At 47.8% G+C, this 207,500-nt stretch overlaps 3 protein-coding genes across 4 annotated transcripts in view; 1 reads left to right on the forward strand and 2 right to left on the reverse strand.

Moving 5' to 3' along the window:
- Positions 1-5,542, forward strand: part of IPO4 (importin 4) — a 298,714-nt gene extending 293,172 nt beyond the window's left edge. Inside the window, exon 30 of the mRNA XM_075340711.1 lies at positions 4,873-5,542. Within this exon, the coding sequence (XP_075196826.1) occupies positions 4,873-4,997 (125 nt within the window). The 3' untranslated portion in view covers positions 4,998-5,542. The remainder of the gene's footprint in view (positions 1-4,872) is intronic.
- Positions 5,543-31,188: 25,646 nt separating this feature from the next.
- Positions 31,189-176,159, reverse strand: REC8 (REC8 meiotic recombination protein). The gene is made up of 19 exons (XM_075340722.1): positions 175,895-176,159; positions 160,710-160,778; positions 156,156-156,298; positions 150,331-150,406; positions 147,511-147,628; positions 136,016-136,106; positions 133,672-133,745; positions 118,412-119,186; positions 113,253-113,310; positions 76,303-76,385; positions 53,953-54,023; positions 51,938-52,093; positions 50,684-50,750; positions 43,677-43,780; positions 43,367-43,415; positions 43,089-43,155; positions 34,240-34,347; positions 33,970-34,076; positions 31,189-31,320 (listed from the first exon to the last, which is right to left on the reverse strand). Exons 1-19 carry the CDS (start codon positions 175,948-175,950, stop codon positions 31,223-31,225), a joined length of 2,370 nt encoding a protein of 789 aa, XP_075196837.1. The 5' UTR covers positions 175,951-176,159; the 3' UTR covers positions 31,189-31,222.
- Positions 176,160-205,534: 29,375 nt separating this feature from the next.
- The window catches only part of IRF9 (interferon regulatory factor 9), a 66,693-nt gene continuing 64,727 nt past the window's right edge, over positions 205,535-207,500 (reverse strand). For both annotated transcript variants that reach the window (XM_075319030.1, XM_075319033.1), the window contains one exon: positions 205,535-207,500. This exon is cut by the window's right edge and continues 1,765 nt beyond it. The gene's annotated coding sequence lies outside the window, so the exon portion shown is untranslated.

Here is a 207,500-nt window from a genome sequence, read left to right on the forward strand (position 1 = left end):
TTTGAACAATGCATTTTTGGCAGAGATCAAATTGGTGCTTTCCGAGTTTACGCTCTGTTGGACATTTAACACTGTGCTCCTTGTAGACAGTGGTGTTCTGAACATGCACCTTTGTTTCATCATATGGATTACTATTTCAAGGGAAACTGTGAGCTGATATATGCCGCCTAAACCATAGGCCGCAAGTATCTGCCACTGGCTGTACAATCACAGCCACGTATGTTTAACTCTGAAACACTGTGGTGTTTCAGAGAAAATATACTATTAATAGCTGCTAGGGACAGAACCGCGCTATTGACTAGTCGGAGAGGCGAGTCCCCAGCAGCTTTTCCCCGCCCGCTGACCGTTTGGGCAGCATGTATCAGCTGACAGGCTCCCTTTAAATTTCCACTAAATTAACTCTAAAGGTCCAGTCACACTAAACAACTTACCAGCGATCCCAACAACGATAGGGATCGCTGGTAAGTTGCTAGGAGGTTGCTGGTGAGATGTCACACTGCGACGCTTCAGCGATCCCACCAGCAACCTGACCTGGCAGGGATCGCTGGAGCGTCGCTACACGAGTTGCTGGTGAGCTCACCAGCAACCAGTGACCAGCCCCCAGCGCCGCGTGGAAGATGCTGCGCTTGGTAACTAAGGTAAATATCGGGTAACCAACCCGATATTTACCTTGGTTACCAGCGCACGCAGCTACATGTGCAGGGAGCAGCGCACACCGCTTAGCGCTGGCTCCCTGCTCTCCTAGTTACAGCACACATTGGGTTAATTACCCAATGTGTCCTGCAGCTACATGTGCACAGAGCAGGAGCCGGCACTGACAGTGAGAGCGGCGGAGGCTGATAACAAAGGTAAATATCGGGTAACCAAGGACAGGGCTTCTTGGTTACCGGATGTTTACTGTGGTTACCAGCCTCCGCAGAAGCCGGCTCCTGCTGCCTGCACATTTAGTTGTTGCTGTCTCGCTGTCACACACAGCGATCTGTGCTTCACAGCGGGAGAGCAACAACTAAAAAATGGCCCAGGACATTCAGCAACAACCAACGACCTCACAGCAGGGGCCAGGTTGTTGCTGGATGTCACACACAGCAACATCACTAGAAACATCGCTGCTACGTCACAAAAGTTGTTCGTTAGCAGCGATGTTGCTAGCGATGTTGCTTAGTGTGACGGGGCCTTTAGAACAGCTGTCTGTATTGGCCATTGTGATGTATGTACATATGTGTATGCACTTTGGGTTTTCTCAGCACAGACAACTCTTTTAATATGAAAGTTGTCAATTTGGTGATTGACAGTTAAGTTCTTGAAACTTGCTGTACAGAAAACCTCTGTCCCTTGGTTGAAGTATTTATTTATATATTTTATATATTTATATATTTTTTATATATATATATATATATATATATATATATATATATATATATTATTTATTTTAAACAAACGGTATATTTACCCTCTTTGGGTCCAGCCTAGTTTCTGCCCTTGCTCCTGTTGTCGTCTTCAGCGCTGAAATCACATCTACAGCGCTGCAGTCGATCCATGAGCTCAGCAGATCATGCCGTCAACTTGGGCAGAACTGGTGAGCTTAAATTGGTTGTCCACTAATTTCTATCTTTCTGCACATCAGTTTACTTCAATATCAAGTTTATTTTCAAATACCTTAGTTTTTCAATTGATCACGTTACCCCCAAATTCTGCTGATATCCGGTGATGTCACGTCAACTTCAGGACTCTGGAAACTGACATTACGTCACCACTTTGTACGGCCACGCTCCCTGATTGACTGGGCTGTGGGCAGGGCTTAACCACACGGCACAGCCTAGTATGGAGCTGAATAGACTTTCAGAAAGAGAAGTCCAGGTGACAAAGGAGTCCCTGCTCTCCCAGCAGGGGAATACTTGGCTTCAGTGCAGCGCTTGGGTAATAAGATTCAAAGGGTCTCATCTCTCTCCTACATCTGAGCTACACAGCTCGACTGCATCATGACATCTCAGCTCTGCTACATCTGAGTGTCTCGCTCAAATGTAGTCGATTTTTGACGCATAGATGTAGTAAAGAGCTAAGCTCCTTTTGAATCTTCTTACTTGCGTACGACACTGAAGCTAGGTATTCCCCTGGTGGGAGCACAGGGACTTCTCTGTCAGATGGACTTGTTCCGAGCTGAAGAACTTCAGGGACCTCTCTCTCCTCTCACTGCTACATCTGAGCGCCTCAGCTCTGCTACATCTGAGCGCTTCAGCTCTACTACATCTGAGCGCCTCAGCTCTGCTACATGAGCGAGACAGTCAGATGTAGCAGAGGTGACATAGATATAGCAGAACTGTGATGCTCAGATGTAGCAGTGCTGAAACACTGATGTGAAATCACTCTCCTCATCACAAGTCTGTGCTTACGCTGTCACAATAAGGCCCCCTTTACACGTCCATTGAAAAAAGCGCAAGTTGCACTATCCGATTTGTCCATCCATGTACACATGTGTGTCATCCATGTGTACGCGCGTGTCACCCATGTGTACGCGCGTGTCATCCGTCTGCTTATTCGTGTGATAACCGTGAAAAAAGGCATGACATTGAAATTTATTGTTTTTATGTGTTAAAGATGTGTAAAGATAGATGGATATAGATTATAGATTCATAGCTTGTACAGCTATTTACACAAATAATTAAATGAAAAAAAATTACATTGGCTACACCTACTTTTGATAACCAGCACAGGTAAAGCAGACAGTTGGGGCCTGCAACACTCTGCTGTCAGCTTTACCTGCACTGGTTATCAAAAATAGAGGGGACCCCATGCTGGTTTTTATAACTCTTTAAATAATTTTTCAAATCCACAGTGTGGGTCCCCCCAGTTTTGATAATCAGCCTTTGCAAATGTAAAGCTGGAGGCTGGTATTATCAGGGTGGGAAGGACCACCATAGTTCTCGGACCCTTCCCAGTCTAAAAATAGCAGCCCACAGCCATCCCAGAAGTGGTGCATCTATTAGACGGGCCAATTCATGGGGTGGTAATCTGGGTAATACTTTTAGGGTTGATGTCAGCTGTGAATTGACACCTGGTATCAAGCCCTGGGGTTAAAAATGGAGAGATGTCAATCAGACAACCCCCATTACTAAACTGATAAGTGTAAGCGCTGTAGCAGCAACCACTGCCGGGTCTCATGCTGCGCCCTGCGAGAGCTGGCATCTGGGATGATTAGTGATGTCATAAGGTTACTGCAGTTCACAGAGCGGCCGACCGACAGAAGGAAGCACGAGATCCAGCAGCACTGAACTACCACCTATCACGCTACCTTCTATGTGACCCGGCAGCAGTGACGAGCGGTGATATCATAAGGTTACCACAGTTCACAGCGTCCGGGGTCACACAGAGGGTAGGATGAGAGCCAGCGGCAGTGCCGAGTGGTGACGTCATAAGGTTACCCCATTTCACAGCAACTGGTTGCTGCGCTACATTCTATGCTGCTGTGAACTGCGGTAACCTTATGACATCACTGCATGTCCCTGCTCTTGCTCTACGCTGTGTGACCCTGGTGCTGTGAACTGCAGTAATCTTAGGACATCACCACTCGTCCAAGCTCTCGCAGAATTCAGCGTGAGACTCGTCATATGGGGCATATGGGGGTTCATTCTCTGAATGAGGCTCCATGCGATGGGCAACTGAGTCAGGAAACATCGTGGGACCTCCATGTGGACTACGTCGGAGCTGCATGGGAGTTCTTTTCGGAATAAATTTGTGAGCGAGGCACTTGGATCGTTGGATTATGTCGGATCTTCGTGTTTTTTTTTAATAGATGAACGAGAGATAGAGTTGGGGAGTGTTTTTTAGAAATAAAATATATGGGTTTTTTTTCTCTTTACACCTACTGGGTTAGTAATTGGTGTGTCTGTTAGACACCTCTATTACTAACACCTGTGTTTGATAAAAGCTGACAATTCACAGCTGATTTCAACTCCAAAAGTATTACCCCAATTGGTCAGGAGAGAGGAAGTTGTCAATTAACCCCATTACAGCTGTATCCAGCAATGAGGATGTGCTACTAGAGCATGATAAAAGGTAATATTGATAAAATAAGTTAATGTATGTTTTGAGTGGCACATAATAAGATTTCGGGGGAAAAAAAAACAGTCATGGTACTGGAAAACATCTTTAAAGGGAATCTGTCAGCAGGTTTTTGCTACCTCATCTGACAGCAACATATTATAGGCAAGGAGATTCTAAATCCAATAGTGTTTCATATTGATTGTTTCAAAATGGCTTCAGCCAGTAATCTAAGAATTTAGATTCAAGAACACAGCAGAGTTGAGAGCTGCCCCCTGCCCACACCAGGCTTTCAATAGAGATTGTGCATTGAATGTGGAGTGTCAGTCAAATTAGGGGCGTGCCGGACTGGGGTGCCTTTGAGTTTCTAGTCCTGTAATGCTAATCACAGGGTAATAAACCCTTTAGTTTACGTAAACACATACTGATAAAAGAATCCTAGTTGCTTTTTGTTTTTTTAATTCTTACTGCATGGTGTCCTCAGCTTACATAAACCTGCTGACAGATTCCCCTTAATGATTTGCTGTTGTACTGTTGACATGACATAAGTGCTGCAGAAAATAAGACAATGGGAGTAGTGGCAGAGACTCAGCATTGGGGTGAGTACAGCACAGTATGTTTGGTTAGAACACACTGCAACCAGAGACACAGCTTTTCTAACACCTGAAAGCCCCATAAAAAGCTAGTAATATAGAGCTACAGCTACCTAACCTGGCAAACAAGGTGTAATGCATTTTCGTTGGATATTATAAACTTTGTATTGCTTCCATGTATAAATTGCTGTGATAAAATCTAAATGTTCACTATTATTTCTCACTTATATGTTTCCTGCAGATACGGAGCAGACCATACTGTTACTATTGAGAAATGTTGCCCAACGTTTCCCCCAGGAACTGCAGAATGCTGTGATGTCTCTTCCTGATGAAATGTCTTCCAAGCTTCGCACAGCTCTTTGCTAAGGCTGATGAGCATATTTCAGTTAGTCTGCCCATTGACAGACACAAACAAACCATTTGCTTTTTTCAGATAAACTTTTAATGCTGATTGTGTAATCCTGCCATACCACCAGTGTCTCTTGACCTCAGGAGGAATGATTAGCACGGTTTGTATTTATGGTTAAGTTGCAGTTGGTAGTTCCTGTTTACCATTTGGACCCAGAACCCTCTTTGTCACCCACTCATCAGAACAGTTTTGTTGACAGACATACCTGTCTACATTTTGTACATCACTATGGAGGTCTGAGAGGAATGAAGTTTAGTCACACATGCCTGTTTTTGCTGTTCAAACTAAAGCAATAAACTTAGAGGTTATGTTAGGGCCGTTCAAGATGTCTTAATTATTCTTGCATGAGTCCACAGTATATTGCTCAACTCTCAAGAACAATATTCCCAAAAAATGCTGAATATAAAAGTAAAAACATTTTCAGTTTTATTAAGCAGCTTCATTGCATAATGGAATGCTATATACACCTTTCTAATAAAGCTTATTCACCACTTTCACACCACATTGATGAAGCCCTGCAACGTTTCTCCTGTCACATGTGGATGCAACAGTGGATCTGTCACTCTATAGCTCACCCCGTCAAAAACAAAAAAATTATCTGACCCAGTTTTAACAACCACAAAATAAAGGTTTGAGTCTCAAAAAACTGCAACACAAAGCAAATCTTTCTTTACTCTTTAAAAAAGGAAGTATTTAAGAAAAAATATATACACCGTTGTAATGAATTGCAAAGCATGTGCATTACAATGCTACTAGTCTTCAGAGTAATAAAAGCTAAAGTTCAGAGGTCAGAGCTGTCGAAAGTACACAACAATGTCCAGAACATTGATGCATGGGTTCAATCTCAGGAGAGTGAGGTACAAGATTTGGTCAGAGAATTGCACTCTCATCAATCCATATTAAAGGCTCAGTAACAGCAGCTCCGCTATTTGACTGAAGCCCTTGATGACGCCGAGAATAGGGGGCGTCGTAACAATCTTAGAGTGAGGGGCTTGCCGGAGACAGCAAAGTCCTAGGGCTTCCTCCCTCCTGTGATTTGTTGTCTTCACCATTATCTACAGAAAGAATCCATCTTACTGAAGCTCCAGGATGGGGTACAGGTTATTTTCCAGAAGATCACGTTACAGACCTTTTTCATCTCACTCTACAAAGACGAAGGGCCATACTACCTTTTCTTGATCTCTTGCGGTCACATGACATTTTAAACAGTTGGGACTTTCCATTTCGCCTTCAAGTCCGCTATGGCAACCAAATGCATATACTGCACTCACTAACTGACATTGGATCCCTTTCTGAGGCCTTAAACCTTCCCAGAACTGAAATTCCAGATTGGCTGTCTATCCCTAACGAATTTTCCCAGGGCCTACCTCTCGGGGCCATCTTCTGAGAAATAACCGAAGGGAGAAGAGAAATCGAGAGAGGATCCCATTGCCTGCTGGAGATAAATGAGTACTGGAGTGGGGCCTACATGCTTCTAAAGAGGGCTTTACACGCAGCGATATCACAAGCGATATCGCTAGCGAGCGTACCCGACCCCGTCGGTTGTGCGTCACGGGCAAATCGCTGCCCGTGGCGCACAACATCACTAACACCCGTCACACTATACTTACCTGTCTAGCGATGTCGCTGTGGTCGGTGAACCGCCTCCTTTCTAAGGGCAGCGGCGATGTTGTTCCTCGTTCCTGCAGTGTCACACATAGCGATGTGTGCTGCCGCAGGAACGACTAACAATCTGCGTCCAGCAACAGCAACGATAATCGGGATAGGAATGACTGGACAACGATATGGTGAGTATTTTTGATTGTTAACGGTCGTTCCTGCGGTGTCGCACGCAACGACATTGCTAACAAGGCCGGATGTGCGTCACGAATTCCGTGACCCCACGACATCTCGTTAGCGATGTCGTTGCGTGTAAACCCCACTTTACACTCTACGACAGTCATTTTATCCTACAGTCCTGGAGGAGAAGAATCAAACAATGGGCAGAGTCTATAATGCTCTGATGGTCCCTGCCAACAAGTTTCTAGGACCCCAGCTGGCTTCTCTATTATTGATCTTACCTCCCTCTCACACCCCTTCCCACCTTCAATACCTACCTCCCTGGATCATGTTGCTTATTGTTGCTCATTTTTCTTCCCCCCCCCCCCACCTTCTGTCCTTCCCCCACCTTCTGTTCTCCTCTCCTCTTCCCCTCCTCCTACCCCCAGCTTAGTCCTCCTCTCCCACCCCTTCTCCCCTTTCTTTTCCCCTCTTCTCCCTGCACACCTTTTTCCCCTCTTCCTCCCCTTTTTTTTCTTTGCCCTCTCTCCTCAGTATCATGGCCTTGGGAGGGTCGGAGGGCGGGGAATTGGTGCTTGGAGTCATTTCAGTGGTTTCAGTTTGTGATTCATTTGATCTGGGGGCTGCTTGTATTTTGGGACATACAATTTGATCCCGGGAGTGAAGGGAGCTCCCAACATGGAAAGTACACATCCCATTTGTGGTCATATGGCACATTAGGGGTGACGTTTAAAAGTTAAAGCCTTCATTGTGGGAGGACCTCTGGTCCATCCCTAGTTTTTCTAATTTCCTCTCTGCTGCTCTTTTGTACTGCTCTACTCTCTTATATCTGACTCCTCTTTTTTTTTATTTCTAATCTTTGTATCCCCCTCCTCTATCCCTCCTTCTCCTGCACGGTCTCCCCGTGTTTATAATGTCACAACTCAATTTCGGACAAAAAAGGTCACAGATTTTATATGACATGCATAAAAGGCGGATCAATGTGTTGTTAATATAGGTGACCCACTTCAAAACTGGCCATCTCCCTATCCTGAAAGATAGGTTTTATACCACATAGTACCATAGTCCTAACCTTAATTCTAAATCTGGGGAGGTCTCCATTGCGCTCCATAAATCATTGTTGTTTTCCGTTATAGACTCCATGGTGGACCCGGAGGGTAGATTTATCTTTCTGAAGCTACAAATTAGTGCCGGCACGTATACTGTAGCTAATTGGTACTTTTATAATAAGAAACCCACTGCGGCATGTTCCTCTTTCCTGACTCTACTGACTGACTTCTCAGAAGGGACCTTGGTGGCTGGGGGGGGGGGGGGGGGGGGACTTTAATTTTACTCTTGACCCATTGGTTGACACTTCCTCTGGCTGGCATTTTATCTCTCAGACGACTGGGGGCTCTAGGCAGAAGTTCCAGACATTTTAGCTAGTTCACATTGCATTCACATTGCATGCCACTAGTAAGGACTATTCTTTTTACTCCCCAATTCATTCCTCCTACATACGTATTGACATGCTATGGATTAGCCAATATGCCATGTCCTGGCAAGTCCAGGCCTCCATAGGATTTATATGCCTCTCCGATCACGCCCTGATATTTGTCCAGTTCACTCCTGATAGTTCACTGCGCTCATGGACGTGGCGTCTTTATGAAAATTTGCTTAAAGACCATATATGCCAAACAGAGATACAGAATGCGATAAACGAGTTTCTGGAGAGTCATGCTCAAGATCAGGCTCCTCTCGCGACACAATGGGAGGCTTTCAAATGTGTGGTGAAAAGCCTCCTAATTAAACATGGAAATAGGCTTAAATGCGAGAGGGCCTCGTTAATCACCTCCATACTTCAGCGAATTCAAACCCTCAATGTCCCATAAAAAATCCTTATCAGCTTCTGTATACTTGATCTTGGTGAGATCCCGTGAGGAACTTAAGGGTCTATTAAAGCAAAAATATCTAAATCAAAAAGTGCGGGTACAAAGATATCTTCACGAACATGCTGACAAATGTGGGAGAGCCCTAGTTAGGTTCATATACCCTAGAAAGTCCACAAATCATGTTCCGAAAATTAAAGATGGTGGGGTTCATCTCACTCAGGACCTGGTTAAAATAGCAGAGGCGTTTTGTTCCTTCTATGGGGATCTCTACAACATAATAGGTCAGTTTGCAGACATGCCCCTGGCAACGCTTACCCGCAAGATTGAGGATTATGTATGTCCAACAGACTGCCATTCCTAGGCTTGCTAGAGTAGAGGTTTAGGCTTTGGGGTCAGATTTTTTCTTAAGGGGACATGCCGGTGGACAAGAGACGAGGACCTGACGGATTCTATTCTAAATGTTTTAAAAAATTTTGGGAGAAAATTGTTCTCTTTTTGATGAAGGTCTTTAACTCTAACTCTACCAGGTCATCTTTTGTCTCTCAGTCACTAGAGGCACATATTTGTGTCCTCCCGAAACCGGGGAAAGATCCTACCTGTCTGTCTAACTATCATCCCATATCTCTAATAAATAGACGTAAATTTTTTTTCGAAAGCCCTGGCTAATAGATTGGCTGCCTTGCTCCCGAATGTGATACAGTGCGTTGAAAGTATTTGGTCCCCTTGAATTTTTCAACCTTTTCCCACATTTCAGGCTTCAAACATAAAGATAATTTTAATGTTATGGTGAAGAATCAACAACAAGTGGGACACAATTGTGAAGTTGAATGATATTTATTGCTTATTTTAAATTTTTGTAAAAAATAAAAAACTGAAAATTGGGCGTGCAATATCATTCGTCCCCTTTACTTACAGTGCAGCAAACTCACTCCAGAAGTTCTTTGAGGATCTCTGAATGACCCAATGTTGTCCTAAATGACTGATGATGATCAATATAAGCCACCTTTGTGTAATAAAGTCTCTGTATAAATGCACCTGCTCTTCAATCGTCTCAGTGTTCTGTTTAAAGCACAGAAAGCATCATGAAGACTAAGGAACACAACAGGCAGGTCCGTGATACTGTTGTGGACAAGTTTAAAGCCGGATTTGGTTGCCAAAAAATTTCCAAAACTGTAAACATCCCAAGAAGCACTGTGGAAGCGATCATATTGAAATGGAAGGAGTATCATACCACTGCAAATCTACCAAGACCCAGCCGTCCCTCAAAAATGTCATGTCAAACAAGGAGAAGACTGATCAGAGATGCAGCCAAGAGGCCCATGATCACTCTGGATGAATTGCAGAGATCTACAGCTAAGTTGGGAGAGTCTGTCCATAGGACAATAATCAGTCGTACACTGCACAAATCTGGCCTTTATGGAAGAGTGGCAAGAAAAAAAGCCATATCTCAAAGATATCCATAAAAAGTGTCGTTTAAAGTTTGTCACAAGCCACCTGGGAAACACACCAAATATGTGGAAGAAGGTGCTCTGGTCAGATGAAACTAAAATTGAACTTTTTAGGCACAATGCCAGACGATATGTTTGGCGTAAAAGCAACACAGCTCATCACCCTGAACACAGCATCACTGTCAAACGTGGTGGCAGCTTCGCTTCAGCAGGGACAGGGAAGATGGTTAAAATTGATGGGAAGATGGATGGAGCCAAATACAGGACCATTCTTGAAGAAAACCTGTTGGAGACTGCAAAAGACCTGAGACTGGAACAGAGATTTGTCTTTCAACAAGACAATGATTCAAAACATAAAGCAAAATTTACAATAGAATGGTTCACAAACATATCTAGGTGTTAGAATGGCTAAGTCAAAGTCCAGATCTAAATCCAATTGAGAATCTGTAGAAAGAGCTGAAAACTGCTGTTCACAAACGCTTTACATCCAACCACACTCAGTTTGAGCTGTTTGCAAAGGAAGAATGGACAAGAATTTCAGTCTCTCGATGTGCAAAACTGATAGACACATACCCCAAGCGACTTGCAGCTGTAATTGCAGCAAAAGGTGGCTCTACAAAGTATTAACTTAAAGGGGACAAATAATATTGCATGCCCCAAGTTTGTTTTATATTTATTACAAAAATTTAAAATAAGCAATAAATATCGTTCAACTTCACAATTGTGTCCCACTTGTTGTTTCTTCACCATAACATTTCAAATTTTTATCTTTGTTTGAAGCCTGAAATGTGGGAAAAGGTTGAAAAATTCAAGGGGCCGAATACTTTTGCAAGGCACTGTACACAATGATCAAGTGGGTTTCGTAGTGGGTCGAGAGGTGAGGGATCATACGAACAAGACGTTTCTTCTGCTGGCTCGGGGAAGTGCGAAAGCGATTCTAATGTGCCTACTTTCTATAGATGCAGAGAAGGCCTTTGACCGAGTCAGCTGGAGTTTCATGTTGGCATTGTTGAGACAGGTGGGTTTGGGAGATAGGTTTAATATACGGGTTTTGTCCCTATATAGTACCCCATCAGCTAGAATTAGGGTCAGTGGGTCCCTTTCTTTTCCAATCGGTATAAAAAATGGCACACTCCAGGGATACCCTTAATCCCCTGTCCTACATATGTTATAATGGAGCATGGGGCCTCGGCCATTAGAGGGAACCCTGACAACCATGGGCTAAAAGTGTGCTAGCATCGGTGTAAAGCGACCTTATATGCGGATGACCTCCTCCTCTTTGTCACCCAACCACCTATATCCTTTCTCTCCTTAGTCAAAGAATTTGAAAAATGTGGACATCTTAGCAACTTTAAGATTAATTACACCAAATCAGAAGCTCTGAATATCACCTTGCATAGTGATGTGGTGGCACACATTAGTAGAAATTTCCCATTTAAATGGCAGACCTCGGCCCTGACTGACTTAGGAGTAGCCGTCCCACAAGACTGTACTAAAATATTTTAACTCAACTACCTCCCTTTATTGGAATGCACCTTAAAGGATCTCAAGCATTATGATAGACGAAAACTTTCCTGTTTCGGACGTATTAACGTCATAAAAATGGATGTTCTGCCTTGGGTTTTGTATATATTCCAAATGACCCCTATAGCCCCACCAACGTCTTTCTTCTCCAGATTACAATCGGCCATTATCAGATTTGTGTGGGGTGGAGGGTGGCCTCGGATAGGGGTTAGTGTATTATGTAGACCCTAAAGGGAGGGGGGAGCAGGATTGCCTGACTTCAGGAGATATCATAAGGCGTCCTTACTGAGGCGCTTATTAGACTGGCAGTTTCATAAGGCAACTAAACAGTGGGTAAATCTGAGACACCGCTGTGGTTCCTCCTTTGTATCTCGTCGTGTAGAGGCTTGGCAGGCCAATTTCCTTAAAAATGTGATGAGGTGCTGTGATTTTGAGTGCTGGAAGGGCTTTCTCTCAAGGTCACCTGGGTCTCTCTCGCCGATTTTCTCCAACTCTGAGTTTCCCCCCAGGGCTTGGGGGTAGACCAATACTTGTGTTGGAGGAGGAGTGAGGACACACAGTTTGCTCAGATTCTACAGGGATTAGAATTGCCCCCTCTTTCTTCTCTCATATCCCTTGAGGTTAGGAGTCCTTCAGCATGGTTGAAGTACAGTGGGGAAAAAAAAGTATTTGGTAAGCCACCAATTATGCAAGTTCTCCCACTTAAAAAGATGAGGCCTCTAATTGACATCATAGGTAGACCACAACTTGCATGTTTTTAGATGACTACTTATTTCCCACCATAATTTGCAAAAAAAATCTTGTCAAATCAGACAAGGTAATTTTCTGGATTTGTTCTCATTTTGTCTCTCATGGTTGTGGTCTACCTATGATGTCAATTACAGGCCTCTCTCATCTTTTTAAGTGGGAGAACTTGCACAATTTGTGGCTGACTAAATATTTTTTTTTCCCCCACTGTACCTCCAAATTAGGTCCTTTCTGATGGAAGGGCATAAACTAGCGATTTTCACTGCCGCGCCCATGCATTTTCAACAACTCTTTACTAAAAGATCCCCCAAGACGACATATCTCTTAACTACTCTTTTCTGACAAAAGGGAATGACATTCGGGGACTTAAGTTTATAGAGAAAAGAACACTGCTGAACAGATGCCAGAGTCAGAGTAACTCTGCTGCTTTTGTTGAAACTTTGTTTCAAGCATGTGATGCTCATTCAAACTCATCTGTGGCAAGTAACAGGTGTGGGCAATATGGAAATCACACCTAAAACCAGATAAAAAGGGGGAGAAGTTGACTTAATCTTTAGATTTTGTTTCTGTGTCTCACACTAAGCATGGAGAACAGAAAGAGGAGAAGAGATCTGAGGACTTGAGAACCAAAATTGTTGAAAATATATCAACCATTTAATCTCCAGAGATCTTCATGTTCCTTTGTCCATGTGTACCGCCCCGGTGTTCGTCGGGCTGCTCGGGTCCTGGATCGTGGTGGCTCGAGGGGGCCCGAACCTAGGTTGGCGGACAATTGGATCCGTGAAAGGGGGGTACTTACAGGGGATAAGTTCGTGATGCCACCTGTGGGTTGCGGTAATGGGAGTACCACCGCTGCTGTAAGGAGTACCAGGGCAGATGGAGTTAAGCAGCCTGATGTTAATCTCTCCACAGGTAGGGATGGCCCCGGGCTCAAGGGTGTTGGTGTTTATTCGGGAGCTCAGGGCGCAGGGGGAAGAGGGTACTCACTGTGGGTAATCGTGGTGCTGGATGAGGATTATAAAGTAGACACACCCTGCAAGTAAACAAAGTCCTCTTTGCGCCACAGTCACTGCAGGGGAGCCCGTCCAGGTGTCCGCTCCCACCGGTGTCACTTAATAGTCCGGAGCCTACCTCCATGCACAATTTAGTTATTTGTCTGTGGTCCCTTGGCTTGAAGCTGTTAGGGCCCCGCTATCTTTGTGAAGTGTAGCTGTGCTCTTGGGAGCTGGCACTTGGGACTTTAGTTGGCTGCTTTTGGCTGGAAAACCCTGTCCACCGCGTTGTGCTGATGCCCCCAATCTCTGAACTCAGTGGAAAGGTCCCTGAAGGTCTCCTTTCTCTGCAGGTTAATTGCCAGGACGTTGAATCGGCTCCTGAACTAGGGTCCTGTACCCCGTCGTGCTCTGTACCGGTCAGTTTCTTTTGGGTTTGCTGGTGCCGACAGTCGTCCTAGGCTGTGTCCGTTGCACCCTTTCCGATGTCACTGCCACCGGTCCCCGACTCCTCTGGTTCCGGACCACAATCTGCGACCCAACCACGGTCTAGCTCCCCGGGAGCTCACTCTCCCCAGCTCCTCTCTTACTTAACTCTACTACTCAACTGAACTGACTCGCTTCCCTCCCACCAGTCTGCCTGACCCCTAAGTGGGTGGCCCGTTTCCAGCTAGACCAACCCACTGGTGTGTCTGACAGGTCAATATGTGAGGTGTTGATTGGGATTTGTAGTGCTGTTGGTAGTGACACCGGTTTCTTAGGAACCTGGAACCATGAGGGGTAGGCCCTGCACCCTGGGTAAGGATGCAGTACCCTGTGGCACCCTGATGTACTCAGGGGCGCCACACATGGTGTGCAACATAATCAAGAAGTTTACAACCCATGTCATCAATGTCAGCACAAACTATCCATCGACAGTTGAATTAGATGAAACGCTATGGCAGGAGACCCAGGAGGACTCCACTACTGACATAGAGACATAAAAATGCTAGACTGGAGGGTCTCAAAATGTATGTGAGTAAGCAAAAATCCTTCTGGGAAAGTGTCTTGTGGACAGATGAGACCAAGATAGAGCTTTTTGATAAAACACATCATTCTAGTGTTTACTGAAAATGTAATGAGGCCTACAAAGAAAAGAACATAGTACCTACAGTCAAAGATGATTTGGGGTTGTTTTGCTGTATCTGGCACTTTATGCCTTGATTGTGTATAAGGGATGATGAAGTCTGAAGATTACAAAAGGGTTTGTGCGGCAATGTAGTGCCCAGTCTCAGAAAGCTGGGTTAGAGTCCTAGGTTATGGGTCTTCCAGCAGGATAATGACCCCAAACGTACTGCAAAAACCTCCTAGAAATGAATGGAAACAAAGAGCCAGAGAGCTCTGAAGTGGCCAGCAATGAGTCCAGATATAAATCCCATTGAACACCTTTGGAGAGATTTTGAAATGGCTATTGGGAGAAAGCTTCGTTCAAATATGAGAGACCTGGAGCAGTTTCCAGAAGAGTAATTGTGCAGTTCAGAGTTGTAAGAAACTTGATGATGATTATAGGAAGCGACTGATTATAGTATTTGTGAGTGTGTACCCAAGCATTAAGTTGAGGTTGCTAATAATTTTGTACAGCTCAGTTTTGAGATTTTGTGTGAAATTATGTCCAATCCAATTTGAATTATTTTTTTTTTGTATTGTATCAATACACACAATTGAAATAAACATAATTGCAATAATTTCCTGGGAGAAAAACTTCATTTTCTTGAACAATTTCGAGGATGCCAACAGTTATAGTAAAAGCTCAGTGTAGCACACAGAATAAATTTGATCCAAAATTTTATGGAAAATGTTTCCAATAAAAGCTTCAATTCAACCTACAAAAAAACTCAGGTCAGTTATCTATCAAAGTATACAGGTGCTTCCACGTTACTGATCGCACAAAGGCTCTGGAAAAGCACAGTGGCTCCACCCTGGCCACCCCACCCCAAAAAAGGAAACCAATAAAATGTCCTAACCCAAATCCAAATGAACTCCTTTCTTCTGAGCCCCACATTGTGCCTAAACCACATTTAGTGTTCACATGTTTGACTTTTCTGTAGCAATGAGAGCCTGCCTAACATATGCAGAGGCAGATTATAATGAGGGCAATCCGGGCTACCGCCTGGGGCCCGGGGCTCCAGGGGGCCCATGCTCCGAACAGTAAATTGCCCCATTATAATCCGCATGAAATATTTTTAAGCTGCTGGGTCATCCGCCCACCCTGCAACACATCGGCAGGACGGGGGCCACCGTCAGTGCAGTACACAGTGACTCCTGTTAGGGGCTCCCTGAGCAGAAGCCAGGAGAGGGCGGGGCCGCTGACAGCCCGGGACCATTCCCTTTCCTTCCTCGGCTCACCGGGTCCCAGGGGTCGGGGCCGCCATCAGGGCAATGAGGGGGCGTGGGGCGCTTAGAGAGAGCTGCCCTCTCTATTCCTGCTCTGCACTGATCTATGTGATTGGCAGAGCAGGACAGGAAATGCACTGACCAGAATGGAGGCTGAGAAGGTGAAGGACCTTGCCTGATCACATGACTGGAGAACTGGCAGGTCCTGTTGTTCAGCTGCTGCAGCCTCCGTGCAGCTCCAAGTGTCTGCTCTCCTGCTATACACTGATCAGGAACTGCAAGATGAGGTAATGTATATTGTGTGTAAGGAAATGTGCCTGTTGTAGAGCGGTGTGTGTATATGTGCGTGTTGCCTTTCTCCCTAGCTGGCTGCCTCTCTTTGTCTGTCTCTTTCCCTGACTGGCAAGACTGTCTGTCTGTCTTTGCCAGTCAGGGAGACAGCCAGACAGGGAGTCTCTGTTTTTCTCTCTGTCTGTCTGTCTTTCCCTGGCTGGCTGTCTCTGTCTCTTTCCCTGGCTGGCTGTCTCTCCACCGATATCATGTTACCTCACACAAGCTTCTTATACTAACAGTGTCCTTCGTTGTCTATAGCAACCACTCACAGCTCTAATAAATGACCTGTGGCTCCTAGCTCCAATGACTTTAATGTAAGGTTTTTTGTTGAATAACTGTAAAGCGCAGGGTGAAATTTTCCTCTATGACGTTCAATGAGTCACCTGAGGTGTCTGAAAAATATCGTGATTGTAAATGTGACGGTGCGGATTCCTTTAGCGGACATACACACATACATACACACACACTAAGCTTTATATATTAGATATACGCATATAACTGACGATTCTGGAGCTCGTCATTTTGATGACCTGAAAAACGGTGCATGCAGCTTTTTTCGGGATGTCAGAAATGGAGATTTTCCAAGAGTGATGGTGGGACTGTGGAAGGTTCGAGGGAGGATCGCAGCTCACCTGGTAAATGCATCACCGGGGTCCTTTCTCTGGAGGACGGTGCAAGGAGGTCAGCTCCGTGTTCAAAGAGACAAAGTCCGGCAATAGAAAAAAGTTGTTTCCAGCATCACGTCCAATAAATAAGGTTAAAAACCAATTTTATTCCATAAGGTTAAAACCAACAGTAGGTTGGATGGACGTCCACGAAGTCTAAAACAATGTCTTACACGTTCCAAACCTAAAAGAGGTTCTTAGTCTTAGACATATCCTGCTAGATTTGCACATGTTTTGGAATAAAATTCGTTTTTAGGCTATGTGCACACGCTGCGTTTTTTTGACGCTGCGTTTTTGTGCGTTTTTGGCCGCTAAAAACGCACAAAAACGCACCTGCGTCGAAAAAACGCGGCAAAAAACGCACGCGTTTCAATGTGTTCTTCATTCTCCACTAGTGTATGCAGAAGAGCAGACAGCTGCAGAACTACAAGGCTCAGCATCCTCGATCCAATAGTGTATGCAGGACAGCAGACAGCAGCTGTCGAACTACAAGGCTCAGCATCCTCCATCCAATAGTGTATGCAGGAGAGCAGACAGCAGCTGTCGAACTACAAGGCTCAGCATCCTCCTTCCAGGACTGTATGCAGGATTTCTCTGCCCCCCCCAAAAAAAAAAATGACATGGGCTTCGCCATATTTTTGTATGCTAGCCGGGTACAGCAGGCAGGTACGGGCTGCCCCCAACCCCCAGCTGCCTATTTGTACCCGGCTGGGAACCAAAAATATAGGGAAGCCCTTTTTTTTTAAATTATTTCATGAATTTCATGAAATAATTTAAAAAAAAAAATGACGTGAGCTTCGCCCCATTTTTGAGTCCAGCCGGGTACAACTAGGCAGCTGGGGATTGGAATCCACAGTGCAGGGTGCCCATGCTTTCTGGGCACCCCCGCTGTGAATTGCAGTCCCGCAGCCACCCCAGAAAATGGCGCTTTCATAGAAGCGCCATCTTCTGGCGCTGTATCCAACTCTTCCGGCTGCCCTGATGCCGGGTGGCTAGCCAGGTAATAATGGAGTTAGGGCTAGCTGTATATTATCAGCTAGCCCTAAGCCCGAAATTCATGGTGTCACGCCAATATTAGACATGGCCACCATGAATTTCTAGTAAAGATAAAAAAAAAACACAACACAGAAAAATATTTTTATTAGAAATAAAACACAACACAATTAGTGACTCCATCTTTATTGAAATAAACCCCCCTCCGCAGTAATCCTGGGTCAGGGTCCCGCGCCGTCCAATCAGGATCCAATATCATCTGATCGGTTTGCTGGAAGGCAAAGCGATCAGATGATGTGTCAGGATCAAGTGCCTGAATCCCATCACACATCAGCTGATTGTATAAAAGCCGATTATACAATCAGCTGATGCATCAGTAGAAAAAAAAAAAAAAAAAAATAATACTCACTTATGTGCTGAATTACCGGCAGCTCCCGGAGCGATGGGGCGGGAGACTGATCCCGTCCGATCGCTGCAGCAGCTGCCGGTAATCAGGGATGAAGTCTCCTGACGCATCCGCTGATACCGGCCGGGCGCCCGCGTCAGCCCGAGACTCGATCAGCTGATGCGTCAGGTGACTGCATCAGGTGATCCATCTCCAGGTCCTGCAAGCAAGGTCCTGCCCCGGGGAGACTGCACACAGCCGGAGCGGGAGCGGCGATACCGTGACAGGAGCTGGGAGCGGGCATGGCACCGGGAGTCTGCAGACAGGTGAGTATAACTTTTTTTTTTTTTTATTCTACTGTTAACTTTTGTTTTCGCAGCTTACCTTATTTCTTATCTCCTTTGTTGAGCACCACCCTTATGTGACCTTACGGTGAGCGGTTGGAATATTTTCTATATGGTCGGACTATTTCTATATATTGTGGAGTGTTATATGTGATTTGGTGGTGCCGGACGTCTCTTTTACTGTGCTGAACCTTATTTCTTGGACGTGATGCTGGAAACAACTTTTTCTATTGCTGAAGGTTCGAGGAGTTGAGGCGGAGCTGTGGTGGAGGCGGAGTCTGAATGGGGCCCTGAAATTCCTGATGGCAGCCCTGGGCAGGAGGTACTAGTAACATACAGGGTGCGGCGCAGCTGAGCGAGTCCCGACCACCTGTCTTGCGAAGAGGTGCGTCCTCTGTAGTGGTGACTGCGTTGTTGCAGGTTACGCTGGAGTCCAGCAGCCTGAAGAATGGAGATGGACCGGTGACCTGTTCCTTGGAGGTGCCTGCCGACCTGATCACTAGCAGCAGGCAATGGAGGCACACTATGTGAAAGGGGGGGGGGGGGGGGCGGCGGCACACTATGTGAAAGAGGGGGTGGGGCGGCGGCACACTATGTGAAAGGGGGGGGGGGGATTGTAATTTTCTATACAGTGGGGACGAGGGTGTCTTTTGAAAGTGTTCTGTGGCATCTGATCTATGTAGTTTCAATCGTCCATTCCCAATCCATATAATGTATAGATTGGGATTGGAGGATTGAAATTCCATGGGTGAAACGCCCCAGCACACTGTACCCCATTGGCCCTTTCTCCATCTTGGATATTTGCAATGTCTGCCTCCACATACTATGTGTGCCCCTCCATCAGGATATTCTGCATGTATCATGATGTATGTAGTGGATATAATGGAGGGGTACACACTGTGTGTAGGCGGGGGACATCTGCCCCATGTAGTTTCACTTCACACCAATCCCATACCCCATATATATTTTCACTACTACAATAAGGCCGTGTACACACATTGAGTATTTGGTGAATTTTGTACAAATACGGAGGTAAAAAAAAGTCACCAAATGTTGACAGTGCACACATGGCCTTACAAATAACTGGGTAATAAACTCACCAAATACTCAGTGTGCACATGGCCCAAGGCCTCGTGCACACGTTCAGTATTAGAGTTTTTGTTACGTTAGTATTTGTTAAGCTATGTTCACATAGGGCAGTTTTGCATTTTTTTTCATTGTTTTTTTCATTGGTTTAATGTAATTACGTGCTAATAATAAGCTGCAGATTTTGCTGCAGAACCCCACCCCCCCCCGTGTGAATATAGACTAAGGCCATGTGCACATATTCAGTTTTTACCTCAGTATTTGTAAGGCCTCGTGCACACGCTGAGAATTTGAGTATTTTACTTTGGTAGTTGTTAAACTATGTTCACACAGGGAGTTTTTGCTCAGTTTTTTCTTTTTTTTTTTTTTTTGGGCAATAGTCTTGTTTACAGATTAAAGTTGGACTGTTCAATACTAGGCCTTAGTGTTTTTGTTTTTTAAACTGAAGGGAATATTTATTAATTAGTGGATGTTTTTTACATTATAGTTTCGGCAACTATTTTTCAGAAATTATCTGTTTCAGGTGTTTGACACATGACCTCTCACATGACCCGGGTTTAGGGATGGGGGGGGGAGCCCACAGGTCTTTAACAGCCCGGGCCCTGGTTACCCTTAATCCGCCCCTGAATGTATGGGGTATAATATATGGGCACTAAAATGGCAGATTTGCAATTTTCACTCAGCAACATCCACTGCTGCTTGTTTCTGGAACACATCCATGACGTGAAAATGTCACTACACCTGTAATTCAATTCCCAGAGGGGTGTAATTTCCAAAATGGGTTCATTTGGGAGTATTCTGCTCTTCTGACACTTAGGGGCTCCATATATAAAGTCCACAAACTGTTCTCCCAAAATTTGTTTTCCAAGAATATAATAGGGCTCCTTCCCTTCCAAATATGGGGTACTGCCATTTTCCAAGAGGTCCCTCCGGAAAGCACCATAGGAGTTAATCCCCTTGACCTATACAGAGACAGGATCACACAGAGGTTAAAAGGCCCTCCCCACCTCCACCCTCCAGTGGTTTTCCTGTTCTTACAGGAGACAGTCGCATGAGAGTTGCTCCTAAATTGGAGATATTTTATCCTTTAGAATTTCATCATACGGATTTAGTGTGTATGGGATCAAGGGGTCTCGGCCTTTCCTTCTCCCTGTGAAGTGGCCCAGAGCTGAAACCTCTCAAAGGAGTGTCCCTCAGCCATCACTCGCTGTATCAGAACGGGCTCAGGGGAATCGGGGACGTTTCTCTGCTTTTCCTTCTCCCTGACAAACACTCCGGGGCCGATACCTCTCTGGGTAGAGGTCCCTCAGCCATCAGCGCACCATCTGAAATAATGTATTCCTGGCCATGACTCCACTACTCTCCGTGGAAGTCGACACGGTGGAGTCTGTACAGGTAAGTGCACAGTGGTTTTCTGGGCCTCTGAGCTGATTCAAGCTACACGCCCTTATGCAAAACCTGGGCCTCATGCATTAAAGTTTGCTTCAGGCCCAGAGGCCAGGCCTTGGAGCTTTTTGAGCAAAGTTTATGCAGCATGGCTGAGGTTGCTGCCTCATATTCTGTTTGGGCCAGCAATCTCATATTTGAGCATCCGAATTTGACTGTTGATGGGACACTCATATGTTTCCACTATTATATCACCTGGCTAGATTCTGGCTGTCTACGCCTTCCATAATCGGGCATATCATGTGAATATGGCACACTCTCATAGATGTGGGACCTTCACTTCAGCTGAATCTCAGGGTGAAATAATTGGTTCAGGTGGGACTAATCTGACTCTTGGCTACCTTTCTATGGGTAGGTTTCTCCTGAGTGCACAGTTTATTTCTTGAGGGCAAGTCTGATGTGCTTTCCTGTTTAAGGCTCTGCCTACACCTCTGGCTTTGCACATTGGGTCTATCAGGGCTCACTGCTTAGGCCTTTGAATTTCACAGAGCACCCTGGTTCTCTGCCTCACTGGTGTACCCTCCCGGCTTGTGCCGCTGGCCTCTGTGCCTCTGGGTCTCGTGCCTCCGGATCTCGTGCCTCTGTACCTCTGGGTCTCGTGCCTCCGGATCTCGTGCCTCTGTGCCTCGGGCCTCTGTGCCTTGGACCTCTCTGCCTCGTGCCTCCGGGTCTCAGGCCTGCGGGCCTCCGGGCTTGTGCCTCTGGCCTAGCGCCTCTGGCCTTGTGCTTCGTGCTTCTGGCCTCGTGCCTTGTGCTTCGTGCTTCTGGCCTCGCGCCTTGAGCCTCGTGCTTCTGGCCACGTGCCTCTGGCCTGGCGTCTCTGACCTCTGTGCCTCTAAGCCTTGCTCCTCTGCGCCTCTAAATCGTTGCGCCTCTGCACCTCTAAAGCGTTGTGCCTCTAAAGCCTTGCGTCTCTAAGCATTTCACCCTGGCCTGGCGCCTCGAGCTGCATGCTTCACATCATGGGTCTCTAGTCTCGATTCCAGAAAGGGGATCTGTTACTTAGGACCTGGGCTTAACTTAGCTTGCTAAGCACCATACTCGGATTGGCTAAGTAAGGGTACTTTCATACTTGCGTTGAACGGTATCCGTTGCATTGCGTTGTGTAACGGATGCAACGGATGTGTTGCATATAGTGGCGCAACGGATGCAACGGATGCTGCAAAACAACGCAATTCGTTTTGATTTTTTTTTTTTTTTTAGTTTTACCAGCGGCAGACTTTTGTAAACGATCAGCTGATCGCTCCCTGCAGCCGGCCGCCGGGTGATCAGCTGATCGCTCCCTGCAGCCGGCCGCCGGGTGATCAGCTGATCGCTCCCTGCAGCCGGCCGCCGGGTGATCAGCTGATCGCTCCCTGCAGCCGGCCGCCGGGTGATCAGCTGATCGCTCCCTGCAGCCGGCCGCCGGGTGATCAGCTGATCGCTGCCGGCCGCCGGCCGATCAGCTGATCGCTCCCTGCCGCCGGCCGATCAGCTGATCGCTCCCTGCCGCCGGCCGATCAGCTGATCGCTCCCTGCCGCCGGCCGATCAGCTGATCGCTCCCTGCCGCCGGCCGATCAGCTGATCGCTCCCTGCCGCCGGCCGATCAGCTGATCGCTCCCTGCCGCCGGCCGATCAGCTGATCGCTCCCTGCCGCCGGCCGATCAGCTGATCGCTCCCTGCCGCCGGGCGATCAGCTGATCGCTCCCTGCCGCCGGCCGATCAGCTGATCGCTCCCTGCCGCCGGCCGCCGGGCGATCAGCTGATCGCTCCCGGCTGCCGGGCGATCAGCTGATCGCTCCCTGCCGCCGGGCGATCAGCTGATCGCTCCCTGCCGCCGGCCGCCGGGCGATCAGCTGATCGCTCCCTGCCGCCGGCCGCCGGGCGATCAGCTGATCGCTCCCTGCCGCCGGCCGCCGGGCGATCAGCTGATCGCTCCCTGCAGCCGGCCGCCGGGCGATCAGCTGATCGCTCCCTGCAGCCGGCCGCCGGGCGATCAGCTGATCGCTCCCTGCAGCCGGCCGCCGGGTGATCAGCTGAGCGCTGTCGCTTGCCGGCGCCCGGGCATTCCGGCGGGCGGGCGCTCAGCTGAGCGCTGTCGCTTGCCGGCGGCCGGGCATGCCGGCGGCCGGTCGCTCAGCTGAGCGCTGTCGCTTGCCGACGGCCGGGCGCTCAGCTGAACGTTCGGCCACCGCGAGCCAAAATAAAGTTTGATTTAAAAAAAAAAAAAAAAGAGCATGCGCAGTGGAATCTAGAGGATTCCGCTGCTCAAAATAACGTTACATGCTGCGTTCCTCCCGCTGGGCGGAAGCAACGGAGCGTCGCCCAGCGGAAGCAACGCAGGTCCTTTTGGTACAATCCGTCACCCATACAAGTCTATGGGAAACAGCGGAATCCGTTAACGGATTCCGCTGTTTTCCAAAAGGGCGGATTGTAACGGAAGGAAATAAACGCAAGTGTGAAAGTACCCTAATTCTCATTCACTACTGTTTCAGAACGAGAGTCAGGGTTCGGCTATGGTCTATACTCTGTTTAGTTGGGAGCATTCAGCGGTGCTTAATTGCTTAAGTCTGGGCTCTTGTTTATAATGTGTGGTTAAAGTGAGATGTTTATAGAGTTTATTCTATAATGTGACTTACTATCATTCCCGGAAGGGAATACCTGTATGAAGCCGAATGTAGTAATAGCCCATATTAATTGGAAGGGTCCCTTTCTGACTCATATGGCAATCGCTCAGATTCTAGTCAAATAGCCAATGAGGTTTCTCATGAATCAAATAATGCAACATCTGGTGTCAGAGCTGCATAGTTTTCCTCATAGGCGCTCTAATCTCACTAGATAAAATCCAGAGTCTCACCACTCTCTAAGAATCTCTGTGATTGGAAGTGACCCTTTGTGCTCTAGAGCAGGGGTCTCAAACACGCGGCCCCCGGGCCGCATGCGGCCCGCCAGTCTGATTTATGTGGCCCGCAGACACAGTGCAGAGCACTTGATATTTGCCCTCCACTGCCTCCAGTCATTGTCGCCAGCCGCACTTTCACATTGCAGCCGCGGCCGGCCGCACTTCCGCATTGGAGAAGCAGGGAGAAGCAATAAAATGCGGAGTTCAATCAGATGTCAGGGTAAAGCAATCGACCGCGGCGTTCAACTCGAGCTCAGCAGAGCGACCCGAGCAGCGCTGACGTCAGCTGCTTTGCCGGCGGGTGCAGCGGAAGGAACAAGAGCATAGGGCACGTTAGAACGTTTGTGGTGTCTGTGTCTGTGTGTGTGTGTGTGGATGATGATGATGATGGCTGTGTGTGTGTGTGTGTGTGTGTGGATGATGATGATGATGGCTGTGTGCGACTGATGATGATGATGATGGCGGTGGTGGCTGTGTGTGACTGATGATGATGGTGGCTGTGTGTGACTGATGATGATGATGTCGGTGGTGGCTGTGTGTGACTGATGATGATGATGATGGCGGTGGTGGCTGTGTGCGGCTGATGATGATAATGGAGGTGGTGGCTGTGTGTGACTGATGATGATGATGATGGCGGTGGTGGCTGTGTGTGACTGATGATGATGATGGCGGTGGTGGCTGTGTGTGACTGATGATGATGACGGAGGTGGTGGCTGTGTGCGACTGATGATGATGATGGTGGTGGTGGCTGTGTGTGACTGATGATGATGATGGCGGTGGTGGCTGTGTGTGACTGATGATGATGATGGCGGTGGTGGCTGTGTGTGACTGATGATGATGATGGCGGTAGTGGCTGTTTGTGACTAATGATGATGGTGATGGTGGCTGTGTGCGACTGATGATGATGATGATGATGGCAGTGGTGGCTGTGTGTGACTGATGATGGCGCTGGTGGCTGTTTGTGACTGATGATGATGATGGCGGTAGTGGCTGTGTGTGACTGATGGTGGTGGTGACTGTGTGCAACTGATGATAATGGCGGTGGTGGCTGTGTGTGACTGATGATGATCGTGGTGGTGGCTGTTTGTGAGTGACGATGATGATGATGACGATGGCTGTGTATGATGATGATGTTGGCTGTGTGTGTGTGTGTGTGTGTATAATGATGATGATGATTGCCATGTGTGTTTGTATGATGATGATGGTGGCTGTGTGTGCATGATGATAATAAAAATGATTTTGATGATGATGGTGACTGGAAGACCGGAAAATGTTACTTTCAGTCTCAGCCTTCTTGTCGGTCTGGACAGACGCTCATCTGTTCAGAGCGATGAAGCTGAGCTGACATTGACTTTGGACTACGTCAGAGGGAAGCTTTTTTTTTCTAAAAAAGATGGGAGTCCCTAAATGTGTTTTTTTGTATAATTTCTAATAAAAATATTTTTCTCTGTGTTGTGTTTTTTTACTATTTACTAAAAATTCATGGTGGTCACATCTAATTTGACATGACACCATGAATTTCGGGTTTACTAGCAGCTGAGAATACAAAGCTGGTATTAACCCCATTATTACCCAGCGTGCCACTGCCACCAGGGATGCTGGAAGAGCCAGGTAAAGCACCTGGAAATGGCGCTGTGATGAATGCGCCATTTCCAGGGGCGGTTGTGGGCTGCGGGGGAGCCCAAAATGCTTGGGCCTTACCACGCTGAGAATCCCAGCCCTCAGCTGTCTGGTTTTACCTGGCTGGTGATCAAAATATGGCGGGAGCCCACGCATTTTTTTTTTCATTATTTAATAAAAAAAAATTGGGTTTCCCTATATTTTGATTGCCAGCTAAGTAAAAGCCAGGCAGCTGGGGGTGGCAGCCCGTAGCTGTCCGCTTTATCTGCTCTGAGAATCAAAAATACTGCGCAGCTCTATGTAATTTTTTGAATGCTGTGACAGAGAATGAGTGTCTGTGCTTGGCTGTTGGAATAACCTGGAATCTGCTTATACATTTTGATGCTGATGCCAATCACAGATGCCCACTCTCTTTGACAAATAAATAATATAAAAAAATGACGTTTTGCTTCACGGTATTTTTGATTCTCAGCGCATACTAATGTAGCATTGTTATAACAGTTGAAATAATTAATTAACAATTATATTGTATTGTATTAAATTTGAAAGGAATGCGGCCCTCTGCCTTAAATTTTTTTTATGTGCGGCCCACTTACTCTGACGAGTTTGAGACCCCTGCTCTAGAGGATGTCCCCTGGTCACTATTTCAGATTGGTGGTTTGTCCGCACTAGTGACTTGTATAGAGGCAATTTCGCACTAGTGGAGTATAGTTCATTCTTAGTTATGCATCTGCCCCAGGTGGTAGAGGTCTCTTTACACCAGCTCTGGATACGAATAAGATCCTGTGTCAGAAGCCTCAGATATCACAGGTGGTCTGATGATGAAGCTGGCTTGGTAATGCCAGCGGACATGCCTTCCTGACTACAATTCTACATGTCTTTAGTCTTCACGAGGTCCGTCTATTTACCCAAGGCTTCTTGGGCCAAAATGGGGCCTCTGGTGGAACAATAAGCTGGTCTGTTTCCAGGGGTTGTCAATTTGAGCCTAGGAGAGCTGATGAAAGTACTGCCCTGGGTTACTAAGCACAACAAGTTATTATGTTCAACAGTTGTCATTACCGTCTGGTTGTACATTTCCTCATTCCCTTTGACGGGCTGTTAGACTTAATATCTATTCTATGGTTTCAGTGTCATAAGACTGTTTCATTTAACACTATGCTTTTCCTTAATACAACTCTGGTGTATCACACTATATATGCTTTCTGCTGTATAAGTTGTCTACCACATTTATACTGAGTATTTCCCAGTATACTCACTTTGGTGATGTTCCTTGTAGTTTTCTAGTACATTTAAAGGAGTTGTCCGACATTAGCTTAACAAAAATTTTTGAGTTTATCTGTGCTGTATTGTCATATAAATCACACCTACATTGTTATTTTTTGTTTTCTAACTTTTGTTCCTCTTGAATTATCCCTTTATTCTCTGCAGCTCCTTGTTTACATTCAGATCCAGCAAACATGACCACTTCCTGTGCTGAACCTCAGTCAGAGCTAGCACCACCCAGCCTCAATGTCCAGCACCACCACCCTGCCAGCCCCCTGCACACACATTCCCTGTCAGTATTCTTCCCCAGCACCTGACCTGGTATCACTACAGCATTGCAAATAACAGCCCCACATCGGGCTCTCCACCGCACACGCACACATATGGCTCTGCACCGCACACGCACACATATGGCTCTGCACCGCACATGCACACACATGGCTCTGCACACGCACACATATGGCTCTGCACCGCACACGCACACATATGGCTCTGCACACGCACACATATGGCTCTGCACCGCACACGCACACATATGGCTCTGCACACGCACACATATGGCTCTGCACCGCACACGCACACATATGGCTCTGTACCGCACACATATGGCTCTGCACCGCACACGCACACATATGGCTCTGCACCGCACACGCACACATATGGCTCTGCACTGCACACGCACACATATGGCTCTGCACCGCACACGCGCACATATGGCTCTGCACCGCACACATATGGCTCTGCACCGCACACATATGGCTCTGCACCGCACACATATGGCTCTGCACCGCACACGCACACATATGGCTCTGCACCGCACACATATGGCTCTGCACCGCACACGCACACATATGGCTCTGCACCGCACACATATGGCTCTGCACCGCACACATATGGCTCTGCACCGCACACATATGGCTCTGCACCGCACACATATGGCTCTGCACCGCACACGCACACATATGGCTCTGCACCGCACACGCACACATATGGCTCTGCACCGCACACGCACACATATGGCTCTGCACCGCACACGCACACATATGGCTCTGCACCGCACACGCACACATATGGCTGTACCGCACACATATGGCTCTGCACACGCACACATATGGCTCTGCACCGCGCACACATATGGCTCTGCACACGCACACATATGGCTCTGCACACGCACACATATGACTCTGCAACCCCCCCATCCCCATCGGGAACACGTGGAATACATACTCACCCTTCCTCAGTCCCCGCCGCTCCTGCACGTTCGCGCGCTGTCTGTGCTCTGGACATAGCACAGTAGTAACGTCACCGCTGGGCTGAAGAGAGCACAGACAGTGGGAGGGACAGTGATGAGAAGCAGCGCTGCGCTGCTTCTCATCAGCACTTTCAAATGTACCGGGGTGATCTGTGATGCCGGCACATTTGAATGTGTGATCCTGAGCAGGGGGCCCGGTGCTGGAGCTGACACCCACCACGGCAGCCGCCGCCAGGCCCCGCCCCCAGGTCACGGACCCCACAGCAGTGTAGGGGGAGGTTACTGGAGAGTAAGGGGTGCGGGGGAATGTGTGGGAGGGTGCAGGGAAGGGGGTGTGGCTCATCACACTGTAGACACCCAGCAGGGAGGCGACATGCTGCTTACACATTTGCATGTCAACATGGCCCTGCCCATGTTGACATGAAATGACCGGAAGCAGCAAAATCGCGGCAGGAGCGGTCACATGACCGCTCTGAGCCGGGGGAGAGGGGCTGACAGCAGGGCAGGTAAGTGGTCTCTATCTACTTACCTGCCCCAATGTAGCCCAATAGGGAAATTAAAAAAAAAAATGTCAAAGAAGCCGGATAACCCCTTTAAGCTATTTCTTGCATTTAGTTCCTGCTGATGTTTCATCAGGGCTTTTCTATCTAGATGTTATGGATCTAAACCAAGCATGTTGTTACTCGATAACATGCACTGCATGTACTTCAGATACTTGCAATTTTATCCTTCTGTCCATATTTCTGGGTTTACAGATTGATTGAATGTTTACTATGTCTGATCTAGTTCTTGCCCAGGACTTGAGTCCTTAAGGCTTCTGTACCTGCCCTGAGCTATTACTTTGGTACTGCTCCTGTGGTGCTGTCCGGAGGGACCTCCTGGAGAATAGAAATTACACCTACCGGTTATTGGCAATTCAGTTTCTAGTAGTCCCCCTGGACAGCACCCTTTTTTCCCTCCCCTTAGGGTTTATCTTGCAGATGAGTTATTTGTTTGTATAAACCATTGTATCCATCCTTCTGTAAGTACTTTAAAAGAACACTGGAGGGTGGAGGTGGGAGGGGCCTTTTAATCTCTCTGTGATCCTGTCCCTGTATAGGTCAAGGGGATTAACTCCTGTGGTGCTGTCCAGAGGGACTATTGGAAACTGAATTACCGATAACCGGTAGGTGTAATTCGTATTTTCAGCAGAAATTGTGTGACAAATTTTGATGCCATTTTACCCTTTTCCTCGTGTGCACAAGTAAAATCTGGGGCTTAAACAAAATTTTTGGTAAAAATGTAATTTATTTTTTTTCTTCACCAATTACTGATGAAATTGAGAAGCGTTTGTAAAAATGTGGTCACTGGGGGTGTTCTACTGTTATGGTTCCTCAGAGGATCTGCCAATGTGACATGGCACCCACATGCCATAACTGCAAAATCTACACTATAATATGCCGCTCCTTCCCTTCTGAGCTCTCCGCTGGGCCTGAAAAATAGTTCCCAACTACATACTAGGGTATTGGAGCACTCAGTAGAAATTGCACAATAAACTGTAAGTTCCATTTTTTCCTTTTAGCACTTATAAAAATTAAAAACTTGTGACTAAACCAACATTTTAGTCATAAAAATGTAATTATTCTTTCTTTGCGACCCAATAGTTTAAAATTCTTTTGAGGTACATGTGATGTCTATATGCTCACTGGAGCCCTACATGAATTCAGGGATGTAATTTGTAAAGTGGGGTCACTTATCCGATTTCTGCTTTTCTGGAATGTCAGGTGCTCTGCCAATGTCACATGGCATTGTCAAACCATTGCAGCAAAATGTACACTCCAAAATGGCGCTTCTTCCCTTCTGAACTTTGCTCTGTGTCTCAAAAGTAGTTTTTGATCACATATGGAGGTATTTGCATACTCAGGAGAAATTGCATAACAAACGGTACTGTTCATTTTCTCCCATACCCCTTTTGAAAATTAAAAACTTGAGCCCAAGACTACATTTTAGTGAAAAAATGGTCATTATTAATTTATTTAACTCAATGTTATACAATTCTTTGAGTTGTCTGAGGTTTAAAAATGTGCACCAACCTTTTGATGAATTCCTCAAGTGGTGTACCTTTCAGAATGGGGTCACTTGTGAGGGTTTCTGCTGTTTTGGCAACTCAGAGGCTCTTGAAATTTGACATACCATCCTCAGTCCATTCCAGCCAAAATGTGTCTCCAAAATTCAAATAACGCTTCTTCTCTACGAGCCCTACCATGTGCCCAAACAGTAATTTGCGACCACTTAAGCGGTCCCATCGAACTCAAGAGAAATTGAACATCAAATTGTACTACAATTACCCCTGCTTCTCTTGTAAAAATGAAAAATTTGGGGCTAAAGCAAGATTTTTGTAGAAAATAATATAATTTTCCATTTTTACGTTGCACTGTAGTTTACAAAATGGCATTTGTCTGCAGTTTATGCCGTTTTGGCATATCAGGGTCTCTTTAAATGCAATATTGAGTCCACAATTTATTCCAGTCAAAATTGAGCTCCAGAAATCAAATGGCACTCCTTTCCTTCTGAGCCATACCGAGTTCCCAAACAGTAGTTTTCCACAACATATGGGGTATCTGTGTACTCAAAAGAAATTGGCAACAAATTTTGAGGTTCGTTTTTCCCAGTTATCCTTGTGAAAATGAAAAATTTGAGGCTAAAACTACATTTTTGTGAGAAAAAAATTTTTTTTCCCCTTCCACATTGCTTGAGTTCATCAACTTCTTGAATGTGGTTTTCTAGTTTGGCTTCTTATCCCAAGTTGTGGCATTTTAGGATTGCTATATCCAACTGGTGGCTATAGAGTTCAAGTCCCCTTTCTCCCTGAAGAGGATATTTGCATGTGTTTGTATGGTATTATTCTTGATAGAAGACTGATTTTTGAGTATGAAGGCTTAAGAGTTTAAAGTTCAAGGCTGAAGTACACTGGATTATATGTAGTAAGAATAAATGCAAGACAATTTTTTTTATTCTGTATAAACCTTATAACTATTTTATAAAAGAATACATAATATGAACAAATTATTAACTAATAATTACAATTATTATTGCTAATTATTAAATAAATATATTAACTAATTAATATTAACAATAACATTATTACAAACAATTTCATGTCCGATTAAAAACAGTTGAAACACAATCACTCCGTAAACTTATATCCTCATTTCTGAATAGCGTCTTCCTGGTGTGATGGTTATACATCCATTTGGTTTGGTCTGCTTCAGGTGAATAATTTCTTGTGTACAAAGCACTAGAAAAAGTAGATGGCATATTATTTACGAGTTCCTGTTATGTTACAAATCATTGTTTTAATAGGCCTCTAAAGGCATTGGTGAGCATATTCACAAGGTAGAACAATTTTCATGAAGGGCATCTGTGTTAAGCATAGCATAATATATGCTAATATATTTATGTAAATAGATTTGTGATACCTTTGCCAGTTTAAAACACTTATAAGAGGGAATCTTCTTGATAGCAGCCTTTAAATAGCAATATCAGAAACTTTTTTGACTTGATGAAAAAGTGTTGGATCCACCTGGTGAGCTATAACAGGTCCTTTGAGAGTAGACAACTCCATTTAGTGCCAAAAGCAGTAGGAAACCAATCCAACAAAGTTAAAATTTTGAAGAAAAAAAAAACAACCAGTGAGCAATATGACCTGAATCCAGGGAATGAAAACAAGCAACCATCACTGACCTGGGGACAGAAGAAACAGGAATAGGAGTGGGTGGGAGCTGTGTCCCCCCAATGTATTCAATGAGAAAAGGATTTTACCACAAGTACAAAAATCTGATTTTCTCATTAATAGTGCTGAGGGACACAGGACCGTTAAGAGATTTCAGGGCAGTCCCAATGGGTAGGAAAATAAACGGCTAACCATGTAGGTTGCCTAGCAGCCAACAGCCTGCATCACCTCATGTCCCAAGCTGACATTGTCAAAAGCTATAGTGGTTCTTTAGAATTTAATGTAGGGGTGGACAGAGGCCCAGGTGGCAGCTTTGCAGACCTGAGAAACAGAAGCCCGATTCCTGATCACTCAGGGAGTAGCAAAAGCAAATGTGGTATGAGTAGTTACCCAAAAAAGTGTAGATTTGTCCTTGGTTGTCTAAATGCCTGACAGACCATAGTGTGGCCCATTAGGGATCACAAAGGAGTCCTCAGCTTCCATAACCAAAAGGTAGAACGTCTTCTATTAAGGAAATCTTATGGAGATGCTGCACAAAGATTCTAAGGGAGCATACACTGAGGAAGTAAGAAAAGGGAAGAATCCTGACCCTTCAGGAGGGTGAGACAGACCTACATTTAGACCTGACTGAGAAAAATAAAGAATCCTAGAAATGGAGAAAACAATCGACTGGAAGCCCATTTGTTTACACCCTTGAAAGTAGAACCTGTAGGTACCTTGGCAAACTATGGCAGATTGAAGCTAACGAGCCCTCAGCATGGTCTGCACATGCAAGACAGACAGACCCTTGGAACACAAAACTTTAGCGTCAATAACCACCCTGTTAAATGCAGCTGAGTTAAAGTGGGCTGGAACACCGGACCTTGAGGGAAAAAAAGGACATGAATAGGCCATGGTGTAACTCCAACCAGCTGGATAAGGTAAGATTACCATTCCCGGCAAGGCCAGCCTGAAGCTATGAAGATCAATGGAATACGCTCTGCTTTGACCAGCTTGAAGAACGCCTATGCTTCTGGGAAAGCAGAGCACTCTTGCCCCCAGTAGCATGTTTGATGATGTCATCTAGACACTTTCCAAAGAACATGTTTCTTGTAAAGTGAAGCCCGAGAAGAGTCTTTTTGGATAGCCGGTCAATGGACCAGGATCTTAGCCAAGGAATTGGCTGCAGCAAGAGCCACAAGTTGTGTTGACAGAAGGTTAGATTTACAAAGGAAAGTTGAGGCATACAGTAAACAAGCAGTGAGGTCAAGAAGATCATCCTGATATGCCCCAGAAAACAAACTTGGATGAAGATGCTTAGCTTAGCTGAGAAAAAGGGTCACTCCCACAATAAACAGCACGAAAATCAACAAATGACCTAGCAGATTCATATTGAAAATTGGGGCTCAATAGCAAGATCCAGAGTAACCTCAACAAAATGAAACACCCCCTTAAAAGTATGTAAAATACACCATATGTTGGTTAATAGTCTCACAAAAAGGTGTGATTAGTAAAATATTCCATGCAGCATCTTTATCTGATAGGTGACTGGCTGACAATTGGCATCTGTAATGAGGGTACACTAATGTAAAGTTCCCAATGTAAACTGTTTGAAGTGAAGAATAAAGATGAGTTCTACCACTGATCTAGATAAAATAAATTAGAGAAGACCAGGGGCATGTCAGCCTCATACAGACACTATGGTAAAACTGAGTAACTTAATGTCTGAAGAGAGGGTGGAACCTACCAACTGGAGGCAACACTTTTGATTTCACCTAATATTGAGCTTTCTAGTCGCATGGCATATTTACTCAATGTCCTGTATTCCCAATGCAATTAATAAGAATTATTATAATTTACTCACTTTTTATAGCAGCATTGAGATTACAGCACTTTACAGATGTGATCATCACTGTCCCCATTGGGGCTCAAAATGTAAAGTCCTTATTAATATGTCTTTGGAGTGTGGGAGGAAACCCACACAAACACGGGGAGAACATGCAGACTCCTTGCAGATGTTGTATTTAGTGGGTCCTAGGTGCTGTAAAGCAAAAGTGCTAACCACTGAGCCACCGTGCTGCCCACCATTTATTAAAATATGCAGTTTAATGGTGCATTTTAATAAATTTGCATAACAATATTTGAGTCATCTGTTTTACTAAAGATTGTAACAGATGATAGCTTTCCAGTATTAATACTTTTTCTAAAGCCTTCTATGCATTTTTAAAGTCTTACCAAGACAGCTGTAAAAGAATCGGGAAACTAACAAGCGAGAAAGAGAACGGGGAGTCAAGCCAAGGAAGTCTGAATGCCCTGTCCTGTCAATCTCCGAGAATAACTTCCTAATGAGAGATGACAATAAAAGCAAATTAGATACACTTAAGGCCAGGTTAACATGAATGACATTCACAATGCAAATACAAACATGCAATGCCTGGACAAGAACACCGCAGCCGATCTGCACTCGGGGTTTGAAGCTCAGAGAGGGACAATTGTGTTAAATACCTTTGTAGATCACTCAGTAATACTTCTTCTGTTTCAGGTAACTCCACAATAATTTCTGGCATCTCCGAGACCATTGGTAGGAATGTGCCTTTCTGACCAGAGAGTGATCTGCAAAGGAGCAACACAGAAGACAATAGTTTGAATTTCTGTTAAAAGCCATTTAATGATAAACTGGAAGGGATTTGTCAGCATGGAATATCAACCAATAGTATAATACTACTATTGTCAACAAAGTATACACCAGGAAGCCATATAAATATATACATTAGTCAGCTATAACATTAAAGCCATAGGATATAGGTCATCCTGCTGAATAAGCGCTTTCACCCATTGAGGCATTGACTCCGTAAGACCCCGTAAATTGTTCTGTTATCTGGTACCAAAAAGTCCAAACTATGAACTTTTTGGTGTACCCCCCTCAAACCATTCCTGAAAGGTTATAATTGGTCTTCAAAAATGTCATGGGTCAGCATAGGTGCTCTCAAAAGAGAAAACTGACTGCACTTAACAGATAAATGTGAACAAGTGCAAACTGAACATGAAATATCATCTAACAAATATACGGCTGCACTGAGGTGCTAAGGTATGCAAATATTAAATATAGGCATCACAGCCATCGTTTGCTGAAAAAAGGGGTTAATCAAAGGGGTTGAACATAAATATCTTTACTATAATTAAAGTGTTACTTTTTAATACTTTGTAGATAATCATTTGCAGGCAATGTTCACCTGAAGTCTGGAAGCCATGGATGTCACCAAACACTGAGTTTCATCCTTTTTTTACGCTTTTGCTAGGCTTTAACTACAGCTGACTTCAGTTGTTGCTGCTTTGTGGGCCTTTCTGCCTTATGTTTTGTCATAAGTATATAAAATGCATGTACGATGGGGTTGAGATCTGGTGAATGACTCGATCATTACAGAATATTCCAATTCTTTGCCTTAAAAACTCCTGGGTTGCTTTCACAGTATGTTTTGGGTCTCTGTCCATCTGTACTGTTCAGCACCGTCCAATCAACCTTGCTACATTTGGTTGAATCTGAGTAGATCGTATAGCCCTGTAAACTTCAGAATTCACATGGCTGGTTCTGTCTTCAGTCACATCATCAATAAACACTAGTGATCCAGAGCCATTGGAAGCCATGCATGCTCATGTCATCACACTGCCTCCAGCATATTTTACAGAGAAAAATATCAGGGACCTGTACCCTGCTGTAAGAAAAAGCAATAGTGCACATGAAAAAATATAGGGTAGTTAGTTATCAGTATTTTTGATCAAAAAAGCATAAAGCCATCCCACTGCGACAAGGTGTACCCAAATCAGGAGGTTATCTACCACTCTCTAATGTTAAAACCTTACCATGTGTCAAAACAGACCTCAATGTAATGGGTGAATGAAAAAGTAGTCTGTCCTTGCAGTCAATCGCTACTACTGATAGCACCTCTTCTTACTAAGAAGTGGATACAATCATAAAAAATAATTCTAAAGGGAAACAACTAGCCAACAAGAAACAATATATATTTAAAATTATATATACACACACATATCTATATATGTGAGGTTGTTGGTTGAATTAATCACCTAGGCAGGTTAATGATGTAACACAGTCTTACAGCAACCATAATCCTTATGCTTCTCCAGACATCGGACACCACGACCGTAGCACCTATATCCAGCTCCAGCCAGCAACAATAGTCCTTAGGATAGTTCCTCAGATCCAGACAACTGATACCACAATCGTAGCACATCTATCTATCTCCAATCTCTACAGTCCATCTATGAGCACTAGGACCTGGCTGCAACAACAGATTCTTGCCCCTCAATGTCACAGCACTGACTCAATGACCAAACGTGGCATATTGTTCTGCTGCTCCTCAGATCAGCCCCCTACATGGGCAGACATCCCCATTAACATTTTCTACAATTAGACGAAAGTATGCAGAAGGTTCCAGAAGCCCAGTCTAAAAAGTTGTGTATTGGGGAAGCCCCCTGCAGAGATGAACAAAGACACACAACCCCCCAACCAGATGCAGGACAATGAATCCTACTGTAGACCTGATTATAGTCCATGGAGACAGGCTGAAGTTGACACTCTGTTACAGGGAGAAAAATGACTTAATGGAGGTCCCAGAGATTTTCATTCAACTCATGCTAGAGCATCTTAAACTGAGAGGGAGCAAATCTCTAATCAAACACAACAAGCAGATTGATGTAATTAGCGCTGGAAAAAGTCCACCCTACATCCATTGGTCTAATAGTGGCCAGCTCCTCACATATATAATGTGTGTGTAATACATACAGTACAGACCAAAAGTTTGGACACACCTTCTCATCTCTATAACAACTGTTAAGAGCAGACTTTGTGCAGCGGGCCTTCATCGTAAAATAGCTGCTAGGAAACCACTGTTAAGGACAGGCAACAAGCAGAAGAGACTTGTTTGGGCTAAAGAACACAAGGAATGTACATAAAGGCCATGTCTCACTAAGCAACATCGCTGATGAGTCACGCTTTTTGTGACGCAACAGCGATCTTTCTAGCGACGTTGCTGTGTGTGACATCCAGCAACAACCTGGCCCCTGCTGTGCAGTTGCTAATTGTTGCTGAATGGCCTGGACCATTTTTTGGTTGTTGGTGTCCCGCTGGGCAACATGTCTGACACCATATCAACAACGAGCAACTTAGTTGGTAACTCAGAATTCAGTGACGCAGGCGTGGTTTAGCCTTTTCTTTACAACGCCCTCTTCAACTCCGATTGGTGGTCACAACTACAGCTTTAGGCAACAAGGTCTCACTTCCGTCCTTTGTTCACGAGCACATACTGCTTACAAGCACACAAATACCTTGCAAGCAGAGAAGCATGACTGCACTGTCAAATAGGGATTTAATAGCAGACATTGAGAGGTGTCCTATAAATAGAGTAAAAATGGAAACGCAATTGAGACCCCTAAATGATGCCCAGTCGAGAAACGTGGAAGAACAATAGATGAATCGATATGGAGTCACAGCCCGGAGGACTCTACTGCGATCTGCAATCCAGAACCTTTGGATGGAAGCAAGGCAAGGCCGCCTAGTCACAACGCACTTATGTCCACCAATAGGAGTAGGGGGGGTGCGGAAAAGGCAACGTAGATGCACGCCTATATGTTGCTAATCGTTCAATGTGACAAGGTCTCAGTGACCAACGATGTTGTTGTACAAGTTGTCATGGATCGCCGAATCGTTGGTGCGTCGTTGTTATGGTCCGACTGTGTGACATCTCACCAGCGATCTAGCGACTTACCAGTGATCCCTATCAGGTTGTATCATTGTCAGGATCGCTGGTACGTTATTTAGTGTGACGGTACCTTTAGACCTGTGGAAATCTGTGCTTTGGTCTGATGAGTCTAAATTTGAGATCTTTGGATCCAGCCACCGTGTCTTTGTAGAAAAGGTGAACGGATGGACTCTACATGGCTGGTTCCCACCGCGAAGCATGGAGAAGGAGGTGTGATGGTGTGGGGGTGCTTTGCTGGTGACACTGTTGGGGATTTATTCAAAATTGAAGGCATACAGAACCAGCATGCCTACCACAGCATCTTGCAGCGGCATGCTATTCCATCCGGTTTGCATTTAGTTGGACCATCATTTATTTTTCAACAGGACAATGACCCCAAACACACCTCCAGGCTATGTAATGGCTATTTGACTAGGAAGGAGAGTGATGGGGTGCAAAGCCAGATGACCTGGTCTCCACAGTCACCAGAGCTGAACCCAATCGAGATGGTTTGGGGTTAGCTGGACCGCAGAGTGAAGGCAAAAGGGCCAACAAGTGCTAAGCATCTCTGGGAACTCCTTCAAACCATTTCCGGTGACTACCTCTTAAAGCTCATCAAGAGAATGCCAAGAGTGTGCAAAGCCGTAATCAAAGCAAAAGGTGGCTACTTTGAAGAACCTAGAATAGAAGACGTATTTTCGGTTGTTTCACACTTTAAGTATTTCATTCCATATGGTTTAATTCATAGTTTTGATGCTTTCAATGTGAATCTACAATTTTCAGAGTCCTGAAAATAAAGAAAACGCTTTGAATGAGAAGGTGTGTCCAAACTTTCTGTGTCTGTACTGTATGTGGCCTTTTTATTTCAGGGGTACCTCAATCAAGGCTGGAAGATGTTGTCATGGAGGTGGAAACCACTCGGATCCGGTGGTTGCTGTGGCTCGAGGGTCTCTGGACCCGGGGGCTTGCGGCCACTCAAGTGGAAAGGGGATTATTTACAGGGGATAAAAGTTTGACGCCGCCCGTGGTTTGCGGTAAAGGGGAATACCGCCGCTGCAGATGAGAGTACCCCGGGGAGATGGAGTGGGGCAGCCAGATGACGTTCCCTACACGTGTAGGGGAGGCCCCGGGACTCTGGATGGTGGTATGCTGGTTGGAAGCAGGGGAGGACCATGTACTCACTCAGGCAGTGTTGGTGATGATGTGACCGCAAAGCAGACTCTGACAACAAGCTAAACCAAGTCTCTGGGTGCCGCTGCCCTCTTGGGGGAGCCTGTCCGGGTATCTGTCCCCTATAGTACTGCCGAGTGGTCCAGAGCCTGCCTCCATGCACAAATTAGAAGTGTTCTGGTGGCCCGTTGGCGTAAAGCTGTCCGGGCCCTGCTCCCTACTTGTTGGTAGTGGAGATGTGCTCTTAAGGGCTCACGCTTGCGATGTCTGTGGGTTGGAAATCCCTATCCCCCTCGTTGCGCTAGTGCCCCTGATCTCTGAGCTTCTTGGGGACAGTCCATGAAGTCACTATCCTCCGCAGGTTAATTGCCGGGTTGCCTGAAGCTATTCCCCGACCTAGGGTCCAGTACCCAGCTGTGTTTTTGGTCCCAGACCGGTGATTAGACTCGAGCTGCTGACTGTCCTCCAAGACCAGGTCTAGGCACCCAGCCTCAATCCCCTGCGACGGGGTCTCAGACTCCTTTGGGCCCAGACCACCGTCTGCGACCCAACCTCTAACTCCCAGGGAGCCACACACTCCTCCTAGCTCCTCACTACTCGAGAGCTACCACTGTTTTGTCATACTTCCCTCCCACCAGTCTGCCTGACCCATAGGTGGGCGGCCCTATTCCAGCTCAGCAGCCCACTCGTGTGTCTGACAGGGTGTGGTGTGAGGTGTGGTTGGGATTTGGATGCTGATGGAGGCAGTACTATACGCTGGGAACCCAGAACCATGGGGGGTCGAGTCCTGCACAGAGAGATAAAGAGGGTGCAGTGTCTAGGGGCATCACAGAGGTCTGACAAGATGGAGAAGAAACTCCAATTAATTGAGACATTAGCGATAAGTTACTGGGTGAAAATATTTATTCTGTATAACTTGCAGAGAGATGGTGGTTGTAATACTCTTGTTTGTAAAAGAAACTCCCTTAATATGTACAGCATCCTCACTTCGTATGTAGCATGCCATCCTTTAATGCATAGCATCCTTTCTTCTTGTGTATAGCCCTATCCACCTAGTATATGGTGTAGTGTACTTTTTTGTGCTGTTACTTCTTACATGGCATCCTCTCTTGTTATATATAGCGCAGTCCCTTGGTATACTGCAGGCATCCTCAACCTGTGGTACGCGGGCCCATGATGTGTCGCTCACGGCTGTCTGCCAATTTGTTGCATTAGCACTTTATTTAGCAAACCGCTATGAAGAACAGTTCCCAGATGGTGAATTATATGAGTAGCCCCATACGGAAGACCAGATCTAAAAGCCATATACTAGCCTTGTGGGTTTGAAGATAATTTAAGTATGGTAAGGTGTACATAGGATGATACTACAGAGGAGACGCTTGAAGCTGCATGCGACAGAGTGGTGATAGCGTTTGATGCCAGAATACTGAATGGGGTTATTGCGGGAAACATTTAGATCTTGGCATCCTGCCTTAGTGTGATATCTGTGGACAGCTTTGGCTGTCATTATACTGGTAATGGGGGCTGTGGGTGTCACTACTGTGAGGGGTACAGAAGAAGGATGTGCCTCAAGACCCTTTTTCAGAAATGAATGATTCTTTCAAGGTCAGAAAGGTTGGTGACCGATGGTATACAGTACAGTGTCCTACAGTGTTTAGCATCAATAAGTATACCCCCTTTGAAAAGAAAGATTTCAAGCAATACCTCACTGAATATAAGAGGGAATTTCAACATTTTGACAAGACTGAGTTTCATAGAACATGTTTTAACCCATAATATTAAAGGTTAATTATATCATTTTAATTAAATAATCTTCAGTTTTACTCATTATAGATTTTGTAGAAATAAATACAGCCCAGATCAAAAAATAATACATCTAGCATTTTGTATGACCTCCATAATTTTTAAGGACAACACAAAGTCTTCTAGGCATAGAATGAACAAGTTGGTGACATATTACAACATCTGTCTTTTTCCATTCTTCTAGAACAGGGGTGGGGAACCTTTTTTCTGTCGGGGGCCATTTGGAAATTTCTACCAACCTTCGGGGGCCGCACAAAATTATCAATGTTTAAATGACCCTGCTATATTGGGTGAAGCAATTCATTAACTGGGGGCACAGACACCACACGCGGGGCTGGGGGCACAGACACCACTGGAGGGGCTGGAGGCACAGACATCACTGGGGGGAGGCCACAGACATCACTGGGGGGAGGCCACAGACATCACTGGGGGGAGGCCACAGACATCACTGTGGGGGAGGCCACAGACATCACTGTGGGGGAGGCCACAGACATCACTGTGGGGGAGGCCACAGACATCACTGTGGGGGAGGCCACAGACATCACTGTGGGGGAGGCCACAGACATCACTGTGGGGGAGCCACAGACATCACTGTGGGGGAGCCACAGACATCACTGGGGGGAGCCACAGACATCACTGGGGGGAGCCACAGACATCACTGGGGGGGAGCCACAGACATCACTGGGGGGGGAGCCACAGACATCACTGGGGGGGGAGCCACAGACATCACTGGGGGGGGAGCCACAGACATCACTGGGGGGGGAGCCACAGACATCACTGGGGGGGGAGCCACAGACATCACTGGGGGGGAGCCACAGACATCACTGGGGGGGGCTGCACACACGACTGGGGGGGGCTGCACACAGGACTGGGGGGGGTGCACACAGGACTGGGGGGGGTGCACACAGGACTGGGGGGGGTGCACACAGGACTGGGGGGGGTGCACACAGGACTGGGGGGGGGTGCACACAGGACTGGGGGGGGTGCACACAGGACTGGGGGGGGTGCACACAGGACTGGGGGGGGGTGCACACAGGACTGGGGGGGGTGCACACAGGACTGGGGGGGGGTGCACACAGGACTGGGGGGGGTGTGCACACAGGACTGGGGGGGGGTGTGCACACAGGACTGGGGGGGGTGTGCACACAGGACTGGGGGGGGTGTGCACACAGGACTGGGGGGGTGCACACAGGACTGGGGGGGTGCACACAGGACATTGGGGGGCTGCACACCGGACTGGGGAGGGGGCTGCACACAGGACTGGGGGGGGCTGCACACAGGACTGGGGGGGGGGCTGCACACAGGACTGGGGGGGGGGCTGCACACAGGACTGGGGGGGGGGCTGCACACAGGACTGGGGGGGGGGCTGCACACAGGACTGGGGGCGGGGGGCTGCACACAGGACTGGGGGGGGCCTGCACACAGGACTGGGGGGGGCTGCACACAGGACTGGGGGGGCTGCACACAGGACTGGGGGGGGCTGCACACAGGACTGGGGGGGCTGCACACAGGACTGGGGGGGCTGCACACAGCACTGGGGGGGGCTGCACACAGGACTGGGGGGGTGCACACAGGACTGGGGGGGGGTGCACACAGGACTGAGGGGGTGCACACAGGACTGGGTGATGGGCTGCACATAGGATTGTGTGGGGGTGCACACAGGACATTGGGGGGCTGCACACAGGACTGGGGGGGTGCACACAGGACTGGGGGGGTGCACACAGGACTGGTGATGGGGTGCACACAGGACTGGGTGATGGGGTGCACACAGGACTGGGTGATGGGCTGCACATAGGATTGTGTGGGGATGCACAAAGGACATTGGGGGGCTGCACACAGGACTGGGGGAGGGGTGCACACAGGATTGGGGGGGTGCACACAGGACTACTGGGTGATGGGCTGCACACAGGACATTGGGGGGCTGCACACAGGACTGGGGGAGGGGTGCACACAGGACATTGGGGGCCACACTGCGCTGAGAGTTTCATGCAACTCTGGGGGAGAGGGTTTACAGAACTGGTGTGGGGAGGCACAAAGCATTGGGCAGGGCACATAGCAGCAGAAGGTCGGCGCTGGACTCACAGCAGCATTGCACTCACATCACCGGAGTGCAGGAGCCGGACACACTGCATCAGAAGGAGAAGGCAGGCACTGATCTCCGGAGGGCAGGGGGCGGACACACAAGGCAGGAAGCTGTGAGGCTGCTGTGGACCCGCCCACAATTGGCACTGGCCACGGGAGAACACATTGCAGCACAAACAGCAATGTGTGGATTTAAAGGGCCGGCGGCAGCAAACTGCGGTGACAGCACGAGCACTGCCTCCCCGGGGAATCTGCCCGGGGGCCACATAAAAGGTCATGGCGGGCCGCATGCGGCCCGCGGGCCGGAGGTTCCCCACCCCTGTTCTAGAACGACCTCTTTTAGAGCCTGGATGCTGGATGGATGATGATGCTCATCTTGTCTCTACAGAATTCCCTATAGGTGTTTCGGTTTGGTTTAGAGCAAGAGATCTACTTGGCCACTGAATTACACTTTCATGCTGTTGTTGTTCAGAAATGCAACAAATCTGTGTTTTGGATTATTGTGATGTACTGTACTGTACATATATAGACAATCTACAGTACCTTCTCTCTTCCGGTATTACTAAAACGGGTCGAGATCGTTCCTCCTCAGACACTTCCAAAGAAATTTCTAAAGAGCAAAAAAAATATTTTAATCATATTTCCAAAATTGGCGGATTAGACAAACATGCAAAAAAATGGAAACAGTGGGCAAAAAATAGGAATACAAACTAGCTCCTATTGATCTGGTGACAGGTTTTCTCTAAAGCTAAACCATACAAATCTATCATGTAGTCCCAAATATTCACAATGGGTCATAGGCAGGTAATGGAATAGCCAACCTGAGGACAACATGATGCTCCCGACAGATTCTGTGGCTCCACGTACTTCCTGTGAGGCGAAATACATAAAAGCAATATTCTTTAGTGTTTTACATTTTTCTTTTAATATTTTTTTTTTCGCATTTTCACTATAGATTAAAAAAAATTGGCACAATCAATGCACATGCTGCAGAACTGCCCTTTTCATATACGTGATCTTCTGTCCATAGTCATTTCTGCAATAAAACTGCTACATGTGAACATTCCCAATTTCTCCATTTCGTAATGGCGTTTGACAATATGTTTTCATCTATGCAGGTTTCTCTCTCACCTCTAGTTCACTGATGAGTTCTTCTCTTTCCGGGATATACTGTAAGGGCTCTAAAAATGCACATCTAGACCATAGTTCTCTAAGCTCTGGGGCCATGAAATGCTCTAACAGGGGGAAAATATAATGAAAAACACTTAAGAGTAGTAAAACAGATGACTGTATTATATTAAGGTCAAATAGGGCAATTGCCCAAGGGGCTTCAAGCATCTTAGGACCTTCACTTGTCAACTCTCTCTCTAGATAATCCTAGTAGAGAGCTGTTAGTGAAAAGTTTCAAAAGGTATGTTCACACTTAGAAAAGGCATGTTCACACATAGGAAAGACATGTTCACACATAGGAAAGGCATGTTCACACTTAGGATTTGTGTCAATATATCTCCCAAACTTTTTCCAAAAAGAAAATCTGAAAAAACAAAGGCTTGAAAATATCACATCCGACCATGATATTAGTGTACCATCAGCAATGCCTAAACATTTTGATTTACATACATTTTTAGAGGGGATGATGTTCCTACCTGGCTAACTAGAAGTGCATTGGCTAAAAAGCATATTTATTGCTATAGGAATACTATACACCTCTCACATCATACCATTGTTGAACAAAGAATCAAACATGTCAATATCTAGGACCTATGGACGTTATGGAAAATTGACTTTGTGTCATGTATATTAGACTGCTGTTAGGGGGGTTTACACGTTGCGACATCGCTACTGATATATCGTCGGGGTCACATCGTTAGTGACGCACATCTGGCGCTGGTAGCGACATCGCAAAAGCCTAGGTGCGACGATGAACAGTCGCAAAAGTAGCAAATTGCTGATTTGTGTCACGTCGTTCATTTCCATAATGTCGTTACTGCTGCAGATACGATGTTGTTTGTCGGTCCTGCAGCACCACACATCGCTGTGTATGAAGCCGCAGGAACGACAAACATCTGCTTACCTGCGTCTACCAGCAATGCGGAAGGGAGAAGGTGGGAGGGATGTTATGTCCCGCTCATCCCCGCCCCTCCGCTGCTATTGGCCGGCCGTTTGGTGACGTCGCTGTGATGCCAAATGCACCGCCTCCTTGAAGGAGGGATTGTTCGGCAGTCACAGCAACGTCACCGAGCAGGTATGTGCGTGTGAAGCTGCCGTAGAGATAATGTTCGCTACGGCAGCAATCGCCACATATCGCATGTACGATGGGGGCGGGTGCTATCGCGCTGGACATTGCTAGCGATGTCGCAGCGTCTAAAGCCCGCCTTAGATCCTATTAATTCAAGGGTTCTTCTCAGAATCACATTATTTTCGACAAAGCACCTTAAATTCATACTTTTTGGTAATATATACGCTAAGTCCAACATAAAGTTTCTTTCTTGTACCTTTGTGTATTTTTTCATCTCTATCAGTGTATCCAGTTTCACAGAACTGATTGGGCAAGTCCCATTCTTATCTGCTAAAACTACACTTTCCAGCAGCACATGCATCAGTGCTATGGACTCCTCACCCCTCTGTGCTCCACACTAGCCCCACATCTCTAGAGTTGCCCTCAAGCTAATTTAAGTGTAGAATTCACTTTATGCCTCTCTGCACTGACTGCTCTTATAAAGTACCCTCCATTTATCGTCTGTCAATAGTATCAGTATAGCTGTGGGTGTGCTTACATGCTAAAGGAGTCGACTAGCCAGGGGAACTAACGCCCAGGGGACTAGCCCCCTCGCTCATTGGCATATGAGAAAAAATCTTTAGAAATACTCTTTCTAAAGATGTCTTTTATCTATGCTATACAGGGACGGTTAGGCAGGGATTAGCAATATACATACAGAACTACTCGTGGTTCTGGGTGCATATTGGACCTGACAGGTTCCCTTTAATCTTGTAGACTGGGACCATGTCATGGTAACTGGGGATACCGAACATAAATGGGGCAAATTTAAGGATAGATTTTTAGAATCCTGTTGAAAACGTGAACCCTCTGGTAATAAAATGTCCAGGAATAAAACGAAACCACTATGGATAAATAAGACAGCACAAAGTATAATAGGACAAAAACAACGGTATTCAAAATCTTGAAGGCCGAGAAAACAGAAATAGCATTTCAGGAGTATAAAGATATCAATAGGAAATGTAAAAAAGAAATTAAGTGAGGAATATTAGCTACTGAAACACAAATCACCATTAACATTAACGACAATTGATACTCATATAAACAGCGTCGTTAGTGGACATTATTCCCTCAAATGGCGAATGGTAATAAGTGAAAAGTGCCGCCCTCCAGCTGAAAATCCCCATTGTGACAGCTGTATATGGCAGCTGACACCCGGAGGCATTAGTCCCAATCGGTTTTGGAACAAATCGGGTGCCGATTAACACCTTGAATACTGCTGTCAATCGTGACAGCTGATTCTAAGTGGTTGAAAGGAGGTTAAAAAAATCCCCTTTGGCAGAATCAGCCCAAGAATTGGGTACCGATCATTGCCATGGTACCCTGGGTTCATCCGATAACTGCTATGCTATAGCTTGCTATGAGAAGTCTTACAGGCACAGTCAGTGAATCATTGACAGGTCTCGTGCTGCTGTACACAGGTACTGGAGTACATGAGATGAGTGATCATAGTAAAAAATATTCATGTCCCACAGTGGGAGTAAATGAATAAATGTAAAAATTAAATATGTAAAAAACGCAAAAAAGCTCACAGAAATCAATTTTTGCCACTAAAAACGCTGAAATTGCGTTAAAACAAACAAAAAAAGTACACACAATTAGTATCACCGTGTCCAGAACAACCCAATCTTTAAGATTGTCACACTATTACTTCTGTACGATGATCAACGAGAAAAAAATAATTAAGAACGTGGAAAAAATGTCGCTTTTTCATCATACTGACACAAAAGATTGAATAAAAAGCAATGAAAAAGTCATACATAAAAAAATGGTAGAAATGAAAATACCAAACCATCCTGCAAAAAACAAGCCCCAAGAACATGAAAAACGCAGCAGCAAAAATGCGTATTTTCGGTGTATTTTTGGTACATATTTTTCCCACTGATGTATGCATACTGAATATTTGGTTGCAGAAATTTCGGTACCAAATCTGAATCTCTTTTCAGAAAAAAGTGTGTTTTGGACGCATTTTATGCATGCGTTTTTTTCCTTGTGTTTCCTATACATTCTGGGGTGGAAAAACACTGAAACAATTGACATGCTGCAGATTTATTCCTGCACTAAATATGCATGGGCAAAAAAGCAACATGTACGGAAAAGTTCAGGATTCTCATTGACTGCTGGCATAAGAATTTGCATGCAGTTTTGTGACATCAAAAAAAATGCAATAAAAATGCATGGTGTGTACATACCCTATTAGTATGAGTGAAATCTGCAGTAAAAACGCTGAAAGAATTGACATGCTGCAGATATAAATCTGCACCAAATTTCCAAGGAGAAAATAAGCAGATCTGCAATGTGTGCATAGGCCCTAATATGGCTTTTATTTGGAAAAAAAGTTAGTTTTTAGAATACGGCAATGCAAAAACAAAAAAATGTTTGTAAAATGTAACAAAGCATAGAAGAAGCGATATAAATATGGTATTGCGGTAACCATACTGACCCGAAGAATAAATAGGTCTTATCATTTTTACTGCATGGTGAACCACGCAAAAAGAATATAGGAATACCATAAGTGAATTGCTGGTTTTTGTTCATTCTGTGTCTGAAAACCTGAATAACAAGCGACCAAAAAATATTGTATATCTCAAAATGATGCCAAAAAAATCTCCAACTTGTCCTGCAAAAAAGTAAGTTCTCACAAAGCCCTATTCGACAAAAAAAAAAAAAAAGTTACAGCTTTCTGAATATGGCAATGGAAAAACTATTTATGAAAAAAAAAACAAAAAACAAACATTTTTAACTATGTGATAGAATCAGAACATAAAAAAAACATCGATCTGGTATCACTGTAACCAACCACACAATAAATCTGTCTTATCACTAATATCGCACGATAACCCTCACAAAAATAAAAATAAGAACTATTCCTGTGCTGCTGTCTATTTGTTCTTTCTACCTCCCAAAAATTGGAATAAGGCTCTACTGACATTTTATCCTGCGCTGTCCACTGAGCACTTACATTGAGATTTCCATGTAAATATCCAAAACTGTGATTTAGACAAAAACTCCGACAGAATCACTCACTATAATAATGCAGATGGAGACACTTTGGACTCCATCTGGTCTGTATTCTGTTGATGTCCCATAATTTTAGGCATCTTTATGGTGCTAAAACAGTATTTTAGTGGGAAAATTTTTTTTTTTTTTGTTTTCACATCTAAATGAGTTTTGTAAATCACCTGTAGGTGAAACATTTTCAGTACACTACTAGATGAACTCATTGAGCAGTCTAGTTTCCAAAATGGGGTCACTTTTGGGAAGATTCTACTGTTTGGGCACGAAAGGGGCTCTGCAAAAGCGACATGGCTTCTGCAGTCTATTCCAGACAAATTTACATTTAAAAAAAAAAAAAAATTTGGGAGGAGTTTCAAATATATAGGCCACTCAAATTCCATTTGAATCTGAATAAGTCCCTAAAGAAACAGGTTTTGTAAATTTCTTGAACAAAATAGAAATTGCTGTTAAACTTTTTAACTTTTCTAACAAAATAAAATTATGTATTAAAGATTATGCAGATGTAAAGTACAGCTATAGGAAATTTTATTTATTAATTATGTTGTGTGATATAACGCTTTGGTTTAAGGGCATAAAAATTAAACGTTTGAAAATTGCTAAGTTTTCACCAAAATTCGATATCACAAATAAATGCAAAAAATATCAACATAAATTTACCACTAACATAAGGTACAAAGTGTCACAAAGAAAATAATCTCAGAAATAATGGGATTCATTGAAGTGTTCCAGAGTTATTACCACATAAAGTAACACTTGTCAGATTTCCAAAATTTGGCGTGGTCATTAAGGTCAAAATTGGCTCAGTCACTTATGCCAACATGACAAAAAGAAAACAAAGGTTGGTATCCGCCCCCTAAAAGATAATCACAGGATAATTATAGAGGACAAAGATAAGGCTGAGATATTAAACAGGAACTTTTCATCTGTGTTCACCAGTGAACACTGTTCCACAGATCATTCAACAAGGCAAAAATCAAAGTTCGCTACTTGATATAGCTATTTAAACACAAGAAGAATTACACCACCTTATATAACTAATTTAACACAAGTATGGCTGCTTCTGAGCAAATTAAACATTTACAAATCCCCCGGGCCAGATAGCATTCATCCATGAATATTGAGGGAATGGAGCTCAGTAATTGACAGACCGCTGTATCTCATCTTCGTAGACTTTCTTGTAACAGGGTTGGTACTTCAGGATTGGAGAAAGGCTGACGTGGTGCCAATATTTAAGAAAGGGAAGAGGGTGGATCTAGGTAGCTACTGTCCGGTAAGTCTGACATCAGTGGTGTGCAAGGTTTTTGAGGGCATTTTAAGAGATTACATTCAACGATATATTACAAAGAATAATATAACTGATAACCAGCATGGATTCATGAACGATAAGTAATGTCTAACCAACATGTTGTATTTCTGTGGGGAGGCGAGTGCAAATTTGGAGATTGGTAATGCAGCTGATTTGATATATCTGGATTTGCAAAGGCATTTGATACTGTGCCTTATAACAGTCTTGTAATGAAGCTCCAGAAGCAGGGACTAGGGTAAACTATAAGCAGATGGGTAAGGAATTGGCTAAAAGATAGGAAACAAAGAATAGTCATAAATGGTACATTCTCCAACTAGGCTAAAGTCAGCAGTGGGGTGCCGCAGGGATCTGTGTTGGGACCAATCCTTTTTAATCTCTTTATTAATGACCTTGTGGATGGGATTGATAGTAAAGTGTCAGTCTTTGCCGATGACACCAAACTATGTAGGGTATTAAAAACGGACCTTGATAGTACAATATCACAAAACGATCTGGATAAGATGTTGGAATGGGCAGACACTTGGCAAATGAGATTTAATGTTGATAAATGTAAAGTAATGCACCTAGGACGGAGTAATCCTATAGCTGCGTATACATTAAATGGAAGTAAACTCGGGACTACAGAACAGGAGAAGGACTTGGGTATTCTCATTACAAATAAGCTGAGCAGCAGCACTCAATGCCAAGCAGCAGCTGCTAAAGCAAACAAGATTTTAGGGTGTATAAAAAGAGAGATTAGATCCTGTGATTCCAATGTACTGTTACCTCTGTAAATCACTTGTAAGGCCACATCTGGAAAATGGGATTCAGTTTTGGGCTCCACATTTTAAAAAAGACATTCAGAAGTTAGTCAGTGCAAAGGCGGGCAACTAGACTATTACAAGGAATGGAAGGCCTCACATATGATGAGAGGTTGAAAAAAGTTAGATTTGTTTAGCTCAGAAAAAAGACGTCTCAGAGGAGATCTCATATGTATAAATACATGTGTGGTGCATATAAAGGACTGGCACATGACTTATTTCTTCCAAAGACAATACTAAGGACCAGGGAGCATACACAGCAAATGGAAGAAAAGTGATTCCGGCAGCTAAATAGGAAAGGGTTCTTTACAGTCAGAGTAATCAGACTGTGGAATACCCTACCACAAGAGGTAGTAATGGCAGATACTATAACAGCTTTTATAAAAAGGTCTGAATGTTTTCATCAGTACATACAACATTGTCGGTTATAAATGATTTAGTGGCAAAATGTATAGGTGATGGAAAAAGGTTGAACTTTATGAACCTAGGTCTTTTTTTCAACCTATCTAACTATGGATTACATTGGCACAAATGAGTATAAATGTGTATAATTAGTATAAGAGCACATTTGATTTTGAGATTGCATATTCTAGCATTTATCTAACGTGTATGGCCTGCTAAAAGTAACCAAGTTTAAAATGGCACAATAACAGTAACCTCAACTGCTTTCAATCCTTGCAACACAGGACATTGCAAAAAAAAATTATAACTATGAAGAAAAAATGATCTCACTCACGGTAGGTTGGAGAATCAAGCAAAGAGGCTGCGGTTCGAGATTTCAGGTCAGGAATTTTTATAGGGACCTGAATAAATGAAGTTCAGTTAATAACATTTGAATACAAGTAAATACTGAAAAACTGAATCCAGCACTACGATAATGCAAACATCACAAAATACATGTAGACATCTCCAAATAAGACCGGGTTCACATCATGTTTTGCCACACGTAAGGGGCTTTTGTCTGAAGCCCTGAAAAACGGGATTCAGGCATATCCGCCGACGGCCCATTGGATTTTATGAAGCAGATGGATACCCTTTGTGCTTTGTCTGACCTCAGTGCCTACCTTTTTGAGGCGGCACAAGAACACAGTCAACCACGTTTTTGTGCCCACATCAAAAAAGGTGCACACTGCTGAAAACGAGGTTAAACAAAACATAAAGTGACTCCATCTGCTTCATTATAGTCAATAGCCATCAGTGGATAAGCCCAAATCTCATTAAGGCTTAAAAGAGAAGCACTGATGGAGCCACTGACACAAAACATGGTGTGAACATGGCCTAATGGCCCATCTGTGTGCAATGTTAGGACAGGCAGATAGTGTTATCTGCCCAGTAAAGAGCAAGAACATTAGGCAATTGTGATCAAGAGCCTGGTGATTCCTATTTACTTTTAACCCCTATTTTTGTGGTGTGTGTATAAGAATTTTCCATTCATAAATGTCCCTTTAGTGATGAAGTTTCGAGTAACTCACTTTAGTCACCATTTCTAAATCATTGTGCTAAGTAAATTAAAATGAGTAGCTTTGTAATGAAACCTGAAATGAATCTCATGCATGTGTACCTCCCCAGCAGCGGTCGAACTGCTCGGATCCGGGTGTCACTGCTCTGACTTGTCACCTCCCACCTCCCTGCCTGACCCTTAGGTGGGGTGGGAGGCCCCATTCCAGCTTAGCAGGCCACTGGTGTGCCTGACAGGGTGTGATGCGAAGTGTGATTGGGATTTTGGATGCTGATGGAGGCAGTACTGCAAGATGGGGACCCAGAACCAAGAGGGGTTGAATCCTGCACTAGAGATAAAGAGCGTGCAGCACCCTGTGATGACCCGACTAGGCCAGGGGCGTCACACATGCAATGATTTAATTCCCATAAATTATACAGTTTACAATTTATTAATTATTTTGATCTCTTGTATAGTCCCTGACGATTGATAATTGTAAAACATTTTACACTTTATGAAGTTTCTGAACTCTTGTCAAGGAAACATACATACCACTGGCTGTGTATTTATAAAAGGATCGCTGGTTTGCTCCTGCATGACCTTACGGTCAATCTGTGTATTCTTGTCAATTATAAGGCTGGTTTTCCGCACAAGACGTCTGACTGGTGGTAGATGTTCAGCTTCTAGGGGCACCTCTGGCAGCATCAACTGTTAAGAGCAAGTTGTGATGAGAACCTTTTATTTGTAGATATGCAGTAAAGCATAAAGTGGTACTCTGGAGAGATAAAATTTCTTCAACTGTCCCTGCCCTTGTAACTTATAAAGATGAGATGCACAGTTCTGTTCCTGTACCTGTAATTCAGTGATGCTGGAGCTGCTCTTTCCTGTTCCCCCTCCCTTCTGGGACATTACATCACACATCAGGGGGTGTGGCATGCACCATGCTGTTAGTATAAGCCAGTCTCCTGATAATGTCTGCTTCTCTGCAGTCTGAGAACAGGTGGCGTGACCTGTGGCATGCTGTTAGTAACAGCCAGCCCCCTGATAATAGCAGCTTCTCCGCAGTCTTAGAACAGGGAGTGTGGCCTTATCATGCTACTATTAATAGCCAGCCCCCTAATAGATGCTTCTCTGCGATTCGAGAACAGGAGTTGTGGCCTGCACCTTGCTGTTACTGGAAGTAACAGCCAGCCCTCTGATAGCTGCTTCCTTGATGTTCGAGAACAGGGAGCGTGGCCAGACCCTCTGCTCTCAGAGAGAATAGAAGCAACTATTATCAGGGGGCTGGTTGTTAGTAACAGTTTAATGAGGTCACCTCAGGTGACAATACCTGCGATCCCAGTTGGAGGATCGTGGGAACCTCCAGCTGTGACCACAAATAACCTAAATGACGTCCCCACTCATCACGTGGCTCATTCAGTCTCTGCCTTAAACTCATGTTCTATGGCTTGCTGTGACTTCAGATGTAGCAGAGCTGGAATCGTCGTGGGATCTTGTGTGGATTACGTCGGACCTGGGTGTTAATAAAGGGGTAAAAGAGGGTGTTATTTTTACTCCAATCTACAGTGACCTGCAGACAGGGTCTGTGATTTGTTGCAGTACAATACACTGTCACACAGGCTGGGGGCGCTGTCTAACTGCAACCAATCACAGACACTGCCGATGGGCAGGGAAAGCAGTGAATGTGTATGAGGCTGAGTGGCCTCGAAAGAAAAGTGAGCAGCTCGGAAGCAGTTACAGCCACACTAGAGACTCAGTAAGTATGAAGCGCTAGCTTTATTTTTCCTTTATTTATTTATTTCCTGAGTTGCCGGCGTCCGGATACTTTTGAAACTGTGCGGATTTTACAGTCCAGGTCCGCCCATTACTATCAGGGACCCAACATATGACATAACTGTATTTCATATGACGGAAAAGTGTTAAAGCCATTAAAGGAGGCTGTCAGTCAGTGCAGGGAACGCAGCACCACCATATTACTAAAACCCAAATGCTGCTCATCTTTTGTGGGGGGGAAATTCTAAGTCACTTATTTTTTGGTTTTGAAGTATTCACTGATGTTTATTGCACCAAATTTATCAAAATGGCGCACGCAGTTCATGAATTTGGCACAAACTCAAAAAGGGGCTTGATTCCTGTCATTAACAATTTTTGCGACTTTTTGAGCATCTTTTTCAAATTGCCACAAAAAGATGCCACTTTTGAAAAAGCATTCGTGTTGTCACATCGGGGGGCGATTGGAGTAAAATTATGCAACTTTTTAATAAGTCACAATTGATAAACTAACTGAAAGCATCTGGAATCATTAAACTGACAAAAGAGGAAAAAAAAGAAAACGCTAAGCACATATAAAATAGACTTCAAAAAAGTGCAACTAGAATAATGAATTGCATGCAAACAAACAAAAAGAAAGCAATACAGACAAGGGTAGACAAAACACAGGGGTAAAGGCAATGATGAATTGGGTCTTGTCTGCAGGGTACAGCTAAATTTGTTGTCATTGCTCTCATAGTCTAAACAATACCGTTGTTGTGCAACAATTAAAACTAGGCAACGGTGTATTGCTTTACCTGTGGACTCAGTGACTGACGAAAAACTGGAGGAGGTGCAGATACAGGAGACTGCATCACTGAAACACTCTCTAGAAGGATACAATGGCATTACAGTCAAAAGAACAAACCTATTTTGAAAACCTGATTTTATATACAGATATGTATGTATTTGTTATTCAAAACGTGATAACTGAATACTGCCATACAATGCAAGATTATATTGGCATATAACAGCATCATATAGCACTTACATAATACTACTATTCAGGATCCTTACAAAATCATTCATCTTGGAAAGGACTACAGCTGATCGAACGCCCAAAAAACCGGGACTGGTGGATCACTGCCATATTTCAAAAAGAGTTTGATCCGCTCCGGAATCCGGTGCCCATATAAGTCAATGGGGACCGGAATCCTGAGATTAAAAACGTTTGTGGAGGGGATAGGGGGGTAGGAGCGAGCGCGGTGTACTCACCGGGGCTCTGTCATGGCGGCACACTCCTTCCGGGTCACGCTTTTTCCTTCCGGAGCCAACAATTCAATATCCATTGTTTTGCCCGCCCACCGGCGCGTGTAATTGGTTGCAGCTAAACGTGCCCCCACCCTGAGTGGCAGCGTGGCAGCTGACTGCAACCAATCACAGGCGCCAGGATGGCCAGTGGGCGGGGAAAGCAGTGCAAGTGTCTGCCGGTCAGTATCGTGGTAAAAAATAAACAATCGGCAGCACACATATAGCCCACGGCTGCAGCCCCAGCTGTCGGGCTGTATCCGTGCTGTGTATCCAGTCACACGTGCGAGGCTTTGCCGGGTGATGCCATGGCAGACTCGCGCTAATCCCTCACAAGTGTGAGTGACTCCAGAGAAACCGCATGCGGCTTTTTTTTTCTCATTTAAATAAATAATTTTAAAAAAAACAACAACGTGCGATTCCCCGTAATTTTCATCCCCAGCCAAGATAACGCCGACTGGGGGCTGGTATTCTCAGCCCGCAGCCGTCCGGTATTGCCGCATCTATTAGATGTGACAATCCCGGTACAATACCGGCCCTTCCCGGTGGCCTGGTGTAGTGCCAATCGGGGTAATAGCAGGGGTTACGAACAGTGCACAGCTGCTACTAAACTCTAGGTTTGTGATGGCACAGACGTCTATGAGATACCTGCATCACAACCTGTAAATGAATGTAAATAAACACAGACACACAGAAAAATCCTTTATTTGGAATAAAGTACAAATCACCCCCTCCTTCACCACTTTATTAACCCCAACACAGCTCTCCAGGTCCGGCGTAATTCACACAAGGTCCCACGATGACATATCCAGCTCTAATACATCTCAGAGCTAGCAGCCATAGAGAAGACTGCCAACTCTGAGTGTAGCCTGAGTCGCAATAAGCGATGACTGCAGCAGAGACTGTCACAGGCTGGAGGCGCGTCAGCCTATAACCAATCACAGATGAGAGGATGGCCAGTGGGCGTGGTAAGCAAAGTAAGCTGTGTGATTGCATTCACAGTAGAGGAAGTGAATGCGCGACCCGGAAGCAGTGTGCCGCCATGACACAGAGTTTCGGTAAGTATGAAACTGACGCTTATTTGTTGTTTTGTTTATTTTTACCTTATTTGCCGAATCCGGATCGTGCACCCAGAATCCCAGACACAGGTCCAGCACCTAGATATCATTGAAACCACGCGGATCCGGACTTTTACAGTCCAGATCCGCTCAGCCCTAGAAATAACCTTTTTTATCAGATCAAATTAAATTTCTGAAATACAATTAAGTTTAAAACGAGGGACATACATCCAGAGTCATATACAATGCAGTGGTATTTATAGTTAGGATCATTCACAGTATCTAGTTTGCACTTAGCTATACAGCAGAACCAAAACAACCCTCCCCAGGCATAGGCAGATTAAGCTTTATTGGCAGTAAAAAAATATAATGTGTGCAATTATAATAAGAAAACAGCTTCCCCAGCTAATACTGACCCATCCACATTGTTGGAGGACTTCACATAAAGAGACTGAAAGTTGGTACAGTGCTGGCCAAAAGTATTGGCACCCCTGCAATTCTGTCAGATAATACTCAGTTTCTTCTTGAAAATGATTGCAATCACAAATTCTTTGGTATTATCTTCATTTATTTTGCTTGCAATGAAAAAACACAAAAGAGAATGAAACAAAAATAAAATCATTGATCATTTCACACAAAACTCCTAAAATGGGCCAGACAAAAGTATTGGCACTCTAAAGCGGGCTTTACACGCTGCGACATCGCTAATGCGGAGTCGTTGGGGTCACGGAATTTGTGACGCACATCCGGCCGCATTAGCGATGTTGCTGCGTGTGACACCGATAAGCGATTTTGCATCGTTGCAAAAACGTGCAAAATCGCTAATCGGCGACATGGGGGTCCATTCTTAAAAATCGTTACTGCAGCAGTAACGAAGTTGTTCCTCGTTCCTGCGGCAGCACACATCGCTGCGTGTGACGCCGCAGGAACGAGGAAGCTCCCCTTACCTGCCTCCCGGCCGCTATGCGGTAGGAAGGAGGTGGGCGGGATGTTACGTCCCGCTCATCTCCGCCCCTCCGCTGCTATTGGGCGGCGGTTCAGTGACGCTTCAGTGACGTCGCTGTGACGCCGCACGGACCGCCCCCTTAGAAAGGAGGCGGTTCGCCCGTCACAGCGACGTCGCCGGACAGGTAAGTATGTGTGACGGCTGTTGTGCGACACGGGCAGCGATTTGCCCGTGTCGCGCAACAGATGGGGGCGGGTACCCACACTAGCAATATCGGGACCGATATCGCAGTGTGTAAAGTAGCCTTTAGCCTAATACTTGGTTGCACAACCTTTAGCCAAAATAACTGCGAACAACCGCTTCCGGTAACCATCAATGAGTTTCTTACAATGCTCTGCTGGAATTTTAGACCATTCTTCTTTGGCAAACTGCTCCAGGTCCCAGAGATTTGAAGGGTGCCTTCCCCAAATCTCTCCACAGGTGTTCTATGGGATTCAGGTCTGGACTCATTGCTGGCCACTTTAGTAGTCTCCAGTGCTTTCTCGCAAACCATTTTCTAGTGCTTTTTGAAGTGTGTTTTGGGTCATTGTCCTGCTGGAAGACCCATGACCTCTGAGGAAGACCCAGCTTTCTCACACTGGGCCCTACATTATGCTGCAAAATTTGTTGGTAGTCTTCAGACTTCATAAAGCCATGCACACGATCAAGCAGTCCAGTGCCAGAGGCAGCAAAGCAACCCCAAAACATCAGGGAACCTCTGCCATGTTTGACTGTAGGGACCGTGTTTTTTTCTTTGAATGCCTCTTTTTTTTTTCCTGTAAACTCTATGTTGATGGCTTTCCCCAAAAAGCTCTACTTTTGTCTCATCTGACCAGTGAACATTCTTCCAAAACGTTTTAGGCTTTCTCAGTTAGGTTTTGGCAAACTCCAGCCTGGCTTTTTTATATCTCGGGGTAAGAAGTGGGGTCTTCCTGGGTATCATACCATACAGTTCCTTTTCATTCAGACACCGACGGCTAGTACGGGTTGACACTGTTGTACCCTCGGACTGCAGGGCAGCTTGAACTTGTTTGGATGTTAGTCGAGGTTCTTTATCCACCATCCGCACAATCTTGCGTTGAAATCTCTCGTCAATTTTTCTTTTCCTTCCACATCTAGGGAGGTTAGCCACAGTGCCATGGGCTTTAAACTTCTTGATGACACTGCGCACCGTAGACACAGGAACTTTCAGGTCTTTGGAGATGGACTTGTAGGCGGGCTTTGCACGCTGCGACATCGGTAACAATGTGTTACCGATGCTGCAGCGATAGTCCCGCCCCCTTCGCACGTGCAATATCTAGTGAAAGCTGCCGTAGCGATTATTATCGCTACGGCAGTTTCACACTCACATACCTGCCGTGCGACGTCCCTCTGGCCGGCGACCCGCCTCCTTCCTAAGGGGGCGGGTCGTGCGGCGTCACAGCAACGTCACACGGCAGGCGGCCAATTGAAGTGGAGGGGCGGAGATGAGCAGGATGTAAACATCCCGCCCACCTCCGTCCTTCTCATTGCAGCCGGCGGCAGGTAAGGTGAAGTTCCTCGCTCCTGCGGCTTCATACACAGCGATGTGTGCTGCCGCAGGAGCGAGGAACAACATCGCACCTGTCGCTGCACCGGCATTATGGAAATGTCGGAGGCTGCAGCGATGATACGATAACGACGCTTTTGCGCTCGTTCATCGTATAAAAAAGGTTTTACACGTTGCGATATCAACTGCGACGCCGGATGTGCGTCACTTTCAATTTGACCCCATCGACATCGCACGTGCAATGTCGCAACGTGCAAAGCCGCCCGTAGCCTTGAGATTGCTCATGCTTCGTCACAATTTTGATTCTCAAGTCCTCAGACAGTTCTTTGGTCTTCTTTCTTTTCTCCATGCTCAACGTGGTACACACAAGGACACAGGACAGAGGTTGAGTCAACTTTAATGCATGTCAACTGGCTGCAAGTGTGATTTAGTTATTGCCAACACCTGTTAGGTGCCAAAGGTAAGTTACAGATGCTGTTAATTACACAAATTAGAGAAGCATCACATGATTTTTCAAACCGTGCCAATACTTTTGTCCACCCCCTTTTTTATGTTTGGTGTGGAATTATATCCAATTTGGCTTTGACATTTTTTTTATTTTTTTTCATTGAAGACAAATTAAATTAAAGAATTTGTGATTGCAATCATTTTCAAGAATAAACTGAGTATTATCTGACAGAATTGCATGGGTGCTAATACTTTTGGCCAGCACTGTACATCCCTCTATCCCACAGCAGGGCAGAAGATGGTAAAGCAGGTGTATCTAGCCATGCCCCCTAGAGGTCCCCCATGCCCTTCCTATCATAGTTGTGCAGTGCATTCTTTTTAGACAAATACCCCTTTCCAGATGTATTATACAGTATAATTCATCTAAGTTCCCTAATGACAGAAAATACAAAATCCAACCAAAGATAGGTCAATAGCTTTCAAGCATGATGTACGATGCCCAGAGCCACTGGGGAGGCTGAGCCACCTAAGTTTTCCAAGAAACCCAATATGTAAATCTTAGGGTCCGACAGCAGTTGGATGTTTTATACCTCTTTAATCAGATCTAAAATTATATCCAAGAACTTTCCAATGTTAACACATTCCCACATCATGTGGATGAGGCGTCTATTGTCCTTCCCCACAACGAAGACAGAATGCATCCGATCTGACTCTCATTTAACGGCACAAGCCAAGAGATTTAAAGACATTATCAAGGAGGAACAATCTCTGGCTTGAAGATAGTTATAGTTTAGGATTTAGTTCCAATATATCTTACTCCACTGGCCATCAGTCATGGGTTGTGTATAGGAAATTTACTCCAATGTGAGAGCAACGATTGTCTATATAATTCAAATACAAGGCCACCGGATGCTTCTGCTGTGACTAGTACAGTAGGTTGAGCATAGAGTTGTTTTCACTGCTGATATTAAGTTTGACTGTTTAGTGTACACATGTCTATGATGTAAATGTTGGTAAAAAGCTCTATATGGAATGGCAAAATGGCAAACTCTGACTGAAATTGCTGAAAGCTCTTAAAGATGCTATCATGTAATAGTTGTGAAGTCAAGTATACACATCTTGCCTCATAAGCTCCAAAGTGTGAGAGACTCTGGCACAACTTGTGCCTATTTGAAATCCAAAGAACATATTTTGTATACTTGAATATTCCCAAGAAAGATTTACCCCTCTCCCACATCTTAAAAATCATGGCAAACATTGGGTATCTTCTCCCCTACCCCCAATGAGTCTTAAGATGGCATACTTCCAAAGTGTTTATTGGGAATAGTCATTTTGGGCCCTCTATAACTAAACAACCCCTGCAACACACAGCTCTCTGCTGCCCTAGCCCTTCAAATTTACCATCTGAGGCGCTGTATAATACATCCAGGCATTGAGGATGACCAGACCCCCCCCCCCCCCCACATCCTTGCCTCTCTGAAGTATCTTTAGTCTAACTCTTGCATGTTGTTTTTTTAGAGGAGTTCTCTAAAAGAGTGTTTATTTTACTAAAGAAAGACAGGCACTCATATGGGACACTGTGATGGAAATAGGAGCTGCTCAATCAGGATCATCTTGACTAGATTGCTGCTACCAATTACTGACAGCAGATGATAGCATCAGGTATTCACCTTTGCCCTGAACAGCCAATTCCAATTACTTCCATTTAGGTCCAGAAATATTTGGACAGTGACACAAATTTTGGCATTTTATCGGTTTACAAAAAAAATTTCAATATACAGTTATGTAATCAATATGTGTTTTAAGTGCAGACTCTGCTTTAATTTGAGGTTATTCCCATCCTAATTGGAGTAAAGATTTAGGAATTACAGCTACTGCCTCTTTTTAAAGGGATCAAAAGTAATTGGACAATTATCTCAAAAGCTCTGTAATGAGCTGAATGGGCTATTCCCTCATTAAACCATCATCAATTAAGCAGTTAAAAGGTCTGGAGCTGATTCCAGGTGTGACATTTGCATTTAGCGGTTGTTGTAAACCCACAAAATGCAGTTAAAGAGTTCTCAATGGAGGAGAAGCAGAAAATCAATAGGTTGAAAAAAAAGAAGAAATACATCAGAGAATAGCAGAAATTTTGGGGTGGCCAAATCACCAGTTTGGTATATTCTGAAAAAGAAAAAAAAAAAAAGAGAGCACTGGTGAGCTTAGTAACTCAAAGAGGCCTGGATGTCCAAGAAAGACAATAGTGGTGGATGATCACAGGATCCTTTCTTTAGTAAAGGAAAATCCCTTCATAACATACACCCAAGTGAAAAACACTTCAAAGAAAGTAGGTATTTCAGTATCTAAGTCTACCATAAAGAGAAGACTTCCTGAATGCAAATACAGAGGCTTCACCACAAGGTGCAAACCATTAGTCAGCCTTAAAAATTGAAAGGCCAACTTAGACTTTGTCAAAAAGCATCTAAAGAAGCCAGCCCAGTTCTGGAAAACCATTGTATGGACAGATGAAACTAAGATTAAGCTGTACCAGAATGATGGGAAGCAGAAAGTATGGTGAAGGATTGCAGCGGCTCATGATCCAAAGTACACCACATCCTCTGTAAAACATGGTGGAGGCAGTGTGATGGCATGGGCATGCATGGCTTCCAGTGGCACTGGATCACTAATGTACTGAAGACAGAAACAGGTGGATGAATTCTGAAGTATACAGGGCTATATACTTTATGCTCAGATTCAGCCAAATACAGCAAGGTTGATTGCACGGCACTGCAAAGTACAGATGGACAGTGATCCAAAACATACTGTGAGAGCAACCCAGGTGTTTTTTAAGGCAAAGAAGTGGAATATTCGGCAATTACCAAGTCAATCGTCAGATCTCAACCTCATTGGGCATACAATTCACATGCTTAAAGACAAAACGTAAGGCAGAAAGACCCACAAACAAGCAACCACTGACGTCAGCTGCAGTAAAGGCCAGAAAAGCATCACAAAGGAAGAAACCCAGCGTTCGATTATGCCCATGGCTTCCAGACTTCAGGCAGTCATTGCCTGTAAAGGATTCTCTCTGAAAAAATAAAAATGAACATTTTATTTATGGTTAAGTAAATTTGTTCAATTAGTTTTGAGTCTCTGAAATAAGGAGACTATGCAGAAAAATAATAGCAAGTGTGAGATAACAACCACGAATGTTGTAAATGGTCGCTATGTGTCGCAGTGGAGAAGGTTCCCTGCGATTATAAAACCTGAAAATGTCACTATGGAACCTGTAGTTCCACAACTCTTGGTAGTGTATTTAAGAGTCAGGTTCCCTTTAAGAATATCCAACGTGCTGGATGGGTCTGGCTGCCTACAAACCCCTCCCATGGGTGTGTCACATGAGATGTAAAATGGAGATTGTCTGTTTGGCACATGGTTGTGTGTGTGTGTGTGTGTGTGTGTGTGTGTGTGTGTGTGTGTGTGAAGCCTTTGGGAAGAATTCCTCTGGAACTAGAGAGGATTGGAGAGTCCTGACCATGTGTAGAGGCTTGAAGTAAGGTGATTCCCTGCAGGGTATATAATAAAAAATAAACACGCGGGGCCAATCTCAGCGCGTTATCAAAGTGGCTCTCGGGTGCCCTTTTTTTTTTTTTTTTACCGAAGTTTTATGCTTTTATGCACTCACCTTTTGCCACAAAACTTCAGGCATAAATGACTTTTCCAAAGTCTCCTTATCCGGGTCTACTGCTTGCCTTGAATTGATCCTGTGTATGGTCCTGCTTCGGATTCCCACAGGTGAAAAAGTTAAAAATGAAGTGAACCAATTCTGTAGTGGTCGCGCTCCCCGTAGTAATGATTTTAAAAACTCTTGTCCTCAAATGGATTTTATTACTCAAACATATGGAAATAAAAAACGGATCCAACGCGTTTCGGCGGGAACAACCGCCTTCCTCAGGTATCTAAATAAAAATGCATCTCACTCTACTTTATAGATAAAAAAATAAATACAATTTACCTGGTATTCAAATAAGGGTGTGGATATAACCGCAGCTGTATAATCAGTTTCTTAGTTCACTTCAACTCTAGTGGTTCATTAAAAACAAATCCACAAACAACAAATCACTTAGAAAATCATAAAACTAAAAACACTGTAAGCATTTATCAATAAAATTACTATCAATAAGATTTATCAAATAAAGGTGATTTAATGAAGGATATAAGAAATAGTAATTGTAAGAAAATAAATAAAAATACACGTGTTTTTAATAAAGGAAGAAATTTGAACAATATTTCTAAGCAAGAGAAAGAGGCTCTGGAGGTTTTAAAAAATAACACAAATATTGTGATACGCCAAGCAGATAAAGGGGGTGGGGTGGTGGTCCAAAATAGAAAAGACTATATAGAAGAAGCGCATAGCATCCTCTCAGATGCTAAATATTACTTAAGACTAGATAATGATCCAACACAAATATATATAAAAGAATATAAATCACTTATCAATGAAGCTTTTATGGAAAATATTATAAATAAAAAAGAAAAACATTTTTTGATGATTCCTACACCAACAATGGCATTGTTTTACCATCTGCCAAAAGTACATAAAGATCCTGTTAACCCTCCAGGAAGACCAATAATATCTGGAATTGGCTCCTTAACTACAAATGTATCTCACTATATAGACCTTTTTCTACAGGACATTGTTAAATCCGTACCATCATATCTAAAAGATTCCACACAATCAATGATCTCAGAACTATCGAATGGCAAGAACATTTTTATTTTATTACCATGGATGTTAATGCATTATATTCTAATATAGATCATGATCGAGGGATTAATGCGGTAGATTATTATCTCACAAAGATGGGGCTTGCAATTAAACAAAATAATTTTTTGTTGAATGGTTTAGGATTTATTTTAAGACATAATGTATTTGGTTTTGAAGGGTCACTATACCTACAACTGCACGGGACCGCGATGGGGACTCGGGTCGCACCAAGTTTCGCAAATCTTTTTATTGGGCGATTTGAGTCCTCATCAATTTTAAGTAAGCTGGAAAATATAAAGAAAATATTTTTTTATAGGCGTTTTATAGATGATCTGATAATTATCTGGAATGGTACAAAAGCAGAAGCAATGGAAATGATAAATACGTTGAATAAAAACGATTGGGGTATTTCATTTACTTCAGAAATAAATAATGAAAAAATAGTGTTTTTAGATTTGGAAATTAGCCATAAGGGGACTGGTATCATCACAAAAACGCATTTTAAGAAAGTTGATTCCAACGGATTTTTGGATTTCAGAAGTGCCCATTATAAAAAATGGAAAGAAAACATTCCATACAGTCAGTTCTTTCGCATCAGGAAAAACTGTACTGAAGATAAAGACTATGAAACCCAGGCTGACATTTTAAAGAAAAGATTTAAGGAAAAGAAATATCCCAAAAAATTGGTTCATGCCGCATATGAAAAAAACAGAGGAAAAAAACAGGAGAATTTTTTGAGTAAGAAAGAAGGGGAAACAAATGAGGTGATGTGTAAAAAAACAAATGACAGAGAAGGAGGCAGGTGGAAATTTAATTTTATTACGACCTATAATAGAGGGAATAAGATGATACGTATGATTCTGAAAAAATATTGGTATATTCTAAAACGGGATCTGATTTTGGGAAAATATTTGCCCGAGGAACCAAATATAACATTTAGGAGGGGGAAAATGATAAAACGCTTAATAGCCCCAAGTAGATTAAGAGAAAATAAAAAAAAAAATCAGCAAGGATAGAAAAAAATGAAGATCAGGTGATTGGAGTTTTTAGATGTAGTTCTAGGAAATGTCATACGTGTGGAATTATAAACCATGGAGCAAAACAGATTACAAGTAAAAGTACAGGTGAATTAATTAAAATAAAACAAAATCTGAGTTGCGATAGCGATTATATTATTTATGTTATCGACTGTAGCTGTGGGCTACAGTATGTGGGACGCACGACACAGACGTTACGTGCTCGTATGAACGGGCACAGAAATAGAGCAAAAAATGGGTTTTTAAAACATAGTTTAACAAGACATACTACTCAAGCATGAAAAGAATTTTAATATAAGGGTGACACCTCTAGAACAGATACCTATGGAAACGATCAATAGAAATTCTTTGCTCAATCGCAAAGAAACATATTGGATTTACTGCCTTCAAACATTGCATCCTAATGGCCTTAATGATATTGTGGAAAGAATATAGTATACATCCCTGTCTGAATATAATGAAAAAGAAAAAAAAAAAAGAAAAATTTAAATTTGTTTTTTAAAGAATTTTTATCTAATTTTTTTTTTGTACTACCTTTTATTTGATAAATCTTATTGATAGTAATTTTATTGATAAATGCTTACAATGTTTTTAGTTTTATGATTTACTAAGTGATTTGTTGTTTGTGGATTTGTTTTTAATGAACCACTAGAGTTGAAGTGAACTAAGAAACTGATTATACAGCTGTGGTTATATCCACTCCCTTATTTGAATACCAGGAAAATTGTATTTATTTTTTTTATCTATAAAGTAGAGTGAGATGCATTTTTATTTAGATACTTGAAGAAGGCGGTTGTTCCCGCCGAAACGCGTTGTATCCGATTTTTATTTCCATATGTTTGAGTAATAAATTCCATTTGAGGACAAGAGTTTTTAAAATCATTACTACGGGGAGCGCGGCCACTACAGAATTGGTTCACTTCATTTTTAATGTGTAGAGTCTTGAAATCTCTGGAGGGGACCTTCCGAGGAGAGTGAAGGTCCACTTCATCTGAATGGAGTGAGCAAGTGGAGGGAGGCAGCTCCACTGGGATACGTCTGAGATGTATCTGATCCTGAGCAGGCGTACCGTGAAGCACGACAGTCTGTAACTGATTTTGTTTATCTGCCGTTAAAGCTGAAAAAAGGCTAATGTTATGTGACTTGGTGTGCAGTTTATAAGGAGGTTTTTTTTAATAAACTGCTGAACTTTTAATTGTTGCTACCTGTGAAATGCAGCCAACAAGTTAAAACCCCATGTTGCAGTATGTGAACTGTGTGCATCGTCACACAAGACCTATACATTTCACAAGATATTTTTGTTCAACCTCTTTAATTAATCCTGAAAGTCTACATTTTAATTGCATCTCATTTTAAACCAAGAATAGCGGCATGTGGTCGCCAAATCACGAAGATTCGGTCACTGTCCAAATATTTCTGGACCTAACTTTAAATCTATCAACAATAGCGATATGCACTTGCAAAATAGAGAACTCCAGAGGAAGAGTAACCACTGGTATTAGGGACAATTTAGACCACTTGATGAGCAAACTACTTACCAAAATTCCAAATTTTGGTCATCGCTGGAGTAATAGCAGGCCTCACATCACCCAAATATTAAAGTGCATCATCAATGTAGAGAGATACCTGCCATTCAATAGAGACACACCTAAAGACCATTATTTTAGTAGATGAGCGTAGCAAATATATCATGGGTTGGGAGGGACTACACTGCCAGACCCTAAACTATACAACTGGTTGGCTCAGCTCACTCATTTGTGTCATTGGGGGGGGGTGGATTCATTGAGAGTCCTTGTCCATACAATCCAGAGATTTTCCATCCACTACATGTGCTAATTTGCTCTATTACAAGGACCCCATGAGTCTCCGCTCAATACTCGATCCTCAGGCACTCCCTTAGCATCTGATGTTCAGCACGGAGGTTGCTTCGATCTCCTCCCTATGACATCCACACCCCACTTTGGCATAATAAAATCTCCAGTGAACTCTCAAATTTGGAATGGGTTCCTAAGTGGGAAAGGGAGAAACTGATCTACTTTGGTCGGATCTTTGTGGCGGAGACCTTTAAGCCCTCCCAGATGCTAAAAGTAGATCCAACCATTCCAATTTCCTTTTCCGCTAACTACAATTGCAATATGCCCTTCAGACCTTGTTCCTGGGTCCACCTCCTGTCCTGAGAGACCTCTCATTTCCAAGGTGCTACTGGATCCACCCGAATCTATGCTTATAATTCCATTTACATCCCCTTTTGCTCGCAGGGAGCATGGAACCCTTATATGACCGGATGAGAAGAAAGAGACAGACAGATGTACAATCGATAAGTGATGGTAGATCACTGATGGTAGAGTGATGGCGCTCGCCAACGCTCGGGTCCGGCGCTGCTGCTGCTGCTGCTGCTCGGTGGCTCGAGCGGTGGGCCGGATCCGGGGACTCGAGCGGCGCTCCTCGCCCGTGAGTGAAAAGGGGATGGTTTGGTTTGGGGATTTTGTCCGTGACGCCACCCACGGTTGTGGTGAGGTTGGGACACCACCGCTGCTCTGGACGGGGATCCCGGGAGCGATGACAGGGAGCAGCCGAGATGTTTCTCTCCCCTCCGTGGGTAGGGGGTTTTCGTGGTCCCGGGGCCCGGTGATGGTGACTGAAGGTGGATAGCGGGGTTTAGCGAGGTGCAGGGTCGCAGGGGCGGCAGCGCAGTGCCAGGCGGCACGATGGTACTCACTCAGCCAATGACGCAGACGGAGTCTCTGGTAAAACAAACGGCTGAATGGACGGGTCCCGCAGCCGGCTGCGATGGTCACTCCCGGTAGGTTGGCGGTGACTGTCTCTCCCTGCACCTGTAATGTGTTGTCGGCTCCGATGGCTTCCCACCGATAACCCGCTCCCCAGTGGTGTATTTGCCAGAGGAGCCCCTTTTTGCCCGCAGGCTCTGGCCCTGGGAACTCTAGCTGTGGCGGTAGCTGTATTTCCCTTCACGGTTGAGCGGTTGCCTTCAGTTGGGTCTTTGCTGCTGGGAAACCCCGGAGGTTCCCGTCGCTGACAGATCTGACCGGTTTAACGGCGACTCCAAGCCTGGTCGGGGTCCGTAGGCCCTGCCGAATGGTGCTGGCTTCTCTTTGCTCCCCGGTCCGGTACCGGCGGGCCACCGCCCGTCCCCGGTCTTACGGTTGTGCGTCAATTGGCCTCGCCTGCAGACGGTCACCACCGTCTGCCAACCTTGCTGTTTGTGCCCGGGCCACGTACCCGGACACGGTCAGTCTGCTCCACTACCACTTCCCTCAACTCTCTAACTGTTCTCTCCTCTTTTCCCGCCTCCAGGACTGTGTACTCCTCGGTGGGTGGGGCCAACCGCCTGGCTCCACCCCACCTGGTGTGGACATCAGCCCCTGGAGGGAGGCAACAATAATTTGTGTATGTGACTAATGTGCCTAACCGGGGTGTGGGGTGTGTTGTTGCAGTATCTGTGACGTCGTGGCTTGTCCAGGGCGCCACATTCCCCCGTGGTTAAACGCAGACCATCTGCGGGCTGCCCGTCCATCACCGGTTTTATTTTCACAACTGTTGAAAAAGGGGAAAACATATAAAACATTCAACCTAGCATGTTATAACTCTTTCCTTAACGGGAGGCAGTTCCTTTAACGTTACTAAAATACATTTTTATTAACGGCAACCGCTTCCGCTCTCTCCCGCCCAAACAACCTGGCCCTGATGCTGTCCCTAAGAAGTGGGCAGCAGCCCTTGCCCCAGTCCATTACTAAGCTGCCCGAGCGGGTATGGTCCCATTCAGGGGACCCACGTCCATGGGGAACCCCTGACCCCCGGAGGATGGCCACCAGTCCAGGTGGTGGCCGGGCCCCAGCCTACTCCACTGCGGGCCCTTCCTCCAATCTGCCTCTCCGGAGGCGGTCACGGATGTATGCCAACAATTATTTACATGCCACAAGTTTGTGGTTGCCCTGCAAGTTCTCGGGTGTGTCCGTAAGCAGTTTCTTATGCAAACGGTGCAGAAAGTCCCAACGGGGACTAGTTGCCGGCAACGGCCGGTTCAATCGCGGTTGCAAATCAGATAACAGTTCGGCTGATTATTTTTCTTATCATTCGGTTACTTAATGGTACTGGTGGTCCAAACGGGGACAACTTGTGGTGGAGGGACCGCTGACATCACTGCTCATTTTCATCCCCTTCACCCGGCCTCGGGTAGAAGAACACGGGTACCAGCCCCTCCAGCGCCTGGCAGGCGCGACGGGGAAGGGCCGCCCGGTATCCATTATTTCTGCTCCGTGGGATGTAAGTGGCCTCCATGTCATACAAGGCGACGACTCCTTCATCTTCCGAGACAGGTTCGGTGTCAGGCCCGGAGTCACTATCGTCTGTTCCTGCGCCAGGCGGGTTGCCGCCAGCTGCCGCAGTCTCCGGGCTCGCCACTCTTTCTGTTGCCGCTACAGGGGGCCGCAAGCCAGATGGACCATCAGCGGCGGGGTGCCCAGGCAGGGAAGATGGGAATAGTATGGGGGCCAGGGGTAGACCGGGTCCCTCAGCCGCAGCGGCCGGTCCCGCAGGGACACAGGGGCGTGGGTCACTCACCAGCTCCTCCATCATAGCCTCCATCCCGTACACCCGGGCGACCGCAGCCACCTCCTCCACCTCCGCGGTCCACTGCTCCATCAGAAGGCAGATCTGATTCTGGTTTCGCCGGCAGATCCTTGCAGTTCGGGCCCTAAGCCAGGCCGCCGTTCCGGGCACCGACTCAGTCTCTGCGTAGCTGGACGGGGCGGACATGTTGGCAGCGGTACCTTCCAGGAACAAAAGATGGCCGCAGAGTCCTGGCGTCCCTACTTTTATAGCCGCGGCTTACATGCGGCCAGACGCCATCCGTCCCCCCCTTGGTTTCTTTCCGGCACCTCCTCTTCAGGGGCGGAGCTTCGGCTTTCGCGCCTCCACTGCTCGGGAAGACGCTCGAGCGGGGAACTTTTCGCGCCCAAGATGGCGGCTTCTGAAAATTTTCGGTCGGACACCTCCGGCGGGAAGCAAGGCGCACTTCTACTGGTAAGTAGAAGGCTCCGATCCTGTTCGTGACGCCAAGTTGACGCGGGCGGCGGGGCGCTGCGCTCGCCAACGCTCGGGTCCGGCGCTGCTGCTGCTGCTGCTGCTCGGTGGCTCGAGCGGTGGGCCGGATCCGGGGACTCGAGCGGCGCTTCTCGCCCGTGAGTGAAAAGGGGGTGGTTTGGTTTGGGGATTTTGTCCGTGACGCCACCCACGGTTGTGGTGAGGTTGGGACACCACCGCTGCTCTGGACGGGGATCCCGGGAGCGATGACAGGGAGCAGCCGAGATGTTTCTCTCCCCCCGTGGGTAGGGGGTTTTGGTGGTCCCGGGGCCCGGTGATGGTGACTGAAGGTGGATAGTGGGGTTTGGCGAGGTGCAGGGTCGCAGGGGCGGCAGCGCAGTGCCAGGCGGCACGATGGTACTCACTCAGCCAATGACGCAGATGGAGTCTCTGGTAAAACAAACGGCTGGATGGACGGGTCCCACAGCCGGCTGCGATGGTCACTCCCGGTAGGTTGGCGGTGACTGTCTCTCCCTGCACCTGTAATGTGTTGTCGGCTCCGATGGCTTCCCACCGGTAACCCGCTTTCCAGCGGTGTATTTGCCGAGGAGCCCCTTTTTGCCCGCAGGCTCTGGCCCTGGGAACTCTAGCTGTGGCGGTAGCTGTATTTCCCTTCACGGTTGAGCGGTTGCCTTCAATCGGGTCTTTGCTGCTGGGAAACCCCGGAGGTTCCCGTCGCTGACGGATTTGACCGGTTTAACGGTGACTCCAAGCCTGGTCGGGGTCCGTAGGCCCTGCCGAATGGTGCTGGCTTCTCTTTGCTCCTCGGTCCGGTACCGGCGGGCCACCACCCGTCCCCGGTCCTTACGGTTGTGCGTCAATCGGCCTCACCTGCAGACGGTCACCACCGTCTGCCAACCTTGCTGTTTGTGCCCGGGCCACGTACCCGGACACGGTCAGTCTGCTCCACTACCACTTCCCTCAACTCTCTAACTGTTCTCTTCTCTTTTCCCGCCTCCAGGACTGTGTACTCCTCGGTGGATGGGGCCAACCGCCTGGCTCCACCCCACCTGGTGTGGACATCAGCCCCTGGAGGGAAGCAACAAGGATTTGTGTGTGTGACTGATGTGCCTAACCGGGGTGTGGGGTGTGTTGTTGCAGTACCTGTGACATCCTGGCTTGTCCAGGGCGCCACAACAGCGCCTTGTGGCTGGCAGATCCACAGCTGTTACTTGATAAACATTTTTCTAGTAGTGCTGTAATGGTTAAGGACCCTTTACTGCCTAACTGCTGTCTGTAGCTTTTACTATCAGGTGCTGCTTTGATCAGCTGATGCCTATTAAAGAAACTGAATCCTCATTTCTATGTGGTCCACTTTGGAAGGAGCCAGCTCTGGAAGACGTTTGTCTTCTTGTGTGCAGCAGTGCTGTCTGCTGCATTGAAGTTGCTTGGAGTGTTTTTCTTTTTTATGTCTGTTTTCCTCCCTTTGTGTTTCTGTATTGTATTGGTGAGACTAGTGATCAAGGCTCATAGCCAGGGTGAGTTTTAGGTCTAGCAAGGGCTTAGGAACGTGGTCGGCGGTTGAGAGGACCTGTATAGGGACGCTAGGGAGCTCAGGTAACAGCTTGAGGTGAGTTCAGTAGGTGTCCCCTCACCCCACCCCCTAGCGGTAGGGCCCTTCGTTGTATTGTCACTTCTGTGTAACCAGTGTGTTGTGACATCTGCTGGGGTTTTTCCTGGCTTCAGGTTATACCCTGTTTGTCACCACGTGACAGCCTGAAAATGTATGGCCAAACACTGGATATCATCAAGAGTGCCACCATCTCTCAGTGGAGATAGGCGGCAAACCTCTTCCTCGGTTTAAAAAAATTATCTATATACGCTGGAGCTGCTATGAAAAAATTCCAAAAATTTGAACGAGATCAATTGGATTAAATACCGCATAACTGCTTAGCTAGTGGGAAAGTGTGTTGGGGTGTGGTGCTGGCTGAGAAGAATGTGTTCTTCAAACCCGCACCTTTATCAACCTATCTTACTAGATAGAAATAGACAAGCAGCAATGACTATTGTGTAACTTACTGTGTTTGGTTTAATTTTCCGTTTATGGACAAAACTACTATGTACTAAGTATGTTAGGTTCATTCCTGGTAATAATATATTAGACATCAAAACTTGTAAATTTGCTGTATCCCTAATGTATGTGATTCTTTATATCTCTGATGTCACGGCCAGTTCTATTGCCACTGCAAAAAGTAATGTTGACTGTGCCTTTTCTAAGCAAAAAGATTCAGAAACACAACCTTTCACACAAAATTTTTGCTCATAGAAAATTCCATTTAGCACTGTCAAACTCTTTGGCAGCAACAAGTGAAAAGACCACTTACCTCCCTAATCCTCCCAAACTGAGCTGTAGTCCCAAGTAAAGGCATCTTAACTTTCTGGAGGTAGATTTGAGCGGGATGACTGTAGTTTGATCCTCGTGGATTACTGAGGTTAGTCAATTGGCCAGTACCTTTTGTAAAAAGGATTATTGGGACAAGGTAGATTGAACCATAGCAGTCGGGTATTTAAACTGAAGGCTACTATCCATGGGTGGAACAATCGCGGTCTCAGGGGTCGCCACTGCGATCGGGCCCAGGGTTCAGGGGGCCTGAGTAACTCAGCATTTGCATCAGCTGGATGTGTATCCAAGTGTGTAGATCCAGCTGAAATATATTGCAGCACTGACCGTCTGGTCCCTGCACATTGCTGCGTCACAGAAGGCAGCAGCCAGCAGCTGGCTCTTGAGTAAAGGGTGCTTTTACATCAGCGTTTTTTTGCCTGTAGGCAAAAAAACGCAAACCGCATATGACCGGATGCTGTGCATTGAATGTGCAACGCATGCAACCGCAATTGTTATTTTACCGGATCCTTCTACTTTTTATGGCTTCTGTGATTCAGAATTTATCGTCCAGCACTGGAGTCAGCTGAACTCCTGATCTCACAGCCTGCATACGCTGCGATGGATGCAGGTTAACAGCAGTCACTGCCTGCTGCCGATCACGTGTAACCATGTGATCAGGAGTTCAGCTGAATTCAGATCAGCCGACTCCAGTGCCGGCCGATAAATTCAGTGTCCCGCTGCATCCATCGCAGCAGCCATAAAAAGTAGAAGGATCCGGTAAAATAACAATTGCAGTTGCATGTGTTGCACATTCAATCCACAGGATCCGGTCATATGCGGTTTGCAGTTTTTTTGCCTACAGGCAAAAAAAACCCTGATGTGAAAGCAGCCTTTTTTTTAAAGCTCTTTTTTTTAGTTACCGTATTTCATGAATTTCATGAAATAATTAAAAAAAACAATGTGGCCTTTGCCCAATTTTTATGTCCAGCCAGGTACAATTAGGCAGCGGGGGATTGGAATCCGCAGCGCAGGGTGGCCCAAGCTCTCTGGGGCCCCATCGTTGCAAATTGCAGTCCTCAGCCACCTCAGAAAATGGCGCATTCATAGAAGCGCCATCTTCTGGTGCTGTATCGAACTCTGTCCAGCGGCCCTGGGTAATAAGGGGTTAATACCAGCTTTGTTTTACCAGCTGGTATAAAGCACGAGATTCTTAATGTCAGGCCAAGTTTGACTCGGCCATTCAGAATCTCGAATAAAGGGTTAAAAAAAAGACACCACACAGAGAAAGAAAAAATACTTAGATAATTAGAAATAAATACACAGACACTTTATTAGAAATAAATACACAGACACACATCTTTATTACTCCCTCTCACCCCTCCATGATCCTGGTCTTCTGTCTGAGAGGGAGAGAGATTTCTGTACTGACCATGCCAGACTGCTTAATGGGCATGCTCAGTACAGAAAACAGGATCCTGTCCTTGTTACTTGTTACTGTTACTTGCAGTCACCAAAAAAACGCAGGTAACAAAAACTGCAATGTGCGGACAACAAAAATGAAATCTCATAGACTTTGCTGGGGAAGGAGATTCATGGGGTTTTTAGAACAAAAACACACCCAAAAAACACGCACATAGCCTTACACATGTCCCGGCTACTTAAGCAATTGTATATTCACTGCTCTCCACGCCCATACTCCCGCCCACCTCTTTCCACTGAAGCCACTGCTGAAAGGTGAGCGGGCTTATGGGCACAGTGATCACCCAGCCGCTGGCTTTGTGCATCTGCTGGGTGATGGTGTAGCCCACCTGGAAATCGGTGGATTCCCTACTGGGCCCTTAATTCTGACAGTCTCTGCTCCAGCATACAGCACATATGCTGCATGTTCCATCCATCAGAAAAGGGGAGAAATGCTGAGCACAGCCATTCCCTACTACACTCACTGCTCCAATGCCTCACATGAGTAAGCCCCGCCTACCTGGAATAAGCCCCACCCACGGGCACGGAGCTGCTGGGGAGTCTCAGGCCTGTGCAGTGAGTGCTGCAGAAATTAGAGACTTTTGAGGAGATTGTATCCCTATTCCCTGCATTGCCATTGGTCTGTAGTTGGCTGTAGTAAGAGGGGGAGGCTCCAGAGGAACACAATGTGACCTGAAGTGAGTAGTGGAGCTCCCTGAATGATGACTCTAGCCCCACTGCCCTCTTATATCTACCTATTCGCGCTCACAGCTGCATTCTCTTGCCCCCCTCCCCACTTCCTGCTTTTGTCCTCCTATTTTGCCCTCACAGCTGCACTCTCCTGCCCCCCTTCCCCACAGCTACACTCTCCTGCCCCCTCCCCCACAGCTGCTCTCTCCTGCCCCCTCCCCCACTGCCCTGTAGCTGATGATATGCCTCATCACAGTCCTGTGATGGTGGCCAGGTCTCCTCATCTTCATGGTTTGCTGTCAGACATCCAACTTTCTTTTTTCTTTGTATATACAGTGTGTACAAAATGCTCACATATACAGTATATAAAAATCTAGTGTATATGTCTGCATTTGTGTGAATGTGTACATGTGTTTTATATTATATATAGTGTAGGGACCTACAAGCATGAGGTTCCCGTGACGAGGGTTGTAGGCAGTGGCGTAACTAGAGTGCGATGGGCCCCGGTGCGAAAGTTGGACCTGGGCCCCCCTTCGGACGTTGGTCAGATGAACGGGTACCTGTAGCGTTCTAAATCCTATAAAGACATATTAATTGCCCCTTCCCCCCCTTCATTATGCAGTATTGTTCCCAATCCTGGTACATATGTCCCCCATACTGGTATATATGTCCCCATCCTGGTATACATGTCACCACAAAAACGCAGCTGAAAAAAAACGCTGTGTGGGGACAGCAAAAATGAAAACTCATAGACTTTGCTGGGGAAGCAAAGTCATGCAGTTTTGAGGCCAAAAACGCACCCGAAAAACGCGCAAAAACGCCGCGAAAAACGCACCGTGTGCACATAGCCTTAAAAATACCAAAACTTGTGTACCATTAAAAAAACAACTACCATTTTTACATGCAACAGGAATACATTTATAATGTTAATAGCTGTAGTACCCGGGCGTTGCCCAGGATAGTAACCGTCTCTGTCTCTCTCCCAATCTGTGTGTCTGTCTGTCTATCTCTTTCTGTCTGTGTGTCTGTCGGTCTGTGTGTGTGGCTCTGTCTGTGTGTCTGTCTCTTTCCCTGCCTATCTGTGTGTCAGTCTCTATCCATGTCTGTCTGTCTGTATATATCTCTGTCTGTCTGTCTCTGTATCAGTCACTCTGTCTGTCTCTCTATCTCTGTGTCTGTCTGTCTCTTTTCCCTCTGTGTCTCTTTTCTCACTCTCTCTTTCCCTTTCTGTCTCTTTCCCCCTCTGTCTCTTTCCCCCTTTGTCTCTTTCTCTTTCCCAGTCTGTCTCCTTCCCCCTCTGTTTCTTTTCCTCCTCTGTCTCTTTCCCCCTCTCTCTTCCCCCCCTATATCTTTCCCCCCGTCTCTTTTCCCCCCTCTGTCTCTTTTCCCCCCTCTGTCTCTTTTCCCCCCTCTGTCTATCTCTTTCCCTGTCTCTCTCTGTCTCTTTCCCTGTCTGTCAGTCTCTGTCTGTGCTTATGTATCTCTGTCTCTTTCTGTCTCTCTCTATCCATCTCCCCACCGACAAATTACTACCTCACACATAAGCTTCTTATGCTAACAATTTATTTTGTTCTGATAGCAACCAATCACAGCTACTATTAATAACCTGTAGCTCCTATCTCCATTGACTTTAATTGAGACAGGATTTTTGGAGAGTAACTGTAAAGCGCGGGGTTAAATTTTCCAGTCAAAACATAGTCTATGATGTTCCCCGAGTCATATGGGGTGTCTGTGCAAAATTTTGTGATTGTAAATGTGATGCGGAGACACACACACACACACACACACACAAGCATGGGATGAGAAAGCTGGGTGCTCTTTCCCTCAGCACCCAGCTTTCCCATGCTCTGATATCCCTCAGAACCCAGATTTCATATATACTGATATCCATCTTGTCCTCAGCTCTCAGCTGATGCTGGGTGCTGGGTCACCACCCATGCTCTGCTATACATCTTTCTCTTAGCACTCAACTTTCCCATGTTTGCTATACATTTTTCCTTCAGCACCCAGCTTTCCCATGCTCTGATATCAAGGGCAAGCTGGGTGCTGAGGTAAAGTTGTATAGCAGAGCATGGGAAACCTGGACGCTGAGGACAAGATGGATATCAGAACATGGAAATCTGGGTACTGAGGGAAAAAGAGATATCGAAGCATAGGAAAGTGGGGTGCTGAGGGAAAGAGCCAAGTGTCAGTGTAATCATCCTGTACCCTGAGGGGTCCAAATTTTGCACTGGGGCTCATCGAACTCTAGTTACACCACTGCTACTATCGCCTCCTTCATGCAGTCGGGCAATGAGTCCCGTTACACAGCCTCCTCAATAAACATCAGCAAGAGAAGTAGCACTAAGCACAGACCTTGAAAAATCCCCCCGAAAGCCCATCTGAGCCAGGGAGCTTCTTGTGTTAGGTCTGTCTTAATACTTCCTCCATCTCCTCAATCATTATATGGAAAGCATACATATTTGGCATATTGTATATCTTGCTTACCAGGAAAAAGATCTATTGGTTGCACTGGTACTTCATCCACAAGAGCTGCAGCATCAACTTCTGAAAGCATCTCTGAAGGAAGACTGTAGAAAAGACAAACACGTCGACTTATCTGATTTATCTCTGAGTGGTTAGTAAAGTCGTACGAAATTAAGCTGTCAAAGCATTTTCCAAATATTTCTGATAATTAATTCTGTCTAATCATCATATTTAGGCCTAGGATACATAACAAGTAAAATCGGACGAGTGGAATGCAGCAAAGAAAATCGCATTCCACTCGAACTAATGTCACTCTGTCAGGCAGTTCTCTGGGATTTTCCTTTCAGGAAGAATCTCACAGAGAAAGCAATCACAGCATGCGAGGTGTGATGGTGTGGGGGTGCTTTGCTGGTGACACTGTTGGGGATTTATTCAAAATTGAAGGCATACAGAACCAGCATGCCTACCACAGCATCTTCCAGCGGCATGCTATTCCATCCGGTTTGCGTTTAGTTGGACCATCATTTATTTTTCAACAGGACAATGACCCCAAACACACCTCCAGGCTGTGTAAGGGCTATTTGACTAAGAAGAAGAGTGATGGGGTGTTACGCCAGATGACCTGGTCTCCACAGTCACCAGACCTGAACCCAATCAAGATGGTTTGGGGTGAGCTGGACCGCAGAGTGAAGGCAAAAGGGCCAACAAGTGCTAAGCATCTCTGGGAACTCCTTCAAGACTGTTGGAAAACCATTTCCGGTGACTACCTCTTGAAGCTCATCAAGAGAATGCCAAGAGTGTGCAAAGTAGGAATGAAAGCAAAAGGTGGCTACTTTGAAGAACCTAGAATATAAGACATATTTTCAGTTGTTTCACACTTTAAGTATTTCATTCCACATGTTTTAATTCATAGTTTTGATGCCTTCAATGTGAATCTACAATTTTCAGAGTCCTGAAAATAAAGAAAACTCTTTGAATGAGAAGGTGTGTCCAAACTTTTGGTCTGTACTGTATATACAGTATACATATATATATAACATGTAAACATGTATACAGTTGAAACCAGAAGTTTACATACATTATATAAAAAGACACATCTGCATGTTTTTCTCACTATCTGAAATGAAATCAGAATAAACCTTTTCTGTTTTAGATCAATTAGGAACCAAAATTATTTATATTTGCCAAATACCAGAATAATGAGAGAGAATGTTTTAAAACATTTTTGTTACTTTCTGCAAAATCAAATGTTTACATACACTAAAGCCTGCTTTACACGTTGCAATTTCGCATACAATATCGTATGTGATTTGCAACGCCCCCATCGTATGTGCGGCACGTTCAATTTGTTGAACGTGTCGCACAATCGAGTAACCCCCCGTCACACGTACTTACCTTCCATACGACCTCGATGTGGGCGGCAAACGTCCACTTCCTGGAGGGAGAGGAACGTTCGGCGTCACATAGACGTCACACGGCAGCCGGCCAATAGAAGCGGAGGGGCGGAGCTGAGCAGGACGTAAACATCCCGCCCACCTCCTTCCTTCCACATTGTGGGCCGGGAGCAGCAGGACGCAGGTAAGATCTGTTCATCGTTCCCGGGGTGTCACACGCTGCGATGTGTGCTACCCCGGGTACGATGAACAATCTGACGTGCAATTCTAGAGACAGGTACAATGTGTATGTGATGAACATTTTAACGTTCAATCTCAATCGCACGTACCTGTCACACACTGCAATGTAACTTATGATGCCGGATGTGCGTCACTTACGACGTGACCCCGCCGACACATTGTAAGATACATTGCAGCATGTAAAGCGGGCTTTAGAGTCCTGTGCCTTTAAACAATATGGGTAAACTCATATGATGATGTCATGTCTTTGGATTCTTTTTTTCCCATTTGAAGATCCCCTGACATGCCAAAGCAGCAGAACCCCCCACAAGTGAACCTATTCTGACAACAACTCTCAGGAATTCATCTTGGGGTGTAGTGAGCAATATTAACCCTCAGGTGATTCACAGAATTACAGTGGTGCAGCACAGAAAAGTCGCGCGGTCGCCAAAATGCATATTTTCTGGTTTCATGGTTAGAAACCATTTTCTCCTACCAAAGCTCCCCTTATGAATATGGGATATAGGAAACACGTCGGGAGGAGGAGAATATTGAACAGGCAGTGAGCTCAGTCTATGGGATCCCGGATCCAGACCAAAAGGAATCGTGGTGATGCCTATCGAGCATCTGCCAAAAGGGAAATGAGCACACCAGAACGGGTGAGATCATTCCTATTTATTTAAATTGTGCTTAAACAGAGATATTAACCTAGGATCCAAGCAGGATATCCCTGAGCACTATTTAATTTATATCTGAGTCAGTCCTAAGAGAATTGTGTCATACTGATTCAGCTATGATACATTATATTACGGGGGGGGCGGAGCTAGACATGGCCGAGTGAGGACGCTTTTTGCTGGAGCTCCTCAAAATAATCCTCCATACCACCGGTATTCTATCTATAATGGGCAAATCTGCCCCAAAGAAGAAAAAGCCCAGCACCGCAGGGCAACCCCCTGCATCCCAGGGCAAAATAGGGGCCTATCTCACCCGTGCTACGGAGCCTGGGACCCTGCCACAGCCGGGAAGGGAACTGCGTCCTGCAGGACTGGAAGGCAGCGCCACCCCGGTGCTCGGAGGGGCGACGAGCCAGGAGTCCCAGGTGAGACAGGAGACTGCAGAGGCCACCCACGACACGGGAAGACCCCCCAAGGGAATCATGAAGGCGGCGGGAGCTGGTGGATCCTCCACAACGGCCGATGCGGTGCCGCCGCCGGCGCCATGCCAAGATGGCGGCCGCGACCAGGAGACGCTAGCAGGGCTGGAGGCCGGGCCGACCGCGAGCGCAGCTCCACTCACCTCGCCCGCCGAGACGCCACTGATGGAGCCAAGGAGCCCTGCCATCCTGCCTGCGGCTGACACCGATGGAGCTGGAGGAAGAGTGGCGTGCGAGGCGCACGTGTGCTCGGGCTCAGAAGATGAGTCACCGCTGCGAGCCCAAGCACAGAAGACACAGGCGCGGCAGGGAGAAGCTGTACCGCAGGCACCAGCAGCCCCGTCCTCACACACAGACATGGTGATCAGAGGTGAGAGGAGAATGGGAGCAGGTGCTGGTGACCTGTTGTTCTGCAAGGCCCAGGTGCGGGGGCTTCAGGGAGAGCTGGGGAGTGGGGCCAGAGCCAGAGGGGGGAGCAGCGACAACAGCCTCTTCTTGGGAGCTACACGACCTCCAGGAGGACCTGGATATAGAGGAGGAACCCATGACCTGTGTGTGGCTGCCAATGAGTCCTGGGGGATACCCCAGAGGGAAATACCCCCTCCATCCCCGGATCGGTGGTCCACCGGATCCTCCTGGGCAGAGAGCCCACCTGCCGCAGGCAGGGACCTGGATGGGGGCCCGTTGCTCCCCGTGACTGGGGGTCCCAGGGTGCTGGGGTCGCCACCAATTTGTCATACATCTCTGCCACAAGTATGGGACACTATAAAGAACCCCCAAAACCCACAAACGCTAACTTATGGTCCAGCCTTGCAAGACTCTATCTATACATACCCCACTATTCCTCACGCTACTACCTCAAGAGACGAGGACCGCCCGGCAACCCTGGCAGATCTGAGGGCATTGTTGCAAGCAATCCCCACCAAGAAAGACATCGCAGCACTGGCCAATCAAGTAGTGGCGGAGTGTAAGCAGGAATTTATCCAGCTGCGGCAGGATCTCTCATCACTCACTAACAGAGTTGACACCCTAGAGGAGCAACAATCAAATTCCCAGATGTCCATTCAATCTATTCAGGAGACTGTAGAAAACCAATCCAAGCAATTATTTGCCCTTCAACAACATGTGGACGACCTAGAAAACAGAAATAGACGTAACAATTTACGAGTTAGAGGGCTCCCGGAATCTATTGCTGCCCCTGATATTCCTGCTGCTCTCCGTGTCATTTTTAACGACCTGCTAAAGAGACCACCGGGAGCTACCCTTGAACTTGATAGAGCCCACAGGGCTTTACGCCCGCCAGATCCAAATGACTCCCGCCCGAGAGACATTGTTTGCAGAGTTCATTTTTTCGCTATCAAAGAGGCCATTCTACAAGCAGCCAGGAGGAAGAAGAATCTGTCATACAATGGCTATACCATCCGCATAATGCCAGACCTTTCACGACACACTCTAGCCCAACGTGCGACTCTTAAGCCCCTTCTTGATGTCCTAAAAGAGAGGGGTCTACCGTTCCGGTGGGGATTCCCATTTTCCCTCTCGGTGCAGAAGGACTCCCGATGGATGGTCCTACGTTCCCCAGAAGACCTCCCGGCTTTTACTGACAGTCTGAATTTGCCTACAATCTCTATTGCAGCATGGCCAACCACCCTACTCCAGCCTTGGGTGCCCAGGGAACGATTGGTCTCTTCCAGACCCTCTCCCCCTTCCGAGTCCAACAGGGGGCTACCTCCAAGAGGAGAACGGGGCCGCAGGGCTGGCCGTCTGCGGTAACCAAGATGGAGAAAACTAATAGCTGGAAACCAATAGCTGGATGCGTCCATATGACCTACTTTTTACAGTATTTTGGTTGCTGGACTTCCACATGTTATATTCCAGTCTATTCATAGCCCGTATTACATAAGCATTTGTCACTTCTACCGGTGTCTATGGTTATCTTTAATGTATTTGAGTTTACATGGAGCTTGGCTCAGTTATGTCTGACATCCTTTATCCCCAAATTGGTTGGTATCCCCTGTCCTGCCTAGATGAGGCGGATATGTTCCCTAGGAACGGTTGTTCAGATTTAGTCTGTTGTGCTAGGCTTTTTTTGCCTGTTGTTCTTCTTGTTCTCTTTCTTCCTTACCCGTTACATTGTGTATCCCCTGAATCTTTCTTTCTCTCTATCTTCTGCGGCTGGGATGATCGTGTGCGACTCACTTTCTTATATATTTCTAATATCTTATGTTTTTTATATAGATGGCTGACCTAACCATCGCTTCTTTCAACACCAGAGGCCTCAATGTCCCGGAGAAAAGGTCACAGATACTGTATCATCTTCATAAAAGGAAGGTGAGGATAGCGTGTCTCCAGGAGACACACTTCAAACAAGGGCATGCCCCTGCCCTTAAAAACAAATATTACCAGACGTGGGTGTCCTCGGACAACCCTGACTCCCGCTCTAAAGGGGTGGCAATAGCCATCCATAAATCCCTCCCACATCAGATCCTAAAGTGCACGACAGATAGTCTGGGAAGATACATAATCCTTTCGCTGAGGGTGGGGACCCATATCTTCACAATAATTAATGCATGCGCCCCAAATCAAAGACAGGACACTTTTATTTCCCGTTTAATCGACGTCGCAATTCCCCTGATACAGGGCACGGTGATTTTGTGCGGTGACCTTAACGTCACCCTAGATCCTACCTTGGATAACTCAAAGGGGAAATCTAGCATTGCATACACTACCATTAAACGTATTAAAAAAGCGTTATTGCGCATTCAATTGTTCGACACCTGGAGAATACAGCACCCATCGGATAGAGACTATAGTTTCTATTCCCACATCCAGGATTCCTATAGTCGTCTTGATTACATACTAATACAGCACAACGCGCTCCCTTGGGTCCGACACACAATAATGGATAACATATTGTGGTCAGACCATGCACCGGTTTATTGCACGATCGAGATCCCCTCTCTTTCGACCCCTAGGGGGTCATGGCGGCTGAATGAGTCGTTGCTACTGGATGAGCTTTGTGTTTCTGATGTCCAGACCTCTATTGTGGGGTTCATGGAAGACCACTCGGCGGATGACACAGCCCCCACTTATAACTGGGAAGCATTGAAATGTGTCCTACGAGGTATTTTTATTAAGCATGGGTCCCGAATCAAGAAAGGGAAGGCCCAGGATATGGTAAAAGTCCTACATAGGGTCTCTGAACTAGAGCTCATCCACAAGCGAGCCTTATCGGCCACAAATTTACAAGCCCTCTTACAAGCCAGGTTCGAGGTTAAGAAATTGCTTGATTCCTCATATCAACGTCTAATGCAGGTGGGAAAGGGGAGGTTTTATGAGTTTGGGGATAAACCCGGTAAACTGTTGGCGAACGCGCTGAGGGAGGAGAGAGCACATACCCTCATTCCCTGCATTAAGAATTCACGCGACGAATTACTTTACGCCACCCCAGACATCTCAAACACATTCCACAAATATTATTCCAAGTTATATAATATACCTGCTGAACCCTCTGAGTCAGGGGATGGGTGTCCTTCAATGCCCTCACCTTTTAGATGTCTCGATAGATCTGTAATCAATAACTTGGAGAGCCCGTTTCTACTGGAGGATTTATTGGCGGTGATCCGTGACACTCCCGGCAACAAAAGCCCAGGCCCTGATGGGCTCCCTGCTAAATTTTATAAATCATTTGCAGAACAATTAGCGCCCTTAATGCTCCTTTCCTTTAACTCAATTTCGGAATCTGTCCCCTTCCCGCCCCAGTCCACCACGGCTCATATTTCGCTGCTCCGTAAAGCCGGTAAAGACCCCATGGCGTGTAGTAGCTTTAGACCGATATCGCTTCTTAATGTAGATTTAAAAATCTATGCCAAGCTTTTGGCAAATAGACTCGGCCCCCTGCTCCCCGATTTGATCCACCTGGATCAGGTCGGGTTTGTCCCTGGAAGAGAGGCAAGGGACAACACCATAAAAACTCTGGATTTAATTCAACACGCACACACTAAAAAACTCCCCTTGATGTTGCTGTCTTTGGATGCTGAGAAGGCTTTCGACAGAGTTTCCTGGCAGTCACTTTCTCAGACCCTAGAACATTTAGGCCTGGGACCGGTTTTTTCGTCTAAAATTATGACTTTATATAATTCTCCGACTGCCCACCTCAAGATTAATGGCACTCTGTCGAGACCCTTCTCCATTCGAAACGGGACCCGGCAGGGATGTCCCCTGTCTCCGCTACTATATGTTCTAGTTATGGAGCATTTGTTGTCGGCCATCCGAGCGGACCCGGACATACAGGGCATCAAGATCGCCGGCCGGGAGCATAAGTGCGCTGCCTTCGCTGACGATCTTCTCTTATACCTGTGTAACCCCACCTCCTCCCTCCCGTCCTTAATGAAGGTGTTAGACCGTTTTAGCAAGTGGTCCAATTTTAAAATCAATTTTGATAAATCAGAGGCCCTAAATATATCCTTACCCCAATCAACTGTGAATGTTATAAAGCCAAACTTTCCTTTCAGATGGCCACCTCACGGTAGTATTGGATATTTAGGCATCAAAATCCCTTCTGACTTGTCTAGGCTCTTTCAACTAAACTACCAAAGTTTCCTGGCACGGCTCGAGGGGGATTTCGCTCTGTGGCATAGGGGCACCCTCTCATGGTTTGGCAGGATTAGTGCACTTAGAATGACGACTCTGCCAAGACTGTTATATTTGATACAGACGGTCCCGGTCTATGTTCCAGCAACCTACTGGGCCAAGATGCAACGCTTACTCGGTCGCTTTGTTTGGTCAGGAAAGCGTGCCCGTATAGGGGGTGACATCTTGACTAGGACTAAGGGTGCGGGGGGAACGGGATTACCCGACTGCAGAAGGTATTACCTGGCAGCCGCCCACGCCAGGGTCCTTGACTTTTTACATAACTCTGGTTCTAAGCTTTGGGTTAGCCTGGCACAGAGTATGTGCCCCTTATCATTACTGACGTTGCCCTGGACCTGGCCGTCCCTCACCAAGCATAAGATTGAGATGTCATATAGTACAAAACAAACATTGAAAACGGTCCACTCTGTGTCATCACACAATCTCCTGATCCGGCCTAGAGGGCCTCTTATGCCACTGACCGATAACCCGGAGTTTTTGCCGGGAGCATCATCAAACAATTTTCTGGGAAGCACGAAACTGAATCCTTTGAGACTAAATCGGGTGGCCCCAAGGGGGTCCCTCCTCCCACTACGGGAGTTCACAGAGAGCCTTAATTTCAAACTGCGATTCCATTTCGAATATGCCCAACTCAAACACTTCTTGACCTCACAAGACACTGTCGTAGCCCATCCATCACCCCAAACGCCCTTTGAAGACCTGTGCATTGGCCCCTCTGATATGCGCCATGCAATTTCAAGAGTGTATAGGATTATGACGAATGCAGCAGAGGCGTCACCTCCTCGCTTTTGTAAAGCATGGGAGTCAGAGCTTAATCAAATGATTTCCGAGAGTCAATGGAAGCGTTGTTTCCGCCTGACCCACAGGTCCGTGGTTGCCACTAGGATGCAAGAAACCAGCTATAAAATGCTTTCCAGGTGGTACAGGGTGCCGGCGACCCTCCATGCATGGTGCCCCGAAATACCTGACACTTGCTGGCGATGTGGAGCCCAAGGTGGCACCATGTCCCACATCTGGTGGCATTGCTCGGGCCTGTCGGCCTTTTGGAACAAAGTACTGGCAGCTATACGAGAGGCCACGGGGATCGTAGTCCCCAGTCGCCCGGAGGCAGTTTTATTGTATATCTGTAACCTAGTGGAAAAGGTTTTTAAGAAATCTATCTTGGGTCACCTTCTTCAGGCCGCTAAGACAGTGATTCCTCGGCGTTGGAAAGACTCTAACCCTCCGACGTTCGACGAATGGGTAACTGAGGTAAATGTGATTCACCGCATGGAAAGGGTGATGGCCCAGTCACGTGGGCAAACAGTGGAGACAGCCACCAAGTGGTTCCAGTGGGAATCTTTCCTATCTAGTACAAAATTTCTGGACCTAATCTAACCTCCGAATCGGGGACACTCTGGTTTCTTCTTTGTCGATCAGCTTATGTCACACTTTCAACAAATCTTAGCTCAATAAGCATGGTGTCAGTCCCGGTCGCCTCACCCTACTCTCATTCTCCTTTTTATCTCTTCTTCTCCTTTTCTGACCTAATCTTTCTTCTCTGGATCTTATGCCTTTACCTCCTTTTGTTGTTTTACCATTATTTAAGGTCTTAAATAATTATCTATGTACCATCTTTACCATCCATGGATTATTCCCAAACTCATGAAGGCTTGGTGTTGTATTGATTTTTGATTTGCATCATTGATATAACATGGATGAGTGTTTTAATATTGTATTCCTTTGAAAATCAATAAAATTTTAAATTGGAAAAAAAAGATACATTATATTACATCATTGCCATCCACTTTTTATTAAGGTGCCAACAAACAGGATACACTGGTCCCTTTGAAGTTACAGGCGACTAGAGAGCTGTGTTTGGCACTCATTTAACGTATTTTAATAGAGGCAAGATGATTCTTGCTTCCTTTTAAGGAATTATTAATAAAAAGTAGATTTTGGGTACTCACCGTAAAATCTCTTTCTTGGAGCCTTCATTGGGGGACACAGAGACCATGGGTTGTATGCTGCTGCCACTAGGAGGCGACACTAAGCAAAACAAGGAAAACTCCTCCTATGCAGTATACACCCACCAACTGGCAATCATTCCTCAGTTAGTGAGAAAGCAATAGGAGACAACAAGAAAGAACGAACAATCTTACAGAAGTGAACATTAAACTCAACATTCAACAGTAACATATGTCCAACACAAGGGCGGGTGCTGTGTTCCCCAATGAAGGCTCCAAGAAAGAGATTTTACTGTGAGTACCCAAAATCTACTTTTCTTTATTGCTTCATTGGGGGACATAGAGACCATGGGACGTCCTAAAGCAGTCCCACGGGTGGGTCTGTTACTCTCAGGGCTGACCTCGGTCCACTGCAGCCTGCAGAACTCGTCTACCGAGGTTCGCATCAGAGGATGCGAAAGTGTGGACCCTGTAGAACTTCGTGACGGTGTGGAGCGAAGATCAGGTGGCCGCTTTGCAAAGCTGCAACGCTGGAGCGTGGTGACGGACCGCCCAAGAGGCTCCCACCGCCCTGGTGGAATGGGCCATAATCCTGAGTGGGCGCGTCCTCCCTCTTACCCGGTAGGCTTCTAGTACGGCAGAGCGGATCCATCGCGCAATGGAGGACTTGGAGGCAGGTAGGCCTCTGCGCGGGCCGGATGGAAGCACAAATAGAGAATCCGACCATCTGAAATGAGACGTCCTGGAAATGTACAGGCGGAGGGCTCTGACCAAGTCCAGCTTGTGGAGAAGAATCTCACGAGGGTGAGAGGGGTTTGGGCAAAAGGAGGGAAGAACAATGTCCTCGTTGAGATGGAAAGAGGAGACCACCTTGGGGAGAAAGGACGGTACCGGACGGAGGACTACCTTATCCTGGTGGAAGACGAGATAGGGAGAGCGGCAGGAAAGCGCCGCTAGTTCAGATACCCGCCTGATTGACATGATGGCAACTAAGAAGGCGACCTTCCAAGAACGGAACGTTAGAGACACCTCCTAAATAGGTTCGAAGGAGGTATGCTGAAGAACGGACAGAACTAGGTTGAGGTCCCAGGGCTCCACAGGAGGCTGAACGGGGGGCACCGAATGAGCGGCCCCTTGGATGAATGTGCGAACCTGTGAGCGAGAAGCAATCCTCTTCTGGAAGAGAATGGACAGAGCAGACACTTGCCCCTTGAGAGAGCTGAGTGCCAACCCCGCATCCAGACCAGACTGCAGGAAGGACAACAGAACTGGTAAGGAGAATGTCATGGCTACGACCTGGTTAACTTCACACCAGCGGAAGTAGGCCTTCCACGTACGGTGGTAGATGCGGGAAGAGGAAGGTTTCCGTGCTTTAATCATTGTCTGGACGACCCTTTCTGAGAATCCCGAAGAAGCTAGTACTGCGGCTTCAACAGCCATGCCGTTAAATTGAGCGACTGTGAATTCTGGTGAAGAAAAGGTCCCTGAGTGAGAAGGTCCGGGACGTCTGGTAGTCTCCACGGGACGTCGGCGAGAAGGTGCACGAGTTCTGCATACCATGGGCGACGGGGCCAATCTGGGGCCACGAGAATCACTGGGACTCCTTCCGATTTGATCTTCTTGACTAATTTGGGGATGAGCGGAAGCGGAGGAAAGAGGTACGGCAGAGAGAACTGCGACCAGGGAATCGCTAGGGCATCCGTTGCGAGCGCCAGTGGATCTATTGCTCTGGAGACGAACTGGGGCACTTTGTGATTCCACCTGGAGGCCAGGAGATCCACGTCGGGGGTCCCCCACCTGGAACAGATTTGCTGGAAGATTCTGGGATTGAGGGACCACTCTCCCGCGTCGAGTCCTTCTCGGCTGAGGAAGTCGGCGGCCCAATTGTCCACTCCCGGAATGTGGATCGCTGAGATCGCTGGGATGTTCTGTTCGGCCCAATCGAGGATTTGAGATACCTCCTTCATCGCCGCTCGGCTGCGTGTTCCGCCCTGATGGTTTATGTAGGCCACAGTTGTCGCATTGTTGGACTGTACCCGAATTGGGTGTCCTAGAAGCAGGGACTCCCAGTGTAGGAGAGCCAAGCGAACTGATCTGAGTTCCAAAATGTTTATGGGAAGCTTGGTTTCCGGCTCGGTCCAGCGACCCTGAACTGTAAGGTCTTGGAATGTGGCTCCCCAGCCTAGTAGGCTGGCGTCTGTCGTGATGACCTTCCATCGAAGGGGAAGAAATGATCTCCCTTGGAGGGTGAGGGGAGAGCGTTTCCACCATTCCAGTGACTCTCTGACTCGTGGAGGGAGCGCGACTGGTCGATCCAGGGAGTGAAGAGACTTGTCCCATGTTGATAGAAGGAGACCCTGAAGAGGGCGAGTATGGAATTGACTGTAGGGCACCGCTTCCATTGACGCCACCATTTTCCCGAGAATGCTCATGCAGTACCGAAGAGAGCAACGGGGTGCGCGTTGGAGCTTCCAAATCCCCCTGAGGATAGCCGAGAGCTTGTCCTCGGGCAGGAGAACCTTCGCCTGTGCGGTGTCGAAGATCATGCCGAGGAATGAGATGCGTTGAGCCGGGATCAGAGATGACTTCGGTCTGTTGATCAACCAGCCGAGATGGTCTAGCGTATCCAGAGTGATCTTGAGGCTTTCGCGGCACTCCGACGCCGAGGGAGCCTTGATTACAATGTCGTCCAGGTACGGGATAGCTAGAATTCCCCGGGTCCGAAGAATAGCCATGACAGTTGCCATCACCTTGGTGAAGACTCTGGGAGCTGTCGACAGCCCGAATGGGAGAGCTGTGAATTGAAAGGGTTGCTCCTGAACCACGAAACGTAAGAATCTCTGATGAGCTGGGAAGATCGGGATGTGAAGATAGGCGTCCTGGATGTCCACCGAACAAAGGAACTCCCTGGGTTCCATGGATGCTATTACTGAGCGCAGAGACTCCATGCGGAATCGACGGAGACGGACCCGCTTGTTGAGCCGCTTCAGGTCCAGAATGGGACGGACTGTGCCATTCTTCTTCGGAAGAACGAAAAGGTTTGAATAAAAACCCCGAAATCGGTCTTGAGGGGGGACGGGGGTGATGACCCCAGAGTCTCGCATGGACTGGATGGCTGCGAAGAATCCCTTGGTGAGAGAGGGATCCTTGGGGGGTTTGGACCTGACAAAGCGCGAGTGTGGGAGAGAAGAAAACTCTATCTTGTAGCCGTGAGAGACGACGTCTCGGACCCAGGCATCGTCTATCACGGAAAGCCACGCGCTTCTGAACATGCGGAGGCGACCTCCAACCTTGGATGAGGATCCGGAAATGGAAGCTCAGTCATGCGGAGGAGAATCTGTTGGATCTGGAGCTGGAGGTCTTGGACTGCTGGCCACGGGAACGCCAGGAACGCCAGTGGGGTGTTGCCTTAAAGGAGGGCTTCCGTCTCTCCTGACGTGCTGGCGACCGCTCCTGACGGGTGTTGGTGTTGGTAGAAAATTGACGAAAGGGAAAAACCCGTCGTTTGGGAGGGGCACGGGAGATCCTTCGTTGGGGGAGGAAGGTACTTTTGCCCCCTGTTGCCTCAGAGATGATCTTGTCCAGCTTTTCTCCGAAGAGTCTGGCACCAAAAAAGGGAAGACTGGTGAGAGACTTTTTGGATGCTGAATCCGCGTTCAACGCCTTAAGCCACAAGGCTCTGCGGATTGCAGTAATGTTGCCGGCTGCCAGGACTGCAGAAGCAGCGGAGTCGAGGGACGCAGCAACTAGATACTTTTCGGCATGTGCGATCTGATCTGCCAGATCTGCCAGCTCGGGGCTGGGAGCTTCAGCCAGGATACCACGCCGAAGGAGCTTTGCCCAGGCGGAAACAGCCTTGGAGACCCAGGGGGATGCAAAGGCTGGAGTGATGGCGGAGCCGGAGGCTTCAAAGGCCGACTTGGCTAGGGATTCTATGGTCCTGTCCGAGGTATCTTTAAGGGAGGCACCATCAGAGAGCGGCAAGGTGGTACTGGATGAAAGTCGGGAGATCGGAGGATCCACTGAAGGAGACACTGACCACTTCTGAAGAAGCTCCGGTGCAAAGGGATAAAGGACCTGTGCCCGCTTGCGTCTCTGGAAACGCTTGTCGGGATGTTCCCACTGTCTAGAGAAAATATCCTCAAATTCCCTATGGTTGCCAAAGCTTCTTGGCAGTTTCTTGGCCCTTTTGAAAGGGACCGACTGACTGGTAGGAGCCGGATCTACATCCTTCACCTCTAGGGTCTGGTTGACGGCAATAACCAGACTGTCTATCATACTGGTCAGCTTGGAGATATGTTCAGAGTCCAGATCGGAGTCAGAATCAGGGTCCTGATCCGAATCTGGGGCTGCTGCAGATGAGGTAGGAGACAGAGAGCGTATTGCTCTGGAGGCCATAGAGGGGTTAGGAGACTGGAGGATGACCCCGAGAATGACCGCTTCCTAGACCTCCTGTGTGTCCTGCCCTGCCGGGCTAGTGGCGCTGCGGGCTCAGACTCGCTCTGGGTCACCGGGGGGACTCCAGAGGTGGAGGCGGGCAGACGCTCTATTGCTGAAACTAAGGTTTGAGATACCTTAGTTAGGTTGTCCACGAACTGAGAGAGAGCTGTAGCCCACTCAGGTGTGGGGGCCGAGTCCTCGTTACGGGCGGTGGGGGCCTCCGTAGTAGTCATGCTAGGGGTGCTGCAGGCTTGGCAGATGGGGGAGGACTGCCCTGAGGGAAAATTTTTTAGACAAGAGGTGCAGGCGAAGTGTAGTACTAAGACCTGTGGCTGAGAGCGGGTTGCTCTTGTGCTGGACATGGGACAGTAGGGAGAGAGAGAGAGGGGAGGAAGAGAGAAACAGACCGGAGGATGCCAGGTGGATGGGGTACTGGGGAAGGAGCTGCCTCCCAGTGGCAGAGCTTACCCAGATTCTGGCGTCCTGTGTGTGCTGGCGCTGTGTCCTGGTTGAGACTGCAGGCTGAGGGAGCAGAGGTGGGGGCTCCGGGGGGCTGCAGGGGTACGAGGTCGGTGGCTGCACCTGGAACGCTGACGCCGCACAGAGGGACCGCAGGGCTGTGATGGTGCTGCTGAGGGTGTCCGGGCTGGGGGAGGAGCAGGAAAGGAGCGCGAAACCCGGCGCGCTGCAGAGATTGGCTGGGAGAGAGAGGGCCCGTGAGTGGTTGGAAAAGGGCGCGCAGAGGCCTGCTGTGAATGGCTGATGGAGTGGGCGGGCCTGCTGGGAAGTGAGGACTCGCGCGATAGGCCGGCCGGCAGGGGGCGTGGCCGGACGGGAGCTAGGCCGGAGAGAAGCCGGGGGCTAAATTAGGGATGAGGCCGCAGGGGGAGCCGGTGGACAGCGCCGAGGACGGGAGGGAGAGCGAGTGCAAAAAAGCAAAAAATTAAAAATACATTCCTCAGTTAGTGAGAAAGCAATAGGAGACAACAAGAAAGAACGAACAATCTTACAGAAGTGAACATTAAACTCAACATTCAACAGTAACATATGTCCAACACAAGGGCGGGTGCTGTGTTCCCCAATGAAGGCTCCAAGAAAGAGATTTTACTGTGAGTACCCAAAATCTACTTTTCTTTATTGCTTCATTGGGGGACATAGAGACCATGGGACGTCCTAAAGCAGTCCCACGGGTGGGTCTGTTACTCTCAGGGCTGACCTCGGTCCACTGCAGCCTGCAGAACTCGTCTACCGAGGTTCGCATCAGAGGATGCGAAAGTGTGGACCCTGTAGAACTTCGTGGCGGTGTGGAGCGAAGACCAGGTGGCCGCTTTGCAAAGCTGCAACGCTGGAGCGTGGTGACGGACCGCCCAAGAGGCTCCCACCGCCCTGGTGGAATGGGCCATAATCCTGAGTGGGCGCGTCCTCCCTCTTACCCGGTAGGCTTCTAGTACGGCAGAGCGGATCCATCGGGCAATGGAGGACTTGGAGGCAGGTAGGCCTCTGCGCGGGCCGGATGGAAGCACAAATAGAGAATCCGACCATCTGAAATGAGACGTCCTGGAAATGTACAGGCGGAGGGCTCTGACCAAGTCCAGCTTGTGGAGAAGAATCTCACGAGGGTGAGAGGGGTTTGGGCAAAAGGAGGGAAGAACAATGTCCTCGTTGAGATGGAAAGAGGAGACCACCTTGGGGAGAAAGGACGGTACCGGACGGAGGACTACCTTATCCTGGTGGAAGACGAGATAGGGAGAGCGGCAGGAAAGCGCCGCTAGTTCAGATACCCGCCTGATTGACGTGATGGCAACTAAGAAGGCGACCTTCCAAGAAAGGAACGTTAGAGACACCTCCTAAATAGGTTCGAAGGAGGTATGCTGAAGAACGGACAGAACTAGGTTGAGGTCCCAGGGCTCCACAGGAGGCTGAACGGGGGGCACCGAATGAGCGGCCCCTTGGATGAATGTGCGAACCTGTGAGCGAGAAGCAATCCTCTTCTGGAAGAGAATGGACAGAGCAGACACTTGCCCCTTGAGAGAGCTGAGTGCCAACCCCGCATCCAGACCAGACTGCAGGAAGGACAACAGAACTGGTAAGGAGAATGTCATGGCTGCGACCTGGTTAACTTCACACCAGCGGAAGTAGGCCTTCCACGTACGGTGGTAGATGCGGGAAGAGGAAGGTTTCCGTGCTTTAATCATTGTCTGGACGACCCTTTCTGAGAATCCCGAAGAAGCTAGTACTGCGGCTTCAACAGCCATGCCGTTAAATTGAGCGACTGTGAATTCTGGTGAAGAAAAGGTCCCTGAGTGAGAAGGTCCGGGACGTCTGGTAGTCTCCACGGGACGTCGGCGAGAAGGTGCACGAGTTCTGCGTACCATGGGCGACGGGGCCAATCTGGGGCCACGAGAATCACTGGGACTCCTTCCGATTTGATCTTCTTGACTAATTTGGGGATGAGCGGAAGCGGAGGAAAGAGGTACGGCAGAGAGAACTGCGACCAGGGAATCGCTAGGGCATCCGTTGCGAGCGCCAGTGGATCTATTGCTCTGGAGACGAACTGGGGCACTTTGTGATTCCACCTGGAGGCCAGGAGATCCACGTCGGGGGTCCCCCACCTGGAACAGATCTGCTGGAAGATTCTGGGATTGAGGGACCACTCTCCCGCGTCGAGTCCTTCTCGGCTGAGGAAGTCGGCGGCCCAATTGTCCACTCCCGGAATGTGGATCCCTGAGATCGCTGGGATGTTCTGTTCGGCCCAATCGAGGATTTGAGATACCTCCTTCATCGCCGCTCGGCTGCGTGTTCCGCCCTGATGGTTTATGTAGGCCAGTTGTCGCATTGTTGGACTGTACCCGAATTGGGTGTCCTAGAAGCAGGGACTCCCAGTGTAGGAGAGCCAAGCGAACTGATCTGAGTTCCAAAATGTTTATGGGAAGCTTGGTTTCCGGCTCGGTCCAGCGACCCTGAACTGTAAGGTCTTGGAATGTGGCTCCCCAGCCTAGTAGGCTGGCGTCTGTCGTGATGACCTTCCATCGAAGGGGAAGAAATGATCTTCCTTGGAGGGTGAGGGGAGAGCGTTTCCACCATTCCAGTGACTCTCTGACTCGTGGAGGGAGCGCGACTGGTCGATCCAGGGAGTGAAGAGACTTGTCCCATGTTGATAGAAGGAGACCCTGAAGAGGGCGAGTATGGAATTGACTGTAGGGCACCGCTTCCATTGACGCCACCATTTTCCCGAGAATGCTCATGCAGTACCGAAGAGAGCAACGGGGTGCGCGTTGGAGCTTCCAAATCCCCCTGACGATAGCCGAGAGCTTGTCCTCGGGCAGGAGAACCTTCGCCTGTGCGGTGTCGAAGATCATGCCGAGGAATGAGATGCGTTGAGCCGGGATCAGAGATGACTTCGGTCTGTTGATCAACCAGCCGAGATGGTCTAGCGTATCCAGAGTGATCTTGAGGCTTTCGCGGCACTCCGACGCCGAGGGAGCCTTGATTACAATGTCGTCCAGGTACGGGATAGCTAGAATTCCCCGGGTCCGAAGAATAGCCATGACAGTTGCCATCACCTTGGTGAAGACTCTGGGAGCTGTCGACAGCCCGAATGGGAGAGCTGTGAATTGAAAGGGTTGCTCCTGAACCACGAAACGTAAGAATCTCTGATGAGCTGGGAAGATCGGGATGTGAAGATAGGCGTCCTGGATGTCCACCGAACAAAGGAACTCCCTGGGTTCCATGGATGCTATTACTGAGCGCAGAGACTCCATGCGGAATCGACGGAGACGGACCCGCTTGTTGAGCCGCTTCAGGTCCAGAATGGGACGGACTGTGCCATTCTTCTTCGGAAGAACGAAAAGGTTTGAATAAAAACCCCGAAATCGGTCTTGAGGGGGGACGGGGGTGATGACCCCAGAGTCTCGCATGGACTGGATGGCTGCGAAGAATCCCTTGGTGAGAGAGGGATCCTTGGGGGGTTTGGACCTGACAAAGCGCGAGTGTGGGAGAGAAGAAAACTCTATCTTGTAGCCGTGAGAGACGACGTCTCGGACCCAGGCATCGTCTATCACGGAAAGCCACGCGCTTCTGAACATGCGGAGGCGACCTCCGACCTTGGATGAGGATCCGGAAATGGAAGCCCAGTCATGCGGAGGAGAATCTGTTGGATCTGGAGCTGGAGGTCTTGGACTGCTGGCCACGGGAACGCCAGGAACGCCAGTGGGGTGTTGCCTTAAAGGAGGGCTTCCGTCTCTCCTGACGTGCTGGCGACCGCTCCTGACGGGTGTTGGTGTTGGTAGAAAATTGACGAAAGGGAAAAACCCGTCGTTTGGGAGGGGCACGGGAGATCCTTCGTTGGGGGAGGAAGGTACTTTTGCCCCCTGTTGCCTCAGAGATGATCTTGTCCAGCTTTTCTCCGAAGAGTCTGGCACCAAAAAAGGGAAGACTGGTGAGAGACTTTTTGGATGCTGAATCCGCGTTCAACGCCTTAAGCCACAAGGCTCTGCGGATTGCAGTAATGTTGCCGGCTGCCAGGACTGCAGAAGCAGCGGAGTCGAGGGACGCAGCAACTAGATACTTTCCGGCATGTGCGATCTGATCTGCCAGATCTGCCAGCTCGGGGCTGGGAGCTTCAGCCAGGATACCACGCCGAAGGAGCTTTGCCCAGGCGGAAACAGCCTTGGAGACCCAGGGGGATGCAAAGGCTGGAGTGATGGCGGAGCCGGAGGCTTCAAAGGCCGACTTGGCTAGGGATTCTATGGTCCTGTCCGAGGGATCTTTAAGGGAGGCACCATCAGAGAGCGGCAAGGTGGTACTGGATGAAAGTCGGGAGATCGGAGGATCCACTGGGAGACACTGACCACTTCTGAAGAAGCTCCGGTGCAAAGGGATAAAGGACCTGTGCCCGCTTGCGTCTCTGGAAACGCTTGTCGGGATGTTCCCACTGTCTAGAGAAAATATCCTCAAATTCCCTATGGTTGCCAAAGCTTCTTGGCAGTTTCTTGGCCCTTTTGAAAGGGACCGACTGACTGGTAGGAGCCGGATCTACATCCTTCACCTCTAGGGTCTGGTTGACGGCAATAACCAGACTGTCTATCATACTGGTCAGCTTGGAGATATGTTCAGAGTCCAGATCGGAGTCAGAATCAGGGTCCTGATCCGAATCTGGGGCTGCTGCAGATGAGGTAGGAGACAGAGAGCGTATTGCTCTGGAGGCCATAGAGGGGTTAGGAGACTGGAGGATGACCCCGAGAATGACCGCTTCCTAGACCTCCTGTGTGTCCTGCCCTGCCGGGCTAGTGGCGCTGCGGGCTCAGACTCGCTCTGGGTCACCGGGGGGACTCCAGAGGTGGAGGCGGGCAGACGCTCTATTGCTGAAACTAAGGTTTGAGATACCTTAGTTAGGTTGTCCACGAACTGAGAGAGAGCTGTAGCCCACTCAGGTGTGGGGGCCGAGTCCTCGTTACGGGCGGTGGGGGCCTCCGTAGTAGTCATGCTAGGGGTGCTGCAGGCTTGGCAGATGGGGGAGGACTGCCCTGAGGGAAACTTTTTTAGACAAGAGGTGCAGGCGAAGTGTAGTACTAAGACCTGTGGCTGAGAGCGGGTTGCTCTTGTGCTGGACATGGGACAGTAGGGAGAGAGAGAGAGGGGAGGAAGAGAGAAACAGACCGGAGGATGCCAGGTGGATGGGGTACTGGGGAAGGAGCTGCCTCCCAGTGGCAGAGCTTACCCAGATTCTGGCGTCCTGTGTGTGCTGGCGCTGTGTCCTGGTTGAGACTGCAGGCTGAGGGAGCAGAGGTGGGGGCTCCGGGGGGCTGCAGGGGTACGAGGTCGGTGGCTGCACCTGGAACGCTGACGCCGCACAGAGGGACCGCAGGGATGTGATGGTGCTGCTGAGGGTGTCCGGGCTGGGGGAGGAGCAGGAAAGGAGCGCGAAACCCGGCGCGCTGCAGAGATTGGCTGGGAGAGAGAGGGCCCGTGAGTGGTTGGAAAAGGGCGCGCAGAGGCCTGCTGTGAATGGCTGATGGAGTGGGCGGGCCTGCTGGGAAGTGAGGACTCGCGCGATAGGCCGGCCGGCAGGGGGCGTGGCCGGACGGGAGCTAGGCCGGAGAGAAGCCGGGGGCTAAATTAGGGATGAGGCCGCAGGGGGAGCCGGTGGACAGCGCCGAGGACGGGAGGGAGAGCGAGTGCACTGCCTGCCTAAAGGGGACCTGACCCGGGGTAAGCTAATACTATGGATCCTTTCCCTCTCTTTTTTTTTTTTTTTGGAAACGGAGCCCCCCATGACCCGGGACAAGGGATGGGTACCTATCCCGATGGCTGATAGTCCTCCTTGATCCTGGCCTCCCGGGAAAGGTATAGGGAGATGGGTATCTTCCTGTGTGATTTTTCGTCTCCCCTCCCTGATCAGGCCGTCTGTGGAGGTCGAGCGTGCAGGGGGAGGGGGGCAAGGACCATCCGCCTGTCCCTCTGTGCGGATGCCCCCCAAACAGTCTTGAGAGTGTTAGGGGGGTAGGGTCCTGCCAGACAGACATGGAGGACAACGGAAGTGGCGGACGGACCCCACTTCTGTGCCCCCGGTCTCTAGGGGGGAGAGCAGAGTGAGCTATTACACCCTGTCGCCCGACGATCTGTGTCTGAAACGAAAAAGCAAAAAATTAAAAATACAAACCTGGGGGGGCTGAGAGCAGCCCCAAGTGTGTCCACCTCCTATGGACACTAAGCTTAAACTGAGGAATGATTGCCAGTTGGTGGGTGTATACTGCATAGGAGGAGTTTTCCTTGTTTTGCTTAGTGTCGCCTCCTAGTGGCAGCAGCATACAACCCATGGTCTCTGTGTCCCCCAATGAAGCGATAAAGAAAGTTATATTTTAGGTATTTTTTTGCTGTATTATTGGTTCTATATATCCAAATACCATATCAGTGTCTGATTTAGATTCACAGAATTGTACAACATTGGGCTGTGAAAATAAAACATTACAATTTTTTCCACTAGAATGTTGCTTTGGCCCCGAAGTTTTATTTTTTAATAAAGGGTAACAGCAGAAAATTAACCATAACATTTGTTACACAATATCTCCTGAGTGTGCCACTACACCATTATGTGGTCGCAAACTACTTTTCAGGTACAGTGCAAAGCTCAGAAGGGAAGCGGCACCACATTGGGCTTCAGAATTTGTTAGAATGGTTTGCGGCTGCCATGTCACATTGGTAAAGCCCCTGAGGTGCTAGAACAGCAAAAATACCTCACAAGTGAACCCAACTAACACAGTGCACACCGGACATGGTGATACTAAATATTCATACTGTTGTTTATTTTTTACATAAATATACGTATTGGTATGATATTTTTTGTTCTTTATTTTGTGATTTTTAAAATTTTTATTAATATTTAAATTTTTTAACTTTTCTACTTTGTTTTTATATGATACATTAACATTTATTAGTCTGGCATAATGTATTGCACTGCACCAGTAGCAGTGTTGGGACCGTTCTAAAGCTTATGCGGCGCAGGAGAGTGAAGTCATCAGCATACTCAAATGAGCTGATCAAACTGCTAACGTTGCCCTGACTTGGAAATGTCAGTGGAAAGGGCTTCAATTCTACTCACACCTAAAATGTGGTGCCCTAGAAATGTCTGTGAACTCTGATGGTGTAAGAAGCCAGCTCTTCAGCTATTTTTACACTCACAGATGTAACTAGTGTAAGAACTACTGTGAAATCTGGTGGGAAGCAGCCCTACAGAAGAACTACTGTGTCCACAAGAAGCAACCCTGCTCCCCTGGGATTGCGTGGTTTCTGGAGATCAAGGAGGCCAGCCAGTGCTTTCACTGTGGTCACTGACGGCACTCCAGCAAAATCTGTGCAGCCACATGGAACATTGTGTCCTGCGTGGTCCAAGAAGGGCCAAACTGCCACCAGTTAAGGATCAGAAGAGAGATGTCTTAATACGATCCTGGGTTGGCAGCGTTGGGAAGAGAGCTGAGGTACTTTTCCTGGTAAGTCTGAGGTGCTGTGGATTCCAAGATCTAGGCTCCTCGTAGAAGTTTTAGAGCATGGATAGTGCTATAACCAGCGGGAATGAGGAGAGCTGCTAGAGTCAGACACTGCATAAAAGAACTAGGTTCATCACACCATGAGGGGCTATCGACGCCATGTACTGCATAACTGTGGAGAGCTGTAATCATCATTATCGTCAATTGCTCCAGTAAAAGTGAGTTTTTTTCTGTTGCACCTGAGGTCTGGACATTGCTTCTTGAGACGTGTCGATCCTGCACCCCGTCCACAACTTCTGCCTTTTTTTTGCTGAGGACGGCCCCCCAGCCAGCGAGACCATCGTGATTTCTGACCACCAGTACGTTTTAGGCTGCTTTCACACATCCGGTTTTTGCTGTGTGGCACAATCCGGCTCTTTGCAGAAAAAACGCAACCGTTTTTTTTTGCCGCCGGTTGCGTTTTTCCGCATAGACTTTCATTAGTGCCGGATTGTGCCGCATGGCCTTGCGTTCGGTCCGGTTTTTGCCGGATGCGGCATATTTAGCCGATGCGGCGGCCAGATGAAACGTTGCCTGGCACGGTTTTTTTTGTCCGGCAAAAAAAAACGCATTGCGCCGCATCCGGCCGATGCGGCGCTTTTTCCAATGCATGCCTATGGACGCCGGATGCGGCGCGATGCGGCAAAAACTGCATTCGGCCGCCGCATGTGGTTTTTTGCACTTCGCATGCTCAGTAGTGTGCCGCAACCGGCAAAAACCGGACGGGTCGCATGTAAAAACTTATGCAAAGGATGCGTTTTTTCGCCGCATCCGTTGCATAGGTTTTAGAGCCGGATTTAGCCGCTCTGCTAAAACCGGATGTGTGAAAGCAGCCTTAGCTCAGTGGAGGCCGACTCAGACAAAAAGATGGAAGTACAATTGATTGCTGGGAGTCATTATGTTGCTCTTTCTCTGAGCTGAGATTTCACAGTAGTTCTTACACTAGTTACATCTGTGGGTGTAAAAATAGCTGAAGAGGGCTGGCCTCAAAGCCTCATAACACCACACATTGCCCTCCTACACTTCATCTAGCTCACTTTCACTCTTTGATCCAGTCACAGAAGAACTCACCAGGCTCCTTGCATCTTCTCGCCCTACTACCTGCACCAGTGACCCTATTCCCTCACATCTCCTTAAATCTGTCACCCCTCACCTAACTAAAATATTCAATCTCAAGGCCTTTCACAAAACATGGTATTCTTGGATCGAGTTTAAATATTCTAATGATTATGGCACATGGATACCTCCCGATTGACGAAGAGCATACAGGTGCCATTGGACAGGCGTGGTCTCTATTGGGTGGATCCCTGCTTCTTGTTTGTTTTTGTCTTGGTGTCTTCCCCTCCCCACCCCTCTTCCCTCTGTGTTCCCTTCTACTATTCTATGTCTGTTTCTTCTTCCCTGCCAGATTCTTGTCTATTTTCTTCTATTCTTAATTTACCCTGGCAATCCCATATTATATAGAAAATTGGGTGAACATGGAAGGGACAAGGTGTTGTTATTTTCATATACAAAGGTCAGATTGATTTAAAATTGGCTTATTATGGCTGTAAAATGTTATATGTAATTTCTTCAGAGCGGTATGTTTCCATGTTTGCTGTTAAATAAAGAATTAAAAAAAAACAAAACAAAACATCACTGGACCAAAATTGTGCCGCTAACTACAGACCAGTCTCTAATCTCCCATTCATCTCAAAACTCCTGGAACGCCTGGTCCACTCCCGTCTAATCCGCTATCTGTCAGATAACTCTCTCTTTGACTCTGTACAATCCGGTTTCCACTCCTTACACTCTACTGAAACTGCTCTTACTAAAGTCTCTAATGAGCTACTTACAGCTAAATCTAATGGTCACTACTCCCTGCTGGTCCTCCTGGATCTCTCTGCTGTATTTGATATTGTGAATCACCAGCTCCTCCTCACTATGCTCCGCTCTATCGGGCTCAAGGACACCGTTCTTTCTTGGTTCTCCTCTTAACCCTCTGACTGCTCATTCACTGTATCCTTTGCTGGCTCCTCTTCCTCTCCTCTTCCCCTTACGATCAGGGTTCCTCAGGGTTCAGTCCTAGGCCCCCTCCTTTTCTCTCTATACACAGCCCCTATTGGACAAACAATCAGCAGATTTGGTTTCCAGTACAATCTCTATGCTGTTGACACCCAACTGTACATATCTTCTCCTGCCATCATCCCTGCACTATTACAAAATACTACCGATTGTGTGTCCGCTGTCTCCAACATCATGTCCTCCCTCTATCTAAAACTCAACCTGTCAAAAACTGAAATTCTCCTGTTTCCTCCCTCTCCTAACCTTCCGAAACCCAATATTACCATATCTGTTTGTGGCTCTACCATTACGCCCCAGCAGCACGCCCGCTGTCTTGGGGTTATATTTGACTCAGATCTCTCCTTCACTCCGCACATTCGTTCACTTGCTCGTTCTTGTCAATTCCACCTCAACACATCTCGAGAATTCGACCTTTTCTTACCGTTGAGTCTGCAAAAACTCTTAGGGGTACTTTGCACACTACGACATCGGAAGCCGATGGTAGCAATGCCGAGCACGATAGTCCCCGCCCCCATCGCAGCTGCGATATCTTGTGATAGCTGCCGTAGTGAACATTATCGCTGCGGCAGCTTCACATGCACTTACCTGCCCTGCGACGTTGCTCTGGCCAGCGAACCGCCTTTTTCTTAAGGGGGCGGGTCGTGCGGTGTCACAGCGACATCCCCTAGTTCGTGTGTGACAATAATCTAGTTAAATATCAAATCTGATTTCTCGGTCGCTTCATTGGGGGATACAGGAGACTATGGGTTTAAACTGCTGCTGCCAAGAGGCTGATACAAAGAATAACAACTAAGAACTAAAGTTGGCTTCTCACTATCAGGCTATACCCGCCTAATGGCAACAAAGTTACTTATTTAGTTTAGCTTAGAGTCACTAGGAGGCAGACACGGAGGTCCAGATCAGTTTTTACTCAAGAAATGTTTTAATTTTTTTTTGTTATTCTCTTGTTCCCACAGAAAGAGGCAACAAAGCAGGTTGGGCCACTCTGATTTCCCAACTAAAGGACAGAGAGCGCAGTCTGCCAGAGGTCAGTCTCTATCTTCTCTTGCGTGTGATGTCAGGATCATTTTTTCTGACTAATACAGTCAGCGTTCTGTATTGATGTGGAAGTTGTGGATGGTCCTTGCCTTTTCTTCTCTTGCCTGCCTAGCCTCCTAAAGCAGGCGTGCATGGAGTGAAGACCAAGCCGAAGAAAAATCCACCATCAATCTTCAGGACAGGCAAGGGGATTTTCTTCCTTGCATCCTGCGGCTTTGAGCCCTTCCAGCGATGTTTGGCCCTCAACTCCCTCAGGGCCAGGTGTCAGCCTTATCAATCCTTTTTCAGAAGGACCTGGCTTCCAGACTGCAAGTCAAGACTTTTCTTCAGGGTGTAGCCCACTCTCTTCCTCTTTACAGGCCTCCTTTGGATCATACCTCCCAACTTTTAAAGAAGGAAAAGAGGGACAAAGTTTGCGGCGCGCTTAGCAATTTTTTTAGGCCACGCCCCCTAACCACACCCATTTCACAGTCACGCCCATATCCACTCCCCATCCACACCCATTCAGCACAAACACGCAGGCAGCCGGCGGGCCTCCAGCACGGACACGCAGGCAGCCGGCGGGCCTCCAGCACGGACACGCAGGCAGCCGGCGGGCCTCCAGCACGGACACGCAGGCAGCCGGCGGGCCTCCAGCACGGACACGCAGGCAGCCGGCGGGCCTCCAGCACGGACACGCAGGCAGCCGGCGGGCCTCCAGCACGGACACGCAGGCAGCCGGCGGGCCTCCAGCACGGACACGCAGGCAGCCACAGTGAGGCGGCCGGTCGCCCGCACAGTGAGGCGGCCGGTCGCCTTCACAGACAGGCGGCCGGCCGCCTTCACAGACAGGCGGCGGGCCGCCCGCACAGAGAGGCGGCCAGCCGCCCGCACAGAGAGGCGGCCGGCTGCCCGCACAATGAGGCGGCGGGCCGCCCGCACAGACAGGCGGCGGGGGGCGCCCGCACAGACAGGCGGCAGGGGGGCGCCCGCACAGACAGGCGGCAGGGGGGCGCCCGCACAGACAGGCGGCAGGGGGGCGCCCGCACAGACAGGCGGCAGGGGGGCGCCCGCACAGACAGGCGGCGGGGGGCGCCCGCACAGACAGGCGGCGGGTGGCGCCCGCACAGACAGGCGGCAGGGGGGCGCCCGCACAGACAGGTGGCGGGCCGACCGCACAGACAGGCGGCCGGCCGACCGCACAGACAGGCGGCCGGCCGACCGCACAGACAGGCGGCCGGCCGACCGCACAGACAGGCGGCCGGCCGACCGCACAGACAGGCTCCGGCCGGGGGTGAGGGGGGAGGGAGGGAAATCAGCGCTGGGGAGATTAGTTTACTGTACCAGCAGCAGCACAGGCAGCGCTCCTCTCTATGCCACGTCTACTAGGATGGTAGGAGGGAAAAGCAGGGAGGCGGAGAGAGAGTGGGTGGGCGGAGCCCGGGAGCCGGCCGTCCCGCCCGTGGCAACGGGACAAACAACGTAAAGCGTGAAAGTCCCGCTGTATCCGGGACGGTTGGGAGGTATGCAGCATGTTAGAATGTGTACATAAGATCCCGCTGGTGGTGGCCGCAGCTTATAGGCCCCAAATCTGGTGACAGGTTCCCTTTAAAGTGAACCTGTCAGGTGCAATATGCACTCAGAGCCAGGAGCAGTTCTGGGCACATATTGCTAATCCCTGCCTAACCGTCCCTGTATACACTAGCATAGATAAAGAGATCAAGAACAAATATTTTTAAAGATCTTATATCTTATGCTAATGAGCGCGGGGACTAGTCCGAAGGGCGTTACTTCACTTGGCTAGTCGGCTCGCATAGCATGTTAGCATGTTATTACGCCCCTGTGTGAGTACTAATACGCTATGTGAGCCGACTAGCCAAGTGAAGTAACGCCCTTGGGACTAGTCCCCGCGCTAATTAGCATAAGATATAAGCTCTTTAAAAATACTTTTTCTATAGATGCCTTTATCTATGCTAGTGTATACAGGGACGGTTAGGCAGGGATTAGCAATATACACCCAGAACTGCTCCTGGCTCTGAGTGCAGATTGCACCTGATAGGTTCCCTTTAAAGGGAAACTGTCACCAGAAATTTAGCAAAAAAAATAAAAGATTCCCCTCTGCAGCTCCTGGGCTGCATTCTGGAAAGGTTCCTGTTGTTATTGTGCCCACTTTGAGACCTAAAAAAATACTTTATGAAGTCTTACCTTTTTGTATGCAAATCTGTTTTTATGGTCACGGGGGCGGGCTGCCTGGCGTCCGTTATTCCCCCTCCTGCCGCTGTACGCCGTCCCCCATTGCTCATTTCCATACATGAGGACGCCTTCCTCATGTAACTGTCCTCCTGAAGTTTTGTGCATGCCCAGTGCCACTCTCGCGGGAGTAAGCACTGTGCAAAGTGTGAACGCTTTTGAGGTGATTGCGCAGGCGCGAGATTATGGGCGGCGCTGTGATTGTCATCAGCAGCGTCATCCAAGTACCTGCCCATAATCTTGTGCCCGCGCTTCTCACTCTGCCTCCACCGTTATGCGCAAGCACTGGCCATATGAACCACGTTACCTATTACCATGGGCGCGAGATTATGGGCGGCGCTGTGATTGTCATCAGCAGCGTCATCCAAGTACCTGCCCATAATCTCGTGCCCGCGCTTCTCACTCTGCCTCCACCGTTATGCGCAAGCACTGTCCATATGAACCATGTTACCTATTACCGTGGGCGCGAGATTATGGGCGGCGCTGTGATTGTCATCAGCAAAGTCATCCAAGTACCCGCCCATAATCTCGTGCAAGCAGTAATAGGTAACATGGTTCATATGGCCAGCACTTGCGCATAACGGTGGAGTCAGAGGGAAAAGTGCGGGCACGAGATTATGGGCGGGTACTTGGTTAACGCTGTTGATGACAATCACAGCGCCGCCCATAATCTCGCGCCTGCGCAATCACCTGAAAAAGCGTTCACATGCGCAAATCTTCGGGAGGACAGTTACATGAGGAAGGCGTTCTTGTGTATGTAAATGAGCAATGGGGGACTGCGTAAAGCGGCAGGAGGGGGAATAACGGACGCCAGACAGCCCGCCCCCGTGACCATAAAAACACATTTGCATACAAAAAGGTAAGACTTCATAAAGTATTTTTGTAGGTCTCAAAGGGGGCACAATAACAACAGGAACCTTTCTAGAAGCAGCCCAGGAGCTGGAGAGGGGAATCTATTACTTTTATTGTGAAATTTCTGCTGACATGTTCCCTTTAACTGGTAGAGGAGCCAGGATAAAGCAGAGCTGAAGTTGTTGGGAAGCTAGGACCCAGCAGCTCTGCTCCACAGGCAGGAGACCACTGATCGGTAAGCTAATAGAAGCCTGCAGATGTCACTCTGCATAGGTTATTACTGGCCAGTGCTATCTGCAGGAGAGAGAAGTGCTGATTGCACGGTCTCCTCAGCTTCCTGACTCCCCGCGTGTCTGCAGCAGTGAGAAGCCGCACACGGGGAATCAGAGAACAGCTGCAGACAAACGCAGGCTCCAGGACTGGGGGGGGTCGGCTCTGGTGCAGGGGGGGGGCTCTGCTGCAGGGGGGGGTCGCTCTGCTGCAGGGGGTGATTCATACCTCAGCAGCAGTCACAGGAGTAGGTGCGCGGTCGGCTCTGTAATGAATAGAAGGGAGAAACAGCGAGGCGGGGCTACAGTGGGTGGGTGGAGCCCGGGATAAACAGCCTCACGGGCGGGACCCGGGATCAAAGGCTCAGAAGAGGGACTGTCCCGCTGTATCCGGGACGGTTGGGAGGTATGCTTTGGATCCCTGGGAACATAATCTGGTTCTTAGTGTTCTATAGTGTCCTTCCTCTAAACCAATCCACAGCATTTCCCCATGCTGGTTTTATCTCAAGGTGGCATTCCTAATTACTTCTTTGAGGTAAGTAGCTAAACTAGCAGCCCTGTTCTACTGCTCTTTCTTGTCCTCCACATGGACAAGGTGGTTTTGTGTCTTGTGCATTCATTCCTTCCCAAGTTGTTTTTTTCTTTCACCTTATTGAAGAGATCATTTTTCCTCCCCTCTGCACTTCTCTTTTCCTAAACCTGCAGAGAAATCCTTATACTGTTTGGATTTGGTCAGAGCGGTGTGCCACTACCTGAAGGTGACATCTTCCTTCAGACTCCCTGCTTGTCATTCCAGAAAGACCCTGCTGAGGTGTTTCTGCCTCCAAGGCTCCTACTTGGTCCACTGTTCACATGCTCCCAAAATTCTACAAGATTCATACTTTTGCCTTTGCAGATTCGAGTCTGAGTAGTAAGGTGCTACAGGCCGCATTTGCTTGGGTTACCGTCTGAAGGAATTGCCTTTACACTTTAAGGCCCCTTTCACACGTCAGTGATTCTGGTACGTTTGTGCTTTTTTTAAAACGCACCAGAATCACTGACATACGCAGACCCATTATAATGAATGGGTCTGCTCACACGTCAGTGATTTTTCACTGCACGTGTCTCCGTGCGGCGTACCCGCGTGTGCGTGATTGCCGCACGGAGACATGTCCATTTTTTTCTGGCATCACTGATGTCCCACGGACCACGCAGTGGTGTGGTCTGTGAAACACGTGCCAGAAAAAAACGTGCTTTTAAAATAAAAATCATTTTTACTCACCCAGCTCCAGCGATGTCCTCTGCAGCCCGTTCTCCCTGCTGCTTCTAAGCCGGCTCATTATTGTCGCGCATATTCATTATGCGCGACACAGCTGACCCGGAAGCAGCTGCTGCGGGGGTCACCGCCGGCCGGATGCTGCACCGCGGGAGCGATCAGCACCATGGACAGCGGGAGCGCGCACAGGTGAGTTGTTTTCTAAGTGCAATCATGGGCCACGGAGAACGGAGCCCGGATTGCACTTAGACAACCCACGTGTGCCGTGAATCACAGCACACGCAGGGACATGTGCGTGTTTTACACGTCAGTGAAAAACGTCACTGTTTTTCACTGACGTGTGAAACGGGCCTTATACACATTTCCCACTCTAGGGATTGCTTTTCAATGTCCCATTGTTTCCTGTGTCCTCCAATGAAGTGAGTGAGAAAAGAGGATTTTTGTAGTTATTGTAAAATCTTTCTCGTAGCCTTCACTCTTTTTATAATGTGTGCTCTGTTGGGCGCATGTGCATGTATTAATAAAATTAGTTTTCTCTGCTTCTACTGCTTTTGGCACCAACTGAATAGCTTACTTGCTAGTAGGTGGGTGTAGTCTGCTGGGGAAGAGCCAACTTTTTTTTCTTAGTTGTATTTCTTAGTGTCAGCCTCCTGGTGGCAGCAGCTTACAGCCATGGTCTCCCTTGTCCCCAAAATGAAGGCTCAGAGAAAGAGATTTTACGGTAAGTATAAAAATCCTTTTTTACTTAATTGTGCTAAGATCTTTTTCAATGCTAGTTTACTCCTCAAATACAGAAAGTGCTTCTGAGATGCTGTTCAAAGCCTTGTGGGTATTTTTAAATTAAACTTTTGTTTTGTTCCTCTTAAAAAAAAAGGCAGAATAACAGACACAAGGCCAGATTATGGTTGGTGGCAGCACCTGTGTAAAATATTTTTTTGGGGGAGCCCTTCAGCTCTTCTGGGACCAAAACACCAAATGATCCCCTATTGTTGTTGTAGTTCTAATGTAAACAGCTGAGCCAACAACTCTCTTATATTACAAATTGGAGCAACACATGTGTATGGCCACCTAACAATCTCTACTGGGGTGGATAATGTAGCTGAAAAGCCATCAGGGAGAAGGCTGAAAAAAAAACCTAATATCTCCAGGAAGGTGCAGGCACTAATACATGTGCCCCCTGTGCCCTCCCTATAATCCCGGACTGGGCAGATATACCAAAAGAAGGGAATTTTGTTTACTTACCGTAAATTCCTTTTCTTCTAGCTCCAATTGGGAGACCCAGACAATTGGGTGTATAGCTATGCCTCCGGAGGCCGCACAAAGTATTACACTAAAAGTGTAAAGCCCCTCCCCTTCTGCCTATACACCCCCCGTGCTCCCACGGGCTCCTCAGTTTTGGTGCAAAAGCAAGAAGGAGGAAAAAAATTATAAACTGGTTTAAAGTAAACTCAATCCGAAGGAATATCGGAGAACTGAAACCATTCAACATGAACAACATGTGTACACAAAAAAACAGGGGCGGGTGCTGGGTCTCCCAATTGGAGCTAGAAGAAAAGGAATTTACGGTAAGTAAACAAAATTCCCTTCTTCTTTGTCGCTCCATTGGGAGACCCAGACAATTGGGACGTCCAAAAGCAGTCCCTGGGTGGGTAAAATAATACCTCGTAATAGAGCCGTAAAACGGCCCCTTCCTACAGGTGGGCAACCGCCGCCTGAAGGACTCGTCTACCTAGGCTGGCATCCGCCGAAGCATAGGTATGCACCTGATAGTGTTTCGTGAAAGTGTGCAGGCTCGACCAGGTAGCCGCCTGACACACCTGCTGAGCCGTAGCCTGGTGCCTCAAAGCCCAGGACGCGCCCACGGCTCTGGTAGAATGGGCCTTCAGCCCTGAGGGAACCGGAAGCCCAGCAGAACGGTAAGCTTCAAGAATTGGCTCCTTGATCCACCGAGCCAGGGTTGATTTGGAAGCCTGTGACCCTTTACGCTGGCCAGCGACAAGGACAAAGAGTGCATCCGAGCGGCGCAGGGGCGCCGTACGAGAAATGTAGAGTCTGAGTGCTCTCACCAGATCTAACAAGTGCAAATCCTTTTCACATTGGTGAACTGGATGAGGACAAAAAGAGGGTAAGGAGATATCCTGATTGAGATGAAAGGGGGATACCACCTTAGGGAGAAATTCCGGAACCGGACGCAGAACCACCTTGTCCTGGTGAAACACCAGGAAAGGGGCTTTGCACGACAACGCTGCTAGCTCAGACACTCTCCGAAGAGAAGTGACTGCTACTAGGAAAACCACTTTCTGCGAAAGGCGTGAGAGAGAGATATCCCTCATTGGCTCGAATGGTGGTTTCTGAAGAACCATCAGCACCCTGTTCAGATCCCAGGGTTCTAACGGCCGCTTGTAAGGAGGAACGATGTGACAAACCCCCTGCAGGAACGTGCGTACCTGTGGAAGTCTGGCTAGGTGCTTCTGGAAAAACACAGAGAGCGCTGAGACTTGTCCCTTAAGGGAGCCGAGCGACAAACCCTTTTCCAGTCCAGATTGAAGGAAGGACAGAAAAGTGGGCAAGGCAAAAGGCCAGGGAGAAAAACCCTGAGCAGAGCACCACGACAGGAAAATTTTCCACGTCCTGTGGTAGATCTTGGCGGACGTTGGTTTCCTAGCCTGTCTCATAGTGGCAATGACCTCTTGAGATAATCCTGAAGACGCTAGGATCCAGGACTCAATGGCCACACAGTCAGGTTGAGGGCCGCAGAATTCAGATGGAAAAACGGCCCTTGAGACAGCAAGTCTGGTCGGTCTGGCAGTGCCCACGGTTGGCCGACCGTGAGATGCCACAGATCCGGGTACCACGACCTCCTCGGCCAGTCTGGAGCGACGAGGATGACGCGGCGGCAGTCGGCCCTGATCTTGCGTAACACTCTGGGCAACAGCGCCAGCGGAGGAAACACAAAAGGGAGCTGAAACTGCGACCAATCCTGAACTAAGGCGTCTGCCGCCATAGCTCTGGGATCTTGAGACCGTGCCATGAACGTCGGTACCTTGTTGTTGTGCCTGGACGCCATGAGGTCGACGTCCGGCACCCCCCAGCGGCAACAGATCTCCTAAAACACGTCCGGGTGAAGTGACCATTCCCCTGCGTCCATGCCCTGGCGACTGAGATAATCTGCTTCCCAGTTTTCCACACCTGGGATGTGAACTGCAGAGATGGTGGAGGCCGTGGCTTCCACCCACATCAAAATTCGCCGGACTTCCTGGAAGGCTTGCCGACTGCGTGTGCCGCCTTGGTGGTTGATGTATGCCACCGCTGTGGAATTGTCCGACTGAATTCGGATTTGCTTGCCTTCCAGCCACTGCTGGGACGCTTTCAGGGCAAGATACACTGCCCGTATTTCCAGAACATTGATCTGAAGTGAGGACTCTTGCTGGGTCCACGTACCCTGAGCCCTGTGGTGGAGAAAAACCGCTCGACACCCTGACAGACTCGCGTCCGTCGTGACCACCTCCCATGATGGGGGTAGGAAGGATTTCCCCTTCGATAATGAAGTGGGAAGAAGCCACCACCGAAGGGAAGCTTTGGTCGCCTGAGAGAGGGAGACGTTCCTGTCGAGGGACGTCGGCTTCCTGTCCCATTTGCGTAGGATGTCCCATTGAAGAGGGCGCAGGTGGAACTGCGCGAAAGGGACTGCCTCCATTGCTGCCACCATCTTCCCCAGGAAGTGCATGAGGCGCCTCAAGGGGTGTGCCTGACCTTGAAGGAGAGATTGCACCCCTTTCTGTAGTGAACGCTGCTTGATCAGCGGAAGCTTCACTATCGCTGAGAGGGTATGAAACTCCATGCCAAGATATGTCAGCGATTGGGCCGGTGTCAGATTTGACTTTGGAAAATTGATGATCCACCCGAAACTCTGGAGAGTCTCCAGAGTAGCGTCGAGGCTGTGTTGGCATGACTCTTGAGAGGGTGCCTTGATCAGCAGATCGTCCAAGTAAGGGATCACCGAGTGACCCTGAGAGTGGAGGACCGCTACTACAGTAGCCATAACCTTGGTGAAAACACGTGGGGCTGTTGCCAGGCCGAACGGCAGTGCCACGAACTGCAGGTGTTCGTCTCCTATGGCGAAGCGCAAGAAGCGCTGGTGCTTTGGAGCAATCGGTACGTGGAGATAAGCATCTTTGATATCGATCGATGCAAGGAAATCTCCTTGGGACATTGAGGCGATGACGGAGCGGAGGGATTCCATCCGGAACCGCCTGGTCTTTACGTGTTTGTTGAGCAGTTTCAGGTCCAGGACCGGACGGAAAGACCCGTCCTTCTTTGGGACCACAAACAGGTTGGAGTAAAAACCGTGACCCTGTTGCTGAAGAGGAACAGGGACCACCACTCCTTCTGCCTTCAGCATGCCCAGCGCCTGCAGAAGAGCCTCGGCTCGCTCGGGAGGCGGGGATGACCTGAAGAATCGAGTCGGGGGACGAGAGGTGAACTCTATCTTGTAACCGTGAGACAGAATGTCTCTCACCCAACGGTCTTTTACCCGTGGCAGCCAGGTGTCGCAAAAGCGGGAGATCCTGCCACCGACCGAGGATGCGGATTGAGGAGGCCGAAAGTCATGAGGAAGCCGCTTTGGTAGCGGCACCTCCGGTGGTCTTTTTAGGACGTGACTTAGACCGCCATGAATCAGAGTTCCTTTGATCTTTCTGAGGCCTTTTGGACGAGGAGAATTGGGACCTGCCCGCGCCCTGAAAGGACCGAAACCTCGACTGCCCCCTCCTCTGTTGGGGTATGTTCGGTTTGGGCTGGGGTAAGGATGTATCCTTTCCCTTGGATTGTTTGATGATTTCATCCAAACGCTCGCCAAACAATCGGTCGCCAGAAATTGGCAAACTGGTTAAGCGCTTTTTGGAAGCAGAATCTGCCTTCCATTCCCGTAGCCACAAGGCCCTGCGGAGTACCACCGAATTGGCGGATGCAACCGCCGTACGGCTCACAGAGTCCAGGACAGCATTAATAGCGTAAGACGCAAATGCCGACGTCTGAGAGGTTATGGACGCCACCTGCGGCGCGGACGTGCGTGTGGCTGCGTCAATTTGCGCTTGACCTGCTGAGATAGCTTGTAGCGCCCATACGGCTGCGAATGCTGGGGCAAAAGAAGCGCCGATCGCTTCATAGATGGATTTCAACCAGAGCTCCATCTGCCTGTCAGTGGCATCTTTGAGTGAAGCCCCATCTTCCACTGCCAGTATGGATCTAGCCGCCAGTCTGGAGATTGGAGGATCCACCTTGGGACACTGAGTCCAACCTTTGACCACGTCCGGGGGAAAGGGATAACGTGTATCCTTAAGGCGCTTAGAAAAACGCTTATCTGGACAAGCATGGTGATTCTGGACTGCCTCTCTGAAATCAGAGTGGTCCAGAAACATACTCGGTGTACGCTTGGGAAACCTGAAACGGAATTTCTCCTGCTGAGAAGCTGACTCCTCCACCGGAGGAGCTGAGAGAGAAATATCCAACATTTGATTGATGGACGCAATAAGATCATTCACTATGGCGTCCCCGTCAGGAGTATCAAGATTGAGAGCGGCCTCAGGATCAATATCCTGATCAGCTGTCTCCGCTTCATCAACCAGAGATTCCCCCCGCTGAGACCCTGAACAATATGATGTCGAGGGAATTTCCCAGCGAGCTCGCTTAGTCGGTCTGGGGCTGGGGTCTGTGTCAGAGTCCTCAGCCTGGGATCTATGAGACACCCCGGGGGGACATTGTTGGTCCAACTGAGGGGGGCCAGGGAGCAATGATTCAACAGTGTCCCTGTGCAGAGATACCGGTCTGGACTGCAAAGCTTCTAGTATCTTAGCCATAGTCTCAGAGAGTTTATCCGTAAAGACTGCAAACTCCGTCCCCGTCACCTGGACAGTGTCAGCAGGTGGTTCCCCCTGGGCCCCCCTTAGCAGAGGCTCCGGCTGAGTAAGTGCCGCAGGGGCCGAGCAGTGCACACAATGAGGGTCAGTGGAACCTGCCGGTAGCGGTGTCGTACATGCGGCGCAGGCAGCATAGTAAGCCTGTGTTTTGGCACCCCTGCCTTTTGTGGGCGCCATGCTATTGTCTTCCCTGAGCAACACAATAGGGTATATAGCCAGAAATCAACTGTGCACCATACAGTGTAAAGTATATACTATAAACATATAATTTATAATTACACTTCTGCACAATGGGGCTAGCACCACAGGTGCTGCTTACCACCCGCTTAAAGCGGTTGTGAGGCCACCAGAATCCCTGCCTGGGTCTCCCAGAATTTGTCCCCCTCTGCAGCGTCCGAGGAGCTGACAGGAATGGCTGCCGGCGTCCTGAGGAGAGGAGGGAGCCGTGGGCGTGACCCAGAAAGTGCGGGAACTGGTGCCCCACTGTGCACAGTGAGGGGGGTGGAGTATGCAAAGCATGCTCCAGCCCTCATTGCTGCTCGTCCTGAACAGCGTCCCGCCCTTCCCCTGCCTGTCAGGGCTGGGGGCGGGAGGAAAAGAGACTAGGCCGCAAAAGCCGGGGACTCGAGTAATAAGCGCGGCCGCCGTATAAGCGCGGCCGGCGCGGAAGTCCCCGGCGCACTACAAGTCCCAGCCGCGCCGCAGTGTTAACCATGGCAGCGGCGGTCAGCACGGTAGTCCCCATACACAAACACACTCAGCGACGCTGCAGTGTGTAATGGCACATTTAACCCGGTCAGCGCCGCGGTCCCCGGTGCACTAGCACACCCAGCAATGCTGGAGTGTCGCTGTGCGCGGTCCCCACTGGGACACAGAGTACCTCCAAGTAGCAGGGCCATGTCCCTGAACGATACTCGGCTCCTATCCAGCAGAGTCCTCGGGAGCTGTGGATGGAGCACGGTCTCAGTGCCTGGAGACCGATAGGATCCCACTTCACCCAGAGCCCCAAGGGGGATGGGGAAGGAAAACAGCATGTGGGCTCCAGCCTCCGTACCCGCAATGGATACCTCAACCTTAACAACACCGCCGACAAGAGTGGGGTGAGAAGGGAGCATGCTGGGGGCCCTATATGGGCCCACTTTTCTTCCATCCGACATAGTCAGCAGCTGCTGCTGACTAATCTGTGGAGCTGTGCGTGCATGACTGCCTCCTTCGCACAAAGCAAAAAACTGAGGAGCCCGTGGGAGCACGGGGGGTGTATAGGCAGAAGGGGAGGGGCTTTACACTTTTAGTGTAATACTTTGTGCGGCCTCCGGAGGCATAGCTATACACCCAATTGTCTGGGTCTCCCAATGGAGCGACAAAGAAACTCAGTATTAATCACAGTTTTGTAATATACATGAGCAGGGAACTGCTAGTTGAGAACTACATTTAAAATCCTTGCAGTATGATAACTACTGCGTTTTAAAGGTCACGTGATAATAATTTTCATTGTACACCATATGACACATATTTACCCTGACTTAGGCGAAGATCTGAATGGTGAGACTTCTGTTTCACTCTTTAGTTTTTCATCTACATGTTGCAAAAACAGAATAAAGAGTTAAAAACGTAGCCCTGAAAATATAGTATAAAAAGCTTAAGTAATGGTGTGAGATATATGGCATATATGATTAGCGGAGACTGAAAGAAACCTCCCAATTCCCTGCATATAACAATGTAGCATATAGTTTTACAAGAATCTTTACCTTTTTTTTGTAAACACTGACACATTTCTTTTATATCACCCAAGGCAATAGCTTCCTAATAACATTTATATATGTTATATTATAAATAGTATTTACACTAAAACACCTCCAGAAAACACATATCCTCTGTTGTCCTCTTTCTATAGTTGTCTAATTCTGTTCTCAGATTTCTAAGCTGGTCCTATACCAACTCCCACGACAGCCGCTTCTTTGCCATAAAACCTGCATGTTTATTTCAAAGGGGACATACAGTACTGCCTGACACAATGCCGCTATAAGGAGGTGGATTGGTTGCAGTCGCGTTCCTTTCCCTGAAGACACCAATCCAGTTATGTAGTATGAATTATGTCTTGTGTCATTGTAAATAAGCTGCCCTGTGAACTGTGATGTGCAGTCATGAAATGTGTTATACAGTGATATTTGTGGAGACAATGTCAGAGAGAGAGCAGAGCTGCAGAATGATGGTGTGAGAGCGCTCACGATGGCTCATAAAGGCTTGAGGATTGGGTGCACACAGGTTGATGCAGCTGATGACCCTTATGGAAGAGGAGGTACGACGGGGCGGCCTGCCAGAGGCCCATATCCCACGGGTCCGTGTCTGAAGCTGGGGCCTAGGCTTCTCCTTGGCCCCTGGCTCGCAGATGGGTTGAGCAACTCAGAGTCCTGCAGGCTCACTGACCGGTGGGATTCCCCTCAACCGCACCAAAGTTCCCACGCCCTGCTCAAATCTCACACCTGCCACAAACCTTGATCCTGAGGAAACCTCAGTCCTTGGGGAGACCCCTCCCACCAAGCAGCGGTGGATCGCAGAGGTCAGCAGAAGACCCATGAAACAGAAATGAAGTCGGAAGCTGAAAAGTCCATATTGTGCTTGTTACACCTATATGTGAAGCAGTTTGAAGTTCTAGGAGGACAAAAAGTTTAAGTGAGTCTAAAGGTCCAGTCACACTAAGCAACTTACCAGCGATCCCAACAACGATAGGGATCGCTGGTAAGTTGCTAGGAGGTTGCTGGTGAGATGTCACACTGCGACGCTCCAGCGATCCCACCAGCAACCTGACCTGGCAGGGATCGCTGGAGCGTGGCTACACGAGTTGCTGGTGAGCTCACCAGCAACCAGTGACCAGACCCCAGCGCCGCGTGGAAGATGCTGCGCTTGGTAACTAAGGTAAATATCGGGTAACCAACCCGATATTTACCTTGGTTACCAGTGCACGGAGCTACACGTGCAGAGAACAGGGAGCAGCGCACACTGAGCGCTGGCTCCCTGCTCTCCTAGTTACAGCACACATCGGGTTAATTAACCCGATGTGTGCTGCAGCTAAATGTGCACAGAGCAGGGAGCAGCGCACAATGCTTAGCGCTGGCTCCCTGCTCTCCTAGTTACAGCACACATCGGGTTAATTAACCCGATGTGTGCTGCAGCTACATGTGCACAGAGCAGGGAGCAGCGCACAATGCTTAGCGCTGGCTCCCTGCTCTCCTAGTTACAGCACACATCGGGTTAATTAACCCGATGTGTGCTGCAGCTAAATGTGCACAGAGCAGGGAGCAGCGCACAATGCTTAGCGCTGGCTCCCTGCTCTCCTAGTTACAGCACACATCGGGTTAATTAACCCGATGTGTCCTGCAGCTACATGTGCACAGAGCAGGAGCCGGCACTGACAGTGAGAGTGGAGGAGGCTGGTATCAAAGGTAAATATCGGGTAACCAAGGACAGGGCTTCTTGGTTACCCGATGTTTACATTGGTTACCAGCCTCCGCAGAAGCCGGCTCCTGCTGCCTGCACATTTAGTTGTTGCTGTCTCGCTGTCACACACAACGATCTGTGCTTCACAGCGGGACAGCAACAACTAAAAAATAGCCCAGGACATTCAGCAACAACCAACGACCTCACAGCAGGGGCCAGGTTGTTGCTGGATGTCACACACAGCAACATCGCTAGCAACGTCACAAAAGTTGTTCGCTAGCAGCGATGTTGCTAGCAATGTTGCTTAGTGTGACGGGGCCTTTAGATCCAACTCTATCTGGGACTCCTCTACATTCCTATCTCTGGATGGCTGACATATTGTTTATTCCCTCTGTGGAATGTGAGACTTTGAGCCATGAGAGGGTTGCACACTCTTCGCTAATCCAGAAAGGACTTTCCCACCAAAAGACTGTGTTCCCGGTCCTAAGGACTGATGTTAGGGAAAGGGGGGAAAGAAACCCTAAGGAACTGTGCTTATGGACTGTGCTTCCATTTTAAGGTTGTGACTTTAAAAACTTTTCCACCATTCTACAGTCTGATGGGAGATATGAGTCTTCATTGTGTTTTGTTCTAATTTGAATAATGAACTATACCCTTGGACAAGAAAGAATTCTGTTGTGTTTGCCTAAAAGCACTTGATAAATATAGACTTGAACACTTTGCTTCCAGCATCCTAACCCAGTAGGACCGGATCTGTGCTGTCCTAAGTGGAAGAGAAGGTTTAATGTTGATTAATGTTATGTGTGGTTCTGCATTGGTGTCTTCCAGGTTGTCCAAATGGTCGAGGGCGACCATTATTAAAGAAGGGAGGAATGTAAGGAGGCTTCTTGCTGTTGCGTTCCTTTCCCTAGAAACAGAATTGAGGAGTGCACTATTAGGTAGGTATATATTAACATCAATATATCAAATGGGTGCTAGCTAGTGCAATAAGGGGGTAAATCAGAACACAAAGAAAAAGATATTGCACATGGAGAAGCAAGCACAACCTGTAGTAAATGATAAAATGCAACCTTTATTACAAATAAAAAAATGAAAACAATTAAAACCAAGCCTAACAATGCATGATAACCAACACACCATAAAGAGTCATTATGTATATATACTAGTTAGAAATAGAAAAAAATGACATAATCTCACAATACACAGGAATAACCTCCAAAGGACACAAAAAATATACAAGGGAAGGGGGACAATAATCTGCAAAGATACTAAAGTTATGTATGTAAACCGATGCTCTAGCAAAAGCTGAATAGGTGTATAATGTGCTTCTTTGCATGACCACCCCTCCCCCCCTCTTCGCAGGACTTATTTATTCCTCTGTGTTATCAGCTCTTGATTGGGTAATTGTATTTACAATTGTTGCAGACCATAGATAGAACATCGGTTTTCATACATAACTTTAGTATCTTTGCAGGTTATTGTCCCCTTCCCTTGTATATTTTTGGTGTCCTTTGGAGGTTATTCCTGTGTATTGTGAGATTGTGTCATTTTCTTTCTATTTCTAACTAGTATATATACAAAATGACTCGTTATGGGGTGTTGGTTATCATGCATTGTTAGGCTTGGTTTTAATTGTTTTTATTTTTCGATTTGTAATAAAGTTTGCATTTTATCATATACTAATGGTTGTGTTTGCTTCTCCATGTGCAATATCTTTTTCATCGTGTTCTGCGTTCCTTTCCCTGACTATACCAATCGCATTATGTAGTATATGTTATGTCTTGCAACATTGTAAATAAGGTGCTGTGTGAAATGTGATACATAGTTGTGTAATGTGTTATAATATTTTCCTTTATATTGCATTGCAGTATTATATGTAGTTGCCAGACTAAAGGGTAAGAAATAGTTAAGTGTTTTGACTAGCTCACAGAGGGAGGAATTAGCTGATAGGGAGAGAAAGTTTTCCTTCTAGAACTTGGGACAGGCCTTAGATTGCAGCTAGAGCTGACTTCTTGGTCTGAGTGCACTGCAGGTTGCATGCAGTGGGTGACCTGGGGCAAGAGAACAAGTAAGGAGACCAGACCTGAGACAGCGTGATCCTGAAAGACTGACTGAAACATAGGGCATTGGACAATGCTGAGACTAGGGACCAACCTTCCCACGTATTGGCCTTAGACAGAAGGGTCCATAGAATGGTACTCTAGTAGGAAGGCCCCAAGTAGCTTACAGCTCAAAGGTAATTGGCTGAGACAGACGAGAGATAAGCTGACTATCTTAGGGGGGAGTCCCCTTAGACATCTGAGAGCCAGAAGCTCGACTCTGCCCACAGCAGCTAAAAAAACCTTACCCCCTCCTCAATGAGGAGAATCCCACATGGAACTGCTGGAGGAAAGAATGGCTTTCATGTACTGGACTGTGAAGTTAGACTGGGTTATGCTGAAAAGAACAGTAAAAACCCATATTGTACTGGAAGTGTGTTTGACGTTGTTCTGTGCTACCAAAGCTTGCTGGAAGCTATGTTCCCACTATCTTGTGTATAAAGTTGTTAATGGAGTATTAAGTAAAGCTTTGTTGTTTGAACAGAACTAGTGGTCTCCTTGTTGGAACAAGTCAATATCTGATCCTGGCTAGCAGAAGCCAGCGGCAACATGTGATCTGTACGGGCATACTGCCTACACTACACAAGTCCACACACCCAGCCAGGGCAGTGTGTTTTATGTAGTGTGCATCAGGAAGCAATACCTTGCCCATGCCTACTGCCCCGTGCCACTCTACACTGCAAAAACCCAGGATCTGACATTTTTAATTACAATATGCCATTTCCCCTGTTCCTGCAGGATTATTAGATTCTCAGATAACTTTTAGATTTTAAGAGCATTTGCTATTTAAATGGACTGTCAGCTCAGAATGACTGTTCAAACCAGGTACAGAAACTTAGTGCACCCTTAAAGGAGCCAAACACGTACTAAACCTTCCCATCGGCTAGTTTCCACTCAGTCTCCACCCTCCCCGTTTCTTTGTCAGCTCTGTGTTTGAAGAGCCAGAGAAGAGCTGAAATAGATGGAAAATAAGCAGGTGGGCAGGGGAATTTAACCATTTGGCCATGTCATGATGCACCGAATGCCTGTACTTGGTTTGAACAGTCATCCTGTTGTTGACAGAGTCCCTTTAAATAAGATGAAAATAAGGTTGCAAACACTTTTAAGATGGAAATAACATTATTCTCTTTCATTAATACCTTCTTTTTTTCTCATCTTTTTATCTGGCTCCATTCCTTTCTCATCTCTCTCTTTTTCTGCATTTTGTAGCCTTTCGATCTCTTGTTCAGCTTCTCTGAGCCTTTGCTTCAGTTTCTCAATTTCTTGTTCAGCTTCTCTGAGCCTTTGCTTCAGTTTCTCAATTTCTTGCAAATGCTCCCTTTCCCTTTCTTCCTCTCTTTGCAGCTGTTCTAATTTTTCAGCCTCCCATTGACGTTTCTTCTCTTTTTGATTTTTCTTGAGTTGTTTTATCTGCTCGTGTTTTTCCAGCAGGAGCGCTTCTGCAGCCCCTGAACGTTGGAGGTCTCCTAATTCCTGTATAGTTTTCTGCAGATGCGCTGTTTCTCGCTTGAGTTTCTTTTGGTACCTTTTCTCTCTTTCTATTCCCTCCATCCTCTGACACTCTCTTTCAAATTCCCGTTGTATCTCAATTTGTCGTTTCTCCTCTTTGAGACGCTCTACTTCTTGTTCCATGTCATGAAGTTCTCTTCTTGTACGGTCCGCTTCAAATGCGGGGTCTTCCACATACTGCTCTCTATCAGTTTCTGTTTCTCTCATGGCCTTTATGGTCTTTGGTGCATGGGGCCCTAATTCTTCGGCATCCTTTACATCTTTTGTTTGTTCCCTTCTGTCCGATTCCCCAGGTATACGCCTCCTTCGTGGCTCAGGCAATGTTTCAACAGGAGGTAATGAAGGAAGCTCAGACAGAAGCATATCCCAATCTTGAACGCTCACCTCTGGGAGGTCTTGGCCAAACTGTAAAATTACAATAGTCCAATTAGTAACATTACTTGTTTTTATGTTTCTAAAATAATTTCCTCATTAAGAAGAGCAAATTTTAACATCTCCTTTCATAGGTCAACCACTATGGGCAACTTGAATTATCCCATTTCCCATGTACAGTTGGTTCTGAAAGTATTAGTGAACACATTTTTGTAGCTTAGTTTCTTTACACCAGCACATTGGATCTAAAGCCATCATGATGTGATTGAAATGTAGAGATATTCAACTTTATAAAAAATATTGCATCACACATTTAGGAATTGCAAGGACAATTAACACCATTTTTACAGGCTGAAAAGTAATTAGACATAATATAGATAGATGGATTAATATTAAAGGGAACCTATCAGGTCCAATATGCACCCAGAACCACGAGCAGTTCTGGATAGATATTGCTAATCCCTGCCTAACCGTCCCTGTATACACTAGCATAGATAAAGATATCTTTAGAAAACTTATTTCTAAAGATATTTTATCATATGCTAATGAGCGAGGGGACTAGTCACCTGGCATTAGTTCCTCTTGCTAGTCGGCTCCATTAGTATGTTAGTACGCCCCGGTGGGCATGCTAACATGCTAATGAATGTGCAGCATCAAAGGATGACCTCACTCACCTCTCCACCACCATCGTGTCCAACGGGGGATTTTGGCTCAGTGCACATGACCCCAGAGTTTTGGTCATGCACACTATGAAGCCGGGTGTACAATTCCTGGATTCAAACTGAAGTAGTATGCATAACTGAAACTCTGAGGTCATGTGCACTGAGCCAAAATCCAGCGTCGGGTAGCGATGGCAGCGGAGAGGTGAGTGAGATCTTCCTCTGACTCTGTGCATTCATTAGCATGTTAGTACGCACCTGTGGGTATACTAACATGCTAATGGGGCCGACTAGCAAGGGAACTACAGCCCTTGGGACAAATCCCCGCACTCATTAGCATACAATGCTTTTTCTAAAGATCTATTTATCTATGCTAGTGTATACAGGGACAGTTAGGCAGGGATTAGCAATATGCACCCAGAACTGCTTGTGGTTCTGGGTGCATATTGGACCTGACAGGTTCCCTTTAATAACTGTATGCAAATACGTTGCCATCAGGGGGTACTTGAATGCTTCAGATTATGAGCTTCAGATGTGCTTCAGATCATGAGCACTTCTGTTCCTTCATCATTTCTCTTCCTATTAATTTAGTACAATTTAATTTTAGATTCATCTGTCCACAGAATTTTGTTATAGAAATGGGCGGACTTGAGATGTTTTCTAGCAACCGTTCGGCCTTCATTGACATTCATGAAGACAGCTTTTGATTGTAGAATTTAACAATGGAATACTCCCAAAACGTTTTACGGCTAGATGGCTAGATGTTGCATTGTCAACCCTTTGGACTGCACAGTGAGATTTTCTATTAACAGCTAACAAACAAATCCAACACTTGGAATTAACCTTTAAGTTTTTATGTCGTTGGCTTCTCATTAAGTAATGAGCTAGCAAGAAACATCAGACCATAAAACAGTTTATATGTTAATTTTCCACTGTTGTACATGTGAAAATGGAGGAACTATATCAGGGGTCAGCATGTTGGGAGTTATAGTATCACAAATGTTGGAGTGTTGATGATTGCTGACTTCAGGACTATGTAAAAAAAATTGCTGTAATTCCTAGAGTTAATGTTATATATTTGTTAAAACAAAAATCTATAAGGAGTTGTCCAAACTGAAATGAAAAAAAACTCTGCGCACACTGTCACAATTTCCTTGTATTACCCGTGTAAGTGGTTGGTCAACTGACTTCAAGTATGTGATTTACATACAAGCAGTCACATGCTGACAAGAATCTTATGGCTGCTATCAATTCGATTGACTGACCAAGAGGGCTCCATAAGGCAAACCACGATGTATGAACCAATATGGAGCCACCAGGACGAAGGTCTCCATGAGGTATCGCTTCACGTCCGCAGCCTTGTGAGTTTTACACATTCTAATCATAGCATTTCTGTATGCAAGGTGTCGATTTGTATTGAATTGATGATGTCCTACAACTTTGTAATTCACTTTTTTTCTCTATCTCGTTCCCTTTGAAATAAAAATGCTAACTCCGTTGTTTTCCAAAAGGTGGTTTCATTGCAAAGCGCATAGCTACTTTACTATAGATACCACTTCTATGCCTATAACTGCCGCCATTCTCAACTTAATTGCAGTGGACAGGATATGGGTGGACACACTGTATATAGCACTGCACTTGGATTACATGCAATGTGCAACGTTTCACACACTCCCATAAACTTGTATTGGATGCGTGAGCCGAGAATCGCTGCCAAATGCAGCTTGTTGCGATTCATTCCGCATGCCGCTGTGGCATGAGAAATCAATCGCAGATGGACATTGCCCCATAGTTTTTCACTAGAGTGAGAGCAATCTAATTTTTATTGGATTCTACTTGTCCGTGCAAAACGCAAGTGGAACCGAGGCCTTCTTGTGAGCGCCGGATTCACACTTGCGCGACATTCACATCGCATCACCCGGCACGGCCTGGCACTCTCCAGACATGAGCGTACAGCTGCATACAACTACATTCAGCTGACCCGCTCCTGTCAGGATAGTGTGTGCGGCCGTACTGGGTGATGTGATGCGAGACTCGTGCAAGTCCCTCGCAAGTATGACTCTGGCCTAAGAAGAAGCGGATGCATTTTTTTTTTTTATTTAAATAAATGATCTAAAAAAAAAAACCGATGTGTGGTCTCCCCAATTTTGATACTCAGCCAAGATAAAGCTGACAGCTAGGGCTGTATTCTCAGACTGGGGAGGTCCAGCCTACAAATATCAGCCTTCAGCTGCCCGGAATTGTCGCAGCCATTAGATGTGACAATCCCGGAACTTTACCTCGCTCTTCCTGTTGCCTTGGTGCGTTAGCAATCGGGGTAATGAGGGGTTAATAACAGCCCACAGCTGCCACTAAACCCTAGATTAGTGATGGCACAGGCATCTATGAGACACCTGCATCACTAATCTGCAATTAAAAGCAAATAAACAGACACTGAAAAAATCCTTTATTTGTAATTAAATTACAAAAAAGCCACCCTCTGTCACCACTTTATTCACCTCAACACACCCCTGTAGGTCCAACGTAATCCACATGAGGTCCCACGACGATTCCAGCTCTGCTACATCTGAATATCACAGTGAGCGGCCATAGAGGAGCATGGCTGCCCACTGTGAGAGCAGAATGAATGAGCCATGATCAGCAGTGACTGGATGCAGGGAGACGCGTCACACAGGCTGGGGGTACGTCTGACTGCAACCAATCACAGACACCAGACCAGCTGGTGGGCGGGGAAAGCCGTGCATATGAAATGAGTGGCACAGGAAGGATGCAGCACACAGCAGCATGGGAGCAGCGTACAGCAGCGTGGAAGTGTGCCGCCCCTACGTCAGTAACAGCCGGGCTGCTTGGATCCAGATCCGCAGTGTGGCTTGAGGGGTTCTCCGGACCCGGGGGTCACACGGACACTCCGAATGAAAGGGGACGTATTTGTACGGGATTTGCCGTAGTCAGTCTGTGACACCACCCACGGTGTGTGGTGAAGTGTGGCACCACCGCTGCGGTTGTGCGTCACCCGGGGGCGATGGGATGGCAGCTGGTTGTTAACCCCTCCGTGGGTAGGGATGGTTGCCCCGGGGCCGGTGACTCGGTGCAGTGGACGGTGATGGCAGGGGCTGGCGCGCCTGGTCAGACCAGAGAGTTTCAGTTTACTCACGATTAAATAAATCAGGCAACTCCAATGGTTAACCAAGGTGCTGGTAGCCGGCCGCCGCGGCCGGGTGTACTCTGGTCTCTCACCCGGAGTGATGGCCTGTGTCACTTTCCTCTGCACTGTGTTGTGATGTGCTGGACTTCCCGGTGTGGAACACGGGAGTCCGCTCCCGGTACTTCTGTTGGGAGCCGTGCCCGCTGACGCTGACCCATGGGATCTACCGGGCCCTGGCGGATGCCCTATCCCTCTCTGTGGGTGGTTGTCTGCTTTTGGGACTTTGGTTGGGACAGGACCTGTAATCCTGCCCTCAATTGGTTAATTAGCTAGGTCGTTGGTTCCAGTCCTGGCTTCAGGGTCCAAGTACCCCCTCTGTGCACGGTTTCCAGGTCAGATCTCCGGTGTCGGTACCGGCGGGTTCTAACCCTGCCCCGGTCCACCTCGGATCTCCGGCTGCCGTCTTCCCGTCTCCTGACAGACACAGACCACCGTCTGCCACCTAGCCAATACACCGGGGCTCCAACCCGGCGCCTCTCCTTTCTGAACTTGAGCTTCACCTCCTGCTCCACTGTCAACTCAGACTCAACTCAACTGCAACTCAACTCAAGCTGAATCTTAACTGACTCTTTTCCCGCCCCGGGTTCTCCAGACCCCTAGGTGGGCGTTCTCCATCTGCCTGGTCCCGCCCACTGGTGTGCCTTTCCTACCCTGGGGGGGGTGACTAGGGTTTGGTTGGCAAGGTTTAACCCCGTGAGGGAAGGTGTTGTGCGGGGGTCTATTTTGTGTGACCACCTGGCGGCGCCAGGGCATCACAGAAGCATCATATAGCCAGGCCGGAGCCTTGGTAAGTATGAAGTGCTCGTTTTATTCTTGTTTTCTTTATTTCTCCTTTATTTTTTTTAATTTTACGAGATCCGGATCAAACAGCCGGAATCCCAGGCCGGGGTCTGGCACACGGGCAACTTTGAAAGCGTGTAGATCCGGACTTTTTCAGTCCGGGTCCACCCAGCCCTATTAATAGGCCAATCTCTTGTAGACAGTTTCCTGCGAATGAAATAGGAGCGTGTACTGCTGAAATTACTGGGACTCCTTCCCAGTAGAGTAGCTGAGAAACTTTCACCATGGCTAGTCAGCAGCATGTTGTGCCGTGAATTTTTGTGTATTCTATAGTGATGTTGTCTGAATGCATGTTGGAAGACATGCCAGATTGTCCTGTCAATAGTCAAAAGGCACTGACTCCAGAATGTTGCTAGGCAGGCGGACTTCAGAGTACCTGAACTGATGAAAACTAATCCCCAATTCAGAAAGCTGGCATAACCCAGAAATAGGGGCCAAGTGTGAAATTGGACAAAGAAAATGCCTTCTATAGATACTATCATTCTGCGTAGTCTCCTCACATAACAGTGGAGATGAAATTAGGAAAAGTGCCTCAGAGTTTGGACAATGGTAAGGTGGGTCTTATTCTTGTTATCCAAAATGAAAACCCTGACCGCAGCTGTCAAAAATACTTTTTAGTAAAAGGAGGTGCTGGGATAGGATTAGAGAGGACTTATGTGGGAGTCACACGATACGATCTATCGTGCGATCGCACGAGCGATCGTACCCGCCCCCGTCGTTTGTGCGTCACGGGCAATTAGTTGCCCGTGGCGCACAAAGTCGTTAAACCCCCGTCACACACACTAACCTGCTGAGCGACGTTGCTGTGGGCGGCGAACATCCTCTTCCTGAAGGGGGTGGGACGTTCGGCGTCACAGCGACGTCACACAGCGGCCGGACAATAGAAGCGGAGATGAGCGGGACGTAAACATTCCGCCCACCTCCTTCCGTCCACATTGCCGGCGGGACGCATGTAAGCTGTGTTCATCATTCCTGGGGTGTCACACGGAGCGATGTGTGCTACCCTGGGTACGATGAACAACCGGCGCAGAGAAGAAGAAACGACTTTTTGAAAATGAGCGACGTGTCAACGAGCAACGATAAGGTGAGTATTTTTGCTCGTTCACCATCGCTCGTAGCTGTCACATGCTACGATATATCAAACGATGCCGGATTTGCGTCACTAACGACGTGACCCCGCCGACATATCGCACGATATATCGTCTCGTGTGACGCCCGCATTAGTTCTGTTAATGATCCATCTGAAGTGAAGTGTGTCTATGGTTATCTGCAGACACTACAATTTGTTGAACCATGAAAGAGCCTCATTGAGGATGTCGTATAGATAGGGGATGATCATGACACCTTGGCATGGAGAAGGACCATGCCAAGCGGTAAACTGAAAATGAGAGTTGTGAATTACAAAGTGAAAGAACATCTGGTGAGTGGGGATGTGAAGATAGGCGTTCAGGAGGTCCAATGAAGATGAAACCTATCTTAGAGCACAGGAACTCCATCCTGAGCTGCCACAGTCGAACATGTTTGTTGAAACTTTAGCTCCAAGATTGGCCTGACAGACGAAGATTTCTTGGGGACTATAGTCGAGTTTAAAGGGAACCTGTCACCAGTTTTTTTACTATTAAACCAAAAGTGTCACCTTCTGCAGCTCCTGGGCTGCATTCTATGAAGGGGCAGGCTCAGTTTGCTCTGCCCCTATCGCGGGTCGAGAAGAAAACAGTTTCCCTCGCACGCCGGTGATGCATCTGAGACTGCGCGAGACTTGGCCAGCGGAGTGCATGATGACGGCGGCGTGTCAATCATGACAGGAGGACGGCGAGCAAGGCCAGAAGGAGGGACAGGAGCCGAAATAGAGCCCGCCCATCTGGCCAACACAGCTCATTAGCATACAAAACGGTGAGATTTTATAAAGTTCTTTTTGCGGTCTGCAAGTGGGGACAGCAACAAGGTGCACCTTCATAGGATGCAGCCCAGGAGCTGCAGAAGGTGACACTTTTGGCTTAATAGTCAAAAAACTGGTGACAGGTTCCCTTTAAAATAAAAACGTGAATCTTTCCTGAAGAGATATGGCTACAATAAGCCATGAGTGAAGCAGAGAAAAAATAGCCTGAGAGAAACTGGAAACTATTGAGAGAGAGGGTGATGGTCAATAGAAAAACCTATCTCGTATTCATATGAGAATACCTCTTTGATTCAAATGTCATAGGCTGCAGAAAGCCAATATGTTCGAGAAGACTAGAAGATGACTGCCCCATCATGCAGTAGATGACTTGTTGGTTCTGGACTTCGTAAACCAGTCAGTTTGGCTGTGGAGGTGCCAGGATGGCATGAGCCTGAAAGACAGTTTTCTCTCTGCTTGAGGTGCAGGCGTCATCTCTTGACGGTTTGAGCAAAATTGGCAAAAAGACCAAAACTAGAGTGTGATGTGGCCTTGATTAGAGCATTTAGATCCTAATTGTGAAAGTAAGATGTGTTTCCTTCCAGTACCGTCACAGATAATTTCATTTAGCATGGTCCCTAAGAGAAAAAACAACAAAAGTAAGCCTGCAAGGGATTTCTTAGAGGCTGAGACAGCACTCAAAGCATTGAACCAAATGACTCTTCAGATAGCCACAATGTTGCTAGAAGCATGAGAAGAGCATCTGGCGGCCCTCAATCATTGATATCAGAGGTATTTGCTTGCAGGTGTAATCTGACTTGCTAGGTCAGAAAGTTAGAAAGTTCTCAGGCTGAAACACCAAAAAGGTTGCTTGGATCAGGTTTAAACTGCTTTAGATACCCAAGTAGTTGCAAAGACCACACACAAAGCCAGACGAGACACAAGGTCATGACAGCTGCCTCAATAGTGGGCTTAGCCAAAAAATCGCTTAGTATATCCATCAGGTCGTTAGTGGACATTGCGACAGCAAGAAACGGGAGGGTCAACCTTCAGGGAAGAAGTCCATTTGTAAAGGAGATAAGTTGAGTCGGATAAAAAATATCCAGACTTTTAGGTATCTGGAAATGTCCATCTTGGGATTTTCATTATCTGGTTAACACCTCATCAAACTGGGATCGGTGCGTCTGGCATCCTGGGAAGTGGTCAATGTACCAGGGGCAGTCATGGAAAGCGCTCCATAATGGTAACCAATGACTCTAGAACACATGATAGCTCTGTTAACGTACACACAAGACAATAACCTATTCAGAAGGGATGCACCATCTTCTTGAGTGAGGGAGCTCCTTAGCAATCTATGGTAGAAGTGGAGGGCAGGCATAACCAGTGGACTGCTCCAAAAGGGGTAACTTAGGTTGGACAGCCTGGCTGGTGAAAGCGCTCTTCTCTAAAATGAGACATGACAGGAGAGGGAGAAGAAAAGAGCAAAAGACATTATAATAGGTGCCAGTGTAGCGCCCCTGAGCCAGCCAGGGCACTACTACAAGGAACTGCATCCTCTTGGGGATGCAGAACCTACCCCCTGGGAACTAGAGTATCAGTGCCGATGCACTACAAGGAACTGCATCCTCTAGTTGACGCAGATCCTACCCCCTGGGACCTAGAGTACCAGTGCCGATACCACCAAAGAATAACCAAAATCTTAGTTCTCCACACTGGGCATAGAGGTATGAACGAGTCCCGGGATTAGCCAGCCTGGTGGGAGGGGACGAAGAGAACAGTGGCAGATAGTGAGGTCTGCGGACATGTCTGAGCTGGATCTGTGTAACAGTGACCCGGGGGCATTGGAGAGAGGTCGCCAGGGCAGATACGGATAGATACCGCTGGGACCGGAGCATTCACAGGGCACAGGGCCCTAGATCAGGCGCCAGTTCTACATGGCTTAATAATCACCTGCACGGTGAGGACACCTTCATGGACTTCAACGAACCAAATAGTACGGGGGCATCAGCAGTAAACTAAGATCGGGGTTCGGACACTTACTTCCCCACAGGGTCCGCACTGCCTGCCGTATGGAGAAGGAGACTGTACCCCCAAAAGGGACAGTCGGGCCCCAAACGCTCCACACTACGGGGACCCAACCAACAGAGAGTGCCGGGGACAGAGCAACCTGGGTCACTACATTGGCACTGATACTCCAAGGGACCTGAACCAGTAATCCAAGGCTCTGAGTGAGTAGAGACTGTTCAAGACAACCTGGTGTGGTCTCCGTTATTGCCCCTCACAACCCCCAGGCACGGCCCTACATGCGGAGGGCCTAACATCATTGCTGCTACCACCACCAGCTCTGTGAGTACCTACATTCTACACCTTTAACAGCAACTTGCAGGTGGCGTCACGGACTCTAACTTTCATCCTCACTGTAAATACCCCCTTTTTACAAAAGAAGCCCCAGGGCACAGGACTGGACAACTGCCACCAGAGTGACATTCCCATTTGCAACTGCCCGGGATCGAGGACCCCCTTCCCTGGGCGCGACACCAGCAAGGGGAAACCTGGAATGATGGGAAGGGAATTATCAGTCCCTCAGTCAAGGCGGTACTACCAGGGCCTCAAAAGCCATTAGACACCAGATGCTGAGATGAACAAACTGCTGTATACTGGCTGAGGACTCACTTTACCAGACTTAGAACGTGCAAGTCAGCAGTCAGGCACTGCAAGCTCTAATCCTCAGCAGCATTGACAAAAAGATAAAAGAAGAGGGAGTGGGGAACATAACTTAGATGAAATATATGGGTGGAGTGAAGAAAAGAGAACAACGGAAACATGTGCTGCTGATAGGCCTAAAGAGGAAAAGGGAGCGAAGCCAGCAAAGAAGGCCTGTGATGTGTATACATATTATGAAAAGACAGAGGAGAAAATGGAGAGCAGGGAATGTGGAATTGAGGCCATATCTGCCAGTCCTTAAAAGGCGCGGTTCACCCATATTTTTTATTGTCTAGATCGATATTATATCGAGAAACAATGTTTCTCTCAAATACCTTATGTTGGCAATAGTGCCTGTGAGAGGCACTATTGCAGACAGCTGTTCCTCGCTCCGTGACCCCCAGCCTCCGTGACCTCGGGGATCCGGTGACGTCACAGTTCCTGACACCGTGGCCGGCCACAGTGTCCGTGAGTGATGGGCTGTGGGCGGTGTTTCACTGCTCTTCACAGCCCATCAGCTCCCAGCTCCCTCACAGCAAAGCGCTGCATGCAGGAGACACGCTGAGCTGTGACCAACGGTGAAACATCGCCCACAGCTTGGTGAATCAGGAAGACTGGGGCCAGCTGCAGGGATGTGACATGCCTGGAACTTGACCTGACGTCACCAGAGCGGGGAACAGCGGTCTGCAATAGGGGCCTCTCACAGGCACTATTGCCAACATAAGCTATTTGAGAGAAACATTGCTTCTCAATATAATATCGATCTAGAAAATAAAAAATATGGGTGAACCACCCTTTCAAGTCTGTAATGATGGATGCTTCCTATCTTTATTCCATGCTATATGCCATGCTTTGAAGAGTGAACAGGAAGAAGCAGAGGCAACAACTGATTAAAAATCTGCAAAGCCGGTGTTCTGGCCTTGCTGGACAAAATACAGGGGACACAGAGGGAGCAGTGCTAAAGGTTTCACACTATCTGGAGCGGTGTGACACAGTAGCTTATCCTGCTCTGTTTCCGAGACTAGAGAATGAAATGGAAATTAATAACAATTAGGTAGATCCAGACATGGGGATCCAAGATCTGAGTCTACCTCATACATGACACTAAGCTAACCTGATGTTATCACTTTTTGTACTATTTTTATTTTAGTGTCAGCCTCTTGCAGGCTACAGCAACTATACACGGTTCTTATGCCCCAAATGAAGCACCCAATAAAAGTCAATCTATATATATAATTGCCTTATTCTGTCTGTCTGTTTGTCTTGCTCCAAAATTGTGTCACGGTGAGTGTCATTACAGTGACAACCGTCTGATTGGCCGCTCGCTCGGCCTGGCCCCACCCCCCCCACGGATTGGTCGCTCGCCTCGGCCTGGCCCCGCCCTCCGCATGGATTGGCCGCTCGCTCCGGCCCTCCGCACACATCGCCAGACATAACCTTGCGCTGCTGGGATCGTGACGGAGCCGGTGAACGCTGGTAACCATTATACACATCGGGTAACTAAGGTCCCTTAGTTACCCGATGTGTATCATAGTTACCAGTGTACACTGGCTCCGTCACGATCCCAGCAGCGCCAGACATAACCTTGCGATGCTGGGATCGTGACGGAGCCGGTGAACGCTGGTAACCATTATACACATCGGGTAACTAAGGTCCCTTAGTTACCCGATGTGTATCATAGTTACCAGCATACACCGGCTCCGTCACGATCCCAGCAGCGGCAGACATAACCTTGCGATGCTGGGATCGTGACGGAGCCGGTGAACGCTGGTAACCATTATACACATCGGGTAACTAAGGTCCCTTAGTTACCCGATGTGTATCATAGTTACCAGCGTACACCGGCTCCCGGTACACATGTGCAGGGAGCCGGCATTATACTCCTCTCCCCCCAGGACTACTCCTCCTATTATAGTCATCCTATTATACTACTCTCTGAGTATAATAGGAGAACTATTATAGCATGCGGGGATGGAGCACGATGGGGTGCGCAGCATGGGGGATGTAGCACGATGGGGGGTGCGCAGCATGGGGGATGGAGCACAATGGGGAGTGTGCAGCATGGGGGATGGAGCACGATGGGGGGTGCGCAGCATGGGAGATGGAGCACGATGGGGAGTGCGCAGCATGGGAGATGGAGCACGATGGGGAGTGCGCAGCATGGAGGATGGAGCACGATGGGGAGTGCGCAGCATGGGGGATGGAGCACGATGGGGAGTGCGCAGCATGGGGGATGGAGCACGATGGGGGTGCGCAGCATGGGGGATGGAGCACGATGGGGAGTGTGCAGCATGGGGGATGGAGCACGATGGGGGGTGCGCAGCATGGGGGATGGAGCACGATGGGGGTGCGCAGCATTGGGGATGGAGCACGATGGGGTGCGCAGCATGGGGGATGTAGCACGATGGGGGGTGCGCAGCATGGGGGATGGAGCACAATGGGGAGTGCGCAGCATGGGGGATGGAGCACGATGGGGGGTGCGCAGCATGGGGGATGGAGCACGATGGGGGGTGCGCAGCATGGGGGATGGAGCACGATGGGGGGTGAGCAGCATAGGGGATGGAGCACGATGGGGGGTGCACAGCATGGGGGATGGAGCACGATGTGGAGTGCGCAGTATGGGGGATGGAGCATGATGGGGGGTGCGCAGCATGGGGGATGGAGCACGATGGGGGTGCGCAGCATTGGGGATGGAGCACGATGGGGTGCGCAGCATGGGGGATGGAGCACGATGGGGGGTGCGCAGCATTGGGGATGGAGCACGATGGGGAGTGCGCAGCATGGGGGATGGAGCACGATGGGGGGTGCGCAGCATGGGGTATGGAGCACGATGGGGGGTGCGCAGCATGGGGGATGGAGCACGATGGGGGGTGAGCAGCATAGGGGATGGAGCACGATGGGGGGTGCACAGCATGGGGGATGGAGCACGATGTGGAGTGCGCAGTATGGGGGATGGAGCACGATGGGGAGTGCGCAGCATGGGGATGGAGCACGATTGGGGTGCGCAGCATGGGGGATGGAGCACGATGGGGGTGCGCAGCATGGGGGATGGAGCACGATGGGGGTGCGCAGCATTGGGGATGGAGCACGATGGGGGGTGCACAGCATAGGGGATGGAGCACGATGGGGGTGCACAGCATAGGGGATGGAGCACGATGGGGGGTGCACAGCATGGGGGATGGAGCACGATGGGGGGTGCACAGCATGGGGGATGGAGCACGATGTGGAGTGCGCAGTATGGGGGATGGAGCACGATGGGGAGTGCGCAGCATGGGGATGGAGCACGATTGGGGTGCGCAGCATGGGGGATGGAGCACGATGGGGGTGCGCAGCATTGGGGATGGAGCACGATGGGGTGCGCAGCATGGGGGATGTAGCACGATGGGGGGTGCGCAGCATGGGGGATGGAGCACAATGGGGAGTGCACAGCATGGGGGATGGAGCACGATGGGGGGTGCGCAGCATGGGGGATGGAGCACGATGGGGAGTGCGCAGCAAGGAGGATGGAGCACGATGGGGAGTGCGCAGCATGGGAGATGGAGCACGATGGGGAGTGCGCAGCATGGGGGATGTAGCACGATGTGGAGTGCGCAGCATGGGGGATGGAGCACGATGGGGAGTGCGCAGCATGGAGGATGGAGCACGATGGGGAGTGCGCAGCATGGGGGATGGAGCACGATGGGGAGTGCGCAGCATGGGGGATGGAGCACGATGGGGGTGCGCAGCATGGGGGATGGAGCACGATGGGGAGTGCGCAGCATGGGGGATGGAGCACGATGGGGGGTGCGCAGCATGGGGGATGGAACACGATGGGGGGTGCGCAGCATGGGGGATGGAGCACGATGGGGGGAGCGCAGCATGGGGGATGGAGCACGATGGGGAGTGCGCAGCATGAGGGATGGAGCACGATGGGGAGTGCGCAGCATGGGGGATGGAGCACGATGGGGGTGCGCAGCATGGGAGATGTAGCATGATGGGGGGTGCGCAGCATGGGGGATGTAGCACGATGGGGAGTGTGCAGCATGGGGGATGGAGCACGATGGGGGGTGGGCAGCATGGGGGATGGAGCACGATGGGGGTGCGCAGCATGGGGGATGGAGCACGATGGGGGGTGCGCAGCATGGGGTATGGAGCACGATGGGGGTGCGCAGCATGGGGTATGGAGCACGATGGGGGGTGCGCAGCATGGGGTATGGAGCACGATGGGGGGTGCGCAGCATGGGGGATAGAGCACGATGGGGGGTGCGCAGCATGGGGGATGGAGCACGATGTGGAGTGCGCAGTATGGGGGATGGAGCACGATAGGGAGTGCGCAGCATGGGGATGGAGCACGATTGGGGTGCGCAGCATGGGGGATGGAGCACGATGGGGGTGCGCAGCATGAGGGATGGAGCACGATGGGGAATGCGCAGCATGGGGGATGGAGCACGATGTGGAGTGCGCAGTATGGGGGATGGAGCACGATGGGGAGTGCGCAGCATGGGGATGGAGCACGATTGGGGTGCGCAGCATTGGGGATGGAGCACGATGGGAGTGCGCAGCATGAGGGATGGAGCACGATGGGGAATGCGCAGCATGGGGGATGGAGCACGATGGGGAGTGCGCAGCATGGGGGATGGAGCACGATGGGGAGTGCGCAGCATGGGGATGGAGCACGATGGGGGTGCACACCTCCCCCCAAAACACACACACACCACCACACGCGCACCGCACAACACACCACACGCACACTGGGAACCACAAACACCGCCCTACACAGACACCCACAAACACAGACAACGCCGCACACACACAACACACAACACCCAACACACAAACACCGCAGCATACACAAATATACGCACATACCGCGCAACACACACACATTGCACAAAACATACCTCCCCCCAAAACACACCCACGCACCCCACACCCACACAAACCGCGCAACACACACATCACCACACACACACTATGCTGCAGACACACAGCGCTCCACAAACAACGCAACACACACAATGCAACACACAAACAACACCGCTCTCACACCCCCCCCCCCACACCCAGACAACACCCAGAACATTTACAGCCCTACACAAACACTTGGCAACTACACACAACAACATCTATATATATATAACAAAAATCATACATTAACTACACAATAAATTCTAGAATACCCGATGCGTTAGAATCGGGCCACCTTCTAGTGAAATAATAATCATATATCTAATTGTTCATGTTCACTTCAGTCACCTCTACTGATGGCAGAAGAGCAGGCTCCACTTCTTTCATTGTTATAAACTCTGGAGAGGTCATGTGAGAAGGCTCTAGAAATCAAATAAATGAGGACATGATTTTTTTTTTTTAAATAAATTACCTAACATAGTAGAATTCTAAATTATTTTCAATTAACACTCAGATTAGTTAGCATTTGAAGCTTCTATTTTACCTGTCTCTGTTTTACTCCAGTCCTAGTACATATCATTAATGAAGTGCCCTTAACACTAGAAGTCCCAGAAATTTCGAGCTCCCCCCTGAAGTCCCGAAAGAGGGTCAAATGACATACAATAAACTGAATAGAACTAACCAGAAACTAAATGGCTAAACTCAATGGAAAACAACAACCTCCTGTGGTGCGACCGTAATGGCCTTAATTACAGAACAAAAGACGGTGATTATAGGAAGTTAGCTAAAATCCTTCAGGTCATCCGACCTGTCTCTGGGTTCCAAAGGTAGAAATATTAAATGACCCCTCTCTGGGACTTCTAGTGTTAAAGAGAACCCATAAACCTGGCTGTTGTTTAAAATGGACCTGTACTTTCTGCAAACTGCATAAATCTATAGAGCAGGCAAATATAACAAGCTTTACCAAACATATTATCACATCCTTCCTCACTTATCAGACAGTTCTCCAGAATGGTCAGAAATAGTGATATTCCTCATGTAGTCACACAGGACAGTTTATTCTGAAAAGTTCCTTCAAAGTGCAGTTACCTTTTAAGAAAACAGCAGTCGGTCGTAGTTACTCATCACTGCTTATGGTTTAGTGTAATATCGGTATTGCCTTAATAGGGCTTGATTATGGCGGCACGAATTTTACCATTGAATGACACCATTGATTTTATCATGTGATGCACTAGAAAGTGGTAAATAAAATTCCAAATACGTTGAAATTGCAAAAAAATATGCAATTTCACAATTTTGTTGGGGTTTTTTTTATTTAGCATGTCCACTATAAGGTAAAACTGACCTGGTCTTATGATTCTACAGGTTAGTGCGATTTCATAGATATCAAACATGCATAGTTTTTTTCTATTTATTTATGTGATGAGTAAAATTCTGAAATTTATAAGAAAAAAAACTTTTTCGTTGCATCGCCATTTTCCAAGACCTGTAACGCTTTCAATTTTCGGCATAGGGGGCTGTGTGATGGCTTATGTTTACACCTTAAGCTGTTTTTACTGATACCATTTTCGGGTTGGAATGATGTTTTGATCGCCTCTTATTGCATTCTATTGTAATATTGCTATAGCCAAAAAACAATTATGGTGTTTCACTTTTTTTTCCTCTTTACAGATTCATTTATATTATATTTTGATAGATCAGACTTTTATGAATGCAGCAATACCAAATATGTGTATTTTTTGTTCATTTTCACTGGTGCAAAAGAAGGGTCTTTTTTTAATACTTTTAAAAACTTTTTTTATTCTATAGTCCACATTAAGAGACTTGAAGCTGCGATAGTGTAATCCCTTGTGCTGTACACAGCAGCACATCAGCACTGCCATGTATAGTGAAAATCACGACCTCCTATGAATGCCAGCTAAAACGCTGGCTTACACTGGAGTATCACAATGACAAGCACGGGGGGGGGGGGTCTTCACCAGACCGTCAGCTTTTATCACACCCGTCAGCGCCCCTCAATCTCATCATGGATGCATCGATGGGAAGATGGAATAACGTGCTCCCTGCCGGAGCATGTTAGATGTCGCTGTCAGAGATTGACAGCAACATTTAACAGTGTAACAGCCATGGGCAGAGCTCCTGAATAAATTAACCCTCATCTGCCAGGAAAGATGTAGGCTCGGTGTGCAACCTGCATCAAAGGCAGAGACACGACATATGGCGGAAGTTTAGATTATATGTTGTGTAGGGGTTAACAAGATTTTCCGTTTTCAGAACACCTCTGTCCCCAGCTGCAGAGTTTAACAAAAAACCACAGTGTTGGAGTCTTTCGCTACACCAGTATCTGTCATGATCTGCAGCACTGATATCCTGTCGACAGCACTGCAGCCAATCACCAAGCTTGGTCACTGCAGAGCCTCTGAGCTTAGTGATTGATGTAGTGCCATTAACATCAGTGCTGCAGACAACACCAGACACTGGCAGCGGTGGAGTAAGCTCGCTCTGGACCTGGGGATGGTGAGTAAAGCTTATTTTGGGGGATTTTTAAGTAAATTATGCTTGGATATATGGCTTTTCAGAAAATGAAAAATCCCTTTAATAAGCGATAGTCAGCAAAATCTTCTTTGATGAACATCAGTGTTCAAGCTAAATGAAGTGGACAGCCTTATTTTCCGGGTCCTTCCAATCTCACCTTCTCTATGGCTTGCTCTCCTCTTGCGTCTTGGAGGAGTTTTTTCTAATCGGACAATTTCAGGTCCTGAAGTCTCCAAAAGCATGCTAAGCTATGTTATACAAAGAGAGGAGAAGATTGTCTAACATGAAGCATTTATGCAGACTTAAAACATGTAAGGAAAGACCCAATCTATCACAACAGCTATTGGCAAATGCAAGGACTGATTAATATTCTACCATTAATAACATTGTGACGGGGTGTACAGCAGAGCAAGGAGGGACAACAGGCCAAGGAACAATCCAAAGGGCTTTATTGGAACCACAAAGATAAAGCACCAAACATAAATATAGATCCTTAAAGTCTGCAAGGAGTCCACAACAAAACAAAAGATCCAGGGGCACCGCCTGGTATTCCGATGCCAGGGAAAATAGGGCAATGGTCCTTATATGAGTTCCTTGAGTCCAACAGGTGAACAACAAAACGCAATCCCACGTGGCCACTGATCTCCAGTCTGTAACTGTCCATACACCGGCTCTAGGATCCAGCCTCAGCTATTCCCTCCCAGAGGATCAATCTTCTTTCTTCAAGTTTCACACAGACTGACTGAATCTCCCAGGTAAGCAGAGAGTTTACACTAGTTGGACTCTAGGCCCACCTCCCCCTACTCCCAGGGATGGAAGTGCCTCAAGAGGCTACAACCTTGCACTATAGGGGGTGATTACCTACAACAATAGAAATGTACACAGAAGTAGTTCAAATAAGACAATGAACCAAGCTTGAAATAGGAATCTGTACAGCAAGATACACCTCCCCCATATCCCACCATCACAACCTGTCCCCCCTTTTTAATAAGTGAGTATGCCACGAGGTCTACACAGACCTCTGGCCATCTCACTTACGTCCATGTTGCCCAGCTGTGAATAGTCTATGGTTCTTCTTTTTTTTTTTTTAACTATATTTTTATTCAAATTTTTCAATAACATAACACTGGCATAAGCGAATTCAGCATTGTAAATTCAACATTACATTGTCATATTTGATCATCCCAAATTCCATACCAATTTTTAAAATCAATAACCGTAACATGGCAAGATAAAGCAAAGGAAAGCAGCGACCCCTTAACCCATCATTCTTATCATTCCCCCCATTGAACCCTTGTGAACATGGTAATGACATATAATAAAGAAGTCCCACTCAAATCGGTTATTTCCCCCTCTCCTTTTAGTCAGCTTTCGGCCTTTCCTCCCCCACCTCCAAGCCATCCAATGTATCCTTCAATTTTTCAGTATGATACCAGACTGTGTCTTTGAAAGGTGACATAATCCTGACTATCTCCTCCCGAGTACAATAGGCCAGTATGAATTTCTTCCATTTGTTAAAGTGCTGTCGTATTCTATCCGCCCTCCTTTCTGCATCCAATCCTTCTATTTCAAGAAGATGCATGAGCTGACCCAAGATCTCTTCAATCGCGGGGACCCTAGACTCCAACCAATTTTTTAGTATCGCTCTCTTGGCTGCCAGAAGTATCACATGTATAAGTCTGGGTGGGTTAGTCATCTTCCCTTTGGTATCGTTCCCCTCCTCCCAATGGTGAAAAATAGCGAACCCAGGTGAGAGCCGAACTTCAAGACCCCACACCTTTTGTATACAACTTTTGATCTGTGACCATAATGGACTCAAATGGGGGCAGGACCACAACCCGTGAAGGAGATCAGTTCCACTACTCTTACACTTAGGGCAATACGTAATCCTGTCTGGCTTTGTTGCTGATGGAGGGAGATTAAAACCATAAATTGCCTTGTGCATAATTCTAAATTGGGTTTCTCGCCAATTCTCATTTAAAATTGATTTACGAAGAGCATTCCACCCTCCCCTAATTTTTACCCCCATAGACGGGTCCTCAAATTGTTTTTCCCAAGATTTAAATAAACCTTCCGGGTGCTGTCCTATTAATAGATCACGCATGGCTCCATAAAGAAAAGAGATAGATGATGAAGTTATTGAGTTCTTTACCAGACAATCAAAAGAGTTAAATACTACCTCCTGGGTCACATCATGCAACTGAGTCATAATGCTATATCTCACTTGGTCATATTGGATTACTTGGTTAGGCCCCAGGCCATACTGCGCTATAATTTCGTCTCTACTCAACCATCTAGGTTCTGAGGTGTGCAAGAGATGAGCAACAGTCCTTATACCTCTCACCTTCCACTCTTCAAACAGCTTATTGCTTGTCCCCTGCACAAACTCTGGATTCCCCCATATAGGCAAGTATTTGGATATTTTATGGGGAAGTTTGTAGTTTTTCCTCAACGCCTTCCACGCTGCAATCGTGTCTTTAAATAAGGAAGAGTGCTTGATTTTCACTGGGAGATTAGCCTGCCTAGTATGAAGCAATGCCACCAGATCCCAAGGCTGTGCATAGTCTCTCTCAAGCTCCAACGCTGAATAATGCCTAGAGCCTTTAATCCAATCCAGTATATATCTAGTCAAACAGGCTATATTGTAACCCCGAATGTTCGGCAAACTCAGACCTCCATGAACCTTAGATGCCATTAACTTCTTAAGCCCTATACGAGGGCGTTTCCCCCTCCAAATGAAGTGTGAAAAAGCTCTATTTAACTGGACAATATCTTTATGCTTGAGAAGCAGGGGAAGTGTTTGAAGATGATACATTAATTTTGATATCGACATCATCTTAATTAGGTGGACTCTACCAATTATGTTCAATGGAAGGTCGTGCCATCTTTTAAGATCTTGCTCTATTTGGCTCAGAAGGGGTGGATAGTTTAGACTATAAAGGGTTGCCGGAACCTTACCTATTTTAACTCCCAGGTATGTGATATATGACTTAGCCACTGTAATTCCTTCAAAAGGGTTCTGCTCCCGTGTTTGAACATTTGTCCCTCCCAGGTATAGGAGCTCGCACTTTGACGCATTAATCTTGAAGCCTGAGTACGCTCCAAACTCTCGCAAAATTTGTAAAATCTCGGGGACCTGCTGAGCTGGATTCGAAAGGAAAAGCAAAATGTCATCTGCAAAAAAAGCTGACTGAATTTGTCTATTATTTACAGAAATACCCTGGAAGGTGCTATGTGTAGATAACAATCGTACCAATGGTTCCAGAGCCAGATTAAAAAGTAATGGGGAAAGGGGGCAACCCTGTCTGGTTCCTTTCAGTAATGGAAAAGGGGCTGACAGATATCCTGGAATGTAAACTTGAGCCTTCGGATTTGTGTAAATTTCTCTAATGTAGGTATAAAATGACCCCGAAAAACGCATTTCATCTAGAACTCTATAAAGCCATGACCACTCAATATTGTCAAAGGCTTTCTCGGCATCTATTGTAAGCAAAGCGGGAGATTCTCCTTTCAGAGGCCGAAGGTTAACCCTATCCAGGACAAGAAGAACTTTTCTAATATTTAGTGTCCCTGATCTTTTCTGAATGAAACCGGCCTGTGCTGGGGAAATCAGTTGGGGAAGAATTATAGCTAGACGATTTGCCATAATCTTTGACATTATCTTCATATCTAGGTTGATAAGTGATATGGGCCTATACGAACCCGGATCCTTCGGGTCCTTCCCCTGTTTAGGGATCAATTTTATATATGCCCGGTTATTATTTTGGAAAGACGCATTACCGTCTAGTATGCTATTATACAGCTCTAGTAATGTAGGTAAGATCTCTTCCTTTACTGTTTTATAGAATTCTCCCGTAAATCCGTCAGGGCCAGGGGCTTTATAATTATGCATGGAGTTGATTGTCCCCAATACTTCTTCCCCCGTAATTTTGGCATTCAGAAAAGTGCGATGCTCTTCTGTGAGTCGAGGTAGTGTCACTTTAGATAAAAGATTATTATCAGGAAATTTGTCTCCCTTTTCCGACGAATAAAGGTTTCTATAATACGTGCCTAAAGTCTCAATTATTGTCTTAGGGTTTTTGTGTATCTCCCCCTTTTGATTTTTTATTTGCATGGGTCCCTGAGTTATAATCCTATTTTTCGCTAAATTGGCCAGTATTTTCCCTGCTTTATTTCCAAAGCGATGTAATGTAGCTTCTTGCATTGACCTAGCCATTTGTTCCCGTTTTTCCGCCCACTCATTAAAAGCTCTTTGGGCTATTACCCATCTATCTCTATGGTCCCTATCAGGATGCTTTTGAAAAGAAGTATATGCTTCCCTCAATTTATGGGAGGTTTCAGTAAATTTAAGATGAGCCTTTTTCTTCAAATAGGAAACATGTGCTATCGTTCTGCCCCGTAATACTGCTTTCGCCGTGTCCCATAATAACATAGGTGTGTCTTTATGTTGATCATTATGTACCATAAATTCCGTCCACCATGCCTTTAATTTCAAGGAAAAATCTTCATTATCTTTAAGGAAGGAAGGATATCTCCACAGATAGTCCGTTCCTCTGGGATAAATGTTTGCTAGGTCTAGCACCACCGGGGCATGGTCAGAAATCACCAAATCCTGGATAGTAGCTGAGTGGAGCGCACGTACCAGGTTCCCTGAAATAAGGAAGTAGTCAATGCGAGACCAGGAGCTATTAGCATGTGAATAGTGCGTAAATTCCCTATCCTGAGGGTGCAGTAGTCTCCACGCATCCCATAAGGCCGTGGCATTTAACAGAGGACGCATAACTTTATCATGGCCGCGCGGTACATTTGGGGGGCCTTTAGCATTTTTCCTGTCCTCTAGCACAGATACCACCGAGTTGAAATCCCCCCCAATTATTAGATTAAAATGGGCATGTTCTAAAATTTTGGCCTCAAGTCGTTGAAAGAATGATTTGTTGTTTTCGTTCGGGGCATAAATATTAAAGATTTTATAAATTCCTCCAGGTATCTCCACTGAGACCATCTGAACCCTACCTTCCGTGTCCGCATATGTTTCCAGGACTTGATGTTGTAATCTCCTACTTACTAATGTAATAACCCCTGCTTTCCTTTTAACTGAAGATGACCCATAGACTCCTCCAACCCACAATTTCCCCATCATCTGCATGTCTGAACCTTCCAGATGAGTTTCCTGAAGGAGCGCAATGTCCGGTTTGAGGCGATTAAGGTGGCGTAATATCTTAATTCTTTTTTGTGGGGAACGTAACCCCTTAACATTCCAGGTGACTATTCTCATAAAGTACATGTAATAAATGGAAATCCTGCCTTTCGTTTACCATGTTTTTGCTGCCCTCCTTTGCCAAAAAAAAATTCAACCAATTAGACAATTGAACATAGTGCTCACTTGCAATAGTGAGAGCAATAGTAATAATAATAACTCTGTGTAAAATCTTTGCTACTTCACTTGAATCCAAAATCCCCAAACATTTCAAACATCTCCCTCCCCTCCCCCCCCCAACTATACCATAATACTCAGACTTCACTTTTTTCTGATCATCTTCCAAGCTCAGTCAACCTTATACTTGTATAGCATTTAACCAATATAAAGGAGTGTCCCACCTACAAAGAAAGAGAGAAGGGGAAAAAAAAAAAAAGTTCTCTTTCCTTTCCTCCGCCTCAGATTTCTTGAACTTTTTCCACTGCGGCTTCTCCAGCCTAAATCAAAAACAGGTGTCCCACCTTGAACTTCATACATCCGACATTTGTCTATTTGTCTCAGGTTCCCTTAAGTTCCATGTTTTGTTGTCTCTGGTCCTTCGGGGAAGCTGTAGCGAGCTTCACAGAGCTCCCTTTGGTAACTCTCTGGTTCGGTGAGTCGTTGCGCCCTTGTCCTGGAGAATTCCTGAGGTCACGAGGACTGTTGATCCGCTCAATAAAGGCCTCTGCCTCCTTTGGACTTGAGAAAGAATTGTAGGATCCATCCTGATGTCTGATAATCAACGTTGCCGGGTACTTTAACTGGAAGCGTATATTTCTCTTAAATAAGGCAGAGCATATGTATGAGAATGCCCTCCGCTGCCGTGTGACCTCCGCAGAAAAATCCTCGAAGAGCAAGATGCGCGAGCCTTTCACCTCCAAGGGATGTTTCAATTTCTTGTATGCCTGTAATATTTCCTGTTTATCGGAAAAGTCCAAGTATTTCATTATGACTTGTCTTGGGCGTCTGTTATTTTCACTCTCATCACCTCTCCTTGGCGGACCAATGCGGTGCACCCTTTCCACTTTTCTCCTTCCTGCTACTCCCAGGGTTGTAGGAATAGTGGATTCACACAATGTACGTAGCTCACCAACCGGGTATGTTTCAGGCAGGCCGACAATGCGCAAATTGCTTCTTCTGGAGCGGTTCTCCAGATCGTCCACACGGTCCCTCAGGATCAGATTCTCCCTGGCCAGACGCATGACTGTAGTGTGGTCAGAGCTGAAGTCCTCCTCTAACGTCGACATTTTGGTTTCCATAGCCGCAACCTGTTCCACCGTCTCATCAAGTTGGTTCTGTATGGCACTGAGAGCTTTTTCTATTGATGCTTTAATTGTAGCGGAGATGTCAGGTAGCAAACGATTGGCGACTTCATCAGCCAGACGCTTATAATCCATACCCTCCACTGTTTTGAATACATCCGGGGTCCCCGGGGAATCCTCCATCTCCATCTGATGAGTATTCTCAGGTGACCGAGGGACCCTTAATTCTGTATGGGCAGTCACAATCTTTTTTTCACACTGTACGCCGGATGTATGAGGATTTTGTGTTTTGGAGCTGCTGCGCAGCAGGTATCTTTCCATCAAATAGTGAATGAAGGGACGCAAGTTTTGACACTGATTTAGTGTGGGTTGTCAGACAAATCTTGATTCTGCTCCCCCTTTTGTTTATTCTCACTTTCACCCCTTTCTCCCCCCTGCCAGAGTTATATGAATTCTCACTGTCCTGAAACTTTGCAGGGATGTATGTTTAAACTTCCCTCCTTCAGCTTCTTTCACTTTCTCCAGAGCTTTGCACTGATTCTGTATGCCTAGAGATTCAGCACCTGCTTATGCACAGGTCTGGACAAGATGGGGGAAGGGCCCAGGGATTCCCGGCTTTTTAAAGGGAACCTGTCATCAGAAATTTCGCCCAAAAGCTAAAAGATTCCCCCTCTGCAGCTCCTGGGCTGCATTCTAGGAAGGTCCCTGTTATTATTGTGCCCCATGTGAGACCAAAATAAAGCCTTTATAAAGTTCTACCTTTTTGTATGCAGCTTCTGTAAATTCGTCACGGGGGCGGGCTCTCTGCCGTCCGTTATTCTGCCTCCTGGTCCTGTATGCCGCCCCCATCGCTCCTTTCCATATCTGATGCACCGCCCACTGCTCCAGCCATCCCCGCGCATGCCCAGTGCCAGTCTCACGGGACTGAGCAGTTTGACCGCTGGTGACGTGTGCGCAGACAAGTGATTATGGACGGGACTGTGACTGTTATCAGCAAGTACCCGGCCATAATCTCTTGAGCGCGCAAACCTCTCCAGCGGTCAGACACACTGTGCTCAGTGTAGATGCTAGACTGTATGGGCTGCTTCCAGGGATGACGTCCCTTTGTCATGTGTATTTTGAACACGCCCCTATCACATGACAAAGGGACGTCATCCCTGGAAGCAGCCCATACAGTCTAGCACTACCCTGAGCTCAGTGTGACCGCTGGAGAGGTTTGCGCGCTCAAGAGATTATGGCCGGGTACTTGCTGATAACAGTCACAGTCCCGTCCATAATCACTTGCCTGCGCACACGTCACCAGCGGTCAAACTGCTCAGTCCCGTGAGACTGGCACTGGGCATGCGCGGGGATGGCTGGAGCAGTGGGCGGTGCATCAGATATGGAAAGGCGCGATGGGGGCGGCATACAGGACCAGGAGGCAGAATAACGGACGGCAGAGAGCCCGCCCCCGTGACGAATTTACAGAAGCTGCATACAAAAAGGTAAAACTTTATAAAGGCTTTATTTTGGTCTCACATGGGGCACAATAATAACAGGGACCTTCCTAGAATGCAGCCCAGGAGCTGCAGAGGGGGAATCTTTTAGCTTTTGGGCGAAATTTCTGATGACAGGTTCCCTTTAACTCTGCTCTTTGCAGAACTTGTCAGTAGCGTTGTTTGCTGCTGATATCTTATCAGGACTCCAGGAGATTTATTATTCTGCTGCCGGTTAACTGTTTAGTGCTGGGGGAGTGAGTGCAAGGTAAGCTGCGTCCTGCTCTCTGTGTACAGATCTGATGTTAGTGCAGGGCAGGCTCCGGCGCCATCTTTATCATGCTGCCAGATCTTGTGAGGGAGGGGGAGAGCGAAGTTCACCGTGCTGTTTCAAGTGATTATCTCCACGGCTCCCCATGAACGTCCCTGCATTCAGCAACTTCACTCACCGGTGGTATGGAGCGGGGGAGGCTGGTGGGATGTCCGGTATATATGTCAGAGCTGCAGGGAATGACAGAGCTCAGGCGTCCTGTGTCCTACATGATCAGCGCAAGAGCCGGAAGTGTCTATGGTTCTTCTTGCTGGGACAGTCCATCAGCATTCTGGTGTTGGCTTCCACACTTGTATTGGATGGAAAAGCTGTAGGTAATCCCTTGTAGAGCGATAGGGTTGGAAGGACAAGGTTCCTTTTGTGTCCTCCCTCACTCAAACTCGGCTTTCTGCACCCACAAATCGGCATTGTATATCTCCCACATCATTGCCTAGGAGAATGTTTGCAGGGAGGCCGCTCATCACACCGATTATGCATTGTTTTGCCCCAAAGCCATAATCCAGGGTTACACTCGCTCTTGGAATATATCTCTGAGTACCTCCAGCCAATTCAATGGCAATTCCTGGTCCCTTTTGAATTGCTTCTGGTTGAATTACTCGGGGATCTGCTATGGTGAGAAAAGCCCCAGTGTCACGAAAGCCAACAACTTTTTGGCCATCCAGCACAACCTCCTGTAGATGTTTATGCCGAAGATCATAAGAACGGGTGGCTGTGGCTCGCACTCCATAGACTCCTGGTAGGGAAGTCAACATATCAGAGTCACTTGGCAAATCATCAGGGCCAGAATCCAGCTCTTCTCCTGTTGAGGGTGTCTGTAGATAATGGACAGGCAAAGGTGGTCTGCAGCTGTTCTGCCTCTGAACACCTGGACAGTGAGCTTGCAGATGACCAGGCTGCCCACATTGATAACATCTGCGCTGCGTCTCACTCCTTCCAGTTTGCCTTCTGGAGAAGTAGGTAGGAGACCTTGGTGACTGATAGGGAGGTGCAGGTGCTGGAGGTGGTTGTCGATTTGGAGGATGACTCCACGGGATAGATGGGCATGTGGCACGCAGATGCCCGGGATGCCCACAGCTATAACATCTTCGCTCTTCTACTTTCTCTCCTCGTCGCATTCCAGAAAATGTGGTAGAAACAACTGGAGGCACATACACACGGGTATCCACATGAGGTGGTGATCTAGGAGGTTGAGGAACATTGGGCACTTAAGGACAAGGAACCTCTGGTGTTGGGGAGCTGGTCATTTTTGCTCCCTCTGCTAGCAGCTTCTTCCACTGATGCTTGATAGTGAGCACCTCATCAGCTAGAGCTGCAGCTTCCTCCACAGTGGCTGGTCTCATTTCACGCACCCATTCCCGGATCTCAGCAGGGCACTTGAAGTAAAACTGCTCTTTTAGAAGGACCTGGAGGACGGTCTTCAAGGTTAAGGCCTCCTCTGCCTCCAGCCAACGATGCCACAGATGTTTGAGTTTGTGGGCATACATCTTGAAAGACACTTCCTCATCACATGCTAAAGTACGGAACTGAGTCCTGTAAGTGTCTGGCGTTACAGCATAATGTTCTAGAATAGTCTGTTTAATATCCGCATACTCACAGTTCCACCGAGGGTCCATAGCTCTATAGGCTGTGGCAGCTCCACCCTCTAAGAGCCCAACCAGATGCCGGACGCGCTCCCTTTCTGGGACTTCCATTAATCGACACTGATGCTCAAAGTCCTGGAAGAAGCCCTCAATGTCACCAGCAGCCTCATTAAATTGCTTGAAGTCTTTGCGGGACACTCTGGGAAGTTCCCTCATGGTGGGTGCTGGGGTTACAGTCTGTCTGGAACCTCTAGCGGCTTCCACAGCGAGCTGCTTATCCAGCAATGCCATCTCCTCCATCCTGCGCTCCTTCTCTTTAGCTCCATGCATGACCTCCATCTTATATTCTATGGTGGTCTCCTCTCCCAGCAAGGCCATCTCCTCCTCGTACCACACACCCCACTGACTTTTTTGGGTATTTACCTCCGGCTGCCGTCTTTCTTCCGTTTGCTGGGAGGATCTTCCTCAGCGTCATTTTGCGAGCAAACTCCTTCCAACGCCTCAATCAGCTGCTCCTTGGAGAGTCCCTTGTAGCTGACTCCCAGTTCACGGGCCTTTGTTTGTAGGTTCACCGCAGTCCAGTTCTTGTACTCTGAGGTTCTGGTTCCAGCTGTTGATGGGCCGTTGTCCTCCATTCCTTCTGCTCTGATCCCACCGCTGCCAACCAGTTTGTGACGGGGTGTACAGCAGAGCAAGGAGGGACAACAGGCCAAGGAACAATCCAAAGGGCTTTATTGGAACCACAAAGATAAAGCACCAAACATAAATATAGATCCTTAAAGTCTGCAAGGAGTCCACAACAAAACAAAAGATCCAGGGGCACCGCCTGGTATTCCGATGCCAGGGAAAATAGGGCAATGGTCCTTATATGAGTTCCTTGAGTCCAACAGGTGCACAACAAAACGCAATCCCACGTGGCCACTGATCTCCAGTCTGTAACTGTCCATACACCGGCTCTAGGATCCAGCCTCAGCTATTCCCTCCCAGAGGATCAATGTTCTTTCTTCAAGTTTCACACAGACTGACTGAATCTCCCAGGTAAGCAGAGAGTTTACACTAGTTGGACTCTAGGCCCACCTCCCCCTACTCCCAGGGATGGAAGTGCCTCAAGAGGCTACAACCTTGCACTATAGGGGGTGATTACCTACAACAATAGAAATGTACACAGAAGTAGTTCAAATAAGACAATGAATCAAGCTTGAAATAGGAATCTGTTCAGCAAGATACACCTCCCCATATCCCACCATCACAAACATCTTGTACATTCTTTATGGCATTTACTAAATCTTTAACATTTAAATATAGACATCAACACAAAGGAAGAAACAATGTAATACCTAGGTTATGTCCATAGCCGATGTATTTTATGTTATGTGTTGAAACAATGCAAGATAATAATAAAAAAAAATAAATTATTTTTAATTAAGCTGGATCCTACCTGCCCATAAAATTGTAGGCATATTAGATTAGGGTCCCAACAAAGAGATACACCTTGTCGCTGGCTGTTGGGCTCTCAAGAATTGGTCAATTTGTGCGCTAAGTATCTAATTTTTTAAACATAGTTTTAATAGCAGTAATGCAGTTCCAAATTCCTATATTCAGTGTTTGCATGTTATAACATTTCATAGTGCCGCAGTTTTTTTTAATTATATTGAATTCTCAGCTTGCACCAGTTCACACTTGTCTTGTTCTGTTTGCAGGTGCTGGTCTGTCCTTTATATTTGTGAAACAATACAAAATGCGCCACACATATCACACAGTATTTTACCTGTGGGATCATCATTGGGTCCGGCAATTCAGGAGATATGTCCATCATCCCAAAAAAAGGATCAGGGGCATCCTCCAGCATCTGCATGAGCATCAGATTATCTGGAAGCAACAAGCGTCTAAAATATGCACATAATGTCTCGTTATATAATGCAGAAACTAGATACCTACTATAAATATATGTGTAAAGGAAATAACACACATACAACATAGGAAAACATTTTAGTAATTGAACCAACTACATGTCACAATGACTTTGGGATAGCGGGGAACAGGGGCTCCTAGGCTTTCCCTCAAGCGAGGGGACCCCATGCTATCCTTAATCTCAGGGATACTCCTAATGGTGGAGAGGCCTGAGACTCCTTCCAGGCCCTGCTCCTGACCAGTCCTGATCTAATTCCCCCACCCTCAGAAAGGGACGGGACAGGAGAGAGTTGAAACCACAGATAAAGACAGACAAGGGAAAAACAAATATCTGTCACACAACACGCACATGCAAAGGTAAAAACAATAAGAGATTCATGAGGAAAACAAGAGCAGGAAGGAAGTACAAAACAACAGGGCTATACTCCACAACTGCACCAAGCAAAAAGCACAACTTTCACCAGAGACAGTCTGGGACACCACGCTTCACAGACCAACACAGAATAAACTATAGCAGACATGGGTAGAAGGATTTCAACATCAACAGTATAATTAGGAGGGGAGCAGTGTTATAGGTATCCCAACAACATGTGATTAAAGGAGCAAGCAGACTAGCAGAGATTAAGGGGTGCTTTACATGTTGCGACATCACTACCGATATATCGTTGGGGTCACGTCGTTAGTGACGCACTTCTGGCGCTGGTAGCGTCATCGCAATGTGTAAATCCTAGGTGCGACGATGAACGAGCGCAAAAGTGACAAAAATCGCTGATTTGTGTCACGTCGTTCATTTTCATATTGTCGCTCCTGCTGCAGATATGATGTTGTTTGTCGTTCCTGCGGCACCACACATCGCTGTGTGTGAAGCCGCAGGAACGACAAACATCTCCTTACCTGCGTCCACCAGCAATGCGGAAGGAAGAAGGTGGGCGGGATGTTACATCCCGCTCATCTCCGGCCCTCCGCTGCTATTGGCCGGCCGTTTGGTGACGTTGCGGTGACGTCGCTGTGACTCCGAACGCATCTCCCCCTTGAAGGCGGGATTGTTCGGCAGTCACAGCGACGTCGCCGACCACATATGTGCGAGTGAAGCTGCCGTAGCGATAATGTTCGCTACGGCAGCAAACACCATATATCGCTTGTACGATGGGGACGTGTGCTATCGCGCTCGACATCACTAGCCGATGCTAGTGACGTCGCAGCGTGTAAAGCCCGCCTAACTCTTGCTAGCCTCCCTATGAAATTGGCACACAGCAGGTCGACACATGAGTCTACATCTGTTGATCCCAGACACCAGAGAAACCATCAGACAGAGTGTCAGAATCTGCAATCTGAACAGAGCCCAGTGCTGCCATGTCAGTTGGCGTAATCCACGTCAATAAAGTATTTGCACTAGAATATGTTAATACAGCTGAGATAGTGCACTATGATTGAAGGTGCAGAAGAGGATCATATTTTGGCATTGTGTAATGCAAGCACATTACTTAGAGCATAAAGCCACTTATTACAACTAATTGTCTACTATAGCTCATAGATTATATATGCTGAAAAATGAAAGACGTGAGGCCAAATAGCCACCAGCCAAGACGTAGAGATGAATTCAAGACTAATTGCCCCAACTACTCCTCCATAAGGTCCTCCATACTCCATAAATCCAGTCATATAAGGGGTACTTCTCACATAGCGAGATCGCTGCTGAGTCACGGTTTTTGTGACGCAGCAGTGACCTCATTAGCGATCTCGCTGTGTGTGACACTAACCAGCGATCTGGCCCCTGCTGTGAGATCGCTGCTCGATGCACACACTCCTGGTTCATTTTTTTATTGTTGCTCTCCCGCTGTGAAGCACACATTGCTGTGTGTGACAACGAGAGAGCAACAACTGAATGTGCAGGGAGCAGGAGCCGGCGTCTGGCAGCCTGCGGTAAGCTGTAACCAAGGTAAACATCGGGTAACCAAGGTGGTTACACGATATTTACCTTAGTTACCAGCGTCTGCCGCTCTCACGCTGCCAGTGCAGGCTCCCCGCTCCCTGCACACGTAGCCGGATTAAACATCAGGTAAATAAGCAAAGGTTTAATGTGTACTGTGGCTACGAATGCAGGGAGCCAGCACTAAACGGTGTGCGCTGGTAACCAGGGTAAATATCGGGTAACCATACCCGATGTTTACCGTGGTTACCAGTGTCCGCAGCTTCCAGACGCCAGCTCCCTGCAAGCGCAGCATCGCTTCCACGTCGCTGCTGGCTGGTCACTGGTCGCTGGTGAGAGCTGCCTGTTTGACAGCTCACCAGCGACCATGTAGCGATGCAGCAGCGATCCTGACCAGGTCAGATCACTGGTGGGGTCGCTGATGCGTCGCTAAAGTGTGACGGTACCCTAAGGAGGAGTAAACTGTCATCACAAGACTTTGTTTTCTTCCTTAAAGAATTTGTGTGGTACAGTCCATACAATTTAATCAATGCATTCATTTATTGTAACCCTCCTGAGAAAAGACATAGATATGCAATTCGGAAGGAGTCCCTATGACACTAGATAGAAAGGGACAACTTAATAAAGAAACTCTAGATAAATTGTGTACTCTGGTGGACTAGTGGGTGAATGAATAAGAAAAAAAACTATTTATTAGACAGCTACTAAACAAAAATGGCGTATGTCGACAAACTGTAAAATACTCACTGTTCAGTGTGTAATAAGTCAATTTTTGTTTGCTTCTCAGCCCTATACAAGCGATCTAAGATGGTCTTCACTTCCTCTGAGAGATGAACAGATTGTTAGGCAATTAGGATGATACAAATTAAAGGGCAACAGAAGACAAATCAGCAATATGTTTAGAATGAAAGAATGGCTCCAAACTGTCTTATGACAGGTGATGACCTCAGTAGGTTGATAAGTCGTGTTCTCTTACAAAGCTTACATTTTATTGGGTTTGCACATCTTAAGTGGTACAATGTGATATATTGCAATAGCACATAGTATATATTGCAGTCGGAAGTTTCCTGCCACGGTTGTTATGTGTTTTACATTGTGAAAATCAGTAGCATGATTTTACCAGAGGTGCCTATGTGGCGCCCCTGAGGCTTCCGTCGCCACAGGTCATTGCATCCCATCCAGCGGTGTGATGCCCCATTCTGGGAGAGGAAGAGAGTGAACTCCGGTCCCCTGGTAAATCCACACTACACCCATTGCTAGGAACACACTGGGACCAGGGAAAGTGGCAGAAAACCTCCCATGCTGCATGCTGGGAGGGGCCGTAAGACCCATCCCTGCTCCTATAGGGTAGAACAGAGCAACTGGGGAGGTGGGAGGAGCCACAAGAGTGCAGACACTGAGAGGAAGTTCTAGTTTAGTCAGAGCAGAGTTGGAGAGAGAGTGGGGAAGGAGGAGGAGGCCTGCCGGAGGCAGGCAAGGAGGAGAAGAGAAAGGAAAAAGAGCTCCAAGTCAGTCAGGAGCTAAGAAGAAGAAAGAGAAGCTTCCTGGTGAAGATCCTGGGACTCAGAGGGTCCAGGTGACACCAAGCAGAGAACAGAAGGGGTCCCAGGGCCACGGGTAGCTGTAGAGCTGCGGTGGCCTGTTCCACAAGAACATCGGTGGAGGGATCAAGCTGCAACAGGGGACGGTCCCTAGAAACCGGAGGAGTGCAAAATCATCTCCAAACAGTAAAAACCGAGGCCCAGGGAATGTTGTAAACTCCCCGGGCCACAGCCCACAGCAGTACCTCTAGAAAAGGGATAATCAGCCGACAGGTGACTCCCCAGCCCGGAGGCTGTTGTGGAGGCCAAGCCAGGTTCAACCTACCAAGGCAAGGCTAAGGAAGACAGCAGAAGATAGAGACACTTAAGGGAAGGGTACCGGCTTTTACTCTCAGAATCACCCAGAAACGGTGGAGGTCCCTGACAGTGGCCCCAGCAGTCCAAGGGTCCCTGCAGGACTGTGACAAGAATTGTGAGTAAAGAACTTGAAACTGCACCCTTGAAGTTGCCTCTGTTATTTCATCTGCATAGACACTCACAAGCACCAACTGTGCCCCGGGCCATTGCTCCACCTGTGGGGAGTAGTACTACCATTGCTGCCATATCATCCCCCGGAGGCCTCATACAGCAGCGGCGGCCTATTAGCCGCATACCACAGGTGGCGTCACGAACACAAACTTTATTCATCAAGCCACATATTCTACTGACACCCACCAGGGCCACGGAGCCGGGCCCAGCCACCACTGACTACCACCGGACTAGTCCGGCCCGGCACCGGGTGTCCCATAGCCCGGGGGTGGGCGAGTCAATTTTGGCGTCACGAACAGGATCTCGTGCCCGGTCACACCGGGTACTGTGCGCCTGAAGAATCGTGAAATAGCCTGTGTTTACAGTGAGAAACTGCCGCCATTGAAGCCACTGAGCGCGGGAAGAAGGGGGGCGTGCAAGAAGAAAGGGTGCGAAGAGAAGCCCCGCCCCCTTCTCCAAGAAAGAGCGCAAAGCGGTGCCCGCCATAGAAGGCGGAGAAAGAAGAAATGGCGACTAGACAAGCTGGCCGGCTGGCAGAAAGAGTCTAAATGCCAGACCAGCAGATAAAGAAGATGTATCTGATAGCGAGCGGAGCGGTGCCGGCCATGATGGGCTGGGCGCCAGTCTGGCGCCAGATGCTAGTGCAGCCTCCGGCCCCGCCTCCGAGAAGGGAAAGGGTGCAGCCGAGTGGCGTGGTCGAGCACCCGAGCAGTGTTCCAGCAAGCGTTCCCCAGGTCGGCAGCATGGCAGAGAGGCTGCAGAAGTGCGCACCAGGGACCGGGAAGATGGATCCCGAGCTGGACCTGCTCCGGGAGGAAATGCGAATCCTGGCTCGGAGGCTGAATAACATGCAAGCAGAGGTGGGCCGGCGGAGTGAAACCTCGACGGTGCCGGAGAGCGTGGGCCACAGGATGGAGGCCGCAGAGCAGCGACCGGGTGAGCTGTTAGAAACCCTGACCCGTCCGGACCCAAGGCCCTACCAAGCGCCACCGCCCAGTCCCTCCACCGTCCCGCTAGCCTTTACAGCCAGCCCCGCTGACGCCCGGTGGGGCACCGGAGCTTTCCCAGCCAGCCCCGCTGACGCCCGGTGGGGCACCGGAGGCCTGCCGGTAACCCCCGAAGACGGCGCCTGGGGAGGGGAGGACCCCGAGCAGTTAGTGGGCCCCCTACCGAGTCCCCCAGTAAGCCTCCTGGGAACAACATCCCCGGGAGTGAACTGGGACGCAGCGCCCATTGAGAGTGGGAGACTGCAGCAGCCCCTGCTTACCAAGGAGACCCCCCTGGCAAATGAGCTGACCTGCCAGAGATTAGTGGAGGAGTACCAGCGGGAGCGGGAGGCCCGAGAGAAGAAGCGGAGGGCCGCGGAGGCGTCCAACCTGGCCTCCAAGGATGAAATCCGAAAGGCCCTTAAGGGGTCACAGGGCCCAGTAAGACGGGGCCTAGTGGTAGATTTCCGGCAGAAAGGAGGCTGGAGCTTCATCAGAGAGCCCAGACTGGGTAAAGATGTCTTTGTGGCCCGACGAGATATTGAGGAACACCTGCCCAAAGGCCACCCAGGGCGAGATGCAAAGCCGGGTGACGCTGTGGATATACACGGCTGATGGGAAGCCGGGGCTGGTACGCCCTGCACGTCCACATCCTGCGGGAGGAGATGGCCTCCGAAGAACCGGAGTGGCGCCGCACTATGCCAGCGTGCAGCGTCTCCCCTGTCAGCAGCAGCCGCAGCACTACCGCGAAGCAGGCCCAAGCCGCAGAACTGAGCAGCGGGCCTGCAACAGCCACACAGGAGACACAGACCCGGATCTCCATGGCTTGTGTGATGCAAGGTGCACGGCCAAAGCAAGACCCCAAAGATCACAGCAACATCCCTCTGCAAACCAGCAGCCTTTTGCAAGAACGCCGAGCTGAGCATGCAAGAAGCCCCATTCCTGCCCAGGCTGCAGCGCCTCGCAGTGGGTCAGGGACCAGCACACAGGAGACGCAGACCCAGATCTCCATGGCCTACCTGCTACCCAGGGCCCTGCCGAAGCAGGATCCGACCCATTGAAGTAAAGAAAAGGAAGAAGCCGAACTGTAAATAGCCCCTGTCTGCCCCTCATGCTTTGTGAAGATGTCCCTTTTGTGCTGCCCTAATGTTCTTTTTGAAGATGACACCCTTTCCTGCCCTACTGCCCCTTGTACTTTTTGAAGAAGTCACCCCCCCCGTGTATGTGTACCGGGCCACTAGACTGGAATGTGGTCCCTGGTAAATGTGATGTGTGAAGTGTCCTGTGTAACCAGGCCACTGGACTTAGTGGCTGGTTGTGTATTTGCCCTTTGTTGTTTGAAAAGAAACGAACTGCCAGGCTACTGGACTTGTTGTAGCCAAAAATGTAATTAGTTGCACCCGTTGTGCCCCCTACCAGAATTATGGGGGATGTGCCCGAACCGTGCAATGGACTGGAAGTGCACACTTAGAGTTTTCTTTATAAGAAGTTCACAACGTTTACTTATATGTGCCTCCCATAAAGGGAAGAAATGTTTTATTGTTTTTCTTTCTACACACGTGTAAAAATGTTTTTGCAGTTTCTCCACATTTTCTGTTGTTTTTCAGCCCGAGGACGTGCTGGGATTTGCTGTGGGGGAGTGTGGCGCCCCTGAGGCTTCCGTCGCCACAGGTCATTGCATCCCATCCAGCGGTGTGATGCCCCATTCTGGGAGAGGAAGAGAGTGAACTCCGGTCCCCTGGTAAATCCACACTACACCCATTGCTAGGAACACACTGGGACCAGGGAAAGTGGCAGAAAACCTCCCATGCTGCATGCTGGGAGGGGCCGTAAGACCCATCCCAGCTCCTATAGGGTAGAACAGAGCAACTGGGGAGGTGGGAGGAGCCACAAGAGTGCAGACACTGAGAGGAAGTTCTAGTTTAGTCAGAGCAGAGTTGGAGAGAGAGTGGGGAAGGAGGAGGAGGCCTGCCGGAGGCAGGCAAGGAGGAGAAGAGAAAGGAAAAAGAGCTCCAAGTCAGTCAGGAGCTAAGAAGAAGAAAGAGAAGCTTCCTGGTGAAGATCCTGGGACTCAGAGGGTCCAGGTGACACCAAGCAGAGAACAGAAGGGGTCCCAGGGCCACGGGTAGCTGTAGAGCTGCGGTGGCCTGTTCCACAAGAACATCGGTGGAGGGATCAAGCTGCAACAGGGGACGGTCCCTAGAAACCGGAGGAGTGCAAAATCATCTCCAAACAGTAAAAACCGAGGCCCAGGGAATGTTGTAAACTCCCCGGGCCACAGCCCACAGCAGTACCTCTAGAAAAGGGATAATCAGCCGACAGGTGACTCCCCAGCCCGGAGGCTGTTGTGGAGGCCAAGCCAGGTTCAACCTACCAAGGCAAGGCTAAGGAAGACAGCAGAAGATAGAGACACTTAAGGGAAGGGTACCGGCTTTTACTCTCAGAATCACCCAGAAACGGTGGAGGTCCCTGACAGTGGCCCCAGCAGTCCAAGGGTCCCTGCAGGACTGTGACAAGAATTGTGAGTAAAGAACTTGAAACTGCACCCTTGAAGTTGCCTCTGTTATTTCATCTGCATAGACACTCACAAGCACCAACTGTGCCCCGGGCCATTGCTCCACCTGTGGGGAGTAGTACTACCATTGCTGCCATATCATCCCCCGGAGGCCTCATACAGCAGCGGCGGCCTATTAGCCGCATACCACAGGTGGCGTCACGAACACAAACTTTATTCATCAAGCCACATATTCTACTGACACCCACCAGGGCCACGGAGCCGGGCCCAGCCACCACTGACTACCACCGGACTAGTCCGGCCCGGCACCGGGTGTCCCATAGCCCGGGGGTGGGCGAGTCACCTACATTTTTGCACACAACTGTGTTTGTAGTGATACATAATTGTAATTCATCTGTAGGGGGGTGGTAGGAGCCCCACTAACCTCCCCGACGACCTGGCCTCGTTGTTGTCAGAGATATCTAGGTTACTGGTTAATTAACAGTATATAATGTCTTGGGTTGGGGTGTAGTTCTGCTGTCCCCCCACAAGATGGCACAGCATCCCCATAGTTAAGTTGGGAGGAAGTAGATAAGCCCAGCCCAGACAGTAGAGAAGGGAAGGAAGAAGTAGGCTGCAGAGGAAGACGGAGTGGAAGGAGTTTGGATCCTGATGTAGAGAAGGCCACCCTGTTGGTTTGAGGACTGGTGGAAAAAGACATGGACGCAGCAGGTGTCACTTCTCTACTGTCTGGGCTGAGCTTATCCACTTCCCCCCAACCAAACTATGGGGATACTGTCTGTGCCCTCTGGTGGTGGACAGCAGAACTACACCCAAACCCAAGACATTACATACTGTTAATTAACCAGTAACCTAGATATCTCTCACAACAACAAGGCCAGGTCGTTGGGGAGGTTAGTGGAGCTTCTGCCACCCCCCCCTACACATCTGCACAAAATATGGGGTGAAGTAGCTGTCAATGATGCTTATAAATGAGGAGTAATGTTATCTGGAGCTTCTTACCTATAAGCAGGTCGCATTGTCGGTGGTAAACACACACTACTCCATAGCTGAGCTGTGCCGACAGGTAGAGGGATAGCCGAGGTATGGGTGATCCCTGGTATGGAGGAGGAACCTGTTGAAGGATATACTGAACGATCTTCTGACTAAGGGGAAACAAGAAGAAAATACAAGGTGATGAAAACACCAGTTCTGTGGATTCAAAGACTGTCTAATTTATAAGAAAAATATAAGAACAACAATATGGGGTGAAACATAAAGCTGGTGGGCTCTAATGGAAAATCTGTAACTGTGTGGCATTTATAATGTGGCGCCCCTGACCTGGTCAGGCACCACTGAATACTGCACCCATGCTGGGGGCAGTACAATATAGGAAATCCACCCAAGGCTAGAGAGAGCAAAGGGGTGGCAGAGTAAGGGGACTGCCAGGGAGGTACCAGGCCCGCAGGGGTAACAGGTCCCAGTGCAGAGATAGATTCACCTTTCTTCTGCCAAAGCTGCCGGTGCGGGCACTCCAGACCCACGCCATACCACCACAGAGTCCGCAGCCACGTAGCAAAGAGAAGGCCCATAGTTCACAGGAGGCAAGCAGCCGGAGTGACCTGGTCTAGGCTACAAGCAAACGGGCCGAAACGAAGGGAGAACAGGCAGCAGGAACTTCCCTGGGTGACCCCCGTAGGGACTTCAAGTCGGGGTCACCACAAAAACACAGGACTAAGGAAGGCGAGTTGGTAGTCACCCTCATCAGTCAGCCAGAAGGATACCTGGTTCCACCCTGGTTCATCCCAGCTACGCCCGGGTTACTCACCCTGCCATCTAATGTGAGTAAAAACCCTGAAAGACTGTTTGGACTGTGCCTGAGTCATTCTGCGACCTGTGGTTCCACACACCTACACAGGACCCTGGGGCTTGCCTCACTCTCGGGAGGCCACTACAACTGACTGCACCCACCATCAGCCCCAGGCACCCCTGAATCTGCAGTGGCGGTCACCCTGACTGCAATACCAAGAGTGGCGTCACGAAAATCCTAAAGAGAAGGTTCCCTACCTGTGACCAGACTGTTCCATCCATGTGGAGTCCCTGAAGGTAATGCACCGACACAACACCTGTGGGGCTTCACAATAATACTGCTACAATACTTCTTATCTGACAGCCACTGCTACCTGCAACCCCCCAAAGCTACAGCTAATTCAGTGTTTGGGGCCCACTCAGAATTGTTGCCCCCTTGAGCTGAACCACTAGCTACGCCTCTGGTGTATTCCTTTCCTTAGAACGTTTTTATACACAATCATCTTTATTCCTTATTTCCTCTTTCTTCACAATATGGGCTTTATTCTATCTTTGCTCCTATACTCTATTACAACTTTATCCGTCTCTTTTTTTATCTTTCTATCTAACGCAGCCTTATCGTCCCCCTTTTTCTTACAACCTCCACATTGTTGTTCTGTTTACAGCCAGTTGGTGCCCAAAAAAAGCCATACTCGCCATCTTAAGATGTCCATACACCAACACCATCAGAATTCTGGTGTAAAAGCTATAAAAAGTCACAATATTTATGCATAACTCACAGTTTCGCCTACATTTTCAGATTCTTGGCATTTTCACGCCAGATGGGCAGAGCTTGGGTGGGATGGCAGAACACTAATAAGGGCATGTATGCTCGGAATGCGTAGACTGGCCTTTGCCTACTTATTTCTGTGATTTTAATTTTTTTATCATTTTTATAGTATGGAATAAAGTTGAGATGTTTTATGGATTTCACCTTAAAGTGGCTGCTGGACTCTCTTTTGATGCAGAACACTAAAACTCATCTAATTCATGACAAGCTGTGGCGTTCCATACTCCAGAAATCACACTCCAGTGCCTGACTGGAGTAAGATTTCTGCCACAGCGCATGCCACTCGTCAGATGCTGCTAATTTATGAGGACGTGTGCCCCTGTTCTTGAATCTGTAGCATCTGACTCCAGCATGGCCCCTCAGCAAGATCAGTGTGAACAACACCGGTATAATGAGTTGGAAACTATATATATTGCTTGTTATCTGGGTTACATCACTTCTAATATACATGTTGTTACACCTCGTGGCTCTCCTGTGGCAAGGAATGAGGCAGTCTCCTTGCCTGCCACAAGCACTCCTGCCCAGCAGCGCCGAAGGTCTGCCAGACTGCGCAGAGTGCAGGAGAAACCTCCTCAGAGAGGCAGCACAAGGGTGACACCTAGTGGTACTCCTGTTGCAAGAAATGAGGCAGTCTCCCATTCCTTGCCTGCCGCGGCTCCTCCTGCTCAGCAGCCCCGAAGGTCTGTGAGGTTGCGCAATGTGCAGAGGTTTTCTGCTCAGGGAAGCAGTGAGACTCCCGTTATCTCTACACATTGTGAGACCGAGGATCCCGCCTCTATTTCCCAGAGGCAGGAGGGTGAGCATGTGCAATGCTTGGTGGGTCCTGATTCGCCCACTCACGTCACACGGCTTGATGACGAGGCTGGTGACGTGGTGAATCCTGACTGGCCAGGCTGGGACGTCGTGGATCCTGATTGGGTCAAGTCCGTCATCTCCGCCTCGCGCCCGCCCTTGGCTGGAGCGACACCTCCTTAAAAGCTCCTCCTGCCATCATGGTGGCGCGCGACCGTCCTTCTATGTTTGGATGTCTGGCAGCGTGCTGCAACGCCACTGCTCAGGCATTATCGTCTTCTGTGGGCTTGGCCCTTGCTGCTTAGGCAGCACCTGGTTTGCAGGCCGTGTCCCTGCCTTGCTGCTCCGGCAGTAGCTCCTTCGACAGGCCGTGTTCCTGTTCCAGGTGAGCTCCTCGAGTCTCCACCGGACTCACCTGGTTATTGAAAGCACACGTGCGTGGGCACCTCTGTGCTACCCTCGTGCCATATTCTCGTGATTTCCACTGGCACACGTGCGTGGGCACCTCTGTGCTTCCCCGTGCAACAGGTACACCGAGCCGTGTGATCCCTGCCATACAACCCTCATGGGTTAGGGCAGACCGGTGTACGTGGATCGTCTGTGACATTCCAGACGATCGCTAGCAGCAACCCGCTCACTCTTCACCCACCATAGCAGCGGTCCCTTACACCGCACAGTGGACCTTGACCGGCGGAAGCTGTCCATTCCCCATCTTGGCACGCTTCCCCGGGTCCCCCTCGTAACACATGTACATATACATGTTTATGTTTATCAAGCTTATATAAAATTGCCAGCTAGTGTTATGCTATGTTCCTGACATGAGCTTTTAGTGCATTTTTGTCGCCATGTGTTTTTGCTGTGTCAAAAAGGCAGCATCTTACAGTTCCAGCAAAGTGGATGGGATTTATGGAAATCTCAGGCCCTCATTGCTTCTTTTTAGCTGTGTATATTAACCTGCGGTGCATTCTCATATCCTCAGCCCATCTTGGGAGCGTAGCCTTACCTGAATTATTTTTCTTCCTAAGTGTTTATTCTCAAGAAAAATAAACATATTCATTATCTATACGTTTTTGTTTGTATATCATGTAGTGTCTGATAAAAGTCCAGAATATGTCAAACCGTCACTAATCTTTTTGGATTGCCTCACAATAAAATGTGGATTCTTTCTTCGAATGAAGTGCTGAGTACTTTTATAAAACAAGGTGGAACCTTTCCTGAGCACCCCCTCCTTATAGAAGGGCTGTATATCCATATGATTCTCGTATATGGTGAAGTGGCACAGCAAACGTAGTTTAAATAGTCTAATTTTAGGTATTGTAGTTCAAGTATAAATGCAGTCACACCTGAATTATTTTTACGGTTGAGTAGATTTTAAAGGGAATTTGTCAACAGGTTTATCTACTTTAGATCTAGCAGTTCTCTGAATGCTGAGCTCTGTGTAACCCTTCCCACATTACAGTGTACACAGGAAGCTGCCAATCAGTGAGGGGGTGGGGTTATACACAGCTCATGAATATGGACGACTACCTGGCAGGAGGTTTATCAGTTCTCTAATGATAATCTACTGCTGACAAAACAGTGATTTTATCAAAAGTCCACTAAGTACTCCAGTAAGTGACACATCTCTGGAATCAGGGACTCTGTCACTACATTATGCTGCTCTCAGATGGGGGAGCAAAAACCTTGTGACAGATTCCCTTTAAGGTCAGGGATTGCACTTGGACCAATTTTATTCAATGATTTTCCTCAGTTGTAATTGGGCTGAGGGGAAAAAATGCCAGAATGCTGCGATTGGCGGGGTATCTCAGATCACATACACCCATAGAAGTCTATGGGTGCATGTGAAACATTGGACTGTACTCTGATGTCATAAAGAGTGCAGTGTGATATATGTAGAGACAGACAGTGGAGAAGATGGAAAAATTAATTTCTCCCTCTTCTCATCTGTGCTCTTGTATGCGAGAGCATAATAAATGACACTTGGCTCACACTCACAGCAGAGTTCGAGCCGAGTGTAATTAGCATATCATATCCGCTGTTTTTGCTTTGGATTCTATACACTAGTGTGACCCCAGCTTTAAGCATATTCTTTACCATAACACAGTATCTAGATTGATATTGTCAGTCATCATTATTACTACACATACCAAGTTCTGATGACGTTTACTTTCAGATATTCACGTTTTACAATCCTGCTGCCTTTAGTGGCGGCCAACCTAAAAAACACAAGATAATAGTAAATATATATTCATTTTATTTCCATTAAACATACTTAATTTATGTAATAAATCACAGTAATCAACATCTTTTAGGCCTCATTCAGACCTCAGGTTTTTTTTACATAGGATAAAAAAAGTTTGATCAGTGATTTTCATCAATTTTTTTCACTGATGAAAAAGAAAAGTTTCTCCACCTTCTCCAATCTGTCAGTCAATGAAAAACAGACAGCAGAGGGATGGCATGTAAGCGCTGCCTGATTTTATCTCTGACCCATAGACTTTGATTGCCGAGTTTGATCTGACACTGCGATTTTGCATGGACCACTCGGTCTGAGAAAAATACTTTATTACTTCCTCCACGGCCCAGGAGATGTGGTATGATCAGACCATGTCCCTGTACGGTCAGACACGGACATTACACAGTACACAGCAGGGACACAGATATAAGATTATCTCAGCACAGGAACATTTTATTTAAATACATCCAATTGTGGATATTATTATAATTATTCTAATATCTATTGATTAAAATGTACTTTAAATGATTGGTGTTCATGGGAAAAGCCCTTTAAATAAATAAAAGAATGCAAGAAGTTTTAAAAAAATAAACTCAAAACCCCAACATTTTGATGGACTACAGTTAAAGGGAATCTGTCACCACCAGTAGAGCCGGGCGGACTCGCAGAAAACTGGGACCAGCGGGTCTCTGCTAAATTTAAAAACAAATCCAGATCTGATCCGGTACCCATAGAAGTCTATGGGGACCAGAATCCGAAGATTAAAAATGTTGGTTGAAGGGGTAGGGGGTAGGAGCATGCGTGGTGTACTCACCAAAGATCCGTCATGGCGGCAAGCTACTTCCAGGTCACGCATTCCCTTTAGGAGCCGACAATTAACCCACATTGAATATTCACTGCTTTCCCCGCCCACCGGCACATGTAATTGGTTGCAGTTAAATGCGCCCCCATGCTGAGTGACAGTATGTCAGCTGACTGCAACCAATCACAGCACCAGGACGGCCGGTGGGCGGGGTAAGCAGTGCAAGTGTCTGCAGGTCAGCATGGTGGTATAAAAATAAATGAATAAATAAAACAATCGGCGTAGGGGTCCTTGTATGATGATAAACAGCACAGATAAGGCCCACAGTTACAAGCTGCAGCCCCCAGCTGTCAGGCTTTATCTTGGCTGTAGCAACACATGGTCCACATGTTCTCACCAAAAAGTCATAAAGGATAGCCTCCTATTCAGCACTTACTTCACTTGTATCCAATCAAGAATACCATTGATGCAAAACATCCATGAAAATATTTTTATTTATTAGCAATATATAAAACATAACACTTGGCATTATAGGGCAAACAAGAAATGCAAAACTGCACCCTCCATCTATTGGGGAGGGGCGGGTGAGGAAGCACTAAGCCTACAGTAATTATTACCAGGTGATTGTACAATTGTCATACAATACTGCAAATAATCCTAAGGGGGCATTAACTATTAAACTGGTAGTGATCAATAACAGGCTCACATGGACAATATTTTTGTAGTGCTGAGGTTAAGTGGCTGTAAATACACTACGTACCTACTATGATTGGTGGTGATGTCCTGCGGCTCATGGACTACTCTTTATATGATTTTGTATGGTCTAAATGGTGCGCTGCCGGACACCACAGCCAATGAGGGGTATATATATGTAAAATATTTTCTGATTAACTCTGTGTATCAATTGATTGACATATTGATTGGATAGTGTAACTGTTGAGTGCTCCTTATGTAGTCATCTTGACTATGGATATTGTCCATGTGAGCCTGTTATTGATCACTACCAGTTTAATAGTTAATGCCCCCTTAGGATTATTTACAGTATTGTATGACAATTGTGCAATTGCCTGGTAATAATTACTGTAGGCTTAGTGCTTCCTCACCCGCCCCTCCCCAATAGATGGTGGGGGCAGTTTTGCATTTCTTGTATGTCCTATAATGCCAAGTGTTATGTTTTATATATTGCTAATAAATAAAAATATTTTTGTGAATTTTTTGCATCAATGGTATTCTTTATTGGATACAAGTGAAGAGATTTATCTTGGCTGTGTATCAAAATAAGGCCGGAGTCACACTTGCGAGGGACTCAAAAGAGTCTCGCATCACATCACCCGACACAGCTTGATGCTATCCAGACACGAGCGTGCAGCTGCATAGAAATACATGCAACCGACCAGCTCTTGTCAGGAGAGTGTGCGGCCGTGCCGGGTGATACGATGCTAGACTCATGAGAGTCCCTTGCAAGTGTGACTTCAGTCTAAGAGGAACCTCATGCGGCTTTTTAAAAATTATTTAAATAATTTAAAAATCCAACGTACGGTTCCCCCTTATTTTGATACCCAGCCAAGATAAAGCCCAGCAGGTGGGGCTGGTATTCTCAGGCTGGGGAGGTCCAGCCTAAAAATATCAGCCTCTGATGACCTAATTAAACTCAGTGAACTCACCTGCATCTGCTGGCAGAAAACCAAGTTTTTTTTGCCAAGAGATGCAGATTTGATGCTGAAATTTCTAACACCATGTTCTTGCACCCATTCTACACCTCCTGGCAAAAAAAATCACATCACTACCGCATCATACCTCATGTGGTTTTGAAATCTGGTGCAGACCATTTCAGCACCAAATATGCACCTCCTGGCACAAAACCGCGTAAAAAATATTGAACATATATAAAACATTAGAAGGTACAGACCCCCGAGATCAGCGGCGCCAGCTCCTGCAGTTATACAGAGTACATAGACAGTCCAGGGAGGTACAGACCCCCGAGATCAGAGGCGCCAGCTCCTGCAGTTATACACCCACTATATAGAACATACCAGGGAGGTACAGACCCCAAGATCAGCGGAACCAGCACCTGCAGTTATGCACCCAGTATATAGAACATATCAGGGAGGCACAGACCCCCGAGATCAGCGGCGCTAGCTCCTGCACTGAGGTTATACACTCAGTATATAGAACATATCAGGGAGGGACATCCGAGATCAGTGGCGCAAGTTCCTGCAGTTACACAATCAGTATATAGAATATATCAGGAAAGTGACGCGCCCACGGGGAAAGGGGTTACTCGTCATCGGCCCACGGTGCTTCTCCTGGGATGCCGTAGTAACCTTGCCCGGTTCCGTAACCCCGGATGTCAATAAAAGGCTGGGGATGGGGATGATGGGGGTAGTTGTTCGTGACGTCACCTGTGGTGTGCAGCCAGTATTAGCCGCCGCTGCGGGACTTCTCTGATGGGGCGGATGACAACACAGCTCGGATAGATCAGCTCTCCACAGGCAGTGCTATGCCCCAGGGAGGATGATGATAGTAGTAGTCGCCTATGGCGCAGGGGCGCGATTATGGGAGCGCCGACAGGGATGACATGACACAGATAGTGCAGTTCAACTTCTTTACTCATGGAAAGCACACTGTCGTTGGAGTACCGGGCCACGCTGTGATGGACTTCAGCCGATCCCGGATACCTCGGGTGTCACCACCGGTGTTGTGAATTGTGAGCCCTTCCTTTCTGCACTGTGTAAGATGAGTCCCTGTGACCTGTAGTCCTTCAGAAACTCCTGTCCTGGGTTTAGTTCCCGTCCCATATAGCAGACAGTGCGAATCCGTTATTGGGCTGGATCAAGGTCACCACTCCTGGCTCTATCTGCTATTGTGCACCGGGCACTTGAGGTGGGCAAGGAAACTTGGAATCTCCTGCCCGGCAGATTTACCAGAGGGATATAAAGTTCCCCCTAGCCTACGGCTCTGCACCCCGTCTGCGCCGATCCTGAGGGAGCTAACAGCTCTCCCCTCAGTGACCGTGTTCTCCAACGTCTCACATCTTTCCTGTTCTGAAGTGTCTGATAAACACCAATGGATAACCCCTTCCTTACCCAGGATGAATACTGCACCTTAAGTGAGGTGCAGTACTCCTGTGGCGCCTGAAGCCGCAGGGGCACCACATACCCCCACAGCGAATAACAGCATGTCCGCGGGCTGTAAATAAAAGGCAAAACAGTGGAAACTGCAAAAGTTTGAAAATGCATAAACCAGTAACAGTTCTTCCCTTTATGGGAGGCGCGGTTTCTTGAACATTGCAACTTCTAGCTATACATTTCACATTTGTCACATTTAACCTTTTGACACTGTAAATGCATATATCATTGACATAAGACATTCACTTTTAGGCAACTCACCATTCTCCTTTCTCTTAAGACCTTCACTTCACATAAAACTTCTAAGTTGCATAAAACATTTTCAGCATAAAACTTTTCACATTACATTCAAATGCAATTACATTTAAGTGCAAACATTCTGCAGCAACTGTATGGGGGACAGGCCCTGAACCCCCAACGTAGGCTCTGGGTGTGCTCAGAGCGTTCCGGACCCTACCTCTCCTCTTCAGTACACCGACGGGTTTTCGGGTCTTGTTAATTCTAGTAGGGTGCTCAACTGGTGCAGCTTATTTACAAGCAAATGTTCTGGCCATACCAAGTCCGATGGCCCAGCTGTCCATGTGACGCCCTGGGCAAACCAGGGGTCACAGGTCACAACACCACACGCACCCCACATTCCCTGCAGGTACATCAAGCTAACCCAAAATCCTTGTTGCCTTCCTCCAGGGGCTGATGTCCACACCAGGGGGTGGGCCAGGCGGTTGGCTCCACCCACCGAGGAGTTCACAGCCCTGGAGGCGGGAAAACCAGGCAGTTGAGTGAGGGAAGTGAAAGTAGAAGGAAGTGAAGTGGTAGAGGAGCTTAGGAGAGAAGCTGAAGTGAAGTAAAAAGAAACTGTTTGTAAAGCCTGAAGTTGGTCCGGGTGTGTGCCCCGGACAGTGACAGCAAGGTCAGCAGACGGCGGTGATAGTCTGCAGGGGGACTGCTCGGAGGTTGCTGGAAGGACCGCGGACGGGTGGTGACCCGGCGGTACCGGAGCAGTATACGAAGAACAGTCAGCACCAGGGCAGGGGCCTTTCGGATCCCGGCAAGGCTAGGAGTCGCCATAATTTGCCAAATCCGTCAGTGAAGGGGACGTCTGTCTCCTAACAACCAAGTCCCGATTGAAGGCAACAGCCCGACCGTGAAGGGGAGACACCGCCACCGCCAGGGCACCAGTTTCCCAGGGCCAGCGCCTGCGGGCAAAGTAGGGCTCCTTCGGCCCAGCTTGAAGCCGAGGAGTGGGTAACCGGTGGGGACCCATCGCTACCAAAGAGACTTTCATAGGTGCAGGGAAGAGACCGTCACCGCTAACTGCAGGGAACATCAGCACCGTGAACCGTCCGAGGGACCCGTCCAACCAGCCGTTTGTTTACCGAGAACTGTGTCGTGTTTACTGGCTGAGTGAGTACCTCCGTGCCGTGCGGCACAGCGCTGCCCCTGCACCTCCACAGGCCCCAGACCCGCCTGTCCACCATTCCAACCCCATCATCGGGCCCCGGGAGCACCAAAACCCCTACCCACGGAGGGGCAAATCAACAACTGGCTGCTCCGTACCATCACTCCCGGGCTCCCCAGACAGAGCAGCGGTGGTGTCCACTTAATCACCACAACCGTGGGTGGCGTCACGGACAATAAACTATCCCAAATCCCAATCCCGTTTCACTCACGGGCGAGGAGCGTCGCTCGAGTCCCCGGGATACGGCCCATCGCTCGAGCCACCGAGCAGCAGCAGGCCGCAGCAGACGCGGCAGCCGGACCCGAGCAGTGGGAGAGCGCTGCGTCCCCTCCTCCGCCCGCGACAACTTGGCGTCACGAACAGGATCTTACCGCTCTGCCATTGGGTAGAGGTGCGCCTTGTGACCGCCGGAGGTATCCGGCTGAAAAATTTCAGAAGTCGCCATCTTTGGTGCGAAAAGTTCCCGCTCGAGCGTCTTCTCGAGTAGCAGAGGCGCGAAGGCCAAAACCCCGCCCCAATAGAGGAGGGGCCGGAAAGAGGCTAAGGGGGACACGGATGGAGGAATGGCGGCGTCCTCGAATTGGAGCGCGGGCATGCCTGCTACCGGGGCATCCAAGCTCTGGGGAAAAAGAGGAGGAGTAGCCTTTGAAGATTGCGGCCCGGGTGAGCTCCCCGCCGGGACCGCTGAATTGCTGGAGCGGGAATTGGGTCAGTTCTGCTTGAAGGTGAGGGCGCAGAGCCTGCAGCAGTTGATGGATTGGAAGGCGGAGATGCGCAGAATGGTTGCCGTAGTGGAGGCCCGTGAGCAAGGGGCCGCTGCGGCCGTGCCGCGCCGCGATCAGTTCACCCAAACCCCTGAACCAGCCCTGATTGAGTGGGAGACGGACATCAGCGCCGCTGCCGGGGGTCCGGCGAGAATGCCGTTGATGGAGGAAGAGGCCCCAAGTGTGCTGCCTCCGCCGCCGTTCCTAACGGCTGTCAGTGGGTCAGGGTGGAACTGCCAATGGAAGGAGAACCCCATGTACCGTTCGGTCCCTGAGTGGGCCGACCCCCTGCGGTGGTAGCCGCCTCAAGGTCAGCGGAGCACCGTTGCACCGTCCCCGTTGGGACCACCAGTGTGTTTAAAAGTTTTTGCAAAAGATGAAAATGCATGATCACCGTGATGTTCACCTGATTTACATGTGACTGAAACCGGCCGTTGCCGGCACCGTTGTCCCCGTGGGGACCGTTTGAAAAGTTTTGCATGAGGAACTGCTCATGGACAAGCCCGTGAACTTGCAGGGCAACCACAAACGTTAAGTGGCTTGTAAATAAGTTGTGTTACCGTTTCCGCAATTGCCGCCTCCGGAGAGGCAGGTTGGAGGGAGGGCCCACAGCAGAGCAGGCTGGGGCCCAGCCACCACAGGAACCGGTGGCTACCCTCTGGAGGGGAAGGACAGATCCCGCTCGGGTAACTTGTGCTGGACTGGGGTCAAGGGGTGCTGCCTGGGCTTTAGGGGCAGCATCAGGGCCAGGTTGCTTGGGTGGGAGAGAGCGGAAACCGTAACCGTACACCGTTTGAAACCATTTAAGAAATGTTCCTCCCGATGTGGGATGATGTCATAACTTGTAAATATGTTACCGTTTTCCTATCTTTTTCAGAAAAACAAAAAGGAAAATAAAACCGGTGTTGGACGGGCAGCCCGAGGACGGTCTGCGTTTTGCTAAGGGGGAATGTGACGCCCTGGGCAAGCCAGGGGTCACAGGTCACAACACCACACGCACCCCACATTCCCTGCAGGTACATGAAGCTAACCCAAAATCCTTGTTGCCTTCCTCCAGGGGCTGATGTCCACACCAGGGGGTGGGCCAGGCGGTTGGCTCCGCCCACCGAGTTCACAGCCCTGGAGGCGGGAAAACCAGGCAGTTGAGTGAGGGAAGTGAAAGTAGAAGGAAGTGAAGTGGTAGAGGAGCTTAGGAGAGAAGCTGAAGTAAAGTAAAAAGAAACTGTTTGTAAAGCCTGAAGTTGGTCCGGGTGTGTGCCCCGGACAGTGACAGCAAGGTCAGCAGACGGCGGTGATAGTCTGCAGGGGGACTGCTCGGAGGTTGCTGGAAGGACCGCGGACGGGTGGTGACCCGGCGGTACCGGAGCAGTATACGAAGAACAGTCAGCACCAGGGCAGGGGCCTTTCGGATCCCGGCAAGGCTAGGAGTCGCCATAATTTGCCAAATCCGTCAGTGAAGGGGACGTCTGTCTCCTAACAACCAAGTCCCGATTGAAGGCAACAGCCCGACCGTGAAGGGGAGACACCGCCACCGCCAGGGCACCAGTTTCCCAGGGCCAGCGTCTGCTGGCAAAGTAGGGCTCCTTCGGCCCAGCTTGAAGCCGAGGAGTGGGTAACCGGTGGGGACCCATCGCTACCAAAGAGACTTTCATAGGTGCAGGGAAGAGACCGTCACCGCTAACTGCAGGGAACATCAGCACCATGAACCGTCCGAGGGACCCGTCCAACCAGCCGTTTGTTTACTGAGAACTGTGTCGTGTTTACTGGCTGAGTACCTCCGTGCCGTGCGGCACAGCGCTGCCCCTGCACCTCCACAGGCCCCAGACCCGCCTGTCCACCATTCCAACCCCATCATCGGGCCCCGGGAGCACCAAAACCCCTACCCACGGAGGGGCAAATCAACAACTGGCTGCTCCGTACCATCACTCCCGGGCTCCCCAGACAGAGCAGCGGTGGTGTCCACTTAATCACCACAACCGTGGGTGGCGTCACGGACAATAAACTATCCCAAATCCCAATCCCCTTTCACTCACGGGCGAGGAGTATCGCTCGAGTCCCCGGGATCCGGCCCATCGCTCGAGCCACCGAGCAGCAGCAGGCCGCGGCAGCCGGACCCGAGCAGTGGGAGAGCGCGGCGTCCCCTCCTCCGCCCGCGACATCCACTTTAACAAAATCACGGAAAAGGGTCACTGTGCGGCTGCAAGCCACAGAGACCGACCACACATAGTCCTGTGGTCTAGCTGTCTATTGTAACTAAAAAAAATTTTATCTATCACAACATTCTTTACAACAGTTTAACTTTTTCATTTTGGCATATTTACTTGCGGTCACTAGGTCTGCAGCTTCCCAGATCAGGGCAATCCATGTACTCATGTACACTGTAGCTCAGACCCAGTCTCTGTGTCCTCTGATCGCAGGACACGGTGTTTGTTGCGCTGACTAGGGCAGATTCTTGGTCTGATGCGCACTCTGGTGCAGCTTCAGGGGAGCCTGTCGCTTCCACCCCACGCTCCAGATTGCTCTGGTAGCTGCTCGCCATGGCGCGTTCCGAGTCCTCCTGCGCAGTTCTTCCATACTCTATAGTCTTTCAGAAACTCCTGTCCTGGGTTTAGTTCCCGTCCCATATAGCAGACAGCGCAAATCCGTTATTGGGCTGGATCGAGGTCACCACTCCTGGCTCTATCTGCTACTGTGCATCGGGCACTTGAGGTGGGCAAGGAAACTTGGAATCTCCTGCCTGGCGGTTTTACCAGAGGGATATAAAGTTCCCCCTAGCCTAGGGCTCCGCACCCCGTCTGTGCCAGTCCTGATGGAGCTAACAGCTCTCCCCTCAGCGACCGTGTTCTCCAACGTCACACATCTTTCCTGTCCTTAACTGTTCTGAAGTTTCTGTATGTGTAACCTTACTCCCCAGTGTATAGTGTCGCGGGCGGAGGAGGGGACGCTGCGCTCATCCACTGCTCGGGTCCGGCTGCTGCTGCTGCTCGGTGGTGGCTCGAGCGACGGGCCGGATCCCGGGGACTCGAGCGGCGTTTCTCGCCCGTGAGTGAAAGGGGGTGGTTTGGTTTAGGGATATCGTCCGTGACGCCACCCACGGTTGTGGTGAGGTTGTGACACCACCGCTGCTCTGGACGGGGATCCCGGGAGCGATGACAGGGAGCAGCTTGGATGTTGGTTCTCCGCTCCGTGGGTAGGGGGGTTGGTTGTCCCGGGGCCCCGGTGAGGGTTAGGGGTGGCAGGCGGGTTACGGGGCCTGGTGAGGTGCAGGGTCGCGGGGGCAGCGCTGTGCCGCACGGCACGGTGGTACTCACTCAGCCAATGACGAATGCAAAGTCTCCGATAAAACAAACGGCTGGATGGGTCCCACAGACGGCTGCGGTGTTTCTCCTCCCGGTAGGTTGATGGTGACTGCCTTTCCCTGCACCTATGTTGTGTTTACGGTTACGATGGCTTCCCACCGGTAACCCGCTCCCCAGCTTGGATGGATGCTGAGGGAGCCCCTTTTGCCCGCAGGCTCTGGCCCTGGGAACTGTAGACTTGGCGGTGACTGTATTTCCCTTCTCGGTTTGAGCTGTTGCCTTCAATCGGGTCTTGACTGCTGGGAAACCCCGGAGGTTCCCTTCGCTAACGGATTTGACCAGTTTTACGGCAACTCCTAGCCTGGTCGGGGTCCGTAAGCCCTGCCGAATGGTGCTGGCTTTTCTTTGCTCCCCGATCCGGTACCGTCGGGCCACCGCCCGTCCCCGGTCCTTACGGTTCACTCCAATCAGCCTCTCCTGCAGACGGTCACCACCGTCTGCCAACCTTGCTGTATGTGCCCGGGCCACGCACCCGGACACGGTCAGTCTCCTCTCCTACCACTTCACTCTCTAACACTGAACTGCCCTGAACTCATCTGTTTTCCCGCCTCCAGGACTGTGAACTCCTCGGTGGGCGGGACCAACTGCCTGGCCCACCCCCTGGTGTGGACATCAGCCCCTGGAGGGAGGCAACAAGGATTTGTGTTTGACCTTGGTGTGCCTAGCCGGGGTGTGGGGTGTTTTGTTGCAGTACCTGTGACGTCCTGGCTTGTCCAGGGCGCCACAATAGCTCCACCCCCCAGGTGCTGATCTCATGAGTGGAAAGTCCCGTTCCCATGATGACCACCCCCATTCCCAGTGGCTGGCTACTAAGTGGCTGGCTACTAAGCTGTATGTTGTATGCAATGTGATAAACACCAATGGATAACCCCCTCCTTACCCAGGATGAATACTGCACCTTAAGTGAGGTGCAGTACCCTGTAGCGCCTAATTTCGCAGGGGTGCCACAGGAGTACAGACACCCGGGATCAGCGGTGCCAGTTCCTGCAGTATATGGGTGCACTCACATGAGCCATATGACTTGCATGAGATTTGCATCGTATCACCCGGCAAGGCTGCACACTCTCCTGACAGGAGCAGGTCGGCTGCATGTATTTCTATGCGGCTGTGACGCTCCTGTCCGGAGAGTGTGCGGTCATGCCGGGTGATTCGATCCGATACTCGTGCGAGTCATATACGGCTCATGTGAGCGCACCCTATAGAATATATCAGAGAGGTACAGACCCCCAAGATTGGTTGGAGGGCGACAGGCTGGGGGCGCGTATGACTGCAACCAATCACAGACTCCAGGCCGGCCGGTGGGCGGGGAGAGTAATGCATATGCTTGAGTGGCCCAGGAAGTGAAGGAGAGGCTGCAGGAGCAGTGAATAGCTGCGACGGAGCCTTGGTAAGTATGAAGCTCTTGCTTCATTCTTATTTTCTCTATTTTTCATTATTTTTTTTTTTTTTTATTTTCCCGAGTGCCGGATCCGGATCAAACACCGGAATCCCAGGCCTGGGTGCGGCACCCGGGAAACTTTGAAACCGCGCAGATCCGGACTCTTACAGTCGGGGTCCGCCCATCACTAGTCACCAGGTTTTTGCTCCCCCACCTGAGAGCAGCATGATGTGTTGACAGAGACCCTGACTGCAGTGATGTGTCATTTACTGGGCAGCTTGCTGTAGTTTTGATCTACCAGTTCTCTGATTGTTGAGTTCTGTATAACCCCACTGCACATTGTACATAGGCAGAAAGCTGCCAATCATTGGTGGGGGCGGGGTTATACAAAGTTAATGAATATGGAGCACTACTTGGCAGCAGGATTATCGGTACTCTAGTAAATAATCTCCTGCTGATAAGTGATTTTACCAAAACTACAGCAAGCTGTACATAATGTAGTAATATACAGTACATAGTGTAGTAATATACAGTTCATATTGTAGTTATATACAGTATGTAGTGAAGTTATATACAGTGCATAGTGTAGTAATAAACAATACAGTGCAGTTATATACAGTACATAGTATGCTTATACTGTACAAAAGTACATAGTGTAGTTATATACAGTACTTAGTGTATACAGTACATAGTGTATATAGTGTGGTTATACACAGAGCATAATGCATCTACACCTCGTACATAGTGTATATTATTTTAGTGTATATAGTGTAGGTATATAAAATACATCGTGTATACAGTACATAATTTAGTAATATACAGTACATAGTGTGGTTATATACAGTACATAGTGTATATAGTGCAGTAATATACTGTACAGTACATAGTGTGGTTATATACAGTACATAGTGTATATAGTGCAGTAATATACAGTGTATATACTGTGGTTATATACAGTACATAGTGTGGTTATATACAGTACATCGTGTATACAGTACATAGTGTATATAGTGTGGTTATATACAATACATCGTGTATACAGGACATAGTGTATATAGTGTAGGTATATACAGTACATCGTGTATATAGTACAGTGTATATAGTGTAGGTATATACAGTACATTGTGTATACAGTACATAGTGTAGTGTGGTTATATACAATACATCGTGTATACAGTACATAGTGTATATAGTGTGGTTATATACAATACATCGTGTATACAGTACATAGTGTATATAGTGTGGTTATATACAATACATCGTGTATACAGTACACAGTGTATATAGTGTAGGTATATACAGTACATTGTGTATACAGTACATAGTGTAGTGTGGTTATATACAATACATCGTGTATACAGTACATAGTGTAGTTATATACAGTACATCGTGTATACAGTACATAGTGTATATAGTGTGGTTATATACAATACATCGTGTATACAGTACATAGTGTATATAGTGTAGGTATATACAGTACATCGTGTATACAGTACATAGTGTATATAGTGTAGGTATATACAGTACATAGTGTAGTGTGGTTATATACAATACATCGTGTATACAGTACATAGTGTAGTTATATACAGTACATCGTGTATACAGTACATAGTGTATATAGTGTATGTATATACAGTACATTGTGTATACAGTACATAGTGTAGTGTGGTTATATACAATACATTGTGTATACAGTACATAGTGTAGTTATATACAGTACATCGTGTATACAGTACATAGTGTAGTGTGGTTATATACAATACATTGTTTATACAGTACATAGTGTAGTTATATACAGTACATCGTGTATACAGTACATAGCGTATATAGTGTAGGTATATACAGTACATTGTGTATACAGTACATAGTGTAGTGTGGTTATATACAGTACATCGTGTATACAGTACATAGTGTATATAGTGTAGGTATATACAGTACATAGTGTATACAGTACATAGTGTAGTGTGGTTATATACAGTACATCGTGTATACAGTACATAGTGTAGTTATATACAGTACATCGTGTATACAGTACATAGTGTATATAGTGTAGTTATATACAGTACATCGTGTATACAGTACATAGTATATATAGTGTAGTTATATACAGTACATCGTGTATACAGTACATAGTGTATATAGTGTAGGTATATACAGTACATCGTGTATACAGTACATAGTGTATATAGTGTGGTTATATACAATACATCATGTATACAGTACATAGTGTATATAGTGTGGTTATATACAATACATCGTGTATACAGTGCATAGTGTATATAGTGTGGTTATATACAATACATCGTGTATACAGTGCATAGTGTATATAGTGTGGTTATATACAATACATCGTGTATACAGTACATAGTGTATATAGTGTGGTTATATACAATACATCGTGTATACAGTGCATAGTGTATATAGTGTGGTTATATACAATACATCGTGTATACAGTGCATAGTGTATATAGTGTGGTTATATACAATACATCGTGTATACAGTGCATAGTGTATAGTGTGGTTATATACAATACATCGTGTATACAGTGCATAGTGTATATAGTGTGGTTATATACAGTACATCGTGTATACAGTACATAGTGTATATAGTGTGGTTATATACAGTACATCGTGTATACAGTACATAGTGTATATAGTGTGGTTATATACAGTACATCGTGTATACAGTACATAGTGTATATAGTGTGGTTATATACAGTACATCGTGTATACAGTACATAGTGTATATAGTGTGGTTATATACAGTACATCGTGTATACAGTACATAGTGTATATAGTGTGGTTATATACAATACATCATGTATACAGTACATAGTGTATATAGTGTGGTTATATACAATACATCATGTATACAGTACATAGTGTGGTTATATACAGTACATCGTGTATACAGTACATAGTGTATATAGTGTGGTTATATACAATACATCATGTATACAGTACATAGTGTATATAGTGTGGTTATATACAATACATCGTGTATACAGTGCATAGTGTATATAGTGTGGTTATATACAATACATCGTGTATACAGTGCATAGTGTATATAGTGTGGTTATATACAATACATCGTGTATACAGTACATAGTGTATATAGTGTGGTTATATACAATACATCGTGTATACAGTACATAGTGTATATAGTGTGGTTATATACAATACATCATGTATACAGTACATAGTGTATATAGTGTGGTTATATACAATACATCATGTATACAGTACATAGTGTGGTTATATACAGTACATCGTGTATACAGTACATAGTGTATATAGTGTGGTTATATACAATACATCATGCATACAGTACATAGTGTATATAGTGTGGTTATATACAATACATCGTGTATACAGTGCATAGTGTATATAGTGTGGTTATATACAATACATCATGTATACAGTACATAGTGTATATAGTGTGGTTATATACAATACATCGTGTATACAGTGCATAGTGTATATAGTGTGGTTATATACAATACATCGTGTATACAGTACATAGTGTGGTTATATACAGTACATCGTGTATACAGTACATAGTGTATATAGTGTGGTTATATACAATACATCATGTATACAGTACATAGTGTATATAGTGTGGTTATATACAATACATCGTGTATACAGTGCATAGTGTATATAGTGTGGTTATATACAATACATCGTGTATACAGTACATAGTGTATATAGTGTGGTTATATACAATACATCGTGTATACAGTGCATAGTGTATATAGTGTGGTTATATACAATACATCGTGTATACAGTGCATAGTGTATAGTGTGGTTATATACAATACATCGTGTATACAGTGCATAGTGTATATAGTGTGGTTATATACAGTACATCGTGTATACAGTACATAGTGTATATAGTGTGGTTATATACAGTACATCGTGTATACAGTACATAGTGTATATAGTGTGGTTATATACAGTACATCGTGTATACAGTACATAGTGTATATAGTGTGGTTATATACAGTACATCGTGTATACAGTACATAGTGTATATAGTGTGGTTATATACAGTACATCGTGTATACAGTACATAGTGTATATAGTGTGGTTATATACAGTACATCGTGTATACAGTGCATAGTGTATATAGTGTGGTTATACACAGAGCATAACGTATGTATGCACAGTACACAGTATATTACACCTGCAGTATATGCCACTTACCATATGGTGGAGAAGCAGCCTGTGTGTCTTTGAAGGACATTGGGGAAATAAAACATAATGACGGATGGCTGCGAGTCTATCCAAGCCCTTTCTCTTCTTTCTCCACCTGATTTTCCTCCCTTGTAATAATGATTTAATAGCTATCACGAGTAAAAACTCTGAATAACTTATAGATGATAAAATGACGCCTCTTATTATCTGTGTGCAATGATGAGGGATCTATAAAGCCCTGTGTAGATGCAGCGACATCAGCGCGATTGTACAGTGTTCGTCAGCTGGCAGGAGTCACTGTACATCTGTCATCGGTGTATGTATAACACTAGTCAGTAACATTCCGCCAATCACAGAGCGCACAACCGCACCACGCCCCCGCCCACCACCCCAGCCAACCAATAGCGGAGGAGTCCCAGAGAATCACTTCGCCTCTGCACGGGTTCTATTGTACTTCGCCTTTAGCCAATGAGAACGCCGTTACCGGGGTCCCTGAGAATTTGGCTCTGGTTTCCCGCGCTAAATCATCACCACAGGTCGTTATGTAGAACGAGCACCCCCCATACAGATGTCACTAGATAGAATGCCCTCTGACAGGACAGCACATTACTGCCATGAGAAACGATTAGAATGTTGGTGCTTTACATGTCATATATGAAATCGTGTAATTAAAGTCTACAGGTAGTAAGTAGCTGATGAGGCAGGGCATGCGCTCTATGCAAGTAGCTGATGAGGCAGGGCATGCGCTCTATGCAAGTAGCTGATGAGGCAGGGCATGCGCTCTATGCAAGTAGCTGATGAGGCAGGGCATGCGCTCTATGCAAGTAGCTGATGAGGCAGGGCATGCGCTCTATGCAAGTAGCTGATGAGGCAGGGCATGCGCTCTATGCAAGTAGCTGATGAGGCAGGGCATGCGCTCTATGCAAGTAGCTGATGAGGCAGGGCATGCGCTCTATGCAAGTAGCTGATGAGGCAGGGCATGCGCTCTATGCAAGTAGCTGATGAGGCAGGGCATGCGCTCTATGCAAGTAGCTGATGAGGCAGGGCATGCGCTCTATGCAAGTAGCTGATGAGGCAGGGCATGCGCTCTATGCAAGTAGCTGATGAGGCAGGGCATGCGCTCTATGCAAGTAGCTGATGAGGCAGGGCATGCGCTCTATGCAAGTAGCTGATGAGGCAGGGCATGCGCTCTATGCAAGTAGCTGATGAGGCAGGGCATGAGCTCTATGCAAGTAGCTGATGAGGCAGGGCATGCGCTCTATGCAAGTAGCTGATGAGGCAGGGCATGCGCTCTATGCAAGTAGCTGATGAGGCAGGGCATGCGCTCTATGCAAGTAGCTGATGAGGCAGGGCATGCGCTCTATGCAAGTAGCTGATGAGGCAGGGCATGCGCTCTATGCAAGTAGCTGATGAGGCAGGGCATGCGCTCTATGCAAGTAGCTGATGAGGCAGGGCATGCGCTCTATGCAAGTAGCTGATGAGGCAGGGCATGCGCTCTATGCAAGTAGCTGATGAGGCAGGGCATGCGCTCTATGCAAGTAGCTGATGAGGCAGGGCATGCGCTCTATGCAAGTAGCTGATGAGGCAGGGCATGTGCTCTATGCAAGTAGCTGATGAGGCAGGGCATGCGCTCTATGCAAGTAGCTGATGAGGCAGGGCATGCGCTCTATGCAAGTAGCTGATGAGGCAGGGCATGCGCTCTATGCAAGTAGCTGATGAGGCAGGGCATGCGCTCTATGCAAGTAGCTGATGAGGCAGGGCATGAGCTCTATGCAAGTAGCTGATGAGGCAGGGCATGCGCTCTATGCAAGTAGCTGATGAGGCAGGGCATGTGCTCTATGCAAGTAGCTGATGAGGCAGGGCATGTGCTCTATGCAAGTAGCTGATGAGGCAGGGCATGTGCTCTATGCTCAGCCTATGCTCAGTGCCAGAGCCAACATTAGTCTGTCACCTAAACATTGGCATAGCTACACTTGTCACCACAGAGTCCTGTGTTATTGAAGGGTATTCCCAGAATTGAAAGCTATTCCCTATCATTGATTGCTAGGGGTCCAAGCTCTATCCCCAGGTCACAAAAATGGGGTTCTGGATCCAGAGAACGGACCTGGCAGAGCCCCCCTGATCTGAATGGAGCAGAGGTACACATGCTGTACATATCCTCAGCACCATCCATTGTCTTTAGGACTGTCAGAAATGGCAGAAGTCCTCACACAATGTTTGATGGCCAAATATGCCCACCTACAATCCACTGAAGATGTGGCACTGCAAAGCCCCGTTCTCTGATCCAGAACCCCTTGTTGATGTCCCGTTCTGTGCTTCAGAACCCTGTTCTTGTCGATGCCCCGTTAGCTGATCTAGAACCTTGTTCTTGTCGAGGCCCCGTTAGCTGATCTAGAACCCTGTTCTTGTCGAGGCCTTGTTCTCTGATCAAGAGCCCCGTTCTTGTTGTTGCCTCTTTCTGTGATCAAGTTGATGCACTGTTCTCTGATCCAGAGCTCCATTCTTGTTGATATGCCATTCTCTGATCCAGAGCCCCGTTCTTGTTATTGCCCCTTTCTCTGATCCAGAGCCCCGTTCTTGTTGATGTCCTATTCTGTGGTTCAGATTTCCGCTTTTGTTGATGCCCCATTCACTGATCCAGAGGCCCGTTACCGTTGATACCTCATTCTCTGATCCAGAACCCAGTTCTTGTTGATTGCCATTCTCTGATCCAGAGACCAATTCTTGTTGATGCCTTGTTCTCTGATCCAGAGCCACTTTCTTGTTGATACCCCATTCTCTGATTCAGAGCCCCGCTTTTGTTGATGCCCCATTCACTGATCCAGAGGCCTGTTACCGTTGATGCCCCATTCTCTGATCCAGAACCACGTTCTTGTTGATACCCATTCTCTGATCCAGAGCCCCATTCTTGTTGATGCCCCATTCTCTGATCTAGAGACTAATTCTTGTTGATGCCTTGTTCTCTGATCCAGAGCCCCATTCTTGTTGATGCCCCATTCTCTGATCCAGAGACTAATTCTTGTTGATGCCTTGTTCTCTGATCCAGAGCCACGTTCTTGTTGATGCCCCATTCTCTGATTCAGAGTGCCGCTTTTGTTGATGCCCCATTCTCTGATTCAGAGTGCCGCTTTTGTTGATGCCCCATTCACTGATCCAGGGCTCCATTCCTGTTGATGCCCCATTCTCTTATCCAGAGCCCCGTTCCTGTTGATCCCTTGTTCTCTGATCCAGTGCCCCTTTCTTGTTGATGTACCATTCTCAGATTCAGAGCCCCGTTCTTGTTGATGACTTTCAATCCTGGGAATACCCCTTTAGGTAAGGTTCCCACAATAAGCTTTTGGTACATTTTTGAATTTCTGCACATATTATATAAATCAGATTTATTATTGCGTTTCTTTACATACGTTTTTATTGAGTTTTGATACTGCATTTTTATTTTGTTTTTTTTCTTCTTTTTTTTGATGTGCCATGCTTTAATTAAATTAAATTAATTAAATAAAGCTGTTTTGATAAAGCTCTTTTGAAACAGTCATATGCAAATTACATACATTTTATGTTTCCACATCAGAAACGTACTAAAAATGTGTGTACGTTTTTTACCTGCAGAGTTTTATCTAATGACTAGAAGGTGGGCCGATTCTAGCGCATTGGGTATTCTAGAATTTATTATGTAGTTAATGTATGATTTTTGTTATATATATATATATATATATATATATATATATATATATATATATATATATATATATATATATATATATATATATATAGATGTTGTTGTGTGTAGTTACCAAGTGTTTGTGTAGGGCGCTGTAAATGTTCTTGGTGTTGTCTGGGTGTGGGGGTGGGGTGAGAGCGGTGTTATTTGGGTGTTGCATTGTTTGTGGAGCGCTTTGTGTCTGCAGCGTTGTGTGTGTGTGTGATGCTGTGTGTGTTGTGTGGTTTGTGTGGGTGAGTGTGTTTTGGGAGGGAGGTATGTTTTGTGCAGTGTGTGTGTTGGAGGAGTATCCCTGGGGAGAGAGGAGTATAATAGGAGCAGTAGTCCTGGGGGGAGAGGAGTATAATAGGAGGAGTAGTCCGGGGGGAGAGGAGTATAATAGGAGGAGTAGTCCTGGGGGGAGAGGAGGATAATAGGAGGAGTAGTCCTGGGGGGAGAGGAGTATAATAGGAGTAGTCCTGGGGGGAGAGGAGTATAATAGGAGGAGTAGTCCGGGGGGAGAGGAGTATAATAGGAGGAGTAGTCCTGGGGGGAGAGGAGGATAATAGGAGGAGTAGTCCTGGGGGGAGAGGAGTATAATAGGAGGAGTAGTCCTGGGGGTAGAGGAGTATAATAGGAGTAGTCCTGGGGGGAGAGGAGTATAATAGGAGGAGTAGTCCTGGGGGAGAGGAGGATAATAGGAGGAGTAGTCCTGGGGGGAGAGGAGTATAATAGGAGGAGTAGTCCTGGGGGGAGAGGAGGATAATAGAAGGAGTAGCCCTGGGGAGAGAGGAGTATAATAGGAGGAGTAGTCCTGGGGTAGAGGAGTATAATAGGAGTAGTCCTGGGGGAGAGGAGTATAATAGGAAGAGTAGTCCTGGGGGTAGAGGAGTATAATAGGAGGAGTAGTCCTGGAGGTGAGGAGTATAATAGGAGGAGTAGTCCTGGAGGTGAGGAGTATAATAGGAGGAGTAGTCCTGGGGGTAGAAGAGTATAATAGGAGTAGTCCTGGGGGAGAGGAGGATAATAGGAGGAGTAGACCTGGGGGGAGAGGAGTATAATAGGAGGAGGAGTCCATGGGGGAGAGGAGTATAATTGGAGGAGTAGTCCTGGGGGGAGAGGAGTATAATAGGAGGAGTAGTCCTGGGGGGAGAGGAGTATAATAGTAGTAGTCCTGGGGGAGAGGAGTATAATAGGAGGAGTAGTCCTGGGGGGGGGGAGGGGAGGATAATAGGAGTAGTCCTGGGGAGAGAGGAAGATAATAGGAGGAGTAGTCCTGGGGACAGAGGAGGATAATAGGAGGATTAGTCCTGGGGGGAGAGGAGTATAATAGTAGTAGTCCTGGGGGAGAGGAGTATAATAGGAAGAGTAGTCCTGGGGGGGGGAGGGGAGGATAATAGGAGTAGTCCTGGGGAGAGAGGAAGATAATAGGAGGAGTAGTCCTGGGGACAGAGGAGGATAATAGGAGGATTAGTCCTGGGGGGAGAGGAGTATAATAGTAGTAGTCCTGGGGGAGAGGAGTATAATAGGAAGAGTAGTCCTGGAGGTGAGGAGTATAATAGGAGGAGTAGTCCTGGGGTAGAGGAGTATAATAGGAGTAGTCCTGGGGGTAGAGGAGTATAATAGGAGGAGTAGTCCTGGTGGTGAGGAGTATAATAGGAGGAGTAGTTCTGAGGGTAGAAGAGTATAATAGGAGGAGTAGTCCTGAGGGTAGAGGAGTATAATAGGAGTAGTCCTGGGGGTAGAGGAGTATAATAGGAGGAGTAGTCCTGGTGGTGAGGAGTATAATAGGAGGAGTAGTTCTGAGGGTAGAAGAGTATAATAGGAGGAGTAGTCCTGAGGGTAGAGGAGTATAATAGGAGTAGTCCTGGGGGGAGAGGAGTATAATAGGAGGAGTAGTCCTGGGGGAGAGGAGGATAATAGGAGGAGTAGTCCTGGGGGGAGAGGAGTATAATAGGAGTAGTCCTGGGGGGAGAGGAGTATAATAGGAGGAGTAGTCCTGGGGGAGAGGAGTATAATTGGAGGAGTAGTCCTGGGGGGAGAGGAGTATAATAGGAGGAGTAGTCCTGGGGGGAGAGGAGTATAATAGTAGTAGTCCTGGGGGAGAGGAGTATAATTGGAGGAGTAGTCCTGGGGGGAGGGGAGGATAATAGGAGGAGTAGTCCTGGGGAGAGAGGAGGATAATAGGAGGAGTAGTCCTGGGGGGAGAGGAGTATAATAGTAGTAGTCCTGGGGGAGAGGAATATAATAGGAGGAGTAGTCCTGAGGGGGGGAGGGGAGGATAATAGGAGTAGTCCTGGGGAGAGAGGAGGATAATAGGAGGAGTAGTCCTGGGGAGAGAGGAAGATAATAGGAGGAGTAGTCCTGGGGAGAGAGGAGGATAATAGGAGGATTAGTCCTGGGGGGAGAGGAGTCTAATGGGAGCAGTAGTCCTGGGGGGAGAGGAGTATAGTAGGAGTAGTCCTGGGGGGAGGTGTCTAATAGGTGGAATAGTCCTGGGGGGAGGTGTCTAATAGGTGGAGTAGTCCTGGGGGAAGGTGTCTAATAGGTGGAGTAGTCCTGGGGGAAGGTGTCTAATAGAAGGAGGAGTCCTGGGGGAGAGGAGTTCTGAGGGGAGAAATCTAATAGGAGCAGTAGTCCTGGGGGGAGAGGAGTATAATAGGAGGAGTAGTCCGGGGGGAGAGGAGTATAATAGGAGTAGTCCTGGGGGGAGAGGAGTATAATAGGAGGAGTAGTCCTGGGGGAGAGGAGGATAATAGGAGTAGTCCTGGGGGGAGAGGAGTATAATAGGAGTAGTCCTGGGGGGAGAGGAGGATAATAGGAGGAGTAGTCCGGGGGAGAGGAGGATAATAGGAGGAGTAGTCCTGGGGGGAGAGGAGGATAATAGGAGGAGTAGTCCTGGGGGGAGAGGAGTATAATAGGAGGAGTAGTCCTGGGGGTAGAGGAGTATAATAGGAGTAGTCCTGGGGGGAGAGGAGTATAATAGGAGGAGTAGTCCTGGGGGAGAGGAGGATAATAGGAGGAGTAGTCCTGGGGGGAGAGGAGTATAATAGGAGTAGTCCTGGGGGGAGAGGAGGATAATAGGAGGAGTAGTCCTGGGGGGAGAGGAGTATAATAGGAGGAGTAGTCCTGGGGTAGAGGAGTATAATAGGAGTAGTCCTGGGGGGAGAGGAGTATAATAGGAGGAGTAGTCCTGGGGGAGAGGAGGATAATAGGAGGAGTAGTCCTGGGGGGAGAGGAGTATAATAGGAGTAGTCCTGGGGGGAGAGGAGTATAATAGGAGGAGTAGTCCGGGGGAGAGGAGTATAATTGGAGGAGTAGTCCTGGGGGGAGAGGAGTATAATAGGAGGAGTAGTCCTGGGGGGAGAGGAGGATAATAGGAGGAGTAGTCCTGGGGGGAGAGGAGGATAATAGGAGGAGTAGTCCTGGGGGGAGAGGAGTATAATAGGAGGAGTAGTCCTGGGGGTAGAGGAGTATAATAGGAGTAGTCCTGGGGGGAGAGGAGTATAATAGGAGGAGTAGTCCTGGGGGAGAGGAGGATAATAGGAGGAGTAGTCCTGGGGGGAGAGGAGTATAATAGGAGTAGTCTTGGGGGGAGAGGAGTATAATAGGAGGAGTAGTCCGGGGGAGAAGAGTATAATAGGAGGAGTAGTCCTGGGGGGAGAGGAGGATAATAGGAGGAGTAGTCCTGGGGGGAGAGGAGTATAATAGGAGGAGTAGTCCTGGGGTAGAGGAGTATAATAGGAGTAGTCCTGGGGGGAGAGGAGTATAATAGGAGGAGTAGTCCTGGGGGAGAGGAGGATAATAGGAGGAGTAGTCCTGGGGGGAGAGGAGTATAATAGGAGTAGTCCTGGGGGGAGAGGAGTATAATAGGAGGAGTAGTCCGGGGGGGAGAGGAGTATAATAGGAAGAGTAGTCCGGGGGGGAGAGGAGTATAATAGGAGGAGTAGTCCTGGGGGTAGAGGAGGATAATAGGAGGAGTAGCCCTGGGGAGAGAGGAGTATAATAGGAGGAGGAGTCCTGGGGGGAGAGGAGTATAATAGTAGTAGTCCTGGGGGAGAGGAGTATAATAGGAAGAGTAGTCCTGGGGAGAAGAGTATAATAGGAGGAGTAGTCCTGGGGGGAGAGGAGGATAATAGGAGGAGTAGTCCTGGGGGGAGAGGAGTATAATAGGAGGAGTAGTCCTGGGGTAGAGGAGTATAATAGGAGTAGTCCTGGGGGGAGAGGAGTATAATAGGAGGAGTAGTCCTGGGGTAGAGGAGTATAATAGGAGTAGTCCTGGGGGAGAGGAGGATAATAGGAGGAGTAGTCCTGGGGGGAGAGGAGTATAATAGGAGTAGTCCTGGGGGGAGAGGAGTATAATAGGAGGAGTAGTCCGGGGGGGAGAGGAGTATAATAGGAAGAGTAGTCCGGGGGGGAGAGGAGTATAATAGGAGGAGTAGTCCTGGGGGTAGAGGAGGATAATAGGAGGAGTAGCCCTGGGGAGAGAGGAGTATAATAGGAGGAGTAGCCCTGGGGAGAGAGGAGTATAATAGTAGTAGTCCTGGGGGAGAGGAGTATAATAGGAAGAGTAGTCCTGGGGAGAGAGCAGTATAATAGGAGGAGTAGTCCTGGAGGTGAGGAGTATAATAGGAGTAGTCCTGGGGGTAGAGGAGTATAATAGGAGGAGTAGTCCTGGAGGTGAGGAGTATAATAGGAGGAGTAGTCCTGGGGGTAGAAGAGTATAATAGGAGTAGTCCTGGGGGAGAGGAGGATAATAGGAGGAGTAGTCCTGGGGGGAGAGGAGTATAATAGGAGGAGGAGTCCATGGGGGAGAGGAGTATAATTGGAGGAGTAGTCCTGGGGGGAGAGGAGTATAATAGGAGGAGTAGTCCTGGGGGGAGAGGAGTATAATAGTAGTAGTCCTGGGGGAGAGGAGTATAATAGGAGTAGTCCTGGGGGGGGGAGGGGAGGATAATAGGAGTAGTCCTGGGGAGAGAGGAAGATAATAGGAGGAGTAGTCCTGGGGACAGAGGAGGATAATAGGAGGATTAGTCCTGGGGGGAGAGGAGTATAATAGTAGTAGTCCTGGGGGAGAGGAGTATAATAGGAAGAGTAGTCCTGGAGGTGAGGAGTATAATAGGAGTAGTCCTGGGGGTAGAGGAGTATAATAGGAGGAGTAGTCCTGGTGGTGAGGAGTATAATAGGAGGAGTAGTTCTGGTGGTAGAAGAGTATAATAGGAGGAGTAGTCCTGAGGGTAGAGGAGTATAATAGGAGTAGTCCTGGGGGGAGAGGAGTATAATAGGAGGAGTAGTCCTGGGGGAGAGGAGGATAATAGGAGGAGTAGTCCTGGGGGGAGAGGAGTATAATAGGAGTAGTCCTGGGGGGAGAGGAGTATAATAGGAGGAGTAGTCCTGGGGGAGAGGAGTATAATTGGAGGAGTAGTCCTGGGGGGAGAGGAGTATAATAGGAGGAGTAGTCCTGGGGAGAGAGGAGTATAATAGTAGTAGTCCTGGGGGAGAGGAATATAATAGGAGGAGTAGTCCTGAGGGGGGGAGGGGAGGATAATAGGAGTAGTCCTGGGGAGAGAGGAGGATAATAGGAGGAGTAGTCCTGGGGAGAGAGGAGTATAATAGTAGTAGTCCTGGGGGAGAGGAGTATAATAGGAAGAGTAGTCCTGGGGAGAGAGCAGTATAATAGGAGGAGTAGTCCTGGAGGTGAGGAGTATAATAGGAGTAGTCCTGGGGGTAGAGGAGTATAATAGGAGGAGTAGTCCTGGAGGTGAGGAGTATAATAGGAGGAGTAGTCCTGGGGGTAGAAGAGTATAATAGGAGTAGTCCTGGGGGAGAGGAGGATAATAGGAGGAGTAGTCCTGGGGGGAGAGGAGTATAATAGGAGGAGGAGTCCATGGGGGAGAGGAGTATAATTGGAGGAGTAGTCCTGGGGGGAGAGGAGTATAATAGGAGGAGTAGTCCTGGAGGTGAGGAGTATAATAGGAGTAGTCCTGGGGGTAGAGGAGTATAATAGGAGGAGTAGTCCTGGTGGTGAGGAGTATAATAGGAGGAGTAGTTCTGGTGGTAGAAGAGTATAATAGGAGGAGTAGTCCTGAGGGTAGAGGAGTATAATAGGAGTAGTCCTGGGGGGAGAGGAGTATAATAGGAGGAGTAGTCCTGGGGGAGAGGAGGATAATAGGAGGAGTAGTCCTGGGGGGAGAGGAGTATAATAGGAGTAGTCCTGGGGGGAGAGGAGTATAATAGGAGGAGTAGTCCTGGGGGAGAGGAGTATAATTGGAGGAGTAGTCCTGGGGGGAGAGGAGTATAATAGGAGGAGTAGTCCTGGGGAGAGAGGAGTATAATAGTAGTAGTCCTGGGGGAGAGGAATATAATAGGAGGAGTAGTCCTGAGGGGGGGAGGGGAGGATAATAGGAGTAGTCCTGGGGAGAGAGGAGGATAATAGGAGGAGTAGTCCTGGGGAGAGAGGAGTATAATAGTAGTAGTCCTGGGGGAGAGGAGTATAATAGGAAGAGTAGTCCTGGGGAGAGAGCAGTATAATAGGAGGAGTAGTCCTGGAGGTGAGGAGTATAATAGGAGTAGTCCTGGGGGTAGAGGAGTATAATAGGAGGAGTAGTCCTGGAGGTGAGGAGTATAATAGGAGGAGTAGTCCTGGGGGTAGAAGAGTATAATAGGAGTAGTCCTGGGGGAGAGGAGGATAATAGGAGGAGTAGTCCTGGGGGGAGAGGAGTATAATAGGAGGAGGAGTCCATGGGGGAGAGGAGTATAATTGGAGGAGTAGTCCTGGGGGGAGAGGAGTATAATAGGAGGAGTAGTCCTGGGGGGAGAGGAGTATAATAGTAGTAGTCCTGGGGGAGAGGAGTATAATAGGAGGAGTAGTCCTGGGGGGAGAGGAGGATAATAGGAGGAGTAGCCCTGGGGAGAGAGGAGTATAATAGGAGGAGTAGTCCTGGGGGGAGAGGAGTATAATAGTAGTAGTCCTGGGGGAGAGGAGTATAATAGGAGGAGTAGTCCTGGGGGGAGAGGAGGATAATAGGAGGAGTAGCCCTGGGGAGAGAGGAGTATAATAGGAGGAGTAGTCCTGGGGGGAGAGGAGTATAATAGTAGTAGTCCTGGGGGAGAGGAGTATAATAGGAGGAGTAGTCCTGGGGGGGGGGGAGGATAATAGGAGTAGTCCTGGGGAGAGAGGAAGATAATAGGAGGAGTAGTCCTGGGGACAGAGGAGGATAATAGGAGGATTAGTCCTGGGGGGAGAGGAGTATAATAGTAGTAGTCCTGGGGGAGAGGAGTATAATAGGAAGAGTAGTCCTGGAGGTGAGGAGTATAATAGGAGTAGTCCTGGGGGTAGAGGAGTATAATAGGAGGAGTAGTTCTGGGGGTAGAAGAGTATAATAGGAGGAGTAGTCCTGAGGGTAGAGGAGTATAATAGGAGTAGTCCTGGGGGGAGAGGAGTATAATAGGAGGAGTAGTCCTGGGGGAGAGGAGGATAATAGGAGGAGTAGTCCTGGGGGGAGAGGAGTATAATAGGAGTAGTCCTGGGGGGAGAGGAGTATAATAGGAGGAGTAGTCCTGGGGGAGAGGAGTATAATTGGAGGAGTAGTCCTGGGGGGAGAGGAGTATAATAGGAGGAGTAGTCCTGGGGGGAGAGGAGTATAATAGTAGTAGTCCTGGGGGAGAGGAGTATAATTGGAGGAGTAGTCCTGGGGGGGAGGGGAGGATAATAGGAGGAGTAGTCCTGGGGGGAGAGGAGTATAATAGTAGTAGTCCTGGGGGAGAGGAATATAATAGGAGGAGGAGTCCTGAGGGGGGGAGGGGAGGATAATAGGAGTAGTCCTGGGGAGAGAGGAGGATAATAGGAGGAGTAGTCCTGGGGAGAGAGGAAGATAATAGGAGGAGTAGTCCTGGGGAGAGAGGAGGATAATAGGAGGATTAGTCCTGGGGGGAGAGGAGTCTAATGGGAGCAGTAGTCCTGGGGGGAGAGGAGTATAGTAGGGGTAGTCCTGGGGGGAGGTGTCTAATAGGTGGAATAGTCCTGGGGGAGGTGTCTAATAGGTGGAGTAGTCCTGGGGGAAGGTGTCTAATAGGTGGAGTAGTCCTGGGGGAAGGTGTCTAATAGAAGGAGGAGTCCTGGGGGAGAGGAGTTCTGAGGGGAGAAATCTAATAGGAGCAGTAGTCCTGGGGGGAGAGGAGTATAATAGGAGGAGTAGTCCTGGGGGGAGAGGAGTATAATAGGAGGAGTAGTCCTGGGGGGAGAGGAGGATAATAGGAGGAGTAGTCCTGGGGGGAGAGGAGGATAATAGGAGGAGTAGTTCTGGGGGGAGAGGAGTATAATAGGAGGAGTAGTCCTGGGGGTAGAGGAGTATAATAGGAGTAGTCCTGGGGGGAGAGGAGTATAATAGGAGGAGTAGTCCTGGGGGAGAGGAGGATAATAGGAGGAGTAGTCCTGGGGGGAGAGGAGTATAATAGGAGTAGTCCTGGGGGGAGAGGAGGATAATAGGAGGAGTAGTCCTGGGGGGAGAGGAGTATAATAGGAGGAGTAGTCCTGGGGGTAGAGGAGTATAATAGGAGTAGTCCTGGGGGGAGAGGAGTATAATAGGAGGAGTAGTCCTGGGGGAGAGGAGGATAATAGGAGGAGTAGTCCTGGGGGGAGAGGAGTATAATAGGAGTAGTCCTGGGGGGAGAGGAGTATAATAGGAGGAGTAGTCCGGGGGAGAGGAGTATAATAGGAGGAGTAGTCCTGGGGGGAGAGGAGGATAATAGGAGGAGTAGTCCTGGGGGGAGAGGAGTATAATAGGAGGAGTAGTCCTGGGGTAGAGGAGTATAATAGGAGTAGTCCTGGGGGGAGAGGAGTATAATAGGAGGAGTAGTCCTGGGGGAGAGGAGGATAATAGGAGGAGTAGTCCTGGGGGGAGAGGAGTATAATAGGAGTAGTCCTGGGGGGAGAGGAGTATAATAGGAGGAGTAGTCCGGGCTAGAGGAGTATAATTGGAGGAGTAGTCCTGGGGGGAGAGGAGTATAATAGGAGGAGTAGTCCTGGGGGGAGAGGAGTATAATAGTAGTAGTCCTAGGGGAGAGGAGTATAATAGGAGGAGTAGTCCTGGGGGGGGGGAGGGGAGGATAATAGGAGGAGTAGTCCTGGGGAGAGAGGAGGATAATAGGAGTAGTCCTGGGGGGAGAGGAGTATAATAGTAGTAGTCCTAGGGGAGAGGAGTATAATAGGAGGAGTAGTCCTGGGGGGGGAGGGGAGGATAATAGGAGGAGTAGTCCTGGGGAGAGAGGAGGATAATAGGAGGAGTAGTCCTGGGGAGAGAGAAGGATAATAGGAGGATTCATCCTGGGGGGAGAGGAGTCTAATGGGAGCAGTAGTCCTGGGGGGAGATGTCTAATAGGTGGAATAGTCCTGGGGGGAGGTGTCTAATAGGTGGAGTAGTCCTGGGGGGGAGGTGTCTAATAGGTGGAGTAGTCCTGGGGGGAGGTGTCTAATAGGTGGAGTAGTCTTGGGGGGAGTAGTCCTGGGGGGAGAGGAGTCTAATAGCAGGAGGAGTCCTGGGGGGAGAGGAGTCTAATAGCAGGAGGAGTCCTGGGGGGAGAGGAGTTCTGAGCGGAGAAATCGAATAGGAGCAGTAGTCCTGGGGGGAGAGGAGTATAATAGGAGGAGTAGTCCTGGGGGGGAAAGGAGTATAATAGGAGGAGTAGTCCTGGGGGGGAGGTGTCTAATAGGTGAAGTAGTCCTGGGGGGAGGTGTCTAATAGGTGGAGTAGTCTTGGGGAGAGATGTCTAATAGGTGAAGTAGTCCTGGGGGGAGGTGTCTAATAGGTGGAGTAGTCCTGGGGGGGAAGTGTATAGGTGCCCAATGTGTGCGGGGGGCGTGGCCGAGGGGAAAAGTGTGCGGGGGGCGTGGCTGAGCGGGCACAGTGTGCGGGGGGCGTGGCCGAGCGGGCACAGTGTGCGGGGGGCGTGGCCGATCGGGCACAGTGTGCGGGGGCGGGGCCGGGCCGAGCGGCCAATGCGACGGTTGTCACTGTAATTACGTCATTTTGGAGCAAGACAGACAGACAGAATAAGGCAATTATATATATAGATAGACTATGGGAAAAATTTGCTGTTAAAACTCAGTGCAACTCAAGAGAAATTGGCATATTGCAGTTATGAAACACACACCACAGGTCAGTTTATGCTGCGTAAAAAAGTAGCACAGTGGGCCTGAGATTTTTATGAATCCCATTCACTTTGCTGAACTCACCACTGACAGCAATCAATCATTTTTTTAAAAACTCACCAAACACTCATTGTGGCCACAGGCTGTGTTCACACAGGACATTTTTGCAGCGTTTTTTTTCCTGACCAAAATCTAATCTTGTGGCAGGATGTGTCCTGGGAGCCATCTGCAGTTTTGGTGCGGTTTTTGTGCCGTATTTACAGCATTTTTTATGTGATCTCAAGAATAGTAAGGGTTCAACAGTACCTAAGTGCTGGGCCGGGCCGAGATTGACCTGTATCTGGCACTCTGGCAGTAAAAAAAAAAAAAAAAAAGTAAAGCAAGAGTGCTATACTTACCAGTCTCCGGTAGATGCTAGAGTGTATGGGCTCCTTCCAGGTATGACGTCATTCACGCTCACTAACCCAGCTGGTCACGCCCATTAACCTGGAATGAGCCCATACATTCTAGGATCATCCGTACCTGCTCCCGCAGCCCCTCCTACTTCCGGTGCCACTCATTAGCCTCATGCCTACAAGCTGCAACCCCCAGCTGTGTGCTTTAACTTGACTGAGTATCAAAATAAGAGGAACCCCCGCTATTTTTTAATTATTTAAATAAAGAAAAGAAACAGCATGTGGTCCCCCAATATTGATACCCAGCCAAGATAAATCCCGCAGCTGGGGGCTGGTATTCTCAGGCTGGATAGACTCAGCCTAAAGATATCTTCCTGTAGCCGCCCAGGATTGTCGCATCCATTAGATGCGACAATCCCAGCACTTTACCCGCCTCTTCCCGAATTGCTCAGGTGCGGTGGCAATCGGGGTAATATCAGGGGTTAAGCACAGCCCATAGCTGCGACTAAGCCCTAGATTGGTAATGGCAGGCATCTATGAGACACCCCCAATTACCAATCTGTAATAAGTGACAAGAAATAAACACAAACACCGAAAAAGTCCTTTATTTGAAATAAAATACAAAAGCCCCCTCTTTCACCACTTTATTAACCCTATAATCACACCCTCCAGGTCCGACGTAATCCACACGAGATCTCACGGCAATTCAGCTGTTCTACATCTGAAGATCACAGCATGCTGCCGTAGAACAGGACTGCCCACTGTGAGCTCCAGAGAATGAATGAGCTATGCGATCAGCGGTCACTTCACTCAGTTGATTCCCGGTCACAGCTGGCAATACCTTAAATAGACTGTAAATAGCCTGAGTGACATCACCGCTGAATGAGCGGCTCACTCATTCGCTGTATAGACCTGTAGACCAGGTCTGTGATTGGTTGCAAACAGATGCTGGGGGCGCGTCTGACTGCAACCAATCACAGATGAAAGCAGTGAATATGGAATGAGCGGGGAAGTGGAGGAGCCACCAAAGCGTACAGATGTGCCGGGGATTCGGTAAATATACCGTGCCTGCTCCAATCCCCATATCCCCAGCACCATTTAAGTGCTGGCCAGATACCCTGGATCAATTCCTGGTATCTAGTGACAGGTGAACTCGCAGGGTATCTGCGAGTCCACCTGCCACTAGGGTGAAAAACTGTAGCAAAAGCCCTGAAAAGAACTGACATGCTCATTCCTTTCAGACCGCAGCAAAACTGGAGGTATTTCACAAAACCGTCAGGAAAAATTCCTGACGTGTTTGTGTGTGTGTGTGTGTGTGTGTGTGTGTGTGTGTGTGTGTGTGTGTGTGTGTGTGTGTGTGTGTGAGATTTCAGAAATCTCATAGACTTTGCTGGGACGGTAAAAAGCAGCTTTTTATTAGCATGTATTTGCATAAAATCAAGGCAAATCTGCAGCTAAAAAACACCCAATGTGAATAAAGCCTTAAAGAGTAAATATACTCCGAGAACTTTTTTTTTTTTTTTCTTTTTAAATATATCCTTGGCAGGGGCATAGTTCCAGCAGATTGGGGGAGGTCCAGGTACTGAGACCCCACTTAAGCTTGCTTTACACGCTGCAATGTAACTTACAATGTGTCGGCGGGGTCACGTCGTAAGTGACGCACATCCGGCATCGTAAGTTAGATTGCAGTGTGTGACAGGTACGTGCGATTGCGATTGAACGTTAAAACGTTCATCGCATACACATCGTACCTTTCTCTAGAATTGCACGTCAGATTGTTCATCGTACCCGGGGTAGCACACATCGCAGCATGTGACACCCCGGGAACGATGAACAGATCTTACCTACGTCCTGCGGCTCCCGGCCCACAATGCGGAAGGAAGGATGCGGGCGGGATGTTTATGTCCCGCTCAGCTCCCCCCCTCCGCTTCTATTGGCCGGCTGCTGCGTGATGTCGATGTGACGACGAACGTCCCTCCCACTCCAGGAAGTGGACGTTCGCCGCCCACATCGAGGTCGTATGGAAGGTAAGTACGTGTGACGGGGGTTAATCGTTTGTGCGGCACGTTCAACAAATTGAACGTGCCACACATACGATGGGGGCGTTGCAAATCGCATACGATATTGTATGCGAAATTGCAACGTGTAAAGCAGGCTTTATACTTCAATAGATCCGCAAACAATACACAACGATAAGCCATTCGCGGCGGTGCTGGACTAGTCACATCTATGGCCAGATCTGCAAACTATTATATTTTCTTTGAAATACTGGAGCATTTAAGAAAAAATACCTGAGTGCAATCATGCCTAGGCTCAGATTCATGCAGAAGTTTATAAAAGTTCTCCAAGCAAACTAACCTTATAGATCAGTGGTTATCTGCAGTCGCACTGATTGTCAGAATGAAACTTTTTATCCTCAGTTAGGCTATGTTCACACTGGGCGTTTTTGCAGCGTTTTTTACCTGCAGATTTGCCTTGGTTTTATGCAACTTCATGCTAATAAAACGCTGCTTTTTACAGTCCCAGCAAAGTCTTTGAGATTTCTGAAATCTCATGCACACACATAAACAGGGCAGGATTTTTTTCCTGACGGTTTTGTGAAATACCTGCGGTTTTTCTGCATTCTGAAAAGAATGAACATGTCAAGTCTTTTCAGCGCTTTTGCTACGGTGTTCACACTAGTGACAGGTGGGCTCACAGATACCCTGGATCAGCAGGTCTTATCGGGTTAATAAAAAATCCGGTTAGGCCCGGAATTGATCTAGGGTATCTAGCCGGCACTTAAATGGTGGTGGGGATAGGGGAATTGGAGCAGGCGCGGTATATTTACCGAATCACCGGTGCGGCTGTATTCTCCTGCAGCTCCTCCACTTCCCTGCTCATTACATAGTCAATGCTTTCATCTGTGATTGGTTGCAGTCAGACGCGCCCCAGCATCTGACTGCAACCAATCACAGACCTGGTCTGCAGGTCTATACAGAGAATGAGTGAGCGACGCATTCAGAGGTAACCTCACTCAGGCTATTTACGGTCACAGGTATCGCCAGCTGTGACCGGGAATCACCGGGATGATGGCTGATATTTTTAGGCTGGGGGGGCTCCCAAAAACATGGGTCTCCCCAGCCTGAGAATACCAGCCCCCAGCTGTGAGGCTTTATCTTGGCTGTCATTTTTTTTTATTATTTATTTTACTGTAAGATATAGACCCACCCATCGGAAGCTGTGATTGGTTGCAGTCAGACAACTGTCACTCAGCACGGGGGTGCATCTGACTACAACCAATCATAGGCGCCGGTGGGCAGGGCAAGCAGTGAATATGAAATGAGCCCACTGAGCAGCTGGCACCTTAAGAAGCAGGAGAGGCTGCGTGAGCAGTGCGACAGCCGTGCGAGGTGGTGATCGGTGAGTATGAAGCGGACAGAGAGCGAGAGCGAGAGAGAGAGGGAGAAAGAATGGAAAAAAGTTAGTAATCAGCGTTTTTGTTGACAGAAATGCATCCAAAACACAACCAAACGCATTGCAAATGCACAGCTAACGTTTTGGTTGCATTTTGACACACCTCGTTAATTTCAATGGGTGCAAAATGTTCACAAAACGCAATGAAGACGTGACATGATGCTTTTTTTAGGCAACGATTTTGACAAAAATTTGTCAAACAAAACGCTGCCTTAAAAAAGGAATGTGTGGATGGAATTTCTGACTTCTCATAGACTTTGCTGGGGAAGCAAAACACATGCATTTTGTCAAATCACACAGTGCAGTTTAAAACGCAACCAAAATGCAAAAAAAATGCAACGTACGCACATGGCCTAAAAGTTCCTCAAGGCTCTGCCGATTGGTGTTGATTCCAGTGACTGGACCACATATCAGCAAGTTATCACTGATCCAACGGATATCTGATCACCTATCTTAACTAGTAACCAATATTAAAGGGGTTATCCGGCTTATTTTGCTTATTTTTGTTTATTACGCTATTGGGCTACATAGAGGCAGGTAAGTAGATAGCAACTACCTACCTGCTCTGCTGTCAACCCTTCTCCCCAGGCTCAGAGCAGTCATGTGACCGCTCCTGCCGGGATTTTGCTGCTTCCTGTGATGTCACGTCGACAGGGGCAGGAGCTTATGCTTGCCTTGTAGATGGGCATCACAGCAGACGTCATGTAGCCGCCCTGCTGGGCATGCACAGTGTGCCAGAGTCCACGCCCCCCTTCCCCAACACCCTCTTACACATTCCGTACTCTCCCACGATACTGCTGTGGGACCCGTGAGCTGAAGGGAGGGGCCTGGCAGAGAGCTGCAGAGCGCTGTGTGGAGGGGTGCAGAGAGCCGTGTGAAGGGGTGCAGAGCACCGTGTGGGAGGGTGCAGAGCCGTGTGGGGGGGGTGCAGAGCGCTGTGGGGGGTGCAGAGCCCTATGTGGGCGGTGCAGAGCCCTATGTGGGGGTGTTACTTGCAACTCTGTAGTGATGAGAGGTCCGAGCTTTAAAAAAATGTTTGAGTTTATGTCGGACAACTCCTTTAATACTGAAAAGACGTGGCTTTAGCACCAACGTGATGCCAAAAGGGGGCTTTCAGTAGATCCCCTTCTGCCATGGTAATCCATTAGCCCCAAGGAAATGTGGGAATGGGGAAGGGATATCCAAAAGAACCACTCCCCAAGTTTATAAATATTTACATGCACCTGTCAGAGCTTGACAGTACAATGTAAACGGTTATGGGGGTTAAGTGGTGTTATTAAATAGGTACATTTGCAAAGTGTTTGTAAAAACAAGTAACTTTGCAATTTATTCATCCGTAAAAATCATATTTTATATATTCTATAACATACTGCTCATTTACAAGATAAATGTCCAACCCAGAGGTGGCCAGTTTCCTAGGGAAGTAGCACACACTGTTTGCTATAGCACTTTAAAGCATTGCTCCAGAGCTAGCCAAATAGCTGTATGTGTCAAGTTTCAATGCTTTTTGATTCTTCGATGCTGCAAAGGAAAAACTTACTTTGCTTGCTTCAAATTGGTCTGCATGGCTGTCATGCCAGAAGGAAGCTTCTTCTACAGATGATGCACAAGAAAGCCCTCAGAGACAAGCAGACTAAGTACATGGATTACTGGAACCATGTCCTGTGGTCTGATGATACCAAGATAAACATATAGTTCAGATGGTGTCAAGTGCTGTTGGCGGCAACAAGCTGAGGAAAACAAAGAAAAGTGTGCCTTGCCTACAGTCAAGCATGGTGGTGGGAGTGTCATGGTTTGCAGTTGCATGAGTGCTGCCAGCTGAGAAAACTACATTTCATTGAAGGAACTATGAAGGCCAACCTGCACTATGACATATTGAAAAAGAGCACAAAGCCCTCCCTTTGTATTCCAACATGATAATGACCCCAAACACACTTCCAAGACGACCACTGCCTTGCTAAGCTAACTGAGAGTAAAGGTGCTAGACTAGCCAAGCATGTCTCCAGACCTAAACCCTATTGAGCATCCATGGGGCACCCTCAAACATTGGACAATAGTAAACTACTCTGATCGAGTGAATCATCAGTGGAAAATAATTGGATGTAAATACTTTACTCTAGAGCTATAATGTATGACTTGAAAATAGATGATAGGATAAATACTCATTTGTAAAATAACCTCCCTTAGACATTTGTGTGAAATGTCCATGCTGCCAGATTTTTTTTATTGGATGGCACACAGACGCATAGTTTTATAGATACATTCACACGTCTGTGAAAATTTCAGAATGAGATCAGAGAGATTCAGAGCATGTCCTGTTCTGATATGATTTTGATGGTCAGAATAGATTAAACTCAGTGGGTTTGTGTGCTGTGTGAGGCAGCAGACCAACACTTCACATAAAGATTTGTGAATGTAGCCTTAATGCATAGCACTCTTCTTTAGTATATACCGTAGTGTATTCTATTGATATGTATAGCATTGTCACTTGGTATATAGTATACATTCTTGTTATGTATGGCGATGTCTATTATTACAGTTTCCTCTCGTTATGTGCAGCGACAAACCTCATTACATACCATCCTCTATCGTTATATATCCCACAATGTCTGTCTGCAATTTCATCTTTTTTTTCTACTTAATTTCTAAAACTGAATATGGACAAAACAGAATGCATCATATTTCCCCCACCTCACTCTACCACCCTACCTGACCTATCCATCAAAAGTTGATGGCTGCTCACTCTCCCCCGTTATGCGTGCTTGTTGCCTGGGGATAACCCTTGACTTCGCTCTCTCCTTCAAGCCACATATCCAAGCCCTTTCCACTTCCTGCAGACTCCAACTCAAAAATATTTCCCGGATCCATACATACATTCCTTGACCACGAATCTGAAAATACATTAGTGCATGCCCTTATTATCTTCCGGCTCGACTACTGCAACCTCTTGCTCTCTGGTCTACCTTCTAACACTCTCGCAACCCTACAATCTATCCTAAACTCTGCTGCCCGACTAATCCATCTGTCCCCTAGCTATTCCCCAGCCTCTCCTCTTTGCAAATCTTTTCACTGTCTTCCCATTGCCCAAAGACTCCATTTCAAAACACTAACTATGGCATACAAAGTCATCCACAACCTGTCTCCTCCATACATCTGTGACCTAGCTTCCCAGTACCTACCTGTGCGCAACCTCCAATCTTCGCAAGATCTCCTCTACTCCTCTCTTATCTTCTCTTCCCACAATTGCAAACAAAATTTCACCTGTGCCTTCCCCATACTTTGGAACTCTCTAGCACAACATATCAGACTCTCGCCTACCATGGAAACTGTCAAATAGAACCTGAAGACCCACCTCTTCCGACAAGCCTACAACCTGCAGTAACCCTCAGTCCACTATACCGCTGCCCGACCAGCTGTACCCTCATCTACTGTATCCTCACCCATCCATTATAGATTGTGTGCCCTTGCAGGCAGGGTCCTCTCCTCCTGTACCAGTCTGTGCCTTGTATTGTTCATGATTATTGTACTTGTCTATGTATGCCCCCCTTTTTCACATGTAAAGCTCCATGGAATGAATAGTGCTATAATTATTATTAATAATAATATTAATAATATATGGCGCCATTCCTTATTACATAGCATACTTGTCAGGCTACCACTAGGTGGGGCTGGGACTCAGGTAGAAAACAACTCCTGAGTGCAGTTAGACAGAAGCCCACTAGAGGTCGCTAACACAAGCATAGGGATAGTCAAACAGTCAGGGTCTATGTCGCAATGTCACGTCTGTACTGAGGAGAAAACAAGCCGAAGTCAAAAACAGAGCTGAGGTCGGATGACGGGAGAACAAGTCAACACAGGGGAGGGAGTGGAGGTCACAGAACAGGACCGGAGTCCAGAAGGCAGGGGGGTACAGAGGTAAGGTCGGGCAGGATGGATGGAGGTCAGGACAGGAAGGAACAACGGCTGTCTGGCAGGGCAGGAGGGACAGAGGTCAGGTCGGGCAGGAAGGTCAGAGGTCAGGACAAACATAATCGGGTAGCAGGAAAAGAAACAGAGTTCTCACAGTAATAGTGCACGTAGCAGAGCCGGAAATATTACTGGCGTCTTCCCGGAGGTAGCAGCCACAAGATATGGCAGTGTTATCCCCGAAATGAGGCAATACAGAACAGGTCCTTCCATGAGACCAAAACCCCGGAATGGATACATGCAGCGACATGATTCATGTGACAGCAGAGCCATGCATGAATCATGACAATACTCTCTTGTTATGTATAGCGCTGTACCATTATTACGTAGTGTCATCTCTTGTATGTATAGCACCGTCCCTAATTATGTAGCATATTCTCTAATTATTTTTATTCATAGCTTAAGCCTGCTTTACACGTTGCAATTTCGCATACGATATTGTATGCGATTTGCAATGCCCCCATCGTATGCGCGGCACGTTCAATTTGTTGAACGTGCCGCACAAACGATTAATCCCCGTCACACGTACTTACCCGTCCATACGACCTCGATGTGGGCGGCGAACGTCCACTTCCTGGAGTGGGAGGGACGTTCAGCGTCACATCGACGCCATGCGGCAGCCGGCCAATAGAAGCGGAGGGGCGAAGATGAGCGGGACGTAAACATCCCGCCCACCTCCTTCCTTCCACATTGCCGGCTGGAGCCGCGGGACACAGGTAAGATCTGTTCAATGTTCCCGGGGTGTCACACACTGCGATGTGTGCTGCCTCGGGAACATTGAACAACCCGACGTGCAATTGGTCAGGATTCAACGACGTGTATGTGATGAACGTTTTAACGTTCAAGCGCAATAGCACGTACCTGTCACACACTACAATGTACCTTACGATGCCGGATGTGGGTCACTTACGACGTGACCCCGCCGACACATCGTAAGATATATTGTAGCATGTAAAGCGGGCTTTACTCTCTTAATTACATAAGATCCTTTCTTGTTAGATAAAATAAAATTACTGCTAATGCAGAAGCATCTGACCAGAAGGCCAGTCCATCAGCCTCCTATTATAGGAAAAGAAGCTTTGTTATATTCCATCGGCAGTCGTTTCATTTTATATTTAATAAGCGAGGACTCTATAAAGAGAGCTATGAATAACAAAAATAGCGTATTCTCTTTAGGTGTAGCAACGTCCTGTACATAACAAAAGAGGAGACACTATGTAAGAATGAACACTGCCATATATAACTAGAGAGGATGCTATGTAATAAGGGATGATGCTATACATATTAACAGAGGGAAATATGGAATATAAATATAACCTCACACAACACATACATAGGCTTACTAGAATGTTAGCCATGTGTCAATACGTGTATGCTGTTTAAATGAACATTACATTTAATTACTAAAAAATACTAGTACCACTCTTTTTCTGATACTGTCATGTCCCATTTTGCAGTAAAAGTTGTACAAAGTGTAGTGAAAAGTAAGATTAATTTGATGTGATCTATGCAATATTTTATTTAAAAGACAAATAAACATAGACAATATATATATAAAAAAAAAGAATTTTGTTTACTTACCGTAAAATCTTTTTCTTATAGTTCCGTATTGGGAGACCCAGACATTGGGTGTATAGCTTCTGCCTCCGTAGGACACACAAAGTACTACACTGAAAAGTGTAGCTCCTCCCTCTGAGCTTATACACCCCCTGGAGAACCAGATCTAGCCAGTTTAGTGCACAAGCTGAAGGAGAATAGCCACCCACAAGTAAAAACAGAGCAAGAACCGGAACAACCGGAGTCTCTGTCTACGACAACAGCCGGTGATAACACGCGGAACAAGAAACTGCCAACAGGGAGGGTGCTGGGTCTCCCAATACGGAACTATAAGAAAAAGAATTTACGGTAAGTAAACAAAATTCTCTTTTTCTTTATCGTTCCTATGGGAGACCCAGACATTGGGACGTCTCAAAGCAGTCCATGGGTGGGAATAAACAGAAAAACTGAGAAGTAGGCGGAGCCTAACTTCACAAGTGGGAGACAGCCGCCTGAAGGATGCGTCTGCCCAAGCTCGCAGCTGCCGAAGCATGAGCATGCACTTGGTAGTGCTTTGAAAAGGTATGCAGGCTAGTCCAAGTGGCAGCCTGACAGACTTGCTGAGCCGTAGCCTGGTGCCTGAAAGCCCAAGAGGCACCGACAGCTCTGGTCGAGTGTGCCTTGATCCCCGGCGGGGGAGGCACCTGAGAACACAGGTAGGCCTCCGAAATGGTGGACCTGATCCAACGGGCTAAGTTCGGCTTAGAAGCAGAGAGGCCCTTACGCCGACCTGTGGTTAGCACAAAAAGAGAGGTGCACCGCCTAAGAGCAGCGGTGCGAGACACATAGATCCGGAGCGCCCGCACCAGATCCAGAGTATGCAACGCTTTTTCAAAGCGATGAACAGGAGCCGGACAAAAGGAAGGTAGGGTAATGTCCTGGTTAAGGTGGAAAGGAGAAGCTACCTTAGGGAGAAAGTCCAGAGTCGGACGGAGAACCACCTTGTCTTGATGAAAAACCAAAAAAGGTGACTCCGAAGAGAGGGCAGCTAAATGAGAGACTCTCCTGAGGGAAGTTATGGCCACTAGAAAGACCACTTTCTGTGAAAGACGAAACAAAGAAACCTCCCTAAGAGGTTCAAAGGGGGGTTTCTGCAAAGCCATGAGAACCAAATTGAGGTCCCAGGGATCCAAGGGCCGCCGATAAGGCGGAATGATGTGAGACGCACCTTGCATGAAGGTGCGGACTTGAGCCAGCCGGGCGATACGCCGCTGGAACAGCACTGACAGAGCCGAGACTTGTCCCTTGAGAGAGTTGAGGGACAATCCCAGCTGCAGACCGGACTGTAGAAAAGACAGAAGGGTCGGCAAGGAAAAAAGCCAAGGAGAATGGCCGGAAGAGCGACACCAGGACAGGAAAATCTTCCAAGTCCTGTGATAGATCTTGGCAGAAGAAGACTTACGGGCCCGAGTCATAGTGGAGATGACTTCAGGGGGGATACCAGAAGCCGTCAAGATCCAGGACTCAAGAGCCACGCCGTCAATCTGAGAGCCGCAGAATTCTGGCGGAAAAACGGACCTTGTGAGAGAAGGTCTGGACGGTCCGGAAGATGCCACAGCACCTCTACGGACAGATGGAGCAGGTCTGGGTACCAAGCTCGCCTGGGCCAGTCCGGAGCAATGAGAATGACTCGACGGCCCTCCATTCTGATCTTGCGCAGAACTCTGGGCAAGAGAGCTAGAGGGGGAAACACGTAGGACAGCCGAAACTGGGACCAGTCTTGAACCAGAGTGTCCGCGGCGAAGGCCTGAGGATCGTGGGAGCGAGCCACGTAAACCGGAACCTTGTTGTTGTGATGGGACACCATTAGGTCCACGTCCGGAGTGCCCCACTTGCGGCAGATTGACTGAAACACTGCCGGATGCAGGGACCACTCGCCACTGTCCACGGTTTGACAGCTGAGATAATCTGCTTCCCAGTTTTCCACGCCTGGGATGTGGACTTGGAGTCCTCCGTCCATTGAAGGATGCGTTGTACCTCCAACATTGCCAGGCGGCTGCGTGTCCCGCCTTGGTGATTGATGTAGGCAACTGTCGCGTTGTCTGACTGGACTCGGATGTGCTTGCCCGCCAACAGGTGGTGAAAGGCTAGGAGAGCTAGAAGCACAGCTCTGGTTTCCAGCAGATTGATCGAGAGGGCTGACTCGGACGGAGTCCAAGTGCCCTGCGCTCGGTGGTGGAGACATACCGCTCCCCAGCCGGACAGACTGGCATCCGTGGTGAGAATCACCCAGGACGGGGTCAGGAAGGAGCGCCCCTGAGACAGAGAGAGGGGCCGAAGCCACCACTGAAGAGAGCTCCTGGTCTGTGGCGACAGAGCCACTAACCTGTGCAAGGAGGAAGGCCGCTTGTCCCAACAGCGGAGAATGTCCAGCTGCAGTGAACGCAGATGGAACTGGGCAAAGGGAACAGCCTCCATTGACACCACCATCTGACCCAGCACCTGCATCAGGTGCCTGATGGAATAACGGCGGGGCCTCAGCAGAGAGCGGACCGCCAGTTGGAGGGACTGCTGTTTGACTAAGGGCAACTTCACAAGTGCCGGCAGAGTCTCGAACTGCATCCCTAGGTACGTGAGACTCTGGGTCGGAGTCAGATTGGATTTGGGAAGATTGACAATCCACCCGAATTGGGCTAGAGTGGCAAGAGTGAGCGAGACACTCCGCTGACAGTCTGCGCTGGATGAAGCCTTGACTAGAAGGTCGTCCAGGTAAGGAATCACTGCCAACCCCTGTAGGTGCAGAACCGAAACCACTGCTGCCATGACCTTGGTGAATACTCGAGGGGCCGTGGCTAACCCGAAGGGGAGAGCCACGAATTGGAAATGTTCCTCTCCGATTGCAAAACGTAGCCAACGCTGGTGTGAAACTGCAATTGGCACATGCAGATAGGCATCTCTGATGTCGATGGATGCCAGGAAATCCCCTTGGGTCATTGATGCAATGACTGACCGCAGAGACTCCATGCGAAAATGCCGCACCTGAACATGCTTGTTGAGAAGCTTGAGATCCAGGATGGGCCGGAAGGAACCGTCCTTTTTGGGGACTAGGAAGAGATTTGAGTAGAAACCTCTGAACCGTTCCCGGGCGGGAACCGGTACAATTACTCCGTTGGCCTGCAGGGATGCCACGGCCTGAGAGAAGGCGGCGGCCTTGGAGCAGGGGGGAGTTGACAGAAAAAATCTGTTTGGCGGGCTGGAAGAGAATTCTATCCTGTAGCCTTGGGAGATATCCCGCACACACTGATCGGAGACGTGTTGAAACCACACGTCGCCAAAGTGGGAGAGCCTGCCACCGACTAAGGACATTGCTGGCGCGGACAGATAGTCAAGAGGAGGCTGCCTTAGTGGCAGAAGCACCTGCGGTCTTCTGTGGACGCGCTTTTGGGCTCCAGCTGGATTTTTGGTCCTTGGCAGTGTTAGTGGACGAGGCCGAGGGCTTAGAGGACGACCAGTTGGAGGAACGAAAGGAACGAAACCTCGACTGATTCCTACCCTGGACAGGTTTCCTGGTTTTGGTTTGTGGCATGGAAGTACTCTTCCCGCCAGTAGCTTCCTTAATAATTTCATCCAGCTGTTCTCCGAACAGCCGGGACCCAGCAAAAGGGAGCCCCGCAAGGTACTTCTTAGAAGAAGCATCTGCCTTCCACTCTCGAAGCCACAAGATCCTGCGGATAGCGAGGGAATTAGCCGAAGCCACCGCAGTGCGGTGAGAAGCCTCCAGCATGGCAGACATGGCATAGGATGAAAAAGCCGAAGCTTGGGAAGTTAAGGCAACCATCTCAGGCATAGATTCCTTAGTGAGGGAATGCATCTCCTCCAGAGAAGCAGAGATGGCTTTGAGAGCCCACACTGCTGCAAAAGACGGGGAGAACGAGGCCCCTGCCGCCTCAAATACAGATTTGGCCAGAAGGTCAACCTGGCGGTCTGTGGAATCCTTAAGCGAGGTGCCATCAGCTACTGATACAACGGTCAGGGCTGAGAGTCTAGACACCGGGGGATCTACCTTCGGTGAATGAGCCCACTCCTTGACCACCTCAGGTAGAAAGGGAAAACGGTCATCAGAACCACGCTTTGGGAAGCGTTTGTCAGGGCAGGCCCTGGGCTTGGTCACAGCGGCCTGAAAACTGGAGTGGTTAAAGAACACACTCTTTGTCCTCCTAGGTGAGGTAAACTGGAGTGGTTAAAGAACACACTCTTTGTCCTCCTAGGTGAGGTAAACTGGTGCTTTTCTGCCAGAGAAGGTTGTTCCTCTGATACTGGCGGATTGAGATCCAGTACAGAATTAATGGACGCAATCAACTCACTAACATTCGAGTCACTTTCGGACAGATCAATGGGGCACATGGAGGTAGTCTCCGAGCCCCCAGTAAAGGCATCCTCCTCATCCTGTGAGTCAGCTTCTGAACCCGAGCCGCGGGACGAAGGAGAGGGAGCCCTGCGTCTCTTTTTAGAAGGACGGGGCCTGGGACCAGATGATGAATCCTCTGTGAGCTCCGGTCCTGAGAGAGACCTAGCAGCAGAGGCACCCTGCGACGGGGGCTGATGCATGCTCAGCAGAGTCCTGGACAGATGCCCCATGGAGTCAGCAAAAGACTGGGAGATAGACCTGGTTAAGGATTCTACCCAAGCCGGGGGTTCAGCCACAGGAGCTGGAGCAGCCTGAGAGACCCCTGGGGGTGCGATTTCAGGCTGAGGCATCGTCAGGTTAGAGCAGGCATCACAATGTGGATAGGTGCTCGGTTCCGGCAGTAGGAGCCTACATGCAGTGCATACTGAAAACAGCTTTGGAGCCTTGCTCCTCGTGTGTGACATGCTGCTGGAGTGAGGGCTCTGCCAGAATGACCCCCAGAAAGTATATACAGAAGGTCCACAACCAGAGGTTGTGGCTTACCAGACCGCTGGAGCGGTTTGTGTGCCCCTTCAGATCCCGAAGCCCGGACTCCCAAGCACCTCAGCAGGGATGCTGCAGACCAGTGGTGATCGCAGGGAAAAACGCTGAGAAAATGGCCACCGGAGTGAAGAGAGGGGGCGGGACTCACTCTGAGAGCGGGATCTGGAGGGCCAAAGAGATTCACAGGGGTGGAGACATGTACTCAGTGAGGAGTGTCTCTCCCCTTTGTAGAACGGCCGCTGGGCGGAGCCGCGCTGTCCCTCTGCATGAATGACATGCGAGGGCAGTGAAACCGAAAGTAGGCCTCCGGCGAAGCCGGGGCCTAAATTTGAGCGGTGCGGCCGGCGCGCAGGCACCATCGGCGCGGTTCTCAGGCGACAGCCAGAGAACCCGCCGGAAATGTCATAAAAATCACTCAGCACACTCTCCCACAACAATAAAGTACAAGGGACCCCCATATATAAATGTCTCAGGTACTTAGCTTGCTGAGACGCAGGGTTCCCAGTCCCTGGGGATGAGTGCTCCGGTCCAGCAGGATCCTGAAGGGCTGCGGATGGAGACCGGTCTCATGCCAAGCATGGAGAACCGTACTGGCTCCCACTTCAAGCCAGAGCCCCGGAGGGATGGTGAAGGAGCACGGCATGTGGCATGTAAGGCTCAAGCCTGGGAATCAACCTTAACAGCACCGCCGACACAGTGGGGTGAGAAGGAACATGCCGGGGGTCCAGGCTTGGACCCGCTTTTCTTCAAATTCTTTCCAAAAATGAAAAATCAGATGAGAATGCATGTGTGGATGTATGACCTCCTGAACACAAAGCGATAAACTGGCTAGATCTGGTTCTCCAGGGGGTGTATAAGCTCAGAGGGAGGAGCTACACTTTTGAGTGTAGTACTTTGTGTGTCCTCCGGAGGCAGAAGCTATACACCCAATGTTTGGGTCTCCCATAGGAACGATAAAGAAATAAATCTCCCAGAAATTTTACCTTCAAATGATCAGCAATGTTATCCCCCTGCTCCTCCTCATTTTTTGGTGTCTAGCTGTAAGACAACTGGCTGCAGAAGGGGCCTTCCCCATTTGACCTTTTTATAGTAGGACACAAAGAGCCTGATTCATCATTTCGTGACACTTTTTATTTTATCTTGTGGTATTTGCTGATGCTTATTCTCGCAAATTCATCAAAAAGGTGCTTGCAGTTCATGAACTTTGCAAGTTAAAAATGGTCTTTTTTCTGTCTATTTTTGTGACCTTTAGACTAAAATCACTAAGGACTAAAGTACAATTGTGACAAAATTACGACTTTTTGAAAAGTTGCAAGTGATGAATCAGGTGAAAACTTCTGGAAAATCGAATTTACGCCCACAGAGGCAAACTAAAAAGCAAACAAGCAAAAATAAACTTCAAAAAAATGGACGGATGGAAAAATCAATTTGGTGCAGAAAAAAAAAAAATGCACAAAACACCAAAACCTCAAGAAAAAAAGAAGCACAAATGCAATAATGAACTGAGCCCAAAGTTTATTAAACTGTGCCCCCTTGTCCAAGACATGCCCATCAATTGACTGCCAGCCAAACAAAGAAGATAAAGGGGTTTTTCCACAAACAATGTTCATAGACCTTAGAATAATAATAATTTATACAATTGGATGTATTTAAAAATAAATGTTCCTGTGCAGAGATATTCTTATACTGTATCAGTGTCCCTGCTATGTACTGTGTAATGGCTGTGTCTGACCGTACAGGGACATGGTCTGAACATATCACATCTCTCAACTTGGGAAAGATGCAAAACAATTATACAGACATTACAGCATAGAATTGCAAATTATCGTATTTTTTAGTAATATATAAGATGCACTTTTTTAGCAAGAAAAACTCTTGCTAAATATATGTGCATCTTATGGTCTGGAGGCAGCTTTAGGTGGTAGAAGAGAATGCAGACACAGCGCCCTCCCTCATCAGAGTGCTTCCTTTCTTCTCCTGCTCTGCACTGATCTATGTGATTGGAACAGAGCAGGAGAGAAAGCTACTGGGAGCTGAATGGAGGCTGCAGGAGCTGAGAAGCAAAAGAACCTTCTGTTTAACTTGAGGACCTTTCAGATCATGTAACTGATCACATGACCTGAAAGGCCCTAGAGTTAACTATGTGGAAGGTCCTTCAGCTGCTCAAACCGTGAAGCCTCTCGGGAACTGCAAGATGTGGTAATGTATAGTGTGTATGTGGTAGAATGCAAGGTGTGGTAGAATGTATGTATGTTTAAGTGTAACTGCAAGAAGTGGTAATGCAAAGTGTGCATATGAGCAGGGTGCAGAGCTGTATTTGTGTTTATATGCACAGGTAGCAGAGCTTTATGTTTTTTTATATGTGCATGTGGCAGAGCTGTAGATTTGTCTATACTGTATGTGCATGTAACTGTGTGTCAATATGTGCATGTAGCAGAGCTGTGTATGTTTCTAAGTGCACATAGCAGAGCTATCTATGTGAATGTAGCAAAGCTGTGTGTCTGTGAATGCAGTATGCATGCAGCAGAGCTGTGTGTCTATATGTGCATGTAGTTTACATGCAGCAGAGCTGTGTGCGTACATATCTGCATGTCGCGTAGTTGTGTGCGTAAAATACACACTGCAAAGAGACACTAACAATGGATTTATTTCTTCCCTATTCTACCTCAGTTCACTAAAATTATTTCTAATGACTCCTCTTACTTTACACCATCAGGGAAGTTTTACGTAATAGAAAAATTGTTTTTCCTATTTTTTGCTTTGTAAACCTGGATTATGTCTTATGGTAAGAAGCATCTTATAGTGCGAAAAAATATGATATTCTTTCTTTGAGGTTAAATATAGGCTTAAAAATAGGCAGGGTGATGCTTTGCTTTACAAAAAGAATCGGCTGTGAGTCCATGCTGTGCTATCTGTATACTCTTTTGTGTCCTCCTTGGCCCAAAAGATGTGGTATGATCTTACCATGTCTCTGTACGGTCAGACACGGCAATTACACAGTAGACAGCAGGGACACATATATAAGATCTCAGCAGAGGAACGTTTTATTTTAATCATATCCAGTTGTGGAACTTCTTTTATTCCAAGATTAAAATGAGCTTTGCTTTCCAGTGTTGTCTGCAGGATTTCTACAATACTGTTTGTTTCAAGGTCATGCAGAAAATCGTGCACACTGACCAATAGTGTGGGCAAACATAGCTCTTTTGCACTTTCAGCATTTATTTTTAGGTTTATTGCTTTTTTGATAATTGAACTTCTCTTTCAGTTCAAGGTTTATTGCCCCTGTGTGTTAAAAGATTTACCATGTGTAGAGTCAGCTCACCATTACAATGTCAGTTATATTACAGAATAGCAGCTTTGGAACTTTTATGCTTATAAATGGCCTATATATTTTTTCAACAGAAAATACAAAAAAAGTTAATGTAAAGCAAATTATTTTTTTATGTGTAGTGGTCATCAATATA

The sequence above is a fragment of the Anomaloglossus baeobatrachus genome, chromosome 1 (assembly GCF_048569485.1).
Source record: "Anomaloglossus baeobatrachus isolate aAnoBae1 chromosome 1, aAnoBae1.hap1, whole genome shotgun sequence".
In the NCBI taxonomy this organism is placed as follows: Eukaryota; Metazoa; Chordata; class Amphibia; order Anura; family Aromobatidae; genus Anomaloglossus; species Anomaloglossus baeobatrachus.

Coding starts and splice junctions, on each gene's coding strand:
- REC8 (XM_075340722.1), bottom strand. CDS start 175,950: ATGTTTTATTTCCCCAATGTCCTTCAAAGACACACAGGCTGCTTCTCC. Junction 34,077..34,239: donor TTACTGAGTGATCTACAAAG/GTATTTAACACA, acceptor ATCTCTCATTAG/GAAGTTATTCTCGGAGATTG. Junction 31,321..33,969: donor ATTCTTTTACAGCTGTCTTG/GTAAGACTTTAA, acceptor TACTTTTTCTAG/TGCTTTGTACACAAGAAATT.